At 41.7% G+C, this 288,358-nt stretch overlaps 1 protein-coding gene across 1 annotated transcript; it reads right to left on the bottom strand.

Moving 5' to 3' along the window:
* Positions 1-54,926: 54,926 nt before the first annotated feature.
* Positions 54,927-189,001, bottom strand: LOC136879253 (calpain-9). Its single transcript, XM_067153066.2, has 9 exons — positions 188,847-189,001; positions 148,267-148,398; positions 139,087-139,283; positions 112,483-112,654; positions 83,752-83,897; positions 77,997-78,174; positions 71,604-71,715; positions 65,429-65,577; positions 54,927-55,246 (listed from the first exon to the last, which is right to left on the bottom strand). The coding sequence occupies exons 1-9, from the start codon at positions 188,991-188,993 to the stop codon at positions 55,013-55,015; spliced, it is 1,467 nt and encodes a 488-aa protein (XP_067009167.2). The 5' UTR covers positions 188,994-189,001; the 3' UTR covers positions 54,927-55,012.
* Between the last annotated feature and the right edge of the window lie 99,357 nt (positions 189,002-288,358).

Here is a 288,358-nt window from a genome sequence, read left to right as displayed (position 1 = left end):
CTTCAGCCTATTATTCATGTTTCATTCTGGCAAGTCCATCTGAAACCCGGGCAAAAATGTAACTTGAAGCTTTCCTCCCTTGTCATTGCTCTAAGCAGCTCGAGCACTCCTGCACTTCTAGGAGATGGTGGTGGTGGTGGTGGTGGTGGTGGTGGTGGTGGTGGTGGTGATTATTGTTTTAAGAGGAAGTACAACTAGGCAACCATCCTCTATATAACACTAATCAGAGGGAAAAATTGAAGAGATCCGATACTTCGAAAAATGAAGATATCGGCCAAAGGAAGACAAGGACCACGAAGGGCTTGAAAATGAAAGACTCCCTAGCCCTCGCAAACCTAATAGCGTCGGGGTCGGAAAAGAACAAGAGTTGACCAAGAGAGGTCGGATAGGATAGGTGAAAGTGAAGAGCCTGGCACAAGTAAGTGGAAGCAATGCCAAGACACATCTAAGGGCCCCGTGGTCGCCAATCCACGCTCCAAAGTTCAGAGCCCCTAGGGCCCCTTTTAGTCGCCTCTTACGACAGGCAGGGGATACCGTGGGTGTTATTCTACCGCCCCCACCCACAGGGGGAACTTCTAGGAGAGGGTGTGATTACGGTAAGTCTCAATAGGACAATATTCACTTCAGGTGTATACAAACAGACAAATTTGTTCGGTCAACACTTATCCCTGGCAGAGGAAGATTCTACTAATAAAGCAATAAATGAGGACAAATCTCGCCTCGTCTGGCCTTTCTTAAGAAAGGGACAGTCTGTCATAAACTTCTCAGCTGATTGGAATAACTTTCTAATATTTATCAGTCTTGTTATAACAACAAAATTCAAACAAAAACATCTAAAATTTACATTTTTCTGAGGATTGGGATAATTTACTTACAGGGGATTGTTATACCCCCTCCCCTCGCCGGATACTGCCCGAATTAGACACTAGTATTTAAGCTCTATGTTCCTTCTCCCCACCACCACCACCATTTCTTTCTGATTTCACACCCTGGTCTGGTTACACAATTTTACTTTTATCTATTTTTGTTGTCTACAATTTTGGAATTGTTCTGGAGCTGGTGAGAGTTACAGAAATATCAAAGTTAAACATTCGTAATAATTACTAGTCAACACGTGCGACCATAGCGTTCAGTATCTCATTGTAAAGAAGGGGGAAAGGACCAATGTACCCAACAACACGAGTCTGACGTCGGTATGACGTCATCGGATGCAATGGGGCGGCCATATTGTGGTACAACAATCGCCGTGCTGCGCGGCTTATAATTTATGTATCTTTGGACTGCGGTATCGTAGCATATCGTGTAACGTGTCGTTTGATTCATTTAAGTGAGTTTTACAAGTACATGGCGAAAAATCAAGTAGAGAACATTTGAGAGAATTTTTGTGCGAAGAAGTGCTAAACACTTCTTTTCCCCCCTGAAATGTCACGACATATGGACAATAACTGGCTTCAGAATAATCGAAAATGCTTTCGAGAGGTAATAGCGGCTTGCCAGAATTCCAAAATGTCCAAAGCCACAAGCATCGAGTGTCAAACGGGTTTTCAGGAGCGTTTCAATCAAAAGGTGGCTGAGCGTGGTGAGCAGAGTTCCGTGGTATTGAAACCCCAGCCAAGTACATCTATTCTCATACCACAGACTCACTGCACATCCGCTTTTCTTGAAGATGTGTAAATTTGTTTACAGTTAAGAAATGAAATGATATCAATAACATTTCAAACACATACTAACTAGATATTCTACATGACAACACTTCTTCATCATTATCATCATCAACATCGTTATCATATTTTACAGTTCCACTTTCCTGCGCATTGTTGGCGAACCTCTTCCACTTGGTCTTATTGAGATGTGTTCTGTTGTTAATGATGTCCTCCAGTGTATTTCCCCGATGTTCTTCATCATGTCATCCATGATGGTGATAGACAATAATGGGAATAGTGTACTGCCTTGCTGGACTCCGCTTTTGCTCTGGAACTAGGATGGATATCAGTCACCCAATCGCACACAGCTGGTAGAGTTTTCATACAACATCTGAACTTTCTTCACCAGCCCCTCAGGCATACCCCTTTTCCTCAGGCATTCCCATATCTCCTCTCTTACAAATGCTGGCATATTCCTTCTCAATATCAAGGAAAACCACAAACAGACTTTTGTCGTTTTAAAAATATCTCTTTCCCCCTGTGGGTGAGGGCGGTAGAATAACACCCACGGTATCCCCTGCCTGTCGTAAGAGGCGACTAAAAGGGGCCTCAGGGGCTCTGAACTTTGGAGCGTGGGTTGGAAACCATGGGGCCCTCTGCTGAGTCCTAGCATTGCTTCCACTTACTTGTGTCAGGCTCCTCACTTTCATCTATCCTATCCGACCTCGCTAGGTCAACTCTTGTTCTTTTCCGACCCCGACGCTATTAGGTTTGCGAGGTCTAAGGAGTCTTTCATTTTCACGCCCTTCGTGGCCCTTGTCTTTCTTTGACCGATATCTTCATTTCTCGAAGTGTCGGATCCCTTCCCTTTTTTCCTCTGATTAGTGTTATATAGAGGATGGTTGCCTAGTTGTACTTCCTCTTAAAACAATAATCACCACCACCACCTTCCCAATATCTCTCCATGAACACAAGAATACTGAAGGTTAGGTCTGTTGTGGACCTACCAGGTGTATGCATAAGGTTTTGCCGGTTTTTGTGGTACAGAAAACACGTAATTTTCAAAAGAAATCCACGTTTTGTTTATTCGAAATATTGACCATTGGCTTCTACACACTTCGCCCATCTTTCAGGCAAGTTATGAATACCATGCCAGAAAAACTGCTTGTCTTTTGCGGCAAACCATTCGTCGAGCCAATTTCCAACTTCCTCTAAATAGCTGAAGTGTTGCCCTGCGAGCGCGTGCCCCATTGACGCGAAGAGGTGATAGATGGCGCCATGTCAGGGTAGTACGGCGGGTGCGAAAGGATGTCCCATCCAAGCGACTTCAAGGTGTCTTTCACTGGTTTTGCTGTGTGAGACGGCGCATTACCGTGTAACAAAATCACTTTACCATGTCTTCTAGCCCATTACGGTCGTCTTTCGATCAATACGTGATTTAAATTAATAATTTGTTGGCGATAGCGTTGTGCATTAACGGTTTCGCCGGGCTTCAAGAACCCCCTGTGGGTGGGGACGGTAGAATAACACCCACGGTATCCCCTGCCTGTCGCAAGAGGCGACTAATAGGGGCCCCAAGGGGCTCTGAACTTTGGAGCGTGGGTTGGCGACCACGGGGCCCTTAGCTGAGTCCTGGCATTACTTCCACTTACTTTTTCCAGGCTCCTCACTTTCATCTATCCTATCCGACCTCCCTTGGTCAACTCTTGTTCTTTTCCGACCCCGACGCTATTAAGTTTGCGAGGGCTAGGGAGTCTTTTATTTTCATGCCCTTCGCGGCTCTTGTCTTCCTTTAACCGATATCTTCACTTTTCGAAGTGTCGGAACCCTTGCATTTTTTTCCCTCTGATTAGTGTTATATAGAGGATGGTTGCCCAGTTGTACTTCCTCTTAAAACAATAATCACCACCACCACCACCACCTCACTTTCATCTATCCTATCCGACCTCCCTTGATCAACTCTTGTTCTTTACAGACCCCGACAGTGTTAGATTTACGAATCGTAGGTAGTCTTTCATTTTCACGCCCTTCGTGGCCCTTGTCTTTCTTTCGCCGAGACCTTCAATTTTCGAAGTGTTGGTCCCTTTCCACATTTTCCTTCTGTTTTGTGTTTATAGAGGGTGGTTGCTCAATTGCATTTCCTCTAAAAACAATATAATCACCACCTGCTTCCAATCCGTGTAGCACTTCGCTCATAATTATAGTCTCTGTCATGTAAGATTATACACTGCACTAAAGACACAACCTTACTCTTTTTTCCTTGTTAATACTGAAAGTTAGTAATTTATAGTAATTTTCAAACTGTTGGGTTCGATTCACTAATAATAATAATAATAATAATAATAATAATAATAATAATAATAATAATAATAATGTTATTTGCGTTACGTCCCACTAACTACTTTTTACGGTCTTCGGAGACGCCGAGGTGCTGGAATTTAGTCCCGCAGGAGTGTTCGATTCACTGTCGCTAACCATACAGTTTAGGGACTCTACTTGCCGATACGGCGTCTTACAGTTACTGTTAATCTTGCATGTTTGCACTATGTAGTCATGATATTTTCGTGACATGCGATATTAAACAGCACTGCCATTGTCGTATTACGAAAATCACTAGTGTTACATTTGCGGGTATAAGTTAAGCATATTTTATTCTTCTGTAGGATTGTAAATCTGTTTGAGTAATATCAGGTAAGTAGAATGGGGTATGTTCGAAAAATGCCTTTAATAACATAGTTGGTGTTGAATGACGAAGACAGCATTTTATTAATACGGTCTTACTTCGTCCAGTAGAATTCAATTAGGATGTATAAAAAGCAAGAAGAAACTACAAGAACTCCTCCAAACTGGTAAGCAACGTTACCTCTTCTATAAAGTTAATTTCAATTGAAATGGATGTCCGTCTCGTTGGCTGAATGGTTAGCGTACTGGGCTTCGGTTCAGAGGGTCGAGGGTTCGATTCCCGGCCGGTTCGGGGATTTTAACCTTCATTGGTTAATTTCAGTGGCTCGGGGGCTGGGTGTTTGTGCTGTCTCCAACATTCCTGCAACTCACACACCACACATAACACCCCCTCTAGGGACACCATGACCTTGACGTCGGTGTGGGGGCTTGTGTGCTTGTTGATCTCGAGGGCTGTGCCAGCTCAGGGTCACCCATGCTGCATTGGCCTCGGTGTAGGGCCAAACTAACAAGGTGTCTCCCGAGTTGCCTGAGAGGTGTCTGTGCTCTTTATTCTTCATCACTATTTATACCCTTCTATTCTCACCATCTTAAATTTCATTCCTCTTCCTGTCTGGCCACCCTCTGCCCCAGGGGCTCTGAACTTTGGAGCGTGGGTTGGCGACCACGGGGCCCTTAGCCGAGTCCTGGCATTCCTTCCACTTACTTGTGCCAGGCTCCTCACCTTCATCTATCCTATTCGACCTCTCTTGGTCAACTCTTGTTCTTTTCCGACCCCGACGCTATTAGGTTTGCGAGGGCTAGGGAGTCTTTCATTTTCATGCCCTTCGTGGCCTTTGTCTTCCTTTGGCCGATAGATTCATTTTTCGAAGTGTCGGATCCCTTCCATTTTTCCCCTCTGATTAGTGTTATATAGAGGATGGTTGCCCAGTTGTACTTCCTCTTAAAACAATAATCACCACGACCACCTTAGCCGAGTCCTGGTATTGCTTCCACTTACTTGTGCTAGGCTCCTCACTTTCATCTATCCTATCCGACCTCCCTTGGTCAACTCTTGTTCTTTTCCGACCCCGACGCTATTAGGTTTGCGAGGGCTAGGGAGTCTTTCATTTTCATGCCCTTCGTGGCCTTTGTCTTCCTTTGGCCGATAGATTCATTTTTCGAAGTGTCGGATCCCTTCCATTTTTTCTCTCTGATTAGTGTTATATAGAGGATGGTTGCCTAGTTGTACTTCCTCTTAAAACATTAATCACCACCACCACCACCACCACAATAACACGCAGTTATCTACACATGGCAGATGTCGCCCATCCTCATCGGAGGGTCTGCCTTGCAAGGGCTGCACCCGGCTAGAAATAGACACACGAAATTAAAAATTGAAATGGATGGGAATTTACTTATCAACCTTACCTAACTTAAAATTGTCTTGTCACGATTCTTGTACGGCTTGCAGACAGCCTTTGTGTATTCTTACTGACTTACGACATATGTAATATATTTGCTTGTCTGTATTATTATAGTGTGGTTTCACTTCAGTCTGACAAGCAATAGCAGATTTCAAGAAGGGAATTGAATTGTTTACTCCAGGCAAACACTGAAGAATACGGTTGGGTCACGTAGCTATTAGCTTGCATTCGGGAGATAATGGGTTCGAACCTCTGTCGGCAGCCCTGGATATGGTTTTCCGTGGTTTCTCATTTTCACACCAGGCAAATGTTGTCGCTGTACCTTAATTACGGCCACGGTCGGTTCCTTCCCACTCCTAGCGCTTTCCTATCCCATCGTCGCCATAAGACCTATCTGTGTCGGTGCGACGTAAAGCAAATTCTAAAAAAAAGGGAAAAAAAAGACGGTTATAGTAATGCGTAAATTAAAATAAAGGCAGAAATATATATAACATTAAATTGAGTGAGTAATTCCTCATTGGGCTAGAAGGCCGACTTAATTATGAATATCTTGATTGGTCATTTACTTGGTTAAGGGAACCTCCATTATTGTTGCTTACGTTGAGGTTAGTTTGTTGATGGTTATGTCGCGTGATTTCAATATATAACTAGTGAATTTGGCAGCAATGACGAACCATTCAAGAAAAGACAATAGGGTGGCGATATTTGCTTTCTACTGTATAGCTTTACGTGCCGTGTGCTATACAGGTGTGTTCACCGTAGGTGTGTTATCCATAACCACGTTGTTAACGCTCTCTGCATTGTTGGGTGTTCTTGTGTGGTGTGTGATTCGTCTCACAACCGTGCAAAAAGACGGCGAACACAAGAAATTCAATCAGACTCATATCCGTAGTCCTTGATATTGCTCCCTCGTGGGTGGGGGTGGTAGAATAACACCCACGGTATCCCCTGCCTGTCGTAAGAGGCGACTAAAAGTTGCCCCAGGGGCTCTGAACTTTGGAGCGTGGGTTGGCGACCACGGGGTCCTCAGCTGAGTCCTGGCATTGCTTCCACTTACTTGTGCCAAGCTCCTCACTTTCATCTATCCTATCTGACCTCCCTTGGTCAACTCTTGTTCTTTTCCGACCCCGACACCCCTGTGGGTGGGGGCGGTAAAATAACACCCACGGTATCCCCTGCCTGTCGTAAGAGGCGACTAATAGGGGCCCCAGCGGCTCTGAACTATGGAGCGTGTGTTGGCGACCACGGGGCCCTTAGCTGAGTGCTGGCATTCCTTCCACTTACTTGTGCCAGGCTCCTCACTTTCATCTATCCTATCCGACCTATCTTGGTCAACTCTTGTTCTTTTCCGACTCCGACGCTACTAGGTTTGCGAGGGCTAGGGAGTCTTTCATTTTCACGCTCTTCGTGGCCCTTGCCTTCCTTTGGCCGATACCTTCATTTTTCGAAGTGTCGGACCCCTTCCATTTTTCTCTCTGATTAGTGTTATATAGAGGATGGTTGCCCAGTTGTACTTCCTCTTAAAACAATAATCACCACCACCATCTTTCCGACCCCGACGCTATTAGGTTTGCGAGGGCTAGGGAATCTTTCATTTTCACGCCTTTCTTGGCCCTTGTCTTACTTCGACCGATATCTTCATTTTTCGAAGTGTCGGATCCCTTCCATTTTTTCCTCTGATTAGTGTTGTATAGAGGATGGTTGCCCAGTTGTACTTCCTCTTAAAACAATAATCACCACCACCACCACCTTGATATTGTCCGATAGCAACACAAAACTCACTACAATCTTAATTCTAATACTGTCTAAATTCTGAATTACGGATTGAAATATTAAGATTCTGTACCCATGTATGACTCTGTACATAGAATTGGATTCGTAGGAAGAGTGCTAAAAATACCATGCCCCTAATATTTCTTATAACCATATTTAAGGCTAGAGAATATTTGCTTTTCCTTACCCAAGATGATGCTTTTGTTATTTTTTTCAGTTGCTCTCCAGGCGGACGGTGTTTACGGGCCCATGATAGTACGGCAGTCTTCACTGCAGGATGCAACACATCGTAGCTATGATCTTGATCTCAAGGAACACGTCATCACAATTTCTCCTTTGACATATTCAGCTCTCACCTCCCATGTCGGTTTGGAGAGGATGCCCATACACTCCCTGCTCATCAATGGCAATGGGCTGGTGAGACAATCAATTGAGTTTTAGACTAATTTACCTATCACAATGTAACGTGAGTAACACAACCCTTCTTCAGAAAGTGGGGTTAAGTGAGCTGAGATATGAGAAACTGGCACAGAAGTTCAAAAAACGAAACAAAGGATTTTATTTTTCCCATCCTGCAGATAAATTGCTTTCAGAGTTCGCAGTGAGAGTTAATAATAATTCTTATAAGGCCCCTTTAAACAAACAAACAAACAAACAAACAAACAAACAAACAAACAAACAACAATGATTCTTATACAACACATTGCCAACGGATCCTGTAATATATCCGAAGTTAAGCAACATTCGGCTTTATCACCGCATGCGTAGGTAGCTCAGGTGCAGGTTTTGATAAGACATATTATTATTATTATTATTATTATTATTATTATTATTATTATTATTATTATTATTATTATTATTGCCGGCCCCGCGCTGTACGGGTAGCGTGCCTGTCTCTTACTCGGAGGCTCCGGGTTCGATCCCCCTGTGGGTGGGGGCGGTAGAATAACACCCATGGTATCCCCTGCCTGTCGTAAGAGGCGACTAAGAGGGGCCCCGGGGCTCTGAACTTTGGAGCGTGGGTTGGCGACCACGGGGCCATTAGCTGAGTCCTGGCATTGCTTCCACTTACTTGTGCCAGGCTCCTCACTTTCATCTATCCTATCCGACCTCTCTTGATCAACTCTTGTTCTTTTCCGACCCCGAAGCTATTGGGTTTGCGAGGGCTAGGGAGTCTTTCATTTTCACTCTCTTCGTGGCACTTGTCCTTTTTTGGCCGATATCTTCATTTTTCGAAGTGTCGGACCCCTTCCGTTTTTTCCCTCTGATTAGTGTTATATAGGTGGTTGCTTAGTTGTAATTCCTCTTAAAACAATAAGCACCACCACCACCTCATAAACAAGCATTTTGTCAGGAATTTTTTTGGGATGAGATTGGGGGCAATGTGCTAAGGAGGTGATCACATCTATAACACTGATCTTGCCTCTCGAGCATTTATTATAATGCATACCTTTTTAAGTATCAAATATTAGTTCAAATAATGAATAGAATAAATTTTAACCATGCGCTGGACTTTCATACTATACTATGATATTTTTAGTTTTTAAAACTAAAGCAAGATAGCAAGATTAATAAATTAGACTTTACAATACCTGAAAAAGACATCATGTAATAACAGATTATACCAGAAAAGGATATCAGGACGACATGTTTCGTTCACGAAAGAATATTGTCAGATTTTATTATTATTATTATTATTATTATTATTATTATTATTATTATTATTATTATTATTATTATTAACTATTTTGGCCACATTGGAACACTTAAGTCTTCCATGTACACTTTTTCTTTGAATGTTGTACTGTTTGATTCTTCTTATCTGCCCAGTACTTCTTCATTCGTTCTGATCGCAGTGTTCTTAATTCGTCTGAAATCTCTACAGGCCTTCTGTGCATCATTTCAGTTGAAAATTTGTGATTCTTAAGAAGGGTGGTAATTTAATTCTTGTTCTCTGCATCTGTAATTTCGAGTCCAACTGTTTGGAGATCCTCTTGGATTTCTTTGATCCAATGCACTCTAGTCTTTTTTCCCAGATTTCTCATCACTAGTTGTCGTAAAATCCTGTTTTCTGGTAATCGTAAGATGTGAAAGAAATAAGAGATTACTTTCTTCTTCATCTTGCTGGTAACTGGGTCAATCTATCGATAGACAGTTCCATTGGGGAGGATTCTTCAGACTCCTTCAACTTGGTACTTTTTATTTATAAGAGTTCTGATAATTGTTCTTTCAATTTTGAGGAGCTGATCAGTTCTTCTTTAATTTTTAATTTGAAACAAGGTTTCGCAAGCGTAAGTGGCTTCGGGCAAAGTTACAGTTTTGCAGTGTTGGATCTTAGTGTTTATTGACAAGCATTCTTTGTTATAAGTTGACCAGGGTAGAAATTGTGCTTTTTTTTCATTTTGTTGGTTCTATTTATCCATGTTGCTTTGTCGCTTAAGTTATGCATTTCTCCAAGGTATTTAAATTGTAGGACTATGTTAATTTTTGGTCATTTTTGATGACCGTCAAATTTTATCATGTCACAATTTAATGTTTTGAAATTTAATTTTCTAAATGTTATTTTATGAATATATGAACAAGTGTAAAACATTTATGTTAAAATTATGTGGACACGCCTCTAATAATTATTGAAATGTTTGAATTTATCTTCGATGATGTACTTCTATTGTACTTCCCCTCTCCTCACTGGTCCAGCTTCCATCTGTGGTTCAGTCCGCGAGCCTTTACTGCGCCCTAGATTCCATTTATGACACGGTTTCTTCCACAAATTATTTTTATTTTCATGTACATGAAGTTGAAGAACCAGACCGTACCTACAGATGATACTCAGCCGAAGCTGTACGTCTCGAGCGGAAGAAGGTACCGACTGCGAGTGATAAGTGCCAGTGCATTGGATTGTCCTGTACTACTCAGCGTCGACAGACATCATTTCACCGTTATACAGGCAGATGGCTCTCCAGTGAAGCCCTTCAAAATGTCAAGCATAATTCTTCATCCAGGTAAGAAGACTCTTAAATATGAGCATTTTCCCATGGCAGAAAAGAAACACCTACAGGATTTTATATCCTCAGAATGAGTTTATTTAACTTCATTCATTGGCATAATTGAAGACTTCTCCGGAATAATGATGTAATCAACAAATCACTCATTTTTCAGGAGAGAGGAAAATTATTTTCCGGCTCTATTTCTTGATGCTCACTACTTAAACCAATTGCATATGCACGTGGACAAATGAGTTCATCTATTAAAAACAATATTTTATTCTAAGTTGTTTTAAAAATAATGTATAAATTGGAAGTATGGCAATGGAAAAATCTGCAAGTACTGTATGTCTTAACATTTGTATATAACAGAAGAGAAATCCTGTACATGCACTAGGAAACACTGCAAAATAATATTGGTATAATAAAAAAAAGTAATAACAATAACAATAAACATTTCAAGAAAATATTTCAAAATGTAGATGTGATTTCGTTTATGGCCTCTATTTAAATGATTTAGTACATCTGTTGATGTTCCAACACGAGCACTTCCTACCATCTGGACTGATGTTCCTTCCTTACACCACAGAGAACAAAGTTCTGCTGGCTGTAAACCAGAAGTTCAAGTATAAGAGGCGTGATGATACACACTATTGCCACTAAAATATCACTTTTCAAAAATTGTTAGTTACATCCTTATTCCGGGAGGTCTTCAAAATTGCATAATAGAGAGAGCAGTCTTCATTGCTTCTTATAGTTCTACCCCTGTGGGTGGGGGCGGTAGAATAACACCCACGGTATCCCCTGCTTGTCGTAAGAGGCGTCTAAAAGGGGCCTCAGGGGTTCTGAACTTTGGAGCGTGGTTTGGCGACCATGGGGCCCTCAGCTGAGTCCTGGCATTGCTTCCACTTACTTGTGCCATGTTCCTCACTTTTATCTATCCTATCCGACCTCCCTTGGTGAACTCTTGTTCTTTTCCGACCCCGACGCTATTAGGTTTGCAAGGGCTAGGGAGTCTCCTTTTTAGCATTCTATCTATTATTGCCTCACTTTCCCCATATACCACCACATTAGGCGACAATCTCCATTGTCCATCTACCTGATGCTTTTTATTAATGTCCCCCTGTGGGTGGGGGCGGTAGAATAACACCCACGGTATCCCCTGCCTGTCGTAAGAGGCGACTAAAAGGGGCACCAGGGGCTCTGAAGTTTGGAGCGTGGGTTGGCGACCAGGGGGTCCTTAGCTGAGCCCTGACATTGCTTCCACTTACTTGTGCCAGGCTCCTCACTTTCATCTATCCTATCCGACCTCCCTTGGTCAACTCTTGTTCTTTTCCGACCCCGACGCTATTAGGTTTGCGAGGGCTAGGGAGTCTTTCATTTTCATGCCCTTCGTGGCCCTTGTCTTCCTTTGGCCGATCCCCCTGTGGGTGGGGGCGGTAGAATAACACCCACGGTATCCCCTGCCTGTCGTAAGAGGCGACTAAAAGGAGCCCCAGGGGCTCTGAACTTTGGAGTGTGGGTTGGCGACCACGGGGCCCTTAGCTGAGTCCTGGCATTCCTTCCACTTACTTGTGCCAGGCTCCTCACTTTCATCTATCCTATCCGACCTCCCTTGGTCAACTCTTGTTCTTTTCCGACCCCGACGCTATTAGGTTTGCGAGGGCTAGGGAGTCTTTCATTTCACGCCCTTCTTGGCCCTTGTCTTCCTTTGGCCGATATCTTCATTTTTCGAAGTGTCGGACCCCTTCCATTTTTCTCTCTGATTAGTGTTATATAGAGGATGGTTGCCCAGTTGTACTTACTCTTAAAACAATAATCACCACCACCACCACTCCTTTGGCCGATACCTTCATTTTTCGAAGTGTCGGACCCCTTCCATTTTTCATGTCTGATTAGTGTTATATAGAGGATGGTTGCCTAGCTATACTTCCTCTTTAAACGTTAATCACCACCACTACCACTGAGTGGTCCTGTTCGACTCATGACACCAAGTTGGCGGTTTGATTCCACTTGAGATCGTCGGCCATTGACGGACGGTCAAAAATCTTCGAACTCCATACATTGTTACTGCCACGTTAAAGATATTTGGCGGCCTATGTAGTGTCGCCCGACTGAATTAAATTAACTCGGCCATAGGAATCGTCCAGTAACATTCTGCTTTCAGTACTAGATGGAAGCAAAATAGAACTGTTGAGATTGCTAGGCAGGCTGCCTAGATGGCACTAATTAGGAGGTCTGAAATTTAGTAGCTGTGATCATATTATTATTATTTATATACATATTTTACGCCCACATTGGAGTACTTGCATCAAACCATATACATCCCTCTAAGTATTCAATTAATTTACTGGGAATTTAGTTTCATCATTTTCCTCTTCTCCCAAAACCTCTTCGTTTTTTTCCACATTGGTTCCCTTTATTCATCAGATATGATATATTGTTTTCCACACAAAGTTTTTTGTTTAAGTCTAACATGTTTGTTCTTCAGAATCTTACTCTCGTCTCTATTTGCAATTTGTTGCATTGCAATATTCAACTCATCTAAATCATCTTGGACTTCTCTGAACCAATTATTTTTTGTTTTGCCTTTACAAAAGCAGGTAAATTGTTGTTTAAGTTTCGTTTCATTTATTCTTGATATATGACAGAAAAAGACAATTCTCCTTTTTCGCATTCTATCTATTATTGCCTCACTTTCCCCATATACCACCACATTAGGCAACAATCTCCATTGTCCATTTACCTGATGCTTTTTATTAATGATTGTTCCATCAATCTTCTGCAATCTATCCGTTGTTGATTTGATGTTCAGTTTAAATAGTGTCTCACTAGCTTAAATCGCTTCAGGCTTAATGACGGTATACTAACGTTGAAATTTGGCATTCGTCGAAAGAGATTTCTTCTTGTATGTTGGCCAGGTAATTCGTTGTGCTTGTTGTAAATTAAATGTTCTGCCTTCTGATCTCTCATTAAAGTTCCAGGTTATAATTTCACCAAGATATTTAAACTTATTTACAATCTTCAACTTTGAAATTTGGCATTATTTTTGTTTTTTAAATTAATTTGTAATCCAACTTTTGTTTCTACATTTTAAATTTCTTCTAGTTGAAGTTCTCTGTATTATTATTATTATTATTATTATTATTATTATTATTATTATTATTATTATTATTATTATTATTATTATTATTGTACCAGGAGGTACACCTCTACGCCGCGCGTTCAAAATGAGCGCCTAAAAGAACTCCTCTATACGTCAAATGTGAATCCAATAATACAACAAGTTAGAATTTTAATCAGAAGATGTCACCACCGAAATATCATGTACTTTTGTTATTGTACTGTTTCCTAACCTGAGTGAATTTTTACTTGCTTTGTTTGACATTCATCAAGAAGTTTGGACATTCTTCCACAGAGGACACCACTAAAAACTATATTCATGGTGCGAGGTATAAGAAGTTATAATTCAACGAAGTTTTGTATTCATAAGTTTTTTTCTGATTGATGTTCATTTATTTTTGGGTTTGCAATATTTCCTTTTCATTTCCACCAGGTTTGAATCTAGCCAATCCCGAATTTCTGTAATTAATTTTCAACCTATCACAGTCTTCTTCTTCGATTCTGTGTGTAACTTTGAAAGTGACCAATAAAAATGAGAGGGTGTAGCTGGTTCGTCTTGAATGATCTCGTACCTTCCCTGAGGGTTTTCACGTCTCTTGGCCACTTGATCGTCATCTTATTGAGTGTGTGTGTCAAAGCAGGAGGCGGGCGGCCTCTTTCATCAGTCAGCAGTACATCGACAAGGCAATGACCACATAACATCTTTCTTTCTTGCTAACCCCTCAGTTTAACCCGAGGGAAAAGTCCGAATCGTTAACTAGGTAACCTACGTTTCTAACAATGTAACTTTCTGCCGGCTAATGCAAAAACCTTATAAAATCTTTAACTGTAAATCGGCGATAGAGAGTGATCTACCCTCTTGAGCTCCCCTTCGTCTTGGTTTGAGGTGACTACGTTTCATATCTGTTTTTCATTCTGTAACGTGGTAATGTGATTTCTATACGAGTCACCTCAGTAGTTTGGAAATAGCCCCTGTTTCATCGGCCTAGTGCCCTTTATGTTTTAAGTGTTGACATCTAGGAGGGCAAGTTTTCGCCTCCATTCGTTTTGTGTTCGGGCCATTTATTTAATCGTTGTCCTTTTTCCATGAAGGCCCAGTAGGATGGGTATTAAATACCCCTGTACAATCTTTTTTTTCAATTGTAAGTTGTGCCTTGAGAGGCCAGAAATTGTAAGATGATGGTGCCTTGAGTAGGCTTGGAAAACTGTGAGCCTGTTAGCTCTTTTTTAAAGTTTTTGTAAGATTAATGAATGCCTCTTGAAGGCTAGCTGTTGTAATTTTGGGAGCAAGTGCTCTTTGAATTAGGGGATTTCTGCCCTTGTATAAATTTGTGTTCCTTTGTAAATTTAAGCTAGTAGCTCAGGAAATGTAAAGCTAGGGCTTGAATCCCAGGATCTGTTAAAACCACTAATCTTGTCGCTCCTAGACTTGTTTTATGATTGCCACTTGTACCTGTAATATTGTCATAAAAACTGTTACGTTTAAAGTTCTGAAAATATAACCTTCAGTTTAAGTTTTAAATTCAATTCATGACATTGTAGTTAGACCCATTCGCCCCCCAGCACCGTCTTTCACCTCTGCGTTCCACAGATACCTCCGGAACAATTATTATTATTATTATTATTATTATTATTATTATTATTATTATTATTATTATTATTATTATTATTACCGTATGCGGCAAAACAAACGAAACTGAAATTTCATTTAAATGCCTTGGTACAGTATATGTTCAAAATGTGTACCATCACGTGCCACAAATAGTTCATAAATTTTCTGAAGATTATTGAACATGTTGATTAAGAAAGATTGCTGTAATGTCGCAAAATATGACATTTTTTAATCTTCTCGCTTAATGTGGGAATATTTATAGGTGGTTCATCTGTCTTGAAAACAGATTCTTTCAACATGCTTCATGTGTAGGCATCTGGGGCCGTGAGATCTGGGGGAACAGGAAGGGTACGGGAATGGAGTTCCACGAAAAATTAGGTGATCTCCAAAGTGTCGTTGCAGAAATAAAATAGGCAACACTCGGCTGGAACACTGTAATTGGACTCGCTTATCCCTTTCTGTTAGACGCTGAGCATCTTCAATTGGGTATGCAAATCCACCCAGCTCTTTAAACATCTGCCGAACAGACCTATCGCTCAAAGCAAGTTTCAGCGATTTTTGGGGACTGTAATACCTGTCCATGATTCTCGTTTGTGGTGACGGTTCTTGGGCATCCTGTTGTCCACACTCGTTGACATAAAACTGATCGCTTATGATGGAACTTGTCAATGACAACTGACAGTTCCTGGTGCCTTCGTATTAAGTAGGTCAGCCCCAGGGGCTCTGAAATTTGGAGCGTGGGTTGGCGACCACGGGGCCCTCAGCTGAGTCCTGGCATTGCTTCCACTTACTTGTGCCAGGCTCCTCACTTTCATCTATCCTATCCGACCTCTCTTGGTCAACTCTTGTTCTTTTCCGACTCCGACGCTATTAGGTTTGCGAGGTTTCATTTTCACGCCCTTCGCGGCCCTTGTCTTCCTATGGCCGATATCTTCATTTTTCGAAGTGTCGGATCCCTTCCTTTTTCCCTCTGATTAGTGTTATATAGAGGATGGTTGCCTAGTTGTACTTCCTCTTAAAACAATAATCACCAACCATTAAGTAGGTCATCCAGAAATTAAGTTCCCTATTTATTTTCTTGTAAACAAAATATATTTAGCCGGGAAATATGAGCATTCGTGACAGATCTATGACGTAGCAATCGTATACAAGTCGGACAAGTCCCTCCTTGTGCCAGTAGCGCAGCAGCAGTGGTTCGAAATGGCGGCTCGTATTCTTTCTCCTTCCGCCTGCGAGGATCGGTCTGCGATATAGTTTCTACAGAAATTGCGATGGGTCATTCAAAACAAAAGGCGTGGAATGCTCAGTATAGGTGTTGTGCGGATCAATGGCTGTGCTCGCCCACATACGGCTCGGCGATCAGCAACTGTTCTGCAGAAGTTCGGCTGGGAGGGGTTTGATCTTGTTCTCAGTGATTTTCATATTTTCTTACCCCTCAAGAAATTACTGTCCTCCTGTCAGCATTTTCACGTGGACGAAGAGAAGAAGACGAATGTCACATGCTGGTTCCATTCCCAGGCGTCAGACCTCTACGACGACTCATACAAAAGTTGATCCCACGATATGACAAGTGTCTCAATTCTGGTGGTGATTATGTCGAAATATATCTCCATTATTCCTGTATCGGGTGCCAATAAAGTTCTTTTATGTAAATATGTTGTCTTCTTTAAAGATAGATGAAATTAATTTCTGGACGGCCCTCGTAAATCTCTCCTCGTCCTGTTCTTTAACGTGTAGCAAACTCGTTCCATTCTGACGCCACACTCCGTATGATCGGAAATAATTGTTCACTATAAACACCATCTCATCTGTTGTGAGAATTATAATTACAGAAATCAACACAACATTGAATTAACGATACATCAAACTGTTGTAAATACCTCTTTGCTAGGAAAAGTGGACGGGAGATGAGCAATAGTTTCAGTGTCGTTTGTTTTATTGCATACCTTACCGTACTACTGGGAGGTTAACAGGAAACTAGCCACAGTCGAGAATTGAGCAAACATAAGCTCAGCAGTTTGCTGGTGACGAGAGAGACTACTTTCTCGTGTGTACCGATTCGTTAAGTTCTCTGGAGTCTATTGAAATTTGTTTCCCTCAACACCCACTGGTGCAGCAGATTTATGACCTTCTAGCCAAGTTGTGTGATGCTGGCACCAGAATCACTTTCGCATGGCTCCGAAGCCACGTTAGAATTGGGAGAAATGAACTTGCGGATGTTACTGCAAGGGAAGCGATACTTTTACCTCCTAGACTGTGAATGTACCTGCTAGGGATATTTGTTCTCATCTACGCCGCACCATCTTGGCTTCCTGGGAATCGGAGTGGCTAGCTATACGAAATCCCAACAAGCTGAGAGCAATTAAGAAGACAACTACCGCGCGGTCCTCTTTCCGGCTCTCACGGAGAGAGGGCGTAGTTTTGTGTAGGCCGAGGATAGGTTACGGAAGAACTACGCACTCTTACCTCCTAAAGAGGGAAGACCCGCCAGTGTGTACTTATGGTGCCGAATTCACTGAGGCCCACTTCCTCATGGAGTGCGCTTATCTCGCTGGCCTAAGACGGAACCTCGGCTTGCTGGACACACTCGAATTCATACTAGACGATTACGCAATTACTGCTGTTCTCGTCATTTGCTGTATGTGTGAGAGCGGATTAATCAAGGATATATACATTTCAATGTCGTCCGATTCACTGGTTGAATAGTCAGCATTGAGGCCTTCTATTCAGAGGGTCCCGGGTTCAATTCTCGGCTGGGTCGGGGATTTTAATCGCGTGTGATTAATTCTTCTGGCTCGGGGACTGAGAGTTTGTGTTTGTGCCAACACTTTCCTCTTCATTTCATACAGTGGACTACACTACCAACCACAACAGAAGCACGCAATAGTGATTACATCCCTCCATATAGGGCTGGCGACAGGAAGGGTATCCGGCCGTAAAATAGAGTCAAATCCACATGTGCGACACAGTTCGCACCCGCGGCCCCACAGGTGTGGTCCCCCTGTAGGTGGGGGCGGTAGAATAACACCCACGGTATCCCCTGCCTGTCGTAAGAGGCGACTGAAAGGGGCCTCAGAGGCTCTGAACTTTGGAGCGTGGGTTGGCGACCACGGGGCCCTCAGCTGAGTCCTGTCATTGCTTCCACTTACTTGTGTCCGGCTCCTCACTTTCATCTATCCTATCTGACCTCCCTTGGTAAACTCTTGTTCTTTTCAGACCCCGACGGTATTACGTGTGGAGGCCTAGGGAGTCTTTCATTTTCATGCCCTTCGTGGCCCTTGTCTTCCTTTGGCCGATATCTTCATTTTTCGAAGTGTCGGACCCCTTCCATATTTTCCCTCTGATTAGTGTTAGGATGGTTGCCTAGTTGTACTTCCTCTTAAAACAATAATCACCACTACCAGCACCACAGGTGTGGGAAAAGCGGTATAAGAAGAAGAAGAAAAGATACATTTCAAGTGTTCTGTTCATTTTGAAATTCCTTCGTTGAATAAATAATTTTGTTTTATTTTAATTTTTCCCCCACTTAATTTGTTCAGAGAGGATGATTACCTAATTGTACATCCTCTTAAAAAAAATATCACCAGCAGTGACAGGTCCCAGTGAGAACATTTCGAAATATCCAATACCGATAGCGCTGATCAATCTTAATATTTCTGAAAGGTGTCGCTATTGCTGTCACTAACTCTAGTCACGAGGGTTTTCAACTGTAGATGGGGCGAACTTTTGAAAAGTATGTGCAGTGTTTTTTGTAATTTTTTACTGACCTGCATTTAGGGCTGTCGCTGCTCACAATGCAAGTCAAAAGTCTAATTTGTGAGCTCAGACGATGACCACATTGTGGAATGTAACTCGCGTCTTCTATAGGTCATCTTCATATACAGAGAGGCATATGCCTTTCACATCGCCCAAAGGTAGCTTGTCCATACTTTTCCCTCTGGACAACGTTTACTTTTATCGGATAATAACATTACACATTCGATTTAGGAGTTGTGTGATGTTTTCAACGACATCAAATGAAGAAACATCGAGCAAGTGTTTGTGTGGTTTGGGTTACATAGCTATCAACTTGCATTCGGGAGGTAGTGTGTTCGAATTCCACTGCCGTCAGCTCTAATGGTTTCCCATTCTTACACCAGAAGAATACCGGAACTGTACATTAATTAAGGCCACGGTCGCTTCCTTCCCCCTCCTAGCCCTTTCCTATCCCATCGCCGTCGTAAGACCTATCTGTGTCGGTGCGACGTAAAGCAGCTTGTAAAAAAATGTAAAATTGAAGAAACGGGTGTTTCTGCGAAAACAACACACTGTGCGATTTCTTCTTCTTATTCCGTTTCCCCCTAGTTACAAGGGCTGACACATGATGTAGATTTGGCTTAGTTTTACGTCCGGCTGCCCTTTATGACGTCAACCCTCCGTGGAGGGATCTACTATTTATTGCGTATTTCTGTGGTGATTATAGTGTGATGTATTGTGCTCATTAAGACATATGCAAACACCCAGTTGCCGAACCAAAGGAATGAATACACAGTTAAAGTCGCTGGCCCGGCCGGGAATCGAACCCGTGTCCCTCTGAACCGAAGACCAATATGCTGACCATTTAGTTGAAGATCTGGACACACATAGTGCGACTGTGTTGAACATCAGATGACACAGCATCTGATGAACTGCCCTTTGTCCCTATACCAGTGTTCGACTCTTGAACTCCCCCTGTGGGTGAGAGCGGTAGAGTAACACCCACGGTATCCACTGCCTGTCATAAGAAGCGACTAAAAGCGGCCCCAGGTTCTCTCGCCAAGACAAACCTCCAGAATATTCTTCCCTCTAGTTGGTTCCATCACTTTCTAAAACAGCTGTCCTTCCCGGATTAACTTATTTGCCATTTGTTGGTAATGCTTCCTGTCGTTCGCATTACCTTCCTAATTGACAATTGGTAAATTAAGATCACCCGCTACAATCACGTACCATTCCATATCATTTCCCACATAGCTGATTATATTATCAAATAGCTGCCTCTGTGGATCAGTGGTAGAGTGTCGCCCTCCGGATCCCAAGATAGCGGGTTCAAACCCGGCAGATGTAGTCGGATTTTTGAAGGGCGGAAAAAAGTCCTTTCGACACTCCATGTCGTACGATGTCGGCATGTAAAAGATCTCTGGTGACACATTTGGTGTTTACCCGACAAAATTCATTAAATCTCAGCTAAACGCCCAAGAGAGTTTCGGATTACTCGGTCTGCCACCTAGTGGGCCTACAGTAAAACGGAAAGTCAAAATTGACGAGCAGACAGCCAGATGGCGTCAAATTGAAATGTATGCACACGGTAGCTGAGGCCATACGATTATTATTATTATTATTATTATTATTATTATTATTATTATTAAATCATTCCGAATTAACGTCAGCGCTACCCTTTCCCTGGCTATACACTCCAAAGACATCAAGTTGCCTATTATCTTTAGAGATGAGCTTTACACCTAGAATTTCATGTTTGTCATGTTTAGCTTTTTCGTAACTTACAAATTATTCTTTCACCAGAATGAACACTCCCCCACCTACCATTCCTATCCTATCTCTACGATACACATTCCAGTTCCGTGAGAAAAGTTCTGCATCCATTGTATCATTTCTCAGCCATGATTCAAGTCCTATTATACTATCTATTAAATTAATTAATTCTATTCCTTTCTTTACAATACTTCTACAGTTCAACACTAACATTTTTATGTAATTCCTGCTTGACTTCCAGATCCCGGTACCCTTATAAACATCGATAAATCACCCCGTTTCCCTGAATGTACCTCCCTGTAACACTACTAAACAAATTTCCTAACTTATACGTACCACTGCGGTTTAAGTGAAGGTCATCTGAACGCAGATCCCTGTCTCCTACCCAACCATTAGGATCTAGAAATCTCATTCCCAGTTTCCCACATACCCACTCCATAGTCTCATTTAAATCCCCAATCACCTTCCTGTCAGTATCACTCCTGCACAATATTTCATTGATAACAATCTCCGCTTCCTTAAACTTCACCCGTGCTGCATATACCAGATCTTACACATCCCCATATATGTTGGTACTTATACCTGCTTGCCTTACGTTGTTGGTACTAACGTGAAACACTACCACCTTCTCCTTTCCCTCCTCCTTCTCTTCTACTTTCCTCAACATCTGCCTTATCCTAATTCCTGGATAACACTCTACCCTGGTTCCCTTTCGCTTTCGTTGACAACCACTTCCAGAGTCCTCAGTTATGTTGCTAATTATGTTTTCGTTTTGTTCTATGTTCCATGTAGGAGAGCGATATGATTTAGTGCTGCGAACTGACCAACGTCACGGAGTTTATGAACTTAATGTGCAAGGCTATCACGACTGTGAGGGACTGCATCAAAAGGGTTTGCTGGTGTACTTTAACACGTCTTCTGGACGCAATGAAAGTGCACTGCACAGAAAGGTATGTTAACTGATGAGATACAACCACCTCTCTCCATCCCCTGCCTGTCGTAAGAGGCGACTAAAAGGGGCCCCAGGGGCTCTGAACTTTGGAGCGTGGGTTGGCGACTACGGGGCCCTCAGCTGAGTCCTGGCATTGCTTCCACTTACTTGTGCCAGGCTCCTCACTTTCATCTATCCTAGCCGACCTCCCTTGGTCAACCCTTGTTCTTTTTCGACCCCGACGCTATTAGGTTTGCGAGGGCTAGGGAGTCTTTCATTTTCATGCCCTTCGTGGCCCTTGTCTTCCTTTAGCCGATATCTTCATTTTTCGAAGTGTTGGTCCCTTCCATTTTTCTCTCTGATTAGTGTTATATAGAGGATGGTTGCCTAGTTGTACTTCCTCTTAAAACAGTAATCACCACTACCACCACCACCAGGTGCTCTGTACTTTGGAGTGTGGGTTGGTGACCACGGGGCCCTTAGCTGAGTCCTGGCATTGCTTCCACTTGTTTCATGCTCCTCACTTTCATCTATCCTATCGGACCTCTCTTGGTCAACTCTTGTTTTTTCCGATCCCGACGGTATTACGTATGGAGGCCTAGGGAGTCTTTCATTTTCATGCCCTTCGTGGCTCTTGTCTTACTTTTGCCGATACCTTCATTTGTCGAAGTGTCGGACCCCTTCCATTTTTTCTCTCTGACTAGTGTTGTATAGAGGATGGTTGCCTAGTTGTACAATAATCACCACCATCACCACCTCTTCTCATATTTAACCAATTAATCTGATGAATTTTGACGTGAAACATCTTTCAAACTAGGGTTGTGGGATCTCAAGAAAGTAATCGATGAAACGCTTTTCATAAATCACTTCAAAATACTATAGTTCAAAAAAGGATTACATATATGGGAAAGCTATACCGGGTTTCTCGTATAAACTAAGACCTTCCAAGAGGAATTTTTACTCTCCGATACGTAAGGTGCTGTATTGGAGGCGTGGGCATATTCCTTGACCTTGCAAGCAGCGTGCATACGTTCCAACTCGCAAGCATTAGTCGCCAGTATGAATCTTAGCTGTTAACATGATGTGACAGTTATCCCCCTGTGGGTGGGGGCGGTAGAATAACACCCACGGTATCCCCTGCCTGTCCTAAGAGGCGACTAAAAGGGGCCCCAGGGGCTCTGAACTTTGGAGCGTGGGTTGGCGACCACGGGGCCCTCAGCTGAGTCCTGGCATTGCTTCCACTTACTTGTGCCAGGCTTCTCACCTTCATCTATCCTATCCGACCTCCCTTGGTCAACTCTTGTTCTTTTCCGACCCCGACGCTATTAGGTTTGCGAGGGCTAGGGAGTCTTTCATTTTCATGCCCTTCGCGGCCCTTGTCTTCCTTTGGCCGATACCTTCATTTTTCGAAGTGTCGGATCCCTTCTATTTCTCCTCTCTGATTAGTGTTATGTAGAGGATGGTTGCCTAGTTGTACTTCCTCTAAAAACGTTAATCACCACCACCACCTCTCTTGGTCAACTCTTGTTCTTTTCCGACCCCTACGGTATTACGTATGGAGGCCTAGGGAGCCTTTCATTTTCATGCCCGTCGTGGCCCTTGTCTTCCTTTGGCCGATACCTTCATTTTTCGAAGTGTCGGACCCCTTCTATTTTTTCTCTCTGATTAGTGTTATATAGAGGATGGTTGCCTAGTTGTACTTCCTCTTAAAACAATAATCACCACCACCACCACCATCACACATTGGAGGAACTGAAAGAAAGCATTACGAATGAAATAAAAAATATTAGATTGGCAGAACTCACTCGCGTCAGCCAGAATGTGGTTACAAGATACAGTGCCTGTATAATCCAGGAAGGATGACATTTCCGACATAAGGTAGGATTTCGTATAAGATCGTATACACTCTTAAAGCAGGGCGGCCGGGAGCGACATAAGTTCGGCTGAGGCAACTGCCGTAGCGCAGTGCACAAACGCTATGCGTTCGGTCTTAGTATATATGAGAGTTCCTGTGTACATTGTTTTAAAGTAGAAGGATGAAATCTCGATACACTACTATGATAGCTGACCTAATGCACATGGCGCCATTACAAGGCAGTCACAGAATTAAGGTATATTTTATTGGCAGTCGAATGTCACTTACCGCACGGTGTAGCTTGGCATGTAAATGTTGCGCAGAGGCGAGTTAGACGTCATTTTATCTGTCTCAACAAAACGTATCAGAAAAGACCACAAACATTAAAGGGGGATTTTAAATTTAAAAAAATATTGAAGATTTTATGACTGAAAATTGACAAATTTTGGCGTTCTTCACGTCCTTCGAGGGCCATTTCTTTCTTTGGCCTGAATCTTAATATTTCGAAGTGTCGGGCCCGTTCTATTAGTAGTGTAGCACCAGCGGTTCAGAAACAATGGGTGCTGAATCAGCATTTTTCCAAAATGGCGACGGGAAGGTCATCTGTCCGTAAAAACTGGGCCCTGTGTAGTTAGGCCCCTCCAAAATGGCGATGAGAAGGGCATCTGACCGTAAAACTGGGCCATGTGTAGTTAGGCCCCTCCACGAGGTTAGGGTTGCTCTCTTACGCGAATTCACATTGCCCTCCTACTCAGGATGGTGTCGCGAGAATCCCCAATGCTCTACTACTGTGAGGTTAGGCTTGCTCTCTTATGCAAAATCCGCTTGGGGAAAGGCATCTGGCTGTAAAAGTGAGGTTAAGCCCCTCCAAGGTGACGAATTTGAAGTTAGGCATGCTCTCTTATGGAAAATCCGCGAATCGGCATTGCACTACTACTATACTAGATGGCAATGACCTCGGGTCAGGACCCGAATAGGTACACTACTAGGGGTCAATGAACTCATTGGAAAATACTGATTCAGCACCCATTGTTTCTGAATCGCTGTTGCTACACTACTTCCATATTTCCCCTCTGATTGGTGTTAATAGAGGATGGTTGCCCAATTGTACTTCATCTTAAAACAGTAACCACCACCACCACCACCACCACCACCACCACCACCACCACCACCACCATCTTGTGACCCTTGTCTTTCTTTGGTCGACACCTTCGAAGTGTCAGACTCCTTACATTTTTTCACTTGATTAATGTTAACAGAGGATTGTTGCCTAGTTGTACTTCCTCTTGAAACAATACACTGAATTTCTTGCCTACTAAAACTTAAATAAAAGTACCACAGTACTGTCTTATGTTTTATTTTGCATATTGTGCTGAACACTACCCACTATTTACCGCTTAGTGAAAAACTAAGTCACAAGACAGTTTTATTTTTCACTTTTTGTTCGTGTTTATTCTGATGCAATTTTGCTACGTAATCCAAATACAGTTTCAATCATCTCCGACTCATTTATTACACTGCACCGCTTTTTGATGAGTAGGTGGCTCCTTTGGAAATGAAACTACTTCTTCTTCTTCTTCTTCTGAAGTAACTTTTTGTAACAATCCATCGATTGTTCCAAGAATATCATCGTGGCCATCCAACAGATTATCGAAATAACTGGCCCCAGGGGCTCTGAACTTTGGAGCGTGGGTTGGCGACCACGGGGCCCTTAGCTGAGTCCTGGGATTGCTTCCACTTACTTGTGCCAGGCTCCTCACTTTCACCTATCCTATCCGACCTCCCTTGGTCAACTCTTGTTCTTTTCCGACCCCGACGCTATTAGGTTTGCGAGGGCTAGGGAGTCTTTCATTTTCACGCCCTTCGTGGCCCTTTTCTTCCTTTGGCCGATACCTTCATTTTTCGAAGTGTCGGATCCCTTCCATATTTTCTCTCTGATTAGTGTTATATAGAGGATGGTTGCCTAGTTGTACTTCCTCTTGAAACAATAATCACCACCACCACCACCATCGAAATAACTAAAAACACCAACGTCTCACAGTTCTTGCAGAACACCTGAATTCCTCAGTTAACACATTTCACAACAATTACTTCTTTAGACACGTCCATCCAAGCAACATGGATGCAGCAAATTGCGTAGAGGACCGTGTAAATTCGATTGCATTGTTACACTTGGCCAAATTACAGAAAGACTCTCCGTCTTAACATTATTGTTTTTAACGGCTCTTGGACAGGCAGCATTTTCAATAACAATGTAAAAATTGTTTGCACAAAACCATTACAAAACAGCAAAACGAAATAGTTTTGAACCTGTCCAAACTGTCATTTAATGGCGGTCCAATGTCTAGAGTTTACAGGTGTCCAATGTACAGATAATTCTTAATACGTAAATATAAAGGGAATTAAAGAGTGCATTCAGTATATATCCAATCAAAAGGGGTGTCCAAAAGTGAGGGGTTTCACTGTATCACAAACGCATTTATGAACTTCAGACATGCAGCGATGTTTTGATGCCTTAGCTGATTATACTACCATGATTCATTGCAATTGACGTCTTTGACACAACACGTTTCATTATAAACTGCGGCAACAAGTGACTGTTTTTGAATTATGCACTGTAACCGTTCAAATCCCGTTACAAGCATTCATCAGTATTATTATTATTATTATTATTATTATTATTATTATTATTATTAGTAGTAGTAGTAGTAGTAGTAGTAGTAGTAGTAGTAGTAGTAGTAGTAGAAGTAATAGTATTTGCATTATTATTATTATTATTATTATTATATATATATATATATTGCGAATGAGCCCATTAGGACTACGCAAAGTACTTAGAGACAGGCATTTGCCTTTCTTTGTGCCCACACTTCCTTCATTCGTTTGCTGTGTGCTTCTTTTCTCTCTTGAGACCATGTTGTTCCGGTATTCTTCTTTGGTTTTTCCTCTTGGTCAACTTGCCACTTATGAACTTTGGTTCTGAAGATAACCCGGCTTTGGATGTCTTCAGGTGTAATTCCTGCCAGTTTGAGATCTGTTTTAATTTCGCCAATCCATTTTATTATGTCCGTTTTAGCTTTACTTCGGTTTTCATAAAATTCAACTATTTGCTTGGTAAGTCTATCTGGGTTCATCCTTTTTATATGTCGAAAGAATCTTAATCTGCGTTTTCTGATGTCGCTGTGAATGTTAGAAAATTGTTTGATTTCCTGTTTCCCTCTAAGGCGGTACTGTTCATCTACGAGTTTTGGGCCTAAAATTTTTCTAATGATCTTGCGTTCCTTTTTCTGAATATTTTCTAGATCAGTTTTCCTGTTCAAAATTAGTGTCTCTGATCCATAGAGGCATTCTGGTTTAATAACTGTGTTGTAGTGTCTTAGTTTAGCATGCTTGGAGAGACACTTTTTGTTATAGATATTTTGGGTGAGTCTATACGCAGTTTCCATTTTTTGGCATCTAACTTCATTGGCTTTTGTTTCCATTCCATTCTCCTGAATTATTTCACCGAGATATTTGAATTGCTGGACTTTTGCCATATTTTGTCTCCATGAATTTAGGGGCTTCTTTGCTGCAGGTCATGTATTCAGTTTTTTCAAACGATATTTGGAGGCCGACTTTTTCCGCTGTTTCTTTCAGGAGTTCGATCTGGTTTATGGCTGTTGAAGCGTCACGAGTTAAGATTGCCAGATCGTCCGCAAATGCCAGGCAGTCTACTGCTAATTTGCCCCTACCAAGAGTGATTGGTTGGTCAATCTTGAGGGCAGACTTCTGTTTGCGCCATTCCTGTATTACCTTTTCAAGGACGCAGTTGAAGAGTAGTGGAGAGAGCCCATCTCCCTGTCTTACTCCTGTTTTGATCGGAAAAGGGTCTGAGATTTCCCCCATGAATTTAACCTTAGATTTTGTGTCTGTCAATGTCTCTTTTACAATTGCGAGTGTTTTATTATTATTATTATTATTATTATTATTGCTTGATTCAATTCCATAGTCATATTTCGTTATGTATTGATTAATTATCGTTTGCTCCATGGTATTTAATTTATTATATATGTGTATGTTAGCATTAAAATAATGCAGAGTGAGAGTTGCTGCCTGATATCAGATATGGATATATTTGGTGAAATAACTGTAAAACATTGCAACATGTGGTGTAAAACTGTTACAGTAACTGTCGAGTCATCGTTCTGTCATTGTATGCACTTAGAACCATGAGATAATTCAGGGAGTTCCTACTTTGCCTGAGGCTATTTCAACACAACCTGTAATACTTTGGAGCTGGGTGGGAGTGAGATCATGTACTCTCTTACCTCTGACGTAAGTGTTATACCATGTGACAGCTTGTGTCTATATATAGAGGTGTATCTTATAGCGGGGAGTCAGTTGAATGGAGAGGATTGCCATGAAGTGTTGTAGTCAGATGGAAGCGGACTCTCAAGGAGTTGGTCAGTGAGACGGATGGTGAACAGTCGATTGGATGAAGTCTTGGCCGATGGATAGTCATTTGGAGAGTGAGGCCACAGTTCGTCAGTCAGTCAGTTGAAGATAGTACAGTGACAGGGATATGTAGTCGTCAGTGACCAAATGGATTAAATATTCGGGGTGTGTTTCGTGTATCTGTTCAGTCGAGTTCTTGTGCCAGTTCTGTGACAGCCGAATATTGAGTCGTCGTAATGCAGACTAACAGTTATCAGTGAATTACTTGTACAGTTGATTGTGAAGTGTGGTTATATTTTCAACCATGCTATATCTCATTTGTGAAACTAAAAGGATACTTCACCAAATTAGGTTTGAGATACCGACAGCTGATACCAATTCAAAGGAATACGTCGTAATAACACTCAAAGTGTTCAAGGTACTGTTAAGTGATACAGTGAGGGATAAATTTCTTGTACAACTTTTAAATGTCCGGTCAAGAGGATTTCAAATTTAATGCTTAGAGTTTATTTCAGTTATGATGCCAGAGTTTTATAATATCTTTTAAATTATCGCAGCAAGTCTCGCCCGTTAAAGTCAACATTTGAAGAATATATTTTGTTTAGTATCCAATACAATTAATTGTTTTATTTCAATGGTAGATTAGATAACCTCAAATTTTAGTAGGGAAACCAAACTTCAATCTCCTTTTCCCATAACCTATATGCTATGCTGTCAAAGTAAGCTTACTACCTCACACCCTAGAGCAGGGCCTCTCAGGGTGCATACGCCACTCCTCGATTTGGAGCAATAGCGCTGTCTCTCTCTGTCCCCACCGATGCACTGTGCACAGGAACTCTGCGCCGCTATCTGCACGCGTAAGATTTTGGGCGTTTGAGAGGCCCTGCCCTAGAGATATTCAAGATTCTCATTCATATGTAGTTATATGTATTTGTGACATAATCACAGTACATATTATTTTATTATAGAATGACTGTCAGCATTAAGTGTATGCATTATTTAATTTATCATTCACCAAAGTTTCGTTACAGTCAGTCTAATCCAATCCAATCATTTCCCTTGTGTAGTCTATTCCCCTAACTGGACCCATCTCTCCAGTCAGTTGACTGGTATTTACCATTTTGTCTCTAGGCCACGTCTCTCAGCAAGGCGCACCAGGGAGAACTGAATCATTACGTCCCAGAGTTGAAGTCACTTTCTCCACTCAGAGGACTGAAAGGGCAGGCGGACTACACAGTGTATTTACCATTCGACATGATCTCAATGGATACTTCTCCCCAGTCAGATTTCACCTACACGTACTATAAGAAATCTGCAGACTATCCTAGTTATTTGAGTGAGTAACTGTATATTAATTTTTGAACCTATGAACTTGTATATGCATGCTGAAGTTTCGTAATTTCTTTAGAGATTGAGGTATAATCTGTTTTTCTGCTTCCACTCATCTCCGTTCCATAGCGTTCCTGATGCAATTGTACAAAAAGTAACCCGTCAAGAGCGGATGTACCTTGTTCGCTAAGCCTCAATCCATTGTGCTACAGAAAAGAAAAATCGATGGAGGCAGTGTTAACTTTAAAGACATGAAACCGCCTAAAATAAAATATTTATATTTCGTCATTTCTTTTATTCTTTATTTCATTATATATTTATAATCTTTGCCGGGTTGAGTAGCTCAGACGGTAGAGCGCTGGCCGTCTGAGTAGGTTCGATCCTAGATCAGTCTGGGGGTATTTGAAAATGCTCAAATACGTCAGCTTCGTGTTGGTAGATTTACTGGTACGTAAAAAACTCATGCGGGACAACATTTCGGCACCTCGGCATCTCCAAAATCTGATAAGTAGTTAGCGGGACATCATATCAATAACATTATTATTATTTTATTTGTATATGTACATTTATTACTTCTTTATTTTAATTTAAATTATTTCAACAAACATTTATTCGGAGAAGGTGAGCGGGTTGGTGGCCGTGGCCTATACTCGGAAGTTTCGCGGCTTTCGCCTTAGTGCAGGAGAATAGAAAACCACGGGAAGCCATTCTCAAGACAGCCGACGGTGGGTACCAGACCATCTCCTTCTCACGAATACAGAGGCGTAGAGCCACGATAGGGCCGTGCACACCACTCCTCTGCTCGGTTGGCCAGTCGGAGTGCAGAGCTGTCGACCACGAACCAGCCGTGGCGACTAGTGGGCTGAAACCCAAACTGTTAGTTCTACACTAAAACCTGAAAATATGTGTTTTATTTAAACATTTATCTTGGGGCTTCTGGTTGCTCATAAGTATAGTTAGCGTTTGTTTTTAATTGAGGAATTCTCTACAATAACCCCTTAACCCCAAAAACATGAAATAGAGATACTGACGGTTCAAGTGTTTAGGTACATAATTATGTTGTAGACCGTCGTACAATGGAACACTTTTTAAAGTTTTAAATAATTACTTTTCTAATTCTATAAATGATGACTATAAGTATCGAGGTTTCCTTCATACCTTACGGTTGGTATTTTGTTTTGTTTTAGTTGTAAAGTGTTCCGTGGCACATCATGATCATATACCATGGAACACGGGAAATACTGATGAAAAATAGCTCTAGGCTAAGGAAATATCTTAAATCATTTTAAATGTATTTGTTTTCATTAACCATTTTTAATATACTTTGCTAAAACTTTTATAAAACCTATAGGAACTATTTCTCAGTTGCACGTTAAACATGGGTAACTGAAAGACTAGCAAAAATTATTTCTAAAAAATATTATTTGCCATCAAAGGCATCTGCATCCCTGAATTCCAGGATTGACAAGAATCGCAGGAGAAATATGAATACTCGGATACGAATATCAGCCGACGACGACCTATATATGTATATCGTCGGTGAAGAAACCAAACCTCGTATGTCACAACGCTCTTCCTATCCATTATGTTCCTTAAGACTGGTCACGCCTTCCAGCCACCTGTGGATATGCAGTCCATCAGAATAATGGGTGGATGGATGCAGAGTGGTTCTCGGCTCGTCAGTGGTCCGACATCTCTGCACTCCGACCAGCCAACCGAACAGAGGAGCGGTGGCCATAGCTCTACCGTGGCTCTACGCCTCTGTATTCGGGAGACGGAAAGGGGCTGGTCCCCACCGTCGGCTGTCTTGAGGATGGTTTTCCGTGGTTTTTCATTCTTCTGCACTAAGGTGAATGTTGCGACAGTTCCTAGTACAGGCCACGGCCACCTTCCCCGCATATCTCCTTCTCCGATACAAATCTCCTGGCCTGAGAGACGGCGTCACCGTCTAGGAGGCCCGCCTACCCCTTCAGGGGAGAAATGAAAACATTTAGTAGTAGAAGCAGCAGCAGAATAATGTTCGTTGTAGTCATTTTCTATGTGGAACTGTAAAGAAAAATTAACCTTAAATATGGTATAGGCCTACTGTAGGAGTAAATTCGTCGCTCAATTCCTACAGTACGGTAAAGTTCATTTTCCTTTACACATAAGCCTAAGAAAATGAACACAACGAAAATTGTTCTCATAGATTGCATATCCATATCAGGCTGGGAGGTGTGACCGGTCTTAAGGAACCTAATGGACAGGAAACGCATTGTGACGTATGAGGGTTTTTGTTTCTTTAACGACGATATGTAAAAAATAATTCGCACTCGTACATTTTCTCCGCTATACAAAAACAAAAATCATAGAATCATGGATATATTTTTAGGCTTAGAAGGCTAGAGAGCGATTATAGAGTCCTTAGTAGTTCCCCTCTTAGTAGTCTCTTTTGCTATGCAAGGAGTACAGATAATGCAACCTTTTGAGTCCACCCACAGGAGAGATAAAGAGTTGCGATAAATCGAAGAAAAAACCAATGTATCCACAAAATAATAGTAAGGCTCATGAATTGTGAGAAAACGAAAGATGTTCTAGACCTCATAATTATAACAGTCCGCCTCTGCGGTGTAGTGGTTAGTGTGACCAGCTGCCACCCCTAGACGCCCACGTTCGATTCACGGTTCTGCCACGAAATGTGAAAAGTAGTACGGGGACTGGAACGGAGTCCAAGGGGGTACGATCCCCACCTCAGTCATCCTCGAACTGGTCTTCCGTGGTTTCCTATTTCTCCTCGAGACAAATGCCAGGATGGTACCTAACTTAAAGCCACGGCCCCTTCCTTCCCTCTTCCTTGTCTAACACTTCCAATCTTCCCATCCCCCCTCACAAGGCCCCTGTTCAGCATACCAAGTGAGGCCGCCTGGGTGAGGTACTGGTCCTCCTTCCCAGTTTCATTCCCTCGACCCTCAGTCTCACGCTCCAGGACACTGCCCTTGAGAAGGGCCCTAGGGGCTCTGAACTTTGGAGCATGGGTTGGCGACCACGGGGCCCTTAGCTGAGTCCTGGCATTACTTCCACTTACTTTTTCCAGGCTCCTCACTTTCATCTATCCTATCTGACCTCCCTTGGTCAACTCTTGTTCTTTTCCGACCCCGACGCTATTAAGTTTGCGAGGGCTAGGGAGTCTTTCATTTTCATGCCCTTCGCGGCCCTTGTCTTCCTTTGACCGATATCTTCATTTTTCGAAGTGTCGGATCCCTTCCATTTTTTCCCTGTGATTAGTGTTATATAGAGGATGGTTGCCTAGTTGTACTTCCTATTAAAACGTTAACCACCACCACCACCACTGCCATTGAGGCGGTAGAGGTGGGATCCCTTGCTAAGTCCGAGGGAAAAACTAACTCTGGACAGTAAAAAAAAAAAAAAAAAAAAAAAAAAAAAAAAAAGGCATATGACTTTTAGTGCCGGGAGTGTCCGAGGACAAGTTCGGCTCGCCAGGTGCAGGTCTTTTGATTTGACTCCCGTAGGCGACCTGCGCGTCGTGATGAGGATGAAATGATGATGAGGACGACACATACACCCAGCCCCCGGGCCAGCGAAATTAATTCCCTGCCGGGAATCGAACCCGGGACCCCTGTGACGAAAGGCCAGCATGCTAACTATTTAGCCATGGAGCCGGACTACTCTGGACGGTAAATGGATTAATAAAAAAAAATACTACTAGTTAAGAAAATGTCGCAAATATTGAACTTCTAATCGCTTCAACAACGTTGCAGATCATACTTTTTGTTATGGATGTTCTTAGTAGTGTTGATCCGGTGAAAAATTTGAATTATGGTTCAGGAACCATCCATGTGTTTCTAAGTTATGAAGGAAGGTTAAATGCACGAGATGTAAGAAGTACCACTCAAAGAATTTGAAAATTATTATTTTATTACATAAAATCTGTTTGTTAACTGAACATATATATTATTTATTTGCCTTTATAGTTTTGTTTTTGTTTTCCAACGAAAATAAATCCTGGGTACGCTCTTGGTTCAAATTATCAGACGCAAGCACGCAAACTGAGGAATAATCATAGAAATACTATGTCTTACTTTTCTCAGGCAAACGGGAAACACAGAATCGTGTTCCAAGGATGGGTAATATATCTTTCGAATACCCTACATTTCCTCTCGTCTACGAGCAAGAACAGAGCTCACCCATGGTCACGTGCGGTCAGTCCGAGCGGAGCGCGCCCTGCACGGAGTCTGAGTCCTATTGTCAGTGTGCCCATACACTGCGTCTACTCCTTGGCTCACTTGTGGACATCATTCTTATAAACCGAGGTGAGTTATGTCTATATAATTATGTACTATATATATTCTTCGAGAAAACTGAGATCATGCCCATGAAATCCCTGAGCATATATAAAGTCTTCATAGTTTGTTTCCAGTTTCAACCCGGTCAGGAATGGAAATAATGAAGCCCCCATCTAGCGGTGAGGATAGGAACTATGCCGGCTGCGGAAGCCTATCGCACTCCTCTGGGGCAATGATTAATGTTTGACAGATGAAATGATATTGGAGAGTGTTGCTGGAATGTAAGATGACAGGGAAAACCGGAGTACCCAGAGAAAAACCTGTCCCGCCTTCGTTTTGTCCAGCACAAATCTCACGTGGAGTGACCGATATTTGAACCACGGAACCCAGCGGTGAGCGGCCAGCGAGCTGCCGCCTGAGTCACGGAAGCTCGTAAAGTCTTCATAAATGATCAAAAATTAACATAGTTCTACAATTTAAATATCTTGGAGAAATCATCACACCCAACTTAAACGAGAAATAAACATGGATAAATAGAACTAATAAACTGAAAAAACCCAATTTCTAAACCCGGTCAACGCATAATAAGAAATGCCTATCAATAGACACCAAGGTCCAACACTATAGAACCTTAACTCTCCCGGAAGCCACTTGCGCTTGTGAAACACTGTTCCAAATTAAAAACGAAAGAAAACTTGCATAAATAAAGAATGTCAGGTTGAAGGAGTCTGAAGAATCCTTCCTAATGAAACTGTCTATCGAGAGATTGACCCAATCACCAGCACAATAAAGAAGAGAATAATCTCGTATTTCTTTCACATCTTGCGACTGCAGGAAACCGGATTTGACGGCAGATGTCCATTCAGACTGAACAAGAGTTGACCGACGGAGGTTGGATAGGATAAATGAAAGTGAGGAGCCTGGTACAAGTAGGTGGAAGCAATGCCAGGACTCAGTTGAGGGCTCTGTGTTTGCAAACCTACGCTCCCAAGTTAAGAGCCCCTGGGGTCCCTTTTAGTCGCCGCTTACAACAACAGGGGATACCGTGGGCGTTATTCTACCACCCACACCAACAGGGGTAGATTTCAGTCCAAGGCCCCTCACTCTGTATGGATTCATTTGCCTTCCTCAGGGTATACCTAATAGATTTACTTTTGCACTGCTCAATCTGAATGGAAATCTTGATTTCTTCCGTCCTTGTTTATGGTTGGAAATTACTTCTGGCCCAAGTAAGTAAAACTATCCACATCTTCGATCAGATTTGGTGCTATTTATACTTAAATCTTATCTTCTTTAGGTTGATCGAGCGTCCTACCATCTTTACCTGTTCTGCCATTCCTGTGAGCTTCGTTTGCTTATTGCTGTGTGCTTCAGAAAGCAGAAACGAGCTATAAGCTAAATCAGGGTATTCCACTCTGTCGAATATACCCATAAGATGCTACATTTCACATATCTTGTCACCCCCACTTAGTGTCTTGATCTCTCGGCTATAATCCCAGATTTCATTGTAATTGGACCCAAAGAAGCTGTACTGTTGGACACGGTTTAAATATTTCCCAGTTCGAGTCTGACTCCGATTAACATTCAAAATGGCAACGATTTTCGTTATTTCTCCAATCACTGTGAGATTAGACCTTCAATATTCTAATGGTGTAATAATAGTGTATGTTAAGTATAACTATGTTAAGATTAAGGAATGCTTACAGGCATTGCTTTCTTTTAGTGCTGAACATCAGAAAATAATCACAATACCTGCAGCAGTCCCAGAATCAAATCACCACCATCACTATCGCTGAATACACTGAAATTCAGCTGTTTGAAAATTTCTCCGCTAGGTGGAGCCGATGATCGACCCGTTATTTTCCATCTCCACGGCAACGGAGTTTACGTCCTGGGGGCTGCACAGATGGGTGAATACCGTGGCGTAGATGAGGTCAAAGTTCTTGAGCGCCGTGGTAAGCTGAAGCGCAATCTCCAGGATCCACCACTGAGAGATATGATCCTGGTTCCACCTTCTGGATACGTCATATTAAGGCTTTATGCTGACAATCCAGGTAAAAATCAATTAACGGTAAGCTTTAATAAAGCAGGCAAAAGACCAAACATGCGTGGAAAGTTGTAATGTGTAGAATAATGGGGGATTAATAAAATGTACCTCTTTGGAACTGCCTAATTTCAAGTGTGTTGTTTTAGGCTGTACTACTCACAAACCGATTACTTTCCGCATGTTTGGGAACAACCTGTACTTCGTGGACTCTCCCACAAGACAGTCCTCAAGAGTCTCCTCTCCATTTCGATTCTTACTCTAGTTATGAATAAATTTACGTCAGTTCTTTCTGGCTGACTGATCAGCTTTCTGTTCAGATGGTCCCTGTTTCCGTCGGGCCGGGGATTTTGCATTAGTTCCTCATCTACCCTTCACTCTTTGTACTTTTACTTGGGGATTTGATATTTTTAAACTAGATAGTACGTGTTCAATTATTCCTGAGATCAATAAATATTTCTAACGAATTAAGGCAATATTATATAAGGACATAATAATAATAATAATAATAATAATAATAATAATAATAATAATAATAATAATAATAATTTGGGGATCGCGTGATGTTAATAAGCTGCTGACGCGTTTCGATTCTGCAACCAGGATCGTCTTCAGACCCATAAAAAGTAATGTATTGGCAACTGTCACTCCATAGTAACCAGACTCAAGACAGAGAGTTCCTGTTAGAAATAGTTCATCCCAGGGCCTCCAGAGTCAAGGAGAAAGATGTTGACGGATTAACTATGGAGGGTAGCCATGATCTACTCAAAAATGTTAGGTTGTTTAGCAATTTCTATCGCCCACGAATGATTCTGGGTATAAAATGCTTCTCTTTATAAATGACAGAAGTTGCATCAAATATGATATGATGGTCATTATGTATGGCATGATCTGCCACAGCAGACTTCTCTGGCTGGCAAAGACTTAAGTGCCTGCGATGTTGTTTAACCCTCGTTGCTACCTTCCTACATGTTTGGCCAACATAAACCGATCCACAAGAGCAAGGACTCGTATATATTCCAGCACAGGTTAAACCAATAGGATCTTTGACAGACGCCCTTCGGGTGGGGGCGGTAGAATAACACCCACGGTATCCCCTGCCTGTCGTAAGAGGCGACTAAAAGGGGCCCCAGAGGCTCTGAACTTGGGAGCGTGGGTTGGCGACCACGGGGGCCCTTAGCTGAGTCCTGGCATTGCTTACAGTTACTTGTGCCAGGCTCCTCACTTTCATCTATCCTATCCGACCTCTCTTGATCAACTCTTGTTCTTTTACGACCCCGATGGTATTAGGTTCCCGAGGCCTAGGGAGTCTTTCATTTTCACGCCCTTCGTGGCCCTTGTCTTTCTTTGGCCGATATCTTCATTTTTCGAAGTGTCGGACCCCTTCCATTTTTTCTCTCTGATTAGTGTTATAAAGAGGATGGTTGCCTAGTTGTACTTCCTCTTAAAATAATAACCACCACCACCACTCTTTGACAGATCGCAGGCAATTGCCTATGATGATATTAGCCTTAAATATGGTCGTGATATTGTCCCTTCTGAAAATATTGCCGATCCTATCCGTGACAGTTTGTACGTATGGCAAGAAGGCCAGACTCAGAGGAGGAGAATCACGTAACAATCTGTCTTTTGGCTAAGGATGTGGTACGTCTTCAATCTGTTTCCTTGAGTACCCATTGCTCAAGAATGTTCTGGTTAGGAACTTAAGTTCACGGTTTAATTTATCCTCCTCACAAACCTCCCTTGCCCAGCTGACAAGCGTGTTAAGCATACCCTCCACGTTCAGTCTCCATTGTAAATGTAATGTTGGGATGTATGTGGTCGAAAAATATGGATAATTCGTGTTCACCATGGGGCCAGATAGCAAATGTCATCGACATATCTCAACCAGATGGAAGGCTTGAGCAGATTATTAACATTACGCGACATAATATCCCCAAATTATTATTATTATTATTATTATTATTATTATTATTATTATTATTATTATTATTATTATTATTATTATTATTTCATTTAATAGTCGTAAAAGTCTACGTTTTAAGATTTTATAAGGGTAAGAAACAAGTTATGGGACAAAGATGTATCAATGGAAGCAAAGGAAACTATGTACAAGATGTATTACGTACCCATAACTACCTACGGGGCAGAAACTTGGACAATGACAAAGAAGGATGAGAGTCGAATACAGGCAGCCGAAATGAAGTTCTTGAGGAGTATTATAGAGAAGAGTAGAAGAGACAAAATAAGGAATGAGAAAATCCGGGAAGAAATTGGAGTGGAAAAAATGAATGATAGAATTGATAAGAGCCGACTAAGATGGTTTGGGCACATAAAGCGAATGAGTGATGAAAGAATGCCAAAAAAGATGATGGAAATGCAAATGCAAGGAAGGAGAGGACACAATCCAACGCAGTATTAGAGGAAGAAACCTGGACTGGAACACAGTGTTGGAGGAGGAGTGGTGGAAAGACCGAAGAAAATGGAGAGGAACCATATTTGCCCCTACCCGGCTACAGCTGGATAAAGGGAACTGATGATGATGATAATGATGATGATGATGATGATGATTGTAAAAAATTTTGATAGCGCATGAAAATAATAAGATGCCAAACAATTAAGTTTGGTTGTTAATAGATTACTATTATTTCCTTTCGTTCTATCTTAGTTTAAAATGTTCATCCAGTTTCCAGCCCTCTGGTCATTTAGTTAAGCAATAAGATTATTTTCTTCTTCTAGAGTTTTATGACACTCAATTTAATCAGGAATATAAACAGGCCAAGTTGTACTATCATCCTTCACATACGAGCGAAAAGGTTAAACTGTAGTTTACCCAAAAAGAACGAATTTAATACATTCTTTTTCTCTATTATGCTTGCCTCTCTTTCACTGAGTTTATTGCTAGTTTTGTTCTTTTGCCTTCTAGGTTATTGGATGTTGGAGGCTCCCACTATTGACCCCTTAGCCGGATATGCAATGGCGATGGTCATACGTGTTGGAGAAGTTAGCGATATGCCGCCATTGCCAAAAGAATTTCCTCGCTGCGGTTCTTTTAAGAGGCCTGAGTTTCTTGTGTGACGTCATCGAGTATAATAATAGAATATCCTTCTACGGCATAGCAAAGGAGTTCTTAAAGGCAAACCAGTCTTTCCACGGCTCACTAATGGGTGGGTTATTCATAAATGTCACTTTCTCATAAATTACTCATCAAATTTTAAAATAACTTTTCATGTGAAATATTTATCTGTATTTACACAACTGTTCTTTTAAATGTGTCGTACAAGTACACTTTAAAAACCATTTCAATAAACTGGAAAGAAAAAATACACTCATGAAAATTCTGACTTATTTTCGAATTATCTTGTCTTGCACAAAAAGTTTCCTTTTGCTGTTGTGATGACATTTTATGTACATAATGAAACTTGCAAAACATCAATGCTATTTTATTAAGCTTCTGAGGAAAAGGTACACAAACATTGAAAAATAACGTTTTCCGAAAAAGCGCTTCGAAGTTGAATATGCTACTATTTCTTACAAAGAATTTCATCAAAAGGCTCTGAACCTGTATTCAGGGTCATCTATCTTCCAGATATCTCTTTTGGTTGTTTCTTTGTCTGCTTCTTCTCCTCTTTTCTGTGTCCTTTGTAACGTATTCAACAGATTTTAAGCTGCTGAAAGGCGTAATGTGTCAATTCTCTTAAGGGGGGGGGGGTAATCGGAAATGCAAGCTTTCCCTTAAAAAATCATTGCAACCATAGTTTTTTCAGTTAAAGGCATGAAATGTTGTGTGTAGATAGATAACTAACTGTAATAAATGAAAAATATATAATTAGAGACCTAGATGTAAGGCATATACATAAATATTGTAAGACATTTAACAGTTATGCCCTTTTTGCCTGAAAGCCATAACAGGAATTCTAATGATACAATCACTTTGAAATTTTTACTGTATGAAGCTATCACTACACTATGAATACTGAACTAAAATAAATTACATATGCATATTAGTTTTTACTTAAAAGATCTTGAACTTATTATTGCAGAAATAAGACTTTTTCATCACATAAAACACTATAAATGAAAAATTAAATAATTAATGATTACAATTATAGTTCCATATGTTTCACAATATGTAATGAACAACTCCTGAAAAAATCGTAGCTCTGCGATTTATAGTTTTTGAGAGAAGGCTTCAGATTCTGCAAAATATGTATATTAGAGAAAAATGCATTTAAACATTTGGTTACCATATTCAAATATGAAAAATGCAAATATGAAATATGTTTTTAATGAACTTCCATACCTCAGATAACTATAAAATTTATACACAATGTAAATTACACTATGTAGATTACAAATAACACGTTTCCAAAAAATTGATTTTTGACAAAAATTCATTACATCCCCCTTAACGATCCCTTTTCTAAATGCACTTTTTAAGCTCATTTTCTCTCTTCTTGATCCATACTATGTTACTATCCTTAAACACGATTGCGTCATAATCTGTAGCAAAAAAAAATGTTTTAGAGAAATATATTTTCTATTTAAGTGTTTTTCAAAGACTCGTTCGTATTGTGGATTTTTCCATGTACCCACACGATTTCTTAGGATGTGAAAATAGTTGGAAATTTCGCCTGTTCAAATTGCAAGGCGAAACTCTCAGCCGATTGCAAGAAAATGGAATTCGAATATTTCCAGTGTGTTTCAGCACGCGGCACACATTCCCCCAACGAATGCGGAGTGTAACGAGTAGGTTGTCCACTCCAAATGCTTGTGTTCCACGGATCGAATCTTGCCTCCGTAATGATTTTGTTGCTGTTCTTTACAGGCTCACGGTGTACCTCATTCTACCGACACAGATTGGTCTTATGGCGACGATAGGATAGGAAAGGGCTAGGAGTAGGAAGGAAGCGGCGTAGTCATCATTAAGGTATAGCCCCAGCATTTGTCTGGTGTGAAAATGGGCAACTACGTAATATCATCTTCAGGCTGTCGACAGTGGGGTTCGAACCTACCATCTCCCGGACGCAAGCTCATAGCTGCGCACCCCTAACTGCGCGACCAACTCTCCCGGTAACCCCAAAATACCCTCATAACCATTTATTATTATTAGAGGAAGAGTGCCAAATATGGAATATGCTCTTAATATGGAATACCCCAATATTCGCTAAGTTAAACGTGGCAGAGCTGCAAGGAGCAGGTAGAAAGATGCACAAGGAAGGGCTCTGTGGGGGTGAGTTGAGGAAAGTCACTTGAGCTGTGTTCTCTGTCCGTGACAGTCGACCGAGTGATTTTCATCCTCTAAGAAGTTTTGGGGAGGTAAGAATTGCAGTCCTTTACAAACCAGATCTTACCTAAATTTTAAAACTCTTGTTAGCTGTACGTAGAGGATGAATTAACTATACAAACCATGTAGTGGACAAATCTATTTGATGAACTGACATACGTAATTTGTAAGATGGAAATTAAATATGGCTGTGTGCCTAATATGGAATACTGTGGTGTTCCAATTATGGAATAGTATTCCATATTTGGGACCAGATTTTTTGCACTACCTATAGGCAGTTTTTCTTTCCTTCAGAACCATGGCTAGTCGGAAGGACAATTCGGAGGGGAAATTACGGAAGAAGTGGAAGGAAGTAGACATGCAGCAAGCTATCAATGCAGTAAGGACAGGGAAAATTGGGTACAAAACCAAGTTCACTGCCAGTTTTACGGACTACAGTGCCATGAAATTTCATTTAAAATACGGTACCCACGTGTATTGATTGGGACTTAATCCAAGGTCACCGTGGTGGGAAGCCAATGACGACATCACTCATTCGTCACACTTCGCCGAAGAAAATATGGATCTTTGAAATGTGGTGCTGCAGGAATGATTATGTGATCAAATGAGTAGATACCGTAGATGAAAATATTCTGAGTCGAACTAGGTCCGACTCATTGGCCTCAAAGAAAGCTTGACCTAGAACTGCGGCAAGAATAGCTCAAGAACTCAGTCAACCTTCGTGCAGTGGTTTGAGCAGAGCTAAGCCTACGCGAAAGGGAAGTAATAGAACAAGAGATGACAGTTCCTCTTCGGATGAAGAATTAATCAGTATAAGCGATGAATCATCTGATCTTGATATAGAGGAACATGGAAAAGTGGACCCGAATGATGAAGATGCTACATGCTTCTACTGTGACGGCAAATATTCCCGAGATAGAAGAAATGGATTCAGTGTTTGGAGTGCATGTTATATTGCCGTACCGAGTGTTCAGGTGCAGAAGGTGAAATATTCGTGTGTGAATATTGCAAATAATGATCTTGTATTTTAAATTCTGTTCATGAGTTTCTTATTTCAAACATGTAGTCCATAAACATTCATTGAAACAAGACACTTACAAGTAGAATTATAGTATTCCATATTAGGAACACTTTTTTTAGAACAAGAAAAGTGCAGTTTCTATTATATTTTGTAATTTGGAAATATATGAAGTGTTAAATCAGATTGAAAATAAGTTGCTCTAAAGTAGACATATCGTATCAATGTGACATGCATTTAGAATTTTAAAAAGTCAAAAATGAGTTCGTCATTTTTAATAAAATAAAAAGGTATTTCATATATGGCGCTCTTCCTCTATTAATCACAACAGTAGTATCAGCACACTATTACCGATTTTCGGACTCTTAAGTTCCATCATCAGTGTTAAAACTATTTGCAACATTTAAGTCCACATGAGTGTGTTGTCAAATTGAATTTTAAAAAAAAGTTAAAATGAGCCCTGTTGAGTTTAAGTTCAAGAAAAAGAAAAAGAAATAACAAGTGTGAGAGTGTGAACGTACTTCTCTCCGACATCGACCAGGACTAGCCAGCCTTTCCTATGGTATGTCGCATCTTATATAACAAGAGTATAAGGTTTATATGTATTATGTTCACACTCTCATACTTGTACCCCCTGTAGGTGGGGGCGGTAGAATAACACCCACGGTATCCCCTGCCTGTCATAATAGGCGACTAAAAGGGGTTCCAGGGGCTCTGTACTTTGGAGCGTTGGTTGGCGACCACGGAGCCCTTAGCTGAGTCCTGGCACTGCTTCCACTTACTTGTGCCAGGCTCCTCACTTTCATCTACCCTATTTGACCTCCCTTGGTGAACTCTTGTTCTTTTCCGACCCTGACGGTATTACGTATGGAGGTCTACGGAGTCTTTCATTTTCACGCCCTTCGTGGACCTTGTCTTCCTTTGGCCGATACCTTCATTTTTCGAAGTGTCGGGCCGCTTCCATTTCTCTCTCTGATTAGTGTTATATAGAGGATGCTTGCCTAGTTGTACTTCCTCTTAAAACAATAATCACCACCACCACCACCACCTCTCATAGTTGTTCTTTCCTTTTCTTTATTTTATAGTTGATCTCAACAGGGCTCCATTTTAACTCACTTTTAATTCAATTTGACGACACACTCATGTGGACTTAAATGTTGTAAATAATTTTAACACTGGTAATGGACCCTAGAGTCCGAAAACCGGTTATGTAATAATATAGTGTGCTAATACGACAGTTGTGCTTAATAATAATAATAATAATAATAATAATAATAATAATAATAATAATAATAATAATAATAACACCGCTCTCGATAGCTGCAGTCGCTTAAGTGCGGCCAGTATCCAGTATTCGGGAGATAGTAGGTTCGAACCCCACTGTCGGCAGCCCTGAAAATGGTTTTCCGTGGTTTCCCATTTTCACACCAGGCAAATGCTGGGGCTGTACCTTAATTAAGGCCACGGCCGCTTCCTTCCCACTCCTAGCCCTTTTCTGTCCCATCGTCGCCATAAGACCTATCTGTGTCGGTGCGACGTAAAGCAACTAGCAATAATAATAATAATAATAATAATAATAATAATAATAATAATAATAATAATAATAATAATTGAACCGTGTGTTTGGTCTCCTCCCGCCTTAAAGGACTTGGTTCCTGTGCTGTGCTCCTAGCGAGCTCATTGAAAATTTACTACCATCATTGTGCGTATTTCTGAATGTCCTAGGCATTGATTGTGTAATAAATGTGTCTCTCCCTGTTCCTCACTTATGGCTCCATGGACAAGGAATTCTTTCCGTCCTGGGGCGTCCCTCCGTATTTGCATTTCTTTCGTATGTCGATCGTCTGCCATGCTCCCTCGCGTGTACTTACCCCCTCCCGGCTTCTCCGAGAGAGGGGCGTGATGACGTTGGTATCGGGACCTACCCCTCCCGGCGAGCCAGTGTGCCTCGCCGGGCGGTGGTCCGTCTCACTTACCTGCTGCTCTTGGTGGAGAGCACTACTCTTGGGTCGAACCAAGCACCGTGAGAGGGGCATGGGAGGTAAGATCTACTGGCTTGCTATGTGTTGGTAGGATGATGGGAGGAACTAGGAACTTGTACAGATATGTAACGCCATGTATCTGGTGGTAATTGATAAGGAACGGCTTGGTGCCGAGATATTTTGTGAAAGTAACGTAAAGTAACCTAAAGTGTTGTACGTTTCTTGTAACATGAAAGAAAGATTCCAGAATGTTCTGGACGTGTAGTTAGGAAGTATGCGTGTCATTGTGAGTTCACTGATAGAAGAGTTTTCCTTACCTTGTAACTGGGGAGCTGTATATACGTTGTAGCGCTGTAGTGATTAGTAAGACATTTATTTGGTACCAAGGTGCGCAGCTTACGTTATGTTAAACCCTTTATTAGAAGAGTGGATGAGAAATGGAAACGGGTTAAAACCCTTCTTTAGTTATGTTATGTTGGTTTTCGTGCGCTTCCGAATTGGTTTGTTTTACTTTGTCTATGAATAAAGTTGTTGTCAAGCTGTTTGAATTGGGACTTGACATTATCCTCTGGGTTGGACCTTACATTTATATCCAGATCCCTGGCCCGCTCTCCTTTGGGTCATCCTGCCGGGGGTACGGCACAGTGGTGGCAGCCAGGAGCGTGGTTCGATCTGGATTTCCTTTTTTTTCATTTACTTGCGAAATTTGAGCTCCCAGAGCTCTCTCGTCTCGGTGCTTGTAATTTTGCCTTGTGTGTTGTATCATTTACACGATGTCTGCTCGCGACATTATTTATCCGGGAGCTTTGCGGAAGGAGGAATTGCTGTATGAGTTAGCAATACGTAATTTGGAATCGAAAGGGACAGTTAAGGCCGATGAACTCTTGTTGAGGAACAATTTACATCGGAATGTCTCCGCGCCCTGTTATACCGAAAGCGAGGTCACGAGTTCGGTATTCCTTATTGAGACTAACCTCTCTGATATCGCCTCAGTGATGGATTTTCTGGAGAGCGACGTCGCTTCGCCCCATCAACTTAAGAGAGTGCAGGGTCGTTTGATGCATTATGTTCATCGCGTGGGTGATTTGCTGTCATTAGCATTAAAGGAGGAGGTGTTAAATCAGGTTCAGGATTTACAGGTCAAATCTTCTACGCTGTTAGAGAAAGTTGAGATTTGGCTAGCTGACCCGTCTATCAAGACTAAGCCAGTGTTACCTTCCACTGCGGCGGTGGTAGGCGAGTTAAACCAACCCACTCCTGACCTTGGGCCTGACGGGCAGCGACCTTCCCTCGAGCCGCATTTCTCATCTTTAGAGCGTTCTTCAAAACAGACTACGAGGCAACAGCCACCCTTGTCGCCGCAGGTTTCACCATTTTCGAGTATTCCTCACCCATTGAATAACATGCTGAAGGACAGCCCGCGCTACTCAGTGAATTCGGCGAGTGATGTGGTTGCATTTCTTCGTTTTCTTGTCGAATTCTTGGATCACGCTCAAGTATTTGGGTTGACGCATGCACAAATTTTACAGGTGATCTATCCGCATACTGTTGGAGTTCTTTCTGATAAGATTGTTAATGCTATATCGGAACAATTATCGTTGCATCAGTTTCATGCCCATATACTAACTCACTTTATCCCCGCTAGGGCTCTTAATTCTTTGGTGCAACAATTCTACTTTCGTGTGCAACGTTTAAATGAGACCTTATCAGAATTTATTTCTGACATTAAATTTTATGCCAGGGTATTCGCACTTGATTATACGGAGGAGCAGGTGGTTGCGACTATCGTGGAAGGAATTACTCCGTCGTATCGTTCTTGCTTGTGTTTTGTGTCTCAGCCTCGTAACTTTGCCGAGTTGGAAGCTATGGTCGTCTCGGCGGAGGGCATTCGACATGCCGACTCGCTTCGCGATCCTGGTCTTTCTTCTGGCCGGGGTGTATCTGAGCGTGCTGTTACTCGTGAACCCGCCCCGTTAAAAATATGTTTTGGCTGCGGCGCGTCTGATCATCTCCGTAATAAGTGCCCTTCTCGATCTCTTCAGGCACAAGGGCCTAGCCGTGGTTCGAGTACCGAGGGGCCGCCTAGGGTTTCGAAGGTTGTATGTTTTCGCTGTGGGACCCCGGGTCATGTAGCGAGGGATTGCACGAAAGGGCCGAAAGGTATCTGACTAGACCGGCAAAAGGCCAGGGACAGGCTCATTAATTCGCCGTCGCCTAGTCAAAATCATCGTACGACTCCAGGTGAACGTTTGTCATCCTGTCCTGCCGAATGTTTGCAGATAACGACCGAGAATAAGGGGGTAGCTCCATTTGTCAAGGCCGAGATTAATAATGAGCCAGTGACGGCACTCTTAGATACTGGAAGTGTTGTTTCCTTTGTAAGCGAGAAGTGGTTTGGTCTGCATAAATCTGTGTGTAAATTTCCCGTCGTCCACCCGGTTTCCTTTTCCTGTGTGGCTGCTAATTCTTCTAGAGTTGAAGTCTTGGGAGTTGTGAAGTGTAAGATTCGTGTTGCGAATTTTTCGTGGAAATTTCCGTTGTATGTGGCCAAAGATTTACCGTGTCCTGTAATCTTTGGGTCTGATTTTTTCGCTTACTCAGGCTTGGTTTTGGATATACAGGAAGGGTCCTGCTGGTTCAAATTTTGTCGTGATGTTCGGATTCCTGTATTGCGGTCTAACTCGAGTTCTTCTTTTGCCGTGGTGCCCTCTGAGGACGAAAAGGGCTCCGATCTTAGCCATTTGCCCGAGGATCAGGCCAAGAGCATTAGGGAGTTGTGTGATGCCTTTCCCGAGGTTCTGACGGAAAAATTGGGGATGACTAACTTGTTGGAGTACAAGATAGAGGTCTCAGATTCTATTCCTGTTAGGAGTCCGCCCTATCGTCTTTCTCCCCCAAAAATGCGAGCATTGAAGGAGATCATCGATAACATGTTGCAGGAGGGAATAATTCGGCCTTCCACGTCAGCTTACTCCTCACCCATATTTCTCGTGCCTAAGCCTCAGGGAGGTTACCGTCCAGTTTTGGATTATAGGTCATTGAATAAGAAGGTGATATTGCAATCTGTTCCGCTCCCAGACTTGCATTCCTGTTTTTCGTGGTTCAGAAAGGCTAGGTATTTTACCGTCCTGGATTTAAACCAGGCATATTATCAAATCCCTTTGGCAGAGGAGTCCCGTCATTTGACAGCCTTCGCAACCGACTGGAACCTCTACGAATTTTGTCGATTGCCCTTTGGCATTTCCACTGGCGCTGCGGTGCTTAATAGGCTTCTAGATCAGTTGTTTTCGGATATTAAATTCAGTTATCTTTATCATTACCTCGACGATGTCGTCATCTATTCGGAAACCTTTGAGGAGCACCTTGACCACCTGCGCGAAGTGTTGTCTAGACTGCGTAACGCTGGCCTGACGGTTAAATTGTCGAAGGTTTCCTTTGCAAAGCCGCAGATGTCCTTTTTAGGCCATATAGTGTCATCTAATGGAGTTTCAGTCGACCAGTCTCGCACCCGGGCCATTGATGAGTTCAGACCCCCACAGGACGTTAAAGGCGTCGCCCGCTTCATCGGGATGGTAAACTTCTTCCGTAAGTTTATCCCTAACCTTGCTAAGCGTGCTGGGCCTCTTAACGCCCTCCGGCGTAAAGGGGTGAAGTTTGAATGGGGTACTTCACAACAAGCAGCCTTCGAGGATCTGAAGTTGGCTATAACTAATGCTCCCATACTTGCGATGCCCGATTTTTCCAAAACCTTCATTGTTCAGACCGATGCTTCAGCCTCGGCGGTTGCAGCTGTCTTAATGCAGGAATCCGACCTGGGCCGACGACCTGTTGCTTACGCTTCCAGGACCTTGACTCCTCTTGAAAGTAAATATTCAGTCTATGAGTTAGAGGGTTTGGCTGTGTTGTTTGCCCTAGAGAGGTTTCGAATGTATTTAGAACATGTAAAATTCGAGCTTGAAACCGATAACCAAGCGTTGAGCTGGGTCCTGGGTAAGCCTAGGAAAACGGGCCGTCTAGCTCGGTGGGCCATAAGAATATCGGCGTTTCAGTTCGATGTACGGCACATTCGAGGCTCGGACAATGTTGTGGCCGATTCGCTTAGCCGCATGTTCACTGGTCAGCCTATTCAGGATGATGACTCTTCTGACCCTGAGGTCCTAACTTCTTTACCCCTGGCTGGAGCGATCTTGACTGATGCCCCGTTGTTATACCATGATCTTGCAAAATTCCAAGTGGAAGATCCTATCTTAGGGCCTATTGTCCAGCAGTTGAAAGAAGGCAAGATTGTTAACCCATATGTGTTAAGAAATGGTGTTCTTTGCTGTCCCTCCCGCTCTGATCACAAGATGAAAGTTGTTGTTCCATCGGTATTAGTACCTATGATATTTAAATATTTCCATGAAACTCCTTTGGCTGGTCATCTGGGAGTGTTTAAGACCAGGGAGAAAATTCGCGAAAACTTTATTTGGAAGGGGCTGGATGCTGAAGTCCGTGAGATGGTCAAAGCGTGTAAGATTTGTAGGATGAGCAAGCCTGCCCTTAATACTCGGGTCGGCCTGTTGTCTTCTACCCAGGCTACGCGACCCATGCAACGTCTATTTATAGATTATGTGGGACCCCTCCCCAAGTCAAGGACGGATGGCAATAGATTTATATTTGTTTGTGTCGACGGCTTCACTCGTTTTTCTTGGTTTTTTCCGACGAGGTTAGCCACGGCAGAGTCCACCATAAGGTGTTTAAAAACCATATTTTCTTCTTTTGGTCCGAGCCAGTACTTGGTGTCCGATAATGCGAGGGCGTTCACGTCGAATTTGTTCAGAAAGTTTTGCTTTAGCCTGTCCATTACGCATGTGACAACGTCCCCGTACCACCCCCAACCCTCTTATGCAGAGAGAGTCAACCGCAATTTGCGGGCCGCTCTCATCGCCTTCCATCATGACGATGTTTTGAGATGGGACACTTCGTTGCCATGGCTGGCTTTCGCATTTAATTCTGCTGTACATGAAGCGCATCAGTTTTCTCCTGTGTCTCTTATGTTCTCCTTCGTTCCCAACTCTCCACTCAGTAATCTCTGGAACATTGATGAACTGTTACCAGAGAGGATTGACCCCCTTAACATCAGGGCAATTTGGAAAAAGGCTAAGGAAAACCTCAAGGTGTCCTATGAGAAGAAGAGAGAACGTTACAATGAGGGGCGCCGACCGACCGATCTCGCTGTAGGAGATAATGTTTTTGTTAAGAATTTCGTGCCTTCCGGGAAGCTCGCTCCTAGATTCCGAGGACCGTATGAAATTATTGATTTCTTAACGCCGGTCACCTTGTTGGTAAAGGATCCGGAGACGGAGAGAGTCTTCCGAGTTCATCTTTCGCAAGTAAAGCCTGCTTAGCGTTTCAGCTACGGGTACCTTGGTTTCATGTGGTATGAAGCTTTAACTTGGTTATCTGGAGAGTTTTGACTCATTTCCATTCTTGTCGGAGATATGCTCTTCCCTTAGTTAGTTTAAGTTTGTTCTTTCCTTTTTAAGAAAAACAAGTCTGGATGTATTATTTATTTATTATGAATGATTTAATGTGAGTCCTCCCGGAGTCCTATCGCACCCGTACTGCTCCCATGCCCCCCGGTCCGGTCCCCTACACTGCATTGGCCCCCTGTACCCTGTACCGGTGGATGGATATCTTTCGACATCTTTGCTGGCCTTCTGCTTTATTTTACAGTGGACTGGAGTATCCACCTACGCCCACTGCTCCATGAGAAGGGCCCCTCGTGGCTGCGATTCCTGGCGATCATTGACTCCAGCCGCCGTGTCTTACGGCTACCGAGTTCAGAAGGATTGGGATTTCCAGCGTCTGAGTTGCCTAAGGAGGCTCCGAGACGGTCCGCTACTGTGGCCGTTGTCCTGCATGCATGCCGCTCAAGGTTTGGTTGGGTTGTATCCCAGCTATGATGGTTGCCGGCCCTGATGGCCCACCTTTCCCCTGGCGATTGCTGGGGACATCTTCATTGAACTGAATGTTGCCATATCCCGGGATATACTTGTCAAAGACTCGCTACTTCATTGTGGTGTACAGTAAGAAACTAATTTTGATACAGCAAGACTGTAAAGTCAGGGATATACTTGTCAAAGACTCGCTACTTCATTGTGGTGTACAGTAAGAAACTAATTTTTTGATACAGCAAGAATGTAAGGTCAGGGATATACTTGTCAAAGACTCGCTACTTCATTATGGTGTATAGTAAGAAAGTAATTTCAGTGCTAATCTTGGCAAGAACTCGCTATTTCATTTAATGTACAGCAAGAATGTAAATTCAGAGATAATCTTGGACTCACTACGTCATTTTGGTGACCAGCAAGAGTATTAATTTTATATATTATCTGGGCAAAGACTTGTTTCTTCCTTTTTATGTGCAGCAAGATGTTACTTTTGTATATAGTTATTTATTGTAAAGCAAGAACACTATTGTATATCCAGCAAGTATTCAAGATAATGAACTTTATGCGGCTGATCTTTATGGAAGGAAAACACTTTGGTCAACCCTGGGTTGGTGTTTTGGGGGGGAGGTCTGAACCGTGTGTTTGGTCTCCTCCCGCCTTAAAGGACTTGGTTCCTGTGCTGTGCTCCTAGCGAGCTCATTGAAAATTTACTACCATCATTGTGCGTATTTCTGAATGTCCTAGGCATTGATTGTGTAATAAATGTGTCTCTCCCTGTTCCTCACTTATGGCTCCATGGACAAGGAATTCTTTCCGTCCTGGGGCGTCCCTCCGTATTTGCATTTCTTTCGTATGTCGATCGTCTGCCATGCTCCCTCGCGTGTACTTACCCCCTCCCGGCTTCTCCGAGAGAGGGGCGTGATGACGTTGGTATCGGGACCTACCCCTCCCGGCGAGCCAGTGTGCCTCGCCGGGCGGTGGTCCGTCTCACTTACCTGCTGCTCTTGGTGGAGAGCACTACTCTTGGGTCGAACCAAGCACCGTGAGAGGGGCATGGGAGGTAAGATCTACTGGCTTGCTATGTGTTGGTAGGATGATGGGAGGAACTAGGAACTTGTACAGATATGTAACGCCATGTATCTGGTGGTAATTGATAAGGAACGGCTTGGTGCCGAGATATTTTGTGAAAGTAACGTAAAGTAACCTAAAGTGTTGTACGTTTCTTGTAACATGAAAGAAAGATTCCAGAATGTTCTGGACGTGTAGTTAGGAAGTATGCGTGTCATTGTGAGTTCACTGATAGAAGAGTTTTCCTTACCTTGTAACTGGGGAGCTGTATATACGTTGTAGCGCTGTAGTGATTAGTAAGACATTTATTTGGTACCAAGGTGCGCAGCTTACGTTATGTTAAACCCTTTATTAGAAGAGTGGATGAGAAATGGAAACGGGTTAAAACCCTTCTTTAGTTATGTTATGTTGGTTTTCGTGCGCTTCCGAATTGGTTTGTTTTACTTTGTCTATGAATAAAGTTGTTGTCAAGCTGTTTGAATTGGGACTTGACATTATCCTCTGGGTTGGACCTTACATTTATATCCAGATCCCTGGCCCGCTCTCCTTTGGGTCATCCTGCCGGGGGTACGGCACAATAATAATAATAAATAGCGTACCCGTGCGAGAACTCTCACACGTGGAAGTCCGCCTCCCCACTCCCAGCCCCACTTTCTCTCCACATTCGTATGAAGGGTGAATTTATTTCTGACTTGTTAAGCTTCTTTGCATTCAATGTTTGATGTAGTATCATTGGTATCAAGTACCATTTAACCGTAACTACCCCGATGTATTATGCATGCCTTATGCGTTAAAACAAACACGAGAACATCAAAACGCACCAAACCAAGCATCGGTCAAATACGGTATTTGCGGACACTCAATCACAGGTCGGAAAATAAAGCGAACCACGGATTTTCATATCCCCCTCCCCAAGTCCTTCCCTCTTAACCTATCTGGCTAAGTTTTGAACCACTCACTGCGTTACCGTATTGCTGATACACTCAACACAACACGATAGACCAGGGCCTCTCAGGGTGCATGCACTGTGCACGGTGCAAAAGACGACTTCGCTTGGTTGACCAGAGTGCAGACCCCCACTCCTCGATTTGGAGCAATAGCGCTGTCTCTCTCTTTCCACACGCCTGTCTTGCTCGCTCCCCCTGTCTCCCTCTTAATCACTTGTTCCGCAGCGCTCCAAATCCGAGCCGAGCTTAGCCGAGTAGCCCAGAGAGGAAGCGTTGCTCCGAGCCGAGCCGTGTGGGACCGATGCATTGTGCACAGGAACTCTGCACCACAGTTTGCACGCGTGAGATTTTGGGCGTTTGAGAGGCCCTGCGATAGACCATGCCAAGCTCGGTCGTACAGCTGTTACGACTTGATGAAAAATGTATGCTTGAGCATACATCCATAATCTTGGTCATACTGGACATTCCGACTGGGGCTGAAATATGATTTAAACGTCATCCAGATTATCACAGTTCCTCTCGGGGATCTTGAAAACTATGGATTCGACATTAATATCAGGGTGCTAGGGGTTTCGTGCCCCCACAGTCGTTTTATGTTTCAGATACTAAGTCGTATGTGGACCAAGTTTGGTTGAGAGTTATGCTGGAACATACATACTGTCATCCGTAATCTCGATCATTTTGGACATATTCCTTCCGCCCCTTCTCATTGCTGTGGAAATGGGCTGATCTTGGACTTAAATTATATGAGGATTGCGACTCTTCACCTCAGCCCAAAAACTATGGATTCTACATTAATATAGGTCGAGTTATATTATTTTTTATACTCCATCCCTATCCATCCCCGCCCAAAGGAATCCTATGAGTTTCTTCTTCTTGTTGTTCTTCTTCTTCTTCTTTATCTGTTTACCCTACAGAGTCGGTTTTTTCCTGGGACTCAGCGAGGGATCCCACATCTACCGCCTCAAGGGCCGTGTCCTGGAGCTTCAGACTCCGGATTGGGGGATACAACTGGGGAGGATGAGCAGTACCTCGCCCATGCGGCCTCACCTGCTATCCTGAACAGGGACCTTGCGGGGGATGGGAAGATTGGAAGGGATAGACAAGGAAGAGGGAAGGAAACGGCCGTGGCCTTAAGTTAGGTACCACCCAAGCATTTGCCTGGAGGAGAAGTGGGAAACCACAGAAAACCACTTCCTTGATGGCTGAGGTGGGAATCGAACCCACCTCTACTCATTTGACCTCCCGAGCCTGAGTGGACCCTGTTCCAGCCCTCGTACCACTTTTCAAATTTCGTGGCAGAGCCGGGAATCGAACCCGGAGTGGCAGCTAATCACACTAACTACTACAACACAAAGGTGGACGAGTTTCTTACACAACAGTATATTTTTTCCAGATGGTAAGTCATATGTGTACTAATTTTGGTTGGCAACTATGCCCAAACGTACATGCATAATCTCGCTGCTGTAGAATCTTAGAGCTGACGTTGCCATGGTTATGGCAGTTCATTTCTTTATCCGATTCCTGGAGTAGGGGTAGTGTGGTGCCTATATCTCCATAACGGTTGGTTTTAGGGCCTTAAAACCAGTGGCGGCTGGTGGTATCTGAAGCTGGGTGTTGCATCAAAATTTTCAGTGTCACATTTTTATAGCTTACAGAAATAACATGAGACTCTATTATCGTTAAGTAATGAACTACATTTCTACTAAAACTGAGTCCGTCTCCGTAGCTTAAAGGCTAGTGCTATTAGCTGCCGTCCTCGGGGGCCTGGGTTCGATTCCCAGTACTGCCAGAAATTTAAGAATGGCAGGAGGGCTGGTATGTGGTTTAAATGGTACATGCAGCTCACCACCATTAGGAGTGTGCCTAAAAAGAGCTGCTCTACTTCGGGATGAGGACACGAGTTTACTTGACTGAAAGTGAAATATATCTGGCAATTTCAACCCAGGAAACAAGAGGCTAAATATATACTATAACTACAGTTACTCTCAATAATAATGTTTTTGGCTTTACGTCCTATTAAGGACTTTTTAAGATTTTCAGAGGCGCGGAGGTACTGGAATTTAGTCCCGCAGGAGTTCTTTTACATGCCAGTAAATCTACCGACACGTGGCTGACTTACCACCTTCAAATACCACCAGACTGAGCCAGGATCGAACCTGCCACGGTGGGGTCAGAAGGCCAGCGCCTCAACCTTCTGAGCCACTTAGCCTGTCACAGTTACTTTTGCCTAACTTGAACTGAAAATTTGCCCTCCTGTTTTTCATTGAAGCAAGATGTTGGTAATATTGTGGGTGGCCTGGTATGGCGTGGAAAAGAAATTACCCATTAATTTGGTCGTGCGGTTAGCGTCGCGTAGCTATGAGTTTGCATTCGGGTGATAGTGGGTTCGAACACCACTGTCAGAAGCCCTGAAGATGGTTTTCCGCGGTTTCCCATTTTCACACCAGGCAAAAGCTGTGGCTGTGCCATAATTAAAGCCACGGTCGCTTCCTTCCAACTCCTAGCCCTTTTCTATCCCATAGTCACTGTAAGGCCTATCTGCGTCGGTGCGACGTGAAACAACTAGCAAAAAAAAATTTATAATGATTATAACTCTCATAACCTTGCTTTACAACCTCGTTAAAGTGATTACCCCAATTAAGAACATTCCTTATAATAACAGGTAAGTAATTTCAGTGATCCCCAGTGATAATATGAATTTAATGTGAGATCTGTAAGCATCCCAAGGTTATAGTGTCCTCTTGGCACTATATAGCGCGCTGCCCGAAGGTAAATACGTAACCAGCAGCCGTTAGCCAAGACTGCAATGCTTGCCGCAACCCGCTTGTAGTGGTCAGCGTCCTTGACAGGCAGAAAAAAAACAACACACACACACACACACACACACACACACACACACACACACACACACACACACACACACACACACACACACACACACACACACACTTCTGACCCAATACTCATTTTACTCCTAATGACAGGTGATATGGGATGATTAATTATGAAAATACATCCCAGGCTCCGTAGATGATGTAACTACAGCAAGCAGCTGAACTGTTAAAAAATTGTAGACAAAAGTGAAGAATTTTAATGTTTATTTTACAACGGTTACAAATATTACAACATGCATTTTGTACAAGTGCGAATCTTGATCTGTTGAATCCTCACGGAAGGAGCTCTCGTACTTTGACAGGTTTACGAGAGAAAACTCGCAGTAAGAACTTCCGCTCTTGATTCGGTTCAAAGGTTGCTGGAATGAGAACATACTTCTCTCCGACATCGAGCTCTAAGCGGAGCATGACTGAGCTGATAGAGTCGTAGTCCGTAGAGGCCACTACATCCACCGTCTCTTGTAACTCGCTGACAGTCAGACGCTCATCCTTCCGGGTCTGTGGACACTGAACAGCAAACAATTGATCAATACTACTACTACTACTACTACTACTGCTACTGCTACTACTACTACTACTACTACTACTAATAATAATAATAATAATAATAATAATTATTATTATTATTATTATACCGGGTGGTGCACCTCTACGACGCAAGTTCAAATCTTGCGCCAATTGAAACTTCTCTACTGGAGAAACCCGGAACTTCAACAACTGAACTAACTCTACTGTTTATCAGAAGATGTCATGGTGTGATTTTGATTTGCTTTTGTTTTTCATTGAACCAGAAGTGTGGACATTCTCTAACAGAGGTCTCTACACAAAAACTATGATTATGCACTCTAGTGTGAAGGAATGAACTTTCTTGAAGAAATTTTGTATTCATAAGTTTTGTCTTTACTAAATTTTGTTCTTTTATTTGAGGGTTGGCAATATTAAGCTTCCTTTCCGCCTGTTTTGAATGTAACCAATCATAAATTTCTGTAATTAATTTCCCACCAATAAGGTGTTTCTTCATCGCCTTGTGTATAAGTTTTTGCTGTCAACCAATAAAAATTGAGTGGGTGTGTCTACTCATTCCTGAAAGGTATCGAATTTTCCACGAGGGTATAAAAACTGCTGATTTTCTTGTCTCCGCGCCACTCTTATAACATCTTGCTCAGTGTGTGAATATGTAGCAGGGGGCGGGAAGCGCCTCGTTCTTCAGGCAGCCGTTCTTCAACAAGGTAATGGCCTTTTAACATCTGTATTTCTTGCTAGCTCAGCAGTTTAACTCTCGGGGAAGGTTCGAAACCGTTAATATGTAACCCATCTCTTTAAAATGTAAATACCTTTTCACTCTATGTAAAATCTACAATTTCTTTAACTGTAATTCGGGGATAGAGGGTGCTTTACCCTCTCGAGCTCCCCTTCATTTTTGGAATTTGAGGTGACTACGTTTTCGTAACTGTTTTTCTCTTCCTTCTTAATGTGTTAAATTTATTTTGCAGACTAGTCACCTCCATAGCTTGGGATTAGCCCCTGTGTATCGGCCTAGCGCCACTTAGGTTTTAAAATGTGTATTTAGGAGTGCAAGTTAACGCCTCCAGTCCTTTCTGTACTTTGGGCCAGTAACTTAACCTGTTGGTCTTTTTTTCTTCATGCGAAGGCCCTGTAGGTTGGGTACAAATACCCCTGTTTCTTTGTAATTGTGCCTTGAAGGCAGTTAGAAGTAAAGTTTGTTGTGGACTTTGATAGGCTTGTAAAATTGAGAGCAGGTCAGCTCTTTCTGGTATTTTGGAAGGTGCCTCTAGGAGGCTTGACATTACTAAGCGGGAGCAAGAGCTCCATGTAATTAAGGGTTTTCTGCCCTTTGGTATTTTGTGGTTGTGAGCTGAGAGCTCAAGGATTGATGAATGTGGGCCCGTAGCCCGGAATTTGTAAAGACCCCTTCACTGGTGCTTTCTTTGTAAAGTTGCATTGTACCTGATTTTCTTTGTTTCACCTAGTGGAAATTGTTAATTGTTAAAATTGTTATCAGTTGAAAATATAACCTTTATTTAAATTTTAAATTCATCTTTCGGACTTATACTGAGACCCATTCCAGCCCGCACCTTCTTTCACCTCTGACTTCCACGGATAACTCCGTAACAATAATAATAATTTAGACTAACATGGGATCACTGCAATAAACGAGTAATGTCACGAAATGCTAAAATGAAACATTGCAAACTAGTTATTCTACCGGAAGTTCTATATGCATCAGAAACTTTAAATTTACGAGGTCATTCTAAAATTGCAGATATTGAAAAACAAGAATGTAAAATTATTAGAAAACTTTTCGGCCCCATACAAGGAAACTGAAGTAGGATCAAAAGGAAAACTGCCGACCTCTATAGTCACACAGATAGTTTAATCAATACTCTACGGAGGATATATTCGAATTTTTTTGGACATATTTTTAGGATGGATAATAATAGACTCACAAAAACATTACTCAATGTAATGAATTCCCAAAAGAGGAGAATAAATTGGCTCGAGGAAACTAGAGGGGACCTGAGTGAATTGAACATCAGGGAAGACATAATGAAAAATCGCAAAGTCTTCGGGACCTCACACATTTGTGGTCAAAACTAGCAGCGGGAATGGCATAATAATAATAATGGCGTATGGCCTTCGGAGAGGCCTGGTGAGGATCCTTTTCTCGTAGACGGCCTATTAGGCGACCTGCATGTCTGTGAAGATAGGGCCCTATCTAGGATGATTTCTAATGCTGAATACGTCACAATAGATAAGTAAAAATAGACCTTTTCAATACTAATATGAAACTAAATAAGTTATAACATTTACTTGGAACTAAACTGACTGAGCAAATGTCATGGGATAGCGGAGCACTGATGCGCAGGTGTGTTGTCTGCGCACCACACGCCCCATTGTGCCAGCGGCAGTTGTATAGGAGACCTTGTGAGCAGTGGCTGTGCATGCGACAGGTGTAACATGGAACGTCGTCGTGAGCTGACACCGTTCGAACAGGGTATGGTGGTCGGTGCCCGACGGATGGGAAGTGAGATTTCGGAAGTGGTGCGGGAATTCGGCTTCACACGATCAACCGTGTCCAAGGTGTATCGTGAATGGTTGAATGCGGGTATCACCGTCCACAACAGACGAACGACCGGTCGTCCATCCACCCTCGATGACCGTGACCGGCGACATCTGAGACGGATTGTCAATAGTGACAGACGGGCAACCGTTCAACAAACCACGGATCAATTCAACACAGGCCGTGCTAGACACGTCTCCCAGTGGACAATCCGTAGGAACATAGGTTCTATGGGGTATGGGAGCCGGCGCCGCACACGGGTGCCACTGTTAACCCAACGTCATCGGGCACAACGACGCTCATTTGTCGCCGCCAGTGACAAGGGATGGACACTGGAACAATGGCGTAACGTGATATGGTCGGTCGAATCACGATTTCAACTGCACCATGCCGATGGGAGGCACCGTGCATGGCGCAGACCACATGAAGCGATGGATCCCGCCTGCGTCGAAGGTGTGGTCCATGGCGCTGGTGTCTCTGTTATGATCTGGGGTGCACTTTCCTGGTATGGAATGGGCCCCCTAGTTGTTCTGGAAGATACTTTGAATGGTACGAGGTATATTGAGCTGCTCGGAGACCATCTCCACCCATTTTTGGCCTTCCAGCGCCCAGACTGTTCTGCGTTGTTTCAAGATGATAACGCGCCGTCACATCGCTCCCACGTCGCCCGGGAATGGTTCCAGGAACATGCATCGGAGGTCCAACGACTGCCATGGCCACCCAGGAGCCCCGATATGAACCCTATCGAGCATATCTGGGATGTCCTGGAACGCAGGTTCCGTGCCATGGATCCTGCACCCACGAACAGTTCAGCATTGGCGTCCGCTCTGCAAACGATTTGGTGTCAGCTGCGTCCAGAGTACTACCAGGGACTTGTCGACTCACTTCCTTGGCGTCTCACTGCAGTTCACAGGGCCAGAGGAGACCCCACACGCTATTAGGTGACTATCCCATGACATTTGCTAAGTCGGTGTAGTTTCGACGCTGATGAGCGCCATCTTCAGCCAACTATGAGAACAGGCAATCGAAAATAAACATATCATCATTATATCAATGCACAAAGAAACACACTTAAAATGGGACTTACGATGCCCCTAAAAGCATCTGGAGAAGTCTTCAAATAATCACAATTTCAAAATCTTTAAGTCACGATTAGAACGACACTTAATAAAATAGAATTCTTTTCATATTGCTTTGTACTGAATTATTAGAAATTTAACAAAAGAAAGGAATAAAAAGTACGGTACAAAGTACAACAATTTCAGCAGGAAAATTGCTTTCTTAATATAATATAATATAAAGAAATATGTTTTCTTCTAGCAATGTATGGTGCACCAACACTGAAAATATCTATTGATAAATTGAGGCACTAAGTTAATAAGGATTAACAGACCAGTGATATCATCTCCTTCACTCACAAGTACATAAGCTCAACAGCAACTACATCGGATCAATTTCCAGGACGGTACGACCTTGACTAGGAAAGAAACTATAACCTCTGAAATGGAGGGTAGATTTTAAAGCTGAGCAACTGCAATGTGACCTCGAAAATGTTGTGAGATGGACAGCAGGCAATGGTATGTTGATAAACGGGGTTAAAAGTCAGGTTGTGAGTTTTACAAGTAGGAAAAGTCCTCTCAGTTTTAATTACTGCATTGATGGGGTGAAAGTTCCTTTTGGGGATCATTGTAAGTATCTAGGTGTTAATATAAGGAAAGATCTTCATTGGGGTAATCACATAAATGGGATTGTAAATAAAGGGTACAGATCTCTGCACATGGTTATGAGGGTGTTCAGGGGTTGTAGTAAGGATGTAAAGGAGAGGGCATATAAGTCTCTGGTAAGACCCCAACTAGAGTATGGTTCCAGTGTATGGGACCCTCACCAGGATTACCTGATTCAAGAACTGGAAAAAATCCAAAGAAAAGCAGCTCGATTTGTTCTGGGCGATTTCCGACAAAAGAGTAGCGTTACAAAAATGTTGCAATGTTTGGGTTGGGAAGAATTGAGAGAAAGAAGAAGAGCTGCTCGACTAAGTGGTATGTTCCGGGCTGTCAGCGGAGAGATGGCGTGGAATGACATTAGTAGACGAATAAGTTTGAATGGCGTTTATAAAAGTAGGAAAGATCACAATATGAAGATAAAGTTGGAATTCAAGAGGACAAACTGGGGCAAATATTCATTTATAGGAAGGGGAGTTAGGGATTGGAATAACTTACCAAGAGAGATGTTCAATAAATTTCCAATTTCTTTGAAATCATTTAGGAAAAGGCTAGGAAAACAACAAATAGGGAATCTGCCACCTGGGCGACTGCCCTAAATGCAGATCAGTATTGATTGATTGATTGATTGAACAATTTTGACTCCAGAACCGGACGTGGTGTAAAATATAATCTACCGAGCTCGATAGCTGCAGTCGGTTAAGTGCGGTCAGTATCCAGTATTCGGGAGATAGTAGGTTCGAACCCCACTGTCGGCAGCCCTGAAAATGGTTTTCCGTGGTTTCCTATTTTCACACCAGGCAAATGCTGGGGTTGTACCTTAATTAAGGCCACGGCCGCTTCCTTCCCACTCATAGCCCTTTCCTGTCCCATCGTCGCCATAAGACCTATCTGTGTCGGTGCGACGTAAAGCAACTAACATATATATATAATCTTGTATAATTTCCAGAAAGCTTGAGGCGTAAACTGCGTGATGCAAAACGGTAGGATTGCGATATTGCATAGATTGTGGTCATTGTCAATCATGTCTCAACGATTCTGGTACAACTTTTATAATCAACTCATTTGGATGTGGAATCGGAATTCAATCCTGTCAACATTTTTGAATCAAATACGACTGAAATTTAAAATTACGATAATGACCTATAGATTGAACTTGAACGGCCAGAAGAAAAAAATGTATGAGAATAAACACTTCTGCCCACTCGAGTTGGTATTCGGGTTCGACTGAGTAGCTTCTGACGCCATTTTCTAGGAGGCTGTGGTGATTTTTTCAATTATAAATGTCTAACATGACAAGTAATGGCACTGGTAAATCATGTTTTAGGCCTACCGGAACAACAAAGATGTAAAAGCGCGTTGCATTCTACCTCGAATGTGGTGCGGAAAGCGGCCCAGGGGCTCTGAATTTTGGAGCGTGGGTTGGCGACCACGGGGCCCTCAGCTGAGTCCTGGCATTGCTTCCACTTACTTGTGAGAGGCTCCTCACTTTCATCTATCCTATCCGACCTCCCTTGGTCAACTCTTGTTCTTTTCCGACCCCGACGCCATTAGGTTTGCGAGGGCTAGGGAGTCTTTCATTTTCACGCCCTTCGTGGCCCTTGTCTTCCTTTGGTCGGTATCTTCATTTTTCGAAGTGTCGGATCCCTTCCATTTTTTCTCTCTGATTAGTGTTATATAGAGGATGGTTGCCTAGTTGTACTTCCTCTTAAAACAATAATCACCACCACCACCACTGGTGCGGAAAGTAATGCGCTGTTTTGTTAACAGTATTATTACTTACAAGCCGGCCCCGCGGTGTAGAAGGAGCATGTCTGTCTCTTATCCCGGGGCCCTGGAACGATTCCCAGCCAGGTCAGGGATTTTTACTTTTTGTTGATGTGAGGGCTGGTACGAAAAAGTCCACTAAGCTTTCGTGATTACTGTTTACAAATGAGAAGTTATCTGACGGTGAGATAGCGGCCCCGGTCTAGAAAGTCAATACTAATGGCCCAGAGGGTTCGTTGTGCCAACCACATGTCACCTGATCATCTGCAACCCTTCGGGCTGAGTAGCGGTAGCTTGGTAGTCTATGCCTCTTCGAGGTTCTTGCACCATGGGGTTGGGTTTTGGTTATATTATATTTTTTAAAAATAAATAACATATTTTTCAATTTAATATTGTTATTTTTTACATAATAAACGTCTTAAAGTGCAATATACGTCTCATTCCGCAGATTATACAGCGTTATCCTATAAATGAATGCATGGCTACAATTTTTTTTGCTAGTGGTTTTACGTCGCAACGACACAGGTAGGTCTTATGGCGACGATGGGATAGGAAAGGCTTAGGAGTTGGAAGGAAGCGGCCGGGCCTTAACTAAGGCCCCCCTGCGGGTGGGGCGGTAGAATAACACCCACGGTATCCCCTGCCTCTCGTAAGAGGCGACTAAAAGGGGCCCAAGGGGCTCTGAAATTTGGAGCGTGGGTTGGCGACCACGGGGCCCTCAGCTGAGTCCTGGCATTGCTTCCGCTTACTTGTGCCAGGCTCCTCACTTTCATCTATCCTATCCGACCTCCCTTGGTCAACTCTTGTTCTTTTCAGATCCCGACGGTATTCCGTATGGAGGCCTAGGGAGTCTTTCATTTTCATGCCCTTCGTGGCCCTTGTCTTCCTTTGGCCGATACCTTCATTTTTCGAAGTGTCGTACCCCTTCCATTTTTTCTCTCTGATTAGTGTTATATAGAGGATGGTTGCCTAGTTGTATTTCCTCTTAAAACAATAATCACCATCACCACCTTAACTAAAGTACAGCCCCAGCATTTGTCTGGTGTGAAAGTGGGAAACCACGGAAAACCATCTTCAGGGCTGCCGACAGTGGGATTCGAATCCATTATCTCCCGGATGCAAGCTCACAGCCGCGCGCCTCTAACCGCACGGGCAACTCACCCGGTGCTAGAATTTTCACCGTCACATCCTGAAAACTTCAGTCTTAAGAGAAAATGCAGAACCTGTCTTGAATAACATCGTATGCTCTACAATTTGTATAATACCCTTAACAGATGTGCTGTACATACAACGCACAGGAAATGCGACATTCACTAAAATACAATTTTGTGACCTTTGCCCTGTAATATCTCGAAACGTAGCCGCGTTGTCAATAGGACCTTTTCACACTTTTATTAAAGCGTAAAAATATGCTTCAGATGACCCCGTTATCCGTGTTAAGAGGGATAGTGGCATATTTTTATCGCGTATGAGTTTTAAAATTCTGCTTTTAATGTTATTTTATTGTTAATTACGTTTTATTTTGATGACTCTGTTTTAGTTTGTTTTGTGTATTTAAATGCGTACTTTTATTACTTTTAATTTGAATGATATTTATGATTGCACTTCAAGGTAATGCGTTATTCTACGTTAATCTGTTTTCTCTATTATTTTATAAGAAAACGAGGCATTGAGAATTAGATCTATTGATTATTTTAAATTCATACTCATTTGTTTTAAATTTTAGTCAGTGGATTCAGTTTACAATTTTAATTATCATTACATTTTGTTCCACCCCATACCATAGGGGCCGATTACCTAGATGTTGTGCACCTTTAAACAACAATTTTACAGGGCGAGTTGGCCGTGCGCTTAGAGGCGCGCGGCTGTGAGCTTGCATCTGGGAGATAGTAGGTTCGAATCCCACTATCGGCAGCCCTAAAATGGTTTTCCGTGGTTTCCCATTTTCACACCAGGCAAATGCTGGGGCTGTACCTTAATTAAGGCCACGGCCGCTTCCTTACAACTCCTAGGTCTTTCCTATCCCATCGTCGCCATAAAACCTATCTGTGTTGGTGCGGCGTAAAGCCCCTAGCAGAAACAACAATTTTCTTCTTCATCATCATCATCATGCTTCAGGTAGCCAGGAACTATTCCGCACATTTATTTCTTTGACAAATTTGACTGGACATTAAGGTGAGGTCGCTCAGATAGGAAAGTTGCATTATTGTTCTGTGACTGTGGGCGGAGGGGTGTCATATTCTTTCATGTTCCGTCCTGCATACTGGTAGTTTGTAGATAACACGCATCCAAGAACGGAAAATGTTGTAAGATTAAATTTTAGCTGCCTGGGGAGACCGATTACCTCGGATCGAATAGGAGGTACATATGTCACCTTGTTAAAGAAGAAATTTTGATCAATACCTAAATGTCCGGGCGAATTGGCCGTGCGGTTACGGACGCGTGGCTGTGAGCTTGCATCCGGAGATAGTGGGTTCGAATCCTACTGTCGGTAGCCCTGAAGATGGTTTTCCGTGGTTTCCCATTTTCACACCAGGCAAATGCTGAGGCTGTACCTTAATCAATGCCACGGCCGCTTCCTTCCCACTCCTAGCCCTTTCCTATCCCATCGTCCCCATCGTCCCCATAAGACCTATCTGTGTCGGTGCGACGTAAAGCAACTAGCAAAAAAAAAAAAAAAAAAAAAAAAAAAAAAAAAAAAAAAAAAAACGTAAACGAACGAAAACCGTAATGTAACGAGCAGATAGTTGTGCGGTTTGGGTCATGTAGCTATCAGCTTAAATTCGGGAGATAGTGGGTTTGAACCCCATCGCCATAAGACCTATCAGTGTCGATGCGACGTTAAGCAAGTTGTAAAAAAAAAAAAAAAAAAAAAAGTAAAGTGTGATGTTCTCTTCTTTCAATCAGTCGCTGCAACCAGAAGTTCCTGTCATCTGCTGCCCTCTTCAGCTCTGCGTAACTTCCAAAACCTTCCGGCTCTTAATATCTTCACCCCCTGTGGGTGGGGGTGGTAGAATAACACCCACGGTATCCCCTGCCTGTCTAAGAGGCGACTAAAAGGGGCCCCAGGGGATCTGAACTTTGGAGCGTGGGTTGGCAACCGCGGGCCCCTTAGCTGAGTCCTGGCATTTCTTCCACTTACTTGTGCCAGGCTCCTCACTTTCATCTATCCTATCTGACCTTCCTTGGCCAACTCTTGTTCTTTTCTGGCCCCGACGCTATTAGGTTTCCGAGGGCTAGGGAGTCTTTCACTTTCGCGCCCTTCGTGGCCCTTGTCTTTCTTCGGCCGATATCTTCATTTTTCGAAGTGTCGGATCCCTTCCTTTTTTTCTCTCTGATTAGTGTTATATAGGGGATGGTTGCCAAGTTGTACTTCCTCTTAAGACAATAATCACCACCACTTTTAATATCTTCTAGGTATTTCTTTCTCGAGACACCCTCTCCCTTTTTTTCAAAGAATCTTTCCTTCAAAATTTTCTGATTATACATACTACATGACCGACGAATTTAATTAATCTCATTTGCATTATGTTCAAGAGTTTCCTCTTCTCATCAACCTCCCTTAACACTTCTGTACAGCTTCTTCGCCGTATCCATATCTCTACATATTCTAGTCGTTTTCCTTATATTTTTTTCAGCTGTCCAGCTCTTCATTGCCATACAGTAACGTGCTCTAAGTGAAGGTCTTGGCAAACTACTAAATGTCTACATTCTAATATACCGTATTCTGGTTGCTGATAGTTCTTTTCGCTATTACTATCCTTGAACAGCGGTACTTAAAATGTTGCATCATATAAAGCACTTAAATTCCAATTTCACCTTTAAATCCGCACTCATGTAAACTATAATAATCTCTTTAGGTTCTCTGAGATATTGAGACGTGTCTGTGTGTGTGTGTAGCGTGCGGAAGTCCCCAGCTGAGTTTGTTAATGCTTCCTCATTTAATCTACTGTAGAATTTCATCTCACCTTTCCTGCCCTAACGCCTTTGCTCAACGCTTGTTCTCTTCCAACTCGCACTATGTTAGTTTGCGAGTCCTATATGAGTTTATTCTTCCCGTCTCCCACGTGTTTTTACTCCCTTTTCCTAAACATTTTCAATGTTCCTCCGTGTACTCACCTTAATAACGAACAAAGCGATGAAGTAGAGGTCTCTCTGTCGCCTTCGTCTATGTTCTTGCATTAGGTCCATGAGAACGTGGCAGGTTTTCTTATGACTCTTATCCTTCCCTTCTTCACTGTCTTCTTCGTATTCTGATTCAGGGTCATCTGTAAAAATAAACATGTATAATTCATTAATGATTGATTTACTATCAACAGGAATTTGAATGTAGAATATTAGAAGGAAAGTTAAAGGAATAGTCCTCGTAAATGATTAAGGTCGTTCGCTCCTGGGCCACTATACCGAATATCTTCTCCCAGATCAGTAAACATCAAAAACAAAAACGAGGCGTTAGTTGATTCAGACAAGAGACTTGTTAGATTTTCTGTTCTCAGCTGTCCGGGAGATGGCTATGTCAAAGCTATGCTGGGAAGGAAAGGGAATTAGAATTAATGGGAAAAGACTTAACAACTTGAGATTTGCGGATGATATTGCTTTACTGGCAAATGACTTCAATGAGCTACAAACTTTAGTTACAGATCTGGTATTGGAATGTCAGTGGGTTGGCTTAAGCATGGACCTTTGCAAAACGAAATTCATGTCCAATAAATGGGTCCAGGCTGGAATAGTGAATATTAAGGACACGCCATTATAAGAGGCCATATTTTAAATATGAAAGGAGACATAAAAATAGAAATCTATCAGCGCACCAAGCTTGGATGGCAAGCTTTTGGAAGGAATTCGTCAATTTTTATATAAAAATGCCGGTGAAATGAAATGTCGTATGGCCTTTAGTGCCGGGATATCCCAGGACGGGTTCGGCTCGCCAGGTGCAGGTCTTTCTATTTGACTCCCGTAGGCAACCTGCGCGTCATGATGAGGATGAAATGATGATGAAGACAACACATACACCCAGCCCCCGTGCCGTTGGAATTAACCAATTAAGGTTAAAATCCCCGGCCCGGTCGGGAATCGAACCCGGAACCCTCTGAACCGAAGGCCAGTACGCTGACCGTTCAGCCAACGAGTCGGACAAAATGCCGGTAAATTTGAAGAAATCAGTTTTGGCCAATGTATTCTTCCTGAATAACATATGGTTGTGAGACTTGGACACTAAAAAAGTTTACGAAAGGAAAACTTAGGACAGCTCAGAGAGCCATAGAAAAGGTAATGCTGGGCTGTACAAGGAAAGATAGGAAAAGAGCAGTTGACATCCGATCGATCACTAAGGTTAAGGACATCTTGGGGAGAGTATGCTCCTAAAATTGGCTTTGGGTTCGCCATGTTGCACGACATAATGATGTGACAGATGGACGAAGCTGGTGTTGGAATGCAGTCCGAATGAACATCGAAGGCCTAGAGTCCGACCACGGGACAGATGGGACAGAAATATCAGGAAGATTACTGATATCACCTGGCAGAGAGCCACACAAAACCGTACCACTTGGAGAAGAGTGTTACAAGCCTATTTGGATCTATGAATTAAAGAGACCACATCATTTAACGATTGATTTGGCTTATAGTGATCTCCACATTATTACCGAAACCACTGGTTGCAGTTACTGGACCTTTAATTTGCCATTGTTTCTCATGGATGAGATTCAATTCTCGAGTCAATGAAATATCTGAACATATTTAAATGTTCACATAAAGCTTCAAATGAGATTTTTAAGCAAATTTGTAATCTGATACAGTGTTCAAAATGAGGCATAATGCCTGTTACAAGTTTTTGAATTGCACATATCCTTCATATTTCTAGTCATAATATACGTAATTATTGTGTTCTACATCCGTTTTAACTTTGTAAATATTCCGACTTGCTGCGACAAAGGAGGTACGGTATGTCTAGATGAATATGAAATGGAGTATATTTTGAATATTTTTATTCTCAAATTAATTCTTCTTTTACTATTTATGTTTCGTAGATCTAGAGAAAGCATATGACAGTGTACCGAGGGAAAAGATGTTCACTATACTGGAGGACTATGGAATTAAAGGTAGATTATTAAAATCAATCAAAGGCGTTTATGTTGACAATTGGGCTTCAGTGAGAATCGATGGTAGAATGAGTTATTGGTTCAGGGTACTTACAGGAGTTAGACAAGGCTGTAATCTTTCACCTTTGCTGTTCGTAGTTTACATGGATCATCTGCTGAAAGGTATAAAATGGCAGGGAGGGATTCAGTTAGGTGGAAATGTAGTAAGCAGTTTGGCCTATGCTGACGACTTGGTCTTAATGGCAGATTGTGCCGAAAGCCTGCAGTCTAATATCTTGGAACTTGAAAATAGGTGCAATGAGTATGGTATGAAAATTAGCCCCTGGAAGACTAAATTGATGTCAGTAGGTAAGAAATTGAACAGAATTGAATGTCAGATTGGTGATACAAAGCTAGAACAGGTCGATAATTTCAAGTATTTAAGTTGTGTGTTCTCCCAGGATGGTAACGTAGTAAGTGAGATTGAATCAAGGTATAGTTAAGCTAATGCAGTGAGCTCGCAGTTGCGATCAACAGTATTCTATAAGAAGGAAGTCAGTTCCCAGACGAAACTATCGTTACATCGGTCTGTTTTCAGACCAACTTTGTTTTACGGGAGCGAAAGCTGGGTGGACTCAGGCTATCTTATTCATAAGTTAGAAGTAACAGACATGAAAGTAGCAAGAATGATTGCTGGTACAAACAGGTGGGAACAATGGCAGGAGGGTACTCGGGAATAAGGATCTAAAGGCTAGTATAGGTATGAACTCGATGGATGAAGCTGTACACATAAACCGGCTTCGGTGGTGAGGTCATGCGACGCGAATGGAGGAAGATAGGTTACCTAGGAGAATAATGGACTCTGCTATGGAGGGTAAAAGAAGTAGAGGGAGACCAAGACGACGATGGTTAGACTCGGTTTCTAACGATTTAAAGATAAGAGGTACAGAACTAAATGAGGCCACAACACTAGTTGCAAATCGAGGAATGTGTCGACGTTTAGTAAATTCTCAGAGGCTTGCAGACTGAACGCTGAAAGGCATAACAGTCTATAATTATAATGTATGTATGTGTGTTACTATTTCACATCTTTTAAAAGATACATATGATGTACAATTAGAATTGCGGAGCTTTTTGTTTCATAATGATATACGTTTTACCTAAGGTTCCGTTTTCTTTGTTTAATGTATAACTATGATATTTTCAACATCAGTTTGTTGGTCCTAAACAGTAAAAGAGAATCGTCATTGGTATTTCGTAACTATTACTAATTAAATGCCAATGTAAAATTTCGGCCACTAATATTCAAAATGGAACATTTCACCATCTAATCTTCGTAAACTTATCAAACGTAAACCACGAAAGGAAGCTCCCGGACATGACCTAACTTCAAATTCCATACTAAGAAATCTAACCCGCAAAGCTGTAGCATTTCTAGCTTCTTTGTTAACCTCCATGTTACTGATAGACCATTTTTTTAACTGTTTGGAAACTCTGTGAAATACCGTACTTGCTATCGAAAACTTCATCGCACGAGTTACTGTCTCATAACTCTTCTAAAGTACCGGGTACTCTTCCTGACAAAGTCATACTCACAACAAGCATTACACAATTTTTCACCAATAAATCTCGCTCCCATCAGCTGTGTTTCAGAGGTCAACATTCAACATCTTAACAGCTCTTTCGATTAACTGAACATACACTGCCGGAAAACTAGTAATAATTGGAACACCTGGAAAGAAGATGTAGATGTTGATCCGATGATGGCAAATGGCATCTGGGATATGGTAGATGTGTTGATAATGGTTTGAACGCCGTTTGTCAGCAGATAGCATAGTGTCATAGCTATCAGAGCGCCATCTGTGACTAGCCTTTAAAAGGAAATGCTCAAAGCCTATGTGGTTTTTCCCTGACCCTTCAATACCATACTTCAACACCATATACCTAACACAAACTCTTGCCGTGGTAGCGAGTCTGACTCGGAAACCGGCAGATACTCCTTGTATCACCTCCCACTCCTCCCTGCTACCTCTTTCTTCTTCTTAGAAATAATAGCATGTCGGAGGCCATGTAGATTGAGTCGATGGTCACGCGGGGGGAGCGGGCTTCGGGCCCCCCCCCCGAAAAAAAGCCATAAGGCTCAGTGTGGTGCAGATATGTAAGGCAAGCAGGCACCATGCCAGGAAGACGCACTCGTGTTTCCTATAGCCAAATGAGACAGTTGGAACGGGGTCAAATTGTGGCCTTCCAAGTGGCGGCATGGTCCTTTCGGAGAAATGACACACAAGTTACACGTGCCACGTCAGTTGTTCAATGATACACAATGGACTCTTGAACATTCTCACACTCGTAAACGAGAGTATGGACGTCCACGCAGCACAGACGCCCGCCAAGCTCGTCGTATTGTAAGGGCAGCAGTGGCAGATCGTTCAGCTACCTAAGCACAGATAAGAACGAATGTGATCCCAGAAGTGTCAACACGAATTGTTGCAACCGGTTACTATAAATGGGACTATGGACACGCACACCTCTAGCCCGTCTTCCACTAACACCACAGTATCGACGTGCATGGCTCGATTGGTGCCATCAGAGGATCGCCTGGGGGATGGAATGGCGTGCAGTGGTCTTCAGCGATGAAAGGAGATTCTGCTTGCACGCAAGTGATGGTCGTTCACGCACACGGCGTAGACCTGGTTAGCGCCGTCTCGTAGAGTGCATTTGTCGAAGACACACTGGCCCCATACCAGCCCTTATGGTCTGGGGTGCGACAAACTAAAACTCTCGTTCACCTTTGGCGTTTGTGGAGAGAACGATGACCATCGCTCGGTACGTGCACAATGTTGTTAGACCCGTTCTTCTGCCGTTCTTGCAACAAGAAGGTGATGTGTTGTAGCAACAGGATAATGCTTGCCCACACACTGCCCGTGAAGCTCAAAGTGCTCTGCTGCAACTTCCCTGGTTGGCTCAGACGGCTAAGGCGCTGGATTTATGACCCCAACTTGGCAGGTTCGATCCTGGCTCAGTCCGGTGGTATTTGAAGGTGCTCAAATACGTCAGTAGATTTACTGGCACGTAAAAGAACTCCTGCGGGACAAAATTCCGGCACCTCGGCGTCTCCGAAAACCGTAAAAGTAGTTAGTGAGACGTAAAGCAAATGGCATCATTATTATTATAATTTCCTTGGTCAGTACGATCTCCGAATTTGTCTCCAATCGAGCACGTGTGGGACGTGATGGGACGACAAGTGACTCGTGCGATTCGTCAACCCACAAATCTTACAGAACTACGTGAAAAGGTCGAGCAGGCGTGGAATAAGGTATCCCAAGATAGTATTCGCCACCTGTATGATCGACTGCATGCCAGAGTCATCACGTGCATTGCCGTCCATAGAGGCTACACCGCATACAAATATGGATGTTTCAGCGTGGGTCCAAACCTGGTTCCTTAGAACTGCCTGAGCTACTGATCCGTAAAAGTAATAATTCCATGTACTCTATATGTATTGTTTCTACAGTAAATTTTGTGTGAATTGGAAACCTCTCAAAGGGTGTTCTAATTCTTTTCCGGTAGTGTATTACAGGTATTTGTGGATTTGAAGCAATAGAACACACATTAGACACATCTCTCGGTACAAAATACTCATTTGATCAGGTGTGGTGCAGTGGCCTTCTTTATAAACTTTATAAACTGGGCACTCCTTATTAAAGCTCCCTTCATAACAGAAATGTCTATGTACACATTCAATACTGACGCTGTACTAACCGTCATGGATATGCTGGTGTTCTTCAAGGCAGTATTCTCTCTCCAACTCTTATCGGTGTTTTATGTTGTTGATAACGTTATTTGTATTTCGTATAATTTTATGGATGCTACGGGCGCTGTCATAGAAAATTGAGTGGACAGCCTAGTCCAATGTATTAGAAAATACAACGTTATATTCTGCCAAGAACCAAATGAAGATCTTTACTCTGTATCGGCGCGCAGAACCTATTTCCATAACACCTCTATGATATAGTGTAGAATGATTCAAAGTAGAAAGCAACAGGAGTAAAATTGAACTGTATTTAAGGATATTTGGAAATATAAACCATGTCAAATGTCTGCCAAACCGGGAATAGAAACCATATCAAATGTCTGTAAAGCACACTATTTTACGGATGAAGACTTAGTTGTACGGCATGTAATACATCTCTGATCTATCATAATGTTTTACTCACCTTCTTCTTCGACTGACAACAAATACTGTGGATTGGTCGCAAAACTCCGGACATCGTTTTGACTTCCTCCTGCATTCACTCCAGCTCTCCAGCTATCGTGAATTACGAACATCTGGAATCACAGAATTGTTACTACTACTAGTACGCAAACTTGCCTTCGACAGTCGAAATTAGCATCTATAAAGTATTTGGAAATTTTAAATGGATCTATCATATATCTTATGAGTAATATTTATACCTTTGAGGTTTTATAAGGCATTTGATTGGAATCAGAACAGGCATTATAGTATTTACTTGCAAACAGTAGAGGAAATGTAGGAGGAATGGAATGTGCAAAGGTTCGCGTGTTTACTCAGCAGGGGCACGAAGGTCTGTGACATACATAATACAGCTTAAATTGCATATTCTGGGAGAACAATAGAAATATTGTTCTATTCATTTTTGTTCATTCCGTACATTATTTTCTTTTCTTTTTCTGTACAGCACATAGAGTGTGATATGTATTTTTTTTTTACAGTTCATAGAGTGTAAATTTTGGCTTAGGCTGGACATTGTTATTTTCTCTTTAACGGATCAAATAGGTATTCTTACTGTAGATCTGAGAAAATAATAATAAATAAATAAATAAAGTGTAAAGCCCCTAGCAAAACAAAATCAGAGAGTTTTTCGATATTAACGATTATGGGTTTTGTGGAATGCATTTACTACCTAGTTTATTTTGCCCCAAGAAGGGTGTTGTAATGTATTAAATAACCCATTTGCATGTAGTTACGATATTGCTGAACTGGAATTATCCAACGAAGAACATCGTACAGTGTGTGATGAAGTTACGATATTCTTCATTGGAGATGTGTGATTAACTAACTGCACGAGTCAAGTTACGATGTTATTGTTTGCATATTTTAATCCAATAATGACCATCAACTTCAAGTTATGTCCTTTATAATTTAAATGTATTTTTATTCTTTAAAATGAACTTAAAGGAAGAGTTGACTGAACTTAACACTCTTGAGGTTTGTGTCTCTGAACAACACATCGTTAAAGACCATCAAAATAAATCATCAATTTACAGGTTAGGCGATTTGGAGGGATGAGGATATTTAAAAAAATGATTACCAGTAGTTATTAGTTTTATGTTTTCAATTCTTTATTGTTTGGAATATACTTGCAAACCATATTGTGTATAGTTGTAGATTGGAGTTGTACTTTGACGTCTATGGATCTGCGTACTCTTGAGAAAGCTACATAAAAATGTCCAAAATACCAAAGTGGAGAGATTTATGCCAACATTAAAACTGTTCCTGGTGAATTATTCATTGTGACAGAGAAGGCTAAATTTATAGGAAATTGCCTCTATTTAAGAACGAATGGTGTATCGAATTTAACAGGTGCTAAATCTATTCTTGGAATAAAACACTTTCTTCCTGAAGCTGACAGCATCAAAATTTCTGCATGAACGATATTTTTGTCTGGCTTCAATAGAGTCAATCTCGTTCCATTGCACAAAACCAGCTTTATTAACTTCATTAACACCATCGCACTCTACGAAGTAAATACTAACGTACGTTATTTCGTCGCTTATCAAACTATTCAGAACCTCTTGTTTGATGACGTTAACTTGTTCGTTTCTTGGACACAAAATTTCTCCTTTGGAAATTATTGTTTAATGAAATCTGGTTCTATTGAATCACGAAGATACAATTTGGCCTAATTCTCTGTTGTCAAGTTGTATAAGCCAGTAACTGAAGTTAAATCTTAATTTTGGGCCATAGAATAAATATTTCAAACGATTTGACAACAGCTGTTCTGTGACAGTGAGGAATTACTGCCTTGCACTCTCCGCAGTCTGCATTATGCAAGATCACTTTTATAGCAAAAGGTGATTTGTTTTTCATTATAAGAAGCTGATCTATTTCTGAAATAACGTAATGGGGAATCATGGTTGCCTCGTCACATATGGTTAACTTAGCCTGGCCCATTTCATTTCCACTGTATATCATTCTTATGTTAGACGTAGAGGTCTGCGAATTTAGAGTCATTACCCTCTCTCTCCTGTAACTTTACTCAATTCATCTTTCGCAAATATAACGTTTTGGCTTCAGTTGCTCTTCAGTGTAACAGCATATTTTATCTTTTCCCTGTTTGACTTCGTTTTCTCTTTCTGTCTTCCTCGTTTAGTTTTAGTACGTTGGGTAATCGACTCACTTACAATTTGTTCATTTAACACCGGAAATTCTTACAACATTTGATGATCGAAGATTCTGTTCAGTTGAAACCTAATGCCTTCGTGGACGTAATATTATCCCGAGGGAACTCTGCTGAAGATGGCAGATGTGGCAAAAGCGATGGCGTAAATTCCACACTCGATCATGTTAGGCTAATGGCCTACACAGTGGTAAGAATTGGGGCAGGAACAGGCAACACCCTAAATATAAAAGCCTTCTGTCCTGGCAAGAATGTATTAGTGCATAACCTATCTTAAGTATTAATGTCAAAAGCATCATGGTAAATTCATATACAGTGCGTGACATAATCAATGTTTCTGATATTTCCTTTAATTATTATTTTTTTTTTTTTGCTAGGGGTTTTACGTCACACCGACACAGATAGGTCTTATGGCGACGATGGGATAGAAATGGCCTGGGAGTTGGAAGGAAGCGGCCGTGGCCTTAATTAAGGTACAGCCCCAGCATTTGCCTGGTGTGAAAATGGGAAACCACGGAAAACCATCTTCAGGGCTGCCGATAGTGGGATTCGAACCTACTATCTCCCGGATGCAAGCTCACAGCCGCGCGCCTCTACGCGCACGGCCAACTCGCCCGGTCCTTTAATTATTATATGTACTGTATATGTGAACGTATAGTCTTTTAAACTAAGTCCAGATCTCCAAGATTCAATGAAAACATGAAGCATTTTGTGGGCTAAAATTCGTTTCTCTGGAGACAATATCGTTAAGGGGAGTCGGCAAGCCCTATCTTGACAATGTTAATTTGACAGAAAACATGCCCCGTTATCTCAAGAAGTATTAAGTTTAGAGCTTTGATATTTTCACTACTTGTATTTACACCATTTCCATAAGTACTGAACCAGGATGGAATGGTTGGAGCAAACGATTTTGAAGTTATGAATATGTTAAATAAGTTCCAATTTTCTTTTTACAAAAAATGTCAATGAAATATATGTAAATCAGAAACTGTACATGTGAAGAGCTTTTATCTGGTTCAGTAGCTGTATCATGGCACAAGGTGACTCTCTGCAAACAATGAACTGCCTATCCATTGTAATTTCTAAAGATAATGGGTCAAACGTGTGAAAAAAGTCATTTTTCAGAATATGATTTCAAAGTAAAACAGGATGTTCACTCACACATTTACCCACAATAGTGCCTAAAATCCAACTCTATTTAATCGAAACTATTGAAATGATTGTTATGGCAGTGACGGTAACATTCAGGAATAGAACAGTGAAACCACAGCCTTCTAGATTAAAGGGTTCCAGATATTCATATTTTCAAAAAGAAATATGTCTTGTATTGATATTTGTGTATTGATATTTAAAATATTTCTTTAAAATGCTTCCATGTGTCGTATTAAAGTAAATTATACACCATTTTAATCAAAAGTCCAAATAATTGAATGAGGCAACATTTGGAGAAACGTCATTTTTAAAATTTGTTTGATTTTCGACTCCCCTTGAACAAATAATTAACATAATCTCTCGATACAAAATCATCGGATTCTAATTCACTCATTAAATCTGTTATTATAGTGTGGGCTAATGGAGACGATTTCTACCACCTAGACACTTACAGTAAATGCACATATCATAAATAAATTGAATATTGAATTATTGTCATTTGCTAATGTCCCTCTCCGTAATGCGAACACATAAAAGCAAACAGCAGGACTTAGCTCATTCCAATGCCAGCAGATAATATTAATGTTGCTACTTGCTCCAAAATGACAACCTCACTGCACTGGATGAGAAATATTAACGATTGTCTTTTGTTGTCTTTCGCAGTTTTTTTACATACGGAAATTGTGGTATAGTGTTTTATCCACCATCAAAAACTGTGGTTCATAGTGCAGTGAAGTGTTTAATACTTATGTACTGGAAAAGGTAGACAAATGCCAAGCCAGTTCAAATTACCAGACGATGAATATTTTGTAACCTTCGTACTTCATTTGTCTACCATCAGACAATACGCTCCGGCTTCCATTTTGAACTGTGTGAAAGATCTTTTTCGTGCGTGATCTATGACTAACTTGACAATCCTAACAGTGTTCATCAGCTCTATATACCTTCTTCAATATGTGAAAAATTTCATCTGTATATGTGTTTAAAGCCCCTATTTTGCGTGTGATTCCTTTTATTAAAACGTATTGTGACTGGGTAGCAGTAAAAGAGCCCATAAGCCTCACGAAAGAAGAAGGAGATTTTCTTTTGTCAGTTATCGTTCTCAATACGCGAAAACTTCAAAGCAGGTAGTAGGACTTGGTTCAGTCTTATATCAATAGGTGACGTTATTATTGCGTGCAACAAAATGGCAATCTTGCCTCGCTGAATGAGAGTAATTTTATCGATAGGGAACCAAGCATACGAAATTCCATCTCACACGAATCATATCTCTACCATAGAAATACCTGCAATGAAGCATCCATAATCAACATTTATTAAGATATCATTCCTCCAACTCAGTAGAAGGCGTTCTATCTCGTGCTTATCGATGGAGAAATTGTGTTTTCGTATGCCAGAATATTTGAGAAGACTGAGTGAACTAATGGCCTTGGAATGGAAACTGTTTGTTTGTGTGTAAGTGAGATGTAAAAAAAAAAGTTAAATTGTTTTAGGTGCAATGATGAGGGATGTAAAATGGCTGTTAGTTGATGTATAAGTCTTAAGTTTAATAAGATGAGATGTAGTGGGCGAGAATAGTGCGAGAGAGGAGAAGGTGACGTATCAAGGGAAGAGGGAGGGGTTGGGACTTGACCCACCCCAAAGAAGTTAGGCTTGAGCATGTCTGCACGGGAAGATAGAGAGCTGACATTGAACAGAGAAGGTGTAACGTACATAGCGGAAGTGTGTGGCAGGCCATGTGTTGGGTCTGGTTTCCGCCAAGCTGGCTTGTCACACATGGTAGGGAAGGAATACAGTGTCAGCTAATGTAGGTGAGATATGAGATCAGTTTTCACGTGGCGAGGCTGGTGGCTGCGGTCAACGGGTTGGTGGGCATGTATTCCATACCAAGGCTGACGCAGCGACCAGTCTACTAATTTATTTCAGGTGGTAGGTAGGAGTAGGATAATACGGTAGTTTGTAGTGCGGTGCTTCCTGCACGTATGCTGGCTATCTGCGTACGTATGGTAGGCAGGAGTAGGGTAATAGGGTAGTTTGTAGTGCGGTGCTTCCTGCACGTATGCTGGCTATCTGCGTACGTATGGGAGGACACTGAGTAGATGTAGAGGTAGATAATTTAGTTAAGTAGTTTTAGGAGAGATGTAGTGCCTATTGTTTGTTTGTTCTTTGTTTCGCTCTGTCTTTATTACCTGAAAGCCGATGGTGTACATTAGGGTGGGTAATAAAGATATGTATGTATGTATGTATGTATGTATGTATGTATGTATGTATGTATGTATGTATGTATGTATGTATGCCAGAATAATAATTTTAAAAATTCACTCACTTCACTGAAAGTATTTTTCACTAAATCGTTCAAGTATGATCATTATTGCATTGTTCTTGTAACCTTTATCTGGTACCAGTTTCAGTTATTTTACCATTAGGAGGCGATCGTCATAAATCGAACAATGCTGATAGTGTTTACGTATAGATTGTCGTACGGTAATAAATATAAAAGCTATCCACTCCTTTAGGTATTTCTCTCGCTATATTTTCTTCATTTTATTGTTATTATATGGAACCGACTGAGTATAGGTAGTATGTCTTATACATACATACACACATAACATCTGTCGGCTATGCAGATGAAGCCACTTTTGTTGTTTTGATTCCCAGCAATCCCAGCATCCTAATGGCCTAGCGCGCACCGTTAATATTGGAATTTCATTGGTCATACCACTAGGCTGCGGAGATTACTTTTTTATTACATTACCTGTAAATGAGAAAATATCTGGGATTTGCAATAGGTAACTCCTCCCTGGATGTGCGTGACAAAGGAAAGAGGGAAAGATCATTCATGACAGGGTTCAATTGTCCTGTGGACCCTGTTTAAACAACTCCTCCTGATTCTCGAATCTTCTTTTCTAGTTCTGTTATTATATTCATTAACTCTCCATATTACTCTACGTTTTTAATTAATATTAATGAGAGTTTGTAGAAGTTGGTAGTGGTGGTGGTGATTATCAAACGGACTTCCGTTGTCAATTAACTTACCTTATTTGCAGTTCCGTCTGCACGGGATGCTCCTACAGCTGGGACTACGGTTGCGATGCACACTTCTAAAAATCTTGTCGTGAAGTGAACGAATTTCATCCAGAACTCACCATCGTCAGCTCGATTATAGCCAAGTTCCTTCTTAACTTCTTTATCCAACGAATGCCAACGTGAATCTCTGGAAAATGATAGAGAACATTTAGTTTTATAAATTTCTTTCTTAATCTGCTTACCGTCCAGGGTTGGTTTTTCCCTCGGACTCAGCGAGGGATCCCACCTTTACCGCCTCAAGGGCAGTGTCCTGGAGCGTGAGACATTGGGTCGTGGGATACAACTGGGGAGGATGACCAGTACATCGCCCAGGCGGCCTCGCCTACTATGCTGAACAGCGGCCTTGGTGGGGAATAGGAAGATTGGAAGGGATAGACAAAAAAGAGGGAAGGAAGCGGCTGTAGCCTTAAGTTAGGTACCATCCCGGCATTTGCCTGGAGGAGAAGTGGGAAACCACGGAAAACCACTTCTACGATGGCTGAGGCGCTGAATCGAACCCACCCCTACTCAGTTGACCTTCGGAGGCTGAGTGGACCCCGTTCCAGCCCTCGTACCACTTTTCAAATTTTCGTGGCAGAGCCGGGAATCGAACCCGGGCCTCCGGGGGTGGCAGCTAATCACACTAATCATTACACCACAGAGGCGGACATTTTTATAAATTAATTAAATTTTATCTCATCACGTGGAATAAATGTTAGGAATGGGTAGAGAGAGAGAGAGAGAGAGAGAGAGAGAGAGAGAGAGAGAGAGAAGACAGAGAGTCAGACGGACAGACAGAGAGATAATTTAGCGTATGGCATAGATGTACACCTGTTTGCAAAATTTGCTTTGTTAAGGAATGACATTTTTTTTGGGAGACACAAAGAAACTATTCTCCGACAAGGACTTTAAAATGTTACATTTATTTTTATGCTAATTTTTTTGATAATTAAGGTTTATTAATGTCGGTAAATGGATTTTATTCAGTTCAAGAATATTTCGCATTGTTTGAAAGTTCAAAATTCACCGGTGTTTACAAAATACGCTTTCCACACAAAATATCAGTACAACAAATTAATGGTAATTTTAGTAATACAAGAATTCTCTTGGTATTTTGATCATCTACAATGCAAGTACTGAAATATACATAATTCTTGTATACTGTATGTTGGCATCTTGCCTTTATATTGGCATATAGGCCTACACTCTTTATGAATATGAATTAAAACAAAGAAAGGAAGAAAACCGAGTAAGTTGGCCACGCGGTTAGGGTCGCGCAGCTGTGAGATTGCTTTCGAGGGATTGTGGGTTCGAATCCAACCGTCGGCAGCCCTGAAGATGGTTTTCCGTGTTTTCCCATTTTCACAGCAAGGAAAAGCCGGGGATACAACTTAATTAAAGCCACGGTCACAACTTCCCCAACCCTACCTCCTTCGATGTATTAGTTCGACGTTAAAACCCACTAGGAAAACATAGGTAAAAAGTAATGTTTTAAATCTTGTTTTATAAAAGTTATTAACGTATTTAGCGAATGGCATAGATGGACCCATGTTTGTAAAATTTGCTCTCTTAAGGAATGACATTTTTTGAGAGAGACAAAAAGCTATTCTCCAACAAGGACTTTAAAATGTTAAACTTTTATTTTAAAACTAATTGGTAATTATCTACTTTTCACTCCACTTCTTTGTCTTCCCTTTTAATTTTTCTTTTTGTGTGTATATAATTTGCTTTACGACGCACCGATGCAGATAGGTCTTATCGCGATGGATAGGAAAGGGCTAGGAATGGGAAGGAAGCGAATAATTAATTTAATTTTCTTGGCTTTACGTTCCACTAACTACTTTTATGGTTTTCGGAGACGCTTATGTTCCGGAATTTAGTCCCGCAGGAGTTCTTTTACGTTCCAGTAAATCTACCGACACGAAACAGACGTATTTGAGCACGTTCAAATACCGCCGGACTGAGCCAGGATCGAACCTAACACGTTGGGGTCAGAAGGCTAGCACCTCAACCATCTGGGAAGGAAGCGACCGTGGTTTTAATTATGATACAGCCCCAACATTTACCTGATTTGAAAATGGGAAACCACAGAATACAATCTTCAGGGCTACCGTTGGTGAGGTTCGAACCCACTATCTCCTTCCGTTTCTCCAAGGGCTTTAATCGCTTTCATAGAGATGGGTTTCCTTTTCTTCAATACGGAAGAGTTCGCGTTCTAAAGGACGACGTGACGCGACAGCGCAACGAATTGCCACTATTCGGAGAAGCAATTAATTTACGTGGCGGCCATCGTGGTCTCTAAGCATGCATTGAGATTCCAGTCTGGAAGTCCCGAATTCGGTTCCTGACTCTGTCAGGTATTTATAAACTAGCAAAATTGCTTGAACAGGTGTACTCAGCCTCTCAAGATCAACTGAATAGATGTAGATGAAATCTCACCCAACACCATCCTGCAAGTGGTTTTACGAGGTTTCCCATTTCAAATTCAGATAAATATCGGAACGGGATCTAAATGAGTTAAGGTTCAGCGAGGATTAACTTTGCCTGAAGATGGTATAGAAGTGAGATAGAGTTGAGACTTGATTCTCACTGAAAATCTTGACAGCCTCTCTGTGGTCTGGAACCACACTGGAGCAAACTTCATCATTTTGGATTTTGGCCGAGTGTTTACGGCCGCATGCCCTTTTTGATACCACTGCATTTTCCAGTGAGAATATCAAGCAACATTACTGTAGTATCCACAGGAATTAGAATCTCACCCGTCCGGGTTAAGAGCAAGGAAACAAAGCCATTGAGGTGATCACGTTCATAATAATAATAATAATAATAATAATAATAATAATAATAATAATAATAATAATAATAATATATTTTAACGTGTAAATTGGTCTCTGTCCGTCTCTGTGGTGTAGTGTGTAGTGTGATTATCTGCCACCCCCGGAAGACTGGGTTCGATTCCAGCATTTGCCACAGCATTTGAAATGTGGCACGAGGATTGGGACTGGGTCCACTCTGCCTCGTGAGTTCAACTGACCAGATGCTGGGGGTGGGGTGGTTCGATTACCTCCTCAGCCATCCTCGAAGTATCCGGCTCCATGGCTAAATGGTTAGCGTGCTGACCTTTGGTCCAGGGGGTCCCAGGTTCGATTCCCGGCCGGTTAGGAGATTTTAACCTTAAACGGTTAATTCCCTTGGCTCGGGGACTGGGGGTTTGCGCTGTCCCCAATATCCCTGCAACTCACACACCACACATAACACTATCCTCCACCACAATAACACGCAGATGCCGCAAGGGTTGCAACCGGCTAGGAATAGCCACACGAAATTTAATTTTTATCGTCGAAGTGGGTTTTCTCAAGTTTCCCACTTCTCCTCCAGGCAAATGTCGGGATAGTACCTAACTTAAGGCCACGGACAATTCCTTCCCACGTCCTTCTCTATCCCTTCCAGTCTTCCCATTGCCCCACAATGCCCCTGTTCAGCATAGCAGGCGAGGCCACCTGGGCGAGGTACTAGTCCTCCTGCCCAGTTGTATTCCCAATCTCATGCTGCAGGACACTGCCCTTGAGGCTGTAGAGGTGGGATCCCTCGCTAGGTAGTAAACGCATTAAGAAATAATAAAACATTTTAAAATGTAAATTGATCTCTCCTGAACTTAGGCAACACCTTTCGCACTTTGCTCCTCTACCTAGCTTACATGGAACTCCATGCGAAGTAAATATTGTGTTCGGGGTTGGCAATCCTTCCAAGAGTGCCCAGTCATATGCCCTGGTCAGCAAGCTACACAGTGTCGCGCGTTAGTCAGTGAGAGTGAGAGAGTGACTCGGATTGTGATCTTAAACTGATTAGTGTTGTGATAGACAGTGGGACTGCACCATGGCTGGTTGGCTAAGAAGGTAAGACATCTCGAATATAGCTGTTTAAGAAGAAATATCCAAAATTTCCCTTCAGGTTGAGTGAGATATTTTAATATAATGTAAATTTGGGGTTGGGATTTTATCCCTATTGTTAAATAATGTAGGTGATATTTGTTGTTTCTTCTTAAGCCGATACCAAGTGTAATATTTTAAATGTTCTTCCTTTCATTACATCGCCAAGCGGAGATAACTTGAGTAAATTACCTTGCTTGTATTCCGTTAAATGTTACTGGGATGTTAGTGTGTGTTTCCATCGGAATTCTCTTCACTCGTCATTCACTAGAGCTCCGGTTGTTCAAAATTTAACCTTATTGTTCATTTTTGGAATTAAGCTTTCCTTCTCATCGGTCGCAGTTTAGATTGGGTTTGGTCTCTGTTTAATTGGACAATCGTACTCCAATAGATAGTTGCCAATTTACATGGGATTTCCGACATTTTTAACTCCCTGTCTTTTTTGCTATTTTCGGCCTCTTAAATATATCCTTGCATCTTTTGAGTAAATTATGTCGTTTGTGTGAATATACCCGATTAGGGTTAATTTTTGCAACGGCTTGTCTGGTTGTTGTTCTCCATTTTAGTTAACAGTGAATAATGCTCTAATTTCCGTAGCGGTACATTTATTTACCAGCCTTGCCCCGTAACATGGTGAAATGGGGCTGGAGTGCCCATACTGACTGTACTCTCGTGTGCACTCTTTCGAGTGGGGAGAGCCTTTTAAATTCGGTTTGTCTCTACATTTCTTATATTATCGTTGAGGCCGGTTCACCTGAAGCTTCTTAAAGTTTGTCGTGCCCTTCTTTATTTATTGTTATTTTTAATGATATATTAACTATACTTCACTTTTCTGACCTTCTTAACTGGAGTATTTAGTATTTAAAAAAATTACTTGGTACCTTTCAGATATCCAGGATTCTTTTTTTCTAATGCATCTACGTCGTCCAGACCCGAAGCCCTGCCACTTCCTAACCTAAATAATAATAATAATAATAATAATAATAATAATAATAATAATATGCTGAGTGGCTGAGACGGTTAAGGGGCTAGCTTTCTTAACCCAAGTTCGCTGATTCAATCCTGGCTCAGACCGGTGGTATTTGAAGGTGTTCAAATACGTCATCCCGTGACGATACATTTGCCGGCACGTAAAAGAACTCCTGCTGGCATAAAATTCCCGCACCTCGTCTCTGAAAACCATAAAAATTGTTATTGGGCCGTGAACCTATTATTATTATTATTATTATTATTATTATTATTATTATTATTATTATTATTATTATTTCTTTCTTAATCTGTTTACCGTGGGTTGGTTTCTCCCTCGGACTCAGTGAGGAATCCCACATCTACCGCCTCAAGTGCAGTGCCCTGGAGGTATGGGATACAACTGGAGACGAGAGGAGAGGAGAGGAGAGGAGAGGAGAGGAGAGGAGAGGAGAGGAGAGGTGAGTACCTGACCCAGGTGGCCCCACCTGCTATGCAGTACAGGGGTTGTGGAGGATGGGAATGTTGGAAGGTATAAACAAGGAAAAGTTGGCTTACGTTACGTACCATCCCGGCATTTTCCTGGAGGAGAAGTGAGAATCCACGGAAAACCACTTCGAGGATGGATGAGGTGGGAATCGAAACACCCTCTACTAAGTTGACCTCCCGAGGCTGAGTGGAGCAAGTTCCAGCCCTCATACCACTTTTCAAATTTTGTGGCAGAGCCAGGAATCGAACATGGGCCTCCGGAGGTGGTAGCTAATCACACTAACCACTACTCCACAGAGGTTTCTTAGGCTATTATTCTAGTCAGTTAATCAGCAACTTACCCATCACTCCATGCCCCGGTCCACTCTTCATAGCCCCAAGGATTTCGCACTCTCACCATCCTCAGTAGTTTTCCTTCATATGTGATTCTCTTTAGATCGGTAATAGTATAGCCGTGGTCGCCAACCAGCCCTTGCGTATATTGAGACTGCAGACAGAAATACACAATGATAAAATTACAACTTATCCAGAACTAAATTATAGTTGTCCAATAAATATAACGATATATATCTACAACGAAATTACACGATTCCACATTTTATTTCCGTTGAGCACTGATTTGTTGACGTGAATATCTTAAAAAATTGAAACGTCAAATTGAAATTTTGTACGAGGCAAAAATAGGTTAGGTCTTAAAATATATCATATACACCAGACACTGTAGAGTAGAGTTGCGTGTATACCCCTGTGGGTGGGGGTGGTAGAATAACACCCACGGTATCCCATGCCTGTCGTAAGAGGCGACTAAAAGGGGCCCCAGGGGCTCTGAACTTTGGAGCGTGGGTTGGCAACCACGGGGCCCTTAGCTGAGTCCTGGCATTTCTTCCACTTACTTGTGCCAGGCTCCTCACTTTCATCTATCCTATCTGACCTTCCTTGGCCAACTCTTGTTCTTTTCTGACCCCGACGCTATTAGCTTTGCGAGGGCTAGGGAGTCTTTCACTTTCACGCCCTTGTCTTTCTTTGGCCGATATCTTCATTTTTCGAAGTGTCGGATCCCTTCCTTTTTTTCTCTCTGATTAGTGTTATATAGAGGATGGTTGCCAAGTTGTACTTCCTCTTAAAACAATAATCAACACCACCACCACCACCACCATCACCAGAGTTGCGTGTAAATGTACGTAACACGTCCACCGAGCAAGTTGGCCTTGCGGTTAGGGGCGCGCAGCTGAGAGCTTGCATTCTGGAGATAGTGGGTTCGAACCCCACTGTCGGCAGCGCTGAAGATGGGTTCCCGTGGTTTCCCATTTTCACACAAGGCAAATGCTTGGGCTGTACCTTAGTTAAGGCTACGGCCACTTCATTCCCTCTTCTTGCCGTTTCCTATACCATCGTCGCCGTAAGACCTGTCTGTGTCGGTGCGTCGTAAAGCAACATGGAAAATGTATGCGTCCGCCAGTTAGAATGGTTATCGAAAATATTCAAGGTCTCGACGTGGAACTGGCGCACTTCTCGAAAGTTCTGTTCAGGGCGGAGAGTTTATTTCGAGAGCGCAACGAATACGCATATTAAGCTATTTAAGTGAAATATAAGTCATTATGGGCAGACCGAGGGGAGTAGCCACGCGTGGTAACGCGCTACGGCTATGCTAATAATAATGTTATTTGTTTTGCGTCCCACCAATTACTTAATTTTTAGGTTTTCGGAGACGCCGATGTTCCGGAATTTTGTCCCGCAGGAGTTATTTTACGTGCTAGTAACTCTACCGCCGCGCTGAGTGGCTCAGACGGTTAAGGCGCTGGCCTTCTGACCCCAACTTGGCAGGTTCGATCCTGGCTCAGTCCGGTGGTATTTGAAGGTACTCAAATACGTCAGTCTCGTGTCGGTAGATTAAGCGGCCGTGGGCTTAATTAAGGTACAACCCCAGTATTTGCCTGGTGTGAAAATGGGAAACCACGGAAAACCATCTTTAAGGCTGCCGACAGTGGAATTCGAACCCACTGTCTCCCGGATGCAAGTTAACGGCCGCTGTAGAAATTGAGGCGTGCCATAAAGTCAATACGCCCTGGCGTGTTACTGAACGGAATTATCCTTCTTCATGACTACGTCCACTCCCCGCACTGCCAACTCTTTGAGTGATACACTTCAGTGATTTGGGTGGGAAATTCTTCAATATGCTCCTTACCGCCCACATCTCTTCACTAATATTTGTGGAGTTGAGGAAATACCGTACATTCATAGACATCTGTTGCATCGAGCGACGTCGTGTATGACTGGGTACAAGACATATTTCCGCAGACATCCCACCAGATTTCTCAAGGATTGGATTCACCATCTCATCACCCAATGGGATAAATGTTTAAACAGTGCCGGTGATCACTTTCGAGGTACGACATGGGGGCCGTCTTCATTTGATTACCACCTTATTGTAAATGAAATGGCGTATGGCTTTTAGTGCCGGGAGTATCCAAGGACATGCTCGGCTCGTCAGGTGAAGCTCTTTTGATTTGACTCCCTTAGGCGACCTGCGCGTCGTGATGAGGATGAAATGATGATGAAGACGACACATACACCCAGCCCCCGTGCCAGCGAAATTAACCAATTATGGTTAAAATTCCCGACCTAGCCGGAAATCTAACCTGGGACCCCTGTGACCAAAGGCCAGCACGCTAACCATTTAGCCATGGTGCCGGACATCTTATTGTATACTGCAGTCAACAGGTTCGTGGACTGGCGTCTACAGTGTAGGCAACACGGCATATCCTCATGTATTACAGCTATGTGGGATGCATTATCACCAGAACTTAAGGTACAATATATTATGTTGCGTTTATTTGAGCAAGTGGAGATTTAGTATGTGCAGTATCTATACCGCGTGCTGTGAACCACAGTCACCATGTCCAGGAACATTTAATTCACGGAGAATTATTTCCAAGGCAGTACAAATCATTATTTTAAAAATTAATATAATATCTAAAGTCGGAAACACTTCATTGTCGGGCATAGATGTCAAGAAAATGAACATGTTCATCAGTTCCTCATGTTTTACCACTAATATGATGAACTGCTAGATTAGTGTCGTCAAAATTTGGAAGCCGCTGAAACTGAGTAATGTCATCACTCAATTCGCCACTAATACCTGCACATGCGCTGTGATTCATAATGCAAGTTTCGTGAGTTACTTGTGCAAACTAGCGTTCAGTTCAGGTCTGCCACTTAAAGAAATAACCGGTGACTCACAACAGCACGTAAACCAAGTTACTACTAATTCGGGGAATACCCACGGGTTACCGCAACGGAAGTGTAAGATAAGTCTTTATATGTTAAAACTGAGCATCCACGAACCTGCTACGCATGCGTAGCAGGGGGAGAGGTGATACTCCCACGTGGCGCGTCCCAGGTGGCGGATAGGGGGTCCTAACGGGTTTGCCGGCGGACTTGAGGGAAATAAAATACCTCTCGCGGACCAAACACACTACCCCCTGTGGGTGGGGGACGCTGAAGAAGAATACACCCACGGTATCCCCTGCCTGTCGTGAGAGGCGACCAAGGGATGATTGAATTAGAACCATGAAACTACTTTTGATTCGTACCATCACGCGGGGAACACCATAGGTTGCCTGTACTTGCGAGTAATACCACTATATTAGGTACGAAATAGGTTTGTGATTAGTAGCAGTATAGAGCCTGGCCTGGTGGTTTTTCAGTACTCGTGAGTCGTACCCATGTGAGCAACACCGCGGGTCTGGGCGTTGCCTGTGAGTTGTACCACTATATGTGCTACACCGTGGGTCTGCGTTGCCTGTGATTAGTACCCACTATGTGAGGAACACCACGGGGCCCGTGGGACCGGCACTCGTGACTAGTACACCCAGGTGAGGAAACTCATCGGTTTGCGTTGGCTGTAAGTGGCGCCATTGTGTGCGAAACACCATAGGTCTGCGTTACCTGTTCGAAGTACAATACTTGTGAATAGTACCATCTTGTGTGGAACACCGTGAGTCTTTGCTACTTTTGATTAGTACCCCAACATGACAAATACCATGCTTCTACTTTACTCGCGACATGTGCCATTCTGTGGGGCCTTAGTCGTGGATTTTCACCCCTATAGACATCAAGCATCATTGTGCTTTATAAGTGGTCCCTTGGTCAGTAATACTATTATTCACGATCCTTTTTTGTGTCTGACCCACTGTTTTTTTTTTGTACGGTTCATGTCCATCCATTTCTTCTTCACGACATTTTTATTTATTTATTTATTTATTTATTTATTTATTTATTTATTTTTGTCAGTGGATTTTTTGAACTTTTTGTTGTCATTTCACTTCGTACCATTAGGGGCCGATGGCCTAGCTGTTCTGCCTCTTCAAACAACAATCACCATCATTATCGTCGAGATTTTTTAAGAACCAAAGTACGATATTTAGACATATTTTGTTGAAATATGGGAACCTGGCGAATTCTTCCCTGTCCCCTTTTGTAGTAGATCTCGGAAATGCAGGCAGATTCCCCACCCCATTGTAACCCGCCCGAATTCACTCGGTATTAATGGTACCTGCGTGCGGTCAGTTTCGACTGGAAGTTTCCTCTAAGTGCACGCATTTCACCAAATTGAGAATGGAATTAAGGAGCTGACGTGTGTCGTGCGTTTGGCCTTGTTAATTCCACAGTTCAAACGATTTGGAAGAGCAAGGATAAAATATTGTTGCTGCATTGAACAGGATGGTTCGAAAATTAACCGGCTACGAAAACCAGAACGGAGCAACGTGGATGAAGCCTAATTAAGTTTGTATTACTGTAGGCCCTATTTTTCAGTTTCCACCTCATTAGACTGATAATACGAGTCTCGATTAGTATGTCACACGTTTATAACGGATATCGTTATAAACGGATTCTACTATACTCTAGGTTTGTTTAACTAAAACATTAAAAGTAAAGAACACAAATGAAGTGTAAAACTGTAGGGAGTCGTGCAACACTTCAACAATACCATCCACCGCCCCTGATCAAACAGAAGTATTTTATCACGCATGAGACCAATCCTGCACTAGCTGTCAGAACGCTTCTTTTAATATTTCCACTATAGTTTCTAACACTAGGGCCCGGTTTTTTCAACGAATGTTAAGTGTTAACACTGCTGTTAAGTAGATTTAACACTCAATTTAACAAAATGGCCGTCTCATCAAGAATTGTTAACTCTAACAAATTGTTAATACTTGTGTTCAGTTAACATGGCAACAGGCCAGTCTTAAACCTCTGAACAGCTGTTAAAATTTCAAAATAGTAGCATGTAGAAGAGATAAGTTTGAAGCTTTACTGCCGTGTGAAGACTATTTGTAAACTGAAGAAGGCAAAGTACGATCCGTACTGAGAAAAAATGAGTCTTTAGAGTTGTCAAAAGAAAGTTTTCTGCGAAGATACCTAATTACCAAAGTCATAATGAAGGTTACTAGAAGAAACTGAAAATAGGTTAGCTTCCCACAGGTTGAAACTTCTCAGTGTCTCCAGTGCAGCAGCTGCTTATAGTTCTCAGATATTGTGCTTCAAACTCTTCAAATAATTGTAGGCGACTATGTTAATGACTGCAAGACAAGAGTGTGTAGAATTCTGCAAAGAATTCCTGCTGCCATTGCAGCATTAACAAGGCATTACATTGTTTTACTCTCGGTAAAAGAATGCCCAAAAAATCATTCAAGACATGTCAATCATCACATTTTACTGGTGTTCTACGAGCCTTAGATTGCACTCATATTTTAAAATGTGAATGTTGAGTATATCCGTCCAGTCTTTCACTTTTCAGGCGCACTCTCATATTTCCAAATTAAATCTGTAACTTTTGTCTCGCATTCATCATAATAACGCTTTTATTGCCTCTTACTTGATATGTTTTCATCTTAGCGGTCTTCGCTGAACATAACCTATAATAATGTCAACCACGTGTGCCAAAATATTATTCCAACATTCCGCTAGGTGCGCTTTATGTAAAAAAAAAAAAAAACCAAGACTCTCATTGCCAAACGCGTTCAGAAATCTCATGGGAACGTATTAATTTGTCTTTAACAATTGTTTAGTAACAAATATTGAAAATGTGTTCGTGAAACAGGGTAGTTTGAGCCAAAGTGTTAAATGAATAACAATAGTTAGTTAACATTTGCCAAGTAAAATTTAACACAGAGTTGAATAAATCGGGCCTAGGTTTCCCGGAACTAGTTGTGTAAACTAGACAGAGTTCATTCCTATAGTATCGGCCCCCTATGTGTAGGACGGAGGTGGGTATTGGTACCGCTTCCGGTGCTACTCTTAGTTCCTCTGCCAGGAAGGTCTATAACTTGAATTAGTGCTGTGAAACGGAGCGGTTACTCCTATGAGTGGACCGTTAGTATTACTGCAGTACCAAAATTGGTATTTTTCGGTATTATACCAGTCTCATGCTCATTCTGAGGTTTATTGAAGGTTCAGAAGCAGTCGACCAATCAATGTAGAAAATTTCACCTTTTAAGGCGGATACAGTAAAATCAGCACGGTCAAGTAGGGAGATTGTGCGATTCCTTTTGTAGTTAGAGTTGAACTGGTTTATCTTCATTTTCATTTAATTTATTTTATTTTTCACTTGTGCATTTTCCTTCTTTTCTTTTTTTTAAATTTATAGCATTTCTTTGAGTAATTCAGTCTACTGACTGGTTTGCCCCTGCGATGAGTCTTCTCCAGCTGGGTCGATCCTGTGCAGTACGTTTTGCGTCTGCATAGCTTCTGCATCCTGAGTTCACAAGAAATGTCATCGTGAATGTCTTTCGTGGTTTTCCACGAGGGCTTTTCCCTGGTGTTTTACCTTCCAAAATTTCCATCAACACATTCCTATGTCGAAGCCTATGTCTCTCCCAAGAAAGTAGTTTCTTCCTAATCTGACGCAATAACTTTCTCTTTTCTTGGACAATATTCAATATCTCAGTGTTGGTCTTGCCGGGCTGAGTGGCTCGGACGGTTGAGGCGCTGGCCTTCTGACCCCAACTTGGCAGGTTCGATCCTGGCTCAGTCCGGTGGTGTTTGAAAGTGTTCAAATACGTCAGCCTCGTGTCGGTAGATTTACTGGCACGTAAAAGAACTCCTGTGTGACAAAATTCCGGCACCTCAGCGTCTCCAAAAACCGTACAAGTAGTTACTGGAACGTAAAGTAAATATTATTATTATTATTATTATTATTATTATTATTATTATTATTATTATTATTATTATTATTATTATTGGTCTTCTTCTCCACCCAGTTTATCCGTTGCAGCCGACGCCAACACTACATCTCAAAGGCTTCTAGTCTCTTATCATTCTTGGTTAACGTCCAGGTCTCTGAAGAACATAGCATTTATAGATTAGAAATATTACGCACCATGCAGAGAGAATCTTCGAATGACTGGCAATTTTCTGAAGTTGTTGAACGAAGGAAATCCGCGGAATGCAAACTTTGTGATAGGACATTTATGCCTACAACGGACAGTGGAAAATCAAATTTGATGGACCACATGAAATTGGCTGATAGCAACAGGTTAATGACGTTGCAGGCTGGATGAACACAGTTTCTGTATGTGACCGAAACATCGAAGAACATACTAACGTAGAATGTTCGCAGCTACTGATATGCAACCGGTGAGCGATGTAGAGTTCAGAAGTTTTAGAAAATGTATACGTGATTTAAATCCACTTTTCGAGCTTCCATACCACCGTATTGAAAAAAAGGAACGTTTTGACAAATAAGCCCTCAACACCAAATGATGTACCTGTCATCATTGAATATAGCAGCCGAAGAAGAATTCATGCAGTAGAAGGTAGCATTTAAACCATTTAATGTGTACTGTTTGTGGATGTTATAATTTGAAGTATGCGCCACTGAATTCATCTAGTAAACTACCGGAGACATTCGGAGGTATAGCAGACATAACCTCTCCGCTCTTTCCATTCTCAGCTCTAAGCCGAATTTCTTGAAAACGTCCTGCATGAGATTTGGCCGCGGGTACAGTATAGTGAGGGAGGCTGTCTGTTTCTCCACACTTCCGGCATGTGCAGTGTACTACTACTACTACTACTACTACTACTACTACTACTACTACTACTACTATTTATTTTCCCCCGAATGGGGAAGCGGGCCTCCCAGATGGTGACTCAATCTCTCAGGCCAGGATATTTGTATCGGAGATGATGTGCGGAGAAGGTGAGAGGTCTGGCGGCCATGGCCTATACTACGAACTGTCCCGGCATTCGCCTTAATAGGTGCAGTTTTCACCGTACAATTGCTCTGTGAACATCCGTCTATACCGCTTTTCAGGAGAGTTTGATTCTGGTTTAAACAAATAGGCGGAGCACCTTGTCTTCGCAAGTGGACATAACGTAGTTGATTGGAGAAGCAACCGTCGCACTTACTCGACTGTATGCGAGCTCGAAGAAAGTAGTACATCGAATTTTATTTTATTTTAGTTCGTTACATTTAGAGAGTTTGAAATAGTACGCAATCAAATTAACATATGGTTGTCATGTATACCGGTATATATATGCTTTAAAAAATATAAAATAGTGATTAAATAACGAGAAATGAAGGCACAAGGCGTGGTGTAATACAGGAAGTCTTATCTTAGTGGGGGAATGTCCCAAGGTGTACAGTGTGGCGATAAGGTGTTGCATCTTGCAGCAGCAGTCAGTGCCAGTCTATTCATAGTGAGGGAAATGGAGCAAGAGGTAGGACCATCGCGTGTAGTAAAGCATAAAAGAGGAAAACCGCTCAGAAGTGACCATAGCAGTGCATTGTGAATGTGTTCAATAAACTAAGTGAACAGAATCCAGGTTTAATCGTTTATTCAGAAGTTCAGATCTTCGCACTGTTGTCGTATGCGATGCGCAGCCCTGTACGTCGGAACACGAGACGTTGACAGGGTGGAGGTTGGTACTACACGCTCAGCGAATCACAACTCTGTCTTTGGCGGAGGCGTGGACATACCATGTTTACATCAGGATTAAACTCTCGTGAAAAGACATAGCATTGTTTACGAAATGATGGAGAGAGTTACTGTGAGTTTCTCCTTCCCTTAGCCGCGCTATATGGATCATATCATATCCCCCGCGTGGGGAGAGGGGCAGTTGACCAGCTTGCGTCAGCGTAACAACGCTAAGTTCAGAAGGCATGTTGGAGTGTGGTCAGCAAACTGTCTCCGTAGCCAATGTTTTCTATTTGAACAGTACTCGACAGTGTCAACATCGCATGAGTACAACGCGGCGTGCACGTCACCAGCTGCTTACCTTTGCGTGCGCCTAAAGATCCTAGCAACTACAGCAGGGCCTCTCAGGGTGCATGCGCCTGGTGCATGCACGGTGCAAAAGACTACTTCGCTTGGTAGACCAGAGTGCAGACCCCCACTCCTCGATTTGGAGCAATAGCGCAGTCTCTCTCTTTCCCCACGCCTGTCTCGCTCGCTCCTCCTGTCTCCCTCTTCCTCACTTACTCCGTAGCGCTCCAAATCCGAGCCGAGTTGAGCCGAGCTTAGCCGAGTAGCCCAGAGACGAAGCGTTGGTCCGAGCCAAGCCGAGTGGAACCGATGCACTGTGCACAGGCACTCTGCGCCGCTGTTTACACGCGTGAGATTTTGGGCGTTTGAGAGGCCCTGCACTACAGTATATTCCCTGGCACGTAAGCATATATAGTATGCGAACGTTTTCTTGATCCCAAGTTCCCATTCAACACTCTGGAGCTCAGGGATCAGGAAAAGGTTCGCGTACTATACACTATGGGTACAACCCCACTCTTTCTCCCCTGTTAATGCTGAAGGTAGTGATTTTTAATTTTCTTTAAATTTGATTTACGTCGCACCGACACAGATACGTCTTATGGCGACGATGGAATAGGTAAGGGTTAGGAGTGAAGAGGAAGTGACCGTGACCTTAATTAAAGCACAGACCCAGGATTTGCCTAGTGTGAAGATCGGAAACCACAGAAAACCATCTTCAGGGCTGCTGGCAGTGGGGTTCGAACCCACTCTATCCCGAATGCAAGCTCACAGTTGCGCGACCGCATGGCCAATTTGCTCGGTAGTAATTTTCTTACCGTTGCGTTCGAGTCAACCATACAGTTTAGGGACCCTACTTGCCGATGTGACGTCTTACAGTTACTGATAATCTGGCACGTTAGCACTGTACAGTCTTGGTTTATTTCGTGTTTTGCGAGAATTATGTATTTATTGCCAATGCCGTATTGTTAAAATCACCAGGGTTACATCTGCGGGTATAATTGAAAAGAAATTCCGTATGGCTTTTAGTGCCGGGATATCCCAGGACGGGTTCGGCTCGCCAGGTGCAGGTCTTTCTATTTGACTCCTGTAGGCGACCTGCGCGTCGTGATGAGGATGAAATGATGATGAAGACAACACATACGTCCAGCCCCCGGGCCATTGGAATTAACCAATTAAGGTTAAAATCCCCGTCTCGCCCGGGAATCGAACCCGGAACCCTCTGAACCGAAGGCCAGTACGCTGACCGTTCAGCTAACGAGTCGGACTGACGGTATAATTAAAGCATATATTTTCTTTCTGCTGGATTGTAAATCTGTTTGCGTAATATCAGGTAAGTAGAATGGTGGCATGTTCAAATATTGCGTTTAATAACCTAGCTGGTGTGAAATGACGAACGCAGCATTTTATTATTTACGGCTTCATTTCGTCCAATAAATACTTATAGAATTAAATTAGGATGTCTAAGAAGAAAGAAAAATCTGCAAGGACTGTTCCGAAAAGGAAAGCAACATTACCTTCTCTATAAAGATCAGTTCAGTTCAAATGGAAGCAAATGTCGTTATCAACCTAACCCAACCTCGTCTTTTCACGACTTTGGTACGTTTTGCAGACTTAGCCTTTGTGTATTCTTATTGACTTAAGACATATGTACATGTAATATATTTGCGTGTGTGTATTATTACAGCGAGGTTTCTCTTCATTTCGACAAATAGCGAATTTCAAGACGGGAGCTCAATTATTAACACGAGGCAAACGCTGAAGAATACAGTTATAGTAATGTGTATGTCAAAATGAAGGCAAAATTATATAACATTAAATTGTGTGTGTGTATTTCCTTAATAAGCTTGAATGAATGAAAACCTACAACCTGTTTTCCAGTCATTGACCGGGTCAGGTATGGAATGAATGAAGCAGATATGGGCGATGGGGTCGCCACTCCCAAAGTGATTTATTAATGACTGATAGATACTATGAAACGAGAATGGAGTGTGTTGCTGGAATGAAACATGACAGGAAAAACCGGAGTACCCGGAGAAAAACTTGTCCCGCCTCCGCTTTGTCAGCACAAATCTCACATGGAACGACCGGGATTTGAACCACGGTATCCAGCGGTGAGAGGCCGACGCGCTGCCGTCTGAGCCACGGACGCCCTAATAAGCTCGAAAACCGACTTAATTATGAATATCTTTATTGACCATTTGTTATAATTTACTTGGGTAAGGGAACCTCCATCATTGAGGTTAGTTTGTTGACGGTTATGTCTCGTGATTTCAATATGTAACTAGCCAAGTTGGCAGCAGTGATGAGCAATTTAAAAAAAAGAGGATAAGGCGGCGATATTTGCCTTTTAGTGTCAAGCCTTACGTGACGAGTATTATATCAATAGTTTAATTTACAGACCGCCGTAAAAATGGAGTAAATTCATACAAAATGCTTACGCAGGTAATTGAGAAAAGGCCAGGATGATTACGATGCATATTTTGTCTACTAAACAATGTTACGCAATAAACGTGCTACTCGACTTACGACTTACATTACTTTACCGTACGACGAACGATAACCGATATTTTTACTACTTTGAATTCTTATGGTCCGTCTCTGTGGTGTAGTGGTTAGTATGATTAGCTGCCACTCCCGGAGGCCCGGATTCGATTCCCGGCTCTGCCACGAAATTTGAAAAGTGCTACGAGGGCTGGAACGGGGTCCACTCAGCCTCGGGAGGTCAACTGAGTAGAGGTGGGATCGATTCTCACCTCAGCTATCCTGGAAGTGGTTGTCCGTGGATTCCCACTTCTTCTCCACGCAAATGCCGGGATGGTACCTAACTTAAGGCCACGGCCGCTTCTTTCCCTCTTACTTGTCTACTCCTTCCAATCTTCCCATCCCCGCGCAAGGCTTCTGTTCAGCATAGCAGGTGAGGCCGCCTGGGCGAGGTACTGGTCATCCTCCCCAGTTATATCCCCCGACCCAGAGTCTGAAACTCCAGGACACTGCCCTTAAGGCGGTAGAGGTGGGATCCCTCTCTGAGTCCGAGGGAAAAACTGACCCTGGAGGGTAAACAGATAAAGGAGAAGAATTATGTGTTATGCAGTTTTAGCTATAGAAACGGCTAAATGTAATCTTACTAAACTCTCTATTTGAGTTCAGAATGGTAGAATGTGCGACACAGGCTACACGTCCTTTTATTAGTAAAATGAAGGGGGTAGTTCAAAACTCTGTAGGACAAAATATGTGTCTATTCTTATGTTATAACAGCTGTACTGTTTCGCTTAACTGACATGACCACTTCCCCGTTAAACCGCAATACTTTCATTCAGTTTCCGTCTGGTAGTAAAACAATGGCGCTTTGTAGATCTACTATAAGGATTTTCCTTATTAAATTCCCGTCTAACTACCGCAAACAGAATCCTTCCACAACCATACAATCACTTGGTTACAGCCACTCAATGCGACCTAATAGAAGTGCTTCTAACGATGCAGATGCACAAAGCGAAGGGATTCCATGTCTGTATACACGGTGGTCGGAAACAACGTGAACTTGGTATTTGAGCGTTAAAGGATTGGTCATACTGATCAATAATTTGAAAGCAACACCGCTTCGTAAAACCCATTTGAATTCTCCCGCGAAACGGTCTGATTGGCTAACTTCAGCAGCTGATAAAGTGACAACATTGTGAGATATCCAATTATTTCTTTGAAATTATTTATCAGTATGACCAACCCTTAAGCGCTCAAATACCAGGTTCACGTTGGGTCCAACCTCGCTGTATATCGTCGCTGAACGGCAAAACCTTGTATCCCACAATGCCCTTCCTATCCATTATTCTCCTTAGATCGGTCACGCCTCCAAGCCACATAATATGGATATGCAGTCCATCAGTACAATTTCGTTGTTCATTTTCCTATGCCAATGTGTAAAGTAAATTGAACCTTACAGTAGCGCGCTGTACGAATCTATGTTTGCGCGACGTATTTACGTCCCCCCCCCCCCTTGCGTATAATGCATTTAAGGTTCATTTTCGTTTACCCGACAGCATAGGAAAACGAACACAACGAAAATTGTTCTGATGAACTGCATATCCATATGTAGCTGGGGGGCGTGACCAGACTTAAGGACCGAGCTCGATAGCTGCAGTCTCCTAAGTGCGGCCAGTATCCAGTATTCGGGAGATAGTAGGTTCGAACTCCGCTGTCGGCAGTCCTGAAAAGGGTTTTCCGTGGTTTACCATTTTCACACCAGGCAAATGCTGGGGCTGTACCTTAAGGCCACGGCCGCTTCCTTCCCACTCCTAGCCCTTTCCTATCCCATCGTCGCCATAAGACCTATCTGTGTCGGTGCGACGTAAAGCAACTAGCAATCATAATAATAATAATAATAATAATAATAATAGCAGACTTAGTGAGAAAAATGGATGGGAAGAACATAGTGCGATACGAGGTTTAGCCGGTGCAGCGACGATATATAAAATCGCGTTTGTGTGCACTTTTTGAATATTGACCTGATAACATGTTTTTTTTTACAGCGGATAGTATAAATAAAGGCCTAGGCCGGTTTCATTTTAATTTTTCTCTTTGTTACAGCATCACGAGATGGTAGATTTTGATGAACCTTTGGATATCGTTTAGAGTAAGGGCGAGTACGATCTTAGCTACATGTTTTACAAAGAATTCACCAGGAGGAGAGATTTAGAGGGAATGGGAAGCATGAGTGCTGATGGTGGGGGTGGTGTTGATCATTGTTTTAGAAAGAAGTACAACTAGGCAACCATCCACTGTATAACACTAATCAGAGACAAAAAAAATGGAAGGGATCCGACACTTCGAAAAATGAAGATATCGGCCAAAGAAAGACAAGGGCCACGCAGGGCGTGAAAACGAAAGACTCCCTAGGCCTCAAGTGCTCTAATACCGTCGGGGTCGGAAAAGAACAAGAGTTGACCAAGGGAGGCCGGATAGGATAGATGAAAGTGAGGAGTCTGGCACAAGTGGAAGCAATGTAAGGACTCAGCTAAGGGCTCCATGGTCACCAACCTACGTTCCCAAGTGAAGAGCCCCTGGGCCTCTTACGACGGGCAGGGGATACCGTGGGTATTATTCTACTGCCCCCAACCACAGGCGGATTAGAATCATGAATGAAACCACTCTTCCCCTTTGCGAAAATCAAACGATAATAAATACGTCTCCCAACGGTTGCTAATTTCAGAACCGGGCGAGTTGGCCGTACGGTTAGAGGCACGCGGCAGTGAGCTTGCATCCGGGAGATAGTGGGTTCGAATCCCACTGTCGGCAGCCCTGAAGATGGTTTTCCGTAGTTTCCCATTTTCTCACCAGGCAAATGCTTGGGCTGTACCTTAATTAAAGCCACGGCCGCTTCCTTCCAACTCCTAGGCCTTTCCTATCCCATCGTCGCCACGAGACCTGTCTGCGTCGGTGCGACGTAAAGCGAATAGAAAAAAAAAGTAATTTCAGATGGCAACCAGCCGTAAAACTTACAGTTAACAGTTGCTAGGTAACACTGTCTGGTCATCCATTCATACCTTACTTCACAGCCTGCACGGTTGCTTGGGTGAAACTTCCGTCACGCAAATTTTCAGAGGACCTTCAGCAATGACATATTTATCAAAACTCGGTGTACCACTTTCAAGGCTGGTTTTAAGAGAAAATTCTTCGCGATTGAAACAAAATTTTATTTATAAACGTTTTGTCCAATATTTGTTGTCGATAGAGTGAAAAATTAGGGAAATATTAGTGGTGGTCTTGTGAAAGTTCTAAGAACTGATAACTAACCCCTTCGAGATCATATTAACCTGATATTTGACTGGGCGAGTTGGCCGTGTGGTCAGGGGCGCGCAGCTGAGGTTGCATCTGGGATATAATGTGTTCGAACACTACTGTCGCCCCCCTTTGGGTGGGGGCGGTAGAATAACACCCACGGTATCCCCTGCCTGTCGTAAGAGGTGACCAAAAGGACCCCATGGGCTCCGAACTTTGGAGCGTGAGTTGGCGACCACGGTGCCCATAGCTGAGTCCTGGCATTGCTTCCACTTACTTGTGCCAGGCTCCTCACTTTCACCTATCCTTTCTGACCTCCCTTGTTCTTTTCCGACCCCGACGCTATTAGGTTTGCGAGGGCTAGGGAATCTTTCATTTTCACGCCCTTCGTGGCACTTGTCTTCCTTTGGCCGATATCTTCAATTTTCGAAGTGTCGGATCCCTTCCATTTTTCCCCTCTGATTAGTGTTATATAGAGGATGGTTGCCTAGTTGTATTTCCTCTTAAAACAATAATCACCACCACCAGCACCCCACTGTTGGCAGCCCTGAAGATGGTTTTCTGTGGTTTCCCATTTTCACACCAGGGAAATGTTGGGGCTGCACATTAAGGCTACGGCCGCTTCCATCACACTCCTAGGCATTTCCTAATCCATCATCGCCCTAAGAAAACAAATTGAAAAAAAACACCTTATATTTGGTTTTATACCGGAATTTTGCAATCCGTGTGGAAGGGAAGGGCAGAGGGGAAGGCGTGATACAATGCAAATCTTATAAGGTGATATAATATATCGGTTTACAACATCACCATGTCAAATCTCCGATAATCTAATCTCATTGTTGTTTACAGTATCTGTTACGGACATGAAAATTATCACCAGGAGAGTTGGCCGTGCGGTTAGGGGCGCACAGCTGTGAGCTTGCATCTGGGAGATAGTGGGTTCGAATCCCAATGTCGGTAGTCCTGAAGATGGTTTCCTGTGGTTTCCCATTTTCACACCAGGCAAATGATGGGGCTGTACCTTAACAGAGACCACAACCGTTTCCTTGCTACTCCTAGGCCTTTCCTATCCTATCGTCGCAATAAGACCTATCTGTGTCGGTGCGACGTAAAGCAAGTTAAAAAAATAAGAAAATGGTATTTAATTTTAGAATAACGACAAGTAGGAGTTATAATTCGTTCAAAACATCAACATGCGGGTGGGGGGTGGGGGGCTTCAGTGGAGGCCTTAAACATAAAACTACCGAGCTCGATAGCTGCAGTCGCTTAAGTGCGGCGAGTATCCAGTAATCGGGAGATCGTGGGTTCGAGCCCCACTGTCGGCAGCCCTGAAGATGGTTTTCCGTGGTTTCCCATTTTCACACCAGGCAAATGCCGGGGCTGTACCTTAATTAAGGCCACGGCCGCTTCCTTCCAATTCCTAGGTCTTTCCTATCCCATCGTCGCCGTATCTGTGTCGGTACGACGTAAAGCAAATAGCAAAAAAAAACCAAAAAAAAAAACAAAAAAACTCGATGCATGTCTTTTACGGTTTATTGGTCATACAGGAAAATTGCTCAAAATAAATTTTACTGAGAATAGATTATTTATTGATAAAAATAAGAGAAATGTCGGTGCCATTCGTGTAGAACTCAACGCCCATGAATGACTCTATGGGGAGTTGCTATGGAAATCATCCTGGCTGTATTGAAAGGCTTTGTACATCTGTATGCAGTCTACTTTTCGGATACTAAATTTGTGGGAATGTCTTACATTCTGACATGACCATCTCTTTCTCAATCTTTTGGAGTTACCTTCTTTAATAAGCATCTTCCTTTCATCACGATTAAATAAAAAATAAAAAAAAAAACTTGTATTCTTACGTCATCACAGCCACGGTCACTCTGGATATCTACTTATTATTTTCATCTTACAGTGGGATTCTTCCATACCATTGTCTTCACTATAGGACACAATTGATAAATACGTATCACAGCACTAGCATTTCTTGCCTATTACATAATTTCTGTAGGAATGTCTTTGACGCTGAGCGACTGGACTCCATTATTCATCATCACAATAGCGTAATATGAGGATAATGACGGTAATAAAATACATTGCTTGCTATAATGAGATGCGAAGACTTGCTAAACAATGACTGATTATGATTTATTGAAACATGTAATTATTTTATGTCGTATATTAAAAAAATGTAATTTCCAACATGCCTCTCTTTTTAATATAAATTCAGCAGTGTACCGATCACTAAAGTCAAGGTCTGTGTTGGTAAATACTAGTCTTCGCTGACATTAAAGATGTTAGTGAGTGGAACAAGTTAACATGAGACTGAACAAGTGTTTCTGTAACTGTACGATCACCCACTACTTAACCGTCCCTACGTGAATGGGTGACCCCATTAATATGACACTTTAAATGAGCATTGCCAAGGATATGGAAAAAAGAGAAACAAGGAATCAGCAATTCCAATGAAACACTGGTTTTTAATGCGTTGCCATTTCATACAATGTAGCCACGTATAATCAGTCGTAAATCATACAATGTCCCTGTATTCTTGAACATAGCGTCTGTAACACTACAAATGGTGTTTATCTGTATCTGTATCTCTATAATCTCTCTTGGTTTGAATCGTTCTTGAAAGGGAGATCTCGGCGTGTAGTATTTGTCATACAACATTTCTCTAATAATGGTCTAGTGTACATTCTGGCGTCCCTCAGGGTTCCGTGTTGGGTCCCCTTTTGTTTTCATGTATGCTGTATGAAGCATCTCTATTGGTGTGCCTGATACATCTCTTGATATGCTTCTCTTCAGATTGGCACATGTGGGAAGGTTGTCCTGATAAACCATGTCTTTCAGGTACGGTGAACCATGCAAATAGCATAGCCTATAATTTAGGCGTTATTACTACAGAGTTTGTTACGCATACTGTGAATAGTTCCCTATCTAGAGTGGATTTAAGTACTAACTGCAGCTGACAAGAAGTCGTGGCAGCTTATATTTACAGCACGGCTACTCTCTAAGCTACAAATATTACTTACGAATACTGTGCGAGCCTTTTGAAACAAATGCATGCTCATTATTAAACCGTATCCTTGATATCGACACAGAGGGAAGTTGATTGTAAAACGTCTTTCACCTTAAGTAGATAATTAGAAAAGAAGATGAACGTTAAGGAAATGGGTCAAAATCTGAGACCCTTAGTGATACTAAACCCAATTCAGATTGACATTTGTCTGTTAAGAGGCATTTGACCTGTCAGTCAGCTGAACATCACTGAATGTCGGTGATGTATAAACAGCTTTTGTAGGGCTGAGGTAAACATAACAAGAGGACTCATTTATACTACTGACGGCAGTCGAATTATGAGATTGCTGCAAGAAGGATGACAAATAGATATTGCCTGTCGTGCTGGAGTGAGTCAGACTAGAGTTTGGAAAAGTTTGGAGAGATATAAACGGTTTGTGATAGCCCATGCAAAACTACTGGCAGGGACGAACGGTATTTCTTGCTTCCAGCACGTCATAGGCCCACTGCTACTGCCACTTTGTTCCACCAGGATCTTCGAAGGGCCACCGGGGTAAATGTGTCAAATCAATGAGATCGGTTATACGATGGAGGACTGGTATCAAAGAATCTTGCGCTAATATTATTTCGTGTGGCTATTTCTAGCCGAGTGCAGCCTTTGTAAGGCAGACCCTCCGATGCGGGTGGGCGGCATCTGCCCTGTGTAGGTAAGCGCGTGTTATTGTGGTGGGAGATACAGTGATGTGTGAGTTGCAGGGATGTTGCGGACAGCACAAACACCCAGTCCCCGAGCCATTGGAATTAACCAATGAAGGTTAAAATCCCCGATCCGGCCGGGAATCGAACCCTCTGGACCAAAGGCCAGCACGCTAACAATTTAGCCATGGAACCGGAAAGTCTTATTCTAAAAGCTCCTCTTCAACCAAATGGTACTATTCGATTTACAGTAAGCAAGGCATTCGATAGAGTTCATCATGACCTCCTTCTGACTAAAATACATACAATGGGCAAATCTCTATAACCTCTCTTGGTTTGAATCGTTCTTGAAAGGGAGATCTCGGCGTGTAGTATTTGTCATACAAAATTTCTCTAATAATGGTCTAGTGTATATTCTGGCGTCCCTCAGGGTTCCGTGTTGGGTCCCCTTTTGTTTTCATGTATATAAATGATCTGCCTGGAGTTCTACGCCACTCGAAACATCATATGTACGCCGATGATTTACAGATGTATTACCATTTTCCTGTGAATCGTGTTGACGAAAGTATTAGTAAAATAAATCTAGATGTAGAAGACATCAATATACACTGTCATAATTTACTATTGAATGAAAATAAAACCTTAGCTATTTTTATAGGATATCGAAGAAATTTATCATCTTTTCAACAGGAACATTACTCCAGTAATTGTAAACGGTTCTGTGGTCAAGTATCAGGAATGTGTTAAGAATTTAGGTATTCTAATGGATAGCACTGTCCTGGACTTTCCATGACAAGCATTTCGTCAAGAAATTGTCTGGCATCTTGCATAAGTTTCGACGAAACTTGCCGTATCTTCCTTTTTGGGCGAGAAAGATGTTGATCCAAACTATGGTGTTTCCCATTTTAGATTAAGGCGCTGTAATTTACAGCGATATCTCAGAGAAATATAACAGGAAACTCCAGCGTATTCAGAATGCCTGTGTGCAATTCGTCTTCAATATTCGTAAAGACTGTCACGTAACATCTTACTGCAAAGCCGCAGAGTGGTTAAAACTCAGGAATAGACGATCATACTCAGCTGCTTGTTTACTGCTGAGAATTTTAAAATCTAATTCTCCCTCATATTTGACCAAGTCTTTTGTTCAGATGAGTCAAGTGCATGATCGGGATAATAGGTTTACAGCTAAAACCCTTCAGGTTCCACAGCATCGTACGGCAACGTGCAGTAAGTCGTTCATTGTCACTGCCTCTCAATTATACAATGATCTTAAACTATATGAAATACAGCAAAGAAGTGTCGGAACTCGGAAAAGATGTCTTAAATACCGCTACATTTCCACTTATTAAGCCATGTAAGTGAATTTTCACCAAATTAATTAAATAGTACGAAATATCATAATCTCCAGATACATTTTAGATGCTCAGTTTTATTCTTAATTCACCCTCGTCATTAAAATAGATAGGTTTCTCTTGTGTCTTCTCTTCCATGTTAGTATAGTCTGTTTATGAAATGGGGAAAAGTATTACTGTAATCTCTTAGATGTTTAGTTTTTAATCTTATTCTTATATCCTCAGTAGGAACACGTATCTTACGCCTTTTACGTATTCTTTTTATTAGCTTGTGTATGTTGGTTGGTACATTTAAGTTAAAGTGGCAGTATTGAGCCGTATCATGCCGGCCCAAAAGAGATATTCAGATTATTATTTGACATAATATATAAATTTTATTCATATAAATATCAGTCATATATGGTAGAGTAATGAATCCCAAGATAGCTGACATCGGAAATCTATGGAGCCATCAAGTCGCTGGATATTGCCCAACACTTCCTCGGGTCCGGGAGAATAGTTTAGCGTCACCAAGCGTTGGCACAGATCGGCACGTGTACAAGGTGCTGACCAAGCTAAATATTCTGCCAATGAGAACGTGAGGATATGGCAAACATGGAGTCTACATCGCGGGAAGTTATAATCCCAGGTTGACCAATGTGTACAGTTGCTTGAGTTAAATTCTGTCATTTGTCGGATTTCCACAGGTCTATAAGTAACATTCATAATAGATCTCAGGGAATCACTGGAGAGGTGGAGGGAATATTTTGAACATCTTCTCCATGTAAAAGGAAATCATCCTGGTGGTGTTGTGAACAGCCAAGCAAATGGGGAGGAGGAAAATGATGTTGGTGAAATTATGCTTGAGGAAGTGGAAAGGATGGTAAATAAACTCCATTGTCATAAGGCATCAGGAATAGATGAAACTAGACCTGAAATGATGAAGTATAGTGGGAAGGCAGGGATTAAATGGTTTCATAGAGTAGTAAAATTAGCATGGAGTGTTAGTAAGGTACCTTCAGATCGGGCAAAAGCAGTAATTGAACCTATCTATAAGCAAGGGAACAGGAAGGATTGCACCAACTATCGAGGTATCTCATTGATTAGTATACCTGGCAAAGTATTCACTGGCATCTTGGAAGGGAGGGTGCGATCAGTCGTTGAGAGGAAGCTGGATGAAAACCAGTGTGGTTTCAGACCACAGAGAGGCTGTCAGGATCAGATTTTCAGTATGCGCCAGGTAATTGAAAAATGCTACGAGAGGAATAGGCAGTTGTGTTTGTTTTGTAGATCTAGAGAAAGCTTAAGACAGGGTACCGAGGGAAAAGATGTTCGCCATACTGGGGGACTATGGAATTAAAGGCAGATTATTAAAAGCAATCGAAGGCATTTATGTTGACAATTGGGCTTCAGTGAGAATTGATGGTAGAATGAGTTCTTGGTTCAAGGTACTTACAGGGGTTAGACAAGGCTGTAATCTTTCACCTTTGCTGTTCGTAGTTTACATGGATCAACTGCTGAAAGGTATAAAATGGCAGGGCGGGATTCAATTAGGTGGAAATGTAGTAAGCAGTCTGGCCTATGCTGACGATTTGGTCCTAATTGCAGATTGTGCCGAAAGCCTACAGTCTAATATCTGGGAACTAAAAAATAGGTGCAATGAGTATGGTATGAAAATTAGCCTCTCGAAGACTAAATTGATGTCAGTAGGTAAGAAATTCAACAGATTTGAATGTCAGGTGGGTGATACAAAGCTAGAACAGGTCGATAATTTCAAGTATTTAGGTTGTGTGTTCTCCCAGGATGGTAATATAGTAAGTGAGATTGAACCAAGGTGTAGTAAAGCTAATGCAGTGAGCTCGCAGCTGCGATCAACAGTATTCTGTAAGAAGGAAGTGAGCTCCCAGACGAAACTATCTTTACATCGGTCTGTTTTCAGACCAACTTTGCTTTACGGGATCGAAAGCTGGGTGGACTCGGGATATCTTATTCATAAGTTAGAAGTAACAGACATGAAAGTAGCAAGAATGATTGCTGGTACAAACAGGTGGGAACAATGACAGGAGGGTACTCGGAATGAGGAGATAAAGGCTAATTTAGGAATGAACTCGATGGATGAAGCTGTACGCACAAACCGGCTTCGGTGGTGGGGTCATGTGAGGCGAATGGAAGAGGATAGGTTACCTAGGAGAATAATGGACTCTGTTATGGAGGGTAAAAGAAGTAGAGGTAGACCAAGACGACGATGGTTAGACTCGGTTTCTAACGATTTAAAGATAAGATGTATAGAACTAAATGAGGCCACAACACTAGTTGCAAATCGAGGATTGTGGCGACGTTTAGTAAATTCACAGAGGCTTGCAGACTGAACGCTGAAAGGCATAACAGTCTATAATGATAATGTATGTATGTATGTATGTATGTATGTATGTATGTATGTATGTATGTATGTATGTATGTATGTATGTATGTATGTATGTATGTATAAGTAACGTACACTGACTGACAGTGACAATGCAACACCAAGGAGGAGTGGTTCGAAAGGGATGAAAGTTGGGGAAAAAACAGAGACGGCACGGATGAATAATTGATGTTTATTTCAAACCGATATGCAGGTTACACAATGCGCACGGCATCGACTCAGTAGGATGTAGGACCACCGCGAGCGGCGATGCACGCAGAAACACGTCGAGGTACAGAGTCAATAAGAGTGCGGATGGTGTCCTGAGGGATGGTTCTCCATTCTCTGTCAACCATTTGCCACAGTTGGTCGTCCGTACGAGGCTGGGGCAGAGTTTGCAAACGGCGTCCAATGAGATCCCACACGTGTTCGATTGGTGAGAGATCCGGAGAGTACGCTGGCCACGGAAGCATCTGTACACCTCGTAGAGCCTGTTGGGAGATGCGAGCAGTGTGTGGGCGGGCATTATCCTGCTGAAACAGAGCATTGGGCAGCCCCTGAAGGTATGGGAGTACCACCGGTCGCAGCACATGCTGCACGTAGCGGTGGGCATTTAACGTGCCTTGAATACGCACTAGAGGTGACGTGGAATCATACGCAATAGCGCCCCAAACCATGATGCCGCGTTGTCTAGCGGTAGGGCGCTCCACAGTTACTGCCGGATTTGACCTTTCTCCACGCCGACGCCACACTCGTCTGCGGTGACTATCACTGACAGAACAGAAGCGTGACTCATCGGAGAACACGACGTTCCGCCATTCCCTCATCCAAGTCGCTCTAGCCCGGCACCATGCCAGGCGTGCACGTCTATGCTGTGGAGTCAATGGTAGTCTTCTGAGCGGACGCCGGGAGTGCGGGCCTCCTTCAACCAATCGACGGGAAATTGTTCTGGTCGATATTGGAACAGCCAGGGTGTCTTGCACATGCTGAAGAATGGCGGTTGACGTGGCGTGCGGGGCTGCCACCGCTTGGCGGCGGATGCGCCGATCCTCGCGTGCTGACGTCACTCGGGCTGCGCCTGGACCCCTCGCACGTGCCACATGTCCCTGCGCCAACCATCTTCGCCACAGGCGCTGCACCGTGGACACATCCCTATGGGTATCGGCTGCGATTTGACGAAGCGACCAACCTGCCCTTCTCAGCCCGATCACCATACCCCTCGTAAAGTCGTCTGTCTGCTGGAAATGCCTCCGTTGACGGCGGGCTGGCATTCTTAGCTATACACGTGTCCTGTGGCACACGACAACACGTTCTACAATGACTGTCGGCTGAGAAATCACGGTACGAAGTGGGCCATTCGCCAACGCCGTGTCCCATTTATCGTTCGCTACGTGCGCAGCACAGCGGCGCATTTCACATCATGAGCATACCTCAGTGACGTCAGTCTACCCTGCAATTGGCATAAAGTTCTGACCACTCCTTCTTGGTGTTGCATTTGCTCTGTCAGTCAGTGTATAATCAGGAATACGATATAAAAATTATAGGAAGAGATTTGATATGATTTGAACTGTGTTTTATTAATGTGTTATAATTAATATTGTGTCATTATCAACGGCAAGCATTCTGATTGGTGGTTTGTCTAGACAAGCGGGAATCCCATAGTTGAAACGGCGTTACCTAAGCGTCCTGAGCACCCCAAACTCTGGAGAGCATCATTCTGATCGCGGTAGCCGAGGTGATGTGAAGTTGTTCGGTGTGCTCTGAAAATTATATTTAATAGTTGCCACGAGTATATATCAGTAACAGTATATGTGTTTAAACAGTGTTTCAGTCGTGCAGCTGGATAAAGTAACTGATGCAGAGTTAATTGCAGATCATATTATCGCAAAGTTCACTACCAATATATAGACGGTGAAAATTAGCCGCAGTGTAGAAAGTACAGGAGAGACGTGCCGTTGTCTCATATTTTCGTGTCGGTCGCGTTTTGCGAGGAACTCTCGATCCGTACCACGTGCCGCTCTCAATAACTGTGTACATAAACCCTTAAGTGTAAAATTTGCAGTGTATTTATTTTATGTCAGTGTGTTGGCTGATTGTGTAGCCAAGCAAGGATTGTTCGGCTCGTGCAGAATTGAGCGGTGAAGAGATACCCATCCAAAGCCTTCTGTGTTGCAGTGTTAAATGACTTTCAGCAAGAAAATGGCTTCGCCGATGAAAGAAGGAAGTGTATTTCTACGTGTTGAAGCAGTGATCGACATGGAGTAGAAACCCAATAAGGCAGAGATGTGAGCTGTTGCCATGTATCCAGAGAGTCGTCCAAGTTAAGATAAGACGCATGTGTTAATTATGGAATGTTATATGGGTTATGTTAAAATACTAGTGCAGTTTAGAATAGGGATTTTATTTAACGTAAAGTAAGCCTGACGGCATGTATTTATTTCACTTTGATCTTGTTGTATATGCGGATAAGAGAGAAATGCATGTTCTCTATATTTTTATTTTTATTTATGACTAGATAATTGGGATAATGAGGGATTTGGTAGGATTATTTGTTGTTCATTTATGCATGATAATTTAGTGTAGATTATTCCGATTTTTCCTTGTATATTAGTGCTAGGAGGATTAGATTGACAAGTTCATCCAAGTTCAAAGTTAAATACTTGCTACGTTGTTTTATTTTGATCATTTAGAAAGACAGTAATAGTTAATTGCATGACGCATGGTATTTCAGAAGCTGTACGTAAGGAGCTGCATAACGACGTTGAAAGAATAGGATCTTCGAATTTAGGTTGGAATCTGTTTTTGCCCAATGATTTGCACAGGAAACGAACCGGGTCTCTTAATGTAAAAGGCTGATGTGATTTGTGAGAGAGATGAGAAGTTATGATGCATGCGGAGTTATAAAGTGATTATGCAGGCCGATTGCATGCCTGATATGTGAAAGAATAATGTGCAGTGGATATGTACATGCTATTGTCTTCTGAGAGAATATTATCATCAGAATTGACGGAATTGATTCCAGACCAATGAGTCTGATGTGTGTTAAATTGTCAAAGCATGCTAGGAAGGAATACGATTATACGTGAGTTTCCGTGTAGCCGACGAAAGATGATGTCTCGTTGCAAGCTGATATATTGGCCGTGTTTGTATTAGACGGCGTGAATGAGATGTTATTTCCGTGTTATCCTGGGAGACAGAATCCAAGCCATAGTACAGTGTTGAGTTCAACATTTCTTTTCAGCTCACACCCCATCAGGAAATACTTGACGGATGACCGCGCTGTTGACCGCACACATTCAGAAGAAGAAGGCAATGTTGCCCATTGCTTTCTACATGATATTGATGGAGAATTATATGTTTTTCCCTTACAGGATGATGTTTTGATGTTTCATGTTGTTTGAATATGTTGTCTTGTTGTTTAATGGGGATCAGCCCGAGTGCTGAGTTATATTGATGGGTCAGTCTAGTTCTCACTAGATCCTTTGTGGTGAACCGCGATTCACGTAGAATAGGTGTAGTATGTAAGACACTTTCTCTTTATCCGATGTAAATAGACGCTATTTTGCTCATTTTGTTCATTGTAAATATAACGTAGGTGAATGCCACTTCATATCTTGTCCCATTGCGTCTTAGTTTTTCTTTTCATCGTAACTTTTCTTTATATTGTAATTTTTCCTTTTAACGTTTAATTTTGTGACGGCTCTCACTCTAATTTAAATTCGTATCCCGTATCGTTGTGATGATTTCAAGGGTGACTCCATTCGAAATAACTACGTATCAGTGTATGCGTACATATGTTACCATATATCATGAAGAATGGACAAACAGAAGATTATTTCTGAAAGTATGCAAGTATTCAATGTTGTGCTTGATACTTCATTTCACTTTATTCCTTTGAATAATTAACGTTGTTAATGTCCAGTTATTTCTTTAATTTTGATGTTTTTGTAATGACATTTTATTATTTGATTTATTTGATTTTCGAGTAGTATGATTCGGAGATATTTATGAATAAACTCATCCTACCCCATATTATTGTTTCTCATTCGAGTTATACCTCCATTTTCCTGTCATTTACTTATATTTAAGTGTAGAACTTCGACTTTTAGCCTGACTCAATTGACGACCAACCCACTCTCTGCCCAACCCTGAGTTAGTCGGATGTTCATACAGGAATGGAGGCATCGTCCTAGAGGGTATTTACCCCTGGTTACGGTACAGTATAGTTACAGCCAAAAGGACCTCTGGTCCTACTTCTAATTAACTTTAAATAAATATATTTCTATATTTCTAATTCCTACCGAGCATAACATGACTGGTCTGATATACTGAGAAAACATCCTCCAGCCCGTAGTTACAGAATTTTCTACCAGCGTGTGCGAAAGCTTTAGACTAGTGGATGATAATGATCCTTCACACCGATCCACACTGGTCATTTATTTCCTTGAGACACTTGGCATACAGGTAACGGTATGGCGTACATATTCTACGGACATGAACTGTTTTGAATATGCATGACGTGAACCGTAGAGAGCAAATTCTCACCGTCCTAATCCCGGTGCTATCATTCAGCTGCTATCCAAGAGTAGGATAATGTGAGCCAGTGTCGTGTCCGCCCCAGTTTTGAGCTCAGAACTATCACACTTCCGAGGATCGAACCTGTGATCGTGAACGTAGGAAGAATGGCGTCACTGAGACGTGTGTTAATATTAAAGGGGAAAATATGAATAAATATTTATATCTATGTGATGGCAGTGAGGCCAAAGTAATGTGAATAATATTAAGAAGAGATTTAAGGGGGAAAAAAAAGAAACATAAGGGTCTTGAAATATGAAGGCATACTGAGTGTAGAAAGGAAGCAAGTAGTGCAATTAGAAGAAATGGCTTGGTCGAGTTGTGGTGAGTCATGAAGCAGGAAACTGCACCCTGCTAAATGCGTAGTATGTCTTCTAGAAAAGGTGGATTGATGTTTAACGAAAAGGGGAGTTTTCGTTCTGATTGTCTGTAGCCAGTTTCCATAGGAAAAAGAACTTCGATACGGTTCCAGAAAGATGGGCGTATCGTGGAGAGTGTATAAAACCAGGAGGCGCACCCAGGAAGTGGCTTTTTGGAAGGTTTCTACCGGTAGGCGAGCGGAAGCTCTGTCAGTCAGGTCTTCGATGATGATGATGATGATGATGATGATGATGATGATGATGATGATGATGATGATGATGATGATGATGATGATGATGATGATGATGATGATGATAATAATAATAATAATAATAATAATAATAATAATAATAATAATAATAATAATAATAATAATAATAATAATAATAATAATAATAATAATAATAATAATAATAATAATAATAATAATAATAATAATAACTCTAAGATTGGACTTAGAGTCTATACCACTGAGAGTCGACCACGCAAAGTCTTCGATATTAAGTATCATTTGAGGTTGTAGAGAAGCTTGTAAATACTGTGTATATATATATACATACATACATCTGTCTGAAATTAAAAGTGGTATATTGGAAGCTGTGGACTTCGATTCTCTTCACACGTAGGGGATCACCCAGGCCTTTAGAAATAAACTCCCAAGCCGCTCGGGGAGCAATCTGACTTCACTTCACTTCACGTCGTGAAAATACCAGTGTCACAACACCAGATCGAGCTGGATTCTTTGGTACTGAGTATGTCTCGTTGTGCTCACACATGCCTGAGGGCGCTAAGTGGTTATACATGGTGTTCATCTACCACACAATGAATGGAAAATTTTGTATTCAAAATCCCATATTACCAACTTTGTTTTTGTTGCGTTTCTATTGATCTTTACATAGCTGATTTTCATGTTGTTTTATTTTGTATATATCTCTCGTAATACATATTGAATATTCATACACACGGCAAAAAACAAGCACGCTAAACCAAAATATCTTCGCTGTTACAGCAAAACCTCGTATCTTCCAATGCTTTTCCTATCCATTATTCTCCGTAAGACTGGTCACGCCTTCCAGTTACAAATGGATATGCAGTCCAGTACAGTTTTCGTTGGGTTCATTTTCCTATGCGAATGTGTAAAAGAAAATGGACCTTAAATATATTACACCGTAGGAGTGCGTAAATGCGTCACGCAAATACACATTCCTGCCGTGCGGTACGGTAAGGTTCTTTTTCCTTCTACACATGAGCATAAGAAAATGAACACAACTAAAATTGTTCTGATGGATTACATATGGACAGTGGCTGGGACTGAAAGAAATGGCGTATGGCTTTTAGTGCCGGGAGATCCTAGGACGGTTTCGGTTCGCGAGGTGCAGGTCTTTTGATTTGACTCCCGTAGGCGACCTGCGCGTCGTGATGAGGATGCAACGATGATGAAGACAACATATACACCCAGCCCCCGTGTCAGGGAAATTAACCAGTGACGGTTAAAATTCCCGACCCTGTCGGGAATCGAACCCGGGGCCCCTGTGACCAAAGGCCAGCACGCTAAGTATTTAGCCATGGAGCCAGACTGTGGCTGGGAGATTTTGCTGTAATAGCGACCGTATACAAAACTTCTTTCAGTCACTGTTTCCGTCAACTCACCGCTCTTGAACAAGTAAGGAGAGACTTATGTTTGCGCTCGACCCTAAGTCGCCGGTACAGCTCATTTTTATCCTCGTTGGCAATTATCACGTTCTCGACGAAGAATCCTGTGAGATTGACAAAGCCTTCCACCAGATGACCTCCTTCAAGGATCTCGTAGTTTCCTTGGAACCTATAAGCAGAGCAGTTCATTTTACTATTTGAAATAACATGGAATATTCAAACGCTTATTGGTGGAAATATTAGTATTACTTATCATGAAATTTATAGTTAAACTGGCAAGATACCCGTGCTTCGCTACGGTATTATAATTAAATTTATAGTTGAATGCTTAACGTTTTATATATGATCCGCAAAAATTCGTGATCTGACTCGTTTTCTGAGAGATTAAGGCAAAGTTCCTCCCAGTTTTTCAATCTCTTTCCAGCAATCGATTTCGTACTTCCCGGGCTAGGTCCAGGTATTCCACCCGGCCAGTTGGTTCCCTAAACCGTTGCCATCTTTTCCTATAAGCATTTTAATATGGATCAAATCCTTTAGGAGATCCGGCGTGGTGTCGTCTTGGGTGCCTTGGCGGTACTGAATCCGCGGCCGGACTGCAATCGTAGTCATTACCCGGCCAGGACCCGTTTCCAGCGCGGTACGCGCATTTTGACGATGGTCCAGGTTATTATTATTATTATTATTATTATTATTATTATTATTATTATTATTATTATTGAAAAAAACCTACAACCTGTTTTCCAGTCATTGACCGGGTCAGGGATGGAATGAATGAAACATATATAGGCTGTTATTACAATGGGGTCGCCACTCCCAAGGTGATTTATTAATGAGTGCTAAATGATATGAAATGACAATGGAGAGTGTTGCTGGAATGAAAGATGACAGGGAAAACCGGAGTACCCGGAGAAAAACTTGTCCCGCCTCCGCTTTGTCCAGCACAAATCTCACATGGAGTCACCGGGATTTGAACCACGGTATCCAGCGGTGAGAGGCCGACGCGCTGCAGTCTGAGCCACGGAGGCTATATTATTATTATTATTATTATTATTATTATTATTATTATTATTATTATTATTATCATTATTATTATTATGGTGGGTGATATTAGTTGAATTTAGGTTATTATTATTATTATTATTATTGTTTTTTTTACAATAATAATTTTATTGGCTTTACGTCCCACTAACTACATTTACGGTTTTCGGAGTCGCCGAGGTGCCGGAATTTAGTCCCGCAGGAGTTCTTTTACGTGCCAGTAAATCTACCGACACGAAGCTGCCGTATTTGAGCACCTTCAAATAACACCGGACTGAGCAGGATCGAACCTGCCAAGTTCGGGTCAGAAGGCCTCAACCGTCTGAGCCACTGAGTCCGACCATTATTATTATTATTATTATTATTATTATTATTATTATTATTATTATTATTATTATTATTATTATTGATGGTCTGGAACCCACAGCAAGATGCAAGACCGCTACTTGGCGGTAAATTACATCCTCTGCCATTGTTATTTCAAATGTGTTTATTTTTTTATGCCAGGCGAATCTACTGTAATCTGACTGTATGTACTCCAAAAGAAAAGATCGTTCTTGACAACGAAGCATAAGGCTATTCACCGCTACACATGGGAGGCTAGGGGTACCAGATCCATAATAGACTATATCTTAACAGACTTTGAATTCAGGAAATCTGTTAGGAATGTACGAGTTTTTCGCGGATTTTTTGATGATACAGACCACTATCTGATCTGTAGTGAACTAAGTATCTCTAGGCCTAGGGTAGAGAAAGTGAAATCTGTCTGCAAACGAATAAGGGTAGAAAACCTCCAGGACGAGGAAATTAGACAGAAGTACATGGATATGATTAGTGAGAAGTTTCGAACAGTAGACAGTAAGCAGGTTCAGGATATAGAAAGTGAATGGGTGGCATACAGGGATGCTGTAGTAGAAACAGCAAGAGAATGCCTAGGAACAACTGTGTGTAAAGATGGGAAAAGGCGAACATTTTGGTGGAATGATGAAGTGAGAACAGCCTGTAAACGTAAAAAGTCTTATCAGAAATGGCTCCAAACAAGGGCCGAGGCAGACAGGGATTTGTACGTAGATGAAAGAAACAGAGCAAAACAAATACTTGTTGAATCCAAAAAGAAGTCATGGGAAGATTTTGGTAATAACCTGGAAAGGCTAGGTCAAGCAGCAGGGAAACCTTTCTGGACAGTAATAAAGAATCCTAGGAAGGGAGGGAAAAAGGAAATGAACAGTGTTTTGAGTAATTCAGGTGAACTCATAATAGATCCCAGGGAATCACTGGAGAGGTGGAGGGAATATTTTGAACATCTTCTCAATGTAAATCATCCTGAAATGGTGAAGTATAGTGGGAAGGCAGGGATGAAATGGCTTCATAGAGTAGTAAAATTAGCATGGAGTGTTGGTAAGGTACCTTCAGATTCGACAAAAGCAGTAATTGCACCTATCTATAAGCAAGGGAACAGGAAGGATTGCAACAACTATCGAGGTATCTCATTGATTAGTATACCAGGCAAAGTATTCACTGGCATCTTGGAAGGGAGGGTGCGATCAGTCGTTGAGAGGAAGTTGGATGAAAACCAGTGTGGTTTCAGACCACAGAGAGGCTGTCAGGATCAGATTTTCAGTATGCGCCAGGTAATTGAAAAATGCTACGAGAGGAATAGGCAGTTGTGTTTGTTTTGTAGATCTAGAGAAAGCTTATGACAGGGTACCGAGGGAAAAGATGTTCGCCATACTGGGGGACTATGGAATTAAAGGCAGATTATTAAAAGCAATCGAAGGCATTTATGTTGACAATTGGGCTTCAGTGAGAATTGATGGTAGAATGAGTTCTTGGTTCAGGGTACTTACAGGGGTTAGACAAGGCTGTAATCTTTCACCTTTGCTGTTCGTAGTTTACATGGATCAACTGCTGAAAGGTATAAAACGGCAGGGCGGGATTCAATTAGGTGTAAATGTAGTAAGCAGTCTGGCCTATGCTGACGATATGGTCCTAATTGCAGATTGTGCCGAAAGCCTACAGTCTAATATCTGGGAACTAGAAAATAGGTGCAATGAGTATGGTATGAAAATTAGCCTCTCGAAGACTAAATTGATGTCAGTAGGTAAGAAATTCAACAGAATTGAATGTCAGGTGGGTGATACAAAGCTAGAACAGGTCGATAATTTCAAGTATTTAGGTTGTGTGTTCTCCCAGGATGGTAATATAGTAAGTGAGATTGAATCAAGGTGTAGTAAAGCTAATGCAGTGAGCTCGCAGCTGCGATCAGCAGTATTCTGTAAGAAGGAAGTGAGCTCCAAGACGAAACTATCTTTACATCGGTCTGTTTTCAGACCAACTTTGCTTTACGGGAGCGAAAGCTGGGTGGACTCAGGATATCTTATTCATAAGTTAGAAGTAACAGACATGAAAGTAGCAAGAATTATTGCTGGTACAAACAGGTGGGAACAATGGCAGGAGGGTACCCGGAATGAGGAGATAAAGGCTAATTTAGGAATGAACTCGATGGATGAAGCTGTACGCATAAACCGGCTTCGGTGGTGGGGTCATGTGAGGCGAATGGAGGAGAATAGGTTACCTAGGAGAATAATGGACTCTGTTATGGAGGGTAAGAGAAGTAGAGGGAGACCAAGACGACGATGGTTAGACTCGGTTTCTAACGATTTAAAGATAAGAGGTATAGAACTAAATGAGGCCACAACACTAGTTGCAAATCGAGGATTGTGGCGACGTTTAGTAAATTCTCAGAGGCTTGCAGACTGAACGCTGAAAGGCATAAGTCTAAAATGATTATGTATGTATGTATGTATGTATGTATGTATGTATGTATGTATGTATGTATGTATGTATGTATGTATGTATGAGATTCCAAATACCAATTTTTACGTCTGTAACATTTTACGTTTCTGGCAGATATAGTCTTTCAAAAAATTCACCCTAATTTGTCACTCCTGTTTAACTCCTATTAATTAGATTTTTCAAAAACAAAAAATACGTGTTTCTTTATTTTCAAAGGAGATTCCGAATACCAATTTTCAGGTCTGTAATATCTTCTGTGTCTGAGATATAAGTATCCTCATTAAAGGCATTCAACCCCTTTTTCACCCTTTCTACCCTTCCTATTGGGATTTTTCGAAAACAAAAAAATAAGTGTTTCTTTATTTTTAATGAAGATTCTAAATAACAATTTTTACATCTGTAAACTTTCAAAGTTTTCAGATATAGATACTCTCATTTTAAAAATTCACCCCCCTTTTTACCATCCCATTAATTGGATTTTCCAAAAACAAAAAATACGTGTTTTTTTATATTTAAAAGAGATCAAAAGGACCAATTTCAGGTCTCTAATATCTTCAGTTTCTCTGAGATATAAGTACCGGTATCCTGATTAAAGGCATTCAACCCGTTTTTCATCCTTTTTCACCCCTCCTATTGGGATTTTCGGAAAACAAAAAAATACATGTTTCCTTATTTTTAAAGAAGATTCTAAATACCAGTTGTTTACATCGGTAAACTTTTAAAGTTTTGAGACATAGATGCTCATTTTAAAATTTCACCCCCCTTATCACTCCCTTAGCGACGGAATATCCAAAAATCCTCTCTTAGAGAGCACCTACATCTTAATATGAATATATCCCCAACATTTCATTTCTTTATGTGCAGTAGTTTTGGCTCGTCGATGATGAGTCAGTCTGTCAGTCAGTCAGTCAGTCAGTCGTCTTATTTTATATATATAGATGTAGTGATACTTGTACAATAATACATGGAGTTTTATATTAAAATCAGTGATGCTGATAAGAAAGAGACTTGCAAGGTTCCACTGCCAGCATAAACATCTACTACATAGGGCAAGAGGGTGTGTGCCCCCAAGGAAGTCGCCACTAGGTGGGCATTGCGAACGATGAAAAAAAAAAATCATCCACGGAGGAAATTTTTCCACGTATTGGAAATGGATTAGTTTAGATGAAAATATCCCTTTCCTACCTTGTAACACCTAAAATCTTTTGTACTATCAAGATTGTGTTAAGCACATCTCAACAATTTAGCTATGCTTCATATTCACCGTGGAAAAACGAAGTCCATTCACAGGTGACTAAATTGCCAATGAGTTAAATGCCCGCAGTTCAGTGACGCAACAATTTTCTTGTTTTATACCAGAAGATTTAAATATCCGTTCCCAACATCAATTCGTAGGCCGAAGTGGAAAATTTAGGTAAGGTTGCATGTTTCCAGAACGTAATATGTGTTCATTACCAGTGCCTGGCGTAAAAATTGGGGAACTACGGAAAACCATCTTCAGGGCTACCGACAGTGGGGTTCGAACCCACTATCTCCCAGATGCAAGCTCACAGCTGCGCGGCGCTAACTGCACGACTAACTCGCTCGGTATCATTTTTGTTATTGTATAAGGGATACGAAATTGATTCAGGCGGGCTATTGACATATAAGATTCTATCTCTCACTGGTGTGTATATATATTGAACCCGACAGGGGCATGATCCAAGGACCTTTGGTTCATATTGATCTTCGTAATTACGCACGCAATGCTATTTAAGGGAAACAATGCTGAAACTGATTAATATTCATATCATTAATAGAGGTAATACCGAAACTAATTAATATTCATACCATTGAGATGGATAAATTGTGTATTTTAAAAATTATTCTACGAGATTTCTTTGTCTGCAACTTATTGCGCAGTATTGTCCTTTGTGTGGCGGGGGCCCGCAGAAGAAGCCAAGCCAACTTAGACCCGGGAGGGGTTATGAATGGGGATTCCCTGTGACATCACTCGAGAGAAGACATCCCTCCTCAAGACTCACAGAATGAGGGGAAACCAACTTTTTCGAAACGAAATATAGGAGCCATCTTGGACTCGGACTAGCCAACTTAATTACCTACGATCTAGAAAATTAATGAAACTCGAATTATGGGGTCATCTCCCGATTTAAAAGGGATAAATGTCGCTGGGACATTTATTTAGAGTGTTTAATGTCCTCTTCCGTGATAACTTTCAGAAGAAGAAAGAATACTGTGTGGTTTCTGCGTGGAAAGTACTGGGCCATCTGTTTATTCTCACGACACCTCCTCGAGAAAGGGAATTCACCACGCAGGGTGGGGGAAGCAGGACAGATTTTAATTAATTTAAGGAGATTCACCGAAGGATAATTGAGTGGTTATGTCTCAATCGCATCAACTAAATACTGGTCACCGATTAACCGTACTATCATACCTCGAATACGCCGGGAATAGGCGCTACGCAAATTAGTGGAAGGGGTATCGCTCCCTTGTAAAAACTACTGCAGTAAGGGACAAGCGTCATTCGGGGTTAGCGGCTCATCGACGGAGAAGCTATGCTCGGTTAAGCCCTCGTTAGTTCTTTGTTCAAGTGAAGTTAACTCCCATCTTAAATGAAATAATACAATTCGCATAAACAGTGTATAGTTTTGATCTCTGTGACGCCAGTGTTAACTTTCGAGAAAACCGTGATGTGTAAAGTAATATTATTAGAATTACTATAGTACAATAATCTTACGTAGTCGCTTGCGAGATCGTGACCGGACGTTCACATTGAACGCTGTTAACCGGAGTGTGAGTTAAACAGTGACGTTGTGTGTGTACAGGATTAATTGCCAGCGGCTCCACCAGCATCGAACAATGGATCTTCAACTTCAAGATGGAATGGAGATGAAAGTAATCACCGTGGTGCCCATGGAGGAGGAGTAAGCTCAGGATGGACCTCCTGATCTGACGAAGGTGTCATCATATGATAGAAATGAGTACAAAGTCTTATTATCTGGCATGCATAGAGGGATGTGAATATTTATTGTAAACTGACGCTATAAGAGATTAAAGATGTAGTCCTGTTGAAATAGAGCGCCGGAATGGGCGCGTAGTTATTAATTCTTAGTTTAGGAAACCGGCGACGGGTCTGAGTAATTGATTGTAAATAATTTAGGGAATATAATACTTTAGCTTTTCATGGGATAGAGATTTCGTCAATTATTTCTTTCTTGGGAGATTTTGTTTGTTTATTTGCGTCAGAAGACCAGGAGTAATTAGTTTAGGGGAGTACAGTGAGAGTAGTTATTAGAGTAATCATTAAGTTGATAAGTGTATGGCAAGTAAAACGGTAAGTACTATTGCGTGTAAGGCACGTAACTACGAGGCTCAGCGGCCGAACTGACAGCCATAAAAACTCCACCCATTGAAATACTTAGATAGGAAGTGATAAGATTAAATTGATTATGTGATTAAATTTACCAGGAAGTGATCATAATGCGTGTGTCAAATATCAATCCGTGTGCGTATTAATTAATTAATTAATGTATTGCCGTGTGACGAAAAAGTAGCCACGTACTGACCATCGATTAATTAGCAGTCAGTAATCTGATGTTAATTGCCGAGCGAGCACTTAATTGTGTTGTAATTGCTGAAAGATTCCGCACGATGACCATGTATAAGTAATGTAGCGGAGTAAGCCATGTAGGACGGCAGGAATAATAATAATAATAATAATAATAATAATAATAATAATATCAATCGGGCAAAGATTACCATTGCAATACCGGAGTCGCGTTGTGAAAGTGACGTGATACTGTTGGGTAAATATGTGTTGAATTCGAGGTGATTTGCGCGAGTGTTTTTGACCGCGGTTTATTGTAGACTTGCTTCTTAGTTGGAGCGGTCTTGCGTCCTTATGAAAGGGAGTGTTACGCCTGTTAATGGTGGGTTGTCGACCGCGTGTGGAATGGGGAGCATTACGTCTGGCCTGCCACCAGTCGTGTTTTTTTTCTATGCCCAGCTGTGGCGGAAGCAGGGGCTTTTTGAAGTAAGAGAAAGAGGCCTTTTTGAACGGCAAAATAATGTGATTTACCTAACACGGCAGAGCAGTGTAATAATAAACAAGCGACCCGGCCGATAATGATAATGTTTGCCAATGAATCATTGTTAATTGCTCGAGTATAATATAGATAGGGATTACAGGACCCTGCCTTCATCGCAAGAGGTTGTCAGTTCGATGCTCAACGTAGGCATTGGAGGCCTACCGCATCAGAAGGAAGATCGAAGTGCCTTTTACGTATTTTGTTGCATATCATGTATCATTTATGTTTTCTTTATGTCATGTGTGGTTGTAAATAAGGTCAGTGGTGGTTCTGTCCATCAGCTTGGCGATGTCTATAATAGCGAGGGTCGGTTCGAACCCAGGTGTTGTATCATATGTGTGTATTTTTTGCTTTTACGTCATTTCATTGGGAAATCTAGGTCTTCATTAGAATAGGGATTGCTCAGACGTGTTGTCGGATGCATGTTAGTTTTATGTGTTAGCGATAATATAGCCTCAGTGTTATGATAAAATTACCATTCGCTATATGTCACGATACATCGCTTCGCGATAAACGTACTCGTTTCTATCAAGTATAACGGACAGATGCCCACCTAACAAAACCACAACAAACGTTTATAAACTTCAATGTAATTCATTAGTGTTATTTAGTGCGCCATTTCCCATCATCATTAAGGTTGAATAAACCGGTTTGTGAATTAAATATTTTAATTCGAATGTGTTCTCATTTTAGTTATGTATGCCCCGCTTCTCCTCCCCTGTACGCCTTTAAGTTTACTTTAGTTCAGCGCCTATTTATTTCATACTTCATGACCCATGTGCGACCCTGTAGATTCCATGCCGGTGCCATTTAGGGAGGGGGCGGGTGCATTATTAATTAGAGTAATCATTAATTTGATAAGTGCATGGCAAGTAAAACGGTAAGTACTACAGTGCGTAGGGCACGTAACTACGAGGCTCAGCGGCCGAACTGACAGCCGAAATCCCACCCTTTGAAATACTTAGATAGGAAGTGATATGATTAAATTTGATTATGTGATTAAATTTACCAGGAAGTGATCATAATGCGTGTGTCAAATATCAATCCGTGTGAATATTAATTAATTATTGAATGTAATGCCGTGTGACGATAAAGTAACTATGTGATGACCATCGATTAATTAGCAGTCAGTAATCAGATGTTAATTGCCGCGCGAGCACTTAATTGTGTTGTAATTGCTGAATAGATTCCGCACGATGACCATGTATAATTAATGTAGCGGGTAAGCCATGTAGGACGGCAGGAATAATAATAATATTAATAATAATAATAATAATAATAATAATAATAATAATAATAGTGATCGGGCAAAGATTAGCATTGTAATACCGGAGTCGCGTTATGAAAATGACGTGATACTGTTGGGTAAATATGTGTTGAATTCAAGGTGATATGCGCGAGTCTTGAGACCGCAGTTTATTGTAGACGTACTTCCGAGTAGTGTTGGCTACTGAATGCATGATTCGAAGCAGTGTATCGATTCATTCAAGTGTCCGAGTGAATCGATTCACAGGAACGGCGAGCTCACGGCACACGATTCAGCTTACTCCCAGCGGACAGTGCTGAGTGGCGCACTCACTGGACGTTGACGGGGAGCCGAGCTTCCGCTGCAGCGAGACAGTGAATCATGGCACATCGAAAGAATCGTGAACGAGCGCGGCTCAGTGAGACACATGATACACACGGCTCCTTATCGGCTCACTGGACACGCGGAGAGCCGAGCTTCCGCTGCAGCGAGACATACAGTGAGCCATAGCACACGGAAAGAATCGTGAACGAGCCGGCTCAGTGAGACACAAGATACGCACGGCTCCTTATCGGCTCACTGCAGCGAGACATACAGTGAGCCCTGCTACACTGAAATAATCGTATGCTATAATGGACACTCGAGCTCAGCTCATTTGAACATAATAACCATTTGCATTCACTGTCCTCTTCTTACAGGGAGGTTTAAATAATAGATGTATTTATTTGCAGTGTTAAAAACGTAGTCAAACATAATTCTGAAGTAGCTAGTAAGTAGGTAGGCTATTAGGTTATACTATTTATTAGTTTAATGAATGTTAGTATTATAACTTAGTTGACATTTGACAATTAAACTCGACTCTAGCCTGCCCTATGACTATGAGTCATGTTCATGACCACTCAAAAGTACCTGTTTTATATTGGGAAGAACGGCTCAGTATTTTCTCAGTTCATATGTCACATCGTTGCACAAGACTTCAATCATATGTGGACAGACGCAATAACAGTATGTTGAATCAGAAAACCAGCGGGCTACTGTACATCTCGGGTAGCCTATACAAAATATGACGATTTAAAAAATCCTCAGCTGATAGAAAAATACATATTTTCAAAAATGACTGAGCGAGTTGTCGTGCGGTTAATATCGCGTGGCAATGCGCTTGCATTCGGGGGATGGTGGGTTCGAATCCACCGTCGGCAGCCGTTAAGATGGTTTTCCGTAGTTTCCCCATTTTCACACCAGGAAATGCTGGGACTGTACCTTAATTCAGGCCATGGCTGCTACCTTCTTAATCCTAACCTTTCCCACCCTGCGTCGCCGGAAACCTTCGATGTATTAGAGTAACTAGCATTTTTTCTAAGAAAGGAGTTCATAGTATGAAGACCAGATGGCAGCTGCGAGCACTGAATGCTGTTGCTGCTGTCTTACCAGCACATACTACACAGATGCAGTAGGAGCGGTGACCAATGAGCCGTGAATCGGATCACTATATCGATTCAGTAACGTGAACGGAATCAAATGAATCGATTCAGTAAAATGAATCGAATGTCCCATCACTACTTCCGAGTGAAGTGTTACTGTTTCCTTTTGAAAAGTGAATGTCACGCGTGTTATGTGGGGTGTTGACCCTTGGGGTGGCGGACGCGCCCGTCTGACCTCACCCAAGTTTTGTTTCTTTTTTTGTTTGGGTGTCCCGTAAGCTGAGGAAGGAGGGACATTGCTGTTAAAGAGAAGTTGGCTTCTTTGAACGGCAAAATATGTGATTTACCTAACACGCCAGAGCAGTGTAGCTAATAACAAGCGACCCGGCCGATAATGATAATGTTTGCCAATGAATCATTGTTAATTGTTAGAGTATAATATAGATAGGGATTACAGGACCCTGCCTTCATCGCAAGAGGTTGTCAGTTCGATGCTCAACGTAGGCATAGGAGGCCTACAGCGTCAGAAGAAAGATCAAAGTACCTTCACGTATTTGTTGCATATCATGTATGATTTATGTTTTCTTTATGTCATGTGTGGTTGTAAATAAGGTCAGTGGTGGTTCTGTCCATCAGCTTGGCGATGTCTATAATAGCGAGGGTCGGTTCGAACCCAGGTGTTGTATCATGTGTGTGTATTTTCTTTTACGTCATTTCATTGGGGGATCTAGGTCTTCATTTGAATAGGGATTGCTCAGACGTGTTGTCGGATGCATGTTAGTTTTATGTGTTAGTGATAATATAGCCTCAGTGTTATGATAAAATTACCATTCGCTACATGTCACGATACACCGCTTCGCGATAAACGTACTCATTTCTATCAAGCATAACGGACAGATGTTCACATAACAAGTCACAACAAACATTTGAAGGGTATGGGGAAATATAATGGTAACCCACATTGGCCATGAATGGAGATATTCAATTGGAAAGGTTTAAAAATATATTTCATTCAAAAGTTATTGACATTTTATTAGTAATGCAACTGGTATTTGCTGTTGAAAGACTGAAGCATACAAATCAATAGAAAAAAATATAAACATTGAATTAGTAATGTACAAATGATTCTATTTTCTTTGCAATGGCAACTTATTTTGTGGCATACCATTGTTTTCCTGCAACTAGCACAAGACTGCTGAATATTGTCACATCTCGTCTGCAGAGGCATCTACATACTCGTCCTCAATTGTAGATGTCTTCTTAGTTTTCATGGCCCTGTAGACGTCGTGGTAAATAGCAGGTATCCATTTCAGTGCAGAAATGAGGTCGTGTTTCTTCTTTGCGTCAATTGGAAGTGACCCGAAATACTTCTTTCGAAGACTGGTACTTTGTAAGGTTGAAGGACGACCTCGTTTGTTTAAATTTACTTTCTTCCAATCCTCCCCATTAAATGTATTTGATACCATCATGATCCCTGGCTCGTCTGCAGTGAGGATGAGACGTACACTATCTCGGAGTAACCCCTTGTGCCTTTCTTCTGACTAAACAAACATCCCATGTCACTGCAGCACAAAATCTTCCGATTTCATAACATGCACGTATACATACTGCACATGTCGAAGAACGTACTTCTCCACAACACTGAAGACTCGATCACTTGGCAACATGGAGTGCCCAGAAAGAGGGAAGTGGTGCTCAACGGAGGAATATCTTCCTTTTGCAATAAGCAGCATCCAAACATACACAATATTCCAGTTTTTGTTTCTCCCAGAGTAGTTGTCTGAAATTGCAATCAACTTATTCCCCCGTATATCGTGATCTTCAAAATACGAGTACTTCAGTAAGCAGCTGCCTATTTCATCTGAACCCCTGGATGCTACTGTTTCATCCCAAACAAAAAAATGACCAGGTGAGGAATTACAGGGATGAATGCTAAAGTTGTATGTCCACAATTTCCTCTTATAGAACATTGGTCCTGTAGAGAGTTTAGGAGTGGGCAATGCCTATTGTAGATCAAAAGTTATTACATGGATCTCTTTATCTAAAACTGCCCGCTCTGTTTGTACTTTTAGATTATATTGGCCTGCCTGGGCTTTTCTGAGATGTAATTCCTTCTGTACATTTAATTGTTTGAACTTTTCCATGTTGTTGTTGTTTCTCGCAGCCATCAGTTCAATTTCATTTGAATCGCACGTTGGGCAAGTATCTGATTTGGGAAATTTGAAAGAAATATTGAAATCTTCAATAAAAATGCGATGATACTTATCGAAAGATACAGGATTCGCTTTGATATCAGGACAGTATTCATCTTTATAGTGGTTGTAGCAACTGTGTATAGAATATTCCATTGACACACAGAATTTATCACCGTTATCTTTTCTACTATAATGGCTTTTGTATTTTGGAATACGTTCTATATGTTTCTTAACTAACTGCACATCTTCCTCTGAGTAGTCATGTGGTCTGTGCTTGTGTTTGCCTCTTCTATCGTCTGCTGGAGTAGTAGCCCCTGTTCGCATTTTTGATTGAATATTTTCTACCCTATCTCTGTTGTGCTGTAAACCGTGGATGTTTAAAAATGCAACTTTGCAGACATCAGTGCTTCTGACATCTTTTATTACATTGTATCGCACAGTGTTGTTACGTCTACTTATATCATTGCCTGTATAATTTCTTTTTATGGGTTCTAGCCGCATGCAACCAAACAAATAAGCATTTTGTCTGTTGAAGTCCCCAATGTTCCAGAATGACTTGTTTATACTCTGTATAAGCCCCTCCCCAATCCGTTCAAAACACTTTTTGGCACATTTACAAGAAGCACCAACTACATTTCTCTCCTGGATCACTGTACCTTTTTTGTAGTGTATTCAAGTCCACTATTCCTTGCAAGTTTCTCCCTTTGTTGTTTGTTCACTTTCCTTTTTCTTTTTCTTGATGTCTTCATTGGGATGTATTTATTTTGAGGGTCAATCCTGCTGTGGTCCTCTTCATTCTGGTTACAAAATGATACTATATAGAAAGAGGCATTTTTAATTATTAGGTTCGTTACATCAATAAAATGGTAATCTCATCAATGAAATGATGAATAAAATGGTAATCCACAAATACGAGTATACTGCATCGTGTGATTTATACATCACAGTATAGTTGTATGAAAATATACATTAACTGTATCTCAGTATCATGATCTTGTATAATAGTTCAATATCCAATAAAATCCAAATAAAAACGCAGCTTAACTAGCCCGCACAAAGATAATGGTAACCAGCAAATAACAACATGTAGTGGAAAACAAAACTTACCTCACTTGTACTAGAATTAATATTAGTAGAATCTTCTATCTCTTTCTGTAAACTGAAGTCTGGATCATTAATATCGTCATCAAAACAGTCAGAATCACTGGAATAACTAGACAATTCACTTAAAATTGCATTAATATCACAACTTCCCTTACTACTGCCAGCTGCTGCCTCCATTTTGAATTTGTGGGTTACCATTGTCTCTCACTAGAAAGTGTGGGTTCCCATAGAAACAAACCAATATTGTGCTGCTATCTGTCATCAATAAGATGAACTCGTAGCACCAATTAGTGCAAATATGGGTTACCATTGTATTACTCTACTTACCTTGAAATATTCAAATTTGAGGGTTACCATTGTCTTTCTCCATGCCCTTCATTTATCAATTTTAATGTAATTCATTAGGGTATTTTAATGCGTCATTTCCCATCATCATTAAGGTTGAATAAACCGGTTTGTGAGTTAAATTTTGAATTCTAATGTGTTCTCATTTTAGTTATGTATGCCTCGCTTCTCCTCCCCTGTACGCCTTTAAGTTTACTTTAGTTCAGCGCCTATTTATTTTCATTCTTCTTGACCCATGTGCGACCCTGTAGATTCCATGCCGGTGCCATTTAGGGAGGGGGCGGGTGCAATATATATATATATATATATATATATAGAGAGAGAGAGAGAGAGTACGATCGAACATGGATGGGGAGAGTCAAGGCAGTGAGTTCACAATTGCGATCAAACTGTATTTTTCAAGAAAGAAATGAGTTATAATCTGATTTTCTAAAGAATGCACATGCCAGATTTTGTACGAATGTACGAAATGCTCACTCACTTGTTTCCTATTGGTAATTCTTGCTAGTCTTATGGCGACGATGGGATAGGAAAGGGTTAGGAGTTGGGAGGAAGCGGCCGTGACCTAGTTTAAAGGTGGGAAACCACGGAAAACATCCACCTGTGGGTGAGGGCGGTAGAATAACACCCACGGTATTCCCTGCCTGTCGTAAGAGGCGACTAAAAGGGGACTCAGGGGCTCTGAACTATGGAGCGTGGGTTGGCGACCACGGGGCTCTTAGCTGAGTCCTGGCATTGCTTCCACTTACTTGTGCCAGGCTCCTCACTTTTATCTATCCTATCCGACCTCCCTTGGTCGACTCTTGTTCTTTTCCGACCCCGACGCTATTAGGTTTGCGAGGGCTAGGGAGTCTTTCATTTTCACGCCCTTCGTGGCCCTTGTCTTCCTTTGGCCGATATCCTCATTTTTCGAAGTATCGGACCCCTGCCATTTTTCTCTCTGATTAGTGTTATATAGAGGATGGTTGCCTAGTTGTACTTCCTCTTAAAACAATAATCACCACCACCACCACCACCACGGAAAACAATCTTCAGGGCTGCCGACTGTGGAATTCGAACGCACTATCTCCCAGATGCAAGCTCACCCTATTGGTTATTATGTGAGTGTTGGAAGTGCATGTTACTGGCATCATATGACCTCATCATGTATTAAAATTAGAAATAAAAATTACATAATTTTCAGCGTTGAAGGAAATTCCGACAGTGCTATAGAGAGCTTTTATGTATGTGCTCTGTCCTAAAATTTCATCTGACTTGTTTTGAATCCATTGGCATTAGCTGCCGATTTTGTTCTCGTTGTTGTAATTGTTACGATTTTTAGTTAATTAGTATTGTTGTTATAATTATAAAGCGATGGCTGCTCAAACAAAAACAAAATACAACCTAGAATTCCCCTTCTACAAGGGAATCTTCCTCAAATCATGGTGTCGAAGTAAAGCGTATCCTTTTTAACACTGAACAGGTCGTATGCAGTACATGTTGTAGTAGTGTAGTTACAGTTTAACTCCACTTTATTATCACTTATAATGTTAAGCTAGTAGTAAGCCGTAGTGTTAAGCACTGGAAATACTTAAGTTGTGTGTGAATTTGTATATGATGATGCTGGACTTAGAATGTTAAACTAGTAGTAATTATTCTTGTAATATTTTCTCTCCATATATTTGCTTGTTGTACTGTTTGTTTTTTGTTTGTTATTATTGTGTAATTATGTTAACTTTACTTTATTATTACATTACTGTAAGTGACAATTTCCACCGGGATATTTTCAATTTGCAATGTACTCGTTAATAATAATAATAATAATAATAATAATAATAATAATAATAATAATAATGCACGAAAGGTTTGAAACGTTTACTGTTCCTGGCCGTCTTGTTCAGTCTTTTATTCCTTGGTTTAAAAGTTTCTGATTTCCGAAAAGTGGGATCAACCATTTTCCACCGCACATCTTTAAAATGGGAAATAACTTCTTTATTAAAAGCTGACATAGTGCGTGTAAATTGTGTGTTAGAGATTATTACCGGGTGAGTTGTTCGTGCGGTTAGGGTCGTGCAACTGTGAGCGTGCATTCGGGAGATAGTGGGTTTGAATCCCACCGTCGGCAGCGCTGAAGACGGTTTTCCGTGGTTTCTCATTTTTCACACCAGGCAAATGCTGGCTGGGGCTGTATCTTAACTAACGCCATGATCGATACCTTCCCAATCGCAGGCCTTCCCCATTCTTCCGTTTAGTAAACGGCCTCTCTGCTAGAAGTAAGGTCGTCAGCTGCACGCGAAATATTGTTGCCAGGAGCATGATCACCAGCTGCACATTAAAGGAACTGTTGCCAGGAGCACGGTCGCAAGCTGTGCATTAAAGGTATTGTTGCAAGGAGCATTATCACCAGCTGCACATTAAAAGAAATGTTGCCAGGAGCACGGTCGCAAGCTGCGCATTTAAGGTATTGTTGCCAGGAGCACGGATACTACCTGCACATTAAAGGTATTGTTGCCAGGAGCATGGTCGATAAATGAATGGAAAAGGTACTGGTGCCAGCAGCACGCTCGCAAGCTGCACATTAAAGGTATTGTTGCCGGAAGCGTGGTCGCTAGCTGCATGTGAAAGGTTTTGTTTCTTTGTTGTTTCATTTTGGTTTTGCAAGCTGATTTACATCGCACCGACACAGATAGGTCTTATGGCGACGATGGGACAAGAATGGGCTAGGAGTGGGAAGGAAGCGGCCGTGGCGTTAGTTAAGATATAGCCTCGGCATTTGCCTGGTGTGAAAATGGGAAATCATGTAAAACCATCTTCAGGGCTGCCGACAGTGGGATTGGAACCCACTATCTTTCGAATGCCGGATACTGGCCGCACTTCAGCGACTGCAGCTATCGAGTTCGGAGGTCAGCCCTCTAAGAACACGATTGCTAGTTGTACAAAGGTTTGCCCACTAGTACAGAGGGTCGTTCAGGATCTCTGCGAACGATGTTTGAAGGGTAATTAGTAGGGCCCGGATGTTTATGACCTAAACATGTTAGAAATATGCAAGCATTTATGATCTACAAATGTATTAAAACATGACAATAAATATGACTTAAAGGAATTTTGGTCACATTTTCAAAATCTCAATCTTGCTGCTGTTTAAATTAATATTATATTGAAAATATATTTTTAAAATCTAGAACATTCAATAATAATAACAATAATAATAAAAAATGTAATAATATTAATTTTATTATATTTTGAATTTATTTAATTACTCAATCCAGAGGAAAATCTCGACTCTGCAAAGAATGAAACATATGTCACATTCAGATGGTCGACCAGAAAGAATTACAATAGCAAATTACATATATTTTAAAGTTTTCAAATAGGAACGATATTCTATTTTCACGCAACATTGACTTGTAACGGGGAAAATACCGCTCAACATCGCAGGATGTTATTGAAATACGTCAAATCATTAGAATTCAATTGAGGCTCACTATTCCGTCGCTTTGTACGCATCTGTGTCTTTCTATACAGCTTACCCTCCTAATTACCATAAGTGTATATTTCTAAGCCGGCCCCGTGGTGTAGGGGTAGCGTGTCTGCCTCTTACCCGGAGGTTCCAGGTTCGATTCCCGGTCAGGTCAGGGATTTTTACCTGAACCTGAGGGCTGGTTCGAGGTTCACTCAGCCTACGTGATTAGAATTGAGGAGCTATCTGATGGTGAGATGCCGGCCCCGGTCTAGAAAGCCAAGAATAACGGCCGAGAGGATTCGTCGTGCTGACCACACGACACCTCGTAATTGCAGCCCTTCGGGCTGAGCAGCGGTCGCTTGGTAGGCCAAGGCCCTTCATGGGCTGTATTGTCATGGGGTTTGGTTTGGTTTGGTATATTTCTAAGAAAGATACAGTAATTGTAAGAAATTATAGACAACAGCTAGGAGATGTGAAAAACCCGTCTTTGAGACTATTGCAAGCAGGTATGCGAAAATGGAATAGAAAGTTAAAATATGACGAAAATACGAAAATTCACGGGGAAATATGACCATGATACAAATATGACAGGAAAATTTAAAAAAAGTTAAGAGCCAAAATATGACTATATGACCCTTGAAAATTGCATAATATTAGTCGCCGTGGATAAAATCATGTTTAACTTCCATTTTCCATGGAAATAAAATAAAGAAAAAGTAGGACATGCCATAAACACCCGGGTTATAGTAATTAGCTTATGGAAAGTCCTGTCTCCGCCAACGATCATGGTCAATTGGAAAGTAATTTCTAGCTATAATTTTCATTGCAGCAGACTTCTTCGCAGAGCTAGCACGTCTACCGTATCCCACTTCTCCTGACAGGCTTTCCAGAAGCCATTGATAGTGCGTGGATGTCTGTTTCCTAAGGCCCTTTTTAACAGTCCAAATGCGCAGAAATCCATGGGTGACCCATCGGGTGCCTTCACCGGAATGTCAGTAAAGGGAATTGCATGGATTCCAGTTTCCATCTCCATTCCTTCTAAGAACAGACGAGTCGAACGCGAGGTGTGGCTGGGTGTTTTACCTTGATGTACCCTTTCCTGATTTTCGCTCTCCCATGCAATGCTAGAATATGTGTTGTAAATGGACGTTAAAGGCTCTCGCTGATAGTATGTAGAGTTCACCTTCACATTATACAACCCAGCATTTTTTTTTTTCGGCAAGAGGTGTGATAGGTGATATTAACTAATTTTGGGTCTCTGAACAGGAATTCGTTGTCTGTTTCTATGTATCACGTCAAGTTTTCTCGCAAGAGGTATATCAAAATAAGAGCAGACCTGAGTATTGCATATAACAAGTACTGTCGGAAGTTGATAATTTTGGAAATATTTAGAAATTTTTATATTATTTATATTTTTAAATAGTTAAATATTGTCTTGAATTATTATATACAATGAATAATTATTGAGTATAAAATGACAATGAAATATTTTGTATTTATTGTATTATAATACTGATTTACACAAACACGCATGAATAACTCTGAGGCAATGACACTTAATCAATTTATTTCGACAATTCAGTGTGATTTAAAAGTGAAAAATATAACGTTTATTCACTATCTTTTATGGCTTTGCGGGCGTGACCTAGGATTTACAGTGCACTATGTCTTCTGGTACAGGCTAGAGCAATTTTGTTACTTTCATTGATCTGTATTATCCTTGGCTATGAGAAAATTAAAGTGACTGAGGTATGAGTGATGCTAGTAATGCCATTCTGTATGCAGCCAGTCCCTGCTATGAATGGTGTGTAAATGTTGCTCATAAGGTCGGTTGGTGCGTGCATTTCAGTGGGCTTGGCAGACTGATATGTATTAGCAACTTCTGGCTCGGTGAACTTCAGTGATGCCTAGACCATCTATGACAGCTGATGGCAGAGCTGTTGGGGATCCAACCAGCCTTCGGGCTGAGGACTAAACATACACTATCTTTATGAATTCATAAATGTGAACGAAAAATAAATTAACGGTCCTAGATGTCCCTTTGGAATGAACGCTTCGCTTCCCAGCGTCTGACTGCATCAAGTTTGTCTTCTCTTTATAAACACCAACAGTAGTCGGCCATCATTGGTACATCCCACCTCCCTTGGTATCTTCTGCCTCCTTGATGTCCTGCTGGAACCTCTCCCATCTCTTCACTGACAGTGCCAAGATTTTCTGGCAAGTGATCGAGATCAGAATGAAGTACAGTTTCAGACTCATTCTACACTCCCAACTCTTTCATGTGATCCAACATTGTTTTCACTATTGTTTTGTACTGTTCATTCTTTTCATTTCCTAGGAACTTCATGACGTCTCTTACTGAAATCCATTCAGCAAGTCCCACAGCATTCATCGTCTGTTCAAAGTTAAAAATGCCTCCCTTGACCTTTGAATCTGATAAATGTGGAAAATTGCTTGGAATGTACTTGAAACAGGGGCTACTGTTGTCCAACGCCTTAACAAATTGCTTCATGATTTGATGTTTAATAGTGGCAAAATAAATTTTTGTGTGTCACCTAAGGCAGCATTTGTAACACTTTTCACACCAGGTGTCAAAACATATCTCTTGGGCCAGGACGGTGCAGACCAGTGTTAGACCCTAGCTCTGCTATCCCCATTCACATAAATAACAGGGAATTTAGTGAAGCCTGCTTGTTGTTCTAATAGAATACCACACACATTCAAGTCACTACACACATCCTACCTTTGCTCATGATATAAGACTTTGTTTAAAACAGTTTGCATTGCGATACAATTTTCTTTTAGTGAAAGGGAATGTGCTGCAAGAATCGAAGCTAGAATGTTTCCGTTATGAAGTACAGTAGTACAGCCTTTAAGCTCCTCTTGTTAAAGGAATCCACAATCTCCATTCTTCCGGATTGTAATCCCTCCCTAGCTTCTCTATCAATCCTGGAATGTCACAGCAGTAGGTCAGATCATCTTTCTTCTTGGAATACTTTCCGAACTTCTTATCTCTGTCTATACCAAGAAAAGGTAGTTTCAAGCACAAGATTTTTTCTTGCAATCATGACCTTAGTAGTTCACTTTTTCCTTCGTGAGACCAAGATCACGTATCGGATCACTCAACTCACTGTTTAAACAATTGTGGACTTGAATATTGGATTTTCACGACCGCATTGTAATCGAAACCGACTTTCAACCTATTAGGTCGTGTTACGTACATTTAGTACGTGTTGAAGAGATGTTGAGTATAGAACAAAAATGGCCAACCAGACATCAGTGGGATCCGAACCCACAACCTCCCGATTTGTAATTCTTGTGTGTGAAGTCTGGCTGAAATATTAGCGGTCTCGACTATGACTTCATTATCAAATGGCATCGCGCTGAACCACTGCAAGAAAGAATGATCCTCATTTTCGTGAATATAGGAAGGTTGTGGGTTCGGATCCTACTGGTGTCCGGTTGGCCATTTTTGTTTTGTACGTAATATCTCTTCAACACGTACTAAATGTACGTAACACGACCTAATAGGTTGAACGTCTGTTTCGAATTGTGGACTTACTGCATCTGCGGCTGGTGAAAAGTCCATATAAACTTGCTTGTCATCAGAATTGGAGTAACCTTCAGTCAGTCGGATAAACTGGTAGGAGGTGAAGGTATTGGAATTTCCGGTCCATGAGGAACAGGTCTTTTTTGCTAGTTCCTTTACGTCGCACCGACACAGATAGGTCTCATGGTGACGATGGGATAGGAAAGTGCTTGGAGTGGGAAGGAAGCGGCCGTGGCCTTAATTAAGGTACAGCCCCAGCAATTGCCTGGTGTGAAAATGGGAAACCACGGAAACCCATCTTCAGAGCTGCAACAGTGGGGCTCGAACCCACTATCTCCCGGATGCAAGCTCACAGCTGCGTCCCCCCCTGTGGGTAGGGGCGGTAGAATAACACCCACGGTATCCCCTGCCTGTCGTAAGAGGCGACTGAAAGGGGCTCTGAACTTTGGAGCGTGGGTTGGCGGCCACGGGGTCCACAGCTGAGTCCTGGTATTGCTTCCACTTACTTGTGCCAGGCTCCTCACTTTCATCTATCCTATCCGACCTCTCTTGGTCAACTCTTGTTCTTTTCCGACCCCGACGCTATTAGGTTTGCGAGGGCTAGGGAGTCTTTCATTTTCACGCCCTTCGTGGCCCTTGTCTTCCTTTGGCCGTTATCTTCATTTTTCGAAGTGTCGGATCCCTTCCATTTTTCCTTCTGATTAGTGTTATATAGAGGATGGTTGCCTAGTTGTACTTCCTCTTAAAACAATAATCACCACCACCACCATCACAGCTGCGCGCTCCTAACCGCACGGCCAACTCGCCCGGTGGAACAGTTCTCATCACAGACCCTAAATTTCTGTTTCTCTTATTGAATCCTCCTACTTCATACAGGAAAAAGTAACAGTCACTCTTAATAATAATAATAATAATAATAATAATAATAATAATAATAATTTCGTGTGGCTATTTCCAGCCGAGTGCAGCCCTTGTAAGGCAGACCCGACGATGAGGGTGGGCGGTATCTGCCATGTGTAGGTAACTGCGTGTTATTGTGGTGGAGGATAATGTTATGTGTGGTGTGAGAGTTACAGGGATGTTGGGGACAGCACAAACACCCAGCCCCCGGGCCGCTGGAATTAAGCAATGAAGTCACTGTTATGGGGTGTTGTCGAATTGGTCCGATGGTAATAGGAATTTGGAGATCAACCAATTGGTGGGGTCGAACTGGTCAGACGCTAAAATATCAAAACCGAGGTTCGAAGAAGCCTTAATGTTCGCTCATATTACACCAATTGTCCCAATAAAATGACACAGGGCAATATAGTAAATGTATACTATGTAGTGGTATTTCGGCCTTATCAGAACAAAATAGTAAATATATGTAGCCGCCTTCCGGTCTTGTCAGATAGCTAGATAACTTATTTCTTAAGATTTTTTTTTCATTATTTACAGTTTCAGGTCACTCCTGTTCATTAATGATACACGATTTTTGTTAATTTTTTATACTGATATGAAGCACTCTTAACATACCGCAATCTCGGTATTTTTTTTTTCCCTTAGGATCGGCTGATCGATAGTATTTCTGTAAAGTTTCCAGATACCGAAGCCTCTTGTACTTGCAGTTGAATATAGTTCCAGATTTTGCTGAACTACGGATGGCTCTTGTCACCTTTTGAATACTTAAATCCCTCAAAAAAACGACTAACTTAAAGCCCCTCTCACCTAACATGGAAAATATTGTACACTTGAAATCTTTAGTATCTCATGGCCAGAAATATTCATTTCAGGCAAGAGATAGGTACACCCCCTGTGGGTGGGGGACGCAGACAAAGAATACATCCACGGTATCCCCTGCCTGTCGTAAGGGGCAACTAAAAGGGGCAACCAAGGGGGATCAAATTAGAACCATGAGACCACTTGTGATTAGTACCGCCGGGCTGAGTGGCTCAGACGGTTAAGGCGCTGGCCTTCTAACCCCAACTTGGCAGGTTCGATCCTGGCTCAGTCCGGTGGTATTTGAAGGTGCTCAAATACGAGAGCCTCGTGTCGGTAAATTTACCGGCACGTAAAAGAACTCCTGCGGGACTAAATTCCGGCACCTCGGCGTCTCCGAAGACCGTAAAAGTAGTTAGTGGGACGTAAAGCAAATAGCATTATTATTATTATTATTAGTACCACCACGCGAGGAACACCATGGGTCGCTTTTACTTGCGCGTAGTACCATTAGCCCTATGTTAGGTACCAAATAGGTTTGTGATTAGTAGGAATAGAGAGCGTTGCCGGATTCTACAGTACATGTGATTTGTACCACTATATGAGCAACACCATGGTTCTGCCTTGCCTATGCTTAGTACCCACTGTGTGAGGAACACCACGGGATAGTGCGAGTCCCTGTGGTTAGTCCACTTATGTGAGGAACGCCAAAGGTTTGCGTTGCCTGTAAATAGCGCCGCAATGTGCGAAACACCATAGGTCTGTGATACATGTGCGAATTTCATTACCTGTGGGTAGTACCATAATGTGTGGAATACCGCGAGTCTACGCTACTTTTGATTCTATTTTGGTTCTATTTTTCTAGCGATAAGAACAATTATGAGGGGCCAATGACTTGGATTTTGGACCCATTTCGACTACAAACATCACCGATTCAGTATTGCGCTTTAGACGCAGTCCCGTGGTCAGTAACTGGAGTTTTTCTACTATATTAACGCTAGTTTCTGGAAATGTGGGGCATTGCGGGTCGGATCCACTGATTGTTTTAACTTCATATCAATCCACTCATTCTTCGTCTTCACGTTTTCGAATCTGATCAGTGGAGGATTCTGAATTTTTAAATTGTCATAACATTTCGTATCAATTCGTACCATTAGGTGCCGATGACCTAGAGGTTAGGACTCTTTAAACAACAAGCATCACCATCATCATCAGAAATCAGTACAGCCCTCTGAACCACCCAGTACCTGCTTACGCACACTCTCTCATTGGTCACATCCATTAAACGCGTTAACACATGCACACGTCTGAAGAGGGAGGGGAGGTGGAGAAAACGAAGTACGAGGATATCTAGCATGAACGAAACACACGCGGAGGAGAAGGTACTTAATTCCCTGCCTGCCCACATGTCCTACTGGATTGGAAATGGAGAGGGGAATGAAGGGAGAAACCACACGGCTCCTTCAAGGCAACAGGCGTAATGTGTATGTCAACTCATTGAGGGTCAAATTCTCCAGTTTCTTTGTAATTCTTGTGTGCGAATTCTGGCTCAAATATTAGCGGTCTTGACTATGACTTCATTATCAAATGGCATCGCGCTCAACCACTCTAAGAAAGAAAGAATGACACTTTTCGTCAATATAGGCCCTATTTACTACTACTACTACTACTACTACTACAAATTTAGTAATATTTTTATGCTCAAAACCAAAGTAAAAATAACCTGGCATTAAATAGTTATGATTATAAGAGACGCAAGGCGTTTGGAAAACCCTTCCTATGAAGTTATTGCCAGCGCTGATCAAACTATTAAATGCCATATATTGGGGTGGGATTACATCGTGCACACTTCATCGCAATTACATTACAGTTAATTAATTGTGTTCCTTGATAGGAAGAGCTAGTATAGCCAGAATTTTTAACCATAGAAACATCTTAATCAGTTCCCGAAATAATGGAGTTGGGAGTGTACTCTGAGTGCGCAACGTCGCAAGCCACACCTCCTGGAAGACGAACACATGTGACGTTGCCTTGGTTACTTCTCCTTCATCCTCAGGGTTGGCCAAAATTTTCGCCCAAAAATTACTTGTTTCCTTTTCCACCCGGAATTCTTGTGATCGCGATTGCACACTTCTACTAGTACTACCCTGCACTGAGACTGTCTGAGAACAGACAATGAGTGTAGAGAAATGAGGCAGTTGTTGAGGGGTTGGGGTTAGGTTAGTAACCCATTCAAGAATTTCTCCCTCTACCTGCCAACTACATGTCGGACCGGTTCAACCGCGACCTTTCCTTATGGGACAAAAATACCTTTGGAATGTTTTGACCTGCGGACCAGATCGGTACTACCCACTGTTATGGTCCTGGGACTCGCGCCAAACCATCCTTATCTCAGATGGAATGGTCTTACGTTTCCCAATGCTTCACTGTCGTAGGATTTTAGACACAGTTTACAAATTACGTGGGAAACCCATGACTTCTCCAAGTCTCCTAATTTTACATTAAAATATGCACAATACAAACGTTTCACCGATGCAGTTATTGGCCAACTCTATCCCTTCATAATATAGCACCCACACACAATACAGAATGAGTCTGGCTTATTCAAACATCTTCTAATTCCTGGCACACTTGCCCTTTTCACAACACAACACAATATACAAACGTCGGACTTCCGCCACACTCACGATGCAACTGATTGTCACAGGACTTCATAGCATTGCCCTTACCATGAGCTAAAAATACTGTTATCAGACGAATTCAATGTAGGGGGACAAAGTCGCTGGAGGAGGTTTGGATTGACAAACACATGCAACAGTAACAAAGCAAACCGCGGCCACACTAACAGCCGATTTGCTTTTACCACAAAGCAGCACTGTGCCGCAATGACACATTTTCATGGCAATTAATATGAAAACTAGATGTTTTACAAAAGAACCAATGGCATTTCTGATATCAGGAGACCTTATTTAGTTAAAATCACTTATCAGATGCTTTGCGGCAAAAGTCATGCTGGATTTTGTTATTAGCGACACGGCCAGTCGTTAACTTGCCATTGTAACAGTATCCAGCGATGATCGTGAAACCCTTTGGGAAATTTTCCTGGCATTCATTATGCAATGTTTGATATTTTTGTCTCTAGGGCGGTAGTAAATTGAGCGGGGTTTGTTACAGTCACTAAGGTACATACATTCGTCTGTTACCACATTTTTCTATCTGTCCCCTGCCAGAGTGCAAGATTTCGTACTGAATTACAGCTCTCTATCCCACCCTTTCATTCCTTGCCCTACCCTCGTGTTCAATCTTAAGTTGTTGTCCCTAAATGAAATGGCGTATGGCTTTTAGTGCCGGGAGTGTCCGAGGAAAAGTTCGGTTCGCCTGATGCAGGTCTTTTAATTTGGCGCCCGTAGGCAACCTGCGCGTCGTGATGAGAATAAAATGATGATGAAGACGGCACATACACCTAGCCCCGTGCCAGCGAAATTAACCAATTATGGTTAAAATTCCCGACCCTGCCGGGAATCGAACCAAAGGCCAGCATGCTAAACATTTAGCCATGGAGCCGGACGTTGTTGTCCCTAAGTTTACATAGCACTCATGTTCTGCTATACTATTGCCATTTCACATTAAAAGTTTGGAAGATAATATTTTCAGCGGGGCTAATGCATGGTAACTCACTTGGCGAATGCCTTCTCTAGAAGAGGAAGCCAAAACTCGTTTTCTGCAGTACATCTAGAGTATACGAGCTGCTCATCGTCGTCCACAGGTAATCTGTCATCGATCTCCACCGTTTCCCACTCACCCATCGACCAGAAATTGAACTTCAGCTTGCCTGTATACCCCTTTCCATCAAGGACTTGATTGGGAGGTATGACCTGAAACAAGAAAGCAGAAGAAGTATCTCACAGATAGTTCAAGACAGATTCTCATTATCTGAGGGGAAGGGGATAAATGTACTACCGTCTTCGGGACTCGAACCCAGTTTATTAATTTTATGGACACATGTGTCAAGAAGACTGTACTTTCCCCTGTGGATGCAGGAGGTACTGTCCTCGGTGGTGACTAAACTGGGTAACGTGGAGCGTCGGTTGGGGACTACGAGACGCCTGAGTCCGGCATTGCTTCCACTAACTTGTGCGATGTTCCTCGCCTTCACCTTTCCCATCCAACCTCGCTTGGTCAATCCCCCTGTAGGTGGGGGCGTGGTAGAATACATCCGAGGTATCCCCTGCATATGCCAAGAGACGACTTACAGGCCCAGGAGCTCTTGACTTGGGATACTAGGTTGGCGACCACGAGGCCAAAGAGGAGAAAGGGGAAGGAGAGTTGACCAAGGGAGTGGTGGTGGTGATGGTGGTGATTGTTTTGAGAGAGGGAAAATATGGAAGGGGTTCGACACTTTGAAATTGAAGGTATCGGCCGTAGGAAGACACGGGTCACGAAGGGCGTGAAAATGACTCATTATGCCTCGAGTGCTCTAATACCGTCGGGATCGAAAAAGAAAGAGAGTTGACCAAAGGAGGTCTGATAGGATAGATGAAAGTGAGGAGCCTTCCACAAGTGGAAGCCATGTCAGGACTCAGCTAAGGGCCTCGTGGTTCCCAATCCACGTTCCCAAGCAGAGCCCCTGTAGCCTCTTTTAGTCGCATCTTACGACAGGCAGGGGATACCGTGGATGTATTCTACCACCCCCCCCAGCCACAGGGGTATAACGTGTGGAGTAATAGGGAGTCTGCCATCTTCACGCTCTTGGTGGCCCCTGCCTGTCTATGGTCGTCACCTTCATTTTTCAGAGTATTTTTTAAGAGTTGCTTTACGTCCGCACCGACACAGATAGGTCTAATGGCAACGATGGAATAGGAAAGGGCTAGGTGTGGGAAGAAAACGGCCGTGGCCTTAATTAAGAAACAGCCCCTGGTGTGAAAATGGGAAACCACCTAAAATCATATTCAGGGCTGTCGACAGTGGGGGTTCGAACCCACTATCTCCGGAATGCTAGCTCACAGTTGCGCGCCCCTAACCGCACGGCCAACTCGGGCCGCATTTTTCAAAGTGTTCCCTCTGTTAATAGAGGATGGCTGCCCAGTTGTACTTCCTTTCAAAATAATCACCACCACCACTCCCTTGGTCAACACTCTTTCCCCTCCAAACAAGACCATATTGGGTTTGAGAGACCTAGTGCGTCTTTCCATGTTCACGCCTTATGTGGCCTTATGCTTTGTTTATCCGAAACCGTCATTCTTCCATTTTTTATCTCTGATTAATATCGACCGAGGGTCATTACCAAGTTGTACTTCCTTTTAAACAATAATCTTCACCACCGCCAGCACTAACGTTCAAAACAGAGCTATTCCGCGCCTGAAAGCGCGGTGCTTTACAATTATCCTATGGAGAGGTCACTGAATCTGTTATTTCTTCCTCTAAATTGTGCTGAACTCTCTCTTTCATTCATCCTGCTCGACTTCTCTTGGTCAATTACTGCCCTTACCCGAATCCGACGGAAACAGGTTTACGAGGCCAAGGAAGTCTTTCATATTTACCCCATCTCCTCTTTAGCTCATCCCGTCGGGAATACGTACCTAAAGTGGGTAATCCTCCAGGGATTCTCAATGTTGGACAGTGATTCGGTGACCACCGGCCCCTAGCTGAGTCTGACATTGCTTGCAGTTACTTGTGACAAGCTCCCCACTTTCACCTTTCTTATTTGACTCCTCTTGGTCAATTTCTGTTCTTTCCCGACCCCGACGGTATTACATTTGGGAGACCTAAGGAATATTTCACCTTCATGCCCATCGTGACCCTTCCCTTCCTCATCTACTACTACTACTACTACTACTACTACTACTACTACTACTATTTGCTCTACGTCGCACCAACACCGATAGGTCTTATGGCAACGATGGGACAGGAAAGGGCTAGGAGTGGGAAGGAAATAGCCGTCGCCTTAATGAAGGTACTGCCCCAGCATTTGCTATTGTGAAAATGGGGAAACCATGGAACACCATCTTCAGGGCTGCCGACAGTCGGGTTCGAACCTACTGTCTCCTGAATCCAAGCTTGCAGCTGCGCGACCCTAACGCACGGCCAACTAGCTCGGTCTCTTCCTCATCCTTCAAATTATTGGGGTTCCCCTTTTTCCATCTCAGGTTAGTGATAATTCACATTGTTTAACTAACACCTGAAAAATGAAAATCCACAGCCTGTTTCCAGTCATTCGACCGGTTTAGGAACGGATTGATAGAAACCCCCATCTAGCTGCAAGAATAGGAATTGTGCCGGCTGCCGAAGCCTGTTACACTCCTCTGGGGACAATGATTAATGACTGTCAGATGAAATGATATTGGAGAGTGTTGCTGGAATGAAAGATGACAGGGAAAACCGGAGTACCCGGAGAAAAACCTATCCCACCTCCGCTTTGTCCAGCACAACTCTTATATGGAGTGACCGGGATTTGAACCACGGAACTCAGCGGTGAGAGGCCGGCGCGCTGCCGCCTGAGCCTCGGAGCTCTTTATCATTATTGCATAATTAGGCTAGTGTTAAGAAGGGATATTTTGCCCCGTTAAGGACAATAGGTTCTGTAAACATTGTACTGCCTTCTAACCTGTCATTATTTGTATAAAGGGAAGAACTGCTGTGTTTCATAAGAGCCTATGTATGTAGGCGCTACCATTATTTATTCTTAATGAGGTCCTCTTTTCATTATTGTAAACCTGTGCAAATTTTAGATAACCTAATATCCCTACATAACAATAGTAACTTAATAATTAAAAATGGAATACATTAGCCCAAACCCAACTTGGAAATATATTTAAAATATTTAAACTTACTGTTACAATGAGGGTGCGACGAATTCAATTTATAAGCCATCTGGAAAGAATGAATAACTAAAGACTTACTTATCAAACATAAACATTTTTGCAAATCAAACGTACGAGATGAAAATGGTATAAACAAGTAGAGACAGACCTCACTGAATTAGGATCACCATATCTGCAAGATAGAAATGTAATAAGAAAAATGTTCACACGAGGGGATTTGAGAAAGACGAGAAGAAACCAACACGACGTACCTGGCCGGAGGAATAGACATTACAACAATCGATGAAAAAGAACTATTGGACAAGGAGGAAAGCTCGACAAATGTTAATTTCGCTTGGTTACTAAGTGACCCATTCTCTTATGGAAATAATAATAATAATAATAATAATAATAATAATAATAATAATAACAATAATAATAGAGGAACATCACTCCTGCCAGTCACCTATAAGATATTTTTCACAGATCTCCAGTGTAGGATAGAAAAACACATAGATCAACAGCTAGGAGAATACCAAACCGGCTTTAGGAAAGAAAGGCCAGAACAGATTTTTACCATCAGGACCTTGTTCAAAAGCAAGACATTAGCAGCAGACGAAGTGATCATGAACATTCATAGACTCTAAAAAAGTATAAGACTCCATAGACCGGAACACATTAATAGAAGTGCTTACAGAATTTGGAATAAGTGATAAGACTACAACACTTGCCTAACGAATACTGATGAACCCGTTTTCTCAGGTTAAATATGTGGGAGAACTATTATGAAAAACCTACAACCTGTTTTCCAGTCATTGACCGGGTCAGGGATGTAATGAATGAATCATATATAGGCTAGTATTACGATGGGGTCGCCACTCCCAAAGTGATATATTAATGAATGATAGATGCTACGAAATGAGAAGGGAGAGTGTTGCTGGAATGAAAGATGACAGGGAAAACCGGAGTACCCGGAGAAAAACCTGTCCCGCCTCCGCTTTGTCCAGCACAAATCTCACATGGAATGACCGGGATTTGAACCACGGTATCCAGCGGTGAGAGGCCGACGCGCTGCCGTCTGAGCCACGGAGGCTCCGAGGACTATTATAACCCCCTGAAATCAAAACAGGTTTAAGGCAAGGAAATTCCTCGCCAATCAACTGTGGTTTAGAAACAATTATAAGAGAATGACGAAGAGAAATCAGTCAGTTCATCATTCCATCTGGAATTAAATTAAGAACCGGGCATGGTAATGTTAATGCGTTTAATTTACTGATGATGCAGTTTTTCTTTGTAGATATCCTACAGATTGCAGCTAAGCAGATTGAAGTCCTCCAGGAAACAACAGAAGAAATTAGGACTGCAAATATCTTTTAAAAAGACGGAGTATATGAACATAAATGCCACAGATCCATCCTGGAAAATGAAGGCAAAATATGACTAAGAAGTTCAAGTACCTAGGTGAGATCCCGACTTCAAATATCAGTGAAAATACAACATTTGACGAACGGACGAGAAAGATGGAGACGGAATTCAGACTTATGTCAGAACATTTACAAATGGAAATCACTCTCCTGTCGCCGGGCGAAGTGTCTCAGACGGTTGAGGCGCTGGCCTTCTGACCCCACCTTGGCAGGTTTGACCCTGGCTCAGTCCTGTGGTATTTGAAGGTGCTGAAATATGTCAGCCTCGTGTCGGTAGGTTTACTGGCATGTAAAAAAACTCCTGCGGGAAAAATTTCGGCACCTCAGCATCTCCGAAAACCGGCAAAAATAGTTAGTGGGACGTAATAAGTATAAATTTATCATTCTCCTGTCAGGCCAAATTCAGGCATTACAGTACTGTAGTCCAACCTGAAATCGTATGTGCAGCTGAGGCAATAGCCACTAAGAGACTCTCAGACCTGGAAAAGAAAGAAAGTTCCTTAGGAAGATTCTTGGACCCAGGAAACCAACAGATTGTGATTCACTTCCGCTTAAGACCAAACCAAGAAGTGTGCCAAAGGTTTGAAAATATCACTACCACAATGAAGAAAGGAGACTGCCCGACTCCTTGGGTGAATGGTCAGCGTTGAGGCCTTCGGTTCAGTGGGGTAAAGTGCTCGATTCCCGTGCGGTTCGGGGATTTTAATCGCGTCTGATCAATTCTTCTGGCTCGGGGGCTAACAGCATATTACACTGAAAAAAAAAATGAAATGGTGTATGGCTTTTAGTGCCGGGAATGTCCCGAAGACCTGTTCAGCTCGCCAGGTGGAGGTCTTTTGATTTGACTCCCGTAGGCGACATGCGGGTCGTGATGAGGATGAAACGCTCTGTGGGTGGGGGCGGTAGAATAACACCCGCGGTATCCCCTGCCTGTCGTTAGAGGCGACTAAAAGTGGCCCCAGGGGCTCTGAACTTTGGAGCGTGGGTTGGCGACCACGGGGCCCTTAACTGAGTCCTGGCATTGCTTCCACTTACTTGTGCCAGGCTCCTAACTTTCATCTATCCTATCCGACCTCCCTTGGTCAACTCTTGTTCTTTTCGGACCCCGACGCTATTAGGTTTGCGAGGGCTAGGGAGTCTTTCATTTTCACGCCCTTCGTGGCCCTTGTCTTCCTTTGGCCGATATCTTCATTTTTCGAAGTGTCGGATCCCTTCCATTTTTTTCTCTCCGATTAGTGTTATATAGAGGATGGTTGCCTAGTTGTACTTCCTCTTAAAACAATAATCACCACCACCACCACCTGATGAGGATGAAATGATGAGGACAACACATACACCCAGCCCAGTGCCAGCGAAATTAACCAATGGTGGTTAAAATTCTCGACCCTTCCGGGAATCGAACCCGGGACCCCTGTGAACAAAGGCCAGCACGCTAACCATTTAGCCATGGAGCCCGACACATTACACTACAAACCACAAAAAATGTAATAGTGATTACATCCCTTCATAAAGGGTTGGCGTCAGGAAGGGTATCCGGCCGTAAAACAGGCCCAAATCCTCATGTGCATCCGCGACTCACCAGATGTGGGAAAAGCGGTAGTAGAAGAAGAACGAAGAATGAGACAGGATTTTTATAGGCGTATTAAAAGGATGGAAACAGATAAACTTGCCAACAGGATTTTCACTTTCCAGGAAATCGGAAGTCCTATGGGTGAGAGCCAGTAGCGTAGCCAGGGGGGGTTACAGTTACAAAATTAAGATATAACATAATGAAAGTGCTTGTGCTTGTGCGTGTCTGGTACGCGCATGCATGACTGTCATAAGGATACTGATACAAGAGTGAATTACTGTATGTGATATTCAGATTGCAATACACTACAAAATTCTTACTTTAAAATACAGAACAAGAACAATATGATCGAGGTCAGCAGTTTTATCTCAAACGGTATGTTCAGTTTACAATCTAAAATCTAATTTTCGAGGCTTCCTAGAAAATAAATTTAACACATCTGTTGGTTTTACAACTATGTCTCTGTGAATGTTCAAGGGAGCCAGCCCGTTGAGTCGACTTTCACTTGTGGTATTTCTGAGGTAGGTTTTAAGGCGTCTTAATGTTGAAAATGATCTCTCACTGGCTGCAGTGGTGACAGGTAGGGTGGCAAACACTCTCAACAAGCAGTAGATTGCAGGGAGTTTATCTTGATCACATAAAAGAAGTTTATTGTTTACTGTCAGTTTCTATTTATTTTCTTTTTGTGAAAGTTCAATTGGGGGGGGGTTCTAACCCCCAGTAACCCCCCCTGGCTACGCCCCTGGTGAGAGCAGTCTATCGGAATCTAGAAAAGTGTGGAATTAGGGCAGAAGACGTAAGAAACAGAATTCTTCAGAAGAAAGGTTGGGAAGGTGAAGGATCTGTCCGACGAGAACACGAGGAAGAACAGAGTATTCTCGGCACAAGAACGAGCACGAGAAATCCAACGGATGGGGAAGTACTGGCGCAAGAGAGAAAGAACTCGAGAAAAAAGATGGAAGTTATGTAGTCGCAACCCATGTGTGATCAAGAGTCATATGATGAACTCATTTTAACTTTGATTCATGTTATGGCCTTTGAACTCATAGTTCTCGAGAGAGCGATCAGTTTCCTAGTACATGGCTGGTATGATCTCATACGAAGGAAGCCAAGTAGTACATCCATAATTAATGTAGGTCAGATTGTATATTGACTCATAGAGCTGATACTAAATGTCATGTCATCCTGACTTTCCGCCGAAACATGTCACTGCAGTTACTGTTATTGGAATGCCTTATCCTAAACTGGCTGGCCCCGTAGTGTAGGGGTAGCATGCTTGCCTCTTACCCGGAGGCCGCGGGTTCGATTCCCGGCCAGGTCAGGGATTCTTACTTGGATCTGAGGACTGGTTCGAGGTCCACTCAGCCCCTGTGATGAGAATTAAGGGGCTTTTTGACAGTGAGGTAGTGGGCGCGGTCTAGAAAGCCAAGAATAACGGCCGAGAGGATTCGTCGTGCTGACCACACGACACCTCGTAATCTGCAGGCCTTCTGGCTGAACAGCGGTCGCTTGGTAGACTGTAGTGCCATGAGGTTAGGTCTTTTCTTATGCTAAACTGAACCGAGTGATATTAAAAAAGTACAATATTTGATGAAACCGAACGACAACTTAAATCAAGCTCTTTATTACCCCAGAGAGAACCAGTTGAAATTTACCTTCCTGCCTCATGAGTTCTATCGTCAATGGAAAACTGACGACTGTGAGATATCAAAACTTACAGAACAAAAGAGAGAGAAGGCTTAAAAGTAAGAAGACTAACAGCTCGACCAAGTGGAATGTTCTGAACTGTCTGTGGAGAAATGGCTTGGAATGACATTAGTAAACGAACAGGCTTGAGTGAAGTTCTTAAAAGCAGGAAAGATCATAGAATGAAGATAATAATGGAACTCAAAAGGACTAATTAGGGTAAATATTCGTTTGTAGAAGATGAATGAGGGATTGGAATAATTTACCATAGATGATCAATAAATTTCCAATCTATTTTGAAAACACGTAAAACTAGATAAACAGCTGGTACGAAAATCTGCCACCAGTGTGTCAGTCGTAAATGCACATCAGTGGTTATTGATTGATTGATTGATTGATTGATTGATTGATTGATTGATTGATTGATTGATTGATTGATTGATTAAGTGGCAACGTGTGTGTGTGTGTGTGTGTGTGTGTGTGTGTGTGTGTGTGTGTGTGTGTGTGTGTGTGTGTGTGTGTGTGTGTGCGAGTGAGATACATTTACTATACACATCGTAAATAATGATAACCATGTAAATCTCTCGATAATTATAAAAACTCATCGTCTGTCTAAACTCAACGTCCGTATGTATTGGTGTCCACTTAAAACTAGAGAACCTCTGGTTGGATTTTTATGCTGTTTTCGGTGTCGCCTATAAGGTCCCCGTGGAAGGTTTTCGTGTAAACAAAAAATATGATATTGAACTATGGGTGAAGGAAACCGAGCAGTGACTATTTCTGCGAAACAGGCAACAATTTTACTGGCTTACGCTGCATAAATCGTTAAAGACATCCACAAATGAAATAGCAAACTGCTTTTGTGTCGGGAGTGTCCGAGTAGGCCTACATGTTCGGCTCGCCAGGTGGTCTTTTGATTTGACTCCCGTAGGCGACATGCGTGTCGTGATGAGGATGAAATGATGATGAAGAGGAAACAAACCCTCAGCCCCATGCCAGCGGAATTGATGGTTAACATTCCAGACCCTGCCGGGCAACGAACCCGGGACCCCTGTGACGAAAGACCAGCATGCTAATCATTTAACCATGGAGCCGGCCATCTACACACTATATCCAAAACAATTGAGACCATAAAACTTTCTAAAAAGAAAAGCGACGATGTATCACTGGAAAGCGACGATTTCATAAATTTATGATGTAAAAAGATAGCGAAACACAAACAATTCGAAACTCCCGGAGTCCCTTAAACTACTGTGACAGACATTACCCAGAACTTCCTCTTCATTAAGAATGACTGTTGTTAAGCTACGTTTTACAGGGATTTGAGTTGCTTCAAAATTGTTCCATAAATTTAGAGAATACCCTATCTAAAACTTACCTTGTTGATAAGTTCAGGTATTTGAGCGATTGCTGAACAAGCGGAGAGGAACCAGCAATCCCCCAGATCTCCTTGCTGTACATCTCCTCGGTGTGCTCCATTGACGAACATCTGGGGCTTCTTGCTTATTTCCTGAAACAAATATAATAATAATAATAATAATAATAATAATAATAATAATAATAATAATAATAATCGTATAACCTGTGTCTTGTTGCAAGTATTGATTCCACGCCATTTAGGCTGCCTGCGTGCCAATTTCGACGTTCGGATTTACTCTATGAAATTGCAGAATAGCCTAAAATTCCTTGTGTGGTTTATAGTTCAGTTTTTAATAAGTTGTATTGAGTTAACACGAAATGTGTCACCACAGATCTTTTACATGCCTGCGAACTTAAAATATTGCAAACGTATTATTTAAAAAATAATTAACACGTGCCCGTCTAGAACAATATCTAAGAAATTTGAATATTTAAATATTTAAGTCCATTTCAAACTCTTTAGATTTCAAAGTTCATGACATTTGGTTTGTGATGATTCACCATTAAGAAATTGGATGCAAAAGCTCTGTTCATACAGAGTAAGTTGGCCGTGTACTTAGGGTCGGGAGATGGTGGGTTCGAATCCCATCGGTGGTATCCCTGAAAATGGCTTACAGTGATTCTCCATGTTCATACCAGACAAACGCTGGGGCTGTGAATTTATTAAGGTCATGGCCACTACCTTCCCAATCCTATCCCTTTCCCATCCTTACGTCTCCAAAAATAATCTTCGATATTACGACGTTAAGCAACTAGAAAAAATTCTGGGCATCAATTTTAAGGATTCCCTGCATTTTTGCCAAATAACGCTTAGGGTACAAGGCTGTACCTATACATCTGCTAACTGCCTACTTAAACCAGTGTAAAGAGTGCGTCGAAGTAAATATGAACGGATTACGAGATAAAAGAAAGGTGAATATTTCTTCGAAATCATAAATTGTGGTAATCCGCAAGTGCTGTTTTGGGTCATTTTCTCTTTTTAGTTTGTCAATGAAATGCGAAATCTTGGAATCTCCACTCTGTTCTTTCCCAAATAATAACAGATGTGTTATCGGATAGGGGAAAATTCTGACTCAGTTCTTCATGGAATCCTTTGAAGTTATTGTACTGTAATCTGTACCGTGCTCGGTCTGAAATGTCTTCCTGCCTGAGACCAATCCTATCAGGGTACTTTCTGGCCCTCTGAAACTAGTATCTGAAACATTAGGTCTATGGTCCAGTAACTTGGAGATCTGCTTTGTCGTCCGTTTTAATCCATTCTAAACTGATGTCCACAGAAATTACCTTAGTTTTATTGACTCCATCAGCTGTTCGTTCTTAATCCGATACAATTAAATTATTACTAGCAGTTTCCCGCTGGCTCCGCCCGCAATGTACAAAGTATGGTGGTGTTCGTTACTATCCTCACGGATGAATTTGCAAAGTTTCGAGTTAATGAAATAAAGTACATGATCTGCTGTGGTAATAGACTGTAATATTATGTCAACAAAACACTTGAAAATACATCACCCCAAGAAATGGAATTAAATGTTCCTTGGAACAACACTACGCGCCGAACTGTTAAAAAGTCCTTCAAAGATCTTCGTCATGGAGACAAATATACTCATAACTTTCCTCAGAATCTACCAATTTAAGTATTTATTACCTCAAAAGAAAGCGCTTGATACACTGAGTGTTTTAGACCAAAACGAACTGCGTACCTCAGAACGAAAGATATCATTGCTTCAATGAAGAAAAATGTCAAATGTCAAATTGAATGTGCACTCATAACTTTCCTCAGAATCAACCAATTTGAATAGTTAAGAGCTGAAGCGAAAGAGCTTGATCCACTGAGTGTTCTTAAGCCAAAACGAACTCAGTACCTCAATTAGAACCAAAGATATGATTGCTTCAAAGAGACAAAAAATTGAAAATTCAAATTTGGGGAAGGCGGAATACCTGAATACCTTTCAGTGTAAAAAATGAAGGAAATCGACCGGATAGAATGGCCGGACTGACTTTAGTTTTCATAATTTATTTTAATATATAGATGATCAGGATTATTTAAATCATTGCGTAAAAGCAGTTACAGCAGTAACTCTTGGCAGACTTTCCTGAATCCATGCTGAAGACGTCTAAGAGGACAGTATGAGTTTACTTCCTCTCACCCACCAAGTGATAACCGTTAGGAAAGAGCGGAAAGAGTCTTTCTTCTCGCCACACACACTGCTATGTGTGAAAAATTCACTTTGGTGTGCGAGGGTCACAACAACAAACTAGTAGTAGAGCGACGAGCGTACGTGTGAAAACACAGTTGGCAGCTACGAGCCAGACGAGTAGTGAGGATGTGAGCTCGGAGTGGCAGACAAGAGCTACAACACACGCTCTTGTTCTCATGGCCACGTTTCGTGTTTGTCTAAATCTGGCTTGGTTATATGGGCCCTAACAGTTTTAAATCGAAACTATCCAACCCTAAAACATACGTTATTTTCGATAGGCCTACCGCGTGAGAAAAATCGCCGAAGAAATCAGCATTCCTAGCAGTGTAAGATAATATTACATTAATAATTTTAAGGAATAAATGGCAGGTAAGAAATTATTGGAAGTCTGACTTCGTGTCTAAGTGATACTTGTCTTGATCTTTAGGGCTCTGTGTTCGACTCCCGGTTGGGTCATGGAATTTTACTCCATGACTAAATGGTTAGCATGATGGCCTTTGATCACAGGGGTCCCGGGTGCGATTCAAGTATCTTTTGGCTCCACGATCACTAATGTTGGCCAACTTGTCGAAGAGGTCAATGCAAGGATATCCGCAGCCTGGATGAAATGGAGAATAACAATCGGCGTCGCTTGCGACCGGAGGATGAAAGGTAATCTGAAATCAAAAATCTATCGTACTGCCAACCGACCTGTTGCACTGTATGGTTGCGAATGTTGGCCGACTACGACTGAGGCAGAGCGTCGACTGGGCGTCATGGAGACTAAGATGCTGAGGTAGACAGCTGGCGTCACTCACCTGGATCGCATCTCCAATCAATTCATCAGGGAGAGATTTGGCGTTGCACCGATTCAAGAAAAAGTGCTCAAGAGTCGTCTACGATAGTTTGGACATGTACTAAGGGGCAGATGCCGACACTATCGCGAAGACGGGTTACATGTTAGAAGTCGCCGGTAGGAAACAAAAAGGACGACTAAAACAGGCATGGGCCGATACCCTTCATGAATATCTGAAGAGTATCAATCTCCACCCTGACATGGCTCAGGACAGAACTAAATGGAGACAACGATTCCATGTAGCAGGAGGGACAAACGCTGTAGAAGATGAATACAGTTTCTAAATCCCACTAACTATATTTTGACGGTTTTCATAGTCGCCGAGGTGCTGGAATTGTGTCCCGCAGGAGTTTTTACGTGCACGAGGCTGACGTATTTGACCACCTTCAAATGCCACCAACATGAGCCAGGATCGAACCTGCCAAGTTGGGGTCAGAAGGCCACTCAGCCCGGCGGTAAAGGGCGTGAAAGAACGAGTAAGATATTACTCTCAACGTATGTTTAAAGAGGAAGGACAGAGTGTGAATTGGAACTGCATATTAGGAAAACCATGTCGTGCAATAGTTTCTGTTGATCACGCAAATGATCGGATGATTTGATGTTCGCAGAAAATAGGATCAGGATAAATATTAGTGTTAGCTGAGAATGCTGTTTATTCCTTTATGTTCAATACCGCATTTATGCGAATAATCCACGCATATTTTTTAAACAAATTGAGGCACGAAATTGGGGTGCGGGTTTTATTTGCGTCGAGGTTGGCGACACGCTCCTGGCTCACCTAGATGTTGATGTCGGGTGAACAATTATGCTTTGTGTAACCACAGATGGAATAAAACTGTCCCCATATCTCACATTTAAACGGAAAACTATTCAGACTTCTAATTATAAACTACCTTTACATTTAAAAAGTAGTATTTGAAAGAGTAATTTAAATTCAAAATTTCTCCGCGTCACGATAGAACTCGTCTTCCGGAACGTGCATGGGTAGCTTTCTGCACTTACACTCACTTCGGTGTGTCTACAGTGTGTTTGATACTTGATAAGCACCAGGAAATCGTATATTCGTTTGTATTCGGTGTTTTAAGGAAAGCCACAATATCACGTAGCAGGCAGTGTGCGGAGAAGCAGAATCCGCGAAGACTGGCGATGCCGACAGTAGGCGAAAAAGCGAGGCTCATAATTATAATCAATTCGTACGTGCCGAACAATACTGTCAATGCCGATGAAACTGCATTTATTATTTTTTTACTGCCGAGCCCAGACAGACTTATGTTTTAAAGGACATGGGGTCACTGTACTCTATTACAAAGTATTACAAAACAGACGGAAGCGAAATACTTCCTCCCTTCGTTATAGGAAAGTTCGATAAGCCGCGATGTTTTAAGGATGTCGGGCACTTTTCATGTAATTACAAGACATCCAAAAATTCAAACGGTACAGTAAACCAAAAAATAAAACACTTGCACACGCGAGCCAGCATAATTTGTCCTCGTCTTTGAATCGTGCTTTTTTCTTTCATTGTGTGAGGTTATGTTTGCCAGTGAGTTATCAACGTGCATTATATGAATAATGTAAATGCACCTTCTTGGATATATTTCGGAAATATAATTTCTTCCATGGCATTTGAAAGGTTTAAACTGTGAATCAATGTTAATTGCATGTAGTAGTGGGAACCAGAATATTTTTTTACGCGGCAAAGAGTTGGGATTTCTGAAATACGAGTTGGCGGTTAATTCGAAATCCGTGATAACATGGTTTTACTGTATCGCAAAACTAACATCACACTTCACTGGTGTGTCTGTTAAAGTGTTTACAATGCATGAAAAGAATTGTCCACTTGTAACTTTTTTTGATGAATACTAATACATAAAATCATGAATAAAAATATATAAATAAAATTACATAAAAACTTAATAAAATTAATAAGCGTAATTAATCGAAATGTCCGTAGTATGGGCGCCAGAGTTCACCAGAATGGATCCCTCGAATTTAGATAAGAGCATGATAAACTGTATATCCCAGGGCGTGTACATAATGCTGCGTACTGGTACATTTGCTGCAGGCCTTACCTAACCTCCTGAAAACGACTAATTAGGTAGGAACTGCACCTAGGTTCATCAATAACACTGATTCTAAAATAGCTAACTATATTCTTAACAAATTCCGTGCATGAGCACCTCATCAACATACAACATTATACATATAATACACACATAAAATATTGCTGGAAGACTCCATATTTACAACAACAACAATAATGAAAATCGTGGGAAAACGAAAGCGAGAACTAAGCTACCATTTGTAGATAGTCCGATGAACAAAGTACATGTATGAAGATAAATACCCTTCACTGACTCTATATCAATTCGACTTACCGATTCTCATAATCGGCAGTTATCACATCACACAGATACTGTACCTTGTACTACTGTGTTCACATATTTTAACACTTGTTGTAAAGATATATACACACGTCTGTCGATCCTCAACATAAATTATGGAAAGTCTGAGATAGCTTTCACCAACATATAATGCTAGACCGCCACAAGTGCTACAATACTTAATGCGCAAGCACTCTCCCCAATCAGCCACTTTCCACGAACATAAGACTACGCTCCACGAACGTTTGAAGTCCAGTCCATTGCAGCCGTGTCACTCCAGTACCGTGTATCAGCACAACTTCCTTCCCGTACAGTGCGTCAGTTGTAGTTCTCTTATACAGTGTCACTGGTTGTAGTTATTTTCCTTCTCGTTCCTTTACAATCACCTTTACAATGTCTCTGGTTGCCGCTGTATGATCAACCTTTATAGACATCAACATCCCCCTCCTCTCAGATGATACGTCTGGATTGGTGTTTGCCAGCCAATCATGAGTGAATCTCTTGTCAAGACCTGCCCTGAACTTCTCCTTCCTCCCAAGACAATAACAAACTCTGGGGTATATTCCATGAGTCACCAAACTTTCCTAATACAACAACAAGCTCATCTCATCAGGCTGGTATATATACATGACTCATGAATTTCCCGACACAAGTACATCACAACAAACACTGGGGTAGCCATATGACTCAACCAAATTACCAGAGTTATTAAAGCAATGTTTTCCCACTCGTGCAAAACAAATTACTCATACCTACATATGTGGATATCTTCCAGCTTACCAATATAAATGGCAAAATATACAAATGAAATAATAATAATAATAATAATAATAATAAATCGAATACTGACAATAATATCTCTAACTTCTACATATAATTCGGGGGTGTGATATATGTACTATCACACACTACCGGTTATATTACTATCCAAGTAAAAAAGAGACCGCGTGTTATAAGTATTTTAGACGTAGAGTGGGACGAATTTGTAATTTAGGAGAGGATTCTAGTGATGTAAGAGACAACGAATCTTCCGATTTACAGGGAATCGAGCCTATTGGAAGTTCAGATTAACGAAATACCTGTCACGTAAGTAGGCCTACTTGCTAATTTTCATGGCATTTGTAGCAGTGATCATGTATTTTTAACATCTCAGGCAAAGCAGCTATATCCGTAAATTAACGTGTTCATATTTGCGTAAAGAACACGTGGACCTCGCGGAGTGATATGAAATGTTTCTTTGCACCTACGTTACTCTTTCGATGGAAGGAATTTTAGTTCATTTCATTCTTTTCAAAATGAGTCTTCTTAAAATTAGGGTGCGGATATTATTCGTGTAAATATGGTAGTTTGAAATTCATTTTATCACTAGCTCTTGTGATAAATTGGGCTCCACAACGTGGAGTATACAGCCAAGAAATGCTGTTATAATACTAAGCAAGTGGGTGCGTGGTTTGGGACATGCAGCTATCAGCGTGTATTTGGGAAATAGCAGGTTCCAACCCTACTGTCGGCAGCCCTCAAGATAGTTTTCCATGGTTTCCCATTTTCACACCAGGAAAATGCTGAGCCTGTACATTAATCAGGGCCACGATCGCTTTCTTCCCATTCCTATCCCTCTTCTATCCCGCCGTCTCAATGACCTATTTGTGTCGGTGCGACGTAAAGCAAATTGAAAGAAAATGCTATTATGGATTGTAAGAGATGCTGAAAACTCGCTTTATAAATGCGACATATACGAGGGCTACAAAGAATTTGCAACGTATGCAGATGCACGAAATCTTTTATTGCAGTACCGCCATACCTCTAAGGATTTCAATGTAATCTCATGTAACATGTTACACCCGTTACCAGACAAAGATGAATGGTGTAGGATAAGAGTAGCTGTGCCACCTTGTTGATGCCCACGATGAAGCGCCCTACCACTTGGAGTTTGGTGTCTCGATTATGGAAATGCTACTCTCGCACTGGTTCTTTACTTTAGGAACAGATCGAGATTACTGGGAATAATATCCGGTGAATAGGGAGGATGCTTCGGGACCTCCCACCTTCGCAGTCCCAACAATAACCTCACAGGAGCAGCATTGTGACAGTGGCCACTGTGGAGGAAGATGGGCTGATTCGGTTGGAAATGGCGTGTGCAGGACAAAGATGATGATCCAGAAACATTCCAAGCACTACCTCGAACTTAATCCATGCTGGTTGCTCCACTTTAGAAATCATTCCGTTAGGGCGATCTGGCCTGATACCGAAAACTGATGGGTTCACACTCGTTCTTCTTAAGGACTTGCGCTAGGTTTGTTCCATACCTCCACCTCCTCTCTGCATGCACTGCCAAGAGCAGCACCCTCACTTTTTCCTACGCAAAGTGTCGGCAGTGTTGCCACTACATTCTTTCCACCGTCGTTATATGCCATTATTAAAACCGGTTGCGATTTGAGTCTAAGGCATGGACATTGAGAAAGTAGAAAGTGAGGTAATGATAAATATTTGAAAGGAAAATATTAAGGAAGATGTTTGGACCTGTCTATGAAAATGAACTTTGGATGCTCCTAAGTCATTGTGAATTAGAACAATAATATAAGAACCTGACGTGGTCATTTTTACAAATATCCATAGGCTAAGCTGGGCAGAGTATGTTGTTAGACCGGAAGAATACAGTAAAATATTTTTTTTTCATAAAGCATATTGATGTAGGAAAAACAGGAAGACGTGAACCACGCTGTTTTGATGATGGAGAGAAAGATCTGAAGGTTTTGGCAGTGACAGGGTGGAAATGGAAGGCGCCCAGCGGGATGAGTGTTGTAAGATCCTTGACGAGTCCAAGGCCATAAGCCCATATGTCAACGAAGAAAATGGTATATTTTATCGGCACTCTCAATCAAAGAGTTGAGATGGGTTAATGCTGCCTCAGTGGTCCCTGATCCATTCAAAGTCGGCAAGTGGTAACAGCGTAAACCACAGGCGATACTCTTAGTAAGTCGCTGAAGTGCGCTTCTGTGTTCAATGTGTAGTTGTATGTTTCACTATTTATCTCTCTCTCTCTCTCTCTCTCTCTCTCTCTCTCTCTCTCTCTGTCTCTCTCCACAATGGAGTAATTGATCAACTTAGTATAGAACAACGAATTTCCATCTGTTGTAGTTTTCACTTAGGAACAAATCTGTTCTTGAGTTTTGTAGAAACTGTCAGGAATGCCTTCCTGGAATTGTTCTACATAACAGGTGTACATTTCGTAGAACAGAATGTAGCAGAATATCAATTAAATTAAAAGTTAGGGGATTGAATTCTGGGCGATGCTTCGATAAGCATTTTATCCCAGTTCCTAGTAATTTCCAGCAGTTTATCCTAATAGAAGTTACCATTACTGAGTTTTATTTTTTAAATTTCTATTAGTTGCCTCTAAACTCTGTTTAAGAGCTTTCTTTCTTTCTTTCTTAAGCCAACCCTGGAGGGTAAGCAGATTTTCCCTCGGACTCAGCGAGGGATCCCACCTCTACCGCCTCAAGGACAGTGTCCTGGAGCTCCAGACTCTGGGTCGGGGGATACAACTGGGGAGGATGACCAGCACCTCGCCCAGGCGGCCTCACCTGCTATGTTGAACAGGGGCCTTGTGTTTAAGAGCTTCTTATTCTAAATGTGCATTTCTTTGTGCTAAGTCTGAAACATAATAAGAACGCAGTACGTATTTATGTTATGACACATTCAAAGTAAATGAGACACATGAACAGCTGACTAAATAGTCGTATGTGAGTAGGTTGCATGGTATCAAAATGACATCATCTGTTTTAGGAAACGTGAGAGTAAGTCGGAATAACCTTGACCGGTTGCAAGACGAAGTCTGCTCGACATCATTAGAGATACAAATCATAAAACAGAATATGGTAGAAACCTGAACAGGGATCTGTGAAACCCATACGAAGTCGAGAAGACTTTGACAGTTTATATCCCACAAATACGAGGCTCGCCCAGGAAGTAAGTCCCGATGGATCTTAAAAAGGAAAGAAGAACAGAAGGTAATCATCTTTATTTATGTGAATATAGATTCTCGACATACGCACTAATCTTGTTTAAGCACTTTTCGTAGCGTGGCACCAAATTTTGAAGGCCTGCGTAATATGAGTCAGCCGTCAAATATCCGAATCGCGTTGTAACCGCTGTCTAGAGCGCAGCGTCGCTGTCCAAACGTTGACCTGACACATGTCTCATCGCTTGGAGGAAGAGATGAAAGTCGCTGGGCGCGATTTAAGGCCTATATGGTAAATAAAAGGGTATGTCTCTCCCGGAACTGCTACAGAAGAGTCTGTTTCTCGCTATATGGAGCAGTTCGTTGTCGTCCAAAAACGTTATGCCTGTGCTAAACCTTCTCACTCTGTTTCGCTCTACGTAGCTTCCGCTAAGTGTCACAATAATCTTGTACCTTGCAATCTGTGGAAGAGTGTATGAGAGCGCCATTGTTTACCTTCGCACAGCTCTAACACAGCTGCACCCACGGAACGGCAAACTCACCAGACTGTTACATGCTTCTTGTTTACTCCGGCGCAAGCTTGTCCTGCGCAAACCACCGGCGCTATCTTGCTGCTCTTCCAGAACTTACCTCTTGGATGGGCCTCATTTACCTGTCTTGGATTTGTGTGTTGATACGATATACTACCAATAATGTGCTCATAAAACCATGAATACTAAAGTTAAAGCCTAATTTCCAATATCATCTTCAAATTAATTACCCTGGGCTTGGTCCGGCTCCGTGGCTAAATGGTTAGCATGCTGGCCTTTGGTCACAGGGGTCCCGAGTTCGATTCCCGGCAGGGTCTGGAATTTTAACCATAATTGGTTAATTCCCCTGGCACGGGGACTGGGTGTACGTGTCGTCTTCATGATCATTTCATCATCACGACGCGCAGGTCGCCTACGGGAGTCATTCAAGAGACCTGCACCTGGCAAGCCGAAGTCTTCGGACACATCCCGGCACTAAAAGCCATACGCCATTTCATTATTACCCTGGACTTGAATACAGAGATTCCAACAACTTACCAGATTTTGGAAACAGTATTTCAGTGTGTTCAGCACCTCCTGTGTCTGCCTCCGTAGCGTAACTGTTAGTGTTATTAGATGCCATCCTCGGGGGCCCGTCTTCGATTCTCCGGTACTGCCAGAAATTTAAGAAGGCAGGAAGGTTCATATTTACTTGAAATAGAACATGCAACTCACCTCCAGCGGGGGTGTACCTCAAAAGAGCTGCACCACCTCGGGATGAGGACGCGAATTTACGTAGCACCTCCTGTAATTCCGCTTCGATTTCTTCAGCGGAATCAAAACAAAGCCCTGTCAGCCGGATGGAGCAGGTATAAGTAGCAGTGGGCCATGATACGTGAGTAGGAAAGCTGCGGAACGGTAGTCATATAGTTTCCTTTTGGGAAGTACCTCACACCGAACGAGGTGCGTACAAGCACATTATCATGCAGTAACCAGTCCACGCTGTTCCATATATTAGGCCGATAGCGTCTCAATCCCCTGCGGGTGGGGGACGCACACGTAGAATACACCTGCGGTATCCCCTGCCTGTCGTAAGAGGCGACTAAAATGGACGACCGAGGGATGATCCAATTAGAACCATGAAACTACTTGTAATTAGTACCATCACGCAGGGAACACCATGGGTTGCATTTACTTGCGCGTAGTACCACTATGTTAGATACGCAATAGGTTTGTGATTAGTAGCCACAGTGTGTGAATCAGAATGTGGGTCCTACAGTAGCTGTGATTCGTACACCTATATGAGCGACACCATGGGATTAGCGACACCACGGTTCTGCCTTATCTATGCTCAGTTCCCACTATGTGAGGAACTCCATGGGATAGTACGAGTCCCTGTGGTTAGTCCACTTATGAGAGGAACGCCATAGGTTTGCGTTGCCTTTATAGGTTTGCGTTGCCTGCAAATAGCGCCGCAATGTGCGAAACACTGTAGGTCAGTGTTACATGTGCGCATTACACTGAGTACCATAATATGTGGAATACCGCGAGTCTCCGCTACTTTTGATTAATACCGCAACATTACACATAGCATGGTTCTACATTCCTAGCGATAAATACTATTTTGAGGGGCTGATGACCTGGATTTTCGACCAGTTTCGACTACACGCATACAGTAATCTATTCAGCATCGTGCTATAGAAGCAGTCCCTTGGTCAGTACTACTATTGTTCTACGCCAGCTTCTGTGCATGAGAGGCACTGTGGGTCGGTTTAAATTCATTCCCGTCCGTCCGTCCGTCCGTCCGTCCGTTTTGAATTGTGGTCAGTGGAGGATATTGTGTTTTTAATTTGTCGTTTCATTTCGTCTCATTTCGTACCATTAGGGGCCTTTAAACAGCAGACATCATCGATAGCGCCTCATATCCTCGCGAATACGTAAGCGCACTTTCGGGATAATTTCAATTCGACCGCTATAATCCACAACTCTCAAATGTTTTTCATCTTCCACCGATTCCCGGCCTTCTTTGAAACGTTCAAACTACTCAAATGTTGTTCTTTAGTTTAAAGCTTTTGCATTCGATGGGTTTCAGCCTGGAGCAACATTTATTGCAAATTCTTTGCTCCTTCAGTTATTTCAAAATTCGCAGGGGCACAAGAACGCGGTGTAAGCAAGATTACCGAAACTCAGATAAACGGACCCAGTATAAGGTGAAATGAATTGATATGGCAAGTTTTTACGGTCTGATGCTCTTCCTGACTCCAACCCCATTTCAGAAGCTAATGAAGATGAAATGAATGACGGTGAATAAAATTGGGTAAGGAGGGGGAAGAAATCGGCTGTGGTCTCTGAATAGGAATTGCCCCCGGATTTTCCTGGGAGTGAAAATGGGAAACCACAGAAAACCATTCTCAGGACAGCAGACAGCGGGGTTCGAACCCACTCGTATCCCAAATGCAGACCTCGGATCCATAGCTGTAGCGCGTTAATATGCACGACCAAAAAACCACACGATTGATTTGCAGTGAACTAATAATATCAATCTAAAAGTCATGCACCACTGTGATGTAGTGATTAGTGTGGTTAGCTGCCACCCCCGGAGACCCGGGTTCGATTCCCGCTCTGCCACGAAATTTGGAAAGTGTTACGAGGGCTGGAACGGGTTCCACTCAGCCTCGGGAGGTCAAATGAGTAGAAGTGGGTTCGATTCCCACCTCAGCCATCCTCGAAGTGGTTTCGCACTTCTCCTCCAGGCAAATGCCGGGATGGTATCTAATTTAAGGCCACGGCCGCTTCCTTCTTTCTTCCTTGTCTGTTCGTTCCAATCTTCCCATCCCTCCGAGGTCTCAGTTCAGTATAGCAGGCGAGGCTGCCTGGGTGTGGTGCTGGTGGTCCTTCCCAGTTGTATTCCCCGACCCAAGGTCTCTCGCTCCAGGACATTGCCCTTGAAGCGGTAGCAGTGTGGTCCATCGCTGAATCAGGAGAAAAAACCAACCCTGGATGGTAAACTAATTAAAAAAGAAAGCGAAAGAAAGAAAGAAAGAAAAGTCTAAATGTCTGATTCCCACCGATGAAGTTAATAATGTAATATATTTCATGCTTGTGATAGTAGTCGCATATGGTCTTTTCAAGGTCAGGTTACCACATAGTACGAATCGATAGAACAGTTCATCTTAAATATTTCATCCTTAATTTTGTAACTATAAGAAGGCAGAGGGGAGACCCCGTGGCTCAGGCGGCCAGCCTCTTACCGCTGGATTCCGTGGTTCAAATCCCGGTCACTCCATGTGAGATTTGTGCTGGACAACGTGGAAGCGGGACAGGATTTTCTGCGGGTACTCCGGTTGTCCCTGTCATCTTCAATTCCAGCAACACTCACAAATTCATTTCAATCCACCTGTCAGTCATTAAACATTTTCCTAGAAGAGTGCGACAGGCAGCCGGCATAATTCCTATCCTCCGCCACTAGATTGGGAGCTTCATTCATTCCATTCCTGAGCCGGACGAATGACTGGAAACAGGATGTAGATTTTCATTTTCGTCCGCCTCTACAGTGTGGTGGTTAATGTGATTAACTGCCACTCCCGGAGTCCCGGGTACGATTCCCGGCTCTGTCACAAAATTTGAAAAGTGGTACTAGGGTTGGAACAGGGTCCACTCAGCCTCAGGAGGTCAACTGAGTAGAGAATGGTTCGATTGCCACCTCAGCCATCCTCCAAGTGGTTTTCCGTGGTTTCCCAATTCTCTTCCAGGCAAATGCCGTGATGTTACCCAACTTAAGGTCAGGGCCGTTTCCTTTCCTCTTCCTTGCTTATCACTTCCAATCTTCCCATCCCCAAAGTCCCCTGTCCAGCATAGCAGATGAGGCCGCCCGGGCGAGGTACTAGTCATCCTCTCCAGTTAATTCTCCACCCCCCCCCCTCCCCCACTGACCCAGTCTCACGTTCCAGGACACTGCCCTTGGTGTCCGGACATTTGCGGTCATTGCGATACACTTGTGCCCACTCACAGAAATTACCCAGTTCTCACAGGATATTTGCGGTCACTACAGCAAGGTGTGGGCCTCATTAGCTTAATCTTCGGGTATCCCCGCTAACCTGCCTGAGCTCCTGCTCGCTTCTTGCAGATCAACATTTTCTCTCGCGGGAATTTTTTAGAGACTGATACCTTCAAACACAAACAAAATTCTATATCGAAACTTCCTGGTGTAAGTATTTACTATTGTGTGCTGTAATAGATTTGACAGTTACTAATAAGGCAAATGGTTATATGAACAGAAAGTACAGGGAAAGTCAACATGAAATAGTCGCCTGGGTGTGTCTGAAGGAGAACAAGTAATATCATGTTCTTGGTAACAAACAATTCTGTAGATGTTAACTAAATATATTCTATTCCATTTCCTATCCGGCCTCTTTTGGTCAACTCTGTCTTTTCTGACTCCCATGGTACGATGTTTGCTAGTCCGGCCCCGCGATGTAGGGGGCAACGCATCCGCCTGTCAACCGGCGGCCCCGGTTTCGATTCCCGGCCAGGTCAGGGTTTTTAATTGTAAATGATTGATATCCCTGGCCTGGGGACTGGGTGTTTGTGTCGTCCTTAACGTTCCTTTCCTCACACTCTACACTTCCGCAATTCCACTTACAGGCAGGTCCCTCTCATATATTGAAAGTAGTGGCAAAAGACCTACAGAGGTCGACGCCACGAACAAATATCATTAAAAAAAAAAAACGATGTTTACTAAGCCCAAGCATTCTTACATTTTCACGTTCTTCGTGGCCTTTCCCTTCTTTTTCCCTAAAAGAGAGTTGAACATATTCGACTTTTTTCTGGTTAGTTATACGGAAGGATGGTGGCACCGTTCTACTTTCTCAAAAAAGCAGTAATCTCCACCATCACGAAAAGGTCCCGTGGCTACAACGATATAAACAGTCACGCAGATTTATAAGCTCGTCTGTCTGTCTGTCTGTCTGTCTGTCTGTCTGTCTGTCTGTCTGTTAGGTCATCAGTCCAGAGGCTGGTTGGATCCTCAAATAGCACCACCAAAGGTTATGCGGTTATAAGGAAACCGCAAAAACCAATGGCAGCACCGAAATGAGGCGTACTAGGCAAGACGAGGAGTGAGGTAGTTTGCCATTGCTTTCCTCACTGGGTCAGAAAGTGCTATTGCAGCACGACTGACCCTATGAGCAACACCTTTCATAACACTCAGATGCACTAGTCGTGCTCTGAATGTCATTACTCAGCACCACCCACACCCAGCAACTTCCATATTGTCACAGCCATGGATAAGACTGGGACTTCGGTGGAAGCTACACTTTACTCTGGCCTGTGCTAAGAGATGGATACAAAAGTACTGTATCCATCATGAAATGGCAGCAGGCAATACAAGCTCGTATATTTGCTATTTAAACATTCATACACCACAAAGTGAATTTTTATATACAAATATCATAGGCTAATTCAAAAACTAAGTTTCCCATTTATTTATCGCGGAATAATTAAATAGTAGACCTATGCAAAGGACACTCTTTTATTCCGTAACGGTCCTTCATTTTTAGAAAAACAAAAGTTAATCCATCGTTAATTAATTAATTAATTAATTAATTTCTGGTAGTCTAACATCACGCTAACATATTTTTCGGAGAAAATGGGATGGGAAAGAATTAGAAATGCCGGACTCAGTGGCTCACACGGTTGAGACGCTGGTCTTTTGGCCCCAGCTTGGCAGAGTCGATCAAGCCAACCCACGCTCCCAAGTCTCCCAAGTTGTGAGGCCCCGGGGCCCCATTTAGTCGCCTCTTACGATAGGCAGGGGATACCACGGATGTATTCTTCGTCTACGTCCCCCAGCCACAGGGGGTCACAATCTACAAACTCGAGTACATACAATAATTTGGTCGACAGTAGTTTATATGTTTTAAAATGCTGATTCCTATCACATTTTATCCAGGCTTTGGACTGGCATAATGATTGTACCTATTAAAATCATTTTGTTTAAAATCAGCTGTAACTAAGCTTCGTCAATTATTTTTATTGGCTTTAGGCAAGCATTGTTTTAATTTTGTTCCTTTGTATACCGAGTTCGGTAGCTGCAGTCGCTTAAGTGCGGCCAGTGTCCAGTATTCGGGAGATAGTGGCTTGTAACCCCACTGTCGGCAACCCTGAAGATGGTTTTCCGTGGTTTCCAATTTTCACACCAGGCAAATGCTGGGGCTGTACCTTAATTAAGGCCATGGCCGCTTCCTTCCCACTCCTAGCCCCTTCCTGTCCCATCGTCGCCATAAGACCTATCTGTGTCAGTACGGCGTAAAGCAACTTGCAAAAAAAAAAGTTCCTTTGTACACATCAATTTACATTAGGAATACCTGAAGCAGCAAGAAGATTACGCTAGTTTTTTTTTAATGTAAGCAGGACCTGATGGCGCAGGTTTCTTCATATATCTTAAAGGTTCTTTCAATCCTGTCATCTTTCTTCACATATTTCGTCTTCCTCCTCCTACCTTCAAGACTGAGCTCCAGTTTCAGGTACATGCAGTTCGTTGCTTCTGCTTCCTTCTTTAAACAAACCACCAAATCGTCGAATCGAGGATGTGGACTTGCAACTAAAGAGTTGATCTTGTAATGCCATCCCTCTACTGCATTTGTTGTTCAATGTTGCTTTTTGTAACAGCTCTACATAGTGATTGGTATCTCGCTGTTTTCAAGCCATACGTCTACTAGTACAAAATAGTCGAAGAAGACAGTAAGTTTTTCTGTACAAGGAGCCTGAAAATGTATCACCAGCCATCCCTCACTGATGTCATCTGGCGTCAAAAATGCCAGAGCAACGCATATTCGGATGTGAAGACGTATGTCAGGCCAAGTTCCTGCACAGTTCTCCACAGACATTGCTTCATGTGAGAAACAGCCACTGCTGACAGAAATACTTCTCGCTGCTTCGAAATCTACAGTGATTTTCTTAGGATTCCGTTGGGGAACCGCTTCCAAGATAAGGTGAAAGAAACGAATATAAGTTTTTCTTTTTGTTAGGCAGGAATGCAAAGACGTCAGGATAAACGTTGCTTTCATCACTCCGGCCTCCAAGGTCTGCGTGAATGGTGTATATCTGGGCGAACGGTTTGCTCCAACTCTTGAACGTGCCCTCCATTAAAAGTTGCACACAATGCTTAAGACTTTCTCTACCTTTTTCGCAACTAAAAATCATAATTCTCCAAAGCCGCCGTCAGCCAAATGAAATGGGCTGCCATTATTCATCCTTAACGCCTCTTCATTAAGAATTATCTGAGCACTTGTTTTTGGCTCTACTTGAAGTGCGCGTGCATGATTTCGTTGCCGACGCATTGCTCTTTTTAAAGTTTCTTGAGCTGGCATATCAGTGAGAAAGTCGTAATCCCTGTTATGCAGATCACCCAACTCCTGCACGTCAATCTGTGATAGTAGAGTCACTTCTCTTGCTCTTTTCTTTGTCTCTTGAATCTGCTTTTTCACTGTGAAAGCCGCTTCTTCAGGTGGTCCACACTGATGAAGTATTTCTTCGCCTCTTGTCGTGAGCCGTCCTTTACACTTGTTGTTCTCTTTCAGACACACCCAGGTGACGATACCAGATTGATTCTCCCTAAATTTTCTGTACATATAAACTTTGTAAAGAGCACAACGATTTCCCTGATTAGTAACTGTCAACTCCATTACAGCATACAATAGTAAATACAGTACTCACACCAGGAAGTTTCGGTACAGAATGGTGTTTGTGGCTAAAGGTATCAATCTCTAAATAATGCCCGCGAGAGGAAAATGTTGATATGCAAGGAGCGAACAGGTGCTCAGGCAGGCCCAGCCCCTACTGCAGTGACCGCAAATGTCCTGTGAGAACTGGGTAATTTCTGTGAGTGGGCACAAGTTTATCTCAGTGACCGCAAATGTCCGTGACCGCAATTTTCCGGCGACCATTGTCCTTGAGGCAGTAGAGGTGGGATCCCTCGCTGAGCCTGGGGGAAAAACCAACCCTGGAGGGTAAACTGATTACGACAGAAAGAAAGAAAGAAAGAGAAAGAAAGAAAGGAAGGAAGAAAAATATTTTCATTTTCAATAAAGCAGAGCCAATTTAATAATACCGAGCTCGATAGCTGCAGTCGGTTAAGTGCGGCCAGTACCCAGTAATCGGGAGATAGTGGGTTCGAGCCCCACTGTCGGCAGCCCTGAAGATGGTTTTCCGTGGTTTCCCATTTTTACACCAGGCAAATGCCGGGGCTGTACCTATATTAAGGCTCCGGCCGCTTCCTTCCAATTCCTAGGCCTTTCCTATCCCATCGTCGCCATAACACATATCTGTGTCGGTGCGACGTAAAGCAAATAGCAAAACTAATAATAATAATAATAATAATAGACGGGCAGTTTTTATGCTAATAAGAATTACATGAACCTTCAATGTTATCATTATGTGAGTTTATATCGGTGCTGAGTATAATATTTGAAAAACTGCGGCGGTACTAGTTTAGTTGTGGATATATTACTACTGTATTGAATAGGATGGTGTCGTTGTTTATAATTCAACAGTTTGATTATAGAGTGTGAGTACATTATGCATTATTTATAGCGTGCACACTCAGCAGCCGGTAAGACAATGTGATCAGGGTTACCTGCCTGAATCGAAATTACCTGAATTCATGAAGATGAAACGACAAATGGTCAGTACTGTGAAGAAAACACGCGCCATGTCGCAGAAATCGACTTATATAATACTTTGTTCCTGTTTACATTCTTCTCACCCCACCCGTCCTCGTTTACAACAAGAGAACGATTACAAGAGTGTGAGATCATGTTAGTGTTGACCAAATATAGACGGTATAAATTTGCTAGGTAGGAAACTTGTTTGGCGCAAGGCTGAACATTTTTACCAAGTAGTTTTATCTTCATAGTAATCTCTTACCGTACAAGGGCACAGCTATAGCCTGGAAAGCGGAACAATTTATTCGTGTATACACACGTTACCTATTGAGACGTACTTTCTGTACTCATTCCATAACAAACTCACTGAATTCTTAGTCTTATAACGTAATCTGAGGTCGTCACGACAGGTGAGCGGTTTGTAATCTGCATTAAGTTACCTTGTTACAACCTCACAACCGCAGGAAGGATTTCTGGTGCGCTATCCTGTTGTTGTTGTTGTTGTTGTTGTTGTTTTGCTTCTTTATGAGTGGCTGCAGGCCATGAATACGAAATCAATGTGGCTGAACTGTCCTTTCTTTCTTTCTTTACTTATTTATTTATTTATTTATTTATTTATTTCATCTCATTAACTTTTCTGATGAGAATGACGTCAGGAAGGGCATCCGTTCGTAAAAACTAGTTACAAAGATTCGTCTCCCTTTATACCCGATAGAGGGTCCCTCATATAAACCAGTTTTTTTTTGTTTTTTTTGTTTTGTTTTTTTTGTTTTTTTTTTCTTTACGTCGCACCGACACAGATATGTCTTATGGCCTAGGAATTGGAAGGAAGCGGCCGTGGCCTTAATTAAGGTACAGCCCCGGCATTTGCCTGGTGTGAAAATGGGAAAAAACGGAAAACCATCTTAACCATCTTCAGGGCTGCCAACAGTGGGGCTCGAAACTACTATCTCCCGATTACTGGATACTGGCCGCACTTAAGCGACTGCAGCTATCGAGCTCGGTCCATATAAACCAAAACTGAACGCAAGATATAGCAGATATCCTGCATTCAAGAGGTCAGTTGGATTGTATTGCGATTGACCTGTCTAAGAAATATGATAGGGTGGATCATGAGAGACTACTGGAAAAAATGAGTGCTGTTGGACTTGACAAAAGAGTGACTGAATGGGTGGCTCAGTTTCTAGAAAATAGAACTCAGAGAATTAGAGTAGGCGAAGCTTTATCTCTCCCTTACCAAGGGGAATTCCTCAACGCAGTATTATTGGTACTTTGTTTTCTTATATAAATCAATGATGTGTAAAGAAGTGGAATCAGAAAAAAGGCTTTTTGCAGATGGTTATTCTGTACAGAGTAATAAATAAATTACAAGATTATGAACAACTGCAAAATATCCTCGATAATGTTCTGAGATGGACAGCAGGCAATGGTATGGTGATAAACGGGGATAAAAGTCAGGTTGTGAATTTCACAAATAGGAAAAGTCCTCTCCGTTTTAATTACCGCATTGATGGGGTGAAAGTTCCCTTTGGGGATCATTGTAAATACCTATGTATTAATGTAAGTAAAGATCTTCAGTGGGGTAATCACATACATATGATTGTAAATAAAGGGTACAGATCTCTGCACATGGTTATGAGGGCATTTAGGGGTTGTAGTAAGGATGTGAAGGAGAGGGCATATAAGTCTCTGGTAAGACCCCAACTAGAGTATGGTTCCAGTGTATGGGACCCTCACCAGGATTACTTGATTCAAGAACTGGAAAAAATCCGAAGAAGAGCAGCTCTTTTTGTTCTGGGCGATTTCCGACAAAAGAGTAGTGTTACAAAAATGTTGCAAAGTTTGGGCTGGGAAAACCAGGGAGAAAGGAGACTAGCTGCTCGACTAAGTGGGATGTTCCGAGCTGTCAGTGGAAAGATGGCGTGGGAGGACATCAGTAGACGAATAAGTTTGAATGGTGTCTTTAAAAGTAGGAAAGATCACAATATGAAGATAAAGTTGGAATTCAGGAGGACAAATTGGGGGCAAATATTCGTTTATAGGAAGGGGAGTTAGGGATTGGAATAACTTACCAAGGGAGATGTTCAATAAATTTCCAATTTCTTTGCAATCGTTTAAGAAAAGGCTAGGAAAACAAGAGATAGGGAATCTGCCACCTGGGCGACTGCCCTAAATGCAGATCAGTAGTGACTGAGTATTCACGTTGCTTGTATACGCACGCACATTAATGGTGTCTCGACGTAAGCAATCAACACTGCCCCACGCCAGTACTGAAAAGGAGGGGAAGGGAGTGAGCAGGTAGTGCTGAATACACAGTGTGTGTATTCCGGTGTTATACTGTAACATTAATAAGATGGCTCCTATCCTATCACAGGTGAATCGAGGCCGTATTATTGGCATGTGGGAGGCTCACATGGTCCCCCAAGCAATAGCACAAGCAATACCATGCAGTCTTAAGACAGTTTGGAGATTGATAGAAATATGGCAAGAACGAGGTGAAGAAGGATTAGTAGACCCGATATAACGCAGCTACAAAATATTCCTAACTAGTATAAAATACTTTTCGGTTAAAAACCCCCTTTACCTCTTAATAATTTAATTAACAGAGTAGGCTACTTCTTAATTTTTTTGTTAAAATGCTATTTGTTCGGGGCGTAGACCTATAGAGTTTTTTTGCCCCTACTTGCACAATATATGAACCTGCGTGTAATTGGAATTGCGGAGGTGTTGAGTGTTGAATGTGAGAAACGTTAAGGACGACACAAACACGCAGACCCCAGGCCAGGGATATAATAATTTACAATTAAAACTCCCGGGGCGGCCGGATGAGTAGGTAACCTAATGCTGTACTTCAATACATCCGCCACTGTGCCCATTTCGATCACAACGAAGTCTTGTAGCGGGCTGTCTGCATGCAGTTAAGCGAGAAGGTGAGTCATTGTGCCTTCGACACTACCCCTTCACTCCCTTCCCCCATGTTTTGTACTGGATTGGCCTTCAGCACTACCACTTCACTCTCTACCCTTTTTTTCAGTACTGGAGTGGGGCAGTGTTGATTGTTTATGTCGAGACACCATTAATGTGCACGTCTGTACTCTGCGCTACGGCAGCTGTCTCAGCCGAACTTAGGCCTATGTCGCATGCGCTCGTCCTGCTTTAAGCGTGTATACAATCTTATACGAAATCTTACCTTGTAAAAGATGCTGGAAGTGTCATCTTTCCTGAGTTATACAGGCATTGTATCTGGTAACCACATTCTGACTGACGCGAGTGAGTTCTGCCACTGTAATGTTTCAGATTTCATTCGTAATGTTTTCTTTCAGTTTCTCCAATGTGTGAGGATTTGTTCGATACACTTTTTCTTTCAGTTTAACTCACAAGTAAAATCATTCATATTAGGTCTGGAGAACGAGGGGGAAAATACAAAGGGCACTAGAGAAGTTTTGCAATACGCAAAAAACGGTTGGCTGGACACCCCTGTTATGGTAAGGGATGAAAAGAGGGGTGAAAACCGGTCTAGAAGACAGCAAGGCGCAATCTCCACACCAGTTGTTTCCAAGCAGTGGGATTGAAAGCAAGTTAAGATGTCAGTGTGGTCTAAAGGTGAATATCGCGCAATTACCCGCTACAGTTTTGCTCGAGGATTAACTGTTGACCAGTGCCTGGAGGAAATGACTCATGTGCTGGGGAAAGACTGTCCACATCGGACAACAATTTCCCGCTGGTACAAAGAGTTCCAGAGGGGACATTTTGGAGTTGAAGACGATTCTGGGCGACCGTCTGAATCAGTGACTGAGGAAAACATTGAAGCTGTGAAGAAAATGTTGCAGCAAGAGAGGCGGTTGACATATCGGCGGGTAGAAGAGACCCTCCACATCCCTGCACCAGCTATTCATTGAAATTTACGCGACCGTCTCCATGTTAGAAAGATTTGTTCCCTTTGGGTGCCCCATTCACTTTCAGAGGAACAAAGGGCACATGGAGTGAAATGGTGCCGAAAAATGCTAAGAGTTTGAAAATGGGACTTCGCGTAACGTCAATAGCATCGTTACAGGTGACGAAACTTGGCTTTATTATTACGATGTCCCAACAAAATCCCAGAACAAGGTGTGGCTGTTTGAAGATGAGGGTATACTCTTGTGACTGTGCGAAAGTCAAGGTCAGTGAAGAAAAGGATGATTGCAGTATTCTTCACTAAACGGGGCATCCTGACAGGACAGTTACTGCGAAGTGGTAGTGAGACTTTTCTGCCTCAGGTCATCCAGGCTCTCAAGCAGCTCCGTCCAAGGTCACGGCTCAACACTTGGCTCTTGCATCACGACAATGCTCCATCATATCGTGCTAATGTAACAATGGATTTTCTTGCCTGAACAGGGTTGAGTGTGCTTGATCACCATCCATAAAGCCCTGATCTTGCCCCATGTGACTTCGCACTCTTCCCAGAAGTGAAGATGAAGCTCAAAAGGGCGGCGTTCTGCATCCGACCAGGAGCTTCTGGCAGCATGGGATAAAGAGTGTGAAAATGTAACCAAAGAAAAGTGGCAGAGTTGGTTCAGTGACTGGTGTCGACGTATGTAGAAGTGTATTGAGTGTGGTGGAAATTATTTTGAAAAAGTCTAAAGCGTTCACTCACATTGAAAAACTTTCCTAGTGCCCTTTGTAGACCAGCACTGATCACTCGGTCTGCAAACACCTTCGAGATTTTAAGAAGGGACTTTTACTGTATAAGCAGGTGCTGAATCTTGTTGAAACCATCCATTAACTGATGGAAGAACGGCGTGGAAACGCCATCTTAATACCTCTCTGGAATTACTGTCGTTTCGAAAAAAATAGGCCCAGTTATTCGTCTTGCATTAACAGCACACCAATCTTCCTGTCATAATGAGGGAGATTGTAAACACGGAAATACGGTGTTGTAATGATAATTGCCTCACCATGTTAACAGCTGAGATTCAGACTGGCGACTCATGCTTCCCAGGTCAAACACGTGCAGGCTGCTTGCAAGGTCGAGAATTATGCGCGCGACTCCCATACTGCTGCTTATGTATCGGATAGTAAAAATGCCGCTTCGACGGTCTTAGTTTATATGAGGCAACCCGTACATACATACTGTATATCTATATTCATTATTTAAGCAAGTACGCTTGTCTGTCGTTATTGTGTTCATAACCATGCGACGTTCAGTTTCAGTGGAATCTGAAGCACGGTGGTGTTAATTTCCATTTCAAGCATCCCACATACAATGAACGGGATTCGAATCTCAGCCGCCTCGGTGATAAGCCAGTCATTATGCCACTTGGTTATAGTTCCCCATTATTTATTTATTTATTTATTTATTTATTTATTTATTAACGACTTAATGCCACACTAACACACACAAAGTTCCCTACGCATACATGGGAATGGCATAGAAGTCTAATTTGGGAGGTAGCAGCTATTGTATTAATTAAGGTACATTCCGGCTTTTTTCTGGTGTGAAAACATGTTGAGTATTCCACTCGACACAGCTTGGTTTTTTTACTCAGAGATGTAATCGAACACACAGCCTTATAGTGGATGAATTCCTGCTCTCCAACACGGCCCCTCCCAGAATAGTGCACTTGACAGCACGTCGAATGCGAAATCAAGGCCGTCTTGATTCATTACAGCATTCTCAACCACCGGGCGCCGGCATTCATTTTACCGGGCCGCGAGATGTTCTTCTGGAGTGTTTTTATATTCTAAGCGATTTTTACGAATTAATATTTTAAAGGGGAATAATTTTCGTGATTACGTTTAGAATTGAGAGATTCATATTTTTACATACAAAATTACATGCATTCTTGCATTGCATATGAAAATATCTGGCATATGTAGCTTATTTGCGATAACGAAAAGTTCACATCCTTCAGCTGCTGCTCCTTCTACTCGACCGACTTCCGCGGTGAAGTACAGCGCATAATAATTTTCCCCAGTGAAATTCCTTCTTCAGACTAACATAATGAAAATCAGTGTGATAATACAGCAATCGCGTTATAAATTTTGTAACATTATGGTCATCAGCACTCGGTAATATGTCAATGAAAATTAACATAAATTAATACATTGAAATCATTGAAGAAACTACAACATGCTCGAAAATTGTATTCATCCATTAATTAATTATTTATTGTTAGGCTGAGTAGCTCAGACGATAAAGCGATGGCCTTCTGAATCCAACTTGGCAGGTTCAGTCTTGGCTCAGTCCGGTGGTATTTGAAGATATATACGTCAGCCTCGTATCGATAGGTTTACTAGCTCGTCAAAGAACTCCTGCGGGAAAATTTCCAGCGCCTCGGCGTCTTCGAAAACCATAAGGTGGAACGTAGCATCAATAAAATTATTTATTTTTTCATTGTAAACACGTCACCTTGTATTCATAGTGTTAATTTTAGATCACGTAGTACATAATTATTAATATCAATGTTAGTTAAATGTATGAGCATGAAATAAATTGGGAATGTATTTCCGAGTTGATTATTTTTTGATCAGACCCTCATCTTGAAATGTTTTACTAAGATGCGGTCTTTCGAAGGTTGAAAACCACAGCGACTTGTACTCGCTGACGCACTGACTGATTACCGGTACTCGTCAGGACTTGTGGTCGTCTCCTAACTCGCTCGTGATTGATGCAAGATTGATTCACTGAAGACTATCGTTGCCCAGCTTCGTTATTTTTAAACAAAAAAAATGACTTTAGGTGGATATCGTGGTATCGAACACGCGCTATAAGACAATTAAACATGTTGATTCAAAATATACAAACCATGTGTCTCTATTACCCACCGTTCTTGAGATACACATCAACCATTTACATCTGTTTAACACTGTATCAAATAAAACAACTTAGAAGTTTCACTAGAGCACTGGTTGATACATGGAGTACTAATGAACATGGCTTTAGCTAAGACTAGTGCAAATGCACTACATGGCACATATTGGATTTGTTTGTTGCATAGCCGCACACGTAGCAAAACAGATCTGGTCAATTTATGCAACCTCTGGACTCCATAATGTCCATTGTCGCTGACAATAAAGAAGCAGCAAATTAAAATATTCGGCTTTGCATATAAAATAACGAAAAACTATAAAAACAGTTTTCAATGAACGCTGTTCCATGAAAAATAAAACTGTCAGCATCTTCAAAATCTGACGTAATAGAGCAAAATGGTTTTCAGATTTGATATCAGCATGAACAATTGCATTGGAAACAATGTCATCATTGTTAATCAGCTTCCAGTTCCTTGTAAAAAAAACCCTCCTTTTCACGAGCCTCAAGAAATTCCAGGCGATATTGTTTTAATCGCTGTTGGCCCGCACACATTATCACTGATGCACCGTCATTGTTGCCTCTCGTCGGCCGTGTAGATTTCCGGCGATCACTCCTCGCCCCCCCCCCCCCCCCTTCCCGCACTCTCCGCCATCATTTTTACACTATGTATCTTCTAAACCGATATATATATATATATATATATATATATGAAATTACGTCTATTTGTCTTTCTGGTTGTCTTCCAAAACATCACGTCTAAACCACTGGAATTTCATTAAACATTGCATAAACATTCTCAAAGGGATGTGTTGCATGATAACTATTTTTTAATTCAAGAAATAGAAGTAAAAATATATGTGAGAAATTGTTTGCAAGAAATCGTGCAATAGCTTACTTCCAGTCCAGGTACCAAATTTACGTGAGCATAGCAATGAAAAAAGTGTATTGATATGAAGGCGATTGCCGGCATACTGATAGTTCGTGGTTTGAGAGTGGTGAAAGTACATTAGCCTGACGACAGATTTCCTACCAAAAAATATTCCTCAGTACATTAGATTGCCTAACTGACCTCAGATTCCTAACAGGGAATTCCAAACCGAAGACCACTACGCTGATAATTCATTTAAGGAGCCGGACGTATATTGCGGTCAGTATTTAAATTCCATTTCATCACAAATGTCGTCAACCGGCGTCAGCTCTGGAGGACCGAGCTCGATAGCTGCAGACGCTTAAGTGCGGCCAGTATCCAGTAATCGGGAGATAGTGGGTTCGAGCCCCACTGTCGACAGCCCTGAAGATGGTTTTCCGCGGTTTCCCATTTTCACATCAGGCAAATGCCGGGGATGTACATACCTTAATTAAGGCCACGGCAGCTTCCTTCCAATTCCTATGCCTTTCCTATCCCATCGTCACCATAAGACATATCTGTGTCGGTGCGACGTAAAGCAAATAGCAGTTCTGGAGGTGGCTTTTCCTAGCAGTCAAATGAACTGACTATTCATAAGATCACTGGTACAGTTCGGTAAGCATCTTCAATTGGAGTCTATACAATAGTGATTATTCACTCAATGAAGTACTTCAATTACACGTAATTTCAATGGACCTTGATTGATTAGTTTGATGCCGAGTTGCTATATTTAGAATTTAGTTTATGGGTAACGTCGAAATTGAACACCAGTTTTCTTTCTTTCTTTCTTTCTTTCTTTCTTTCTTTCTTTCTTTCTTTCTTAATCTGTTTACCTTCCAGGGTTGGTTTTATTCCCTCCGACTCCGCGAGGGATTCTACTTCTACCGCCTCAAGGGCAGTGCTTTGGAGGGTGAGATTTTGGGTTGGAGGGTTACAACTGGGGAGGATGACTAGTACCTCGCCCAGGTGGCCTCACTTGCCATGCTGAGCAGGGGCCTTGTGGATGAATGGGAAGATCCGGAAGGAATAGACAAAGAAGAGGGAAGGAAGCGGCTGTGGCCTTAAGTTAGGTACCATCCCGGCGTTTGTCTAGAGAAGTAAGGAAACCACAGAAAACCATTTCGAAGACGGCTGAGGTGGGAATTGAACCCCCCTCTACTCACTTAACCTCCCGAGGCTGAGCTGACCCCGTTCCAGACCTCGTACCACTTTTTCAAATTTCATGGCAGAGCTGGAAATCGAACTCGCGTCTCCGGGGGTGGTAGCTAATCACACTATCCACTACACCAGAGAGGTGGACGGCATCAATGTATAATCGATATTTTCTTTTTTTTTAAATATGAATGATGTGAAGATTCTAGAAATACTGTAAATCTGCTTTGGAAAAATTGATCTCAGTATTCATTAAATTAATTTCTACTATCCGACTAACAAGTTACTATGAATCGGTGACGACGAACTGCATGATCACACATGCACATGACATACGCGCATGCGATCTGCCTACATATAATTTACACACATAGACTTCGGATTGTAATCCATACACACACAAGTGATACGGATCTTCGTTACACACCCTTGAAACATTACAGCGCACTTTCTGAATAAAGTATCATCTGAGGCGGTAGAATACATCCGACGTAATCACTGCCTGTAGTAAAAGGTGACTAAAAGGGGGTAACCTGCAGAGAGACTGAGTTTGATAGCGTGGTTTGGTGACCATGAGGTCTCTAGCTGAGTCTTCAATTGCTTACATGTATTCTGCCCAGGTTCCTTACTGAACTCCCTTCATCAACGCTAGCTCTTCCGAACCGGGCGGTATTAGGTTTGTGAGGCCTAGGGAGAAGTTAATTTTTACATCCTTCAAAGTCTTTCCCTTTATTTTACCGATACCTCCCTTTTTGGAAGTGTCGGGCCACTTCCATTTTCACTCTGATTAGTGTTGAGAGGATGGTTGCGGAGTTGTACTTCCTCTTAAAGCAATAATCATAATAATAATTATAATAATAATAATAATTATTATTATTTCATGTGGCTATTTCTAGCAGAGTGCAGCCCTTGTAAGGCAGACCCTCCGATGAGGGTAACTGCGTGTAATTGTGGTGGAGGATAGTGTTATGTGTGGTGTGTGAGTTGCAGGGATGTTGGGGACAGCACAAACACCCAGGCCCCGGGCCAATGGAATTAACCAATGAAGATTAAAATCCCCGACCCCGCCGGGAATCGAACCCGGGACCCTCTGAACCGAAGGTCAGTACGCTGACCATTCAGCCAACAAGTCGGACTCTTAAAGCAATAACAAACACAAACACCACCGCCACAACCACGTATCGCTCGTATAGGTTGAGACATGAAAACACTAGCAATCATAAAACAGACACTGACAGACACTAAGTCCAAGGTTACGTTTATGGGGGAAAACTCGAATCCCTTTCAAATTAAAATGGGAGTAAGACAAGGAGATGGACTCTCACCAGTGGCGTATCCTGGAATCTCCACTGAGGCATGCAACTAGTAACCATGCAGTTAACACAACGTATTAAGTAAATTTCAATTCTACTCACCCTAATTACATGTAGGTGAACTCGAGCCAAACAGTTTTACTGTAAGTTTCTGGATTGAACGTGCGTACACAATTCTTGTTTTCTGTTTTTAAATTTACGAGGGTCCGCCTCTGTGGTGTAGTGGTTAGTGTAATTAGCTGCCACCCCCGGAGGCCCGGGTTCGATTCCCGGCTCTGCCACGAAATTTGAAAAGTGGTACGAGGGCTGGAACGGAGACCACTCAGCCTCGGGAGGTCAACTGAGTAGAGGTGGGTTCGATTCCCACCTCAGCCATCCTCGAAGTGGTTTTCCGTGGTTTCCTACTTCTCCTCCAGGCAAATGCCGGGATGGTACCTAACTTCAGGCCATGGCCGCTTCCTTCCCTCTTCCTTGTCTATCCCTTCCAATCTTCCCATCCCCCGCAAAGCCCCTGTTCAACATAGCAGGTGAGGCGAGGTACTGGTCATCCTCCCCAGTTTCATCCCCCGACCCAGAGTCTGAAGCTCCAGTACACTGCCCTTGAGGAGGTAGAGGAGGGATCCCTCACTGAGTCCGAGGGAAAAGCCAACCATGGAGGGTAAGCAGATTAAGAAGAAGAAGAGGAAGAAATTTACGAGGGAAGGTTGAGGTCTCCCGGCTTTAACTATCTGAATCTTTTCATCAAACGAACGGCCAGTAAATGGCTTTTCAAACTGATTTACAATTATATCCGTTTTAGACTCATCCATCGTTAATACCACATCTGCGCAAGATATAATAAAACACCGAAAATACAATGAATTAACTCACTAGTTAGCCACAACTCAAGCACTGGAGGTAAGTCACACCAGTTGCATTGGTCAGTTTCGTCACGTTGGGTTCTCGCTGGGGGGTAATCTGTGGGTCCCGTTCGCTGTAAAGATGCCGACTTTCTCCAAGTTGCTAACAGATGGCAGAGGGTAGCACGGATATAGGGTGACAAATTCTGACCAAGTTTCAATTGCAGCGACATCGTTCGGAGGGTTTCAGAACTACGTCTGCCACCGAATGCAATTTTAAGATTGAATGCCTTTCTTCCTGAACTCGTCCATTCGCTGTTTCTTTCTTCCTAGAGTGGTGTAGACGGCGAGACTACACCAGCACCACACGTAGTCAAGCAACGGAACCAGTACAGTTGCGCGGACCTTTTGAACTTCTGAGCGATGAAGTCGTTAATATTCGACTTGAAACAACCTAAAATCGTACATCAGACAGTTCTTTGTGTTATCATAACGCATGCAATGAATGCCTTGCATTCAAGGAGAATACGCCCCTGACTCTCACCTTTACTCTTGAAATGCGTCCTTGAAAGAGTGATACAAAAATGGCGCAAACAGAACTCGGCCCTCAAAATTCACCAACAAATCACATTAGGCAGAGAAAAACTAGCGATATATTGCGTAGTATTTGCAGACGACCTATCAATCTCAACCCGAGACATTTCAACATCCCAAAATGACTGAATTCCTGAAAGAAATTGCGAAAAAAGTCGGCTTTCAGATATCTTTTGAAAAGACAGAATATTTGACCTGCCACAAACAAGCATCAAAATTCGTGAAGACGAAATATTTCAAAATAAAACGAGGTTCACAGTTTAAGTATCTTGGTGAAACAATTTACAAGGAGCCAATGGAAGAAGCAGTTTGGTTTTAGGAAAGGTTATTCCACTGAAGCTCAACTTGTAGGATTCCAGCAAGATATAGCAGATATCATGGATTCTGGAGGTCAAATGGACTGTATCTCCATTGACTTATCTAAGGCATTTGATAGGGTAGATCATGGGAGACTACTGGCAAAAATGAGTGCAAATGGACTAGACAATAGAGTGACCGAATGGGTTGCCATATTTCTAGAAAATATATCTCACAGAAGCTTTATCTGACCCTGTAATAATTAAAGGGGAATTCCTCAACGCAGTATTATCGGACCTTTGTTTTCTTCTATATATAAATGATATATGTAAAGGAGTGGAATCGGAGGTAAGGCTGTTTGCGGATGATGTTATTCTCTATAGAGTGATGAATAAATTATAAGATTGTGAGCAACTGCAACGTGACCTCGAAAATGTTGTGAAATAGACAGCAGGCAATGGTATGGTTATAAACGGGGTTAAAAGTCAGGTTGTGAGTTTCACGAATAGGAAAAGTCCTCTCAGTTTTAATTACTGCGTTGATGGGGTGAAAGTTCCTTTTGGGGATCATTGTAAGTATCTAGGTGTCAGTCGCTTCGAGTATCTAGGATCTATTGTCACAAATACTGGAGACTGTGAACCTGAGATCCGCAAGCGCATTGCAATTGCGAAAAATTCAACAGCAAAACTTACTCGCATCTGGAAGGACACCTCCATCACTTCCAAGACAAAGCTCACCCTCATGCGAACTCTGATCTTCCCTATCGCGACCTATGCAGCAGAAACTTGGACGATGAAGACGGCGGATCGCCGCAGGATTGATGCTCTAGAAATGTGGTGCTATAGGAGATTACTGCGAATACCATGGACAGCACACCGTACTAATGAATTGATCCTGCAACAGCTCGGCATCAGAACAAGACTGTCGACACTTATCAACCAAAAACAACTCGGATATTTTGGTCATATTGCCAGAAGACAGGAGGCAATGGAAATACTTATCATAGAGGGAAAAGTCGAAGGCCGAAGACCTAGAGGACGTGCGCCGTTACGATGGATGGACCAGATCAAGAACTTAACCGGGATGAGCTTACAGCAAGCAAGTCACCATGCCCAAAGCAGAGACTCCTGGAGGAAGATCACCAAAAGGATTGTCGCGTGATGCCACTACACCCTTACGAAGGGTTGGACTAAGAGAGAGAGAGGTGTTAATATAAGGAAAGATCTTCATTGGGGTAATCACATAAATAGGATTGTAAATAAAGGGTACAGATCTCTGCACTTGGTTATGAGGGTGTTTAGGGGTTGTAGTAAGGATTTAAAGGAGAGGGCATATAAGTCTCTGGTAAGACCCCAACTAGAGTATGGTTCCAGTGTATGGGACCCTCACCAGGATTACCTGATTCAAGAACTGGAAAAAATCCAAAGAAAAGCAGCTCGATTTGTTCTGGGTGATTTCCGACAAAAGAGTAGCGTTACAAAAATGTTGCAAAGTTTGGGTTGGGAAGAAGTGAGAGAAAGAAGAGCTGCTCGACTAAGTGGTATGTTCCGAGCTGTCAGCGGAGAGATGGCGTGGAATGACATTAGTAGACGAATAAGTTCGAGTGGCGTTTATAAAAGTAGGAAAGATCACAATATGAAGATAAAGTTGTAATTCAAGAGGACAAATTGGGGCAAATATTCATTTATATGAAGGGGAGTTAGGGATTGGGATAACTTACCAAGGGAGACGTTCAATAAATTTCCAATTTCTTTGAAATCATTTAGGAAAAGGCTAGGAAAGCAACAGATAGGGAATCTGCCACCTGGGCGACTGCCCTAAATGCAGATCAGTATTCATTCATTCATTCATTAGATGCCACAATATCTACAACAAAAAAATGTATCTCAGAGCACACACAACTACAACATTACAATACAGTCATTAAACCAGAACGTCTTTACGGATCAGAAACGCTAATTTTGAATAGGAAAGCAGACGTTGAAAACATTGAGAAAAAATAATGCAACATCATAATTCTAGGCCCAAAACTCACCGATGGACAATACAGACTTAGAGGCAGAAGGAAATCAAACAATACACAAATATTTAGTGTTATTAGAAAACGTAGGCTAAGATTCTATGGACATATTAAAAGAATACATCCAAACAGATATAACAAACAAAGTCGACTTCTATGAAAACAGGAGTAAAGCCAAAACAGACACAATGTAATGAATTGGCGAAATCAAAATCTATTTGAAATAAGCATGAATTACACCAGCAGATTTCCAAAACAGAGCAATTTTCAGATCCAAAATTCACAAATGGCAAGTTGACCAAGAGGAAAGAACACTGGAACAACGTGGTCTGAAGAGAGAAAGGAAGCCGACAGTAAAGGAATGAAAGAAATATGGGCACAAAAATATGGTATATGCAGGCCTCTATGTACTAATAAGCTTATTCACACACACATATATATAATAATGCCTGTCGTAAGAGCTCGATAGCTGTAGTCGCTTAATTGCGGCCAGTATCCAGTATTCGGGAGATAGTGGGTTCGAACCCCACTGTCGGCAGCCCTGAAGATGGTTTTCCGTGATTTCCCATTTTCACACCAGGCTGTACGTTAATGCCACGGACGCTTCCTTCATACTCCTAGCCCTTTCCTGTCCCATCGTCGTCATAAGACCTAGCTGTGTCGGTGCGACATAAAGCAACTTGCAGACCTTTTTTAGAGTTTTGACCTTAAAATATCCCTTGCATTATTTATGACCCATCTACGTTTTATCTGGGGAAGGGATATCTCTGTTTCAAATTATACATTGCACTGTTTTAAGTTTCAACAACGAGTTTTTGAGTTGGTTTCTGATATTATCTTTGTGTGGGATGTAATGTATGCATGTTTTAAGCTTGTCATAGAAGTATACTATTAATTATTTATAAAATTTTCACGGAATCGTTGGGATTGTTCACCGTAAAGTCTTGTATAGGCTGTATTTCCTGATAACTAATTCAATGTAGATAATTAAATTTTGTGCATAGTTTGTGGTTATAGTAGTTCGCTATCTGAAGAGAATTTGAACAGAACAAAGAAGAATTTAATTCAATATCCGGCAAGCAGTGCTATACATTTTTGGCCTATTTTCTAACCTCTTCTGGTTATGATTTATAGGTAATAGGTTATTAAATTAGAAGTGGGTAGTTAACACTGGTCGCATCCGGCAGGTTAGACTATACGGTCGCATGCGGCACGGTGGCATATCTCACGACACCGACCAGCTTCCTCCCATACTATTATAGACATGACTATTGATTGTGGGATTAAAACTTAAATAGGTCTACGTGACTCGAGACGACAACGTGCTGAAAACGGCAAATGTGTAAGGACCTTGTGCTATTTCAGTGGACATGTATCATGGACTAGACAAGAGTGACTGAATGGGTTGCTATATTTCTAGAAAATAGATCTCAGAGAATTAGAGTAGGTGAAGCTTTATCTGACCCTGTAATAATTAAGAGGGGAATTCCTCAAGGCAGTATTATCGGACCTTTGTTTTCTTATATAAATCAATGATATGAGTAAAGGAGTGGAATCGGAGGTAAGGCTTTTTGCGGATTATGTTATTCTCTATAGAGTGATAAATAAGTTACAAGATTGTGAGCAACTGCAACGTGACCTCGAAAATGTTGTGAGATGGACAGCAGGCAATGGTATGTTGATAAACGGGGTTAAAAGTCAGGTTGTGAGTTTCACAAATAGGAAAAGTCCTCCCAGTTTTAATTACTGCGTTGATGGGGTGAAAGTTCCTTTTGGGGATCATTGTAAGTATCTAGGTGTTAATATAAGGAAAGATCTTCATTAGGGTAATCACATAAATGGGATTGTAAATAAAGGGTACAGATCTCTGCACATGGTTATGAGGGTGTTTAGGGGTTGTAGTAAGGATGTAAGGGAGAGTGCATATAAGTCGCTGGTGAGACCCCAACTAGAGTATGGTTCCAGTGTATGGGACCCTCACCAGGATTACCTGATTCAAGAACTGGAAAAAATCCAAAGAAAGGCAGCTCGATTTGTTCTGGGTGATTTCCGACAAAAGAGTAGCGTTATAAAAATGTTGCAATGTTTGGGTTGGGAAGAATTGAGAGAAAGAAGAGCTGCTCGACTAGTGGTATGTTCCGAGCTGTCAGCGGAGACATGACGTGGAATGTCATTAGTAGACGAATAAGTTTGAATGGCGTTTATAAAAGTAGGAAAGATCACAATATGAAGATAAAGTTGGAATTCAAGAGGACAAACTGGGGCAAATATTCATTTATAGGAAGGGGAGTTAGGGATTGGAATAACTTACCAAGGGAGATGTTCAATAAATTTCCAATTTCTTTGAAATCATTTCGGAAGAGGCTAGGAAAGCAACAGATAGGGAATCTGCCACCTGGGCGACTGCCCTAAATGCAGATCTTGATTGATTGATTGATTGATTGATTGATTGATTGATTGATTGATTGATGAAACGATGAGTGACTTTCCGAAGCATCGTCGATTATCATTGTATGTGAACAGAGCAGTTTGAGGCATTACAGTTACTCTGATTCGTGTTGCTGTATATTATGTAATTTGACGTATTACCTTTCCGACGATAATGTCCCATTTCCCGTAGCCTAACCACAGTCACATGATGCGATCAACCATGTAACCAACTTCCTAGCTGCAGTTTGAGATTGCATTTCGTGCAGAGTACGTGAATATGACAGAGGACGGGCAGGAGAAAGGACAGTAGGAGGAAGTCCAAAATGAGTGGTGCACGATATAAAACAGAACTTGGAGAAAAATAGGCGAGAATTAGTGGAATAATGAAGCAGTTTCTCGTATGAAACTAAAATGACGAAACTTTCTTTTTGCTAGTGGTCTGACATCTTACTAACACATCGACGGTTTTCGTAGACGCAAGGCTGGGAAAGGACTAGGATTATGAAAGTATCGATCGTGGCCATAATTAAGTTACAGCCGCAGCAATTGCCTGGTGTAGAATGGGAAAATAAGGAAAACCATACTCAGGGTTGCCACCGATGGGATTCGAACCCACCATCTCTCGAAGCCAGCAGCCCTCATAGCTGTGTATGATTGTAGAAGTTCACCTACTACCTTCTTCTTCCTAACCGTTTTCCCATTTACCTGGGGTCGGCACTTTGAATGGATGTAAGGACTGCGGGTGGTGGGGATCAAATCCTCGATCACCGAAATGTAAGCTAACAGGTACATACCACGTTCATCGCAGCCAACTCGCTTGGAGAAAGTTAAGTATAATAACATCACTGTAGAATTCGCTCATACTGCACCTGTGACACTGCACTAAGACGCCAGTCATTGAAGGTTATTCTCTAATTGTTTTAAAAATGAAATATTCTGACTTTTAGGACAACAGTGGCATTATTATGAACATCTACGTTGAGGACTATGGGCAATCTCGCGACTAAGAGTTGTTGACGGTAAGGGAGGGGGTGGGAGTGGACTAATTGTGACAGACAAGGAGGGCCTTATTATAGGTATAATTCTAGGCCTGTGAGTCAATGTTCTTATTTTAGTGCTCAGGTCAACCTCACGAGAGGCACGTCCAGAAGTAAAGCAAACAAGCTCTTAGTTTTATGTAACTGTTGATGTCCTCATCATAGCCGCCTGATATCCAGTTTTAGGTGGAAATCAGACCGCAGGGAAGCCGGTGACAATATTACTCATGTGACGCTCTCGTGAGGTTGTTACTGATAAGAATATTTGCAAACGTCCTGTAGTCTACTGAATTTTCTCACGTTACATGCGTTCTTGGCGGACAGGCCAACTTTAGTCCTCTCTGATTATCCGTACACTCATAGATCTCAATTAACAGTGACGACAACAACAGAAATAATAATAATAATAATAATAATAATAATACCCAAGTAGTTTCATAGAGGTAGGTCTGGCTTCTTGGTTGAATCGCCAGCGTAGCGGCTTTCGCATCAGAGGGGCCTGGATTCGAATCCCGGTCGTGTTGAGGGTTTTACGTATCTCTATTTAATTCGTCTGGCTTACGGATTGGATTTTAGTGTTCGGTCTTAATACACACTTTTATATACGTAAAACACTCCACGCTATGAGCCACTACAAAAACACGCAACAATGAATACATCCCTCCACATATGGTTGACGTCAGGAAGGGCATCTGACCGTAATACTTGGCCAATCCATAAGCAGTGCCAATTCCATGCAACTGGAAAAGGGCCATGGAAAAGAAGAGGATTATAGAGGCAGGTATACGGCAGAAAATACGAAGTCCATATAAGAGTCTGTATTACTATTTGTTTTACTTCTCATCGACCCAGATAGGTCTTACGGTGACGATGGAATTAGAAAGGGTATGCATTGGGAAGGAGCGGTCGTGGCCTTAAGAGATAGCTTCAGTATTTTCCTGGAGAGCAAATGGGGAAACTACGGAAAACTATCTTCAGTGGTCGTTCGAATCCACCATTCTCCGAATGCAAGCTGGCAGCTACATGTCGAAACTGCGTACCCAACTTGCTCGGCCAATAATATAGCTATATTAACCATATTAATTTATACATTTTTTAGATTTTTAAATAAGGAGACTTACGATAAAATTGTTAAACTTCAGAGTTTTATGTTATTTCAAAAATTCAACTTTCCATGTCGTAATTAGACAGTCATTTTTGTTGAATGTAACTTTCTTAAGAATGTAGGTGGGCCGGTTAATTAGCCAGCTTTTACGTCAGGTCAGGGTTTTGTTAACGCTAGAAGTCGTTCTACTAGCAGATTAAACTGAAAATCCCACCCGAAGTCGCCAGAATTCGAAATCGGGTTGGGAAACCGAGTGACTAGAATAATTTACCAGAGCAGCCTCAACAATGTGCTCTAAGCTAATTTATAACTCTCTATACGTATAGGATGCAAAGTTATTGTAAATGTTTAATTAATTAGATATCTTGATATTTGACATGTAATTTGACATAGCTGAAACTTCTTAAAAATAATGTTCTTACGTGAGGAAGCAATACTCGCTCTAGGATCAGAAATTTCTCCTTAAACTTTCACATGCTAATCATCATTATTCGGTTTAAGAATACAGTATTAGTGTAATTCTGTCTGGATGAATACAGCTCAGCCGGTAGAGCGTTGGCCTTCTGACTCCAGGTTGGCAGGTTCGATTCTGACTCAGTCCCGGTGGTATCTGAAGGTGCTCAAGTAAATTTATAGACACGTAAAAGAACTCCTGCGGGACGAAATACAGGCACCTCTCAGTCCTCGCAAACCGTAAAAGAAGTTTGTGGGACGTAAGACCGATAACATTATATTATTATTATTATTATTATTATTATTATTATTATTATTATTATTATTATTATTATATTGATTTTACACTCCACTAACTACTTTTTACGGATTTCCAGACGTCGTTGTTCCGGAATTTCGGGAGTTTTGTCCTGCAAGACTTCTTACCTACTGTTGTATTTGAATACCTTAAAATATCACTAGACTAAGCCGGGATCGAACCCACAAAGTTCAGTTCAGAAGACCGACATTACCCTCTGAGCTACTCCGCCCACCAATTTTTTGTTTTGGCCAGAGATTTTAGACCAGCTACTCCTCCTGAAGCCAGGAGATTTTTTTAGCTGGATATACGAAGACGACAATCGTCTGAGATTCGAACATAGGCCATCCGAGTGGAGTGGAAGCAGTTAAGCCATTGCGCAAACCATGTTTCCGCCAGAAATAAGACTGATTTAGTGGGATTGACACGAATATACGGGATTTCATTGCCTAGCGGTAACGTCAAAAATACTAGCGCTGCAATATTGCTAGTGATAATATTACTAGTGATAAACTTATGTTACGATAAAATTGTAAGGTTGACACAAATTAAAAAAGAGTGGAAAGTATTCTTAAGAATTACTGTACTGCCTTCGGTCTCTTTGAAGAGAACTGTCTTTTTATGTCCACAGTAGTCATTCCACAGTTAAGCCACTGCGCTAATCATTTTCCGGCGAGCGAGATGGACGAGGGACATCCTCACTGGCATTTCACGAAAGATGCCAGTTTCAACCAATGCATGTCGATTTTTTGACATGAAAGGTCACGTTCTTTGTGGTTCTGATTTGATTTAAAACTAGAGGTTCTGATCATTTTCCCCATCAAAACTAAGGTGGATTCCGTGGGATTAACATAAATATACCTGATTTAGTTTCATAGCGGGAAATTTAAAACGGAACTTGTCACTACTGACCGATGAACCGTAAGAATATAAACAAAGCTTCGTCAAAATCGTGAGGTTCAAACAAAATAAAGCGAACAAGGAAACAAAGCCTTCGTAACAATCACTGTCTCTGAACGTTTGAAAAATAGTTTTAGCCTAGAATGTGTCTTTTGAAGAGGATTACTTGCTCAAAAGCGACACTCGTACAGAGTTATAAACAGCCGTATAGCGCATGCGTATACTTTGCCGTTGTCATAGTTACCATAAACCATTGTTAGGTTAAAATCACAGGAATAGAACCAGCTTTTGGGTGGTTAGGCCGTGTGCATTATGCAGAGTTTCGTCCAGACGTGCCATTTGGACGAAACTCTGCATAATGCACACGGCCTAACCACCCAAAAGCTGGTTCTATTCCTGTGATTTTAAGATCTGCGGCTGTGAAAGCCTTTTTTGACATTGTTAGGTTGTTGTTGTTCGTTGGCTCATCAGTCCATAGACTGGTTTGATGCAGCTTCCATGCCACCCTATCCTGTGCTAACTTTCTACCTACAACATCCTAAATTTAATCTGTTTGTCATATTCATACAGCCGTTTTTACTGCTTACACTCCCCTCAAAAACCAACTGAACAAGTCCTGTGTATCTTAAGATGTTAGGATGGTTGCTCAGTCGTACTTTCTCTTAAAACAATCACTACCATCACGCCATTCAAGACAATGTTATTGGCTTTACGTCCCACTACTTTTACGGTTTTCAGAGACGCCGATGTGCCGGAATTTAGTCCCGGAGGAGTTCTTTTATGTACCAGTAAATCTACCGACACGAGACTGACCTATTTCAGCTCCTTCAAATACAACCGGACTGAGCCAGGGTCGAACCTGCCAAGCTGGGGCCAGAAGGCCAGCGCCTCAACCGTCTGAGCCACTCAGCTCGGCACGCTTAAGATGTGTCCTGTCATTCTATCTGTTCTTCTGGTCGAATTTCGCCAAGTCGTTCTCCTCTCGCCAATTCGATTCAGTAACTGTGCATTCGTACTTCGAACTACCCATCTCACCTTCAGAAATTCTTTCGTAACACCACATTTCAAAAGCTTCGATTCCCTATGTTTCACTTCCACATTGTTAAGTATAATTTCAATATGTAAAAAATAAGCCTATATTTAAGTTGGATATTTCATATATCTATTTGTGCATTTTGAACACTGTTAGAGTAAGTTATATTATTATTATTATTATTATTATTATTATTATTATTATTATTATTATACCGCTTTTCCCACACCTGTGAGGTCGCGGGTGCGAACTGTGTAGCACATGTGGTTTTGGCCCTGTTTTACGACCGGATGCCATATCTGACGCCAACCCTATGTGGAGGGATATAATCACCAGTGTGTTTTTCTGTGGTGTGTTGTCTGAATATGAAGAAGAGTGTGTTGGAACATACACAAACAACCAGTCCTCGAGCCAGAAGAATTAATCACATGCGATTAAATTCTACGACCCGGCCGGGAATTGAACCCGGAACCCTCTGAATAGAAGGACTCAACGGCTATTCAGCCAAGGAGACAGACAACACATAATAATAATAATAATAATAATAATAATAATAATAATAATAATAATAATAATAATAATAATAATAATACGGATAAGTATAAACACATTGTAAATACTTATGTAATATTTATAAAATAAGGACCGAGGTTAATCACTTTTTTTCTTGTACTCGCGGTAAGCGAATGTTCCTCTAAAAAATGGTGTAGTCGGATGATAAAAAATTACAAATATGCTTTTGCTTTCCATGTCTATGTCGTATCATTTTTACAAAAGTATTTTTCATGAAAACTGTTTAATTTTTAAAAGGCTAGAGTACTCACTCGAGGTCTCATCCACTGACGGTCTTTATTGTCGGGGTCGTCTGGGTTCTCGTACAGAGATTGTTTTGACGGGGGGAAGTCCGAATCACAGAAGAGCGTTGCACAGCTGTCGTTGTGCTGCTTCACCGTTTTTGTTGTATGTTCCATGCTCGAGGCGCGGCTGTCGAATGGAGTTTCTTCGCTAGGTTGTACCTCTTATCGTACTCTGTGGCCTTCAATCCAGTGGTGCCAACATAGGGTTAGTTCGCAGCGCTATCATCGGCGAAGCGTTGAAAAGCGACATATAAATCAAACTGTTAGGCCTAAGCGGTGACTCAATTTCAAAGGGCATTAACATCGTGATAAACAGCCTCATCGCTGAAGAATAGAGGAGTGACGATTTAATTATTCTTCTTTCTTTCTTTCTTTCTTTCTTTCTTTCTTTCTTAATCCACCCAGGGTTGTTTTTTTTTTCCCTCGGACTCTGCAAGGGATCCTACCTCTAGCACCTCAAGGGCAGTGTCCTGGACCGTAAGACTTTGGGTCGGGGATACAAATGGGATGAAAGACCAGTACCTCGCCCAGGTGGGTTCATCTGCTATGCTGAACAGGGGCCTATGGAGGAATGGAAAGATTGGAAGGGATGGGCAAGGAAGAGGGAAGGAAGCGGCCGTGGCTTTAAGTTCGGCACCATTTACCTAGAGGAGAAGTGGGAAAAACGGAAAATCACTTCGAGGAGAGCTGAGGTGGGAATACAGCCTAGTCTTCTCAGTTGACCTCCCGAGGATCAGCGAACTCCATTCAAGTTCTTCTAACACGTTTCAACTTTCGTGGCAGAGCAGGGAATCCAACCTGGGCCTCCAGGGGTGGTAGCTAATCATACTAACCGCTACACCACAGAGGTGGATGATTTAATATTTTATCAGACTTAATTTTGCTTATTATTGAAACGATTCGCATCCCTTGTTGATATAAACCCTGTGAATATCTACGACAAGCATTGTGTATAGGATAAAAAATAATTGCTTCCTAGAAAAGTGTACTTGTCCGTCTCTGTGGTGTAGTGGTTAATGTGATTAGCTGCCACCCCCGGAGGCCCGGGTTCGATTCCCGGCTCTGCCACGAAAATTTGAAAAGTGGTACGAGGACCGGAATGGGTCCACTCAGCCTCGGGAGGTCAAATGAGAAGAGGTGGGTTCGATTCCCAACCTCACCCATCCTGGAGGTGGTTTTCCGTTGTTTTCCAGTTCTCCGCCAGTCAAATGCCGGGATGGTACCTAACTTAAGGCCACGGCCTCTTCCTTCCCTCTTCCTTGTCTATCCCTTCCAATCTTCCCATCCCCCCGTAAGGCCCCTGTTGAGCATAGCAGATGAGGCCGCCTGGGCGAGGTACTGGTCATCCTCCCCACTTGTATCCCCCGACCCGAAGCTCCAGGACACTGCCCTTGAGGCGGTAGAGGTGGGATCCCTCGCTGAGTCCGAGGGAGAAACCGACCCTACGGTAAGCAGATAAAGAAGAAGAAATGTGTACTTGGAAAGAACCTAGGACTATACAATACCATGCACTAGTTCTTTTTCTTCCTGAAGTACTTGCCCCAAGCAGTCTGTCGTCTCTAATCGTTGACAAACACTAAGTCATAGTGGTTGCCAAAGCAAACCAAGCAGCCTTAGAACAAATTTAGATCTCCTTGAAACTCGTTTGCTACTCTACGAGACAAATTACAAACCCAGCAGGTGGCTGTGCGGTTTGCATCACGTAGCTGTTAGCTTGCATTCGCAGACAGTGGGTTCGAACCACACTGTCGACAGCCCGTGGTTTCCCATTTTCACACCAGGCAAATGCTGATCTGTACCTTAAGACCACGACCACTTCTTTCCCACTCCCAGCCCTTTCCTATTCCATCGTCACCATAAGACCCATCGGTGTCTGTGTGACATAAAGAAAATTGTAATTGTAACAAAATGTGAAACGAGCACTCCATAAAAGCAATCTCACAGTTTTCGGCGAGTTGGTCTCCAAGCTTTATAATATAAGTTGTCGAAATTCTGCTGCAAACCAAAACAGAAATTTGACATGCTTGCCTTCGCACGGAACCCTGGTTTTTCATCACAAATAGTATTTTCGGCCGTACTGAGTGGCTTGGACGGTTCAGGCGCTGGCCTTCTGACCCCAACCTGGCAGGTTCGATTTAGGCTCAGTTCGATGGTATTTGAAAATGCTCAAATGCGTCAGCCTCATGTCGATAGATTTACTGGCACTGGGACGAAATTACGGCACCCCGGTGTCTCCAAAAACCATCAAAGTAGTTAGCGGGACGTAAAAATCAAGAACATTTATTATTATTATTATTATTATTATTATTATTATTATTATTATTATCATTACGAGCCTCCGTATCTCAGGCGGCAGTGCGCCGGCTTCTCACCGCTGGGTTCCGTGGTTCAAATCCCGGTCACTACATGTGTGATTTGTGCTGGACAAAGCAGAGGCGGGACAGGTTTTTCTCCGGGTACTCCGGTTTTCCCTGTCATCTTTCATTCCAGCAACACTCTCCACTACCATTTCATTTCATCTCATCATTACGCCAGAGGAGTGCGACAGGCTTCGACAGCCGGCACAGTTCCTAACCTCGCTGCTAGATGGGGGCTTCATTCATTCCACTCCTGACCCAGTCGAATGACAGGAAAAAAAGGCTGTGGATTTTAATTTTATTATTATTACTAGCAGTTTCCCGCTGGCTCCACCCGCAATGTACAAAGTATGGTGGTGTTCGTTACTATCCTCACGGATGTATTTGCAAAGTTTCGAGTTAATGAAATAAAGCACACTATCTGCTGTGGTAATAGACTGTAATATTATGTCAACAAAACACTTGAAAATACATCACACAAAGAAATTGAATTAAACGGTCCTTGGGACAACACAACGCGCCGAACTGTTCAAAGGTCCTTCAAAGATCTTCGCCATGGAGACAAATGTATTCATAACTTTTCTCAGAATCTACCGATTTAAGTAGTTATTGCCTCAAAAGAAAGAGCTTGATCCACTGAGTTTTTAGAACAAAACGAACTGCGTACCTCAATTAGAACGAAAGATATGTTTGCTTCAATGAGAAAAAATGTTGAAGAAATGAGACGTCAAATTGAATGTGCACTCATAACTTTCGTCAGAATCAACCAATTTGAATAGTTAGGAGCTGAAATGAAAGAGCTTGATCCACTGAGTGTTCTTAAGTGAAAACGAACCCCGTACCTCAGTTAGAACCAAAGATATGATTGCTTCAGTGAGACAAAACAAATTGAAAAAATCAAATAACTTTGGGAAGGCGGAAGTTAAGTGATTTATAGTACCTGACGACAAATCTGTGCATGAATACCTTCCACTTAAAAAAAGAATGAAGGAAATCGACCGGATAGAATGGCCGGACTAACTGACTTCAGTTTTCATAAATTTTGTGATATATAGATTATTATTATTATTATTATTATTATTATTATTATTATTATTATTATTATTATTATTATTATTATAGCATTTTTCGGTGTTTAAGAGAAACACTGTGGACTGAATTTTATTCTGATAACACAGAAACATAAATGATTTAGTAATTACGTGTTTTTTAATAAAGGAGTATTTAAAGACGTATTTATTAGGGCATTACTTTGCATTTCTGTTTCTAAACTGCAGTTGTGTTCAATTTTTTTCATTCTAGTGGTATTCTACATTCTTAGCTGGCGAGACCTAGTGTATACAGTGCACTATGTCTTCTGGTATGGGCTTAAAGCAATTTTGTTATTTTTATTAATCTGTCTGTCTTAGCCTTAGCTTTGACAATATGAAGGTAACTGAGGTATGAGCTATGCTTGTAAAGCCATTCCTTATGCAGTCAGTCCCTGCAATGAATGGTGTGAAGATGCTGCTCATGGGGTCAATTGGTTCATACATTTCAGTGGGCATGGCAGACTGATATGTAATAGCAACTTCTGGCGCAGTGAGGAAAACGGGAAACTCCCCCACCCCTCAACCCCTTAGTACGCCTCTTCAGTGATGCCTAGGTCATCTGTGACACGTAATGGTGGAGTTGTTGAGGATCCAACCAGCCTTCGGGCTGAGCACTGTACATACATACATACATACATACATAAATAAATATCCAGAAATCCCCATTAATGCTATCATTTTGTTTTGTTCTTTCGATATTCACTGATATTTCCTTTTTTTGTAGTTGCAATCAGTGAAAACTGTGCTAAAAACTTAGAGGATGTGGAAAGGCATTGTGTTAAATAAAATTATATGCTCCAAATCCGAGGTTTTATCTGAAGAACAGTTCTCACTCGAAGCAGCAGAGAACACTGATTTAGTGACCAGAGATGTTATATACTTTAAATATGCTCCTGATGTTTCAGTAGAGATAGAAAGGCCATTTTCTATGAAAAGTATAAACTTCTGTTAGCTGACATTCGCCAAGGTTTTAGTTTTGAAAATTTACGTGAAGTGTTTATTGTGCACTGCAAATTAGAAAGTGAACACGAAAGGAAACGACTAACTAGGGTTAATTGCTGGAATCTAAAAACAAACCCCATAGCGCAACAACCCCGAAGGGCTATGGCCTACCAAGCGACCGCTGTTCAGCCCGAATGCCTGCGGATTATGAGTTGTATAGTCGACACGATGAATCCTCTCGGCCTTGCTGGCTTTCTAGACCGGACCGCCATCTCACGGTTAGATAGCTCCTCAATATTGTAACCACGTAGGCTGAGTGGACTTCGAACTAGCCCTCAGATCCAGGTAAAAATCCCTGACCTGGCAGGGAATCAAACCGGAGTCTCCGGGTAAGAAGCAGGCATTCTACCCGTACACCAAAGGGCCGGTTTAATTGCTGGAATCTATATTAGTTAAAATAATTTCTATACAACCATTTATATGAAATTGATGCTGCTTCTTTACCGTTCGAATGTCCCAGGTGTCGTTTGAACAGCATCGCAGTCAGCGAGAATTCGCGCCAAGAGATCCTCTTCAGTCTCAACAGGTGTCCCATACACAAGGCTTTCCACAAGACTCCATAATATGGATTAGGGCTAGTATTACGGCCAGATGCTCATCTTGACGTCAATCCTATATGAAGGAATTTATTCACTATTATGAATTTCTATGGTAGTTTGTAGTGTGGTACATTTTGTGTAAAGGAAGATGTGTTATGACGATCAAAAGTGCCCAGCCCCAGAGCTAGAGGATTTAAACAAACGTGGTTAAAATCCCCTGCCCTGCCTGGCCAATCGAAGGCCAGTGCACTGATTGTTCAGCTAAGGAGCCGGACCTTTATATAAAATTGATACAAAATTAAATAATGTAGTGTAGAGATTTATACATCAGTGCTTGAATTCACTTATGAGTATGTCAGTTATTAATAAGCACTCTTAAGTAATAAAACTAAATATGGTTTTCCGTGGTTTCCCATTTCCACACCAGGCAAACGCTGGGGCTGTACCATAAATCTATGGCCTCTTTCTTCCCACCCCTAGCCCTTCCCTATCCTATCCCATCGTCGCCATAAGACCTTTCTGTGTCGGTGCGACGTAAGGCAACTAGTAAACAAAAAAAGAAAAAAAGAAGTTATAAACCTCTTCCTCCTGAGTACATTTTCTTCTGACACCAACACTTTTAGATTTTGTGCAGCCTAGAAAGTAATTCATTTTCACGTCTTTCATGGCCCGTTGGTAGCATTAAGGCCTCGCTGTCCTAAGTTCGATTCCCGGCCAGATCGTGAATTTTTTAACGGTTCATTCCCTTAGCTCAGGTACTGGGTATTAGTCCTGCCCCGAATTCAACAGTTCACTCCCAACAGTACCCTCATAAACACACATATTACTATTGGCGTCAGACTCCACTCTCCTTCGTCAGAAGGTCCGCCTCTCAAGGCACACGAAATTTCTTCCTTGCCGGGCTGAGTGGCTCAGACGGTTACGGCGCTGGCTTTCTGAGCCCAATGTGGTAGGGTCGATCCTGGCTCAGTCCAGTGGTATTTGAAGGTGCTCAAATATGTCAGCCTCGTGTCGGTAGATTTACTGACATGTAAAAGAACTCCCGAGGGACAAAATTACGGCACCTCGGCGTCCCCGAAAACCGAAAAAGTAGTTGGTAAAGCCAGCAACATTATTATTGTATTATTATTATTATTATTATTATTATTATTATTATTATTATTATTATTATAAAATAATTAGCAAGTTCTACAAATCTACACGCCTCCACTGATCAGTACCAAAATTTACACCGAGGGCATAAGGCACTCGAACGAGTTGTAGGGGTAGTTATAGGCCTATTGTCAAATTCAAATTTTAGCTCAGTGTTGTAAGGGGACGCCAAGAAATCATAAAATGGGGAAAATATTGAGGTTGTTGTAGATCGACCTGACACATCTCATTTTACACCCTTGACTGCGAGAAACAATACTTGTTAGGGACCCCCAAAAATATTTGTCCTAAAATCAATAGTTTAAGAGATATTTCCAAAAACTTCGCGTTCTTGGAAACTGATCAAGGAACGCCCCGCCAATTCAAGATGTCCTGTTCAACTTCCCTTCTAGCTCTTAAGAGGCACCGAGCGAGTTGCCCGCACGGTTAGGGGCACGCAGCATTTGGAAGATGATGGGTTCGAGCCCCACTTTCGCCAGCCCTAAAGGTTTTTTCCGTGGTTTCCCAATTTCACACCAGGCAAATGCTGGGAGTCCACCTTAACTAAGGCCACGGCCGCTTCCTCCCCACTCCTAGTCCTTTGCTCTTCCAACGTCGCCATGATACCTATCTGTGCGACGTAAAGCAAATTCTAAAAGGTGTCTTAAGAAGCAGCGACCAAAACTGACAACTGCGTGCCATCTCTCGACGTCTTCAAGGGCTGTTCAGATAGCATGCTTTACAGCTGGATTTTGCTCTATGATACAATCTTTGTCTGGGAATGTTTACTCGCTTCAATCGTATGTACCATTGTTTTGTATTCCACTTTAGTTCATAATTCTAAAATGATGCCTTTAACACGTATTTTCTTGACTCTGTTTATTCCAAATTGTAGAGACTACGTTTTAGCCGCAGATTGCAGCAATTGAAAGTCTGCTCTGAATCTTTCACCTTAACTTCAATCATTACGGGTAATCATAGCTACTTGCTTAGCAGTAGAAACTGTTGCTGCTTTGGGATTGAACATAAAGAGAAGAAAGAAAACCATGAATGTGTACAACACTTCGAAACTTGAACGTATAAGCCTAAGGAAGACAAGGGCCCCAAAGGGTGTGAAAATGAAGGACTCCCTAGGCCTCGCAACCAAATACCGTCGGGGTCGTAAAAGAACAGGAGTTGATCAAGAGAGGTCGGATAGGATAGATGAAAGTGAGGAGCCTGGCACTAATGGAAGCAATGTCAAGACTCACCTAAGGGCCCCGTGGTCGCCAACCCATGCTCTCAAGTTGAGTCCCTGGGGCCCTTTATAGTCACCTCTTACGACAGGCAGGGGATACCGTGGGTGTTACTCTACCGCCCCACCCACAGGGGGATAGGTTCAAGGACAAACTCTGAAAGTAACAGGGATTAATTTGGAAATTCCGTGTTTCTCCCATCATCATAATTATGTACTCAGAGGAATTTAATACACATTTATGCTCCTAATAGTGACGCGTAATATTGTTTATCCAACGGCACTGGATTAATGATTTCGAGTTGCGAAAAATAAACAAAGTTAATGAATCGATATCAATAATTCTTAATAATTTCACAAAGTTACTAGACTTAAGAGAAAAAAAAAAATGAAAATCCACACCCTGTTTCCAGTCATTGGACCGGGTCAGGAATGGGATGAATGAAGCCCCCATCAAGCGGCGTGGATAGAAATTGTGCCGGCTGCCGAAGCCTGTCGCACTCCTCTGGGGCAATGATTAATGAATGGCAGGTGAAATGAAATTATATTGGAGAGTGTTGCTGGAATGAAATATGACAGGAAAAACCGGAATGCCCGGAGAAAAATTTGTTCCTCCTCCGCTTTGTCCAGCACAAATCTCACATGGAATGTCCAGCTCCATGGCTAAATGGTTAGCGTGCTGGCCTTTGGCCACAGGGGACCCGGGTTCGATTCCCGGTAGGGTCGGAAATTTTAACCCTCATTGGTTAATTTCTCTGGCACGGGGGCTGGGTGTATGTGTTGTTATCATTTCATTATCATCACGACGCGTAGGTTGCCTACGGGCATCAAATCGAAAGACCTGCACCTGGCGAGCCGAACTTTTCCTCGGACACTCCCGGCACTGAAAGCCATACGCCATTCCATTTTTTCTCACATGGAGTGACCGGGATTTGAACCACGGAACCCAGAGATGAGAGGCCGGCGCGCTGCCGCCTGAGCCACGGAGACACTTAACCAGACTGAAGAAGAAACTACAATTTATATTTTCAAGTGTTTGTTGATATAATATTGCATTCCATTAGCACAGCAGTTAATGTGTATTATTGTATTACCTCGAAACTTTGCAAGTGCATCCGTAAGGCAATTCATGAACAACATGACACATTGCGGGCGGAGATCGTTAGTAGTTTATATCGAAGGTATGTTAAGTACAGTACAAAAATGGCCAGTCGGACAGCAGTAGGATCCGATCCCACAACCCTCCTAGTTCATAATTGTTCTGCTGGAGGGGATCTGAACTACAGGTGTGGTACTAATGTCAGCAGAACTGCAGCGTGCACACAAGTCGCCCGGATGCCGGAAAAGTGCGAACACGGAAATTTGCGAACACATGATTAAAGCGGAAATTCGCGCACACTAGGGATTATTGCTACCTGACTAGGGTTTCCCAGGACTTCGTATATATTTCACTGCCGGAAATATGCGAACACTATCCTGACCTACCCTGGATTAGCTTTCCTATTTTAACAATGACATTGTATTTGAAACCTCCCAAACCATATCACAAACATTTGCCAGGTAGTTTTGTGACTAATGCGAACAATAGTGGGGATTTCTACTGCGGCCGGTTCCCCCGCCGGTTCGGGGTGCATACCCGTACTTTTGTTCATTTTACTTTTAACTTCCATCGCGTTAGTAATATTGAGTATAGACATTGTTACCACGATCAGGGGTAGGCCCTCCGCTCATTATAATCGTTAGGCGTACCGTAAGTATAGAGAAACAAAAGCAAGCGTTGTTACGTGGCTGTGTTAACGCCAAAAGTCATGTCACTGTAAAGGATTGATGCGGTCGAAGAATGAATGAGTACTTGATGTATCCGAACATTTGTGTGCACCACCTGAAGACGCCGCTCTAGAACTGAAGAAGCAAGTGTGTAATCCCAAGAAGAGTGCTCGAGAAGAAACTGCACAGTTATGTGAGGTAGACACCGATGAAATAGGTAACCTACATAATAAAAGTTAGTAAATAAATGTCCTTATATATATTACAATAACTTTCGCATTTTATTAATATAAAGCGCATGTGCCATACGGTACAATAAAGCAAGAATGAATGTTGTATTAAAATTATATTACAGGTTAATAAATAAAAAATACGTAATGTATATTTACGAAAATTCATATATTTACTAATAATATAGTGTACTATTATTTTGCATAGCCTGTTCAACCGAAAAAAAGAATGTTGGAGCTCTTCTACTCTCTTGACGAAAAGTGTTTTTTGTTGTTGTGATTTTTAGCTTTAGATGGTACGGTACTTCAATGCAAGTATTGACTGAAGATAAATTATAGAGCGTAATAATCTCTACAAAATTGGTTATTATGACTCCTTTTTTGTAAAATGCATCGTAAGCGCAGGAATGAGAAACATAAGAATGAGACAATATACTTAGATTTTTAATGTATACTTTAATAATATACCTAAGATTTTTAATTGATCAATATGGTCGTTTCAGGTTATGACTTTGTAACAAAAATGCCCCGCGCAGAATCGTTGAAGAGGACCTTGCGAAATCAGCGGAGAAACGAGCGTGTAATTCAACAAGAGCCAAAAGAACGTGGTGACATTATTCTCAATTAAGAAAACTTGAAAATGGTCGAATAGCAGTTTTCTCCTTGTAGATGACTGACTAGAAGAAAGAATCCTAGTTTTCAGTGGAGACAAAGGAAAAGGAAGTTAAAAAACCATCAACATAATTTTTATGGAAGGTACATTTAGGTTCTGCGGCAAACAGTTTGCACTAGTCTACACTATTCACGCATACGTAGGAGGCCGATCTGACGAAACAAATGTGTTCCCTGCGGTATTTGCCATATTCCCTAATAAGAAGAAAGAAATCTACATTCGCCTGTTCCTTCTTATTAAAGAAGTAGTTCCACAGTGGTGTCCTAGTAAAGTCAATGTCGATTTTGAGGCAGCTGCAATGTCGGCTCTATATCAAGTTTTCCCCTCAACTCAAGTGTGTGGGTGTCACTTCCATATGAAGAAATGCTTATGGAGAAAAATTAAGTCTGGGTTCCAGATTCATGCGGAAGCTCCCGACAACCAAAAACTCTTAGAGTCTTTCGAGTACTTTGTGGATACATGGCTACAAAATGAAGAGATTCCCATCGAAATGTGGAGTTGCTACGGTAAGAGACACAGAACCACGAATGCTGTAGAAGGATGGCACAACAAATTAAATACTGTCGTTGGAAACCCTTACCCTAGAGTCAACATGTTGGTGCAATGTTTGAAGAAGGAAGCGGAACACACAAATTGCATGTACATGAGGTTAGAAATATATCTTGAAGGAAAGAAGAGGAAGAGGGAAAAACTTGAAACTGGACGACAAGATTGAGAAAAACCATAAAAGTATATGAAGTAACAAGACATTACAGTAGGTCCTGCTTAAAAGCCATTTCTCATACTCAAAAATTGGACTAAATTACGGTAATCCACATGTAAATATATAGTGTAAATATATATGTAAATGTGACGAAGCCTATAAAAGCCTATTTTAAACGACAAATCTATGAAAAAATGTCGAAGCCTATGAAGGCTGATTTTAAACAAGCCAAAATAGTAAGATGATAATTATGATTTTGACAGTCCAAAGCCTATGTGAAGTGTGATGGAAATCAGTTTCAATAATCTGTATGGATTAAAAATTGTTTTATTTACAGGGGTCGCTTACATTACATGTCTTGTTTCTTTTTTCGAAGATAGTGTTCGCAAATTTCCGGCAACGAAATATTTACCAAGACCCGAGAAACCCTAGTCAGGTAGTAATAATCCCTAGTGTGAGCAAATTTCCGCTTTAATGATGTGTTCGCAAATTTCCGTGTTCGCACTTTTCCGCACACCAAGTCGCCCATTGTGTGACAATTCAAAGAATATTTCATTTTCACGACCGAATAAACTGAACGTTTATGTCGAGTACAATGCGGTCGTGAAAATTAAATATTCATCAATAATATTATTAACAGTAAAGTGAAGAGAAGGATGACGTTTAATCCTTAGAAGAATGAAGGTATTATTTATTTATTTATTTATTTATTTATTTATTTATTTATTTATTTATTTATTTATTTATTTATTTATTTATTTTTCTACTCATTTATTTAATCCTTTTACCTTCAAGGTGTCCGACTCCTTAGCTGAGTGGTCAGCCTAGTCGACTTCGGTTCAGAGGGCTTCGGATTCGAATCCCGGCCGGTCAAAGAGATTTTAACCTTAAATAGTTAATTTCCCTGGCTCGAGGAGTGAGTGTTCCTACTGTCCCCAACATACCTGAAACTCACTAACCACACACAGCACCATCCTCCACTACAATAACACGCAATTTCTCCACACGCGGCAGATGTCGCCCACCCTCGTCGGAGGGTCTGCCTTAAAGGGCTGCACCAGGAAACGGAATTATGGCCACACGAAATTATAATTATTACCGTCCAGCGTTGGTTTTCTCTCCGGACTCAGTGAGAGATCCCACTCCATCGTTTCAAGGGCAATGTCCTCGAACGTGACACATTGGGTCGGTGAAACAAAACTGGGGAGGAGGAAAACACATGGGGAGGAGGACTGGTTGGAAGGGATATGCAATAAAGAGCGAAGGAAGCAGCCGTGGCCTTAAGTTAGACAACATCCCGACATTTACCTGGAGAAAAACTGGGAAACCATGGAAAACCACTTCGAGGATGGCTGAGGTGGGAATTGAAACTGTTGTGTGTGTCCTCCGCGCTCAAGCGCCGCGCCTACAAGCTCCGCAACCCGCCGCATCACAGATGTTTCCAGAGCCTACGAGAGGACTGCACTGCGCCTGGCATGCTCGTCGGTGACGTCAGCCAAACGCTATATAAGGAGTGACATTCCTCGCCTTACCGAGGACTACCCCAGTGTCCAACAGCCAGACCACGCCGCAAGTCAAACACAGAGGCATTCCTCTTAAAAACGTGTCTTGAACAGGTGGACAGATTGCTGGTTGTGAGGTCTCACCTCCGGACATTGCCTCATCTTCCCTGATGCCCGTCGCCACGTCGAGCCCCGAGTCAAGCATTCTGCTACACTCCCAAGTCCTCACCTGTGCTCGACGACTATCTTAGCATTCTGCGAATTAAGATATTGATGCAAGTTCCTTGCAAGTCTAAGTCCAATACTAGCATTATACTAACACGACTCTCTCTACAAGTTACACTTGTTCGCCCATAGCAGATAGTTTTCGACCATCTAAGGACATTTCCCAGTGAAATAGACTATCTCCTCAAGATAGGTGTGAATGTGTTCATAGGACTCTCTTTGTAAATATATATTTGTGCCACAGACTTTCAATCTAGCATTTAATAACAGCATTAACTGCGTGCAATCAATCAAGCTTCAAGACAACTTTCATTTCATTTCTTGTAAATACTGTATAAAACTATTGAAGAAATAAACTTTATGTTGTGTTACTGTATACCAAGTTCCTTGTATACAACAGAAACCCCTCTACTGAGTTCACCTCCCTAGGCTGAGTGGACTCCGTTCCAGTCCTCATACCACGTTTTCAACTTTTCGTGGCAGAGCCGGGAATCGAACTCGAATCTCCGCGGGTGGGGGTGGGGAGCTTGTCACACTAACCACTACACCACAGAGGCGGACAGAATGAAGGTAACGGGGCAAAATGAAACGAGTAAGGCTACGGAGAGATTTCAAGAACCTCATACTGTATCGTCTGGATGGAAGAAAATAGAAGATAGCCAAGTAAGGTCAAATAGATAGGATAATAGTGGGAAGTGTACCACAAGTTTGTGGAAGTGCACTTAGGGGGTCCGTGGTATTCAAACCATACTCCCAAGTAGAGTCCCTGGCCAATTCACATGTCAGTACCTCTTACTAGGGGAAGGGGATACCGTGGATATATCCTACACTCCCATCCACATGGGGAATAAAGGGCCCCTCAGTCAAGAGCGCGATTTGAAATCAATTCTTTCAGCGCTTGTGGTAAAGAAAGAGAAAGTGCGTACACGGTCGAAATGACTGTCTCGACCTTGAAAACCTGATATCAGGGTCGTGAAGGTTAATGATTATCCGAAAAAGGATCTGAAGTTGTCAGCGCTGCGCGACCACTCGAGTCTCTCACGTCTCACACAGCGTGAACGGAGTGGGTCCAGTAAAAAAACGAACGGTGCACCGAACGTCAGCAGTAAGGTGCAGTGAGTACTCGTAGATTACAGCAGTGGATCCCAACAAGCAGGCGTGCCGCATAAACTTCAGATACATTGTGATATTACTTTCTTTTTTCTTACTCCGTTTACTCTCCAGGGTTCGTTTTTCCCTCGGACTCTGCGGGGGATCCCACCTCTACCGTCTCAAGGACAATAACCTGGATCCTGGGAATATTTGATCGGGGATACAACTGGGGAGGAGGATCATTACCTCTCCTAGGCGGTCTCGCTTGCTATGCTGAACAGGGGCCTTGTGGGGGATGGGAAGATTGCAAGGGATAGGCAAGGAAAAGGGAAGGAATCGGCCGTGGCCTTAAGTTAGGTACAATCCCGGCATTTGTCTGCGAAAATGGAAAACCACGGAGGATGGCTGAGGTGGGAATCGAACCTCCTCCCACACACTTGACCTCCAGAGGCTGCGTGGATCGCGTTCCAGTCTTCGTACCACTTTTTCAAATTTCGTGGCAGAGCCGGAAATCGAACCCGGGCTTCCAGGGATGGCAGCTAATCACACTAACCAGTACACTACAGAGGCGGACTTGATATTGCTAATACCAATAATTGAAATAATTCCACCCAATATTTATTCTGAAAAAGTTTCTATAAAAGTATATGCTATTTGTTTTGTCGCACCAACGCAGAGAGGTCTTACGGCGACAATGAAATAGGAAGGAATAGAATTCGATAGAAAGCGACCGTGGCCTTAATTATCGTACAGTCTTGTACCACGGAAAAACATGTTTAGACCTGCCGACGGTGGAGTCCGAATCCACCATTTCCTGAATGGAAGCTCACAGCTACGTGACTCAAACCGCGTAGCCAACTCGCTCGGTTTATAAGAGTATTTTTACAGCGTATTTGTTGACCTAAGCCTTACAGTAAAACAACTGAATGATTAATGAGAAAGTGGAACTTACCGTTCCTACACGAAAGCTCAATTCGTGGTTGAATTGAAGGTATTTCTCATTCCGTCTTATTGTCCTCCACTGCTTTCACAGCAGTTACAACTTGGAATCGGTTCGTTCTCACTTGTATTAGATTATTATTCTTCTCTTTTCTACTACTACTACTACTACTACTACTACTACTACTACTCGGTATCTACAACAAATAATTGCTACGTACTTCAAAGTACGAAGAATACGACTTGATGATTTAGAAGACCTTGAAATGAGTGCTGGCGTTCCACAGGGATCTGTACTAGGACCCTTCTTGTGGAACAATCTATATGATGGCGTCCTACATCTGCAGCTGACGAAGGTTATGCAGATGACATTGCAATAGTGGTGATAGCAAAAAATGTGGAGGAACTGACCTTCCAAGTAAACGAATCATTGAGACGAGTTAACCTTTGGATGGTAAATAATAAATTGAGACTGGCACCACATAAGACTGAAGCTGTAATTTTGAAAGGTCCTAGGAATTGGAAGAATGTCCGCTTCTTATTAAATGATACAGAGATTTTCCCAGGGAAGTCTGTACGATATCTTGGTGTTCTTATTGACAGGAATTGCACATTTGGTGCACATGTGAAGGCAGTAACTCAAAAGACAGAGAAGGCATTAGCTAGACTTATGCCTAACGTCGGGGGATCAAGAACAGTAAAGATACAGATTATGTATATTCCATTTTACTTTATGCTGCACCGATCTGGCATAATGCACCCAGGAAGAAGATTCACCGAAGAGCTATGGAAAGCGTACAGAGGAAGATGCTGCTCAGAGTTATCTGTGCTTATCGAACTGTTTCGACAGCAGCTTTACAAGTTGTAGCTGCCAGTATTCTCATTGACCTGCTCGTGGTAGAGAGAAAACTTTGGCATGAAAGGGGTGCGGCTATATCTGTTGAAGAAAAGAAAGCCTTGAGGAACCAGCTCTTACTAGACTGGCAAGGCCGATGGGATGGCACAACCTATGTTGGCCAATGGACAAAAAAGCTAGTACCCAACATAGGAGGCTGGCTTAAATGTAGACATCGGCAGGTAGATTATTTTCTGTCGCAGGTCGTGACATGACATGGAAGATTTGGCGTATACGCCATGAAGATGGGAAAGACGGAGGGAGATGGTTGTTGGTGCTGTTCTGAAAGGGGTACAATAGAACACACTTTTTTGTACTGTGTTCGGTGGGAAGAAGAACGAAGGAAATCCTGCCAACAACTTGGACGATGACTCACGCCAGGGAATTTGGTTCAGATCATGTTGGAGAGTCCGCTTGTCTGGAACACAGTAAAGGCAATGGGGACGTGCATTATGTGAACGAAGGAGAAAGAAGAGAAAGGAAGAGCATAATAATATAAATCACTCCATTCTGATGCCATGCCGTCAAGCAGTTCCAGAATGGGCTGAGTGAAGAGGGAGGGGATTTTAGTTGGTGGAAATCCAACTCACACAGAGTGGTGTCTTGAAAGATTTTCCCCTGCCACAGAAAACCTACCTGCCCTTTCCCCAATTTATTGGCGACGGCACTTAATGCGTATTTCAGTTTTACGGTCGGATGCCCTTCGTGAGAGGAACGTTATATGGAGGGACATATTCACTACTAGATGTTTCTATACTTGGGATCGTACAAGGTTGGTCCCTGAAAAGTGAATATGGCTGTCCTAAGTATGGCTCCTCACTGCTGTCAACTTGAATTGTTCCATATAAAAATCAGCAAACATTCCAAAATAAGCTAACCTCAATGTATGTAGCAATAATTGAGATTCCTTTACCTGAGTACATTGTTCATAAAGCTTAAGATGCATGTGTGTCCTTCATACACCTATGTTAATAAAGTTGTAGGGAGTCCGCTGTCTCTAATTTCATTTGATTTGCCGGTTTTTCAGATTTCTATCCGTTTTAAGTCAACTCAAGACCGTATCTGTGGTTTTTAGCTTTCATGTCTGCTTGTCCGTCTGTTCCACCATCACGGCGAAACGGCTGGGCAGATCTCGACCAAACTTCATATTTGGAGTATACTCATCCAGGAGCAGGTTCATATAATATAGTTTAAAAAATCACTGAATAGGCTGGGGGTTCATTCGTAAATCAGAAAATATTTTTTCTATTTTCTCTTATACTATTGATTTTCTGTGAAATCCGTAGACATTATGTGAAACTTCTCTTCATTTTAATCAACTTTTGTTATGTACATAATTTCACTTACTCTTCAAATAACGGAGAAAATTACTATATTCTGCGTGTTTTCATGCTCTGCGTTGAATAACCGACAACGAACCTACCAGTTACCATGGCAACATTTCCGGCTGCTTGCCAGTAGGTAAGTAAATGCCATTTTCGTCATTATTCCTGTAAACTCGTGGTTGTTCGTTGGGTAGAAGGTGAGCGAGATGTCAAGCTGCCATTCTAGATGATATTTGCGAAACACCGTTGGGTATTACAGTCGTCTTCGAATAGCACTAAGGGCGGCTGTTCATAGTTCAACAGTACTGCGGACTCTAGGCCATTATTTCGCACCATAAGGTGTTTTATGGCATTTGCTATAAATTTTACTGTATTTCTCCTACTTCCGTTTTCTCTTTATTTCTGCCTCTGCCTTGCCTTTTTAGGCTTAAGTAGTAACACTATGCCATCTTCTTATCTAAGAATCACTGCGCCTAAATTTTTCCTCTGTTACCGCTTTCTTAAATTCGTAACTCGTATCACAACTTAATGAGGGACATCATTTTTCCAATACATCCACTTAGAATTTTTATATTTTTCCTATCCGACTGTCCTCAGCTTTCCTATTTTAGATTAATGTCGACTTAATTGTATCATTTTGTTCCTTAATTTCTCCGTATGTATGTTGTGCTAATCCCGAGACCTGGAGGCTCTTTTTTAGAAAAATTCCAAACTGTACACATGTGTAAAGTTTTGGCTCCCCAAAAATACCGAAATATGAAGGCGATTTTATTCATAGTGCAGATCTTCGTTTCGGGTTATTGGTGGCTGAACGGCAAGTCGTATCACAAAACAGATAGCACAATCGCTGCTCAATTTGGAGAGATCTACAACTTTGGTCCTATGACTTTTTGTCGTATCTCGATCCCTTATAGGTTAGATAGAGCTGCATTTCTGCATTATAATCAAATCTCCCCAACTCAATTGTGCATGACATTAGTAAAAGGGGCATGTCTTTATAAGGAAAACTCCCGAACTCGATTTTGAATTCCAGTAAGCATGTGAGCCGGCGTTATAGTAGAAACTCCCGAACTCGATTGTGAGTAGCAGTAGAAAACGTGGCCTGCCGTTATCAAATTTTCCCAACGCGCACTGTACATCTCATGTAACGTATGCGGTCCTCGCCGTGCTGTTTCTCGGATAACGCCAAGGAATGCAATTTGACATAACCTTTCTCATTTCGTGTACAGTAATTTACATAGAAATCCGTATACAATGTAGAATACCGTAGCGTACATTTGCCAGTTATAAAATGAATCACGATATTCATAATCGAGTTAGTCAGTTTTCAAGCTCACTGATGAATTAAGAATGAAATCCACACTGGCTGTCTGTCACTCTTTGCAAACATTACCACCATGAAGTCAATAACATTTTAACATTGTGCTACTGTAGGTTAGGTTGATAAAGAATTTGAAATTTCCTTCAATTTCGTCTTGCAAATTTACCTTGATTCCCAGGCATCGCAATTAAGAACTGCATAGGACTTGGACGAAGTAATATCATTAGTATGAAACTGTTCCATTCGTCATACACCAACTACATTATTAAATAGTTTCACGTATATGTAAGTTTTAATAACAGCTCGCACATTGGAAAAACATGGTTTGAATATTCGAAACGAGAAGTTAACCTATGTCAGTGGGACTTCTAGGTTAAAATGTGTTACAACTTTACAATTTTTTTGCTCAAAATTAACTTTTCCCACACAAGAAATATGCCTTGAAAAATGTCTGATTTCAACGAAACTGTGCAAAATTGTTCGTATGTAATAATTGTGTGGAGAATGGCCTACAATGATGGAATAGTCAAAATTTAGACTTTAATAATAAAAGCTTGCTTTAAAATTTATATAGGTCTAATTTTGGATACCAGTTTTCTAACGTAAGTCAAACTATTTTTAATCTCCTAACAGAGTTAAGCATAGGCCACGACTCTATAACATTGTTAGTATTGATTCAGAATAGGTGTATCAGCAACTGGACGCACATTTAAAGGGGTATGCAATTTTTTTTATCATAACAAGTAATCACTCATGTTCTCAAATTATTAATGAATAATGTGATAATTTTCTAATCAGTTTTGAATTATGGCATGTAAAATAATAGGCAAGGCTGTTTTCTAGTGAAAATGAAAATTCTCAGCCTGTTTCCAGTCATTCGACCAGGTCAGGAATGGAATGAAGTCCCCATCTAGCGGCGAAGATAGAAATTATGCCGGCTGCCGAAGCCTGTCGTACTCCTCTGGGATAATGATTGACGACTGACAGATGAAATTAAACTATATTGGAGAGTGTCGCTGGAATGAAACATGGTAGGGAAAACCGGAGTTCCCGGAGAAAGACCTGTCCCGCCTCCACTTTGTCCAGCACATATCTCACATCGGAGTGAGCGGGGTTTGAAACACGGAACTCAGCGGTGAGAGGCCGGCGCGCTGCCGCCTGATTTGCGGAGGCTCTACTTTTTCTAGTATCATGCACTTTTTCGAAGTAATATAGGAGATATTTAATATTTTCTACAGTGGTAACAAAAGTTAACGTTTCCACTGTATGATCCCCCAAGAGTATGAAATAAAAACTTTGTAAAGAGCATTTTCTAAAGGCAATAGTAAATAATTCAAATAACCAATCCGTCTTGAGATTCCGACTGTGCTGCTGTTTAGCAACACAATTGGAATTCTACTGGACGGTTCCTATGGCTGATTTAATTTAAATTTGTCGGTGGACACTAAATGTGCCTTGTCAACAACAATGGCACGGGGTGCTATGTTTTTTGACCTTTGCTTCAAAAATCTTTTTCCTCAGCCGGAATTGAATCTGTGAACTTGGGATCATGAATCTGATAATTTACGACTAGTCCATCAAGGTAGCTTCCCCAACCGACTGGAAAACTTGCTCTTTCACCATTCTACCAAATGAAAACAGCTTCACTACCTTATCGCCAACATAATTATAAATAAAAGAATAGTGATAATTCTATAGAAAACGTATGGCCTCAGAAGCTGCGTGCAGGTATTTCAGTTTCATGCCATCTAGGCTGCGTGTGCGCCAATTTCAACGTTTCGTTTTACTCTACCAGATGGCAAAGTAACCCAGATTCTCGTTGGGTGTTCCAAAGTTTTAATTAATTAATTAATTAATTTCGTCGGGTAAACTCTAAATGTGTCACCAGAGTTATTTTACATATCGCGTGTCCAATGGACTTGCTTTCACCCTTCAAAAATTCGAACACCTCTATGGGGTTTGAACCCGCTCTCATGGGATAAAGATGCCGATGTTCTACCACTGCTCCACCGAGTGAGGTAGTAAGGAAATGAGGCCATGCCTTAAATTAGGTCAGAGGGCAGTGGGGTTAATAATGAATAACAGATTTTATTCTAGTGCATACATATCACAGAGAGACTTAAGTCTCGTTTACCAGGAAATAGCAACTCATTCCAAGGATCTCTACCGCTAACAGTTCATAACTAGGATACTCTCCTCGCATGCATGGATGGATTCACTCTCATGCAAGAAGATAATATCAGGTCCCCGCTAATGAGAACCACACCATCTTCATGACTTCTTTGAATGGTAACTACTGTACAGTACCCGGAAGCATCGCTGCATGGGGAATTTAGAGGATCCATATGGGATTTCTAGCGAACCTTGATTGTTTTAAAAATATGTGATTGACCAGGGGGTTTCCTAGAATAATAATTGATTTCCGTGGTTCACAGAGGGATAAGAAGTGTGTGGGTTGAATGGTTGGAAAAGGAATTAACTACAGTAGAACTTAACACAACGAATTTTAAAATTGTATTTCTTTCCTTTTACATTTGTAGATTTAAAATGGACAGATAGAAACTCTAAATGAATAACAGTAATATTAACAGTATTAATGAACTCGTCAGTTTTAACAATAACAGGGACTAGAAGTCCGAAAATCAGGTACAAAATTTGCGATAGTTAAGTTTGGTTGATTTACATAGAAAAGAGTGTTAATGCTCTTGACAGGTACAAATATTCTATAAGGGCAGGATTTTCTCCCAGAAGTTACATTGCTCAGGAATCTGAGCTCCACAATACCATAGCCTATCCTCGCGGAGGTATCAGTTTGTTACGGCGCATAAAAATTCCACATCACATTGAAGTGTTCAAGCACAGTTGCCTCAATGTGGTCTTATCCATTTCACAACAGTCACCGTTCCCAGATGGAACTAACGCAAGAAAAGTTTTACACTCTGAAAAAAATATACAGGGGCATAATAGCCCATACTACGTGGTCTTAATGGTAATAGAAAGGGTTGCACACGGCCGACCATAAACAAAAGGCAAGGAGGTGGAACTTTTGCACTCCTTCAAGAAATTATTAAAACCCTAAGTGGCCCAATGATACGGAGGCTAATCCTATACTACGCCGGGGTGACTAAATGAGAAATATTAGTGCCAAAAAGATGTACGAAATTTAGAGCTTTTGAAAACTTTAGTCACCCCATGCAAGGTTGAATGGGATACGGCAGACGGTCATCACTCTTCGTTCACTTACGTTACATATTTCCTAGTAGGGAATAGCACAGAGCCCTCAGACTTGCCTTTCAACCTGACGCCGTATAGGCGACCTGCGCGAGGATGGGGCCCTACTTGTGATGAATGCCAATGATGAAGACGTCACACACACCCAGTCCCCCCAAGCCATCGGAATTAACCAATGAAGGTTACAATTCCCGACGCGGCCGGGAATCTGATCCGGGACCCTCTGAACAAAATGCCAGCACGCTAACCATTTAGCCATGGAGCCGCTCTTTCCTACAGTGAAAGAACAGGTCACGGTATATCCACGCATTAAGTGTTGGTGCAAATGTTATTTGGATTTTTTTAAATGAGATAAGATGGTAAATTTTGAGCAGAATATAGATGTTAAATATATAGATACATTTCATTATTTGACTATTTAAGTTATTTTAAATATATCAATTTAATACTCATGTTTCTAGCGTCATTTACAGTTGTTTTTTCCTGTACTGTACTAGTATTTCAGTTTAAAGGCGACCGTTTTAACTAGACTTAAAATTTCTACAATTATTACGTAGATAGGCAGGGTAAACAATTGCGTTTCAGATTAAAATTGGAAAATTAAATTCTCGAAATAATCGTATGTGTTGATTTAAAAAAACACGTGTGTAATGTTGAGAAATGTCCTGCTAGAAACAGATTAAATGGACCACCTGACTGCATCTTTCGTTCTTAATCTCTTTACCTTCCAGGGTTGGTTTTTTTTTCCTCGGACTCAGCGTGGGATCCCACCTCTACCGCCTCAAGGGCAGTGTCCTGGAGCGTGAGACATTCAGTCGGAGGATACAACTGGGAAGGATGACCAGTACGTCGCCCAGACGGCCTCACCTGCTATGCTGAACAGGGGCCTTGTAGCGGGGGGCTGGGGATTGGAAGGGACAGGCAAGGAAGCGGCCGTGGCCTTAAGTTAGGTACCATCCCGGCATTTGCCTGGAGAAGGGCGGGGATCACTCTAATCGCTACGCCACAGAGGCGGACAAAAGTGCATTTTAAAACGTAAAATATAAAGGTTTACGTATTCGGGAGATAGTAGGTTCGAACCCCACTGTCGGCAGCCCTGAAAATGGTTTTCCGTGGTTTCCCATTTTCACACCAGGCAAATGCTGGGGCTGTACCTTAATTAAGGCCACGGTCGCTTCCTTCCCACTCCTAGCCCTTTCCTGTCCCGTCGTCGCCGTAAGATCTATCTGTGTCGGTGCGACGTAAAACAACTAGCAAAAAAAAAAAAAAAAGGTTTACGGGTGGGAAAGGGATAAACTAGTGGTGGCCCGTCACGTGTGCTGAGTCCAACTGGACGTAGAAATGATCGTCTTATAAGATAACTACTTAATATTCATATACATGTAAAGGATTCTTTTGATGTCTTCCGCTCTACCAGCTTGTCATGTCTTTCGTGACTGACGGAGTGTCCGTGACGGAATGATATCCTGTCAAGACCAATGCAAGGTCGACGAGTTGCGAAATGATGTCTATAAACGTTCAAGTTGTTATTCCCGCACATCAATCAACTAACAGCGTTAAAAATGTCATTTCTAGGATGGTGGTAGTGGTGATTATTGTTTGAAGAGGAAGTACAACTGGGCAAATATCCTCTATTAGCACTAATCAGAGAGAGAAAAAATGGAAGGGATTCAATACTTAGAAAAATGAAGATATCGACCAAGGGATCGTTTCTTAGAAATGTTTATCTTACGGTACAGTACTATGAGATGTTACGCATAATATACGCCTTAAGTATATCGGAACAATAAGGCAAATAATAATAATAATGGAATGAAAAACTGAAATGACTCAAGCTACCACCAATAACACTGGGAAGAAAAACAGAGGTGTTGAAATAAACTGTCTAGCATTTGCAGATGATTTTGCCATACTTTCAGAAAACCTGAAATATACAGCAATACAAGTCAGTCTCTTGGAAGAAATAGCCAACTGAACAACAGGTTTAAGAATTTCTGTAGAAAAACCAAATTTGACAAGTATGAAAAATGCTCCAAAATTTCTAATAACATAAATTAGTCGAATAAGGAAGGTAAAGAAATTTAGATATTTGGGAGGAACAATTCAAGAAACTAGTTTGGAAAAATCTGCTATGGAAGAAATGATACACAAGGTGGAAAAAGTATACGGTATAACTAGGATTATCTACAACAAAAAGTGTTTATCTAAAAACTTCAAATACAACACTACAAAATAGTAGTCAAACCGGAATGCCTGTACGTGAGTGAATGTCTCGTACTGAATTACGACCTGAATAAATTAGAAGTACTGGAGAGAAGTACGGAAAATAGTCGGTCCGCTAAGAACGAAACTACTCTGGAAATCAAGAAGTAATGTTGAAATAAACCGGAGCATAGAAAACCTAACAGAAAGAATGCGGAAGAGGCGATTGAAATTTTGACATTCATGCAGAATGGTTGACAACACGTTAACCAAACAGGTCTTAAAAATACCTTTGGAACAAGAAGTCAGTAACAACCTGATTTCATGAAGTCAAAAAAGACTTGGGGAAAAAAAAAAAAGAATACAAGAGAAGTATCGGAGAGAGAGAGAGAGAGAGATGTTTCAGAAAGAAAGCGTTAAAAATGGAACGATTCCTAGGTCGGGAGGAAAGAAAGCAGGCTCAAAATTGTCCAACAAGAAGAAAAGTAGACATATACGTAGTGAGCAGATGAAGGAGAATTGGAGGGAGGAGGAACAACAAAGGATGAAGCATTGACATTGTTACATGGCCACTAGAAGACTCTAACGGAATAATAATAATAATAATAATAATAATAATAATAATAATAATCCAGCTCCTTGGTTAAATGGTCAGCATTGTGGCCTTCGGTTCAGAAGTTTACAGGTTCAGTTCTCGACTGGTTAGACTCTGAAATATCTAGTAGAGAAAATAGTCCTTCACATAGGGTTGGCTCTTAGAAGGGGCGTCCACCGTTAAAACAGGACCAAGTCCAAATGTACGACATAGTTCCCACCCACGACCCTACCAGGGTGTGATATCAATATCAATCAACAATGATCTGCATTTAGGGCAGTCGCCCAGGGAGCAGTTTCCTTATCTGGTGTTTTCCTAGACTTGTTTAAAATTATTGCAAAGAATTTCGAAATTTATTGAACGTCTCCTTTGGTAAATTATTCCAATCCTTAACTACCCTACCTATAAACAAATATTTTCCTCAATTTCTTGAATTCCTACTTTATCTTCATATTGTGCTTTTTGTTACTTTTAAAAACACAACTCATACGCACTCGTCTACTAATGTCATTCCACGCCATTTCTCCACTGACAGTTCGGAACATACCACTTAGTCGAGCAGTTCGTCTCCTTTCTCTTAATTCTTCCCAGCTCAAACTTTGCAACATTTTCGTAATGCTACTCTTTTGTCGGAAATCACCTGGAACAAATCGAGCTGCTTTTGTTAAAAAATTTTCCACTTCTTGAATCAAGTAATCCTGGTGAGGGTCCCATACACTGGAACCATACTCTAGTTGGGTTATTACCAGAGACTTGTATTCCCTCTCTTTTCTATCCTTACTACAACCCGTAAATACCCTCATAATCATGTGCACAGATCTGTACACTTTATTGACAATCCCATTTATGTGATTACTCCAATGAAGATCTTTCCTTATATTAACACCTAGGTACTTATACTGTTCTCCATAACGAACTTTCATCCCACCAACGCAGTTATTAAAACTGACTTTCCCTATTTGTGAAACTCACAACCTGATTTTTAACCCCGTTTATCATCATACCATCGCCTGCTATCTATCTCACAATATTGTCGAGGTCTTTTTGAAGTTGCTCCCAATCTTGTAACTTATTTTTTACTCTATACAGATCACCCACAAAAAAGCCTTATCTCTGCTTCCAGATCTTTATTTATATCATTTATATATAAGAAAACATGAAGATCCAGTAACACTGCCTTGAGGAATTCCCCTCTTAATGATTACAGGATCAGATAAAGCTTAGCCTACTGTAATTCTGAGTTCTGTTTTCTAGAAATATAGTCACTCATTCAGTCACTTTTTTGTCTAGTCCAATAGCCCTCATTTTTGCCAATAGTATCCCATGATTTACCCTATCAAATTCCTTAGATAGATCATTCGCGATACAGTCCATTTGACCTGAGTCAACGATATCTGTGAGAAATGAGGAATAATACTATATAAATATTACTATTAATGGCTTAATATCCGCGAGAGCCAAAGGGAGCATCACTCGTTTACTTTTTAATACTATCGAAAACTAATATATTTGACTGGACGGTCGGTGATAGGGAATGTCACCAAAACCCATAATTTTTATTCTGAACGATTGACTCGATACTTTTTTGTCATCTGATTGGCAACACTCGCACAAATATTCGTTGCACTTTCGAGTTCAGACTTACGTTTGTTTTGTTATTGCTGTTGCTGCTTCGAAGTGACTGAAATTGCATTTTTTCTCTGTGTAATGCCATTTTAAATGTGGAGTCCTTCTAATCTGTGTTTAGATAGTATCAACAAATGGAATAGAATGAGTAGAGAAAAATGAACGTTCTTTTAGCAAAGAAAGTGTTAAAGAAGTTGAAAACAACTCATGAATTAGGCCAAGAACGTATCGCTGAATCCGATGACAGAGTGGCAAAGTTTAAAGTAAATAAAGATGACAGTCCTAGTGAATCTGTTCGTTTTAATGAAAAGTGGCCAAACGATTTGAAGCTGATGTTTCGTTTCTCGCTATGTTAAAGTTGAACAACAAAATGGAAATTTTCCTTCATGCTGGTCAGTATCGCAAAAAGTACAGTTCTGTGATAAATGTTTGATCGTGAAACAAAGGAAACAAGGATGTTACTCATACATGATTGTTGGTACTGGGTGCAGGGGAATCTAAGAATGAACATTTTACAACAATGGATCGACTGCAGAGTTTCGGCATACGGAGATTCTAAAGAGAAACAATTGAAAACATTGTGAAAAAATGTATCATCACTGCTATGCCAAAACGGCGAATGTGACAATGCTCTTCCTATCCATTATTTCCCTTAAAAGTGGTCACGTCTTCCAGCCACATATTGATATGCAGTCCATCAGAACAATTTTCGTTGAGTTCATTTTGCTATACGCATATGTAAAAGAAAATGAACCTTACTGTACTGTACTGTAGGAATGCTCTTTCGCATGACATATTTACCCACTCCTAGAGTATGATGTATCGGGCGAGTTGGCCGTGCGGTTAGGAGCGCGCGGCTGTGAGCTTGCATCCGGGAGATAGTGGGTTCGAATCCCACTGTCGGCAGCGCTGAAGATGATTTTCCGTGGTTTCCCACTTTCACACCAGGAAAATGCTGGGGCTGTACCTTAATTAAGGCTACGGCCGCTTCCGTCCAACTCCTAGCCTTTTCTATCCCATCGTCGCCATAAGACGTATGTGTCGGTGTGACGTAAAACCACCAGCAAAAGAAAAAAAGAGTATGATGTATTTAAGGTTTATTTTCCTTTACACACGCTTGTAAGAAAATGAACTCCACGAAAACTGTTTTGATGTACTGCATATCAATATATGGCTGCGAGGCGTGACCAGTCTTAAGGGAAATAATTGATAGGAAGGGCATTGTCACATTCGCGGTTTTGGTACAGCAGCGGAGATATGTTAGCTCAGAGAAAAAATTCCTCATAAAGTCGCGGAAAATAGTTTGAAGCTCAAAGAAATAAATTACAGCAAGTGAGCGTTTAATCCGTATCTCTAAACTCAGACATAGCTAATTATCAATATTAAAACATCGTACAAAATCGCAACGTGAAACAAATCCTCCTTCGATTTTGAAGAAATAGGCAACTAGGTAATGAGTTGGACATGAGGCTGATATTACATTCTTAGGTGTGATATTCGAATATTATTATTCACCGAGCAAAATACATGAGGAAAAATATAATTAAATCTTGGAACCAGACTCTAAATGTTCAATTCTAATAGATAAGTCTACTTCGGTCAGTACAATAACCACTTTGATTCAGTATGTAAGGGTGAATAATTGGTGACTCTGGAATGCAAGGACCTGTTAATTTGTTTCTTGAATTTTGCCTGATCTGTCTGCGAAGGGAATATATTTAACTCTAAAGAACAATTTTAAATCACTTGGTTTTACGTACAAGATTTCTTAAAGATACTGTTGTTCCATTTACTTGTGCTGGAGCTGTAGTTTTTTTCGGAACATTTAATGGAGTAAAGAAATTCTTGCAAGTCTCGTTTCCTTATGTTATATTCTGGCACAATGCAAATCAAAATTTTAACTTTCAGTGGGTGATGCTGTAAATGAAACCACGAGGAGTTAATCGTTCAAGTCAATCTTGGGCAAACTGTATTTCCTTTAAAATACAGTGCCTTCAACAATTCTCTCCACAGAACACCGCTTGCTTGTAAGGTCTCAGAGGCCTGCTTGACAACGTTTCTGTCTTCCTCCCGCACGCTTATTTCACCTAATTTACCAAAACTGTCATTCATTTCCTCCCGCCCTTCCAAATCTCCAGAAAGCTATTCTCTCCGCCTGGCCAAGCATTGCCCAATTAATTTTGTAGTTTACTCATATTTTCCTCTTCGAATATATAATCACTTGTTTTGTGTTGTTTCTTTCCTATGTATACTGTTCCCTATCTACATCACTTTGGAGCCATTTTTTTATAAATTTTATTTTTAAGCTTATAATTTGCCGTGAATGAATTATCAGACCAAGATGTGTCCATTTTTGCTTACTGTTGTTCCAAGGCATTACCTTGCTATTTCTATTACAGCATCTTTGTATTAGACATGCGCATTCTTCAATCTTTGGAACTTCGCTCTTCATATCGATTTAGCGTACATCAATATAATTTCCTCATCCGAAAGATTTGAGATCCTTATCTGTTTGCAGACAAACTTCACTTTCTATATCCTAGACCTAGTACAACTCACTGCATATCAGATATTATTCTGTATTATAAATGAATCTCCGAAACACACGTCCATTACTTACATACCAATATTCAAATCCGGTTATAATACAATTGATTATAGATCTAGCACCCCTAATAGAGAGCTGAAAATTAAACCATATAACCGGTGTATTTCACCCGGTTAGGGAGCGATCGGCAACGTCAGAGAGTTGGCCGAATGTTAGAATTTCCATTGAAATGAAATGTCGTATGGCTTTTAGTGCCGGGATATCCCAGGACGGGTTCGGCTCGCCAGGTGCAGGTCTTTCTATTTGACCCCGTAGGCGACTTGCGCGTCGTGATGAGGATGAAATGATGATGAAGACAATACATACACCCAGCCCCCGTGCCACTGGAATTAACCAATTAAGGTTAAAATCCTCGGCCCGGCTGCAAATCGAACCCGGGACCCTCTGAACCGAAGGCCAGTACGCTGACCGTTCAGCCAACGAGTTGGACAGAATTTCCATCTCCCTATAAAACTGAGTGACTAGGAGGATATTCACGTATCGACTCTAAAAATAGGTTGTAATTCAGTAATATTTATATAACAATTGCGTCTGCTTTTTATACCTACGGAATTCCACTCCCTCTTACAAGTTATCTACGTGAGTTATACTTGCTCTAACCTATGCCACTGCCTTCGTGACAACGAAGGCAGTGCCTATGCGAGCAGACGAACTTGCAATAACTGGTGAAGTATGCAGTGTGCATGACACAAATGTTAAGCACGCTGCCTATAGCACGCGACGATCCATATCACAGGCCTGCATTTTTTGTTGTTGTATGTTTCTCAAGGTTTTTCATGGACTCCTATATTTTTCGCGTTGAATCCGAAAATGACGTTAGTTTTTATCCACGTCGAATTTTTTGCAAATTGCAATCTGTCAAAAGTGTTGTATATCGATGGAAATAAAAAAGACGTACCGCCAGATTTAAATACATAGAAAATGCTGCCATCTGTCGGTTTACGATAAAAAAAAGTAGTTTACATCATAAGCCGGCAGTTGGCTGCGCTTTCGTCCTTAAACGTTTTGAATACCTCAACTGTCAGTGTTAGCGCAACCGTTGGTGCTAACTTTGTGTTCGACTTGGCATCAAGAGGCTGTAAAAAGTCTGCAGATTCCTTTTGTTACATTTGTGGTGAGTTAATGGCGCCAAGGCAAAAAAAAAAAAAAAAAAAAAATCATTCGTGCGGCAAGTGTATCTCACGTATTTTGGTGTAAAATTAGGAGACCAAGACAAAACTTGGAGAAAACATGAAGAAAACGACACCTAATTAATTCAAACAACTTCAGTGAGCAAAGATATCACACACGAAAGTGTTGGACAAACAAAACACACACGGAAACGCTGCGACGTAGCAGAAAAAATAGTTGTAAGGTAGTAAAGTATATATCCATATGTGCCCTAACTCACATATTTATTAAATGATATATTTATTGGTCCAGGGATCATGCTATTTTCCTTTCAACAAAGAAGCAATATATTTATTGGTCTAGGGATCGTGCTATTTTGCTGTTTGAACTGCCCGCGCTAGTCACATGGACAAAGATAATGACAGCTCACAGACATAGCACTCACATTCGTCGGTGCAAGCCCTGGACCTCAAGAAAGAAACAAAAGACGGCACGAGCAGCGGAATACAACATAAACGAGTCCTGTCTACGGCCCATAAATACGTATACATATTTTTCTGGTAACGACGGTATTTCTTAATTTACCGCGGATTTTTCACTTTATTGGTGTAAAAGCAATTATGTTCCATTTGGGACAAATATTACAGTGACATTTCGCCGATACCTTTGGTCTACATAACCAAATCTTTATGTTGTGACATGATGAGGCTAACTAAGACTTTATACGGGGAATATTAGCGATATTTAATATTACGGATGTAATTATGTGCTTCGGTGAACATACGACTATACTGCACATTGTTTTGTAAGCTGTCATTATAATAATGAGTTAAGAACTTTGTGCATCTATGTCTGCCATCCAGCAGAGATTTTTTTGTGTCATCCTATTCGCAAAAAGCCTCGTATAGAGCACGGTAACTAGAAGAACGACGGTGCGTGTCACGAGACGGATGCGCAGCAGTCTGGCGTGGTCGTGACGTCACTGGAATCTCTCTCCCATTAAACTACGATTTGTTTTGCACGTTAATGTCAGTCTATATACTCTTTGGTGTCAGTGTTTTCATTCTAAGCAGTGAAGTTCGATGTATAGGCTGACCAACAAATTTTGAAAGCGAAGGCAGTATCATTGAGAAAAAATGGTCCTGTCTCAAGCCAGTACGCTTACCGGAGCAAATTGTTGCGGTGAGAGTGGCTGTGACTCAGATTCCCTCCAAATCCACCAGAACTGCTTGTGTTCAGCTGGGCATCTCTCGTCGGTTAATTCAGAGATTACTGCAGTCCGAGCTTGACCATTTTCCATACAAAACAACAGCTCATAAACTAACGGTGCATGGCAAGCAACGGCGAGTACAGCTTGCTGCGTGAGCTGTTGCAGGTGATCCCGTACTGCAGAACACATGGTTTAGTGACGAGGCGTACGTTTTTTTCAACAGTGCTGTGAAGAAGCAGAATGTCAGGTTTTGGGCGAAAGAACGGCCTGATATTGTGTTCGAGGTTGAAAGGCATGGTGTGAAAGTTGTGTGGACTGCAATTTACAGCCATGGTTATTGTGCCAAATTGTTGCAGTGACACAGTCAACAGTGTGCGCTACATGGACATGTTGCAAAACAGTTTCCTTCCACAACTATTAGCAACAAGACACAATGGTTCATGCCAGAGGACCTCGTCCGTACACAGCAGATGTTCTGCCTGATTATTTCGGACCCCGTTATGATGTTCCACGTTCGGCTCATTCTAGCCACCACATAGCCTGATTTTAATCTCTGCGATTTTTTTCCTGTGGGAATATTTGAACGAGATAATCTACCGACACAAATCAGAAAATGCACTGTAATTGCAAGCGGCCATCTCACTTTTCTTCCGTGGGCTGGGTGAAGACATGTCGTAAAGTGGTTACAAACATCAGGTTCGTCTTGAAGCTGTTGTACGCCGAGAAGGTGGGCACATTGAACAGGTCCTGACTTTTTAAAATTAAATATGTTGTATATCAAAATATTCTATAAACAATTTCTTGTGTACGATATTTCATATACCGCCATGTATGTCTACCACCGCCGTTGATGTCTACTATATCATTTCTCCAATATCCCGTCGGATGGCGGTGGTGCCATTTTGTGACATATGTCGTCTTGGGATATGGAATGCTCGGGTTCTTTGCAGTATTGAGTTGTTCTGCGTGTGGTAATTGAAAAAGTCTTATTTATATATATATATAATGCATTTTGTCCTCTAAGGAGCACGCAGAACCATTATTTAGCTCTGAACTTCTTGTTCTTATCTTCCCAAAACTTTCTCATCCTTTCACTGTGGGCTTGTGTCAAAGCATTTTTGAGTTTCAAGTTCCTGGCAGTTGGGTTCATGGATGTGAACTTATGTGAATCGATTTTCTGTCTGAATATGGTCCGTGTAGTTGCCAGTGGGTCAATATTAATTTCTGAAAGGTCGCTTTGAGTGTCTACCAACCAGCGTAATTTTGTTTGTCGGCTTCCGTTAATGATGAAAAAGATTTTTTGGTTAGTCTAAAGTGTCGACAGTCGTGTGCGTAAAGTTTCATGTGCTTCTTCCGTGCAACTGAGGAGAATCGCTCAGTCATAGAATACCGTTCTTCCGAGCTTTTACGCATCCAGATACCGTCTTGAATCTTGGATCCAAATATCTTCCTGAGTATCTGCCGTTCTATTTTCTCTATGTCCTTGATGTTGATGGTTAAGTATGACGTCACAGTTGCGTAGAGTGCTTCTGGAAAAACAACTGTGTGGCAGTGTCGGAGTTTGGCTTTGGTTTTGGTGCAAAGCGATTTCTTATTGTATATATTCCAAGTGATTGTGTAGGCTTCACGTTTTTTTTTTCCTGCAGTGTTATATTAGCTATCATTTCACTTCCAGTGTTCCCGATAATTTTACCTAAGTACTTGAAAGTGCTTAACTTGTGTGATGTTGCCATATTTTGTTCAAATTGATGTCAGGCTTTGGTTCTAGGAGTCCACGTATTGTGTTCTCTCGTAAGAGATTTGGAGGCCGGTTTTGATGGCGATTTCGTGAAGTTTCTCGATGGCATGTCTGGCTTCCTCAAGATTCCGGATGATTATTGGTAGGTCGTCAGCAAAGGCAAGGCACTTTATGTTGATTCTCTTATCTTTGGTTCCCATATTTATTCCAGGTACTTTCCTCTCCTAGGTTTAGATGTTATCCAGTACAAGATTAAACAAGAGTGGGGACAACCCATCAACCTGTCTTACTACTGTTCTGATTTGAAAAAGTTACGGAGATTTCACCCATGAATTTTACTTCAGAGGTTATGTCTGTCAAAATCTGTTCAATTAACGCAGCTTTTTCCTATCCACCCCGCATTCTTGCAGAATATGGAACAGGGTGATGCGGTCAATAGAGACGTATGTTTTTTTTAATCTACGAAAGTAACGACTGTGCGGCTCGACTGGCGGTGTTGCAAAATCACCTTGAGTTCCAGATCTGTTCTGCGCATGATCGATGTGGTCGGAAGCTTGCCTGGTATTCACCGATTTAATGTTCTGTCTGTTGCTCCAAACCGGTGAAGAGGGCACGTGAGAGCACTTTGTAGGCGATTGATAGAAGTGAAATACCTCGATAATTGTTTATATCAGTCTTGTCACCCTTTTTGTGTTATGAGTGAATCAAAGCGGTTTTCCAATCTGATGGTATGATGCCGGTTTCCCATATATTTGCAATGATGGTTTGTAGTTTATCAACTATGAGTTCCCCTCCAATCTTGATCATTTCGGCGATTACTCCATCTTAACCTGGAGCTTTGTTGCTTTTGAAATGTAATATGATATTTCGTATCTCCTCGTGAGTAGGTGGTACCGAGTCTTTGTTTGGAGTAGTTGCATTAAGTTGGAGTCTTTCTGTAGGTGGTAGACTGTTGTGTAGCTTCTCGAACAACTGCTTCAGTATTTCACAATTGATCTTTTTATTCGTCTCAAGTGTTCTCAATTCTCTTTTACTCTCCTCTTTTATCAGGGCTTGGGACTGGCAACAGCAACTACTGAGCTACCCTGTAATTGCTGCAGGCGGAGTGAAAGCCTTGTATCTTTTTCTATGTATGAATTGTTATCTTGTATTCTGAGAATCAACGGCGATTACATGTACTGCATAAATATGTGTATCTTATCCATTTTTGTTTAATTTGTGTCATTTTAAGATAGATGTACCGTAGGTTTGTTTCCTTACAACCTTCCCGTTCTAGACTAGGTAATGTGTTGTGATTTCGAGTATGACCGCGACCCTCGTTCGTCCTCTGTAATGTCTGTCTGTGGACTTTCTATTTTTTAGTGAACTACTCGGTAGAATTCTTCTGTGATTGTGAATCTACGAGTTCTGGTTTTGAGTTACATGGAAAATCTGTTAATTTCCACTTGAGTGCCGCAGAGTTATTTTTGGTGATTCTGAGGTTTGTGTTTTATTATTTTACTGTCAAGATGGATACCATGTTGAATAATTTTCATTGGGCGTCAAACGAGTTTTATTCTACCGAGTCCAAGTCAGAACTGCGATCCGCGCGTCTTCCTATATTTTTGCTTTCAACCCATTGTGCTGTGCTATAATGAGTGGTCTTGTTTTTGTATGTTCGGATTGCGCCTCTTAGCACTCTTTAATATGTTCCTTTATTTTTGCCGTGCCTTATCGTCTCCTACGTAATATAAAAGGTCTTGAAGATCGGGCGATTTTCTTTCAGAATAGCGGGACACTTGAGGTTTTTAGTGTTACCGGTGGATGTCAGGGTTGTGGGCTTTCTTCAGTGAATTAGAGCTGTAACTCAGTATATCATTCGCATTACGTGTGTGATACAGTATGTTTGCAGTTTATTAATAGTCTCCGTAGTATCGTTTGGCGTGCTATAGCTGTACGAATAAAATTCTTATAGATGCATCCTGTTTACGTTTTTCTTTCATTAATTAAAACTTTAATAATGTTACATCTTATTCCGTCTATAAGTTAGTTTCGATCCGCTTGATTATTTTGTAGTTTGGTGATGATGAATCTTGTTGTTTAAAGGGGTCTAATATCTAGGTCATTGACCCCTTTTTTGTTGTAGTTTATTCATATAATTTATATTGACCGACCAGAGTGGTTTCTGCTCAACAGCGGTTAGTTTTGCTGGCCCTGCAGCTCTGCTATCGAGAGGCGGAGTGTCTGGTTCCCATCGTCGGCTAACCTGAGAGTGGTTTGCCGTGATTTTTCCTTTTCCTGCACAAGGCAAATTTGGGACATATCTTTTTATAGGCCACGCACCTGAAGTATTTATATTACTGAAATTTATTTCCAATTAAAGAAATGTGTTGATCAAATTAAAGCTGCTAACTTTTTATTTTAATGGTTTAATTTCATTAACATTTCTCAGTTTATATAGTTTAAATAAAACAATACATTTTCATTGTATAAATAATATATCATTATATTTATAAATACTTAAAAGTCAATAAACTTCCCAACATCTTAAATCACGCCTTCAAATCTCCTTGGACTGAGAGTGTGCGTAATCCTCTAGGAGGCCCACCTTACTCCATCAGGGTTGTAGTGAGGGAGGACCTCTGCTATCATACTATAATATAGCGCTACCATAATAGTCGGGGTGGTAGCGTGTTTAGACAAAAGTACAAGTAACGATAAATAATCAGAAGTACGCAGAGGAATATGCAAAAATATATGGCGATACAGTAGAGAGCTCAGCGTACTAGAAAATAATAATAATAATAATAATAAATGATGATGAGGAGTAGTATAAATCAAGGAAAATCGCGCAGTAAGGAAGAAGCTAGGCCAATAACAATGCGAAATAGAATATATATTTAACAACCATAATTTAACAAGATAAATAATTGCAAGTAGAAGAAAAATCCAAAAGGTGTGCCACATTTACAAATAATTATCCAAAGGTACATAAAAGGAAAGCCTGTTGAATAAATTGGAAGTGTACAATATACATCGAAACTGAACCCTGAAAGAGAAAAAGCATGAAAGGGAGGGGAAGGGATGAGGATTAGGACGGGGAAAGGATTTTCTTCACCGGGTATTCCTGAAGTTTAGTAATAGCATAGATCTAGGATGACGTCTGAAAATAATTTACAATCGTCCGTAGCGCAGTGCGTGAATAGAAGCAGTCTAAGTTATGAGTTTTTAAAGGAAAGCGTAACCACTCGACAGAAGAAAGTATTACAGCAGGCAATAGCCCGAATGAAAGTTTAGAGTCCAAATGCAGATAAATATTATAAGTCTTGCTCACCAAGTCGCTGTAGATAGAGTCCAGATGAATTTGACATGAATACAATAAGCACAGTATTAGTGTGTGGTCCACCACTCCGCCACGAAGCCCGATTCAACGGTGGAAAGGCGGAGTGAGCAATATATAGTATAAAGGAAGATTCCAGAAAATGAACACAGGCTACAAGCCAGTGAGTTCTAGAAACATAATGTCACGTGGTTACACAGCGCACAGGCACAGCGAAGGGCAGCGAAGATGACGTAATCAGTCAAGTAGACGACAGGTGAGTGAGGTGCATGGTGCGGTGAGAAGGAAGTTGAGACGAGCAGCAGTAAACAAGGTAGGAATATGTAGAGTAGATTCGGCGATCGTAATAGGGTACAGAATGAAAACGTTTAATAGTAAAATGTATAGGTTGTCTGTTCGTCTACTTTTGTACCAAAACACCAAGACTACCTTTGGTGTTTTTATGGCAGCGACAAAAGTGTGGTGTTACTGTCAATACTGTGATATTGTAGGGCCAAGGCATGTAATGTAATGTACTGTACATTTCGTCTCTGCCTTCGTGATGTACGGGCCGTACTGTAGGAAGCGCGCCAAGCCCATCAGCTGATCAGTTAGAGCGGCTAAACGAATGTTATGAGTTGTATTTTTGAATGTAATACATAGTGATTGAGAACGTTCTTTGGATAATTGTGACTGTTGAAATGCAGACCTTTATTTTCAAATATATTGCATGATTCTTCTCTAAATTTATCACATCAGGATTTACATAAACAGCTCTTACTGCGGTAAGGTAATTCCGGTAGAGCGGTAGAGATGCCGCATGCACTGTAGGCAGAGGTTCCCATCGTTAGAGCTAGATAGCAGTGTGTATGGCTTTTCGGTTTCGAAGAAAGAACTACTGTCTGCGGGTGTGATGAAAGTTGCTCGTATATCACGCCAATTATAGCCAATACCTTGAGAATTAATTTGGTGCCAAATGCATAAACCAGCCGTTTTTAGTACAGTAGAAGTCGGAAACATACTGTAACTGTAATTGAGAGTAAGCTCATTTTCGGCCATATTGGCCTTGAGGTACGACAACAGGAGGGTGCGGCGTCTCTTCCTGATAGTTGGGAGAGTTGCCGCACAGCAATCCGGTAGAGATGCCTCATTGCTATCAAATTCTAAAAGCGATCTGGAAACATTCAATACTATTCGGAGGGTACCGGTATTTTATTGTCTCACTATTCTTAATACATCATTTTTATTGCTTTAATTATTATTATATATATTTTTATTTTTAAAAGAAACCAAGAATTATTTTATAGACGAGAGAGTGATTTAACATGGATGAGTCTGGAGCGCAGGTTAACAACCAACCCGGTTCTGCGATAACGGAAAAAGGTTCCGAATTTGTTCGTGTACTAACGTCAGAAGAGAAAAGCGAAAATTTAACTGCTCTGGCTTGTTGTAATGCTTCAGGCCAATTTGTGCTTCCAGTTTTGATATTAAAGGATGTAAAGAAGAAACCGGAATTTGTTGATGGCTTGCCTCCTGACTCTGACGTGTACATGAACCCAGAGGCTTCAGACATCTGTTGTTAACGATGTGAAAATAATCTGTCTACCTACACCTAGTCACTGCACTCGTGCCTTGACATTTTTCGGAAATAAGCTTCAGCGTGTGTTGCACAACACAGCGAAAGGAAGATCACACGATATCAAATGTGTCGACTAACCGGAGCAGCTTGGAGTAAAGCCGCGTCTGTAGGAGTAACGCTTAGTGGCTTTGAAGCAATGGGCATTTTAAGTTTTAACACAAACCGAGTACCTGAACACTTCTTCTCAATGTCAAACACAAGTGAATCATCACTATCAGGACACCAAACTTCCAGTTCTCTTGCCCCACCCCCCTCTCCTGCTTATTCTTCACAGAACGCTTCACAACCTACCACATCAAGCACGTCACCTAATAAAATACACTGACTGACAGAGCAAATGCAACACCAAGAAGGAGTGGTCAGAACTTTATGCCAATTGCAGTGTAGACCGACGTCACTGAGGTATGCTCATGATGTGAAATGCGCCGCTGTGCTGCGCACGTAGCGAACGATAAATGGGACACGGCGTTGGCGAATGGCCCACTTCGTACCGTGATTTCTCAGCCGACAGTCATTGTAGAACGTGTTGTCGTGTGCCACAGGACACGTGTATAGCTAAGAATGCCAGGCCGCCGTCAACGGAGGCATTTCCAGCAGACAGACGACTTTACGAGGGGTATGGTGATCGGGCTGAGAAGGGCAGGTTGGTCGCTTCGTCAAATCGCAGCCGATACCCATAGGGATGTGTCCACGGTGCAGCGCCTGTGGCGAAGATGGTTGGCGCAGGGACATGTGGCACGTGCGAGGGGTCCAGGCGCAGCCCGAGTGATGTCAGCACGCGAGGATCGGCGCATCCGCCGCCAAGCGGTGGCAGCCCCGCACGCCACGTCAACCGCCATTCTTCAGCATGTGCAAGACACCCTGGCTGTTCCAATATCGACCAGAACAATTTCCGGTCGATTGGTTGAAGGAGGCCTGCACTCCCGGCGTCCGCTCAGAAGACTACCATTGACTCCACAGCATAGACGTGCACGCCTGGCATGGTGCCGGGTTAGAGCGACTTGGATGAGGGAATGGCGGAACGTCGTGTTCTCCGATGAGTCACGCTTCTGTTCTGTCAGTGATAGTCACCGCAGACGAGTGTGGCGTCGGCGTGGAGAAAGGTCAAATCCGGCAGTAACTGTGGAGCGCCCTACCGCTAGACAACGCGGCATCATGGTTTGGGGCGCTATTGCGTATGATTCCACGTCATCTCTAGTGCGTATTCAAGGCACGTTAAATGCCCACCGCTACGTGCAGCATGTGCTGCGGCCGGTGGCACTCCCGTACCTTCAGGGGCTGCCCAGTGCTCTGTTTCAGCAGGATAATGCCCGCCCACACACTGCTCGCATCTCCCAACAGGCTCTACGAGGTGTACAGATGTTTCCGTGGCCAGCGTACTCTCCGGATCTCTCACCAATCGAACACGTGTGGGATCTCATTGGACGCCGTTTGCAAACTCTGCCCCAGCCTCGTACGGACGACCAACTGTGGCAAATGGTTGACAGAGAATGGAGAACCATCCCTCAGGACACCATCCGCACTCTTATTGACTCTGTACCTCGACGTGTTTCTGCGTGCATCGCCGCTCGCGGTGGTCCTACATCCTACTGAGTCGATGCCGTGCGCATTGTGTAACCTGCATATCGGTTTGAAATAAACATCAATTATTCGTCCGTGCCGTCTCTGTTTTTTCCCCAACTTTCATCCCTTTCGAACCACTCCTTCTTGGTGTTGCATTTGCTCTGTCAGTCAGTGTACATAGTAAATTGAAATGAATGCTGTAAATTATGAGAGATTCTTTTACCGTTGAATGATTAAACTATATAGATATAATTTTCTTATAGTAGGTTCCAAGGTTCAGTTATATTAAATTTGAAGAAAGTAGCTTAAATTTTATCTTTCTCTTGATTATTATACTTGCGGCATCTTTACCGGATTCCAGAGAGAGACGCCGCTGATGCAACGATTTTGTTCTTTTCTTTCTTTCTTTCTTTCTTTCTTTCTTTCTTTCTTTCTTTCTTTCTTTCTCCCATTTATTTTCAGTTACAAATGTTTTACTCATCTCTGATCTAATGTAAAGATAGCTGCAGTCGCTTAAGTGCGGCCAGTATCCAGTATTCTGGAGATAGTAGGTTCGAACCCCATTGTCGGCAGCCCTGAAGATGGTTTTCCGTGGTTTCCCATTTTCACACCAGGCAAATGCTGGGGCTGTACCTTAATTAAGGCCACGGCCGCTTCCTCCCCAGTCCTAGTCCTTTCCTGTCCCATCGTCGCCATAAGACATCTATGTCGGTGCGACGTAAAGCCAATAGCAAGCAAACGGAGACATAACAAAAAAACAATCTCTACCGGAATTACCTTACGTAATGAGACCTCATAATTTAGGTTAGGAATGTTATTTTCATGTGGTGAGTAATGTAAATTCAAAGAACGTAATGCTTCTCGTGGAATTTATTCATTGAATCGATACTGTAGACTATACCACATTTTTGTGGAATTTTGTTACTAATTTAAATGAATTGCCACAATGCAAAAAAGTTGTGTGCAACACGACGAATATCCAACTATACACGTGACTACGATATACTCCAGTGTTCTTATTTGTTTCGAATGAGTGCAGGAGAAATTTATGGAAGACGAAAGTCCTAATCGAAAATATAACTCCAGGAGTATGTTTTAATCATTTTTCCGAGCTGAGGTTGGGTTCTACTTTTGACTTTCTTATTGTTTTGTAGATTTATGGCCGTGTGTTTTATTGTTTATAAAGTACAATCCTAAAAGTAACATAGATGATCAGTAACCAAGTGAGCCTGCATTTGTGTTATTTCTTGGGTTAGGTAATATTGAGAACGTGCAGTAAAAGCAGAACCCAGTCCTGAATGCAGTTTATAAAACCCAACCTTCTATTAAATGATTTTTGGCAATGGTGTACATACACTTGAAACAATTTAAACTTAATTATTGCTAGTAGTCAATATTTAGCTATTACAAGTAATGTAACTTAAATCCTTGAAGGATAGTGCCTGGAGTTCAAAGAAACTATGAAAGCTGCACTGCATTTATGATCCTTTAGATGTATTGTGGCAAAGCCTTATTTTTTTATTTGTGTGCGTTCGTTGTCTCCATATTTTTATTAATGCACAATAATTAGGATTTTTGGCTACATGGACGAGTAATATAATCCTTATGATTTGACCACTTTGATCACATTTTAAGTCCACTTCTCCTCAGATGTCATAGCCTTAACTTACGAGATATCAAACGATTACAGGTGTTAACTATCTCACCTGTTCTATTAAAACAACATATGAGAATACTTCTTAATTAAAACGTTCAGACTTACCACGTGTCTGCATTGCGTGGATCGGAATCAGGAAACTGTTCCCCTCTTTGCGTGACGTCATCCGAGTTACAGTACGACCTGTAGATCACGAAGGCAGTGATTTCATGCACAATATGGGAATGTGAGTAAATTATTAAAAATGATATAGCCCGCCTGGTGGCCATGATCGTTAAGGCGCTGAAGTCTAAAACGGTCTAACACCGAGGTTAGCCGGTTCGAGTCCCGTTGGTCGAAAAAATTTTCACCATCAGAATGTTGGCCGGCAGGGTAGGGGAGGTGGTGGTATACAATTTCTAATCACTAGATTGCGTGCCAAAAGCCTGGATTAAATTCCAAACCTCTCCGCAGTGCTCATATGGAGTGAGGGCATATGACGCTGTTGATGGTGATTCGTCCGTCGGATGGGGACGTTAAGCCTTGAGCAGACCCCTTGGTGCTATTCGACAGGAGTAGGCTATGTGCCGGCACCGGGTTTCACCCTCTCCCTACTATCATATATCACGTCATTCATTTCATCTCTCATTAACTCCTCTGATGAGGTTGACGTCAGGAAGGGCATCCGGTCATAAAAAACCGCCACGACAAATTCATCTCACCTCATACCCGACCCCGTAGGGAAACGGGACAAGGGCTGGACAAACGATGTATTGTTTTATTCTAGGGTGAACTTCAAACAGTCGAAAGAAAGAAAAAAGTCTTCCGTTCCATATTTTTCTTACTGATCCAACCTTACTAGAGAAGTAGAAAATTTCCGTTTCGTGGTAAGGCAAAAAACTAGTTTTTTTATGGTTACCAACAAGACTGTCGAAAATGTATAGCAAGCATTTCTTTGAATCTGATTTTAGTGTTAGTCCCACAAAGAAGAGTCTTCTTCCAAATAAAATGTCATCCAAATATGTGTTAAACGTAGAAGTGACCTTACCCCAGATTAGAGTAATCTAAACCATCAAGAATTCAATCAATGGTAGCTTCACCTACGGGGAAACTCCTCAACCTCCTATGACAAAATTAGCAATTCTAATATCCACCCCAACTCCAAGCATCCCGAAGAGCTAAATACAACAGAAACGAAAGAAAATCTATCTTGCTGAGTAAGTCAATTGATATAAGTTAAAGTAATTTATAAGCTTCAACAGAACCGAAAGAATTAAAATATGACAGGTGAAAACATCAAAAGTCCGCCTCTGTGGTGTAGTGGTTAGCGTGATTAGCTGCCACCCCCGGAGACCCGGGTTCGATTCCCGGCTCTGCCACGAAATTTGAAAAGTGGTACGAGGGCTGGAACGGGGTCCACTCAGCCTCGGGAGGTCAACTGAGTAGAGGTAGGTTCGATTCCCACCTCAGCCATCCTGGAAGTGGTTTTCCGTGGTTTCCCACTTCTCCTCCAGGCGAATGCCGGGATGGTACCTAACTTAAGGCCACGGCCGCTTCCTTCCCTCTTCCTTGCCTATCCCTTCCAATCTCCCCATCCCTCCACAAGGCCCCTGTTCAGCATAGCAGGTGAGGCCGCCTGGGCGAGGTACTCCCCAGTTGTATCCCCCGACCAAGAGTCTGAAGCTCCAGGACACTGCCCTTGAGGTGGGATCCCTCGCTAAGTCCGAGGGAAAAACCGAACCTGGAGGGTAAACAGATGATGAAAACATCAAAATTACGTAAGAAAGTAATTCAGCTAGACCCATACGGAAAGAAGAGAGCATTCGGTGGGATTACTTTGAACTGAAACTGTTTCGTGGTATAGAAAAGCACCTAATGGTTACATTTTAATTAAATAGTTAGTTAAAATTGCCACACAGGAATACATTACTAATGTATCTTGGCTATACTAATAGAAAGAGTGGAACAAGTTGAAAATGTGAACGATTCTTCAAAATACTATAGACTGATATGTACGGAATAAGTATTACTTGATTTAAACCAATTTATTTTTTGTAAATTTTTCCCTTAGAGTAATTTTGAGTTCATCAGGTGAATATCAACATACTTGTGTTTTCTTCTACTTAATAGCGTTGCGTAGGTCAACCTATGAAGATGACATCTAGCGGCGTATTTTGGAACTCTCCGGAACCCCATCAGCTGGCCAGCATTTCCAGGCCTTGTATATCATGTAGGCAACGGCTTTATAGTATTTGTTTATTTGCACATTTAGTTCTGTTTTTCTTTAAGTAAAGAAACAGTAATGACGTCAGACACCTTTCGTATAATTTTAACTCTTTGTATTTCTGTCAAGTTTTATTCCATGATCTTTCAGTTTAAACCCTACATTTACCGTACACTCCCATTCATTCTTTGGGCTTTTAATTTTTTCTGTTGTTTTACAAGAGTGAAATCATAGTTCTATTTTGAACGAAAGAGAAGATAAGAACGATTGTATTTGAAGCTGTCCAGAGAAGAAACGTGTGGGCTTCTCCAAAAGCAATGTGCAATCTTTATGAATAGGAAATTTCTTATATTATACATGTTTCAATAGAGTCTATTGAGTATTTCATAATGTAATCGAATATATGGTATGAGCAAGGCTAAAAAATAAAAATAAAGGGAAGAAAGGGAAGATGTAATCTGTACATTACTAAATACCACATGTATAGGTATTGATACGTCAAGATACCTGCAAAAAATATTATTCTGGTACCTTCTAACGCCCGATCTCCAGCAAGTAAGGAACATATTATTTGACTTTTGGTTTTTTATTTTCATAAGATTTATTCTATTTTTTTTCTTTGAAATCAAGCATGAACATAACCTCTCTATATTTATTTTATTTATTATTTATTTATTGACTTTAGCAGTGGCGAAGTTAGGGCTCGTGGCCCTCTCTTACACTTAACCACTTCTAATATTACATTATTTTTCTTAATTTTAAGATGAGATTGTTTACATTATTCTTTCTGGAATTAGTTGTGAACCTGAAATCGACATTTAATATTCGTTCTGAACTCTATTCAATGGACTTCGTATTAAATTTGTTAGGTTACAATGGAATTGAGGGTAATCCCGTCTGGTGGCCATGATCGTTAAGGCGAAGTGTAAACGGTCTGACACTGTGGTTAGCCGGTTCGAGTCCCATAGTCCCGTTGGTAGAACAATTTGTACCATCAGAATGTTGATCGGCAGGGTAGGGGAAGTGGCGGTATACAATTTCTAATTATTAGATTGCGTGCCAAAAGCCTGAATTAAATTCAAAACCTCTCCGCAGTCCTTATATGGAGTGCGGTCATATGACGCTGTTGATGGTGAATCGTCCGTCGGATGGAGACGTTAAACCTTGAGCAGACCCTTTGGTGCTATTCGACAGGAGTAGGCTGTGTGCCGGCACCGGGTATCACCCTCTCCCTACCTACTATCACATATCACGTCATTCATTTCATCTCATTAACTCCTCTAATGAGGTTGACGTCAGGAAGGGCATCCGATCATAGAAACCCGTCAGACAGATTCATTTCACCTCATATCTGACCCTGTAGATAAATGGGGCAAGGGCTGGACAAACAAAACAGTGGCATTAAGGGTGTGTGGATGTCTCGCACTATACACTTGCACGTTTGACCATTTTTCCGCTCGTGCTGCTATAGTAAAGTTTTACTTATTTATGGCTTGGATTTTACTGCCACGACTGTCACAGGACATGTTCGGCTTGCCTGGAGCAGGGCTTTCTATGTGACGCACCGTGGGTGACCTGTGCATCTGGATGTGAGATTATGATGAAAATAGGGTAGGGAGAGGGTAAAGCCGGCGTCGGCACATATCTTACTCCCGTCGAATAATACCAAGAGGTCTGCTCCAGGATTATCGTCCCTACCAATGGACCAATCTCCATCATGAACGTCACTCCATATGAGCACCGCGTAGAGGTTTGAAATTTAATCCAACCTACTGGCGCGCAGTCTAGTGATTAGGGCTGGATTGACTAGCTCAGACTCCTTGTGGGTAGGAGTGCTAGAATAACACCTACGGCATCACCTTCCTGTCGTAAGAGGCAACTAAATGGGGCCTCAGGAGTTCTTAACTTGGGAGCGTGGGCTGGCGACCACGGGGCTCTTAGCTGAGTCCTGGCATTACTACCATTTGTCAGGGTCCTAACTTTCATCTATCCCATCTGACCTCCCTTGGTCAACTCTTGTTATTTTTCGATACCGACGGTATTACGTATGGAGGCCTAGGGAATCCTTCATTTTCATGCCCTTCGTAGTCCTGATCTTTCTTTGATCGATACCTTCATTTTTCGAAGTGTCAGATCCCTTCCATGTTTTCTCTCTCATTAGGGATGTTATATCAAGGATGGCCATGTCTGGGAGAGAAAAGTGTTTATCCATTCACTTTGGTATGAAATTCAATCTGGGTAGCATCCATTCATCAATTCATAATGCATGGAACTCTCTTCGCCAAACGTGGTGCATCGGAAGGTCTACTTACAGGCTGTAACTCTCTCATGGATGGACATTATTCCCATTCTTCGACAACAAATTCGTCACAAGTGATCTACGGAATGGGAAACATCTCAACTTCACAAATGTAGAGCTTATGCTCTCGTACAAACCAACATCCCTCCTAAGCCATGGTATTATAAGTTACATCGTCACGAGGTCTAACGATTCAATAATTCAAATGAAGCTAAATCATGGATCATTCCTTCATATCTACATTGCATAGGAGGTTTGGATTCACCACGCTGTCGATGTCAGCATGCGGAGGTTGGCTATCTCAACCACATTTTGTTTTAAGTTTGGCCTTAATGATGCTTCTCGAAGCCGCTTTCTATCTGAACTATGTCATCTACAAGTGTCGTTCCCGACCAGCGCTGCATTGATATTGCAAGGTGAAAATTAAGTTCTCAGTTATGTGATGAACTTTTTGAGAACCGCGGATAAAAGAATTTGACTTTGTGCTCATCGCATTGTTGCCAGTGTTTTGTTTGTTCTCCCCCCTCTCCTCCCGGAAAAGAGATTGTGTGATTGTATGTACTTGATGAATGTTGACGATCAGGTTTTTATTTCTTACTAGCAAATGTACCCGTGCTTCGCTACGGTATTCTACATTGTATCCGGATATCGACGTAAATACTGTGCGTGCAGTAAATGAGATTGTTTTAAAATTGCATGTCTCTTAGCCTTATCCGAGAAATAGCATGGGGAGGTCCCCATACGTTGTTTCCAATATGAAGTGAGGGTGGCGGAGTTGTGATGATTACGGCAGGCTCACTTGCCTACTGCTCGGTCACAATCGATTTGGGGAGTTTTATTTACAATGGCAGACCCATTTCCTACTTTCAGACAGATTACAGTTCAGGAGTTTTTATTATAATAGCAGGCAACTTCCCTACCACCAGTCAAAATTGAGTTGTGCAGTTATCATTATAATAACAGACCCTTTTTACTGCTGCCAGCCAGCTTACTGCCAGTCAAACAGAATTAGTGAGTTTCCGTGAAAATAGTAGACCACTATGCCTAATGCTAGTCAAATTTTAGATTGGAACATTTGTTTATAATGACGGGCACCCTGGCCTAGAGCCAAACACAGTAGGGTTGGGGACTTTCGAACAAAACTGCATGATCCCTTGCCTTCTGCAAGACAAATCGAGAAGTGAATTATTCATTAAAATGGTAGGCCCTCCTTACTAATGCCAGTTACACAGGAGTTGGAGAAGGACCCCATTCCCACTGCCAGCAGTCAAAGTCTGTGTAGGGAGTACTGATTACAATAGCAGACACACACTTTCTCGATCGCTACAAATCGACATCAATGAATATATGTAGATGGACATACGAAAGTATATGCATGTTTACAATATTGCAGATCTTCATTTACAGATTAACTGCTGCTAAACGGCACGTCATATTGCCAAAGGATTGTACCGTAAGGCACAGTATTTAGCGATGTAAATGGCTGGTCCTATGATATTTTCTCGCATCTCATCTATTCATGGGTCAGATTGAGTCAGAAACTTTGAATACATTGCATTACTTTTCGGATAATTATGTGACATAGCATTTGGCTCACATATGGGTACTGGGTGGGCCAATGTTCATGTAGAGTTTGATCATACTATCTTTATTGTAAGTGATTGAAAGTATGAATTATATAGGTAAAGAGTCAAAATTTACTTAAAATCGAGAAATAGAGACGAATCTAACGTATAAGCGATACAGCTACGACAAAAAGTCATAAGACCAAGGTTGAAGATCACTCCTAATTCAACGAAGATTGCGCCATCTGTTATGTGATAGGACTTCCCGTTTATCCCACGAAATACCTAGAAACGAAGGTCTGCACCATCATTAAAATTGCTTCCATATTTCGATATTCTTCGGGGATTAAAAAAATGAAAAATCAATGATCTGTGAAGTTTTTCGTTCGTTACAGGGAGAAACGTATAATTTTGCCAAATTTCAATTTTCTTGCTTGTCTGGCAGATTATGTAGCAATCTGGATTTTGGGTGAGGGGGTAAAAATGATGACTTTCAGGAAATTAAACCAAAAATATGCAGACGATAATTATTACACCTCAAACGGGTATCTGTACGAAAAATTCACCAAAATAGTCAGTGTACAGGCACACACAGTCGTTACGATTTTATTTATAGAGATAGAGAAGGAATCTGCTCCACGTACAACACATTTTGGCTACGTCCGCTGGACTTAACCTGCAAAACCAACCGTTCATGATATCTCACTTATTAATCCTCCTGTAGAAAAATTCACATGAGAACAAAAGTTTTAGAAATGGGTTTCCATTAAGGATTGTAGATTTCGATTAATTTCGGATGTGCATATTTTGAGGAAGTACAAAATCATGGTTCTGGTTTCGGATAAACCCCAAGTAAATTTAGGTATTCAGAAATAATATTGGCCCTAAAACCCACACAAGGACAGGTGGATTCTAAATATCAAGTTGGGTAGAAATATATTCAGTAGTTTTCAAGTTATAAAAACTCATAAATCAAACCGACAAACAGACACCAAAGTTGAGAATTATGCAGATGGTCATTATTACAACTGAAACGGATAACTGTACGGAAATTCCGCCAAAATAGCCAATGTATAGACAGACGGTTATTGCGATTATATTTATATAGGTGACAGATAAGCATGGCCACGTATGAAAGTGCAAATATTCATTTCGAGATTTACTGCTCCTAAACGGTACATCATACCAACAAACGGTTTGCACCCTCAGACGTCCATTTTATCGCTCTACATGTTTGGTGTTAAAACATTTTCTCGTATCTCACATATTTATGGGTTCGATTGAGTTTCGATATTTGAATGGGGTGAAATTTGGGTACATTTTCATAATTTTACATTATTTTTCACATAGTTATGTGAAAGCTAGAATCATGAAACTGGGTTCGCATATAACCATTGGTCGTGTCAATGTGCGTGCCAAATTCGATGACTCTACCTTTCCTATAAGTGTGTCAAACTAAGTAATACACGTGTAAAAAGCACAAAATTTACGAACCATCAAAATATATAGCCATCCTCTCTATAAGGGAGAGAGAGAGAGAGAGAGAGAGAGAGAGAGAGAGAGAGAGAGAGAGAGAGAGAGAGAGAGAGAGAGAGACGACAAAATATCACAGGACCAAAGTTGTAGATCACTCGAAATTGAACGGAGATCGTGCAATCCGTTTCGTGATAGGACTTACCGTTTAGCCGCGAAATACCTCGAAACGAAGGTCTGCACCGTCATTAAGTTGCCTATATTTCGATATTATTCGGCATAAAAAGGGAAATATTTAAAGAACTTGGAAGTTTTCCGTAGGTTACCGGCTAAAACGTATAAATTCGCTTAATTTCAATTTTTCAGCTCGTGTGGCAGATTGTGAGGCAATGTTGATTTTGGGCGAGGGAAGGGGGTAAAATTTAGGACTTCCAGGAAACTATAGCTAAAAACTATGCAGTTGGTCATTATTACCCCTTAAACGGAAAGCTGTACGAAAATTTCGCCAAAATAGTCAATGCATAGACACACGGTTGTTACGAAATGATTTATCTAGATAGATAACGAATCTACTCCACGTATAACACCTTTTGGGCTATGTCCGCTAGACTTAGCCTGAAAACCGAACTTTCACGTTATCTCCCTTATTAATCCTCCAGTTGAAAAATGCATATGAGAAAAAAATTGTGGGAGAGTAAAAATCACCATTTCGGTCCCCTATAAAACCCCAGTCCATTCCGGGAATTTGAAATGGTATAAACCTTCAAACGCACCCTTGGAGTGGTGGATGCTGTAAATATAAAGTTTGGTTCAAATATCTCAGTAGTTTTCAAGTTGTAAGAAATACGGTTTACGCGCACCCGCTCTTGCGTTAAGTCCGGTGGGACTTGGACCGAAAAACGATCCGTTAATGATATCTCCGTTATTAATCCTAGTATCGAAATGAAGCACATGAGAAAAAAAGATTAAGAAATTAATTTCCATTAAGGCAGGTAAATTTCCATTAAGTTTGGTTGTGTATATTTTGAGGGAGTGCAAAATCACGGTTTCGGTTTCGTATAAACCCCCAATTAGTTCAGGGATTTAGAAACAATATTTGCCCTAAAACCTACCCAAGGACAGGTGGATTCTAAATATGAAGTTTGGTGGAAATATATCCAGTAGTTTTCAAGTTATAGGACAGACAGGCAAACAGACAAACAGGCAAACAGACACCAAAGCTAAAAATGATGCAGATGGTCATTATTACACCTGAAACGGATAACTGTACGGAAATTTCACCAAAATAATCAATGTACAGACACACGTTCGTTACGATTTTATTTATATAGATAAGTACTTTGCGCTTACAATTCATATTTCTGTATGTGTGCTGTGAGTGTTGATTGTACATGGAGGATTATCAAATGTTGTTACAACAAAGGTCATTATTAAATAAAAATAAAAACAATCTCCGCAGTTGGTGGCTATCCGTGACTGGGAGAGAAGACTTGTAATCTAGTTCATTCATTCATTCATTCATTCATTCATTCATTCATTTATGCACGATCACAATTCAATCATGAAACCATCCATTTACCCATTCATGCAGTCATCCACTCATTGAATTCAGTTAAAATGTCTGTTGTAATAGTAGGATACTCTATAAGAATAGGACATAAACCCTTTCCAGTCTGTCAAACACACAAAATTTCAATAAAAATCATAACACTATAAACATACCTGTAAAAAATACAACCATTACACAAAGAATGACATGTTTCGTTCTACAAAAACATCCTCAGATTCTATCAAATCACTTAAATCATGCGTAAATATGTACAGTATTGTTTACGTTGCGTAAACTTGTGAATGATAGAGTTAGGTGATGATATGAACATGTATTAACAAATGATGTTATAAGTACTCAGCCAACACCAAACACTCTTTCACGACTAGGAAGAGAAGAAATAGTGTTTGATGTCAGCGGACTAAGCTTCGGCAATCCAGATAAGTACCAAAAAAAATGTCATTATGTTAATACGGTGTTGGTTGAGTACTTATAAAATCATCATTTGTTAATACTTGCTCATATTATACCGAACTCTCTATCATTGATAAGTTCACGCAACGTAAACAATACTGTACATATTTGCGCATGATTTAAGTGAATCGATAGAATCTGAGAATGTTCTTGTAGAACGAAACATGTCGTTCTTTGTGTAATCGTGTGTATTGTTTACAGGTATGTTTATAGTGTTTTCATTTTTATTGAAGTTGTGTGTGTTTGACAGACTGGAAAGTTTTTATGTCCTATTTGATTAAGTCGCCACTGAAAGTATGGCTTCCTTCTTAACAAAATACTCCATAAGACTTGACACAAAAGTAAGCACTAAAAAAGTTAAGGAAGATGAAGATAACGTGTTGTCCTAGACTACAGAGCATAGTTAACGTCTAGGACAAAATACATTATAATTAGTGTAGTAATTGTAAGAGGAAAATGTAATGCATGTATCGAATTTAATGAATTGCAATAAACGAATCCACTCACTCCAGTTTCAGTAAGGATGTAAAGGAGAGAGCATATTTGTCTCTGGTGAGACCCCAACTAGAGTATGGTTCCAGTGTATGGGACCCTCACCAGGATTACTTGATTCAGGAACTGGAAAAAGTCCAAAGAAAAGCAGCTCGATTTGTTCTGGGTGATTTCCGACAAAAAAGTAGCGTTACAAAAATGTTGCAAAGTTTGGGCTTGGAAGACTTGGGAGATAGGAGACGAGCTGCTCGACTAAGTGGTATGTTCCGAGCTGTCAATGGAGAGATGGCGTGGGAGGACATCAGTAGACGAATAAGTTTGAGTGGTGTCTTTAAATAGGAAAGATCACGATATGAAGATAAAGTTAGAATTCAAGAGGACAAATTGGGGTAAATATTCGTTTATAGGAAGGAGAGTTAGGGATTGGAATAACCGAGGGAGATGTTCAATAAATTTCCAATTTCTTTGCAATCATTTAAGAAAAGGCCAGGAAAACAACAGATAGGGAATCTGGCACCTGGGCGACTGCCCTAAATGCAGATCAGTATTGATTGATTGACAGACGATCCGGAACTCAGGTATAGGAGTATTCTATTCTATATAGAGGATGGTTGCCCAGCTGCACTTCCTCTTAAAATAATAATCACCACCACCACCACCACTAATGAGTGGCTCAAACAGTTAAGGCCCTAGTTTTCTCAGCCCAAGTTGGCAGGATCGATTCTGACTCAGTCCGATGATATTTTGATGGTGCTCAAATACGTCAGCTCCGTGTCTGTAGATTTACCGGCATATAAAATAATCCCCGTAGTACAAAATTCCGGCATCTTGAAGAATCGTGATTAGAAATTGTATACCACGTTCTCTCCTAACCTGCTGGCCAATACTGTGATGGTGATTTTTCTAATAACGGCACTCGAATTGGCTAACCACGATGTCAAATCATAAAGACTTTACCCCTTAACGTTCATAATCAACAAGCGGACTACTCATCGCGGTTGAGAAATGCTTTTATTATGCCACATCTCCTTTGCCTCTTTGATGGACCTCCTGAGTTGTGCGAAATTTAATCCAAACATCTTCCTGAGCAACTACATTCAGTACAACACCACCTACTACTCGTGATCACCACTAAGGTAGCTACCGCGTTGTATCAGTGGTAGATTGAGAGATTCATAATGCCAAGTTCATGGATTCGATCACAGATCAGGTAGTCTATTTTTTGAACGACGGTCATCAAATATTGGCTCCCTATGCCATTGTTGAAGGAAAGTTAGTTATCTGGTGAAGCACACAATGTGACAAAATTACAGTTTCTCAGCAGCAGACCCATCCAGAATTCCGCTTTCGTTGTTAGATAGCAGCAAAATCTGAATATCGGTATTGATAAGAAATCGCCTTGATGTCACCAGTACAGAAAGTATGCAACCCAGTAGTTGAAACCGTACTATGATTAATATTACTGAGGTCTGCTCCTCCATCATGCAAATCAGAATCTAGTGTTTTGTTATCTCCCCGTAAGAAGTGATTAGGTAATCATATTGCATTTCCTTTCTCAGTTCAAAATAACTTCTTGACGTCATCGGAATATGATGATCTAGGTCTAATTCCGCAAGTGACCTACTTCCGCCATGTTAAAGTGATTCATTCTAAGTATGTAACTTGATAATACGACGGTGCATTGAGTGACTCAACCCATGTTGGGGATGGTAATGGAAAAACGGGGCATGAAAGAGATTTAATACATCATTTCCTTTAAGTTTTCGCACTTGTGTCCTGTGCCGGGTGAAATACTCTACAAAAATGAAATAAAAAAATTAATGTCCCAGTATGTACGATACATAAATAAGTTATCACTAAAGTTATCTCCTCAGTGGCCTAAGGACTCTAAAGTAGAGCTGTAAAAGCCTGGCCTATTACGTCAGGAAATCTAAATCACGCAAAGATGACTTTTTTTTTTTTTTTACAATTGGCTTTTCGTTGCACCGACAGACGATGGTGACGATGGGACAGGAAAGGGCTAGAAGTTGGAAGAAAGCAGCCGTGGCCTTACTTAATGTGCAACCCCCAGCATTTGCCTGGTGTGGAAATGGGGAAACTACGGAAGACAATCTTCAGGGCTTCCGACAATGGGGTTCGAACCCACAGCTGTGCACCCCTAACCGCACAGCCAACTTCCTTGGTATTGTAAAGAAGAAATTTGGTATTAATAATGATCTACATTTCTTATTAACGCCTATAAAAACGCAATAATAACGTACGGAACTACGTGGGAGTTGATTTTGTTAGCTTGCACCCTAGGATAATCTGTTCTAGAGTTAGCCTTTTAAACCTGTAAATACCACAGGACGTGCTTACAATGTTTATTACATAACTTATGTAACGTAGGTAAGTTCGTTCGTTCGTAATCTGGTTACCCTCCAGGGTCGGTTTTTCCCACGGACTCAGTGAGGGATCCCACGTCTACCGCCTCAAGGGCAGTGTCCTGGAGATTCAGACTTTGGGTCGGGGGATACAACTGGGGAGAATGACCAGTAACTCGCCCAGGCGGCCTCACCTGCTATGCTGAACAGGAGCCTAGTGGAGGGATGGGAAGATGGGATGGGACAGGCAAGGAAGAGGGAAGGAAGCGGCCGTGGCCTTAAGTTAGGTACCATCCCGGAATTTGCCTGGAGGAGAAGTGGGAAACCACGGAAAACCACTTCCAGGATGGCTGAGGTGGGAATCGAACTCACCTCTACTTAGTTGACCTCCCGAGGCTGAGTGGACCTCGTTCCAGCCCTCGTACCACTTTTCAAATTTCGTGGCAGAGCCGGGAATCGAACCCGGACCTCCGGGGGTGGCAGCTAATCACGCTAACCACTACACCACTGAGGCGGACACGGAGGTAAGTAATTTCAGTAATTATTTTTCAGTGTGGCGAAATTTGGTATGCACGAAATGTACCGTGTTTACCGATATGCTTCACAAAACAAATATGCATTGTGGTCACCCGAAACCGGGAGGAGTTTTACTACTAGGATTTCAGTTTTGTACGCTAGTAGGTTCAAGATACCTGAGAACACGATTATCATAATAAAGACGCTACATTATCCCGGCATGATGATAAGTTGTTCTGTGATACGCCGCTATTACTAGCAAGGTTGCATGTGAGCGAGCGACACACCAGTGTGCTCCAGTAGCGCATGGTCCAGGATTACCAAGCAAGACAGCTTGGCCGGCTACACTCCGCATTGACCTGATACAAAAGTTGCTCACGAGTGAACTTACATTTCTTTGTCAATTTTCTGGTGAGTTGTCACTAGTCTATACTAATATTATAAAGAAGAAAAATTTGTTTGTTTGTAACGAATAGACTCAAAAACTACTGAACCGATTTTAAAAATTACTTCACCTATAGAAAGCTACATTGCCAGTGAGTAACATGGGCTGTATTTTATTTTCAAAACGATTCGGGGTGGGGGGCACGGGGGGGGGGAGATATAAAAATAATAGGCTAATATAGGCAAAATATCGAATTTGTCGTATAAGGACGAGACAAAGCCCAATTTAATTCTCTTGACGCAAAGAACAAAACTCGGTAAGCCATACGGGCCCGAAAACCATGTTTTAAGGCCTTAAAACCAACCGTTACGGAGATATTGGCACCACACTACCCCTGCTCTGGGAATCGGATCAAGTAATGAACTGCCGTAACCATGGCAACGTCAGCTCCAGGATTCTACAGCAGCGAAATTATATACAATAAATCACAAAATCCTAACATGTTACAGACATGAAAATTGATATTTGGAATCCCCTTTAAAAATAAAAGAACACAAATATTTGTTTTCAGAAATTCCACTTAGGTGGGTGGGTGGGTGCGGGTGGGGTATGAAAAGAAGTTAGGAAGGAGTTGAATTATTTATATGAGGATACATATATCTCAAAAAATGAAGATTTACAGACTTTAAAATTGGTACTTGGAATCTCCTTTATAAATGAACACTCTTTATTGGAAAATCCACTTAAGGGGTGAAAAGAATAAAAAAGCCGGTGAATTTTTTAAATTAGTATCTTCTTCTATCGCTTTACCCATACCTGTGGGGTTGCGGGTGCGAACGTTGTCGCACATGTGGTTTTGACCCTGTTTTACAGCTGGATGCCCTTCCTTACGGCAACCGTATGTGTAGGGATGTAATCTATAATTCTATACTAATATTATAAAGAGGAAAAATTTGTATATTTGTTTGCAACGGATGGGCTCAAAAACTACTGAACCGATTTTAAAAATTACTTCACCTATAGAAAGCTACATTGCCATTGAGTAACAAGGGCTGTATTTTATTTTCAAAACAATTCGAGGGGGGCAACGGGGGGAGATATAAAAATATTAAAATAATAGGCTAATATAGGCAAAATCGAATTTGTCATACAAGGCTCATTTTAAGCCCCTTGACGCAAAGAACAAAACTCAGTAAACCCTTTGGGCCCGAAAACATGTTTTAAGGCCCTAAAACCAACCGTTATGGAGATATTGGAACCACACTACCCCTGCTCTAGAAATCGGATAAAGAAACGAACGGCCGTAACCATGACAACGTCAGTTCCAGGATTCTGCGGTGGTGGTGGTGGTGATTATTGTTTTAAGAGGAAGTACAACTAGGCAACCATCTTCCCAGGATTCTACAGCAGCTAGATTATGCATGTACGTTTGAGCATAGCTGCCAACCAAAATTGATACACATTTTTTCCAGATAGTAAGACGCTCATAGCAATCCTTTGGGCGGTGATGGAAAGGGAGTGAATTATAACAATAATAGCCCCGGAGATTTCCGTAGTACAGCGACCAGCGGTTGCCGACGGGCCTCCGTTTTTACGCACTGGCTTAGGTTTCAGCATTTTGCGCAGTCTGTTACCTATAGTCTAAACTATTTTCTATCAAATCATGGAGTAGTAGGATCACTGATGTTATTAGTGCCGATATTTTGGTCCACCTTCACGATCATTGTAACCATGAAAACAACCTGTGTACTGTACACAATTGTCAAGATTGCCCATGACTGAAAAAATTTCTCAACTTTTATATCAGATTTATTATATGATGTGCGACATGAGTGACAAGCCCTGAGAATTATAATTCTCAATAATTATAGTAGTTTCTTTTATGCATTGCGTATTTCCTTGATCATTTGTAATAGTTACGAAATGTCGGATCAAACAAATACATTCAATAATATTTATATTTGTGGTCCTATGTAGCGGAAGTATACTTACACTAAGCCTGCAGCTTTGTGAAGGGAGCAGGTATATCTAGGTGGGAATGAAGGAAAAACATGGTATCAAAAGATCTTAGAGATCAACGCTAATTAGGAACTAATATTTAGAGGCCCCCATGAAGAAAAGAAGATGATACAGTATAATTCCAAACATGACAAATAATTTCTACGTACTGAAATAAATACACCAGTGATATAAATATCTAATGAAGTCAGACACAGCGATAGTATGAGTAACTAAAGCCAATTTCTGATAACCCGTACGAAGAATGGGTAATTCTGCTAGTAGAAAATAAAATACACTAGACATCGATTTTTGTGTCAGAATACTATGTCCTTCTAAAGTTTCCGTAACTTATTTTCAGTCATCCTGTATAACCTGTGTACGTAGCGAGATTGAAGGAGCCGTTATGTCTGAGTGACATCCAACATATGAGCACAATGTTTGTAAGAGTACAGTTTGGGATACTAATTTGTTTCCTATGGAATAAAATGGAAATGGCGTATGGCTTTTAGTGCCGGGAGTGTCCGAGGACATGTTCGGCTTGCCAGATGCAGGTCTTTTGATTTGACACACGTAGGTGACCTGTGCGTCGTGATGAGGATGAAATGATGATGAAGACAACACATACACCCAGCCCCCGTGCCAGAGAAATTAACCAATTAAGGTTAAAATTTCCGACCCTGCCGGGAATCGAACCCGGGAACCCTGTGACCAAAGGCCAGCACGCTAACCATTTAGCCATGGAGCCGGACTCCTAGGGAAGAAATGAGGTTGGTACAGATAAATTACTTATCAAAATGATATGTAGTAGAAATATATTGTTCTATGAGCTCGTCAATTTAATTTAAGAAAGTCGCTGTGTTTAACGGATCTGGAGATATTGGAGGTGAACGTTCTTATTGACTCAATGTGTGTAATATTTTAGTGAAATGTTTTGGTCTTAACCATATCATGAATAACTTTACAATCTAAATTTAGGCCTGTCTAGAAATAGAACTCTCACCTCTTGTCCTGTGTATAAACATTGTCAATGTGCAAAGTCAAGTGACAAATTTCTCACTAGCCGTCAGTGAGATGTTTGCTGCAAGCCCTGCCATACCGTTTCTTGCTCGTGATAGTATCTACCGACTGTGTCTAGATATTCGTTTATAAGGAGGGGAGTTAGGGATTGGAATAACTTACCAAGGGAGATGTTCAATAAATTTCCGATTTCTTTGAAAACATTTAAGGAAAGGCTAGGACAACAACAGATAGGTAATCTGCCACCTGGGCGACTGCACTAAATGCAGATCAGTAGTAATTGAAAAAAAATATATTTATGATTGACAGAATTTCGTCAGCAAGAACGCCATATGTGTTAATCCTTTGATGCTTGGTATCGTGGGTCAAAATCGTTCAAATTTGAAGCATCACCCCCACCGTTTCTTTTAAAAGTTTTCCTAGGTTAAAAAAATGGCACTGTAGGTTCGAATCCCACTATCGGCAGCCCTGAAGATGGTTTTCCGTGGTTTCCCATTTTCACACCAGGCAAATGCTGGGGCTGTACCTTAATTAAGGCCACGGCCGCTTCCTTCCAACTCCTAGGCCTTTCCCATACCATCGTCGCCATAAAACCTATCTGTGTCGGTGCGACGTAAAGCCCCTAGCAAAAAAAAAAAAAAAAAATAGCACTAAGGATAACTCAATAATAAATATCCACCTCAAATATCTCCAGATCCGATAAAGATATCTACTTTCTGTTTGTATATTCTTAAATAGCCTTACGTGGCTTATTGCTCATAACGGAAATATGAATACGCACTTAGGTTTCTTTTATAAACCTAGACAGGTTTCATCTACCAGTAACGCGATGTTAAAACAGGCAAAGTTAGGGGTGTACTTATTTTACACGTACGATTAAATCACCTCTTTGGAAGAAAACCAGTATTCCAGCGTATACTCTCATATTACTCAAACGCGGTACCCTTTTCTATCACTTCAGCTGGACTTGTCAAACCCTTTAAATGCACCTGTGCAAATTAATATTGCACAATTTGTACAACTCCCTCTTCAGTGTACAGCTAGACACAGTGTCCTCACGTGAAATTCATCGTAATTTAATTGTCTAATAGCATCTATCTAGAGTCGCTTCAACGGAACGGAACACACCGGAGGATTATTAGTATGTCGTGACTCGTATCTCCTCCTAAGACATCCGGCGTCTGAATTATATTCAATGTTTTTGAAAGGGTATAGTTTAGAACACTTGCCCAGTTCCTTTTTAGAATGGCCAGTATAGCGGCCTTTGATTCAAAGGGTTCCGAGTTCGACTCCCGACTGTGTCAGGGATTTTAGCCACATTTCGTTAATTCCTTTAGCTCGGGGGCTGGGTGCTTCGGATCGTCGTAACATGCGTTTACGTATAAAATGGCTCGCTACTAACCACCACAGGAACACGCAACAGCGAATACATCCCGGCATCAGGCCGTAAAACCGGGCTTCATCTACATTAGTGTCGACCTCTGGTAATTGGAAAGAAGATCAGGAAAGGAGAAGATTGTGTAGAATACTTATTTCCCCCCAAAGAAATAATTGTGCTCAAGTTCACCGATAAATTTGTCTAATTTAACACTGCTGTGCTGGCAGATGAAACTTGTACAGTAAAAAAAAAAAAAAAAAAAAAGCAGAAATACATTGCTTTACGAGCCCATTCACATCACTTAATAATATGGAAACAGAATGTAGATATCTACGAGGGATCTGTAGATATCTGAGGTGGGCGTTCTTCTTTCTTCGGCCTACTAAGGGCCTCGTTTGACAATCTTTGCAGTATTCTTAGCCTGCATGTCAGCATATTTTCATCCTCTTTCCTATTATTTTCCTTCTTCTGTATAGGGTCTCCCTTTTCTCACTAGTATCTCCCCAGTCTCGTAGAAACCGTGGAACTTTTCGACAAGTTGTCTAAATCGATTTCTGTTCATGATATAATCTTCTGTAACCCCCTTCCTTGTCAAGTCCAACCTCACTTCTAGAAACCATTTCAGCTTTGTCTTCCTCCTCCTGAAACCCCCTGTGGGTGGGGGACGCAAACGAAGAATACTCCCACGGTATCCTCTGCCTGTCGTAAGAGGCGACTAAAAGGGGCGACCAAGGGATGATCAAATTAGAACCAGAAAAATATCTGTGATTAGTACCGCCACGCGGGGAACACCATGGGTCGCCTTTACTTGCGCATAGTACCACTATGTTGGGTACCAAACAGGTTTGTGATTAGTAGCAAACGAGGGCACGACGGCTTTTACAGTACCTATGATTAGTAGCACTATATGAGCGACACCATGGGATGAAGGAACCCATGGTTCTGGCTTGCCTATGATTAGTACCCACTATATGAGGAACACCACGGGATAGTACGAGTCCCTGTGGTTAGTACACTTAGGTGATGAACACCATAGGTTTGCGTTGCCTGTCAAGGGCGCAGCAATGTGCGAAACACATTAGGTCTGTAATACATGTGCGAATTTCATTACCTGTGAGTCGTACCATAATGTATGGAATACCGCGAGTCTACGCTATTCTTGATTAGTACCGCAACATCGGAAATACCATGGTTCTACTTTTCTAGCGATAAATACCATTATGAGGGCCGATGACTTGGATTTTGGACCCATTTTCAGAACGAGCATATTCTAATCGATTCAGCATCGTGTTATAGCAGCAGTCCCTTGGTCCGTACTACTATTGTTTTGTGCCAGCTTCTGTGCATGTGAGGCACTGTGAGTCGATTCCACTGATTGTTTTAACTTCTTATCAATCCATCCATCCATTCATTCTTCGTCCTTACGCTTTGATTTCTGGTCAGTGGAGGATTTTGGACTTTTGCCATCCCATTTCGTCTCATTTCGTACCATTAGGGGCCGATGACCTCGATGTTAGGCCCCTTTAAACAACAAACATCAGTCTTCAATCAATCAACCTCTTCCTGAAGAATTAAAAGTTTCTCTTCGTTAATCTGTTATTGTCCATCCTAAACGAGTGTAACATTCTCTTCCTCATCAATTCAACCACTTCTATTTTTGATACAATTCTTTGTTTGACTTGAGTCTCTTCTCCCCATTTTTTACAGTTGGGCCTAGAATTTTTCTCAGCATTTTTCTTTTCTGTCTCTGTTCCAGAAATCTTCATGCCCGCCTTTATCAATCGTATCCAATATTTCTACTGCATACAGGTACTTGTGTTTGACAACACCGTCTAGATACCTCAGTTTAACCCCAAAAGATAGAAACTTTTTGTCGTAGGTTCTTCTTATTGTTATTTATGTCCCACTATCTACTTTTACGGGCCGATGACCTAGATGTTATGCCCCTTTAAACAACAAGCATCATCATCATCACCTACTTTTACGGTTTTCGGAGACGTCTATAAATATTCTTGCAAATACCGCTAAATCTGTCGACACGAGGTTATTGTACGTGAACACCTTCAACTACGACTGGTCTGAACCCGAAAACTTAGTCTGAGAAGGTTAGCGTTTCAACCATCTAGGCCAGTAAGCACGGCATGTGAACATTCTTTTTAACTCATCCTGTTCTTAGGATAATCAGCTCCACCACCACATCCTCTGCACTTATCTATGCATGTGTCGAGTCTGCTACGCATTACGTTATTTTCAATCACGATGATTCAAAGTCATACAGAAATAACATCGTGAGGTTAGCAACGACTTACCAAGTGTTCAATGCTACAGTTTCAATTATATTGCAGATAGCTGCCAACCGGACATGGGAGGCGCCCATGCAGTTTTCACCACAATACAGCGATTTTCAGAGTGAACCAAGCAATGTCGAGAAATTTCAGAATGGAAGGTGGTACAAGAGAGGGATGTATTCTTTCAGCCATCCTCTTCATTAGCTACGAGGATTGGGGCATAATTCGTGGCAAATACTTTTTCTCTTTCCGTACAATTGCGAAAACTACCAGACAAATAAAATATGAAGATTGAAGTCAGCGGCATAAGCTGGGATCAATCGAGGGCTATCACTAGACTTAGGTTAACCCTTTCCGATGGTTGGTTTAGTGAACGTCAAGCCTTAAGCGTTTTTTTTTTTTTTTTGCTAGGGGCTTTACGTCGCACCGACACAGATAGGTCTTATAGCGACGATAGGATAGGAAAGGCCTAGGAGTTGGAAGGAAGCGGCCGTGGCCTTAATTAAGGTACAGCCCCAGCATTTGCCTGGTGTGAAAATGGGAAACCACAGAAAACCATTTTCAGGGCTGCCTATAGTGGAATTCGAACCTACTATCTCCCGGATGCAAGCTCACAGCCGCGCGCCTCTACGCGCACGGCCAACTCGCCCGGTCTTAAGCGTTTTGAGCTGCAGGGAACGGAGAAGCCTGCTGTGTTGTCAAGGCAAGCTACTGCCCTGGCCTCCGATACTATCAATACTTAACACATGATCAATGGAGATGGTAAAGGTAGCCTAAATCCTTAGCAAAAGTTCGGCTTTGTGGCTAAATGGATAGAATGCTCGCCAACGGTCCGATGGCCGCGGTTCAATTCTCAGAATCAATTCTCCCGTACTCTTTAGTTCCCTGGCTTGGCGACTGGGGTTTATGAGCCTTCGTCATTCATTTGATCCTCATTAGGTCACCACCAAGCCTATACAGGTACATCTTTAAAGAATACGTGGACCTGGAGCGGACCGGCTTCGACTGGATAACACTGTACAGTCAGCGTTGCCAATCCATGCTCAGAGGTAAACGATTCTTGACCATCTGTCGCTTCGCAGTTCCCATATCTGACAACAGCATAGTTTTCCTCACCGGCCTAATTCAGTGACTGCAGGTTTAGACTTTTATACAACAGATGACATGAGAGACCGTATGGGCCCAAACCTGCTAACGCGCAGTGCAATCACGAGGCTTTCTATAATAATTTCGTGTGGCTATTTCTAGCCGAGTGCAGCCCTTGTAAGTCAGACCCTCCGATGAGGGTGGGCGGTATCTGCCATGTGTAGGTAACTGCGTGTTATTGTGGTAGAGGATAGTTTTGTGAGGTGTGTGAGGTGCAGGGATGTTGGACAGCACAAATACCCAGCCCCCGGGCCATTGGAATTAACCAACGAAGGTTAAAATCCGCGACCAGGCCGGGAATCGAACCCGGACCCTCTGAACCGAAGGCCAGTACGCTGACCATTCAGCCAACGAGGCGGACAAAATTAAACTCGTGTTCTCATCCCGAGGTGGTGCAGCTCTTTCCAGGTACACCGCAATGGCGGTTTTTTTTTTCGTGTGGCTATTCCTAGCCGGGTGCAGCCCTTGTAAGGCAGACCCTCCGATGAGGGTGGACGGCATCTGCCAAGTGTAGGTAACTGCGTGTTATTGTGCTGGAGGATAGTGTTGTGTGGTGTGTGATTTGGAGGGATGTTGGGGACAGCACAAACACCCAGCCTCCGAGCCAATGCAATTAACCAATGAAGGTTAAAATCCCCGACCCGGTCGGGAATCGAACCCGGGACTCTCTGAACCGAAGGCCAGTACGCTGACCATTCAGCCAACGAGTCGGACCTCAATGGAGTGAGCTGCATGTACCATTTCAACCACATATCAGCCTTCCTGCCATTCTTAAATTTCTGGTAGTACCGAGAATCGAACCCGGGCCCCCAAGGATGGCAGCTAATAACACTAATCGTTACGCTACGGAGGTGGACGAGGCTTTCTATACATGGTTTCCATCAAAAACTCTATGTGAAGTCTCCACGAAACCAGTGAACAGTGCGGTAAGAGCTGCGAACGTTGCCATTTCTACATAGGCTACGTTCGAAAAGAGAAAGGGATATCAGTTATTGCAAAAAGAGTAATTTATTTAACTCTTTACACATTCGTGCGCATTTCCGTTGTTAAATCATTATTTTCTATTGAAAGAGAATGAAAATAAGAGTGGTTCATTAATTCTCATGAAATACTGTGTAGTGTGAATATCATCAGACAGGAAACGGCCAATTAAACATAGAATATTTATCAACGAGGAGAATTTGTCAAGGGTCCCGAACGGAACTTCTTATCAAGCTCCGAGTAAGGTAAGATTGTTTCTTTAAAGTTACGCCAGTAACCGGAAATGTAGGAACGATATGGTCAAATGATACAGTTCGGCGACCTTGTAGCTCTCAGAAACTAATTAGGTCGAGGTAATGGAAATATAGATCACATCTGTTTGGGACGTTCACGTTCCCCTACCACAAAGGCCTAAAAAAAACACGTGGGGTATGTAGCTTGGCTGTCAGCAGACATGCCTAGTTCACACGATGCCAGTTGATGGGACAATTGTCAAAAGACAGTTGACTGGCTTACAATTACCGGCTACGAGCGAACACTTCGGTCCAATTGTCTGGACAATTGCCCTCACAACTGTCCAGGTTATCGATTGTCTCCAGGAGTAGACTGAAGACAGCCAACTGGGCCCAACTGTAACTCCCACCACCCGGAGTTCAGTACTGTTCCTCACAACCCACAAATGCCGTATTGCACAGTTAATGTTGCACAAAATTCGAGTTGCAGAGTATTTTTTGCTTCAAGAGAGGAGATGTTGGCTTCGAGATATCGAAATTCGTGTAACCGAATTTCGAATAATACAGAAACAAATACACGTGAAGAATAGGACAAACGGCCGGGAAATTTAAGTTACTTCGAGATACTGAAAATTCGAGTAACGGAGGTTCGAGATATCGAAGTTCGACTGTATATTTATTTTGTGCCAGTTCGCTTGTGTTAACCGAGAGGTGCATCCGCCTGCGTGGTCTTGATAATGTGAATACCCCTATTTAAATTATTTGTAAGCTGTTCGCGTAATTAAAGCTCCAAAGTAGGCTGACGATACTAACGTAAAATTCGTTGAGTTGTACAGGTAACGATGATATTTGCGGGATCAGCACGGCGACCTGTACAAAGGAAAAAAAAAAAAAAAAAAAAAAAAAAAGCTCGTCAAGCGACACTTTGAGAGTACCGATAAAATTAACATTCAAGGATTCGGTGTGAGTGAGGTCAAAACTTTGCATGTTTCAGCAATGAATTCCCGGCACATATAATTATACAAAATAAATTTAATTTCTTACGGGATACTACATACGCTGCGCACTCAGCCATTCCTCGTTATCTACTGGCGTGGCAAGAGCTTCCTCGTGTGAACGGGTTCTCGTTCAACTGAAAAGGCCAGCGAGTGTCCCCCAACAATTAGAAGAGAACTGTCGCCAACAGTTGTCTCATCAACTGGCATCGTGTAAACTAGGCATAGTGAAACTTGGCTTTCCCACATAGGTGTAGCGGGAAACGAGTTAACTGACAGGGCTTTCAAGGAGGCGGTCAGATTATTGCCCCCGTTGCCTTACAAGATTCCAGCCAGTGATATTCTTTTGCAGCCGAGACATTTTGTGATGTCCGGTTGGGAAATGGAGTGGCAGGCCATCCCTATTTCAAATAAGCTGAGGACGATTAAAGGAACTACGAAGGTATGGAAGACTTCCCTTCGGTTTCCTCGGAGGGAAGAAGTGTTATTATGCCGTCTTCGGATCGGCTATGGTATAGTGACGCATTCCTACTTACCGAAGCGACAAGCCCCGCAGGCATGTACTCGCGGCGGTCGTCTGACCGATACACATCCTTACGCATTGCGCGGACCTGGTCGTTCTGCGCCGTAGTCTAAAACTTTCGAGTGCCATCTCCCTCATTCTACGAGATGACGAGCAGTCAGTAGACTTTATCGTGTTTAAAAGTCAATTTTCTATTTCTTTTTAATTTTTATTTTATTTTATTTTATTTTATTTTATTTTGTTGTGGGTTCGAATCCCACTGTCGGCAGCCCTGAAGATGGTTTTCCGTGGATTCCCATTTTCACACCAAGCAAATGCACCTTAACTAAGGCCTCGGCCGCTTCCTTCAAACTCCTAGCCCTTTCCTATCCCATCGTCACCATAAGACCTATCTGTGTCGGTGCAACGTAAAGCCACTAGCAAAAAAATATTCTGTTAATTCTGTTTTAGACTGTCTTTGTGTATTTTTAATGTTTCTTAAATGTTTAATTTGAAGGAAATATATGATTTCATTTCAAAGGCAATGTCTTATTCCATTTTAATACATTTGAATCTAATTTTAAATCATTGTAAGGAAATAGGACACTGCTAATTAGATCCACTGATTATTTAAAATTTATAATCATTTCCTTCATCATTTATATTCTAGTCACTGGGTAGATTTTAATTATTACATTCCGTTTAATCTCGTACCATTAGGGACCTTTAAACAACAATCATCATCATCATCATCATTACTTGGCTTTCGAGACCAATCCCATGAGTCTCACATCAGACAAAGCTCTAGTGATGACTGTTCCAGCCCTCAGCCGAGAATTAATTTTTTGTATGAGCTGGTAATCGAACCTTGGTAAGCCGCGTAGAGTGGAGCCAGTTTTAGTTTTAGTTTTGGATCTGAAGGATAGGCTACACATCACAGGCCATTGAAGGGTGTCAGTTCAGTCTGTAACAAGTTGTCGAGGTGGTAAATTCGATCGTCTTCCACCTGTACTCAATAATCTAAACACAGTATGGTTTCTCTCGTCTGATTTTCCACTATTTTATGCTTAATTAAGGAATCTTAACGATATTACATAATTACCTATTAAGATAGATATTGATATACTATTATCGAATATGCGGAATTTTATGAACACTGTAGAAGAGAGTTTGTTTCAATTTTATTGAGTACTTGCAGTTACCCGCAGGTTCCTCCCGCAATGTTCATGCTGCAAAGTTAGGAAGTATCAAGGTAATGAAATAATACGCAAGATCTGTTGTGGTAGTAGAATGTAATATTATATCAAGAAATACTTGAATATATATCAGAATTGGAATTACATATGTTTCTCGGTAGTATGATAATATTTTGAACTTATTGCAAATTATTGATGAATGAAAACCTAGAATCGGTTTTCCAGTCAATGGCCGGGTCAGGGATGGAATGAATGAAGCCCCCTCTCGTGGTGAGGTTAGGAATTGTGCCGGCTGCCCAAGCCTGTCGCACTCCTCTGGGGCAATGATTAATGACTGACAGATGAAATGAAGTGATAGTGGAGAGTTTTGCTGGAATGAAAGATGACAGGGAAAACAGGCGTACTCGGAGAAAAGCCTGCCCCGCCTCCACTTTGTCCAGCGCTAATCTCACATGGAGTGACCGGGATTTGAACCACGGAACCCAGCGGTGAGAAACCGACCCGCTGCCGTCTGAACCACGGAGACTCGCAAATTCTTGATATCAATTCGTAATTTTATTTGTTTATTTATTTGTTTGTTTCTTTGACTTTAGCAGTGGTGAAGTTAGGGCTCGTGACCCTCTCTTTCACTTAACCACGTAAATTACAAGATAATACATTTAATACATATAATAAAAACACACGGGCCAGAGCAAAGTGCAGCTTCCACCGAAGTCCCAGTCTCATCCGTGGCTGTGACATTATGGAAGCTGCTGGGGTATGGGTGGTGCTGAGTAATGACATTTGGGCCACAACTAGTGTCTGAGTGTTATGAAAGGCGTTGCTCATAGGATTAGTCGTGCTGCAGTGGCACCTTCTGGTCCAGTGAGGAAAGCAATGGCAAACTACCTCACTCCTCATCTTGCCTAGTACGCCTCATTTGGGCTCTGCCATTGGTTTTTGCAGTTTCCCTATAACTGCATAGCCTTTGGCGGTGCTATTTGAGGATCCAACCAGCCTCTGGGCTAATGACCTAACAGACAGACAATAAAAACATATATTACAGGATAACACACACACACACACACACACACACACACACACACACACACACACACACACACACACACACACATATATATATATATATATAGTGCCCTTTTAAGGTACCCGATGCGGTATTCTTCACACTTGTTTGATGCGCCGACTGCTCCTGTAAAGAAATGACATAAAATAATACCTACCGCTCGCGTAGACTCTTCTCTCCTCAGGCGTGGTAACGTCCTTCAGCTCTCCTCGGGGTTGACAGGCCACACAACATCGGGGGTGAGGAAATGAAAGATGGGGTCAGCTAACTAGTAAATGACGGTACCCATAGACTGAATTAAGTGTAAATTATAAAATGATTTATTAACAAAAATTGGCAAAATGTGAAAAATGAAATTTAAACGGAGTGAAATAAAATCAAATAAAACAGAATTATTGAAATTAAAATAATTTAAAAATGTTCTTTACAACAATTAATCATCCGCCTTAATGACTTCGACTGAAGGTCGATTAAATTTAATAATGATGATCACCATCGAACTAACGTCTCTCATGTACATGACACGACCACAACAGACTGCTGGTCTGACAAATATACCGCCTCATTTGAATAACCACTTCTGAATACACACTTGAATCGTTCTTTCAGTGAACTGAATTTATATAACTTATTAATTGAATAACCAGTTAATCACACTGACCTTTTAATTTTATGGGCTTCGTAAGTTTGTTAAATCAAGTTCATGTCAAATTGGCAATCACCTAACTATCAAGTAATACTGGTGTACAGTAACCATGTGTAAATAAAGGCAGTTCCATGAACATGGCATCCCTTACCGTTTTATATAACTTTGCCACACATTTAATAATTCGTGGCTGAACCAAGAAAATTATTATACCAAACACTGAGTAATAACAATCACTTATTTAGTTGATTTATATCTCATTAACTGTGATAGTCTGGACACTTAAATAAATAGAATAAATTAGGCTAAGTGCCAAAAATTTTATCTTATTAAATGAGTTCGACCCTTTTACAAATATAGTCTTTTATTTTTATCTAGTCTGACGCTACCTGTGTTTTCATTAGGAATGAATAAATTATGATCTCAACTTTGATGGAGGCGGATTCCATCTTGTTTAATTAATTAATTTGCGGCACTCATGACAGAACTCATTATTAAAGGTCGATTCATTTACCTAACTAACTTTGTAGTGGACTTCAAAACTCGTTAGTTACAATTGTCTTACTGCTTGAGCATACCTACTACATTGATTTTTGACTATGAACCATCAGTGATCTATTAACCTAACATATGAAATATTTATGTACAAAATAACATAACAAATGGAGAAGCAACTGCTCCAGAAGAAACAACTAAACTCAAAATAACCTGACTACTCTATTTATTTACATCATTCAACCATCACAATATTCACGTACCATCAGATGTTATAAAAATACGGTGACGAAATATCCACCAAGGAAAAGAAAAACCTAGCAAAAAGAATTTCAAAATACACGTGATCACTGCCTATCAAATTTGAAATACAACACGCAAATCGTGATGTGGAAATAACTACCAAATGATTCAAATAACAACTGAGTGAATTTGACGGCAACCTCTTAAAATCGGACGTAACTGGGCATGACATTACTCCATCTTTTACGGATAATAACTCTGAATATTAAGTCATCACTGATCATCAATGACCATCAAAACTACCCATTGTTCGGTCGCTCTGTTCATGACTTTACTCGGACTCTCATTTGTCTGTTTCCGAGCACCATATTGTCCCTGGACAATATTTGAAATACACAGGCTTTCCGCCTACAACTATCACACATGTCGTCGAAAATTTTAACTTTGTCAGTTAAATTGTTTATCTCTCAATTCTATTTATTCATCACATTATTCTTATCGTAGCGCTTCTCAACATAGCCTCGCTCATATCACGCGGGCGAAATAACTTCAATGACACATTGTGTCGTTCACATATTCGATATTACGACACTATTATACGACATGTTCTTCCAATCTCACATTTATCATTTCACAATTATCATCATTAGGGACATTACTAGCTCTTTATCCATTTTATTGATCTATTTCACTCTCACATGTCATGCATTATCAGAGCTGACTGTCAATGGTTTCCCTGTCTTTATCTATCGACTGTAATAACAAGATTGCCTGCCAAATACACAGCTATCAAAAATATGAATCCAATGTACTCGTAACGAAAAGCGAGTTTCGGGTTAAACGTTACATCACAGAAATAAAAGGTATGAGACATACCGCAACGGTCCTCTAACACGTGATCACGCAATCAATGAAATACTAAATTGGATGCACAATAATTACAGCTAATTAAACATCAAAATAACACGGCAGCATCCATAAAATCAAATGTCATCAAGTAACATTCTCAATAATAATAATAATAATAATAATAATAATAATAATAATAATAATATTATCAAAACCTGAAATTGCACTAGACCTGAATTATATAATAAATATTAGGATTCCCATATGTCAAAACAATAGCACACGCTAGAAAATGATTCAAAATATGACAAAAACCCCTGAGAAAAGTACGAAGATTTATCTGACTACCATATTTATTATATTATAATTATAATAATAATAATAATTATTATTATATTATTATTATTATGTTACTGTGACGCCATGGCATTTATATCCCGAATCGTTAGATATAATTGTCTTGGCCTCACTCCTAACTCTAAATATAAATGATATCAAAAATCTAATTATATCATCCGGTACGTGACATTATTATTTACAAGCCTACCTAAATTGCTAACCTACATTTGATTTCTGATTGTTCATAGTCCTCAATTATTTTACATATTTAAGTAATGCTCATTGCTTTACCTTTGTGCTGGGAGGTAGGCTGGGTCATCTGCCGGCCTCCATTACATGGGTTTAGAGCTCCTTCTTCATCGCGATGTGGATATCCAATACTTTATACACACGCACTGGATCCATTTTTATATTGGCGTTGCACACGATAAATTTTATACAAACACACGCATTTTAAACACTCATGTGAAGAAATACAAATTACAGCGTGTAGCACCTAACGTTTGGACGTTGAAAGTCTGGAACAAGTTACCTGGCCTGGCCACCTCTGCGGTCTCTGTTGTCTGCTCTCACAGTTTGTTTGTATAAGGGATTACTGGTCGTTCACCCTACTCTGACAATAACACTGGACCCCAGTCCTTGTACCGTTGCCTTCTACTAGTAAACAAGGTCACCCTCGCGTAATTATCTGGACTAATATTCTGCTCCCAAGGTCTCAATTTAAATTTCAGTTCTATGAGACTGTGGAAATTAAATACAACGTTCCCAGTGAAATATGGAGAAATCTTATAAGAAGAATACTGTCCTCCAAAACTATAATTTCTCCACTAGAGAATTAGCATATGAGTTAATGTGACGAAAGAGAATGTTCTACGGCTACATGTTATTAAATTTTCAATGTTCGTCTCTGCTCCCGCCGGTCACATGACGTTATGAGTTCTTTTATGAAAGTGTCTAAAAGAAGTAACTATCATTGTCATTTTAACTGAAATGATTGTCTGATTATCTTCCTATACTCCGGTGTTGAATAAAAGTTCTGCCTTAATGTTAATCTTCTGACCAAAGACTTTACTCACTTAAATAAAGACTTTACTCACTCGACTGCCAAAGCCGTCTCTTAGCGCCTTCTGAAGAGTCACCTCTGTACACTGAAATTTCAAGTGAAACTGAACACTCATCACTCTGCTGCTAGCGGTTTTGTAAACACTCACACCCCCACCTCAAAAATAGTTCCACTGGAAGGGATGTGGCGCATTACTACGACACCTTGGATCATTTACCACCTGTCCATAAGTCAAATGTTTAGTAGATGTATTCTAAATATTCCAACTTTTGGTCCAATTGACGTGTTGAACTGTGCTGTCATAAATGATCGTAGGTTATTTAATAAAATGAAGTGCGTCATCCGACCTATTTACTGTCAGCGTATGGCGCTTTCCTGCCATGACAGTTTGCTTCCTGGACGAAACCACTCTTCTACACAAAGTTGAAACTTTAATATTTAAGAGATAATTAACCTCGCATTTGCTTGAATAATTCCTCAAATATTATTCTCAGATCAGGACACCGTATTTCACTGCTATTTCTGTCACCAACTCGCGAAATACTGAAGACTAATTCCCGCTAGGATAAGGCGGCAAATTTTCTAATTTTCTGATTGGTTGAGATCTTCCCGCGCCTCGCGGCTTGGGCACAACCACTTGGCTATCGAGGTGTGATAGGTATTATCGCTTTCTCCCTTCCACGCTAGGGTAGGACACATTCCAACGTGCCGGTTCCCGTGAGAAATCCAGATAGAAGGTTTGCATTCTTCGGTGTAATAAAACTTTATTGGAGAGATCACTTAGCCAGCTACATCCTGTACGTGACTTAAAGCGTACTCCACGGATATATTTCCAGCCAGTACGTCTCCTTGGGTGGCGCTTTGTAAAATTGCCAGCTTTTCCTTGCCTTCTGTTGTCTGCACATATGTGAATTCCAAACATTTAATTTATGCATCTAATATGCCCATTCGATTATGGGTGCAATATATATATATATATATATATATATATATATATATATTCTAAAATCAAGGATAACTAACCTGATAACAGATATGGAGAACATATAAAGAATAATGAAAGCAAACCTCAACAAAAAATAAGATAAAAAATCCGGAGCATAAAATTAAAAAAAATGAGTCATAATGAAAAATTACAAACTGGAAAATATAAGCAGTGCATAAACAAAAAAACATAATAAAGTGAGGTAAATACAAGAACGGCCGTAAATAGTGATATATGCACATGAGTTCAAAGCTAAAGATTATGTACATTTACTCTATAACAACAAAAATAGAATAATAATCTAATATTTATTATAAGAACAGTGTTCTTCAGCTGTACAGTAAAATGCCATTGTTACTAGCCCACCTACGGCGATCGCACAACCTATTATACGTCACCAATCACACGGAACAATCAGCGGTATTCGACAGATAATCTGTGCATGCAGTTTTAAATGTTGATATTGACTTGGAGTTCCTGACAGCAGCTGGAAGTGGTTTCCAAAGTCGTGACCCAGCGACAACGAAGAATCTATTATACATTGAAGAGTGGTTGACGGGAATAGCAAGGGAAGTGCCAGATCTGGTGTTACAGTTATGGAATGAGGATAATAAATGGAATTTTGAAGAAATGTATTTGAGTAGATTTTCTTTCAGAGTTCGATAAATCAACGTAAGTATGTGATCTTCCGTCGCCTTTCGGGTTTCAGCTAGGAAAGAGCTGTGTAGCTAGGGGTTATGTGAGCATCATAACTAAAGTTAAAAGCAAATTGAAGACGAGAGTTCAATGCTCGTTGAAGTTTCACTAGCGTACACAATGATTTGTTGAAAGTCTGAGATAATATATTTTATTGCGTTCGATATATCTTTTATATTAACGTGGCAGCAACTTCCGTGGCTCAGGCGGCAGCGTGCCGGCCTCTCACGGCTGGGTTCGATGGTTCAAATCCCGGTCACTCCATGTGAGATTATTGCTGGACAAAGCGGAGGCAGGACAGGTTTTTCTCCGGGTACTCCAGTTTTCCCTCTTATATTTCATTCCAGCAACACTCTCCAATAATGAATGACAGATGAAATGAAACTTATAATCATTGCCCCAGAGGAGTACGACAGTCTTCGGCAGCCGGCACAATTCCTATCCTCGCCGCTAGATGGGGCTTCATTCATTCCATTCCTGACCTGGTCGAATGACTGGAAGCAGGCTGTGGATTTTCATTTTCATTAAAGTGGCAGTAAATTTGGAGTCAACTTATTGGTATAGAGTTTGTTTTCTGAGGAGGAGATCGTGGGTAATATACACAAGATTTTGAAGCAGTGTATTGAGAATGGAGATGACGGTGTCGGTCGCAGTACAGTAAGGCGATGGGTATTTGGATTAAATATCGGAAAACAATTGACACGTCTTGATTCAGTATCGTTCTCGCAATGGCAGACTCCATACCGCACAATGTGCAGCGCGATAACAACATTGTTAAGGACAAAAAACGTGTAAATCAGTGCGAAATGTCACACAAACTGAAAGTTGGAGAACTTCTCTTGTGGCGTTTATTTCGCTTATTATACTCACGCCAAATATACAATGTTTTCAGACTAAAAATTTCCATCCCGAAATTTAAAATAGCTAAATTACTTTATTAACAATGGTGAAATTACTTATTTTAGTTTTAAATGAACCGTTGAATTTTCAGTTCAAAACGAAATAAATGATGAGGTTAATTCATTAGAAGGTTTAGATTTAGCTACAGGTAGTTAAATTGGCAACAGTGATTCATTCGTCCTCCTAGCAACTTGACAGCACGGCGCCCTAGCGATTTTTTAAATAAGCCAGTCACTGTAGCAAAATTCTTGAGGCATCGTGCCATAAGGTTAGTGTAACGAGCCAGTTCGAGGCCAGGCCACGACGAATAGAAATTAAACATTCATATCACAACAGCTCTTGAGGCGGCTGTGCATACATTTCAACAGAAGCAGACAAGGGACCAGTATTTCAACAAAGGGAATGCACTACAAATATTTTAAAATCAAATTAGGTGTTGTAATGTCTAGGCTAATAAAAAAAATTTCATTCAAACAGCTAGCGAATAACTTCAAGTTTTAATAAAGATTATTTCCAAGAGTATTTCCAGTTCTATCACTTTTGCCGGTACATTAATCGTCTGTTTAACATTTATTTTTGTTGAAAATGTGCTCTTCGTAAACGAAAGTATAACTAATGCATATTTCGGGTTACGAAATTTATAGTTCTCTTTTGTACATTTTATAAAAATACTAGTTTTTTATAGACGGTTATGAAGGGAGTATAATTGAAGGCTTCGTAGCGGAATACTGAGGCATAGGAGAGCAGAGAAGCGGTGACAGTGAGCGGACGTCGTCGTCTCAAAGAAGAGGCATGATTACCCATATAGAAACCGAAAGAAACTGACCTCACCAGCTATATACATGTTCAAAATAAATAAATAAATAAATAAATAAATAAATAAATGACACTGAAATCATTGAATAGGTCCGGTAATAAAGTAAATGTAATATATATAAGTTTTATATATATAGCCTACACCATTGCGCTCTGACGGTTGTGAAATATCCGTTTCCTGAGCTACTCTCCGAAGCGACTTATGTGGACTGATTTGCACTCTTATCTGTATATCTTATAACCTCTCTTGTGTGAGAGTTGTTCTCCTTCGCTGTTTTTTCTTACTAGTTAAGAAACCAGTACTACGCCACTTGTGAACTAGTAGCACGTAACGTTTTGATGGTATTGCAGAACCAGGAAACCGTTTAGGGAATTTTCGATGGCACCTTTTAGCTGGTTTCTTCTTTTACAAATAATACTCGACAAAAAGTATTCTCTGCGTTGTAGTGTACTTAACCATAGCTATAATCTCACAACACACCTTAAAAATCCAATAACTAGCGAACTGCTGAGTCAGCTGTCAAGACTTATCAGGCCAAGCTTGACACAAGCCATATGGCGCTCATTTGGGTATTCCCGCGGCCTGTGAGCAGAAGTGTGAAATCTTAAATTATACTCCCTCTACTATATGTTTGTCAAAACAAAATTGAAAACATGTAATCGAGTAGTACTGTAATCATTTTGAAAATATTTTAATTAACATTCAGCTGCGGCATTTATTTTTAATGCATATTTCACCGATTTTGCGTGCCAGTGATAATGCCTGTTTTCAAGTATTTAGTGAATTTTTGCCTGCCTACTTTAGATTTTTAGTACCTAACATCCGGTCTCATTATCACTACGAATTAACAAAAGCCTTATTGTATATACCGGGTGGTCCACCAGCCCCTTGCGACGCAGTTTTATACATCCATTTACATTTACTACAATTCTAAAAGACATCGGTACCTCTCCCTAAACCGAGGTAATATAACGAGATTTGTGTTTACGGGCTAGAAGACAGCAAGCAGGAATCAATAGCGCGACTATTAATTAAGGGTACCTCGAACAAACCCCTAAAACGAGTAGAGATACGCAGAACACGTACTTTAAAACAGGAGATTGGGAAGTTGGCGCCATAGGTCAAATGTCACAGTAGCTCACTTGGCAAGCGGGCGGGGAGACATGTGATAGTGGACAATGCTCGAGGTAGGAGGTTCGAATCCCACATACGACTTTTTAAAAGCCAGTTGCCTGGAATGTGGCGAGGTTGTATACTTAATACCGGTATTTTTCACAGACTAATTTGTTTATTTGGCCCTGAAAAGGGCCGTTGGTATGGAGCTGGGTTGATGGAGGCTAGGAAAACATGTGTTAGGATTTCAATTACCCACGTCGTTTAACGCAGCACCTGCTCGAACTGACGACATCTGTGGTCGATACAGAGCTGCGCGCGATGTTTTAAGGACCGTCTAGCTCGTTGCAACATCTCTGGCGAAACGGATCGGCATACCTCGGTGATGAGCTGTCTAAGGTGACAAGGACTGGCCGGCTCCTGTGCATACACCAGTTTTACAAGGCCCCACAGAAAAAAAGAATCTAAGGGTGTAAGATCGGGTGATCTGGCGGGCCAGGGGATAGGTCCTCCCACTTCCTATCCATTTATCAGGATACGGCGTATGGAGATGGTTCCGAACGACCACCGACGCGTGCAGTGGAGCTCCGTCATGTTTAAACCACACCCTACAGCGGTCAATGAGTGGCATATGTTCCAAAATCGGTGGTAGTTCATGTTGGAGAAACTGCAGATAGCGTTGGCTGGTCAGAACGCCCTCAAAGCAATGGGGACCGATGAGGTGATCACCCATAATTCCACACCATACATTTACGCCCCACTATACCTGAAAAGCTGTCTATCGCGCCCAATGGGGGATTATCCACACTGCAGTAATGCATATTAAGGCGATTAATGGTTCCATTGTTGTGTAATCGTACTTCGCCTGTAAAAAAGAGTCGCTAGAAAAGCAGGATCAGTTTCAGTATTGTGTAGGATCAATTAACAGACCGCCACCCGGGCATCGAAATCATGACCATGGAGCTCCTGGTGTAAGTGCAGATGGTACGGGTGAAACCGATGGGTATACAATATCCGCATAACAGACGCTCCGCTGATGTTCGTCTCCGGTGAAATGGCCCGTGTGCTAGTATGAGGGTTACGCCGGATAGCGTCAAACACGACCTCTTCATTGTCAGCAGACGTCATGGGATGACCTCGAACAGGCCGTGTCCTTCTCAGGGATGGAGTATCCCGCAGACGTCCTTCACACTCCGAAATGTCATGCCCGTCGATTGTCGTCTAACCGGATAGCTTTTTCGGTACATACGTTGGGCCTGGTATGCATTCTTTCTAGCTTCTCCATAGATAAGTAACATATCCACATACTCGTCGCTGGAATATGTCTCGAGGCAGTGAATAAACTTTGTGTTGTGAATTGCTTCGAAGGGGGTAAACTTCCCTGCCGTCGCATGCTGTTATCGTTCCAATGGGGCGTGTTTTGCCCTACCTGTTGTCTACGAAGCTTGGAACATATACGACGCAACTAGCTGGCTACGGACCATCATCTAATCCTCGTCCAACCCAGCACCATACCCAATGCAACGATACATATGGTCTTTTACAGAGTCAAATAAATAAGTTCTTGGAAGCTATCAAGTATGCAACCTTACCACATCCCAGGCAACTGGCTGTTAAAGAACACTCTTATGTGGAATTCGAACCTCCTACCTCGAACACTGTCCACTGTCACATATCTCCCCGCCCACTTGCCATGTGAGCTACTGAGGCACTTAACCTACGGCGCCTACTTCCCAGCCTGTACAGTACAGTGCTCACGGTCTGTGCGTTCACCTCCTGTTTTAAAGTACGTATTCTGCGTATCTGTACTCGTTTTACGGGTTCGTTCGAGGTACCCATAGTGAATTAATATTGGCGCTCACGATTCTTGCCGTATTCTAGCCCGTAAACACACATCTCGTTAAATTACCCTGGTTTAGGGTGAGGGACCAATGTCTTTCAGAAGTATAGTAAATGTGAAGAGATGCATAAAAGTAGTTCGCAAGGGGCTGGTGGACCACCCAGTATATGATAGATGCCAATGACTGATACATATTTAGTCATTGCGACATATTATTGCAAGCAATTGGGTTACCATGGGGATACTGGGACGTAGAAGGCAAAGGAAGCAGAGGGAGATGTAGGGCACGGTAACGTTAATGTAAGTGTGCATCAGATTGGTAGGTTATGGAGGAATCACCAGAGCTTGGAAAGCGAATGCTGAAGGTCATCGCGGTCTGTAAAGTATGCATATAAAACAAAGTTGTTCAATACCCTTTCAACACAGCTTTACAATTCTACTTGACAAAAACTACACTGGAAAAAGTAGATTAACTGTGCCTCTCTCAACAGCTGGATACAGGGATGAAGCAAGCCGATGGTAAAAAGAAACATGTGTTGAAACCGATACTGTTACTATCGTACAGGCAAAACAAATAAAAAATAAAAAGAGCAACTAACAAGTGGTTAAGAAGAAATACACTACGTTATGCACCAGGGTGGCCAGATATAGAATCAGAAAATACGGGACACTTTTCCCGAACATGTTGATGATAGGATAAGATTTAATAAGAATGTCTATATTCTCAGGCGACAGCGTATTGGCACATTCCAACATTCGTTATTGACTTTATTCATTATTTTTAGCTCTAGCGCGTCATTAACAAAAGGTATTCCCAATAAGAATTGCCGTCTGTGTGTTTATGAACAAAGCCCAGGGGTAAACTTTGAATAAAGTAGTTATTTGGACACAGGTCTGTCACATGCTCGGTGTTTTTTTTTTGCTAGGGGCTTTACGTCGCACCGACACAGATAGGTCTTATGGCGACGATGGGATAGGAAAGGCCTAAGAGTTGGAAGGAAGCGGCCGTGGCCTTAATTAAGGTACAGCCCCAGCATTTGCCTGGTGTGAAAATGGGAAACAACGGAAAACCATATTCAGGGCTGCCGATAGTGGGATTCGAACCTACTATCTCCCGGATGCAAGCTCACAGCCGCGCGCCTCTACGCGCACGGCCAACTCGCCCGGTGCTCGGTGTTTTGGAAACGTAAAGGTGGAGATAAAGCCGTCCGGGAAGTAGAACTTAAACATAGTGCATTAGGAGGTTCGAATCTTAGCCAGTGCATGTGGGATTCCACGTAGAACTGTAGGTCCCTTGTCAATGATCACGATAGCAACAGTCGCGTAAAACAACAAGATTCCTACTAGGAAAATAAGTTATTATTTAAAAGAATCACAAATTTTGGCAAACTGATTCATTTTGAAATCTTGTGATTCAGTTCTGTTAAACTGTGAAAATATAATTCGAGTACAATCTTCCTGTTGAGAAGCGGATGCCCTTCAAAGGTAAATTTCAACCATTCTCCTCTCATAACTTTTGGTGATGCTTCTCCTTTTTAGGATCTAACCAACCTTCGGGCTGAATACTTACCAGAGACACTAGTTTATTCTAGTGTATTAACTAACGCAATGTTTAAAAACCAATGGTTTCTTTGATGGCCGTTCAATTTGCTCCACTGGCATTGTTGCATGATAGAAAAAAAAATCATTTTCTTTGCTCTTAATATCAAGAAGGCAATTACATTTAAAGAATATTTACAGGAAATATTAACTGTCTGACTCCTTAGCTGAATGGTCAGCGTTGAGGCCATCGGTTCAGGTGGTCGCGGTTCGATTCCCGGCAGGGTCGAGGATTTTAATACCGTCTGATTAATCCTTCTGGCTCGGAGCTGGCTGTGTTTGTCCCAACAATATTCCCTTCATATCCAGACAACACACCAGACTATCAAGCACCATAAACACGTAAGAGTGATTACCTACCGAGCTCGATAGCTGCAGTCGCTTAAGTGCGGCCAGTATCCAGTATTCGAGAGATAGTAGGTTCGAACCCCACTGTCGGCAGCCCTGAAAATGGTTTTCCGTGGTTTTCCGTGGTTTCCCATTTTCACACCAGGCAAATGCTGGGCTGTACCTTAAATAAGGCCACGGCCGCTTCCTTCCCACTCCTAGCCTTTCCCTCTCTCATCGTCGCCATAAGACCTATCTGTGTCGGTGCGACGTAAAGCAACTAGCAAAAAAAAAAGTGATTACCTGTACAACATTCCACATAGGGTTGACGTCGGGAAGGGCATGCAACCGTAAAATAAGACCAATCCACACGTGTGACACAGTTTGAACCTGCAACCCCATAGGTGTGAGAAAAGTGGTAGAAGAACAAAGGAAATGTTAACGAAATATATCCGTATAAATAAGCGATACGCATTTGTAAACATTAAGGTAAGATGAGGATCACTGTAAGTATCTAGGTGTTAATATACGGAAAGATCTTCACTGGGGGTAATCACATAAATGGGATTGTAAATAAGGGTTAGAGATGTCTTCATATGGTTAGGAGTGTGTTGAGTGGTTGTAGTATGGATGTAAAGTAGAGGGCGTATTATAAGTCACTGGTAGATTAGACAGAACTTACACATCGTGCATATGGTGGTTCAAATCTTAGTCAGTGCATGTGGGATTCTACGTAAAACTGTAGGTCCCTTGACAATGATCGCGATATCAACAGTCGCGTAAAACTACTAAAACCTATTGGGAGTTTATGGGACCCTCACCAGGATTATTTGATACGAGAGCTGGAAGAAATTAAAAAAAAAAAAATAAGCAACATGATTTGTTCGGGGTGATTTCCGATAACAGAGTAGTTGCAAACTTTGAATTTGGACTGGGAAGACTTGGGGAAGTAAGGAGACGAGCTGCTCGACTAAGCGGAATATCTTGAGCTGTCAGTGAAGAGATAGCTTTAAATGACATTGGTAGACGAATAAGCTTGAATGGCGTTTTCAAAGGTAGGAAGGACCATATGAAGACAGAGTTGGAATTCGAGTGCAAATTGGGAAAAATACTCGTTTATAGGAAAAGGAATTAGGGATTGGAATAATTTTCCCAAGGGAGATGTTTGAAAAATTTCCAGCTTTTTGAAATAATTTAAGAAACTGTGTAAAGAACTGATAGGGAATCTGCCATCTGGGAGACAGCACTAAATGCAGATCAATGGTGATTGATTGATTGATTGATTGATTGATTGATTGATTGATTGTGACAATGCTGTTACTGAGAAATTTTGATTATATATCAGGACTTCGAGCATATTTCAAACAACTAACCGAATGTCATTGAACATTTTTCAAGTGACCGGCAAAAATTTTCTCATAGCACAGATTGGACTCGATTAGATACCACGTTGTCATTCTCTCTTCAAAGAAGGCAGTTCCCAATAAGAATTGCGTTTTGTATGACTAATAACAAAACCTAGGGGCCTAATTTGCATAAAGCAGACTGTCTTTGGACATGGTCAGCTTTATTTTCCTGTGTCACCAAAGTAAAGATTATGCCCGCTGGAAACAGAGAAATTCTATCATAAATCACTTATTTTTTAAATATGCTGACAAATTTGGGATACATATCACCTAGTAAACTATTATATATATCTGGGGCATGATACAAAGGGAGCATTTAAACTTAGAACCAGCCACGCAGCTTTTGCTCTATCGGAGACACGACAACCGTGTGCCGAGTTGAACGCATGGGAAGTTGCGCGTCCACCTGTCCTGGTCCTGGTCTTGGATGCAAGGCAGGCTTGTTAATGAATGAGTGAGTGAGTGAGTGAGTGCGTGCGGAAAGACGTGTTTGTGAGCGAGTTGTGCTGATCTGTTCTGTGTATTAACACGCGAAGTGTGTTTTGGCTCAGAATAGATTTACCACTGCATAAATTGTGTTCATTATTCATGTCTTAACTCAGCTCGTCAAGTTGAAATACGATCTTGAGAAATATTCCTGGGTGTAAACGTTTCTAAAACAATTCATGTTTTTTGTCTCTGGGATAATTAAAAACAAAATCGTCTATTGATGACAAATTCACACACTCTGGGAGAACTGAGAAATTGACAACATTATGCAACGTGAGCAACGGTGACTGATGTGAAACGAAAATCCAAAGCCTGTTTCCAGTCATTAGACCGGGTCAGGAATGGAATGAATGAAGCGCCTGTCTAGCGGCGAGGAAAGGAAATGTGCCGGCTGCCGAAGCCTGTCGCACTCCTCTGGGGCAATGATAAATGACTGGCAGATGAAATGTTAATGGAGAGTGTTGCTGGAATGAAAGATGACAGGGAAAACCGGAGTACCCGGAGAAAAACCTGTCCTGGTTCCGCTTGGTCCAGCACAAATCTCACAGAGTGACCGGGATTTGAACCACGGTATCCAGCGATGAGAGGCCGACGCGCTGTCGGCTGAGCCACGGAGGCTACAGTGACTGATGTAAAGTTCCTTAATTAAGTGCTAAAACTTTGTGGTGGGTAATTACAGTATCGCTTTTCATAACGTAAGTAATGAACGTCCGCCTCTGTGGTGTAGTGGTTAGTGTGATTAGCTGCCACCCCCAGAGGCCCGAGTTCGATTCCCAGCTCAGCCACAAAATTTGGAAAGTGGTAGTGAGACGGGGTCCGCTCAGCCTTGGAACGTCAACCGAGTAGAAAAGGAGGGGGAGGGGATTCCGGCCTCATGCGTCCTCGAAGTGATTTTCCGTAGTTTCCCACTTTTTCTCCAGGCAAATACCGAGATGGTACACTTCCTTCCCTCTTCTTTGTCTATTCCTATTCCCCATATCCCCACAAGAATCTTGTGATTCGTAGCAGGTAGCGAGGTACTGGTCCTCCTCCCAAGTTGTATCCCCCAACCAAATCTCTCATGCTCCAGGACACTGCCCTTCGCTGAGTCCGAGGGTAAATCCTGCCTCGAACGGTAAACTAGTTAAATGATAAAAGTAATAGTCTTGTTGTAACCAAGGTTGAAGTTTACAAAACACAACTTTTATTGCTTCACTTTATGATATTTACACAAATAACAGAAATTTATTTTGAAGCAAAAAGGAATATTGAATCTTGAGAAAAGTCTGTCTTTATACAATATGTACAGGTTTACAGTCTTTAGATACACTTCTATCTTGAAACGATAGTCTTTGTGAATTGACACGTTGATAGTCGAGAACTATCTGGCACACTAACATGAATGTCTTTGAGAGTCCTTGTTTGTTGAAGTGCCTGAATTCCTAAAAAGCAAGTTCAATTGATTGAAGAAATTCCACCTAGCGAAACTAAGGGAGCTTGCATAAATTAGGGAATGAAAATGGCTTGTAGAAGAATTACGGAACATAGGCAGTGGAAACAGGTAAGGGAGCGGTGACCAGAGGTGAAACCTCGTACTGCCAGAAATTCAGTCCACCTGGTCGAAGCACATTTTCAAGAGGAGTAGCCTCCGTGCTCGACGTAGGGTGTATTCTGGAGCTGGACACCGGGGCAAGTGGGCAAGTGAGCAGGCAGGGAGCTCCTATTTATACTACACTCGATGGTCAGGCACGCGCACTGAGGGCTGCGCGTCGAAGCTAGCAGAATGATACACAGGCGCGCGTGCAGCTGGCTGGCGAAGCGAGACGGGAGCGCCGGACATACAACACCCTCCCCTCCTAAATACGCCGGTACGGCGTGAAACGGCGGCGGCGCTGGCGGCGACTGCGATGCTGGGGCGGAGCTGCTGATGGTGCTGTTGTATTGTCCGGGGCTGGAACTGGGCGGAGTGGCGCTGTCTCGTCCTGAAAGGAACCCATTGTTATTAAATGATCTAAAGCGCGTTCAGCAATAGATTTATCTGGTTTAGCAATAGCATCAATAGCTGGACAGGGGCGGTAGCGCAGACGTATCTGATCTTGATGGCGGCAGATACGTTTCTCCGTAGTCTGTATCTCGTATAGACGATGACCCAAAGATCTGCAGATGACTCCAGGTATCCAGAGTGGGTTGGATTTGAATGTCCTGGTGTAGACCTTGGCGTTGAGGGAGAACTTCGTTGGTGAGGTCTTGTGCTGGGCCGGAAGAGGCTGTAACAGAGAAAGTAAAGTTCTGTGAGGTCGTCCATGGAGCTTCTGTGCAGGAGTGATATTATCAGCGCCGGGTAGAGTTCTGTAGTTGTTTAAGAGTTGGAGCAAGGCTTGGTCTTTAGTTAAGCCTGAAGAGACAGCTTTCTTCATACTTCTTTTAAATGTTTGTACGAAGCGTTCAGCTTCACCATTAGATTGAGGGTGAAAAGGTGGTGCTAGGATATGACGAATGCCATTATGTGTACAAAAGTGCTGAAAAGCAGTAGCTGTAAATTGAGGTCCGTTGTCTGAAATGAGTACTTGCGGTAAACCTTCTGTAGTAAAGATTTTCTGGAGAGCACGAATGGTAGCTTCGGTGGTAGTAGTCGAATGCATATCCACGACATATGGAAAGTTTGACAGTGAATCGATGACTATTAACCACATGGAATTGAGGAAAGGACCTGCGAAATCGATGTGAACTCGTTCCCATGGAGTAGTAGCAGGAGGCCATGAAGCAAGATCAGAAGACGGGGCGTTCTGATTCGTTTGACATTGCTCACAATGACGTATTAGCTTTTCGATGGCGGCATCAATACCGGGCCAGTAGCAGTGTTGACGGGCGAGTTGCTTTGTTCTGGAGATACCCCAATGGCTTTGGTGTAATAATTCGAGAACTTGTTTCTGTAGGCTAAGTGGGATAACCACTCGGAAGATGGTGCCTGCTTCTAGTAATACAACTCCGGCACGAGTCGTGAGACGATGCTGCATACGATGATAAGGTGCCAGGTGGGCAGGAAGTGTGCTCTGAAGAGGCCAACCGTTGCGGATGTAAGTACGTACAGTAGCAAGTGTACTGTCCTTATCCGTAGCTCTAGCTATGCAGGTAGCATCAATAGGAAAACTGGATACAGTATCTTCAAGTTCTATGTCCAACTGAAGACATTCAGATTCTTGAGAATCGAAGGCAGTATCAGGACCAACGGGTAAGCGGGAGAGGGCATCAGCATTACAATGCTGGGATGTGGCTCGATATACAATCTGATAGGAATAATCAGAAAGGAACATGGACCATCTTTGAAGCTTTCTGAGGGAATTCTCGGGGATCTTATTACCAGGATGGAATAAGTGTACGAGAGGCTTATGATCGGTAATGATCAGGAAATGGTTGCCATAGAGATATTCATGGAAACGGCGAATACCAAAGATGATGGCTAAAGCTTCTTTCTCTATCTGTGAGTATCGACGTTGATGGTCATTAAGTGTTTTCGAAGCGAAGGCGATGGGGCGTTCTTGTCCATGACGATCCTTCTGGGAGAGAACGGCACCGACACCGTAGTCTGAAGCGTCAGTAGCTAGCGTGATGATCTTGTCGGGCTGAAAATGAGTGAGTTGTATAGCTTGAATTAAGGCGTTGTTGATTGTTTTCCATGCCTGTTGGCATTGCGGAGTCCACTGAAACTTAACACCTTTTTTACGTAGAGCGTTTAATGGAGCTGCCACTGTAGCGAAGCGTGGAATGAACTTATTATAATAGTTCGCTTTGCCTATGAAGGACTGAAGCTGCTTGAGGTTCTGAGGTGCTGGCATGTTTACTATCGCTGAGACATTCTGTGTACTAGGACGAATTCCATTCTTATCAAGTATATGTCCTAGGTAGTGAATTTGAGGCTGAAAGAAGGTACATTTAGCGAGATTCGCTCGTAGGCCATTGTCTTTCAATTTCTGGAGAAGGAGGCGTAGATTGGTTAGATGTTCCTGATGATCTTTGCCAGTAACAATAATATCATCCAGGTAGTTAGCACAACCGGGAATGGAGGCGGTAAGTTGAGCCAAATAGCGCTGAAAAATAGCCGCTGAGGATGAAACACCGAATGGGAGCCGCTGGAGCTGGAGCAGTCCGAGAGGAGTGTTGAGTGTGAGAAATTTCTTAGATTCTTCGTCGAAAAGTAGCTGGAGATATGCTTCTTTAAGATCAACTCGAGAGAAGAATTGTCCACCAGAGAGACGACGGAATAAGTCTTCTGGACGTGGAATAGGAAAGATATCTGTGTCGAGTTGTGCGTTGACTGTAGATCGAAAATCGCCACAAAGTCGAACATTACCATCAGGTTTCTTGATTACCACGAGTGGAGTAGCCCATTGACTAGAAGTAACTGGTACAACAAGTCCAGTTTGTATCCATCTTTCTAATTCTTTCGTGACCTGGTCTTGAAGTGCTAGGGGTACTGGACGGGCTTTGAGGAAGCGAGGCTTAGCTCCGGATTTCAGCTGTATGTGAGCTGTATAGTCTTTGGCTGTTCCGAGCTGAGAGTCGAAGACTTCAGGAAACTGCGCTAGGAGAGCGGTAACGTCAGAAGTAGGATGCAATGTAGATACGACGTTAATGTTGTCATGTATCTGGAAACCAAATAAGTTAAATAGATCCATGCCCATAATGTTTGATGCAGTGTAGTTGTTAACTACGAGAAGAGGAATGGCCTTCTGAATTCCTTTATAACTAGCCTGAAGCTTGATTTGACCTTTGATGTCAATTTTCTTCTTGTTAAATGTCACGAGCTGGATGTCAGCTGGAGAGCATGAAGGTGAACCTAAGTTGTGGTAGGTAGTCAGGTTAATAATAGAGACAGGAGATCCAGTGTCTAATTGAAAATCGACAGATCGATCAGAGAATGAGAGAGGAATGATGATTTTGTGAGAATCCTTTGTGGGAAGAATAAGATTGATCTGATCAACTTCCATGTCTTGGCGGGGCTGTATATGCTTCCGGCGTGCTGCAGTAGTCTTAGCAGGGCGGAGCGAACTTTGACAGACAGTCTTAATGTGTCCAAGTTTATTACATCGTTCACAAGTAGCTTTGAAAAAACGACAGTCACGACGTTCATGATGCTTGAAACAACCTCGGCAGGAAGGCAGGAGTTTCGAGGTGCTTTTAGAATTGGGCTTCCGTGTAGCATTGCGAGAGGGAACCTGGCGAGAATGCTTGGTGGAGAGCGCCTTATCCGTACGGTTCACTGTAGCAGAGGACTTGCGGGCCTGAGGCGAGACTTGTGCAACTTGGTGTGGAGAAGCTATGGCTGCGGCAGTCTTGGTAGTAAGCTCATAAACCGTAGCAATACGCTGGACGTCTTCTAAAGAAGGGTTACTCTGCTTGACAGCGTCAAAACGTATTTTGTCTTCAGGAGTATGTAAAATTATCATGTCCCGAATGAGAGAATCAGTGTAGGATGAACCACAACCGTCCTTGGAGCAGATGAACTGGCAGAGTTTAGCTAGACCACGCAATTCAGTTATCCATTCAGTATGTGTCTGATGGGGTTGCTTTCTGCACTGAAAAAATTTATAGCGAGCAGCCACTATGTGAGGAGCTTTGGCATAGTGTTCCGTGAGACGGGCCAGGAGCTGCGTGAAGGGTACCCCAGATAAGTGTTCTTCCGGACTTAATTTACGTAGTAATTCACACGTAGCATTGCCAACCGAACTAAGAAATAGTGCGCGGCGGCGTTGATCATCTGTGACAGAATGGCAGATGAAATGCTGTTGTAAACGGGCTAAATAAACGGACCATTCTTCCTTAGCTGGATCAAAAGCAGAGAACGGAGGAATAGCTGATGGCTGTGTAGAGACAGAAATAGCTTGAATAGCCTGAAGTAATGCTGCCTGTTGTTGTTGCATAAACTGTTGTTGTTGCTGCTGTAAGGCTTGGAAGACCGTAGCGAGTTGTTCTGCAGTAGCCATTGCGAGATGCGTGCAAGAAAGAGTAAGGTAAGCTGTGTGTCAGAACTGGTTGGAGTGTCGTTGTTGTTTAGCACGTCGCCGTAGTGTTGACAACTGGGCCTGTTGAATTGTAGTGTCGTGTTTACCTCGTTGCTATAGAGTTGGCGATTGGGGCTGATGACGTGTAGTTTGTCGCTTTATTACCTCGTCACTATAGAGTTGGCAACTGGGGTCGAAGAATTATAGAGTTGCTTTTTTACCTCGTCGCCATAGAGTTGTGTTGTAACCAAGGTTGAAGTTTACAAAACACAACTTTTATTGCTTCACTTTATGATATTTACACAAATAACAGAAATTTATTTTGAAGCAAAAAGGAATATTGAATCTTGAGAAAAGTCTGTCTTTATACAATATGTACAGGTTTACAGTCTTTAGATACACTTCTATCTTGAAACGATAGTCTTTGTGAATTGACACGTTGATAGTCGAGAACTATCTGGCACACTAACATGAATGTCTTTGAGAGTCCTTGTTTGTTGAAGTGCCTGAATTCCTAAAAGCAAGTTCAATTGATTGAAGAAATTCCACCTAGCGAAACTAAGGGAGCTTGCATAAATTAGGGAATGAAAATGGCTTGTAGAAGAATTACGGAACATAGGCAGTGGAAACAGGTAAGGGAGCGGTGACCAGAGGTGAAACCTCGTACTGCCAGAAATTCAGTCCACCTGGTCGAAGCACATTTTCAAGAGGAGTAGCCTCCGTGCTCGACGTAGGGTGTATTCTGGAGCTGGACACCGGGGCAAGTGGGCAAGTGAGCAGGCAGGGAGCTCCTATTTATACTACACTCGATGGTCAGGCACGCGCACTGAGGGCTGCGCGTCGAAGCTAGCAGAATGATACACAGGCGCGCGTGCAGCTGGCTGGCGAAGCGAGACGGGAGCGCCGGACATACAACAAGTCTTTAATAGCTCATGATACTATTGTGTGTTTGAACCACCGCTACTGAATTCTATCGTCACACGGCTATGACTGCCGCGCTCGCCGATAGAAAAATCACCGCGTTGTTGGTTCTTAATTCAAAGGTATATTGCATGCAATTTGTGACTGATCAAATTGGTTCATTTTGGAATACCCCCTGTGGATGGGGGACGCAGACGAAGAATACACCCACGGTATCCTCTGCCTGTCGAAAGAGGCGAATTAGAACCTTGAGACTACTTGTATTTAGTACCATCACACAGGGAACACCATGGGCCGCCTTTATTTGCGAGTAGTACCACTATGTTAGGTACACAATAGGTTTGTGATTAGTAGTAACAGAGTGTGAATCAGGATGGGATTTACAGTACGCATGATTAGTACCACTACATGCGGAACACCACGAGCTTACGTTGCCTATAATTAGTACCATTATGTGAGGAACACCACGGGTCTGGGCGTTGCCTGTGATTAATACCACTATATGAGCGACACCGTGGGTCTGCGTTGCCTACGATTAGTACCCACTATGAGAGGAACATCATGGGACAGTACGAGTCCCTGTGATTAGTACACCTATGTGATGAACGCCATAGGTTTGCGTTGCCTGTAAGTGGCACCGCAATGTGAGAAACACCATAGGTCTGTGTTACATGCACATATTACGTTACCTGTAAGTAGTAACACAATGTGTGGAATACCGCCAGTCTACGCTACTTTTGATTAGTACCGCAACATGACATATACCATGGTTCTACTTTACTAAGGATAGGTACCATTATGACCGGCCGATGACCTGGATTTTAGACCCCTTTAGACAACCGTCATCGATTCTGGACTGTACTTTGGAAGCAGTCCCTTGGTCAGTAATACTATTGCATTACAATAGTTTCTGGGAATGTGGAGCTTTGCGGGTCGGATCCACTGATTGTTTTAAAGTCATATTCATCCATTTATTCTTCGTCATCACGTTTTGAATTATGGTCAGTGGATGATTTTGGACTTTTAAATTGTCATTAAATTTCATCTCATTTCGTACCATTAGGGGCCGATGACCTAGATGTTAGGCCCCTTTAAGAAACAAGCATCATCATCATTATTTTAGAATCTTGTGTCGTCTTTTACAATTTTAATAGGAGTTCGGTGCATTGCACAAAAAAGCCACAAATAGCTGTAATTTTCCACTAGGGATGGAATTGTGAATGCGACGTGAACATTCCATCTTAGCTGTATTCCCCTGCATTACTCTCCTGGTTTGGATCACGTAGCTTGTACTGGGGTGAGCAAGGAGATAGTTTCCCATTTTCACACCAGGTAAATGCTGGGGCTGTATCGTAATCGAGGCTACAGTAATTTTCTTCCCAGTTCTGTCCCATCCTGTTGTCGCCATAAGACCTGAATGTGGCGGTACGACGTAAAACAAGTACGTAGAAAAAAAACCAACTCTCCACGCCCGGCATTCCTTGAACCACTTACCTAGAAGGAAGTCTCCTTTGCACGAAGCTGGTTACGTAAGATTCTTCTCAGAGTTCCTTGTTAGCGTAGAGTGCAGCATTCCTAATAGGTACAAATAATTGTAGTCGCAAGTATGTTAAATGATACGAAGTGTGTGCGACCTTCAAAATATATTTCCAATTCATTAAGTCTTTTGTAATGCACATGCAATTAGGCCACACAAGAAGTTGTAATAGAGCTAGTATAATTTTCCTGAAGGCTTCTGATGAGAACAATAAGGTGAAAAACATTTAGTGATTAACTTTGCGCAAGCTACAATGGAAGCTAATTATGCGCATGTAAAGTAAGAATATAATACAGTCAAATGAAAATAAGAGCGCAACTTAATTGTTTATTACATGAAGGCAAAGTTGGGATTCAAGAGGACAAATTAGGGACTGGAATAATTTATCAAAGGAAATATTCGGTATATTTGCAACTTATTTGAAATCATTTGAAGACCACACGACTGGTCACACGATATAGAGATACGAAATGTTACTCCTACCGGGGAATATGTTGACAAGTTCAGATGAAACAGGAAAAAAAAAAGTCGAGGTAAACATCAGTTTATTGGTCCAACACAACAATATGTGTTTGGAAGTTAAGATGTTATTAGAATAGTTGGTCATCTTCATATTCATATTATTAACAGCGGTTTCATCAAACAGGTTGAAATAGAACACTTTTCTGTTCAGTCAATCTAGACATTGCGCTATGTTCTAATATCGGTAAAGCCGGGCTGAGTGGCTCAGACGGTTAAGGCGCTGGCCTTCTAACCCCAACTTGGCAGGTTCGATCCTGGCTCAGTCCGGTGGTATTTGAAGGTGCTCAAATACGATAGCCCCGTGTCGGTAGATTTACTGGCACGTAAAAGAACTCCTGCGGGACTAAATTCCGGCACCTCGGCGTCTCCGAAGACCTTAAAAAGTAGTTAGTGGGACGTAAAACAAATAACATTATTATTATTGATATCGGTAAAGAAAATTAATCCTTCCGTTGTTCCTCAGTCTACACAAACAGAACGGCTGAAGGTCTCCAATGACATGTTCAAGGATTTACAGGAGCTGAATGTAGTTTTTAGCCCAGAGACGGAAACCATTTTTGATGAACAGCCACACCAAATTAATTCAATTTAAACAGTCGTCTCGTGTGAAATTTGTCCTTATATTTCAGGTATCTCCTTTTATTGTCATTATCTCAAATTTGTTTACATAACTCTCAGAATCTTTCTGTAACGGCGGTGAAGATGTAAAGTTAATAATATTACTTAATCAGAAACAGTTATTTTTCCTTTAGTAAACTAAGTATTGCACTGTGCTTGTGCGACCCGTGATCTCTATTTCTTGTATCATCAAACTTTTTTTTTTCTGGATTCCCGACAGTACTTAGGCCCTTCAGCCACTCTGAGTGAAATTCTTTCTTGGTTTAGTGATATGCCCAGCAGGTAAATTATCCGTTCCTTAACTCATTCTTCTCACAAAAGAATACTCGGTGCGCTTATTCTTCTTTTCTTCGTCTGATGCATATGACCTAAGAAAATCGAAATTTGAAACTTTCGACAGAGGGTCACCATTGTACCTATTTTGACGTATTTCCGATACCTTACACGTTCCATTAAATAAATGAATAATTGGATTATTTCTGCTGCTGTCTTGACCTATTAGTTTATGATGGTGGTGGTGGTGATCATTGTTTTAAAAGGAAGTACAACTACGCAACAATCCTCTATATAACACAAATCAGAGAGAAAATGGGAGGGATACGACACTTCGAACAATGAAGGTATCGGCCAAAGGAAGACAAGAGCCACGAAGAGCGTGAAAATTAAGGACTCCCTAGCCCTCGCAAAGCTAATAGTGTCGGGGTGGTAAAAAAAAAGAGTTGACCAAGGGAGGTCGCATAGGATAGATGAAAGTGAGGAGCCTGGCACAAGTAAGTGGAAGCAATGCCATGACTCAGCTAAGGGCCCCGTGGTTGCCAACCCAGAGACCCTGGGCCCCTTTTAGTCACCTCTTACGACAGGCAGGGGATACCGTGGGTGTTATTCTACCGCCACCACCCACAGGGGGTATTAGTTTATGAAGCGTGGTCATTATTACAAGCACTACATTCCCCATCACTCTGTTACTTTTTGTTCAAACTCTAAACCACTTTTAATCAGACTCTGTTATGTAAGTCGTTGTGCGCTGGAAGGAAGACAAACTTAGGATGTTCTGCTTTCCTTTATAGGACTTAAATAAGAGATAGCACTAGTGGTGAGCCGAGAAAGCGAAAGCCCCATTCCTTAGTTTATTCACGACCGGGCGAGTTGGCCGTGCGCGTAGAGGTGCGCGGCTGTGAGCTTGCATCCGGGAGATAGTAGGTTCGAATCCCACTATCGGCAGCCCTGAAGATGGTTTTCCGTGGTTTCCCATTTTCACACCAGGCAAATGCTGGGGCTGTACCTAAATTAAGGCCACGGCCGCTTCCTTCCAACTCCTAGGCCTTTCCTATCCCATCGTCGCCATAAGACCTATCTGTGTCGGTGCGACGTAAAGCCCCTAGCAAAAAAAAAAGTATATTCACGGATTTTTAGGAATAGAAGTCACTTCTAGAAGCAATAAGCCGTGCTCTGAGGCTGACTCGCGATCCAGCTCTAAGTACATTTGGGAAACATATTCAGGGATGTTAAGTCGATTGTTGTCTGTGCTCTGATAACATGTAAAACTTTCCAGAGTCCGCAGAACTTGTGTTTTTTTTCACATGCATAATATCTACCAGCATGGGTGTTCACTCTTATTATATCCATGATCATGTGAGTCTACTTATTCTATGTCTATAGACCTAATGCTACTCAAATCAATTATTTTATGTCTTTGAAGGTACAAATATTTCATTTAATAAATATTAAATATTTTTGAGGCATATTATAGTATAATTTGGGTAAAGTACAAAGTTAAGCCACATTGTGGATTTGTTCTGAGTTACAGAAATAAATGATAAAAATTTTCGTTTTCACTGCAACCTATTCAGGATTATGCTTTATCTAGTAAGAAAAGCCTTTCAGGTGTCTCTGAATTACACTTCTTTCTCTTTAGGAAATATAATTTAGAACAATATCCTCACCTTGTCTCATGTTTAAAATATGTGTTTTTTTTCTTAATAGCATGTCGGAAGAGCAATTGGTCCTCACAGAATACAATTAATGGGCTCAGATAACATTATTTTATACATAATTGACATTGAAAAAATGTGGACATCGTATAGAATGGACATTTTGGAAGTGAACATAACTACAGTGGGCATCTGTGTACTATGGGCCTGAAATTTTATGGACATAATTCCAGATGGACTATGTTGAATGTGGGCAGTTTTTCAAAGAACCTATCATCCTGGAAACTAGAAACTGGCTTTGGCAGTCCTTCGAGGCAAAGGGGTTAAAGAAACAATCATCTCTACAATGACTAAATGTTACTAGTGAAATCACCATACTTTGCACGGCAATTTTTGTTAAACCATTGTCTTTCCCTTGCATATAAAAATAAATAGATTAAGCTTTCTCGGTTCTTAAGACATCCACAGAAACACCCTGAAAACGTGTTCGTGATTTCCTTCTCTTTTGTAGTTTTCGTTAACGGTACTTCCCACACCGTCAAACGATATACATTTTAGTTGTTATATCAGCAACCAAGTGGCATAAAAGGAACAATTTTCCCTTTGCGAAAATCAAATGATGATATGTCTCCCGGTCATGGTCACCCTTCAACGGCTGCTCATTTCTGATGGCAACCAGCCATAACACACATCTTGCACGGTTACTAGGTATCATTGACCGACCATCCGTCCATACCTTACATCACTGCCTGCACGGTTGCTATGGTTACACTTGTCATACATTCTGTCGTGTCACGTTACAAAAATATTTGGATGACACCCAGACATAAGACATATTTATGTCAAAGTGAACAATCATAGCAACTTCCACCGAGCTCGATAGCTGTAGTTGTTTAAGTGCGGCCAGTATCCAGTATTCGGGAGATAGTAGGTTCGAACCCCACTGTCGGCAGCCCTGAAAATGGTTTTCCGTGGTTTCCCATTTTCACACCAGGCAAATGCTGGGGCTGTACCTTAATTAAGGCCACGGCCGCTTCCTTCCCACTCCTAGTCCTTTCCTGTCCCATCGTCGCCGAAAGACCTATCTGTGTCGGTGCGACGTAAACAACTAGCATAGCAGCTTCCGATTTATCAAATCATAGCAGTCACTGATCTAACGCTACGAATTATTGCTATTTTTATTGTTTGTATTTTGTACCCCTAAGGAGCTGAACTCTACAAAGTGTTTCCTTAACTGTTAATTGTGACCAGACCTCTACGCCAAATTTCCCCTTCAGGATTTAGTGGTTCTTGAGATATCGTGCTGATGATAAACGATAGTTTGAATTTGAATTTGACGCCATCTAGCTGCCTTCTCGACGTTCCGTTTTACTGTAGGCCTACTAGATAGCAGAATAAACTTAATCTTTCTTGAGCGTCTATGGCTGTTTTAATGAATGTTGCAGGGTAAGCACCAAATGTCACCGGATATCTTTTACATGCCGACATCCTACGACATGGAGTGTCGGATGGCCTTTCATTTACCTTTCCAAATGCAAAATACCTGTATCGAATTTGAATCCGCGGATTTTGGATCCGAAGGCTCACACTCTACCACTGGTTCAGAGAGGGAGCTAAATATCGTGATGAGTGAAGGGCATTTCGCCTTTATGCATAAAGGTAAGTAGGTAGTTAATATTTATTCCATAGTAGATCGGACTGAAACATATTTTACTCTGTTGTCTCTACCAGGCTAGAATTGGAAATTAGGCGGCCATGACCTATACTTCAGGCACAATTCCAAGCATCGCCTTTTTATTTCTTGCTGTGAATAACGAGATTTTTCAGTACTGCCAGAACATGTTTTTGTGTAAGGCGAGGTTTGCACGTCAGTTGTTATGAGAGTAATCTTATCTTATTAATAAAGTTGTAGGGGATCCGCTGTCTGTAATTCCTTTTGTTTTGCCAAATTTTCAAATATCAATCCGTTTTAAGTCAACTCAAGACCGAATCGGTGGTTTTTACTTTTCGTGTCTGTCTGTTTGTCTGTTTGTCTGTTCTACCATCACGTCGAAACGGATGGATAGATCTCAACCAAACTTCATATTTAGAGTATACTAATCCTGGGGAAGGTTTCGATATGCGTATCATTTTAAAATCTTTGAAAAAACTGGGGGTTTATAGGAAAACGACAACGGTTTTCCTCCATTTTCTCTTATACTATTGATTTTCTGTAAACTCTGTGGACCGTATGTGAAAGGTCTCCTCATTATAAACAACTTTTGTTATGTTCATAATTTACCTTACTCTTCAAATGACGGAGAAATTGACTATTTTGTGTCGATACCCTGCTCTGCATTGAGTGACCGACAGACCGACAACGGATATATGAGTTACCATGGCAACGTCTCTGCTTGCCAGCAGGGAAGTAACGTATTGCCATTTTTCTCATTATTCTTTTAAATTCGTGCTTGTTCCTTGGGTAGAAAGCAAGAGAGTCGTCAATCGGCCATTCTGCGGGATATTGGCGGAATATCATTGGAGGTTATAACCGTCCTCGAATAGCTTAAGTAATAACACAAATGTTCATCTTCTTATCTGATTACCTAAGAATCCCTGCGCCTAAATTTCTCTCCGATTACCGCTTTCTTATATCCATAACTCACACCGGCATAATTTATTGAGGAGCATTTGATTTTCCAATACATTCACTCGGTATTTACATATTTGTCGTCATCCGGATCCTCGGTTATAATCCATTTTCTATTGATTTCAACTTACTAAACTGTATTATTTTCTTTAATTACCACGTATGTATGCGAGTGCTAATCTCGAATGCTGGACACTTTTCTTTGAGGAAATATTCTAAGCTATGCAAATGTATAACTTTTGGCCCAGGAAAATTCCGAAATAAGGATGCAATTTTAACGACGGTGCAGACCTTCGTTTCGGGGTAATTGATGGCTAATCAGTAAGTCGTATCACAAGTCAGAAAGCAAATGGCGTTTCATTTTGGAGAGATCTACAACTTTTGTTCTATGACTTTTCTTCGTATTACTATCCCTAATACGTTAAATACAGCTGTATTTCTCGATTTCAAGTTGATTATGTACTGTTACACGTATATGTTATCATTTGGCACACTTATAGGAAAGGTAGAATCATGTCATTCGGCACGCACATTGGTATGACTATTGGCCATGTTATAACCAAATTTTATGATTCTAGCTGTCACATGAGTATCAAAAATATAAAGTAGTATGTGAAAACTGCACAAAATTTCACCCCATTCAATGACTCTAACTCAATCTAACCCATAAATATAGGAGATACGAGAAGATGTCATAGGACCAACCATGTAGAGCACTGAAAGGGGCGTCTGATGATGAAGTCTGTCTGGATACGTCGTACAGTTTCAAAGCAGTAACTATCGAAATAAAGGTCTGCACTTCTAGAGTGTGTCTGTACATTGACAATTTTGGCGAAATTTCCGTACAGTTATCCGTTTCAGGTGTAATAATGACCATCTGCATATATTCAGTTTTGGTGTTTGTTTGTTTGTTTGTTTGTTTGTTTGTCTATAACTTGGAAACTACTGGATATATTTCCACCAAACTTGATATTTAGAATCCACCTGTCCTTTGGTAGATTTTACGGCAAATATTGTTTCTAAATCCCTGAATTGACTGGGGGATTATACGAAACCGAAACCCTGATTTTGCATTCCCACAAAATACACACAACCAAACTTAATGTAAATTTACCTGCCTTAATGGAAATTAATTTCTAAGCCTTTTTCCTCATGTGCATCATTCAATACGAGGATTAATAAGGGAGATATCATTAACGGACCGTTTTCCGGTACAAGTCCCACCGGACTTAACTCAAGAGCGGGTGCGTGTAAAGCGTGCTTTTTACAACTTGAAAACTACTGAAGATATTTGAGTCAAACTTTGCATTAACATCCACCTATCAAACGCTACGTGTTAATCGTCAATAACATTTCATGTTCCCGGAATGGACTGGCGGTTTATAGGGAACCGAAATGGTGATTTTACTCTTACACAATATATACAGTACAAGACCAACCTGACTGGAAATCGACCAAACGTGATGGAATCCCATCTCTAAAACTTTTTTCATGTGCATTTTTTCGACAGGAGGATTAATAAGGGAGATATCATAAACGGTCCGTTTTTCAGGTTAAGTCCAGCGGTTATAGCCCAAAAGGTGTTGTACGTGGAGCAGGTTCCTTATCTATCTATGTAAATAAAATCGTAACGACTGTGTGCCTGTACATTGACTATTTTGGCGATATATTCGTACAGCTACACGTTTAAGGGGTAATAATGTCCATCTGCATATTTTTTGGTTTAGTTTCTTGAAAGTCCTAATTTTTACACTCCTCACCGAAAACCCTGATTGCGGCATAATCTGCCAGTCGAAGAAGGATACTGAAATTTGGCAAAATTATACGTTTTAGCCTGTAACGGACGGAAAACTTCCAAGATCTTTAAATTTTTCCCTTTTTATCCCGAAGAATATCGAAATATGGAGGCAATTTTAATGATGGTGCAGACCTTCGGGAAGTGTTATCACATAACGGATGGCACAATCCCCGTTCAACTTGGAGTGATCTACAACCTTAGTCTTACGAAATTTTGTCGTATTTCTATCCCTTTTACGTTTGATTTTTCTCTATTTCTCGATGTTAAGTAAATTTGGACTTTTCACATACATAATTCATACCTTCCATCACTTATGGGAAAGATGGAATCATCAAACTCTGCACGAAAATTGGTCCACCCAGTAGCCATATATGAGCCAAATGCTATGTATGTAGCTGTCACTTAATTATCCGAAAAGCAATGCAATGTGAGATAATCTTACACAAATGTTACCCTATTCCACGTTTCTAACTCAATTTGACCCATGAATAGATGAGATATCATAAGACCAGCAATTTAGGCCGCTAAATTTCGCGTCTTATGGTACAATCCTTTCTCGATATGATGTACCGTTTAGCAGCAGTTAATCTGTTAATGAAGGTCTGCAATATTTTAAACAAGCACATACTTCCGTATGTCGAACTATATATATTCAATGATGTCGATTTTGTAGTGATCGAGAAAGGGTGTGTCTGCTATTGTAATCAGTACTCCTCACACCGACTTTGACTGGCAGTAGGAATGGGGTCCTTCTCCAATTCCTGTGTAACTGGCATTAATAAGGCAGGCTTGCCATTGTAATGAATAATTCACTTCTCGATTTGACTTGCAGACGGCAAGGGAGCATGCAGTTTTGTTCAAAACTTCCCTTACCCGATTGTGTTTGGCTGTAGGCAAGCGTTCCCGCAGTTATAAACGGATGTACCCATCTAAAATGTGACTGGCATTAGGCATACTGGCCTGCTTTTTTGATGGAAATTCATCAACTTGGTGTGACTGGCAGTAAGATGGTTGGCAGTTGGAAAAGGGGCCTGTCATTATAATAACTGCACAACTCAATTTTGACTGGTTGTAGGGAAGTTTCCTGCCATTATAATAAAAACTCCTCAATTTGTAATATGTCTGGAAGTAGGAAAGGGGGGCTGCCATTGTAACGGAAACTCCCCAAATCGATTGTGACCGCGCAGTAGGCAATGGGGCCTGCAGTTATAATGTAAACTTCCCAACTCGATTGTGAATGGCAGTAGGCAAGTGAGCCTGTCGTTATCATCACAAATCCGTAACAAGCACTTTACATTGGAAACAACGTATGGGGACCTTTCCATGCTGTTTCTCGCATAACGCTAAGAGACATGCTATTTTAAAACAAATTTACTGCATGTACAGTATTTACTTCAATATTCGTATACAGTGCAGAATACCGTAGCGAAGCATGGGTACATTTGCTAGTGAAGAAATAATCCCGTTTAAGTGGCGACCTGTTGACGTCATAATAATAGTATTAATAATAATAATGATAATAATAATAATAATAATAATAGCCAAACAACTCCAAAATAAACAACACAGCAACAAGTATTAATTACTAACACCAACACGAGAAAGAAAGAAAGAAAGAAAGAAAGGCTTACTGTGCTACAGTATGAAAAACATCCCAAAGAGGTAACTGCATAAAAGAGGAAGGGGTCTCTAATTTAATGTATGGGCCGATGACCTTCGATGTTAGGCCCCTTTAAACAACAAGCAAGCATCATCAATTGAATGTATGGTTGCAATTAAGAAAACAGAGGACACTAATCTTCGAGAATGTAACTAAGCAAGTCATCAAATAAATAAATAAATAAATAAATAAATAAATAAATAAATAAATAAATAAATAAATAATGTAATAACCAGAACAAATTACAATACGTTAAATTACCTCCACATCAACACCTAATTTTCCATGGGAAATTCTTAATAATTTGCAGTTTGGGTTTGTTTAAAATTTACAAGAACTAAAACCCAACTCAAATAAGGGCATGCGTAATCGAAATTTAAAATTAGGATTCCTCTTAAAACCTTTTACTGAAATCCTATGATTAATGATTGTGAAACCAGAAAGTAAGAATTACTACCATAAATCACCATAAGCGAAGTGGGACGGTAAACGATTTGGACACTTAATATAGGATACAATGGAAAGCATAGAGAAATTAACTTTATCAGGATAAATTATACAAAATAACACTTAGGTAATCAAACACAATCAGTCAATACCAGTCTAGTATCACAAAACAAAAACAACCATCAATTCATTATCATGAAAAAACAAAAGGTGGGCATGGCCCAGTCACAGGAATAATAATTTTAAAAAAGGGAATAAAGGAAGAGAAAACCAAGAAAACTAAGCCCCAAGGAACCTAAGAAAAATAGAAAACGGAGTAAAACAAATCCGTCCACTACAATAATTTAGTTAGTTGCGTATTACCATCGAGTTACTTTATCAGTTCGAAAGTTAGATGCTTAATTTTGTAATTAATTTTGTAAGTTTGTTATTACATACAATTTAATTTCATGTAATCGAATGCCTCCAAAGCAACTGATAAATACTGGTATTCACAAGCGGATGCGTTGACATCTTGAAAATCTTGTACACTACGAGAAAATAGCCATTATTAAAAAGTGTTTTTAAAATTTAAATTTGAAGCCTTTTAGAAGTCCGTGGCAGTGCTCGTAACCCCCCTCCCCATAAGCACCACATCCCTTCCAAGGCCTTGGCCTACAAAGCGACCGCTGCTCAGCCCGTAGTCCTGCAGATTACGAGGTGTCGAGGTCAGCACGACGAATCCTCTCGGCCTTTATTCTTGGCTTTCTAGACCGGGGCCGCTATCTCACCGTCAGATAGCTCCTCAATTCTAATCACGTAGGCTGAGTGGACCTCGAAACAGTCCTCAGGTCCAGGTGAAAATCCCTGACCTGACCGGGAATCGAACCCAGCTCCTCCGGGTAAGAGGCAGGCACGCTACCCCCACACCACGGGGCCGGCAGTACTTGTAGTAGTTCCTCGAAAATTTATTCATACGGAAGGTGTGTGTAACTTGATAAGGACAGAGCTCGATAGCTGCAGT

The sequence above is a fragment of the Anabrus simplex genome, chromosome 8, assembly GCF_040414725.1.
Source record: "Anabrus simplex isolate iqAnaSimp1 chromosome 8, ASM4041472v1, whole genome shotgun sequence".
Taxonomy (NCBI): Eukaryota; Metazoa; Arthropoda; class Insecta; order Orthoptera; family Tettigoniidae; genus Anabrus; species Anabrus simplex.
The sequence above is the reverse complement of the archived record's forward strand: the minus strand, read 5'-3'. Positions and strand labels throughout refer to the sequence as shown.

Excerpts from the sequence above, each read along its gene's own strand:
- LOC136879253 (XM_067153066.2), bottom strand. The coding sequence starts at position 188,993 with ATGGAACATACAACAAAAACGGTGAAGCAGCACAACGACAGCTGTGCA. Across the intron at positions 139,284-148,266 it reads TACCTGAACTTATCAACAAG|GTCATACCTCCCAATCAAGT; the intron begins GTAAGTTTTAGA and ends TTCTTGTTTCAG. Across the intron at positions 71,716-77,996 it reads CAGACGGAACTGCAAATAAG|ATGTTCGTAATTCACGATAG; the intron begins GTAAGTTAATTG and ends CTGTGATTCCAG.